This window comes from Chiloscyllium plagiosum, unplaced genomic scaffold (genome assembly GCF_037043375.1).
Source record: "Chiloscyllium plagiosum isolate Xiang-an unplaced genomic scaffold, Cpla_swu_hap1 HiC_scaffold_24, whole genome shotgun sequence".
Classification (NCBI taxonomy): Eukaryota; Metazoa; Chordata; class Chondrichthyes; order Orectolobiformes; family Hemiscylliidae; genus Chiloscyllium; species Chiloscyllium plagiosum.
Genome location: NW_028270162.1, coordinates 52,324,161 through 52,589,498, shown reverse-complemented (window position 1 = coordinate 52,589,498; position 265,338 = coordinate 52,324,161). Strand labels below are relative to the sequence as shown.

The 265,338-nt window shown below is 41.4% G+C and overlaps 2 protein-coding genes and 2 long non-coding RNA genes across 5 annotated transcripts; 1 reads left to right on the top strand and 3 right to left on the bottom strand.

Moving 5' to 3' along the window:
- Nucleotides 1-30,394: 30,394 nt before the first annotated feature.
- cldn5a (claudin 5a) lies at nt 30,395-31,295 on the bottom strand. Its single transcript, XM_043716055.2, has one exon. The coding sequence runs from the start codon at nt 31,177-31,179 to the stop codon at nt 30,529-30,531; it is 651 nt and encodes a 216-aa protein (XP_043571990.1). The 5' UTR covers nt 31,180-31,295; the 3' UTR covers nt 30,395-30,528.
- Nucleotides 31,296-51,113: 19,818 nt separating this feature from the next.
- On the bottom strand, nt 51,114-81,435 carry LOC148145445 (uncharacterized). Its single transcript, XR_015761284.1, has 3 exons — nt 81,394-81,435; nt 51,783-51,930; nt 51,114-51,636 (listed from the first exon to the last, which is right to left on the bottom strand). It is a non-coding gene; the product is annotated as an uncharacterized LOC148145445 (long non-coding RNA).
- Nucleotides 74,386-81,205, bottom strand: LOC122562811 (uncharacterized). Of its 2 annotated transcripts, none has more exons than XR_006315421.2 (3): nt 80,754-81,132; nt 77,430-77,598; nt 74,386-76,989 (listed from the first exon to the last, which is right to left on the bottom strand). It is a non-coding gene; the product is annotated as an uncharacterized LOC122562811 (long non-coding RNA). The 2 variants fall into 2 exon arrangements; XR_006315422.2 differs by lacking the exon at nt 80,754-81,132 and adding an exon at nt 81,189-81,205 and having other exon boundaries at nt 75,403-76,989.
- On the top strand, nt 81,268-222,189 carry LOC122562810 (septin-2). The gene is made up of 14 exons (XM_043716054.2): nt 81,268-81,385; nt 90,699-90,861; nt 93,028-93,079; nt 108,017-108,116; nt 114,030-114,116; nt 115,884-116,007; nt 146,515-146,649; nt 148,142-148,259; nt 171,586-171,687; nt 172,815-172,960; nt 185,996-186,079; nt 197,482-197,539; nt 214,685-214,795; nt 219,529-222,189. Exons 3-13 carry the CDS (start codon nt 93,059-93,061, stop codon nt 214,763-214,765), a joined length of 1,056 nt encoding a protein of 351 aa, XP_043571989.1. The 5' UTR covers nt 81,268-81,385; nt 90,699-90,861; nt 93,028-93,058; the 3' UTR covers nt 214,766-214,795; nt 219,529-222,189.
- Nucleotides 222,190-265,338: the final 43,149 nt, after the last annotated feature.

The following is a 265,338-nucleotide window of genomic DNA, read 5'->3' as shown; positions in this document are numbered from 1 at the left end:
AAGAGGCTCCACAACAAAACAGCAGTGTCAATTATATCTGTCTGTGCACCAACCATACCCCCCCCCCCCCCCCCCCCCCCAAACCCCAACCTGTTCAGAAGACTTGTCTTTAGTGAGGAAAGGTTTTTCTTTCCAAAGAGAATTTTGGCACTGCTTGATCCCACTTCATCTATCCACCCAGGCTTTCCACTTCTAAGCTTGTAGTCCTGCATGTTTCTGGCACGTAAAGTAATTGTGCAAAATATCACTGGTTGCTGAGTGCAGAAGTAGAAAATTCCAGACATTTAATTCTCTGCCCCATTCTTTTCAAAGCGGTTTATCCACTGTATAATGGAGCTTGACCTTTCATGTTTTCTTTTTAAAACCATCGAGCTGTTCTTCACCAGTGGAACCGTTTTCCATTTATTTGTTTAGACATGGTGTAATTTTCTAGAATCTGAAAGGAATTCTAATATCCAATTTAGGCAGATTTTAGGGCATGATTCTTCCATATCCTGTAAACCCTTTTTATAGGTAATACTGTCACTATGGTGAAAGTGAGGACTGCAGATGGTGGAGATCAGAAATGAAAAGTGTGGTGCTGGAAAAGCACAGCAGGTCAGGCAGCATCTGAGGAGCAGGAGAGTCGACATGTCGGGCATAAGCCCTTCATCAGGAATGTGGAGGGGAAGTGGGTTGAGAGTTAAGTAGGAGGGAGGAATTAGGGCTGGGGGAAAGGTAGCTTGGAAGGCAATAAGTAGATGCAGGTTGGGGTTGATGTGATAGGTTGGAGCGGAAGGTGGAGCAGATAGATGGGAAGGAGATAGACTGGTGTGACAGTTCAAGAGTGTGATGCTGAATTAAAGGTTGCATCTGGGATGAGGTGGGGGGAGGGGAGATGAGGGAACTGGTGAAGTCGACGCTGATGCCACGTGGTTGGAGGGTCCCAAGGTAGAAGATGAGGCATTCTTCGTCCAGGATGGTGGGGTTGTTTAGTGTGCCCCCCCCAAAGATGTTCTCTGAAATGTTCAGCAAGTTGGCGTCCTGTCTCTCCAGTGTAGAGGAAACCATGTTTGAGATCAACTGACACAGCAGATGAAGTGTTTGGGTATGCAGGAGCAGGTGACAAAGGCAGAGTGTATGGTGAAGAATAACTCTTCCCCTTGATTCCCCAAAGCCTGCCCACTGACTATAAGGGCAGCATGTCATCATGCTCTTACTTGCCTGAATGAGGGTAGCTCCAACAGGACTCAAGCTCCACGCCATCTGGGATAAAATAGCCTGTTTGACCAATATCCCTGTTTTGTATTCAACAATAAATGCTACCTCTTGCCAGCGGTGCTTCCATACCCATGGATTAATATAAATAAATTATTTTATATAACAAAGTAATTTTTCTCAAAACATTTAATTCTTCACCTATTTATCCAGAAGGGAAGCAGTCTTCCTTGTTTGATGCAATCTAAATGTGCCAACATTTTCTTAAGAACTTCAAAGAGGTGGGAGGACATTTAATGACTTCAAACTACATCAAGTTGTGCAGCTGTTTCCTGACTTCCTGATAACTGGCAGTATGGCAAACTAATATTCATTTGTGCCTTACAATCCACATTCAGTGTTAATTGAATGTTGAGAAAAGATATTTCAATTGCATTAGGCCTCCGCACAGTCACTTGACTTGGTGCCCAGAAAAGTCTCCACTGTTCAACAGAAGAAACTTAACTCTTTCTACAGAAAACTTAAGAGATTATAGTCTGACCTCTTCAGGCAGTTTGAATCCACATCAAATTAGACTCTTTCTTAATATTTTACTGTGGTGATAGAAATATGGTTTTGTAAACTTGTTTTTATTGATGTACAAGTTTGAATTCTACTCAGTGGATTTCTGATCTGTGTTGAGTTAGTTGTTGTTGGCATGTGTGGTGTTTGACATGCCAATTGGCCTCAGCACCCTTTGGAAAAATGTGATCTAATGGCTGTCTTGGATGAGTCAAGACCAGGGTCAGACTTGGTTGTGAAGCGTCAGTGTTAAAGGCTCACAGAGAGATTTTTCACAAGAATGGCCGACCTGGAGTGTGATCAGCACTCAAAGAATTATAGTCCAGCCAAAGTCAACACCTTCAGCAAGGAAGAGGAGGGAAATAATTTCTTATGGCATTTGTTACTATTGGTCCAGGAACAGAAGGAACATGTGACAAAAAGGGTCATTCACCCCATCCCGACCCTTTGCCAAACCTTTACCTTTCAAGGACCACGTGCAAATACACAGAATGTTGCTGCTCAGCACATTAATACATTAGTCTTATACATTATCTTCATCTCTGTTGCCATTCTCAATACGACAACAGTAATGTGTATTTATACAGGAGCTTTAATATAATCAAACCTCCCAAAGTACATCTGAGGACAACGATGGAACAAAATTTGACATTGAGCCACAAAAGATCAAGACAATATGTTTATATAATTACTTTTATGCAATAAACTGTTGAAATGTGCTTCATAAACACTTTTGTCAAAAGAAATATTAGTGCAGATAACAAAAATGACTTGCATTTTTGACAATACCAGGATGGCCCAAAACCTTTTTGCAGTCAATGACATATTCTTGAAATGTAATCACAATTTTAGGAGCCAATTTTTTTTTTAAATAGAATCCCTAGTGTGGAAACAGGCCCTTCGGCCCAACAATTCCACACTGACCGTCCAAAGACAAACAGCAATGTGATAGTAATTTGTTTTGGTGATGATTGAGGAATCATTACCTTGCCAAGCTCCCCAACTTCTCTTTGAAACAGTGTTGTGGGATCTTCTGCATCCACCTGAGAGGGAACACAGGGTTTTGATTTAGATTCTCATCTGAAACATGGCAACACCACTAATGAAGCAATGCTTCCAAACTGTGTTGACTCAGAGTTTTGATGAGTTCCTGGAGCTGGAAGATCACTGTGAGCTGTCCTCACTTTCTCCTTAATACAATTATTGACATATGTGCAACATTAATAGTTAGACCAATTGCAAATTTATTTCAGCAGATACCAACATGTATGAGGTATAAGCTTGTCATTCCATTCTGTTTCCCTCTTCCCAATTATTTTATTGAAAATGCCACTCTGGTGATTCACTGAAATTTCTTACCTGGATCTGATGTGAAGTAGTCTACTGAACAGAAACTGACCCTTCGGTCCAACTCATCCATGCTGACCAAGTTTCCCAAAATAAACTAGTCCCATTTGCCTGCATTTAGCTTCCCAAATTCCAGTCTCCTTACTCATGCTGTGATATACCCCTCATTGCTTGAAGTAGGAACATTGACCGCCATGACTTTATATTGGGACTCTGAACCCACAATATTCAGCAAGAAATCACTGGGAGATTCTTCATGATTTAGAGCTTCTGACGTGAGTCATATGGCTGTGGTCCTTCACCTTTCCTATTTGCTGAATGAGTTCTTTTTAATTCAGTTGGTGGATATATGTGTTGCTGTCTAGGTTGCCCATCACAAATTGCCATTAAGAAGGTGATGGTTAAGCCACGTTTTGCTAATGTAGTCCGTGCATTTGGAATTTCCACAGTGTTGTTAGGAAGAGAGTCCTAGGTTTTTGATTCGGCGAAGGCATTATGATATAATTCCAAATGAGAAGGCTCAGAGAGGTGGTAATGTATTTTATAGATCTGCTGCCCTTGTTCTTCTCGTTTGGTGAGGCCATGGGCTTGAAATGTGCTATTGAAGGAACTTTATGTGGATCATACACACTGCCATCACTGTGCATTTGTAGATGCCATGTGAATGGTCATGGATAAAGCAGGCAAAGTCTCATTAACTTCAAGGGGCCGTGTTGTGAGCCCCTTAGATATAATAACAAAATAACAATAATAGAACATGCTGCACTGAGAAAAATTGTCTTAATGGTGCTGTGAAGGCATATGACTTAACCTGTCCAATGCTTCGATAAGGAGTGTGTTATTTCCAACACGAATGAGAAGCTAATGGGTGGATGGCACCTGGAAAGAACATAGTTCAGGGTAATAGCCAAACAAGATGAAGCTCAACAATAGGGGATCAGAATAATGGTTTCTGCAGGGAGCATCATTTTTATGAATTATTTTGTTTTTTCTAGTTGAGGGAGAGTGAAAGATATGAAGCTGAACCAGTCATCATTTTACATGAGCTTAAGATGCAGACTATTGCAAACTTAGGTCAGGATGTTAGAATGTTCAGACTCAAGGGTGTAAAAAATAAATATTACTGCCCACCATTGAGATCCAGCGTAATTCCAAATGCTTCAATAAAGGAGGTTGACCACAGCAGATTTTATACAATTCAGGGTAATCTTAGTTTTTTGTAATAGTGTTTAATATTAATCAACATATTCTTGTTAAACTGTATTGGTAGATTTGTAGTCCAGCAGAACACAGAATATAATCACTAAAAATCTGGTGCAATTTACTAGGACTATAATAGAGACTACAATATCTCATAACTACAATATGGCTTAGAAGTCAATATGATAGGAACTGAGCAAGATTGTCTGCTACTATTTTCCAGTAAATTCTGTTAGAAAAGACACCAGTAAATGGTGAGTGAGGACAATGATGAGTTTGCTAATGGAACCTGCCATATTTGAACAGTTTTACTTTTTAAAAACATAAATTGTTTGTGTAATGTGAGCATGGCCAGAAATGTCAGGAGGCACCATAGAAATGCACCCAAGGAAGCAACACTATATGAAGCGGAAGACAAGGTCACTGTTGCTGCCAAGGGAAGTCAGGGACAGCATACAAGCAAAAGAAAAAGCATACAATGTGAAGATCAGTGGGAAGTCAAAAGATTGGGAACACTTTAAAAACCAACAGATGACAACTATTAAAGCCATATGGGGGTGAAGATGAAACATGAGGGGAAGCTAGGTAGTAATGTCAAAGAAGGTGGCTCAGTGGGGTGGCATGTGGCCCAGTAGTTAGCCCTGCTGCCCCACAGCATCAGGGTCCCAGGTTCAATTCCAGCCTCGGGCGTCTGTCTGTATGGAGTTTGCACATTCTCCCCGTGTCTGCATGGGTTTCCTCCAGGTGCTCTGGTTTCCTCCCACAGTCACAAAGATGTGCAGGTCAGGTGAATTGGCCATGCTAAATTGCTCATAGTGTTAGGTGCATTAGTCAGAGGGAATTGGGTCTGCGTGGGTTACTCTTCGGAGGGTCGGTGTGGGCCGAAGGGCCTGTTTCCACACTGTAGGGGATCTACTCTAATCAAAAAGATAGCAAGAGTTTTTTTAGACATGTAAATGGTAAGAGACAAGAGTGGATATTGGATCACAGGAAAATGAGGTTGGAGAAGTAGTAAGGGGCATCAAAGAAATGGTGGAGGAACTGAATAGGTACTTTGCATCAGTTTTCACAGTGGAAGACAACAGTAGCATACCAAATCTTCAAGGGAGTTGTGGGCGGAGGTCAGTGTAGACATCACTTGAGGAGAAGGTGCTGGGGAAGCTGAAAGGTCTGCAGGTTAAAAAATCACCTGGACTAGATGGACCCCACTTCTGAAGGAGCTGAGGAGATTGTACAGGCATTGGTGGTGGATCTGTCAGGAATCACTGGAGTCAGGGAGGGTCCCAGAAGACTGGAAAATGGAAAATGTAACACCCCTATTTAAGAAGAGAGGAAGGGAGACAGTCGAGAGGAAACTATAGGCTGGTTAGCCTGACCTTGATTAATGGTAAGATTTTAGAGTCCATTATAAAGAATGAGATTGCGTGTACTTGGAAATGCATGGGAAAATAGGGCTGAGTCAGCACTGCTTCATCAAGAGGAGGTCATACCTGGCAAACCTGTTTGAATTCTTTGAGGAAGTAATGAGCAAGGTGGACCAAGGAGAGCCAGTGGGTGTGATCTATTGGATTTCCAGAGGCCTTTGACAAGGTACCACGTGGGAAGCTGCTAAATAAGGTAAGAGCCTACAATGTTAGGGGAAATGTACTGGCATGGATAGAGGATTAGCTGACTAGCAGAAGGCAAAGAGTGGGGATAAAGAAGTCTTTTCCAGGATGGCGCTGGTGACTAGGGGAGTTCCACAGGGATCAGTATTGGGACCAGCACTATTCATGTTATACATTAATGATCTGGACTAAGGAACTGAAGACATTGTTGCTAAGATTGTGGATGACACAAAGATAGGTGGAGGGACAAAATATTGAGCGGAAAGACTTAGAAAGGCCAAGAGAATGAGCAAAGAGTGAAAGATGGAACACAATGTGAGAAAGTGGGAGGTTATGCACTTTGGTAGGAAGAACGGAGACGTAGATTATTTTTGAAGTGGGGAAAGCTTCTGGAAATCTGATGCACAAAGGGACTTGGGAATTTTACTTCAGATTACTACGGTTAACATGTAGGTTCAGTGGTCAGTTCAGAAGGCAAATGCAATTACAAGAGCAGATATGACTGCTGATGCTGTAAAAGCCTCTGGTTAGACCACGTTTGGAATATTGTGAGCAATTTTGTGTTCCATATCTAAGGAAGAATGTGCTCGCATTAGAAGGGGTTCAGAAGAGATTTGCAAGTTGGCTCCAGGAGATGAAGGACTTGTCATATGAGGAGCAATTAAGAGTTGAGTGTGTACTCAATGGAGTTTAGAAGGATGAAGGGGGATCTGATTGAAACTGGGATGCCTGGATAGAGTAGACATGGAGAAGATGCTTTTCTAGTAAGAGAGAGAAGGACCTGAGGGAATAGCCTCAGAGTGAAGGGACGACCTTTTAGAACAGAGACCTTTTAGAATTGTTTGTATTGGAGATGTCATTGGGTATGAATTCCTGGGTTACAGTTCAATGTATATTTTGGGACATGATATCTCAAATCCAATGGTAACTTGGAAAAGGTGTAATGAAACTGTGGATGTAAAAGATCTCAAACAAAATCAGAAATTGCTGGAAAAACTCAACAGGTCTGGCATCATCTGTGAAGAGAAAGCAAAGTTAATGTTTTGTATCCCGTTCTAAAGAAGGGTTAGCAGATCTGAAATATTAACTCTGCTTTCTCTCCACAGATGTTGCCAGATCTGCTGCGTTTCTGCAGCAATTTCTGTTTTTATTGAAAAAATGTCACTTCACTGTCACAGAGATAAAGAAAAGGTGAAGCAATCATTATATTTACTGCCAGTTCTTTGGCATTTTGCATCAGTATTTGTGTGGCTACAGGCTGGTTTGAGGCAGATTATTGTGTTGTGCTTTTATTCCATCTTGTTTGCTTTACCAAATTCTCTTCGATTATTTTTTGCCTGCTCAGTAACCCACGTTTCCTTTCAGGGCCCCTGTTAAACTTTACTTTCCACTCTCTGAATCTTTGGAATTCCCCTCTTGTTTATTAAAACATTTACAGCAGGTCAGCAGAAAAGAAAGAAATCTAAGAAATTCTGCCATGGGCTGGAATTCAACACTCTGGGGTTGGGGGTGGGGGGGAGGAGGAGATTGAAGTACTCTGGTGTGGAAAATGAAGATTCTTCCCATCAGCAAAGGTTCACACTGGGTCCTATAGACTGACTTCTACACAGATATCCTGCAAAATATATTGCAAGAAGTTCCATCCACAAGACTACCCAGCTAAACCTATATTCTTTTTTAATTTATTCATTCATGGGAATGTAAGCATCACTGGCAAGTTCAACATTTATTGCCCATCATAATTACCTTTGAGAAGGTGGTGGTAAGTAGCCTTTTGTTAATTCACTTGCAGGATGTCAGTGTCTCTGGCTTTCCCATTTATTGCTCACCCCTAATTTCCCAGAGGGCACTTAAGAGTCAATCACATGTAGGCACTAGATCAGGTAAGGATGGAAATTTCCTTCCCTAAAGGACATTAGTGAACCACATAGGTTCCTCCTCTGACAATGGTTTCATGGCCATCGTTAGACCCTGACTTCCAGATTCATTATTGAATTCAAAGTTCACCATCTGGCATGGAGGATTTGAACGCAGGTCCCAGAACATTAACTGCTTTCTGTATAATACCATTGCTGTTCCAGTGCTGTGTTATGTAGACACCTAGATTGCTGTTAGGAATTGCTGAAGTTCCAGATTTCTGATTTAGTAATACCAAAGGAACATGCAAACAGTTCCAAGGCAATATAGTGTGTAGCTCTGTGATAAATGTTCCTGTGCTGCTGCCTTTGTTCTTCTTGGGTGGGGACAGAGGTCACTGATTTGAAATATGCAGTCAAGGAAGCCTGAGTAAGTTGCTACAGTGCACCTTGAGGATAGTAGACACAGTGTGGTAGCAGGAGAGGAAGTGAATATTTAATGTCCTGAGTGGAATGTCAATCAAACAGGTTAGCATGTCTTTCCTGGTGTTGAGCTTCTTGAGTGTCATCGTTGCTGCACTAATCCAGTCAAGGGGAGAGTATTGCATCCCCTTCTTGCCTTGTAGGTGGTGGATATGCTTTTGTGAGTCAGGAGGGAAGTTACATGCTGGAGAATTCTAAGCTTCTGATCTAATCGTGTAGCCGCTCTGGTTATATAACTACTCCAGTTGCACTTCTGCTCAATGGTTACCTTCGAGATGTCACCCATGGAAGAATTCATTGATGACAATGATGTTGAACATTAAAGGTAGGTGGCTTCATTCTCTGTCATTGGAGATGGTCATTTGTGTGATATGAATTTTACTTGCAACCATCGGCCCAAGATTGACTGTCATCCAGAATTTATTGCATGTAGATGCAGATTATTTCAGTGTCCGAGGAATTGTGAATGGTGCTGAACATTGTGCAATCACCAGCGAACTTTCCCCACTTCTGACCTTATGAGGGAGCGAAGTTCTTTGATGAAGCAGCTGAAGATAGTTCAACATAAGACACCACTGTGATGACCTCCTGAAGAAATGTCCTGGAATTGAGATGACTGATGACCAATTATCTTCCTTTATGCTTGGTGTGACTCTAACCAATGGAGCGTTTTCCTCTGATTCTCATTGATTTCAATTTTGCAATGACGTTTTGGTGCCACACTCATTCATATGCTGTTTTAATACCTAAAGCAGTCACTGCCCCTCACTTCTTGAATTCAGCTAGTTTGTTCACATTTGGTTCTAGGCTGTAATGAGATCAAAAGCTAAGTGTCCCTTCTAGAATCAAAACACCACCAGGGAACAGAATTTTTTTTCGGAGTCGGTGCTACTTGATAGCATTCCTATTGACATTTGCCACCATTTTGCTAATGATTAGGAAGAGACTGAAGGGGTGGTAATTGGTTTATCTTCCTGTCTCCAGACAAGACGTAGCTGGACAATTGCCCACTGGGTTGACACCAATGCTATAGCTACACTGCAACAGTTTGGCTAGGAGTGCAGCTATGAAAGGTAGTGTATGCACACCCACGTTGCCATTCAGGGAGAGTTTCACGTGTTTGATAGAATGATGATGAAGAAATGGGAATAAATTTCCAAATTAAGATGGTGTGTACCTTGGTGGAAAATCTGTAGGTGGCTTTGTTCCCAAGTGTCTTTGGCATTTAACTTTTCCATAACAGACCCACAGGTTTGGAAGGTGCAAGGCATATCATCTTAGTTGCATGGGAGATAATAGGAATAATTAAAACTAGTGCAAGAGGGTCAGCTGCCTGTTATACAGCTTTCCAGAGTTTTATTTCATTGGAGCAACAGTAGCATTGTATAGTAGCAGGCTGAGGCTGGACTGAATAGTTCTTTTTGTTTAATTACACTTCAGACACATCAATGCTAAATATATGTACACCTTTATATATGATTATGAATATGTACATGGTCAGTGCACAGGATGTTGGTAAAGCATTCAAAATAAGTACTGTGAGCCCTGGTCACCTCAAGCATAAGGATTCAATTGCAATGGTCATTAAAGGCAGAATGATTTTCCTGAGACCTATGTTTCCATGAACCAAGTGACTGGGTAACTGAAAAAATATCTATTCTCACCTGATGTATTGACTTTAAAATACATAGTTGTGCATGGTCTTATTAAGTTTGACAATGGTGGTCTTGAGATATGGTTGTCAAGAGGCTTTGTCAATTGACTAAGCGGAATTATCAAAATCATTGTAAGATTTGGATAGAATATTTAGGAAGAAATCGAGGTACAGAATATAGAATGAAACATTTATGACAAAATAGGTGATTTGTTAGAACAGATACAATTAAATGTGAATGATAGCCATTACAGGAGATATGGTTGCAAGGTGACCAGGGATAGGATGAGGGGTGTCTGACATTACGAAATTACAGAAAGCTAGGAAAAGTCGATGAGATAGCCCTGTTAATTAATTATGCTATTAGTACAGCAGTGAGTGATAAATTTTGTTCAAAGGAGCGAGGAGTAGAATCAGTTTGGTAGAAATAAGGAATAGGAAAGTTAAGAGGCCATGTGTAGGAATAGTTATAGGGGCTCAAACAGTATTTACAGGGCAGGAGACATTTACAGGAAGAAATAAATGGGCCATATAAGAAGGACACTGTAATAATCATACACAACTTTGATCTATATGTAGATGAGGTAAACCAGACCAGTGAATATAGTCTAGAAAATAAGTTCATAGAATGTGTTTGAGAGAATTTTTTAGAGCATTGTCGAGGCAACCAGAGAATAGACTATTTTAGACATGATAACAAGCAATGAGACAGGATTAATAACTTCATGGTAATGAAGCCCACAGGTAAGAATAATCATAATATGTTAGAAACCCACACTGAGTTCAAAGGACAGAAATTTGATTTAAGACTAGCATTTTAAATGCAATTATAATGGCAGGAAAGCAAAACTGGTTAAAATGAAAAGGGTATCTCGGCTAAAAGACAGGATAGTAAATATGCAGTAGCAGGCGTTTAAGGACATATTTAACTTTCTGCAAAGATTTATCCCAGTGAGAAATAAATGAATCTTTGAGAGGGATGCATCAACTATGGCTAAATAATGAAATTAAGGATAGCATCAATCTGTACAATTTTGTGAGGGGTAGAAATGGGTCAGAAGATTGGACAGCTGTTTATGACCAGCAAAGAATAACTTTAAAAAAATGAGTTTGAGAGACAGATAACAAATAATATGAAAATAGGTATTGAATATTTAAAAAGGGAAAGAGTAACTAAATGTTAGTCTTCCAGTGTGTGAAGTCTGGGGAATTGTGAATAGAAAATCAGGAAAATGCAGAACCATTAACAAGTATTTTCTGTCTGTTTTCTCTATAGAAGACATAGAACCCCTTCTAAAGACAATTGAACATCAAGAAATGAAGGAAAAGGAGGCACTTAAAACAATCATTATCACTGGAGAAAATGTGCTAGGAAAACCATTAACCCTAAAATCTTACAAATCCCAGGATTAAAGAGCATGCATGCTATGATTATTAAGAAGCAGATGCAAAGATAGTGGGGGCTTGATTATAGTTTTCCCAAGTTCCTGAGATCCTCAAAATGACTCAGTTGATAACAAAATAGCTAATTTAACAGAATTATTCAAGAAGGGAAGTAGGCAGAACATGGGAAACTGTAGGCCTTTTGGCCCAACATCTGTTATAGGGAAATTGTTAACCTCTATTATTAGGGAAGTTATAACAGGATATTTCTAAAATCAAAATGTGATCAAACAGAGTCAATGTGGTTTTGTGAAAGGGAAATTGTGTTTAAGTAAAGTATGAGTTTTTTTTCTTGAGAAACTGATAAGCAGAGCAGATAAAAATGTTACCTGTGGGTTTGCTGTACTGAGATTTCCAAAACTTGTTTTGTAAACTGCCACATCAGCTATGACAATACTAAATGAATGCTTTTCGTGTGGGATAACACATTAGGATAGACAAAGGATTGGTTCACCAACAGGGAACATAAGCAGGGGCAAATAGGTCTTTTTCCAGATTGCATCTGTAATCAGTGGAGGGCCATAGGGATCATTGCTGGGTCCTCAACCACTTATAATCTACATCAATGACTTGGATGTAGAGATAGATACCTTTGCTGATATCAAGATGGGGAAGAAAATAAAGAAATTATCACCCCTTGTTTAGGAGAAGACCTTTTCATCTGGAAAGGGATTAAGAAGGGTTAGGTGAGAGGACACAAATTTGCATTTTTAGTGTAGTGTGAAAAAATGTAGACATTTCTGCTTTGACAGGAAAAGCAGAACGCTATTTAAATGGAGAGAGATTTGCAGAACTCAGAGGCACATAGAAATCTGAGTTTACTGATATATGAAGGTCAAAACGTTCGTTTACACATACAGCAAGTGATAATGAAGACAAATGTAATCTTGTTTTTTATTGCAAGGTGTGATGCAATATAAAATAGTCGGTAATTCCTTTAGCAGTTGTACAGGGTTTGGTGAGACTGTGTCTGGAGTACTGTGTGCAATTTTGGTCTCCTGATTTGAAAACAGATATAATTGTGTGAAAAACTCACTCTTGGGATGAAGAAAATTGTAACAGGCTGGGCCATTGGACTGGAGAAGAATGAGAGGTGATCTTACTGAAACCTGAGGGAACTTGATGGGTTCTGAGAGGATGTTTCACCTTGTAGCAGAAACCAGAACTAGGAGGTTCAGTTTAAGTTGAAAAGGTCTTCTCCTAAACAAGAGGTGATAATTTCTTTATTTTCTCTTACAGGATCATAAATTTGTGCATCTTTGATCCCCAGAAAATAGTGAAAGCTGAACCATTGAATTAATTCAAACCTGACCTAGAAGGATTTTTTTTTGGTCAGGGATAGACGGTTAGGTGGAGCTGAGACCACTCTCAGATCAGCCAAGATAATAATTGAACAGCAGAGCAACCTTCAAGAGCTAATGGCTAGCTGCTCTTAGATCCTGCCTTCCTATGTAACCAGTGCACTCCAATTTAAGGTGATTTGCAAAAGAAATAACAGCTAATGGAAGGAGATTTCTTCATACAGTGAGTGGTTAGGATCTGGAATGTAGTAAGAAAGTGGTAAAGACCAACTCAACAGAGCCCTCGAAAGAGGATTGGATCAAACATCAAAAGAAAAGAAATTTAGAGTTATGGGGAAAGGGCAGGTGACTGGGAGAGTGGCAAATGCAAAATGAACAGGATGGGCCAAATGGCCTCTTTCTGAACTGGAGTTCCATGAAACCAGTTGAATGTGCAACCTGAAAGTTTCACGTGATGATGTGAATTGAATTCCCCAAACCAAGTTGGCATAGGGCTGAAGAATGTGCTTGACTCTAAAATGAGTATGTGTTTGTCATGGCTCCTTGACAAAGGTGCATGGCATTACGCGTAATGTATTAGCATGAATCCTAAATTGGTTAACCAACAGAAAGCAGAGAGTGGGGATAAACAGATTTTTTGTTTTGCTTGGCGATCAGTGGCTCGTGGTGGGCCTCAAGGATCAATATTAGGACCCCAATTGTTCACAATATACATCGATGATTTAATGTTGGTGACCAAGTGTAGTGTGTCAAAATTCAAAGATGATACTAACGTGAGTGGTAGAGCAAAGTGTGCAGAGGACACTGAAAATCTGCAGAGGGACATAGATAGATTATGTGAGTGTGCATGTGTCTAGCGATTGGAATACAATGTTGGTAAAATGTGAGGTCATCCATTTTGTTTGGAATAACAGCAAAATGGACTATTATTTAAATGGTGAAAAATGTCAGCATGCTGATGCACAGAGGGAGCTGGGTGTCCTGCATGAATCACAACAGATTGGTTTGCAGGTTATTAGGCTGATGAATGGACACTCTGTAAGCAATGTAACCTGTATGCCTCTGTCCAAGTCTCTTTGATCTGTACATCCTTGCTTGCTATAATCTGTCTGTATTGCTCGTAATCAAAGCTTTTCATTATATTTAGGTGACGATCGGTACACGTGACCATCAATCACTGCCACCTCCACATCGTGATGTTATTGAATGGCAGAGCAGGCTGGGGGGGCAGATGGCCTACTCCTGCTCCTTACGCTCAATGTTCCTGTGCGTTGCGCTTCACGAGTGTATCATTCTGAGAGTCATTCTGCAATGAGTTGGTTTAAAGCTGCTCTGTTTAAGGAAGAAACCAGACACAGCCACCAAAGTCGTCCTGAACAACAACCATTGTAATCTCCAGAAACTGCTGCTAATTTATGAGCAGCAAGCTCCCCCCTCAAAAAATTGTGGAAAAATGAGCAGAGCATCTTACTTTGGTTGTGATATTATTGGTGATGTTGATGTTGAGCAATCTCCACCACTGGATGTTTTCGGTACAGCTAAGAGAGGAAAGGCATGGTTTTGTACAGCGTTCGAAGAAGATGAGGAGCAGCCTCAACGCTGCAGTGAAAAGGTCAGCTTCCGTTTTAGGGCAGTCTGACCACCGCTCGGTCCCAGAGGTGACCGCGTTACAGACAACCACCGGTACCTTCTTCTTGTTTGGAATACAGTCAGTTCCTCACCGCCACCGTTTTCCTCTGAAAATGGCTCAGTCCATGAATAAACCTGCTTGGCTTTTTGGTCCGTTAGAAACTCAAGTTATGTTAATCAGCAGTTAACATGCCCTGGGTATGGCGTGAATGCCAGGTCTAACCATAAACAAAATGCTATTGTTTCTCCGCGGTGTTTCACTGTGCACACAATTCTCGCCAGTTCATGGGAAGTACGGAATCACCTTGGGAGCCAGCTTTTGTATTCGCCACAACAGAATGTATCTGGGGAGAGGTTGGGGGATTTTGTGCCAGACTCCTGGCTCCCGTTATAATGTGCACAGGGATTATTTGAATGGTGTTGTGACCTTCAAACCACCTTGTCGCTTTGTTATTGCAGTGCTCAGGATTTTTTTTTTCATTAACTTGTGATCCACTCTGCCACTGTGGACGCCGAGTGGCAGATTTACACCCACTCACCCCAACCCTACAGGGAGTTCACTCTCAGCCTCAATAGTCCGTGGATTCCTTTTGAAATTCGGGATTGTTCCAGATAATCCCCTCCCTCAGTGAGCCTTGACTACGGCTATACACGAGACAGACATGCAATGGAAGATTGTGAAATGGTCACAACACACAACAGCAATATAGGTTTGTTCAACATGTCGCATCAGTTGCATGCGTGGGCACTGTGATCTCTTGCTATAAACTCGTTGTTTTATAATCCTGCTCCAACGCTCCCTGATGAAGGAGCAGCACTCCAAAGCTGGTACTTGCAAATAAACCTGTTAGACTTTAACCTAGTGTTGTGTGATTTTTATCTTTTTTATTTGCAATTTAGCGGTGTCCTTTATGCTTCTGCAAACTCAACGTCTTGACTTTGAAAGCCTGTGTTTGAGCGTTAACCCGCTCGGTGTCTTCCAATAAAGCCATTTCTCTGTCATTAAGCGGCCCCCGCATTTCCCGCTCCCTTCCCGCGGAAGTATCCGTTGCAGATGACTGACTGACGCGGTGCAATTCGCAATGGTGATTTATCATTGACTGGATAGACACAGGAAAACAATCGGAAACTTGCGAGGCTGTGTTTGAACCGACTTGTGAAACCGCACCTAAAGACCTTGTGCTCCCGAAGACCATGTGACTGGTGACAAGGGGAGATTTCGAATGAGTTTTTTTCCCCATCAGTTCTCCCACATTCCCTTTATATATATATATATATCCTTGCATCCCTTTCTCTCCTGTCTGCCATTGTTTTAATTCTGGATTAGTGGCGCTGGAAGAGCACAGCAGTTCAGGGGGCATCCAATGAGCTGCACCTCGGATGCTGACTGAATTGCTGTGCTCTTCCAGCGCCACTGATCCAGAATCTGGTTTCCAGCATCTGCAGTCATTGTTTTTACCTCTGCCATTGTTTTAATGCCTTTACTTCTTCCTCCTCGTGTTTACTCCTTTGTCTCTTTCCTGGAATCTATTGTCCTCCAGAGTTTTGTCCTTTAATTTCCTCCTTTTCTCTATCACGTCCCTTGACACTTTTTTTAAAAGAGAAATAATTGGCGAACGGGGCCCACTAACTAACCCGTGAACTCTTTGTTCGGATGAAGCCACTTTTAACTTTGCTCTGGGCTTTCTCACTTGCCACAAAGCTGTCACCTGCAACTGGTATTTCACACCATTGCAACTGAGCTCCCCCTTCCTTTAAACCTTATTAACCGATACATATATATGTTTTAAAATCTAAATGCTTCAGGAAGGTGGTTGGGAATCCAGGCTCTGAATCTGGCTCATGCAACCCTGACCCATTTTCTTGAGAGTACAATCCGCCAGGTCATGTAGGAACTGACACTTGGAAAATGCATCTGTGACCAAACTATAAAGCGCTGCCTGTCTCCAGGCAACGGGGCAAGTCTCTACGGTTGTCATGGCATCTCTCCATTTCAATGACGTTTTGGAATGAAGTGTTTCTTTATCTCGCTGGAGTCTGAAAAGCTTTTTTAGAAATTGCAGCTTTCAGCGAATCTGGACTGAACCTGATGCAGTGCCAATGCTCCTTTCCCTGGGATAATCCCTCTCTTTCTAAAGCCTCCTCCGCTTTAGAGCAACTCCCAACCCCCATTCAACCCCCAGCGCTATCCGTCCCACCCCCAGCCCAATTTCGTCAATTCCTTTGTCCAGTCGGTTAGAACTCACACCAATTCAATTTCAGAAGTCACCAGGCGACTGGAGCATGCAAATATCGACTCGGTAATTAACAAGTTGCAGTTTTAAAAAAATCCTATTGCAAAAACAAAAGACAGTGCCTGAAATTAAACAGCACATCTGGAGCATCTGTGGAGCAAGTAACAGAGTTAACCTTCCGGTTCTGTGATCTTTTAACAGAACTGGGAGATATACAAGGAAATACAGCATGGAAACATATTCTCTGGTCCAAGTACTCCACTCCAACCATGTCCCCAAACTGAAACTAGTCCCACTTGCCTGCGTTTGGCCCCTACTCCTCCAAACCTTTCCTAGTAATGCCCTTATCTAAATGTCATTTAAATGTTGTCACTTTACCTGCATCCACCACTTCCTCTGGATTTTCATTCCACACACCACCTACACTCTGTGTAAAAATGTTACCCCTTGTGTCCTTTTTAAATCTTTCTCCTCTCACCATAAAAAAAAAGCTGCCTTGTTCTGAACTCTTTCTCCTTAGGGAAAGGACCTTTGCTATTCACCATATCCGTGCCCCTCATGATTTTATAAACCTCTATAAGGTCGCCTTTCAATCTCCTACCCTCTAGTGAAACATGTCCCAGCCTATCCGGCAACATTCTGGTCAATCTTAGTCTGAACCCTCTCCAAATTAATAATATCCGTCTTATTACAGGGTGACCAGAACTGCATATGATAGTGCAGAAGAGGCCTCACCAATATCTTGTAAAGCCTCAACATGACTTCCGAACTCCTATACGCGATGATCTGAGCAATGAAGGCAAGCATGCTAAACTCCTTCTTAACCACCCTGTCTACCTGTGACGCAAATTTCAAAGAATTATGTACCTGAACACTTCGGTCTCTCTGTTCTACAACGCTACCCAGACCCCCTGTATAGATCCTGCCCTTCTTTGACCCAATTGATCAAGATCCTTTTGTATTCTTAGATAACCTCCTTCACTGTCACTTCACCACCAGTTTTGCTGTTATCCACAAACCTACAACCACGCCTCCTATGTTCTCATCCAGATAGTTTCTTGAGTATCAAGGGGATAAGGGTTATGCAGAGAAAGCGGGAGAATGAGGTTGAGAAACTTATCAACCACGGCAGAGCAGACTCAATGGGCCGAATGGCCTAATTTCTGCTCCTATGTCTTATAGTTAAATAATTTCTATAAATGACAAATGAAAGTGGACCCAGTACTGACCCCTGTGGAACACCGCTGGCCATAGACCTCCAATCCAAAAAAACCCTCTACCACCACCCTCTGTCTCCTTCTTTATAGACCAACAGGTTTATTTGGAAGCACTAGCTTTCGGAGCGCTGCTCCTTCATCAGGTGATTGTGGGGTATAAGATTGTAAGACAGAATTTATAGCAAAGGTTTAAGTGCGATGTAACTGAAATCATATATTGTTTGTTAAGTCTCTCATCTTTTAGAATGACCGGTTTGGTTTCAGTTCTTTCATTTGTAAATCGCAGAACTCTTTTAAAGTTACATTCTCAAGTGAACTTTAACAATTGGTGTCATGTCGGCCCAGCTAATGCACTGAAGGTGTGGGGTGCCCTGTGTGAGACTGTCTGTGCAATAATGTTCAGGCTGATTCTAATCTAAAAAACGGATTTACAGAATCTTACATGGATTTATGCAGTTTTTGAGCAAAATAAAATTCTGCAAGTACAAATTCAGCCCACAAGCTTACGTGTGTATGTGTGTGAGTGTGAGTGTAAAGGCGTATAAGTGTGTGAGAGGGTGCGTGTATGTGGGAGTGCATGTGTGTGTGTATGAGAGAGAGCTTGTGTATCAGAGAAGGTCTGCATGGGTATATGGGTCTGTAGGAGTGTGTGTGTGTAGGAGTGTCTGTGTCTGTGTGTGTGCCTATCTGTGAGTGTGCATCTGTGTGTGTGTGTGTCTGTGTGTGTGTAGTACAGTGGGGTCAGCTGTAGTGTGACATAAACCCAAGGTCCCGATTGAGGCCATCCCAATGGGTACCGAACTTGGCCATCAACCTCTGCTTGGCCAGTTTATATTCTTGCCTGTCCCGAAGTGCGCCTCGGAGGATGATCAGCCGAAGGTCCGAGGTTGAATGTCCTGGGACATTCAAAGTGGCCGAGCAGAGGCTGATAGCCAAGTTCGGTACCCACGGGGATGGCCTCAACTGGGACATTGGGTTCATGTCTCACTACAGGTAACCCCACTGCACTACACACACACACAGACAGACGCACACAGAGAGACGCACACTCATAGACACTCATAGACACATATACTCAGTCACCGACACAGAGACACTCCTACACACACACACACTTACAGACATACGCACCTACAGACACACACACACTCCTACAGACCCATACACTCATGCAGACCCTCTCATACACAAGCTCTCTCTCATATGCTCACACATGCACTCCCACACTCTCACGCACACACACCCTCTCACAGACTTATACCCCTTTACACTCACACACATATACACACTCTCTCACAGACACTCATCATCTGCACCCTCCCCCACCCACCTCCCCTCACCACCACACACCCACATGCGCGCATGCACACAAGCTTGTGGGGTGAATTTGTACTTGCAGAATTACATTTTATTTTGCTCAAAAACTGCATAAATCCATGCAAGATTCTGTTAATCTGTTTTTTTTAAAGATTAGAATCAGTCTTGAACATTATTGCACAGTCTCACACAGGGCACCCCACACCTTCAGTGCATTATCTGGGCCGACATGACACCAATTGTTAAAGTTCACTTGAGAATGTAACTTTAGAAAAGTTCTGTGACTTATACATGAAAGAACTGAAACCAACATGGTCATTCTAAAAGATGAGAGACTTAAACAATCCAGGTTTTTTTCAATATACGATTTCAGTTACATCTCACTGTAAACCTTTGGTATACATTCTGTGTCTTGTGATCTTATATCCCACAACCACCTGATGAAGGAGCAGGGCTTTGAAAGCTAGTGCTTCCAAATAAACCTGTTGGTCTATAACCTGGTGTTGTGTGATTTTTAACTTTGTTCAGCCCAGTCCAACATTGGCATCTCGAAATCGAAATATATCGGACTTTCCCCGTATTTACTTACTAATCAATCTATTCAGACATGTTACTACACACCACTGGGACAGGTGGGGCTGAAACCCCAGTCTCCCCAACTCACTGCACCACATTCCGTGCTGGTGATGTCTTTATTTCTCTTTCACCGCCTCAAACCCCAGTCCAGCTCCTGGGGTTTACTCATCAGCTAGACCATGGGAATAATAACCATTCGAACTGTAAGAGCCCGAGTTTCAATTTATTTTTCGTTACTTGTAAGGAGGAAAATACGACTGCAAGCAATAGAAATTAGAACTATAACATAAAATTTTTTTTTTGTTTATCTTTGCTGTCGAATTCTGTAACTTTATAATGAGGTTAATAAGGGCAATTATGTAAGTGTCACCTTGAGAGAGTAAATACCTCAACTCTGGAGTAACGCTGTCACCTCAAACACAGTCAGGCATCATACGCCTGAGTAGACAGTCCAAGGCGACCAAGACTCATAATGTCATTGCCTGGGTGATGGTCAGTAACTCTATTAGCATGCGGTATCATAGGGATCCTGAATTATAAAAAAAAGTGTTGGGGAAACTCAGTATGTTTGGCAGGACTGTTCGACAAAGAAACAGAGTTAACGCTTCGAGTCCAAAATGACTCGTTTTGCTATCCGGGATTGCATTCCTTTTCCCACTATAGGGTTTACCAAATAAAATGTGTGATTTTTAATGTGAACGTTACGCTGTCGATATGCACCCCTATCGTTTCACAAAATTTCGGTTTTCTGGTGATTCACAAGAACAGCTCAACAGAAGAGCAAGATATGGCAGATGCGGAAATGTGAAGTAAAAACAGAAAATGCTGGAAATGTCCAACAGATTTGACACAATCGTGGAGAGAGAAAACAGTTGACGTTTGAAGTCGAAGGGGGAATCTTTACTAATACTGTCAAACAAAATGTTATGACTAACACTTACAAAATATGTTGATCTTCCAAATTTTCCTTAAGTTGTCAACTCATTTCGTCGAACGGAAACTCTTGGAATTTGTACTTTCTTCCAAAATATATTGTACTGCGTCTGAGTTCACATCATTTCTTCAACGTTATCCCAACTCCGGAAAAAAACAGTGATGGACTTATGGGGCTTCTCAAGGTTTATTTATACTCTCAAATATACCTTTTCCCCTTGATACACAACCTTGGTTAGGAACCACATAAAATGACTTTTATTCATAGCACGGACACAGACCCTTCGGTCCAACTGGCCCCTGCCGAACATAAACTAGTCCCACCTACCTGCTCCCGGCCCATATCCTTCCAAACTTTCCTAGTCTTGTACCTATCCAAATGAGTTTTAAACATTGTAATTGTACCCACCTACACCACTTACTCAGGAAATTCATTCCACACGTGAACCAAGATTCCAAGAAAAACTTATTTTCTTGGAATCTTAAGGTAAATTATCCCCGAGACAGTAACTTTTCCCAATGTATCTTACCATTCCCAATTTCCCCTTGCCAGAGGATAGGCTCACGGAGTTTGATATCTGGGATAAAAGTGTTTATAATTAATTAGGAGGCCATTCTTAGGTGTACAGTAGCTCTAATTGTGTATTTTGTCTTGAAGATTAACAAATATTCCTTAACGGATTTACAAAATCTTTAAAAGACAACATCTCAAATCCAAATCATTGCCTTCTTGTTGATGTTTTAGACATTTCTTTGAATTTGTAAAGCTTCTCGACTCATGTTCACCAGCATTTTTAAAAGATAATTTTGTAATTCGGTGAAGCACTCTTTTGTATCAAAGAATTAGTTTTGATTCCATTATGCGTTATAGTTTGATGGTGGAGGTAATAACCTTCTCAATGGCTTCCGCTGATGCTGAGTAACCGGTTGTGATACGACGAGAATGGAACTCCCGACCCAATGCTTAGGATGTGGGTGATGGTCTAACTGTGGGCACGATTTGGATAGTTCCTCGTGTTCCACTCATGCAGCACGTGGTCATTTCTTCTCTGGTCTGTTGTGAAATGGTTGAAACTTGCCCTGATTATCCCTGGAGAGTTGAAACGTCGGATAGCATCACTCAGGACAGTTCCAAGGGCTTGGTGGGTGATGCTTACTATTAACCAGGACATCTACCACCAAGAGGTGGAGTTGTTAACTGTATATAGAGTGTGGACTGTGATCGAATAAAATGAGCGCAATTTTTATTCTAAATCTAAGAAATTGAAAACTGCAAATTCATGGAATCCCGAAGTATGGAAGTAGGCCATTCAGTCACCGTGTCCACACCGACTCGCCAAAGACCATCCCAAGCAGACCCACCCCATCGCTGTAACCCTACATTTTCTATAGCTAATCCACCTATCCTGCACACTATTGCACGGCCAGTCAACCTATCCTGCACACCATAGTACGGCCAGTCCACCTAACCTGCACACTATAGTACGGCCAGTCCACCTGACCTGCACACTATAGTAGGGCCAGTCCACCTAACCTGCACACTATAGCACGGCCAGTCCACCTGACCTGCACACTATAGTACGGCCAGTCCACCTGACCTGCACACTATAGTACGGCCATTCCACCTGACCTGCACACTACAATACGGCCAGTCCACCTGACCTGCACACTATAGTACAGCCAGTCCACCTAACCTGCACACTATAGCACGGCCAGTCCACCTGACCTGCACACTATAGTACAGCCAGTCCACCTGACCTGCACACTATAGCACGGCCAGTCCACCTGACCTGCACCCTACAGCACGGCCAGTCCACCTGACCTGCACACTATAGTACAGCCAGTCCACCTGACCTGCACACTATAGCACGGCCAGTCCACCTGACCTGCACACCATAGCACGGCCAGTCCACCTGACCTGCACACTATAGCACGGCCGGTCCACCTGACCTGCACACTATAGCACGGCCGGTCCACCTGACCTGCACACTATAGCACGGCCGGTCCACCTGACCTGCACACTATAGCACGGCCAGTCCACCTGACCTGCACACCATAGCACGGCCGGTCCACCTGACCTGCACACTATAGCACGGCCGGTCCACCTGACCTGCACACTATAGCACGGCCAGTCCACCTGACCTGCACACTATAGTACAGCCAGTCCACCTGACCTGCACACTATAGTACGGCCATTCCACCTGACCTGCACACTACAATACGGCCAGTCCACCTGACCTGCACACTACAGCACGGCCAGTCCACCTGACCTGCACACTATAGTACAGCCAGTCCACCTGACCTGCACACTATAGTACAGCCAGTCCACCTGACCTGCACACTATAGCACGGCCGGTCCACCTGACCTGCACACTACAATACGGCCAGTCCACCTGACCTGCACACTATAGTACAGCCAGTCCGCCTGACCTGCACACTATAGCACGGCCAGTCCGCCTGACCTGCACACTATAGTACAGCCAGTCCGCCTGACCTGCACACTATAGCACGGCCAGTCCACCTGACCTGCACACTATAGTACAGCCAGTCCGCCTGACCTGCACACTATAGCACGGCCAGTCCACCTGATCTGCACACTATAGCAAGGACAGTCCTCCTGACCTGCACACCATAGTGGGGCCAGTCCACCTGACCTGCACACTATAGCACGGCCAGTCCACCTGACCTGCACCCTACAGCACGGCCAGTCCACCTGACCTGCACACAACAGCACGGCCAGTCCACCTGACCTGCACACTATAGCACGGCCAGTCCACCTGACCTGCACACTATAGCACGGCCGGTCCACCTGACCTGCACACTATAGCACGGCCGGTCCACCTGACCTGCACCCTACAGCACGGCCAGTCCGCCTGACCTGCACACAACAGCACGGCCAGTCCACCTGACCTGCACACTATAGCACGGCCAGTCCACCTGACCTGCACACTATAGCACGGCCGGTCCACCTGACCTGCACACTATAGCACGGCCGGTCCACCTGACCTGCACACTATAGCACGGATAGTCCACCTGACCTGCACACTATAGCACGGCCAGTCCACCTGACCTGCACACTACAGCACGGCCAGTCCACCTGACCTGCACACTACAGCACGGCCGGTCCACCTGACCTGCACACTATAGCACGGATAGTCCACCTGACCTGCACACTATAGCACGGCCAGTCCACCTGACCTGCACACTATAGCACGGCCAGTCCACCTGACCTGCACACAACAGCACGGCCAGTCCACCTGACCTGCACACTATAGCACGGCCAGTCCACCTGACCTGCACACTATAGCACGGATAGTCCACCCGACCTGCACACTATAGCACGGCCAGTCCACCTGACCTGCACACTATAGCACGGCCGGTCCACCTGACCTGCACACTATAGCACGGCCAGTCCACCTGACCTGCACACTATAGCACGGATAGTCCACCTGACCTGCACACTATAGCACGGCCAGTCCACCTGACCTGCACACTATAGCACGGCCGGTCCACCTGACCTGCACACTATAGCACGGCCAGTCCACCTGACCTGCACACTATAGCACGGATAGTCCACCTGACCTGCACACTATAGCACGGCCAGTCCACCTGACCTGCACACTATAGCACGGCCGGTCCACCTGACCTGCACACTATAGCACGGCCAGTCCACCTGACCTGCACCCTACAGCACGGCCAGTCCACCTGACCTGCACCCTATAGCACGGCCAGTCCACCTAACCTGCACCCTATAGCACGGCCAGTCCACCTATCCTGCACACTATAGCACGGCCGGTCCACCTGATCTGCACACTATAGCACACTACAGTTAAGCACGGCCAGTCCATCTGACCTGCACGCTGTAGCACACTATATAGTATAGCACGGACAGTCCACCTCACCTACACATCGTTGGACTGTGGAAGCAAACCGGGGCCACCGTGGTGCTCCATTCTCAGGTGTAAAATTGTGTGTCTGCAATTAGAGACATGGTTTCCAGTCATTAGAATTTCATTGTGGACACAATGAAAGGTGGCTTATCACAATTTAATGGGTTAGTTAACCACAATATTTCCAAATTAATTAAAAGCATTTTTAATAACTAGACACAGATGAACCGATCAAAGTAGCACATCCTTATAAAAACTCTGGCAATCGATGGCAATTTTCTTTGTGTTCTTTGTTTTGCTCCTTTCTTTCATCAGGAGTATAACTAATAGAAAACACAAACTGAGTCCTTACAATATTCTCACACTGATGTTTTCTCCTCTAAAAGTAGACTCTTTAAAAACATTATCCTGCAGCTTGTGATCACAGGGAAGGAACTGAATCTTACACTTATCGTTAATTCTGTTTAGTGCTTTCGCACTTAAAGCCAACTTACAACCAACTACGACTAAACCACATTTGGAAAACCATTAGTTGCAATCAAGACTTACGGAGTTACCTTTCAAACATGGTAAGGAGGTGCCGGTGTTGGACTGGGGTGGACAAAGTTAAAAATCACACAACTTCAGGTTATAGTCCAACAGGTTTATTTGGAGGTTCAAGCGTTGGACGCGCTGCTCCTTCGTCCTGCCCCACTAGCTACCTGATGTACTTCCAAATATACCCGTTGAACTATACCCTGGCGTTGTGTGGTTTTTAACATTTCAGACAGACTAATGTAATCAGTTTGTAACTTCTCCATTGGCTGTGGTACGGCTAGAGGGTATTTTAACACTTAGATCAATAACCTACTGCATACATACCAGTCAAAATTAAGTAATCACGTTGTCATCGTTGTTATAGTGGGTAAGGTGCAGCCAGCTTGCCCACAGAAAGGCCCTACAGAGATGAGAGGAATTACAACTTGATCTGTTTTTTGGCGGTGGTGGTTGAAAGTTAAATCAATTTCAGTTCTTCCAATGCTGTAATGGATGAATAGATCCACAGAGCTGACAAAACGAGGGACCTCAACTTGCTGTTTCATCAGACATTCCCTTCACAAAATTGCATTCACCAGGTCAGTAATCCATTGAAGGTTCGTGTTAGAGTATGTGTTCGCACTCATTGGGTGCGTTTTAAGGACATCATGTTGCAACCACTGGGCCATATCGGCAATTGAGAGAAAGGGAAGCAAGCATTAATCTTAGCAAAATGATGGGTATGTAGCTGGAGAAGACTAATTCGTTAGAATGTAGGACGCTTTTGAATGTGAGAATTAGAAATTGATCAATCTTATTTTATCCAACCAGCAGAATTTCCCCAATTCCTTTAATGCGCTGATGTGAACTAAGGCAGAAATAATCTGCAAGTTTAGGAGAAATAGAAATTATTCATCTCCGCCAAAACAATTAACTGAATGAAACATATTAACCCATTTGGCAAGCTCCCTTCCGCACAGTAATAACCAAGTACGCCAGAAAGCTAACCATATTGATGTCCTTCCTGTTTTCACATCACAGGAAGGATCGCTGTGCTGGGTCCACTTGTGTTTGTCGTTTATGTAAACGATTCGGATGAGAGTACGGGGGAAAGGCCGGAAGTTTGCAGATGCCACCAAAATTGGTGGTATAGTGGGCAGTGCAGAAGGTTATCTAAGATTACAAGGAGATGCTGAACAATTGGGTCAATGGGCTGAGGTGGGGCAGATGGAGTTTAGTTCGGATAAATGTGAGGTAAAACAAACAAGGGCAGGACTTACACAATTAATGGTAGGGTCCTGGTTGGTGTTATCCAACAGAGAATCTTAGGCGTTCAGATACATAAGTCTTTGGAAATTGCGTCACAGGTAGCCGGGGGTTGGGGGACGGTTAAGAAGGGGTTGGGCACCCTTGCCTTCATTGGTCGGACCATTGAGTTTCGGAGTTGGGAAGTCCTGCTGAAGTTACACGGGACGCTGGTGAGGTCTCTTGTGCAGGACTGTGTGCAGTTCTGTTCGCCCTGTTATAGGAAGGGAATTAGTTGAAACTTTATTGCTGGAACAGCACAGCAGGTCAGGCAGCATCCAGGGAACAGGAGATTCGACGTTTCGGGCACAGGCCCTTCTTCATTCCTGAAGAAGGGCCTGTGCCCGAAACGTCGAATCTCCTGTTCCCTGGATGCTGCCTGACCTGCTGTGCTGTTCCAGCAATAAAGTTTCAACTTTGATCTCCAGCATCTGCAGACCTCACTTTCTCCCCATAGGAAGGGAATTAGTAAACTGGGAAGGGTTCAGAAAAGACTTAACCAGGATGTTGCCGGGAATGGAAGGTTTGAGTTATAAAAGGTGGGCTAGGAGTTTTTTTTTCTGGAGCCTACGAGGTTGAGAGGGGTAGAGCTTACAGAGGTTTATAAAATCCCGAGGGGCATAGATAAAGTGAATCGCGCGAGTCGTTTCCCTGCGGTAGCGGAGTTCAAAATTAAGGAGCATATTTTTAAGTTAAGATGAGAAAGTTTTAAAAAGGACACGAGGGTTTTTTTTTACACAGAGAATCGTTCATGTGTGGAATGAACTGCCAGAGGAAGTGAAGGATATCGATATAGTTACAACATTTAAAAGACAGTTGGAGAAATACATGAATCGGAAAGGTTTGTAGGGATATGGGGCAAACGCAGGCAAATAGGACTAGTTTAGTTTGGGAACATGGTGGACATGGTCTATTTGGACGGAAGAGTCTGTTTCCGTGCTGCAAGACTCTTATGTCACTAAACAGAAAGTGCAACATTCTCCTGTCTCTGAACGTTATTATCAAAATTGCTTCAGTCTCAACCTTTCCACATTTCAGAGCTTTTAGCAGGGAAAAGTTGACGGGTCCGGGGGCGGGGGGATGAAAGGCGTTCAACGGTTTCTCAACAAACTCAGCAGACAGGCGAAGGAATAACAATGATTTGTTTTAATGTGTATATTGTGAAATGGTATACAATGGCATAGAAATAATCGAACCTGTACATTAGTCGGTCAGCGTCCATTAGCAAAAGTGCAAACGGTGAAGGCAGAGGGTTGCAATTAATTATTAGCCATGTTGCTAAAAGTTGTTATCGATGGGTTTCGAGATCAATCTGACCGGACAACATCCAGGTGCACGCAGGTCTTTTTAACCGTTGACGGCTCAGTATGACAAGTCCTGCTCAATGTTGGAACCTTGTCTCGTTGGCCCAGGATCAATTCTGTCACTGAATTAGGAAAGAAAACCTGGAGGGCGAATATATGTTTAATAATCCCCTATCCCACATGCTGATGATGAAGAATGTAGAAGCGCAAATACTCCATCTATGTATAAAATAAATCAAAGGTTTATTTGATTTATATATATAAAATAAATCAAAGGAACCAACCCGTTAGGCTTGGTTCTTTCCAGTCTGGGGAACACGCCCACACGGGACAGGCGACCTGCAGCAACAGCATTTTGGTTTTTGGGATGGAATCTACAACCAGCCTAGGAGCGCAATCCAGAAACACGTTGTGCAATAGAATCTTAGCGGATAGGAACATTATTTTGAACCGACCATGGGATGATAAAGTTGCGGGGCAGGTGGGACTTGAGGGCGCAGAGGTAGGAAGAGTATCAAGGCGCCACAAGATCTCATGGGTCAGGACAGCGTGGATTCACTTAATTTTTCGTTGAGTTTTTCGCCTCCGGTTTCCCTGAGGGAGATTGCATCACTCGGCTGGACACGCCTTACGGTGGAGAGACATCAATAATTTAATGGCTCCTTGAGCCCCTCATCCTGTGACTGAAATAAGGGCAGCTGAGTTGGGAGTGTGGGGTAATGTAAGACAGATTTGATTTTAAATAAAAAAAACCTTGTTGGAGGGCATTTGTTAACGTCTTCAATGGTGGACAACGTAGGACTTTATTGGAATAATTGATTCCAACAATGTGCTGAGGAAAGGTCACTGGAGCCGAAACGTTAACTCTGATCTCTCTCCATAAATGCTATCAGACCTGTTGAGCTTTTCCAGCAATTTCTGTTTTGGTTTCTGACTTCCAGCATCCGCAGTTCTTTCGGCTTTTGTTAGTATAATTTAATCGAATTGGGGGGCAGGCAGATTGCAACTGCACTTGGGAAAGTGGTTTTGCCGGGACACGTCGGGATGTCTTATGTCGTCCAGAATGCTAAACCATTTAATTGGCTGTCTTTAATTTTGGAGTGGCGGTGTACCAACGGGCGAAAAGGAATTGGCTCCTCTTGCGTACTTTCCTTCCTATTCAGTGTCAACAATTGGACTCTGCCGGTTCTGCATGTCCCGTTCGGCCCCGACGTTGAAACGAAGTCTAGATTAGAGTGGTGCTGGAAAAGCACAGCCGGTCAGGCAGCATCCCAGGCGGTTTACTCAAGTGCTGCTGGAGCTCGGGGTTTGATTGTGAAGCTGCTTTGTTGGGTTGGGCTGGACTGAGCCGGTTCTGGGGGGGGGGGGGGGGGAAGGGGCGGAGGGGGGGGGGGGGTGTGATTCGGTTTCCTAGTGAGAAGTGGCATTGCCGGTAACCATGGTGAGAAGCCGCTCGCCAGCCACTCACATGGGTATTTCTGCTGGCCATTGTCTGATTCTGAATCAAAGACAGAAGCTGCCGGGGGCTGGGGAGTGTAGATGTAGGGAGGCTATGGAGCAGAGTGAGGCGGGGGGGAGATGGTGGCTGATTCTCTGCCTCCAGCTCACAGAAATTGTGTAGATCAAAGTTGGAACAAAGTGGCAGAAACTTTCAGAAAATTGAGATTAAATTTTAAAAAAACTGGACGTGGCGCAGTGGTAGTGTCCCTTCCCCTGTACCGCGAGGTCCATTTACAAGTCTCATCTGCTCCAGAAGCGGGTAATAACATCTTTGAACAGGTTGATTAGGGAAAAAAATATTAATCGCGACATTCATACTCTTCCAACCATCAACATGCATTTCTTGTCATCTCTCACTCAGTGATGATACAGTCCCAATATGCACGCCGCCAGCGAAATGACTGTCTCCATCACATTCACTGTCGAGTGAATTTCTCACATCCCAACATTTACTGCATGTGCACAGCGCGCTCACTGAATAATAGTCTACATTAATACTGATCACAGGCACTACTTACAGGCTACATCTCAAGTTCTGTCTCCCATTCTCTCTGCGTCTTTCGTTAATATTGAGCTCGCCATCTGCAGAGAGCTGCTCACTGCCGGATTGACCAGCCGACAGATGGGTGTCTGAATAAAGGAATCACACTTGGGGTGGGAGGTAAATCTGTGAAAATAAACAGCGGCCAACCGCTTGCTCCAAGACGGCAAAGGGAAGCGGTTGTGGGATCGATCGCCTGCAGATTGGATTGCGAAGTCGAACTGGGACAACAGGCAGCCGCATAAACCAGACGGCGAGCTCACTCTCCGCCGAGATTTGTCTCGAAATGATAAGCCTAACTGCACTCAGCACCGAACGGACACGAAAAACTGACTGCAGTTATGTCTACCGTTAAGAGACAGAACTCGACACACAGTTTGGTTAAAGTGTCAAATGGGAGACCTACATCTATGAACTGATGCCAGGTTTGGGTTGAAGCTGTGATGACCGATAGCTAAAGGCGGTGACGGAGACACACTCTACCCCCTTCCACATCGAAACGTGCGGGTGAATCTCACCGAAACCCCGCACCCTGATCCCCAACCCCTCCAGAAACCGGTCTGGAACCCAGGGAAGGCTGAGGCTCGCTCGCACGTTTCACTCATGACCTGCTGACGGAAAGCTCCATTTGCAAATCAAACCGCACAAAGTCCGAACGACTGCTCCAAGAGTTATTTTGTTTTCACGAACATCTAACTTGTTGCAAAGTCTCTCGGGGGCGCGCGTCTCCAAAAGTTAAACCAAAGCTGTAGATGGATAAAGGACACCAGTTGTGTTTTGTTCTCTCTCTCGTTTACAATACAAATTCATTAAATAAAAAAAAAACTGCCTGAAATCAGCAGGAGTAAAGGAATCAGGTTGGGAGCACGGGTTTCCCCTGGTTGTCCAATGCTGGTCTCCCCAGGCTCTCTGCGGTTTCACACATAATTCCTCTTGTCATAGTCCCCGTTCGCCGATGCTCTCCTCGGGGCCGTGTACTTGACGGCGAACGATGACTGGTCTTGCTTCGGGGGACAGGAGCAACAGAGCAGCGAGCCCCCGATGAAGAGGAGAGCGCTGGCCGTCCAGCCGACATACAGGGCGGCCCCCATCTCCCGCTTCTTGGAGACCGGCACCACCGGATCGTAGAAATCTCGGACGATGGTGTTGGCCATCCAGCAGACCGGGATGAGAGCGAGCAAGCCGGCCACGATGAAGATAGCCCCGCCACTGATGACAATCCGGGCTTTGGTGGTGACCCCCTCGGTGCAGTTGGTGCACTGGGCGCCCAGGATGGTGACCAGTAAGCCAATGAGCCCCAGGATGGAGGCGATGACGGTCAGCGCCCGGGCGGCCTGTTGGTCCCGCCCCAGGGCGAGCAGCGAGTTGTAGACTTTGCACTGCATCTGGCCGGTGCTCTGCACCACGCAGTTCATCCACAGCCCTTCCCAGACGGTCTGAGCGACTACGATATTGCTCTCGATGAACGCTGTGACTTTCCACATGGGCAGCCCGCACGCCAGCATCACCCCGAGCCAGCCCAGGACGCACAGTCCCAGGCCCACAATCTCCAATCCGGCCGATGGCATCCCCGCGGGCGACTGACAGATTCCAGGCGAAGGCTGCTCAGTGTCGGCGGCTCTCCGCGCCTCCCCTCCGCTCCTGGCGAATGATGGGCATCGCTCCCGCGCTCCTCAGCAACCTCCCCTCCCTCTGTCTCTCTCGGCTTCACACTGAGACCCCGCGGGCCTCGGCAACTGGACAAGAAAAGCCAAGAGGGCGGACTCAGCCCACCAATCGCAGCCAAGCCCTGAGCCCGAGTAACCAATCCATGACCAGAAGACACGGAGCGCTGCTGACCACTGCACGCGGGCGGTTAGAAAAGGCGCTAGTGCAGCACCAAAACCCGGAGAGAAGTCAGAATTCACACTCCTCTCACCCCACCCAACCCAAACTCCGAGTGAAATTTAAAAAAAAATCTTCAAAGGCATGTAGGAAGAATATATGACTATGTAACACTCAGACAGGACAATGAGATGGTGTCATGAGAGTGATGATTTTGCCCCAGTGGGCACTGGGATAAATCCCATTCTCGGTTATGCACAACTCCAATGGGAATTGGGTTAAACTCCATTCTCGGTTATATACGGCCCCATTGGGAATTGGATTAAACCCCATTCTCGGTTATATACAACCCCAAATGGGCACCTAAACCCCATTTTCGGTTATCGACAGTCCCGTATGGGCACTAAAACTCTATTCTCGGTTATCTACAGCTCCAAATGAGCACTTAAACCCCGTTCTCGGTTATCTACAGCCCCATATGGGCAGTGGGTTAACCCCATTCTCGGTTATATAAAGTATAGCTGTCTCGTTTGAGTGTGAACATAGAGTGGGAGAGGATCCGAAGGCGGAACTGCCAACATGTATCTAACACGGAGAGAACGCTCGGATAAAAGTTTCACGGCTCTTCACTGAGGAGTAGTGCTGGCCGAGCCACTGGAGGGGCGGCTAATGATCAAAGTGTTGGGTTACAAGATGCGTCTTAAAGGAGGAGAGGGAAAGAAGGCGCGAACGTTGCCTGATCCGCTCATCATTTCCAGGATGTAGTTTTGCTTTAATTTTTCAATACTCATACAATCTCGTGTGTTTACTTACTAACGCACAATGATAAAGCGGGGTGGAATGACGAGAAGCGGATCAATAGGGGACCAAGTTCAGATCAGTCAGAAAGTAGTCACAGAAGGAAATAAGTGTCTATCGAAGTGGATTAACGGTGAGATTGAACACACAATCACATACGTCCACATTCTCACATACACGCTCCTTCATTCATACACTCGATTACACACAGTCCTTTACACAAACTCCTTCATATACACACATTCACCCACTATTCCTCACGCACACCCAAGCACTCATTCATTATTACACACCCAGAGACACGCACACAATCCTTTACGCTCGCTACCTCACACACTCATCCTGCCCAGTCATTGGCACACACACTCGATCACGTTCATTCACTCACACACACAATCACACCCATTCATTCACACACACTCACACAAAGGGGTCAATGATGTGAATTCACACTTTACTGAGACGGGGTGACAAAGTAGAACGTGTACTGACGCCGCGGGTTTGAGAGTTGAGACTGTGCAACTTCTAAGAAGAATCAATGATGAGAATATGGATATCGGGAAAGGGGCGACGAGGGTATGTCGTTATGTAGAGAACTGAAGGAAAAGAAGCCTTTGGAAATGTTCACTATAAATTTATCACAAATACCAGAAGCCTTACAGTCAAGGTCCAGACATTGGTGTGCGCTGTCTTCAGCACTGGATCTAAGAGGATTAGACAAATTCTTGCTCGGGCTATTTCGAGGCCATGCCAATACTTTCAGGGCCCAGGGAGCGGTAATTACTTCACGCGGAGGCAATAGAGCCGTGTGTGCTCCTGTTTGAGGCCTCGGTTACTAATGGTTAAAATTCGGAGTTGGGTGCCTTCCCAAAGAGCGATTACCAAGAATCTGCGCGAACTTTATTCGCCTCCCTTGTTTCCATTTTAAAAGGGAGCAAATGAGGGAAAATAAAGTAAGGAAATCAGAAATCCCCGCTCCCGGACAACGAACAGAAGCTGGAAACGGAACGGCGCTTCCGGAACTTTACAGCGGCTGCTTGTAATTCACGTGAAGGAAATCCAAGCGGCGCAGACTGATTCCTGTCACCAGAATCCTGCTGGAAATACATATTAGGAACGACAAGAGCCTCTCTGCTCGCCTGTCAGCTTCATTGTGTTGCTGCAGTCAGTGTAGGAACCCAGAGTGAGGTCCAGCAGAAACCGGCATTGTCAAAAAGAGAGAATTCGATTAGCTTTACTTTATTGATATTAAAGAAATTCGTAGTAAATTCGCCACTTCTGTGAAGTGGATAGTTACAATATCCTGCAGAGACCCTGAGCGGCTTGTGTTTTGCTGACGAGTGGACAGCAGCGACCACAGAGTGAGGGCAAGGTCAATGCTGTAGAAATTCTGGATCATAGTATCCTACAGCCTGGAAGCAGGCCATTCGGTCCATCGAGTCCATACCAACCCTCCGAAAAGAATCCCACCCAGACCGAGCCTATCCCATAACCCTGCATTTCCCACGGCTAATCCATCCAGCCTGCACGTCATAAAAATCGAAAGAACTGCGGATGCTGGATATCGGAAACAAAAATACAAACTGCACGAATGCTGCCAGACCTCCTGAGCTTTTTCAGAATTTTTTATTTAAGCTGCACATTTTTGGAGAAAATGTACGCAGACATGTGGAGAGCGTGCAAACATCCCCACAGACAGCCGCCCGACCCTGGAATCGAACCCCGGTCGGTAGCAGTGCTGATCACTGAACCACCCTAAAAGCGTCACGGGGACAGAACTAGGGACCATTTCACATCTCCATTCTAACACTCTCTCAACTCCCAACTTCGGCAAACACCGAAAGAAGGATCAACTAGGCGAAAGTGGGTACTGCAGATGCTGGAGATTAGAGTCAAAACTAGAACAGTGAGGGAAAAGCACAGCAGGTCAGGCAACAATCCAGGAGCAGGAAAATCGACGTTTCGGGCAGGAGCCCTTCCTGATGAAGATCAATTTTCCTGCTCCTCGGATGCTGCCAGAGCTGCTGTGCTTTTCCAGCACCACTCTAATCTTGACCGAAGGAGGATCACCGGACCTGAAATGCTAACGTTGTTTCTCTCTCTCCACAGATGTTGCCAGACCTGCTGAGTATCTCCGGCGGTTTCTGTTTTTGTTGTCAATGTGGGCAGACGTTGCTGTATAACATTGGGCTGTGGGTCTTCACTCAGACCGAGCTCTGCTGCTCATTGCCTTACATGGGCACTAGCTCCACGCCAACAGCTGGATTTTACAATCTGCCTCTATAATCTAGGCCTCCCGATTCCTACAACATTAGTCACCCCTCTCCCATCAAAGGGATAACCTGGGAGAAGCACCGTCTCCAGTTTTGGAATTTTATTTCAGACCTTCTAGGCCACTGCCCGAAACCCTGGAACTGACTCCTCATTACCTTCGCTTCCTGGTTCTCTTGTTTTAAAATCTCTCTATTTGACCAAATTACCGAGTTTTGGGCCTGTGTCATTCTTAGTTTGATTGCATTCCTATGAACAGCTTGGAACATTCTCTGAGGAAGGGTCACTGGACCCGAAATGTTAACTCTGATTTCTCTCCACAGATGCTGTTAGACCTGCTGAGCTTTTCCAGCAAGTTCAGTTTTTGTTTGGAACTATGCTAAAGATACCATATAAATACAAGCTGGCGTTACAGTTGGAACTGGAGATTCCCCTTCAGGTTTTAATCAATAGAACGAGGAAAAGGAAATCTACATCAATGACAAATGCCCAAGATGCAAGAATCAGCTCCGAGCTGGGGTGGTGAGGGGCAGGATGCTCAACTTCGGGACACTTACAGCTTGGGAACGCTGCCCAAGCAAAGCCACTCAAAGGACAGCTTGGTGATCACACCCACTCATTGTTTGGGCGGACATTTCCGTGCTGTATGACTACGGCAACAGACTCTTCAGTCCAACTAGTCAATGCCGAATATAATCCCAAACCAATTGATTTGGAGATGCCGGTGTTGGACTGGGGTGTACAAAGTTAAAAATCACACAACACCAGGTTATAGTCCAACAGGTTTAATTGGAAGCGCACTAGCTTTCGGAGCGACGCTCCTTCACAATCACCTGATGTAGCTCTGAAAGCTAGTGTGCTTCCAAACCAATTAGTCTCACCAGCCTGTTCCTGGCCCCTATCCCTCCAATTATTTCCTATTCATGTATCTATCCAAATGTCTTTTAAACGTTGTAATTGTACCTGCATCCACCACTTCCTCAGGAAGTTCATCCCAACCGCCCTCTGTGTAAAATATTTCCCTCCTCTTAAAATATCTCTCTTACCTTAAAAATTTGAGGGAAAAGACAACTCTATCTATACCTCCCATTATTTTATAAAATTCTATCAGGTCACCTCTCAACATCCTATGCTCGAGTGAACAAAATCCCAGCTGATCTACCCTTTCTTTATAACTCAAACCTTCCATATCGGGCAACATGGTGTTAAATTTCTTCTGAACCCCCTCCAGCTTGATAACATCCTTCCTGTAACTGTGCGACCAGTACTGGAATACAGTATTCCTGGATAGGCCTCGCCATGTCCTGTACAGCCTCAACATAACGTCCCAACTCCTATACTCAAAGGACTGAGCAATGAAGACAAGTGTGCCAAACGCCTTTTTAACCATTCTGTCTATATGTGAGGCAAGCTTTAAAGAACGGTGTACCTGCACCCCTCGGTCCCTCTGTTCTACAACATCAACCAAGGCCTTACCATTAATTGTATAAGCCCTACCCTTGTTGTTGCATCAAAATGAAATACTCTGCCATTTTGAACGCCATCTGCCACTTTCAGCCCATTGACCCATTTGACGAAGATCCTTTTGTAATCTTAGAAAACCTTCTTCACTGCCTATTATCCCACCAGTTTTGATGTCCTCCACAAACCCATTAGGTGCGGGCTACACTGTGCTTGTTTCTGGCTGAATGGCCGGACAGATGTCACGTTCGATTGGTCAGATAAAAAAAATCACATGAGCACAATGATTGTCCGCCCTCATCCAAGCGAACTCTCAAGAGGCATTAGCCACAATACTATAAAACGTAGTACTTTAACTATCAGTGTTTCTGGTTTCATGAGCAAACGAAAGCAAAACTACTCCTAGATTGGATACTGCGTGGAATTATAATCACGATTAGGTTTGTCATTCAGTTGGGGATTGTGAGTTGCAACATTCTGCATCTGGTGGACTTCGTTGTTACAATGGAACGTCTCTGTAATAGTTTTGGTTTAGAGAACATGAACGCGACATTTTACTGCCGAACAATATTTGCAAGTTAGAATTAAATTCGTAACGAAACCCATGTAGGATGCCCTCAAAACAGCAACCTCTACTTATAAAGGTGAAGTTGTCCCACTGTCTCATTAGAAAGCAAGAAGCACGTGGCGGGGGCGTGGTTGGATAGTTGAACCTGAGAGTCTTGCAAAGATAACCTCAGCCGGTAGGGGAATTATTAACGTGGTCTACGTTGCAGACCGTCCGTGATTATCCATTCAGCCAACTGAGTTCACCAACTCTCTGCCCTTTACTTATATATATATGCATAAATAGAGAGGTCGGGAAAGACAGAGAGACATCGTTTCTACAATGTTGCAACACATTTCTGCCCATAAAAAGATAAACCGTTCCAAAAGTAGCTAATAGAAGTTCATTTTAAATTCGTGAAACGTTGCCTTATTTACCATTTAACAGGGTGGGGCTTGATGCGACCGGAAGTTCCGGTTTAATTAAAGTGACAACAGATGACACCATGGAAGTCATTGTTTCATTAATGATACAGATCAGTGCAATATTATGAGGAAAATGTTATTGTGACGTACAGTTAATAAGAAACAATGATCTACTCAGGGAAAAACACAGTTAGACCCAGAATCACAGGGACATTTGTAAGACATAGAGTGGAAACTAATGATCAAGGCATCTTTCGAGTGTAATGGAAACAAAACAAACAGAGAACCCGTGAAAATATGATTGTGCAAAGTTACTTTCGTGTGATTTTAATGCTCGGCAGCGAAGTAACCCTCTCCAGTAAAAGTCATTTCATGGCAGTTGTGCTCACAGCATTTCCCAAACCCATCCAGCAACGTTACATTGTGATTCCTGTTACACTTATCAGCTGCAGCACGCATGTGTGGAATGGGGCAGAAAAGATCGGGAGGGCCTCCACCTGCAGCAACGAAATCGTTGTCCCAAATGCAGATCTGAAGAAAATCTCTTCCTCAACAAATTGGTCACGTGATTTGCAAATATGCAGGTGGAACAAATTAAGAAACCAAAAGGCAAAGTTTACCAGATAAAACCATCAGTTGTACAGTATTGGTTTCGAAAAGCATAAAATATATGAAAAATGGAGGTAGTAGAACAACGAATTTTTCTACCATAAGACACGTGAAACGACAAAATGTCTTTTTATGCATAGTGACGAATGTTTAATCTGCACGGTAGACAAAAGACACATTTGACAAAAGACAAAAGATATACCGTTTCACATATCTCTGGAAGATCCAGTGCTCAATTCTTTGTCTCTGCAGCATTTATTGATCTAAGCTACCAGTGGCCACAGTAGAGGTGAAATTCAATGTTAAAGGGAGTATGAGTGAATGGAAATCGATCGATTCGGTGAAGGTAATGGACTGGAAAACGACATGAGGATAACAAAGGGCAACAGATCCACCGCGTTGTGTCCGGGCCAAAGTTGAAACTTACACATTCTCACAGAGCGTCCTGAATCTTTGGAAGTCTTTTGCTAAGGGGGCAGTGGACGCAACGTCTTTGAATATTTCTGAGGCAGAGTTAGAGAAATCCCTGATGGGGAGCAGATGAAAGATTATAGGGAGTGGATAGGCAGAATTAGGGAGTCATCGGATCAATAATGATATTATAGAATGGTGGAAGAGGTTCAAAGGGCCGAATGGACTGTTCCACGAGTACGGAGGTCTACGAGAGACAAAAAAAAGCAAACGTTTAAGCCTTTGACCAGCGACAGCAACTGAAAAAAGTAGCGAGTTTGTGACTGTCAGGATGAAATAGACAATTTACGCTTTCTATAACATCATGTGACAAGTTTGTCGCAGTTCATTGCCAATTGAAAAGCTTGCAACTGAATGTGAAAATGAAAAAAATTAAAACGTCTTTGATGAAAAGATGCCTGAAAGACGTCGGCCTAGGACACCTCCGCGGGAACTGTGAATGCGGGGGAGTTGGAAAGCGATTTAAGTATGGAAAGATAAATATTTGAACAAGTCGTTAGCAATAACTAGCCATTCTGTAATACACCTACATCTCTGGCGTTGGCTTAACCTTTTAAACGTTGTAGGGGTTGGCCATTTGTTTTTCATATTGAAGATCAGCAGCAGAGAAGTGAGATCTCCGGTTCAGGAGCACAGTGCTAAGGTAGACTGTGTCTGCAGATGTTACATAAACTCTGCATGTGTTTGTTTTTCTATTGCAATGCACAGTGCCAAGTGTTCCCTTTTTATTAACTCACCGGATGTAGACGTCACTCTCTGGGCCCGAACCACTGTCCAACCGAAGGTGTCCGTGAGAAGGTGATGAGGAGCTGCCTTCTTGAACCGGTCCAGTGTGCATCCATAATGCTTTGATGGACGGAGTTAAGGGATTTTGATACAGCAGCACTGAGTGAATGGAGGTATATTTTCAAAGTTAAAAGTCACACAATACCAAGTTATATTCCAACCGGTTTATTTGGAAGTACAAGTTTTCGGAGCGCTGCTTATTCGTCAGCTCTGAAAGCTTGCACTTCCAAATAAACTGGTTGGACTATAACCTGGTGTGTGATTTTTAACTTTGTCCACCCCAGTTCAACACCGGCACATTCACATCATATATTTTCAAGTCAGCATAGTGAATGACTGCGAGGGAAACCTGCAGGTTGTGGTGTTACATATATCTGTTGTTCTTATCTTTCTAGATGGTAGTGGTCATGGATTTGTAAGGTGCTGCCTGAGGAGCCTTGCTGAATTTCTGCGGTGCATTTTGTAGATGTATACACTGCTACTGAATGGGGGCAGTGGAGAAATTGAATGATTGTAGATGTGGTGCCAATCAAGCAGCTACTTTTGTCTTAGATGGTATCAAAGTTCTTAAGTGATATTGGTGCTGCACTCACTCAAGTACTCCTGACTCAAGTATTCCATTGTACTCCTGACTTGTGTCTTCAGGACGTGAGTTACACTCTGCAGGATTCCTAGCCTCTAACCTGCTTTTTTTTTTTAGCCATTAACACTTATGTGACTGGTCCAGTTCAGTTTCTGGTCAATGTTAATCCGCAGGATGTTGATAATGGGACACTCTTTGATGGTAGTATTGTCAAGGGACAATGGTTAAATTCTCTCCTGTTGGAAATGGTCATTTCCTTGTACTGTGTGGCACTGATATTACTTTCCAGTTGTCAGCCCAAGCCTGGATATTGTCCAGATCATGTTGCATTTGAACATTGACTGCTTCAGTATCTGAGGAGTTGCAAATGGTGTTAATCATTGTGTAGCCATCAACAAACATTTCCATTTTAGAACTTTGGATGGAAGGAAGGTCATTGATTAAGCATCTGGGGATGGGCCATGTAGGGAACACTTGATTTCCTGAAGATTCCTGCTTCATTTACCACAACCACCTTCCCTTGTGCCAGATACGGTTCCAAATAGCAGAAAGCTTTACCCCAATTCCAACAGACTCCAGTTCGCCAAAACCTCTTGATTCCACATTCGGCTTTCAGCTCAAGGGCAGTAACTCTCATCTCATCTCTGGAGTTCAAATTTTTGTTCATGTTCAGACCAAGGCAATATTGAGGTCAGAAATAGTGTAGCTCTGAAACCAAAAGTGAGTGTCAGTGAGCAGGTTATTGCTCAGCAACTGCTGCTTGAAAACACTGTTGATGACACCTTCCATTACATTGATGATCAAGATTAGCCTGATTGGGTCATTATTAGTTGTGTTGAATATATCCTGTTTTTTTGTATACAGGATATACCCTGGACATTTTACCACATTGTTGGAGAGATGGCAATATTGTAGCTGTACTGGAACAACTTGGCCTAGGGGGTGTGGGAAGTTCTGGAGTGCAGGCTTCATTTATTAATATTATTTATTAGTATTGGAATGGTGTCAGGGCCCACTGCCTTTGCAGTATCCAGTGCCTCGAACTATTATCATGTAGAGTGAATCAAATTACCTGAAGACTGGTATTAGTGACGCTGGGACCTCAGAAGGAGGCAGAGATGGATAATTTAATTTGCATTTCTGGCTAAAATTGTCGTGAACGATTCAGCCTTACCTTTTGCAATGATGTGCTGGGTTCCCCCATCATTAAGGATGAGTATGTTTATGGGGCGGCCTCCTCCTCCTCCTCCAGTGAGTTGTTTCTTTGTCCACCATCATTCACAACTGGATGTGGCACGACTGCAGAAGCTACATTTCATCCTTTAGTTGCAGAATTATTTAGCTGTATCTCTTGCTGCTTATACTGTTCAGTTTTGCAAATAGTCTTGTTCTGTAGCCTCACTAGGTCAACACCTCAAGATTAGGTACACCTGCTCCTGCACTCTTCATTGAACAAGAGTTGATACCTGGCTTGATGTTAATGATTGAGTGGAGGATATGCTGGGCTATGAGGTTGCAGATTATGTTGGAGTACAATTTGGGTGCTGATGATGGCTGACAGTGCCTCATGGATAGTTAGCCTTGAGTTGCTAAATCTATTCGATGTCTATCTCTTTTAGCACAGTTGGTAGTGCCACAGAACACAATGGAGTGTATTCTCAATGTGATATGGGACTTTGTGTCTGTTATGTGTTATTGTTGTGGCATATGCCGGAACAAGAGTTCCTTTAAGTGATAAGTCATGTGACCCCTGGTGAGTCATCATCCAGATTCTGCAGACTTGTCTTGTGCTTTTAAAGAGCACATATCTACACAAAAAAATCTCCCACTTCAGTTGCATCCAATGTGCTTTGGAGCCTAGTAATGTCCAGTATAGAATAGTCTTAAGAACTGTACGGTGGTCACTCTTACCATACTGTAATGGATTGATGTATCTATGACAAGCAGATTGCTAAGGATTAGGTCAAGTATGTAGTTTCCTCTTGTTTCCTCACCATCAGCACGTTCAGCTACTGACAGAGCATATTGCAGCACTGATGAAAGAACTCGAGGACCTTATATCTCGTTCTCTCGGATGAGCCTTTCTGGACAAGACCTTCAGCGAGGTTATTACACCGATCATACCAGAAAAGAGCAGAAGAGAGCAGACGATGAGGAAGACAGAAAGGAGACAGTTGCAAGAGACCCTGGGGGAAGTACTTGTCAGGAACAAGTTGAATCTTTTGTAAACAGTAGAGACAGATGACACAGCCAGTCCGCGAGGCGGCCAGGTCTGTCAATCAAAAGTTGGCGTGGAGGCAGAGCGGAAGAGTCGGACGTCGCACAGAGCCGTGATAATAGGGGACTCCATAGTGAGAGGAACTGACCGGGGCTTTTGTGGCAGCAGGCAGGACTTAAGGATGGTGTGTTGCCTTCCTGGTACCAGAGTTAAAGACATCACAGACAGAGTGCAAGAAATCCTCAAGGACGAAGGTGAAGAGCCAGAGGTGGTGGTACATGTCGGCACAAATGATGTCAGGAAGAAGAGGAGGAACATACTACAGCGGGACTTCGAAGAACTAGGAAGAAGGCTGAAAAGCAGGACGTCCAGGGTGGTTATCTCCGGTTTGCTTCCAGTTCCTCGGGCTGGTGAGACCAGAAACGGAGATAATGGACTTGAACGTGTGGCTGGGGAACTGGTGCAGGAAGCAAGAGTTTAAATTCTTGGATCACTGGGGTATGTTTTGTGGTAAGCATAAATTCTACAAGAGAGACGGTTTGCACCTTAATAGGTTAGGGACCAGCATTCTGGCAGGCAGGTTTGCTACTGAAACACAGCTATAATGCAGAAAATGCAGGATCAGTTCATTCTAAAAAGGAAGAAAGATCCTAGGAGGAGGCATGGGTGGCCATGGCTGACGAGGGAAGTTAAGGAACATATAAAGTTAAAAGAGAAAAAGTATAACATAGCAAAGATAAGTGGGAAAACGGAGGACTGGGAAGCTTTTAAAGAACAACAGAGGATTACTAAGAAGGAAATACGCAGAGAAAAAATGAGGTACAAAGGTAAACTGGCCAAAAATATAAGGGAGGATAGTAAAAGCTTTTTTAGGTATGTGAAAGGCAAAAAAGTGGTTAAGACTAAAATTGAGCCCTTGAAGACAGAAACAGGGGAATATATTACAGGGAACAAAGAAATGGCAGAAGAGTTGAATTGGTACTTCAGATCGGTGTTCACTGAGGAAGACACAAGCAACTTCCCTGAGGTAACAGTGGCTGAAGGACCTGAACTGAAGGGAATTTATATTTGCCAGGAATTGGTGTTGGAGAGACTGTTAGGTCTGAAGGCTGATAAGTCCCCGGGGCCTGATGGTCTTCATCCCAGGGTACTGAAGGAGGTGGCTCGAGAAATCGTGGATGCTTTGGTGATTATTTTCCAGAGTTCGATAGATTCAGGATCAGTTCCTGTGGATTGGAGGGTGGCTAATGTTGTACAACTTTTTAAGAAAGGTGGGAGAGAGAAAGCAGGAAATTATAGACCAGTTAGTCTGACCTCAGTGGTGGGAAAGATGCTGGAGTCTATTATAAAGGATGAAATTACGACACATCTGAATCGTAGTAACAGGATAGGCCCAGAGTCAGCATGGATTTATGAAGGGGAAATCATGCTTGACTAATCTTCTGGAATTTTTTGAGGATGTAACTCTGAAGATGGACGAGGGAGATCCAGTAGATGTAGTGTATCTGGACTTTCAGAAAGCTTTTGATAAAGTCCCACATAGGAGGTTAGTGAGCAAAATTAGGGCGCATGGTATTGGGGGCAAGGTACTAATTTGGATTGAAAGTTGGTTGGCTGATAGGAAACAAAGAGTAGTGATAAACGGCTCCATTTTGGAATGGCAGGCAGTGACCAGTGAGGTACTGCAGGGATCAGTGCTGGGACCGCAGCTTTTTACAATATATGTTAATGATATAGAAGATGGTATTAATAATAACATTAGCAAATTTGCTGTTGATACTAAGCTGCGGTCCCAGGGTGGCAGGGTGAAACGTGAGGAGGATGTTAGGAGATTACAGGGTGACCTGGACAGGTTAGGTGAGTGGTCAGATGCATGGCAGATGCAGTTTGATGTGGATAAATGTATGGTTATCCACTTTGGTGGCAAGAACAGGAAGGCAGATTACTACCTAAATGGAATCAATTTAGGTAAAGGGGCAGTACAAAGAGATCTGGGTGTTCTTGTACACCAGTCAATGAAGGCAAGCATGCAGGTACAGCAGGTAGTGAAGAAGGCTAATAGCATGCTGGCCTTCATAACAAGAGGGATTGAGTATAGAAGCAAAGAGGTTCTTCTGCAACTGTACAGGACCATGGTGAGACCACACCTGGAGTATTGTGTGCAGTTCTGGTCTCTAAATTTGAGGAAAGACATTCTGGCTATTGAGGGTGTGCAGTGTAGGTTCACGAGGTCAATTCCTGGAATGGTGGGACTACCTTATGCTGAAAGACTGGAGCGACTGGGCTTGTATACCCTTGAGTTTAGAAGACTGAGAGGGAATCTGATTGAGATGTATAAGATTATTAAAGGATTGGGCACTCTGGAGGCAGGAAACATGTTTCCGCTGATTGAAGCTTATTATATTATGGTCACTACGCTGATGGGTGAGTGCTGAAAGAGGGGACACATCTTAAAAATACGGGGCAGACCATTTAGGACAGAGATGAGGAGAAACGTCTTCATCCAGAGAGTGGTGGCTGTGTGGAATGCTCTGCCCCAGAGGGCAGTGGAGGCCCAGTCTCTGGATTCATTTAAGAAAGAGTTGGATAGAGCTCTCAAGGATAGTGGAATTAAGGATTATGGAGATAAGGCAGGAACAGGATACTGATTAAGGATGATCAGCCATGAACATATTGAATGGTGGTGCAGGCTCGAAGGGCAGAATGGCCTACTCCTGCACTTATTGTCTATTGTCATCAGCCAAAGACCTAGTCTAGCTGCTATGTCCCTTTAGGACCTAACCAGCTTGATCAGTAGTGTTGCTGCTAGGATATTCTGTGTCCTTGCCACCCTCAATGCTTCCTTCAAGTGAAGTTCAACATGGAAGTGTACTGCTTCATCAGCTGCTGTGGGGGGTGTGGGATTCTCAGCAAGAGGAGTCCTTGGCTATGCTTCACTGATGCCATGACTTTTTATAGGATCTGGAATCAATGTGGAGGATGCCTAGGGCAGTCCTAATCATTTCTTGAACAGTTCTCATCCTACTCATTTTTGATTGCTATGAATTAAAATTATTTATGAATCAAATCAGTTATTAGGGTGCCTAGTGTCCACTTACTGCTTCTTCTGAGAGTGAAGGAAGGTACACAATTAAGACAAACAAAGGGCTTCCCTGTTCCAGTCCCTAATTTTCTTCACAGCATTAGTATGTATAGAACAGTCAAGGCCCAAGAGAAGCAGGTGACCAGAGCCTTTAAGGTAGAAACTCATACCAGTGTATTCCGATAGATATTAGCAGGATACCTGAATTTTAACACAGATATATGTGTAACTGTAGCCCAACCTGCACCTACAGAAGAGACAAATGGGAGTGGGGAACCAGTGAGAAAAAAAATTGCCTATGTAATCTCCTTTATGACATTGCATTCTTGTTTGCACGAGGTACTTTCTATTGTCCTTGCTTTTCTCACATTTATTTTTAAAAACTCTTATAACAAGGGCTTCAATGGTAAGGCCCTAATTGTCACTGAAGAAATGCTGATGTGTCTTCATCAGTGTCAGGTGGTAGAAGTGGTCCTCCAATGTTATTAGGTTGTGGTTGCTGGATTCATGACCCAGTGACCATGAGGATATTATATGTGTTCAATTTGGGATGATGTGTAACTTGTATGCGAACATATGAGGTGGTACTCCCCATGCTCATAAAGCTGATGGATATTGCAGGATTGGGAGGCAGTGTTGCTGCAGTGCACCTTGCAGATAGCGTCTCCTATGGCTACAGTGTGTGAGTGAATGATATCCTGCTCAAATATTTGCCCAATTAGTTTTGGTCATGTTCATGGCAGTCACTTGTAGAAGCTCAATTTTGGAATCAAAACAAAGATGGATAATTGTTGGATATTAAGGATATCAAGAGACATGGATATCATGTGGAAATATAGTGCTGAGCAGAATCTGTCATGATGGTACTAAATGGTGTTGTAGAGTTCAACAGCACACTAAAAGGCCCTTCTGCCCATCAAGTCTGCACTGATCAAAATGAAATGCCTAACTATTCTAATCCCATTTTCTAGCATTTGGCCCATAGCCTTGCATACCTTAATATTTCAAATGTACATCTAAATACTTCTTAAATGTTATGAGGGTTTCTGCTCTATCACCCTTACAGGCAGTGAGTTTCAAATTCCCACCAGTCTCTGGCTGAAAAAACCTCTAGGCCAATGTGCGTCAATTTTGTTGTGGGTGAACTTCCACTATTTGTTGCACAGGATGAAATTAATGAACACTTAGAAAAGTATGGGCTAATCAGAGAGAGTCAGTATGGATTTGTAAAGAGCAAATCAAGCTTGATTAATTTAATTGAACCTTTTGAGGGAATTACAGAGTGTGTAGATGACATCTCCTCTAAACCTCCTGCCCCTTTCCTTATATCTAAGTCCCCGGTTATTGACCTATTCACCGAGGGGAAAAGTTTCTTCCTGTCTACCCTATCTACGACCGTAATCATTTTAAACATTTCACTCATGTGCCCCCTCAATTCCCTCTGCTCCAAGGAAAACCATCACATTCTGTCCAATTTCTCTACATAACTAAACTCTCCAGCATCATTCTGAAAAATCTGCTTTACACCCTCTCCATCCTACCATGTGGATTCCAGAAGTACACAATCAACTGTGGACTAACCAACGTTTTATACAGTTCCAGCATAATCTTCCTGATCTCAAATTCCATGCCTCGGCTAAAAAAGGTAAATTTCCTTCTTAAACGGTCATCTACCTATCCCATTAACTTAAGGGACTGGTGGATATGCACACCAAGGTCTCTTTGATCCTTGATGCTTGCCACCCAACGTCCTACCATTTTTCATGACTGTTTGTCCCTTGACTGTTTGTCCTGCCCAATGCATCGCCTCACACATATCTGGGTTGAATCCGACTTGTCATTGATCAAACCATCTGACTAGTCTGTTTATATCCTCCTGTAGTCTGAGGCTTTTCTCCTCACTATTTACCACCCCACCAATTTTTGTATCATCTGCAAACTTATAGATAACCTGCCTACAATCAAGTCTAAGTCATTTATATATACCATAAATAGCAATGGCCCCAGCATCAAACCCTGTGGAACTCCACTGGAAACAGGTTTCTAGGTGAATTGGGCTCAAAGTCCACTCAGTTTTCTATGCTCATATTTTGTTGCAAAGCATCCCATGGTCTTACAAGCAACTTTGAAACAAAAACAAACCGCTGGCTTTTCAAAACTTCTCAATTTTTAAATCTTCTTTTGATTCATCAGTGAGTAGTTACAATGTCTAGAGGGACTGTCTTATGATAAGAAATTGAGCAGATTGTACCTGTAGTTGTTCCAATAGAGAAGAATGAAAGGCAACCTTATTGAAACATACAAAATGTTTAGGGGATTTGACAGGGTGGGTGTGGAAAGTTTATTTCCCCTTATAGTACACATCCTATTATTGTTCATTTTCTGTACTATGTATTACTTCACATTCCACCACCATTCTGTCATCTACACACTATAATTCCCTCAAAAGGTTCAATTAAATTAATCAAGCTTGATTTACTCTTTACAAATCCATGCTGACTGTCTCTGATTAGGCCATACTTGTCTAAGTGTTCACTAATTTCATCTTGTGCAACAAACAGTGGAAATTCACCCACAACAAAATTGACACATGTTGGCCTAGTGGTTTTCAGCTTACCTCTTTTCTGAATAGAAAAATGAGTTGACGTCAACTGTGAGTCAAGCTACTTGAAACAACATTTCATTGATCATAGCTTACATTTACAACGTTAGCAGAGGCTTGCCAAATTATTTTAATGAAGACTGTGAACCTCAAATGTGTTCCATATTCAAGCTTTATTGCATACTTTCCAGGGCCAGTCTGGCAGTATTTAGCCTTTCCACATTAGCAAATGGGGAATGGTGCAGGCCTGAAAAATAGGTTTGTAGTAATCAAAAGGAGTAGAACCACAACTGATTGAGAATATATGCTTATGCCACAGAGTTATGATCATTGGGAAATGTATAGGATTTGATATCCAGTCAGGGCTAACCAACTGAGAGAGAAATAAAGGAAGACCTGTAATTAAATAGTGCCTTTCAAAGTGCTTCACAGCTTATAGAATATTGTTGAACTGTTCTAACACTGGAAAGACAGCAGTCATTTCCCACAAGTTGCAATGTGACCATGGCCTGACAATATTTTAGTGATGTTGGTTTGAGCTATAAATAAATGGCTAGGCCACCAGAGAAAATCAATCTGTTCTTCAAAAAACCCCTCATATTCATATTTGTGATTCAGGTGTCCGAAATGCCTTAAGGCTCAATTGGAGAAATATCTCGGCTTCTCGCTCCTGATTCTGCATGCAACGGTGACATCAAGCAAGAAAACAATGTAGACAATTATAATATTAATAGCCCATGCAGTTAAATCTTTTGCTCACCCTTAATGCAGGACAGGTACTTGCTGAGTACCAGGTTAACAGGTGACTGTAATAAGTAGATCACAGATTGCACCAATGTCTGCAGGAGGGTAGAAAACAAAGAAAACTGTTTCAATGGTATCCATAATCACATTTTTATAAAAAGAGGTGAACTTTTAATTTCCAGTGTGAAGGCTTCTAGGTTAAGCTATGGCCTGGGTATAGGCTGCATATCTGCCATTGGAAATGTTGTCCAGTATCAACAACAGAAGAAAATAAGACAAATAAACACAAGGAAATGTTAACATTATACCAGTACAATTAAAAAAAATATTGCAGCAAGTTTGTCAAAACTTGAAAGGGAAGGGATAGTTTCATGTTTTGGAAGAGATTCTGAACAAACAAAAAGTGACGCCTGAATTGGACAACTGTTCCTCTTTATAGAAATGAAAACACCTGCAGCACATTTCTGGAATTTTCTATCCAGGTTCCCAGCACTAGCGGGTTTTCATTTTTATCTTACAAAGACATATATTTAAATCAAATCCTATGATCTACAGAAATGTTTGTTTGAAACTAGCCACAAACTTACAAACTGTAAGGAAAGCAAATTGAATATTTCCAGGGTCTTCCTGAAATAGTCCATCCACTTCAGAGACAGACCTACCAAACAAGCTGACAACACTTAAATCTGAGCGGCCTCTCATTAATTCACTGCCTGTCAAGTTAGAGAGGGCTAGCTCTCCTGACTACAATAGTGTTAATGATTCAAAGATGTTCCTTACATCATCAGACCAGTCAGAGGCGGAGAGATAAATCTGAAGAAAGAAATTTCCTTAAAAGGATGGAAAACAAAAGCCAGCTCCACAAAGGTGTCTGTCACTATTTCACCATGTCCTTTACAATCAGTACTATAATAACTGAAGAGAAATGCAGAAAGCACGGTCATTATCTATCTGCATGCTCTAGCTTTTCTTATGCTCAACATGGATTCTGTTGTATATTGCAAGACATTGGTCGGACTATACAGGTATCCTCCGCTATCCAAAAGTAGAGTGTTCATGAAACCATTCGCAAGCCAAAATGGCGTAAAGTGAAGGAGCAATTCCCATTAGTTTAAATGGGAAAGATTTTTGAACGTTCCCAGACCGAAGAAATAACCTACCAAATCAAACCAAAATCACACATAAAACCTAAACTAACACTAACATATAGTAAAGGCCGATGGAGGTTGAGGTGGTGGGACGTATAGGAGACAGGGGTGTAGGAGACAAAGAAAGAAGGCAATCTTTTAACATATCAGCGTTGTCTGAATTCATCGAGGCAGGCAGGTCACTAACGACTACACTTTCTTCTATGTCTGCCTGCCTCAATGTCAAAGGTCAAGCTTTGTCATCTGCTGATGTGGAAGGCTTAGAATACAACAGTATGCTGGACTACTTAGCTTCACACATTCTTCTATCACACAGTTCTTTGTAGGCACTCAAAACATCCTGCAAACGTGCCCTTTCAAAATTAAAGTCATGCTTTTCCGCAAACATTGCAGCACTGTCAATCGTAGCAAAAATGTCATGCAAGTGCTTCACTTTCAGTTCCTGGACAACTTCACTTTCGGACCATTCGCAGTCAGTTTCGATTCATATCCTTTCCTCTTGCAATTGCATCAGGTTTTCATCTGTCAGTTCTTCAACATCACCTTTGTCAACTTCCACAAACCCAGCATCATGAGCCAAAGTCACTGTACTTATTGTTTCTGGTTCTAAGCCTTTAAAATCATTCACTGCTTCAGGACACAGTCTTTTCCAAATGCCATTTCTCATCAAGACTGTTAGAATATCGAGAGCATCTCCAAGGTTAGCAATTGCCAATTGTATATTGCGCTGTTTCCAGATCTCTTGCAAAGATGCTTCGGAGTTGCCCTGTCTGTCAATGGCACTTACAATAAAAGGCATCACATTTTGCGTATAGTAAGCCTTAATTGTGGCTATTAGGTGTTGGTCACACGGTTGCCGCAACGATGTCGTATTCAGCAGTAAGAACACAACACTAATGGTAACGCCATACTTGGCAATGCCAGGTGGATGAGCAGCACAGACAATTACAAGACACCTATCATCAAGGTTATTTTCTCTACAGTATTTTTCAACTAAAGGACTAATGTATCCACTCATGTACTCAGAAAAAAATCATTTGGGTATTCCAACTGCTTGGGTGTGAACGAAACACAACAGGAAATATATTCTTATCAACACCTTTAAGCGCCCTCGGATTTTCTGAATGGTACATTAGTAGAGGCCTAAGGACAGCATCACTAGTGGCATTAATAATAGGCATGAGGATAAACCTGTTCTTTGATGCTTTGTGTCCACAAGCCTGCTTTTCTTCTAATGAAATAAATGTCTTGCTTAGCAACTTTTTCCAATAAATTCCAGCTTCATCACAGTTAAACACTTGCTTATACGAATAGCTACCTTCTGTAATTACTTTCTTCAGTTCATCTGGGAACTTTTCGGCAGCTTCAGTATCAGCTGAAGCACTCTTTCCCATAACCTTAAAGCTAGGAAGCTGCCCTTACCTCAAAAAAAAGATCAAACCACCCATGACTACCTTTAAATTCCACTTTCGCAACACTTTCATCACCACCTTTCAGTACTTTCTGTTTCAGCTTATTAAAAAGACTGACTGATTTCTCCTTAAGTATAAGATAACTTAACGGAACAGTACACTTTGTACACCCATCAATCCAGTCAAGCAATAGACTTTCCATTTTATCCATGACTAGATATCAACTAAAAGAGACCACTCTGCTGCTCGCAGAACCAATAGTAACTTTGGCAGCTTTCAAGATTCTTTCTCTCTGCTTGTAAATAGTACAAATGGTGGATGCAGGCAAGTTCAACACAAGTACAATATCTTCATTTCATTGATCATGATCAAAATGCTTAATTACATCCAGTTTTACACTAAGTGTAACAGTCTCACAAGCTCTCTCAGGCATTTCTGATACCTTAGGACACATCTTGCTAATAGATGCACAAAATAAATCGAGATAAAGCACAGATGCTCACAGACACAGTTCAAAGCTATGGCGGCTTGATGCTAAAATGCTGAGTGTAGTTTCCAGGGAAGGCGTTTGGCGGCATCAATCTCGCTGCATGCACTTCTTCATAAAAGCGAAAATCCTCTTTCAGTGAGCATAAACAGGTACTGAAGTATGTCTTTCGTAAAAGCGTTAAGCAAACTTCGAAAAGCGGGGGATACCTGTAGTTAGTTTTAAGTCATTGTTGTAACAGGCCATGCAACATTTAGAGCTCAGCAATCATCAGGATCATTTTAGAGATATTTGAAACCTGAGGATGCCTCAAAGCTTTTTACTGCCATAAGAAAAGTACTTCTGAAATGTAGTTGCTGTTGCAAAAAGGAAACACAGCAGTTAATTTATGCATTTCAAAGTCCCAGACACAATTTTTCTTGAGTGATGTTGACTGAGGGATAAATAATCACCAGTGCACCTGCTGAGGGAGCGGTATGAATTGTAGTTTGGTTGAGGCATTTCTGGAGAATGGGAATCAGCTAGTAATCCTGCTTTTCTTTGCTGTCCATTCAGGCCTGTTCAGGGAGACAGGGTGGTGACAAGATCAGGCTTGGCTACAAGGCCCAGAACTCACTATTACACAATTTTGTCGTTATCTTACTGTGCTGTTTGTCAGTTGAATTCCAGTGAGAACAGCTGGCCACAGGCCAACTTTACTTACAACTGAAGTGCAGGATTGTGCCTAGTGGGTCTGGATTCAGTTTTGAAACTTTATTGCTGGAACAGCACAGCAGGTCAGGCAGCATCCAGGGAACAGGAGATTCGACGTTTCGGGCACAGGCCCTTCTTCAGGACTGGATTCAGTTTGGCTCAATGAATATGGAAGAAAATAGATTAGTTAATTTTCCCCATGCTATACTTGCACTTTGTCCTGAGATTTTGCCCTTAGACTCTAATATCATCTGGTTGTGAAGTTCAGGGTGATAGTGATAGCAATATCAAAACTACAAATTATTTATCTTTTATATTAGGTTTTACAATATCACACAACCCCTTCAAGCTTCCCAGCTTTTATAGTTATTTTTGTAATGTTGGGCATTTTGCTTTAATTTGTCACACACTAAATGCCAAATATTCGAATGCCCAGTAGACTCATTTAGTCAGAACACAAATCCAATTTGCAATATTTTATTCAGGCAGCACTGATTCTTTTAAATGAAAGATACCAGACTGGGCACATTTGGATTCAACAATTAGCTCGCAGGAATTTGCAGAATATTTCGAGAATGTCTCTACAAGCTGTTCCTCTGCAGCTCAGAATGCACTTCCATTTGTAGGCTGTAAAATTGTGCCATCAAGAAGTGAAAGGAAACCAGCTGAGGGGAGGTGCCATAGATGGAGAAGGGTTCAGAACTGGGGTAGAAATGTAAACTGGAAAGGGAGTTCTTTATGAGATGCGAGAGGTACGTAAACCAGGAAGAGCTTGCAGAATTGTGGAGGTCAAGACAGGTAAAACTAAGGAGGAAGAATGAAATGGAGGGGAAAGTGGAATTATGGGAAAAGTGCACAGATTGAGAGAAATTGAGAATTTTTTTAGATTAGATTAGATTACTTACAGTGTGGAAACAGGCTCTTCGGCCCAACAAGTCCACACCGCCCCGCTGAAGCGAAACCCACCCATACCCCTACATTTACCCCTTACCTAACACTACGGGCAATTTAGTATGGCCAATTCACCTGACCCTGCACATCTTTGGACTGTGGGAGGAAACCGGAGCACCCGGAGGAAACCCACGCAGACACAGGGAGAACGTGCAAACTCCACACAGTCAGTCGCCTGAGGCGGGAATTGAACCCGGGTCTCTGGTGCTGTGAGGCAGCAGTGCTAACCACTGTGCCACCATGCCGCCCACCAATTTGGATGGAAATGTGCAGATATTTTAGTTGTCTAAGAAATAAAAGTTCAGCAGAGCAGTGACCAGTTGTGCAGGTAAGAAAATTAACAAAGAGAGAGTTAGATATACAAACCAAAGGTTAAAGAAGGACAATTTTTAACTTGCTTGTGAACGCCACAGTCATCTTGAAACTGCATTGATTCCTCCTTTCCTGTACAGGCTCAGGATTTGGGGAGGGGCTGAAGGGTGGACACAGGTTCGAGCTTGGGGTTCAGAGATCTCTCTTTACTGATCTTTGAACAAAATGTTCTTGTGTAGTTTTACATAATATCCTATGCTATTTATCCATATTTGGCTTTAAATTAGCTGCACTTTAAAAGTGTTTTTTTGTCTAAGTGTCAGAAGTGTAGCCAATATACAACCCTTGTACTGCATTTCAATAAGAGTCCTGACTGGCTTCCTTGTTGATGTTGTTGCCAGCATTCAGAAATGAATTGTGTGAGAAGGCAGCTTGATATGCAACCAACTCGCCTTTTTTGTTATTATTCTCAGTGCTTTCGTAGCCTGGGGGATGTGGGCAAATTCATGTAGCAGATTTTTTCTGCTGACGTTTTAAAGTGGTCACGAAGGTATATTCGGGAAGTGCACCCCATGGAAATGCATTGTGTACAGTGTATTTGTCCTGATGCATTAATGGTAGTTGAGTGGAGGAGGGATCAGCAGTCTTAGAAATTTTAACCTTCAGCCAACTGGTGTTCATTTTGTTAGAGTTTGGGACCATGTCAGGCGTTAAAGTGACCACAATTCAAACAAGCTGGACATTAAAAACGGCAGTGTAACGTAGTGACCAGATAAGTGATCCTTAGGTGGTTTCTTTCTACCAAGAAATCTTTTCTCTTCTTCCTGCCTCGCTATCACAGAACTTCCCTTTTGTTGTCTGTTTCATTTGCATAAAACCCATTACATTTCTATCTTCCTTCAGTTCTGAGGAAAAGCCTTTGACCTGAAATGTTAACTCTGTCTTCCCACAGATAGTGCCAGACCTACTAAATATTTCCAGAATTTTATAACTAATGATGGCAACCATTCAATGAAAGAACAAAGCAATGTAAAATAAGCATGGATTATTACCAGCTTCAAACATTTCTGATTTTTTTTTAATCTTGGAATTCTTTGTGCTAATTTACATAAATAACTTGTTTATCTTCTGCCCCATGGGTTTGCCCGCCTGGAATACTGGAAAACAGAGGATCTGTAGGATATCAGGTAGTTCTGGTATACAAAATGTTCCATGTTGACCCACCATCGGCATCTGCAGAGGTCTATGTATGGCAGATGGGGTGTTCATGAAGGCTTCTCTCCACAAATGAGAAGCTAACAGGCCACTAACAGAAGCACATGGTTGACTAATTTTATTGTTGAATGCTAATTCAGAAGCAGCTCAAATACAGCTAGTTATGAGTTCAACAGTGCTGCATTTAAAAATGTGAGGAAAATGAGGAAGGTTGTACTGCAGAATAGTCAAACAAAAGCCTAACATAGTTTGCTCACAGAATCACAGCTTTCAGCTGAATACTTTAAACTTCTTCATGACTATCTTTGGATACTTGCTGCCCCAGGACAAGATAGACAGTACAGCGGTCAGGAGGATTGACCCTGCAAGTCCTCCTGATTTACTCCAGACCTCCAAATTTACAACCTGGACTCTGCCTAGGGATGTCCTATCCACAAAAAAAAAAGGAAAAATTCATCCCAATCAATTAATTCCTCAGCAGTTAATTCTTAACCAACAGCAAAGTGAAGAAGGTGTCACTTACAGGGTTAACACACCAGACTTGCACATCAATAATCTTGTCATCAATCGGTACATTGTGTTCCATCAGGTCTACTCCAGACCTCAGCCCAGATTCGTCCAAAAGTGCTGAGCTTCAGTGGTAAGGTGAAATTTACAATACCTGTCATTAAGGCAGCATTCGACTGTGTGCCATCAACAGGCTCTCGTAAAACTAAAGAAAATCAAATTGGAGAAGGATTGTTGGGAGCGACATGGGAACCCCCTAGTGACGAGAATTCCTTTTACTTCAGAAAAAAAATCCAATTCTGTTTTGAATAGCTGGAATGAATATGCTTCCACCATGCTCTGATTACACCATCATTCATTATATAAGAAGTGTTTCCTTGTGTCACCATGGATCCTTTTCCCAATCATAATAAATCAAATGTTCCCTAGTTCTTCATTATTCAGTTAACATAAACCACTTTTCCCCAGCCACTCTGCCCAGACACCACATGATTGTGAAAATGTCTATCACCTCTGCTCTGAATCTTCTCCAAGGATAACAACTCTAACTTAGAGTCATAGAGTCATAGAAATGTACAACACGGAAACAGACTCTTCGGTCCAACTCATCCATGCCGACCAGATATTCCAACCTAATGGAGTTCCACTTGTCAGCACCTGGCCCATATCCCTCCAAACCCTTCCTATTCAGAAACCCATCCAGATGACTTTTAAATTAGGAATTGTACCAGCCTCCACCACTTCCTCTGGCAGCTCATTCCATACACGCACCACCGTCTGCATGAAAAAGTTGCCCCCGAGGTCTCTTTTATATCTTTCCCCTCTCACCCTAAACCTATGCCCTCTAATTCTAGACCCCCCACCCCCAGGGAAAAAAACTTTTGCTATTTATCCTATCCATGTCCCTCATGATTTTATAAACCTCTATAAGGTCACCTCAGCCTCCGACACTCCAGGGAAACAGACTCAGCCAATTCAACCTCTCCTTTTGGCTCAAATCCTCCAACCCTAGCAATATCCTTGTAAATCTTTTCTGAACCCTTTCAAGTTTCACAACATCTTTCCGATAGGAAGGAGACCAAAACTGCACACAATATTCCAAAAGTGGCCTAACTAACTTGCTGTACAGCAGCAACATGACTTCCCAACTCCTTTGCTCAATGGTCTGACCAATAAAGGAAAGCATACCAAACACCTTCTTCACTATCCTATTTACCTGTGACTCTATTTTCAAGGTGCTATGAATCTGCACTCAAAGGTGCCTTTGTTCAGCAACACTTCCTAAGACCTTACTATTACAAGTCCTGCTAAGATTTGCTTTCCCAAAATACAACACCTCGCATTATCGAAATTAAACTGCCATCTGCCACTTCTCAGCCCACTGGCCATCTGATTAAGATCCCATTGTAATCTGAGGTAACCTTCTTCACTGTTCACTACGCCTCCAATTTTGGTGTCATCTGCAAACGTACTAACTATACCTCCCATGATCACATCCAAATCATTTATATAAATGATGAAAAGTAGTGGACCCAGCACCGATCCTTGTGGCACTCTACTGGTCACAGGCCTCCAGTCTGAAAAACAACCCTCCACCACACCCTGTGTCTTCTAAGTCCAAGCCAGTTCTGTATCCAAATCACTAGTTCTCCCTGGATTCCATGAGATCTAAAATTGCTAACCAGTCTTCCATAGGGAACCTTGTTGAATGCCTTACCAAAATCCATATAAATCACGTCCACCACTCTGCTCTCATCACTCCTCTTTGTTAATTCTTCAAAAAACTCCAAGTTTGTGAGACATGATTTCCCATGCATAAAGCCATGTTGACCATCCCTAATCAGTCTTTGCTTTTCCAAACACGTCCCTCAGAATTCCCTCCAGCTTGCCCACCACCAACATCAGTCTCACTTGTCCATAGTTCCCTGCCTTGTCCTTACCACCTTTCTTAGATAGTGGTACCACATTAGCCAACCTCCAGTCTTTCATGCTTCTAAAATGTTCCATTAAATTGCATTATTCTGAGTTTTGCCCCATGGTCTGGAACAACATAATAGCTGTGTTGTGTGAACATTTCACAATCTTCTGCACTACATAATGACTCAGACACCATAGGCAAGATCACTAAGCAGCTAAGTCTATGAGTCATACTTATGAGTCTGACCTGAGGCTTTAATAATAATACATTCAGGTTCTGCTCAAAAGGGCATTCCAAGTAACTAAAGTCGTGGAACAGCAAATACAAGACTGCTGTCTGATAGGGATATGTTCGCACTAATTGGCCTGAACCGCACAATAAAGTGGAACAAGCAGGTGACTGAAGATGAACGTTTGAGATATAGTGCTTACATATTTATGGTCACTTTAATCATAGAATCAAATAAGCCTCACAGCATGCAAGCAGGCCATCTGGCTATGAAGTCCACGCGAACTCTCTGAAGAGCATCCCATCTCGACCCAACACCCTACCCCTATCCCTATAACTCTGCATTTCCCATGGTTTATACACCAAGCCTGCTCACCTCTGGATACTATGGGCAATTTAGCATGGCCAATCCACCTAACCTGCATTTCTTTGGACTGTGGGAGGCAACCGGAGCAGCCGGAGGAAGTGCACGCAGAAATATGGAGAATATGCAAATTCCACACAGACAGTCACCCGAGGCTAGAATTGGACACAGGGTTGTGAGGCAGTAATGCTAACCACTGAGCTATTGTGCCACCAAGGTGGCCAAAAAAGAAAAATATTTTCTTGAGAAAAGTACTCAACTGATGATAAACAAAATTTGAGCAATAAAAGAACCTTATCTGTGTTAAATGGAGGGTTCGGATTAGGGTTACAACTGTAAATCAACATACACAGACTTGTACTTCGTTTCTCCAGTTCCATGCGGAACAATGGGCAGCAATCATAAATCAACAATAAGTAAACACTGAAATTGAAATGCATTTCTATAAGGAATACAACAATTAAGTTTTATTGCAAGGTATATTATGGCAAGCAGAAAATAAATGGCTAAGTTTTAAAAAAATAGAGTGGGAAAAGTGTGGACAGTATCATTTCAGAGGGGCCTGCATTTGGGTCACTCCAGTTTACATTATATATTGTAATTTGGCATAAAATAAATGGAACAATATAAAAGTACGCTGACCGATGCAGACTGGGAAACAACAAATTCTAACAAAGTTTATGGAAGACTACATGAGCAGGGTGAACAGGTTGGTATCAGATGCAGGTTAAAGTTGAAAATTGTGGAATAAAATATTCGGAAGAGAGGTTATAATGAATTAAAGGAACAGAGATTTAAGTGTACACATGCTCTAGCCATTTTGACATGTTATGAGTGGATATAATGTCATGTGGATTTCACTCATCAGTGATGTGATACTAGACAACCAGCACTTAAAGTGGTCACAAAAAGAATCAAGCAGTGGATACAAAAAACTAAAATATCAATTTTCACAGAATAGATAGAATACCAAGTTCTATTCTACAGAATAGCTGTCCTGATTTTAAAGGATTTGGGATGCAAGCAGGAAAGCAGAATTAAATCACGTGACCCTCACAAGCAACAGCAAACAGATGTGATTAGCCAAATAGCCTGGTTCTATGCCATCCGACAGAGCGCTACCCGCAAACAGCTGTACCTCCTGCATAAATGCCTAAGGAAACAGGTACTACCGAAATGTCTTAAATACAAACCTCCCCTTAACACCCCACTAGCCAAAAGAATAGCAGAGCAAAATGGCCGCAGAATGCTTAGAGAAATGATTAATGATACCCGCAACAGACTTCGTAAGTACAGCTGGGTAATTTTGCGCCAAAAAGCTTCACTCACTAACACAACAGACCATGAATGAACAGACACAGTACAAAAGCCATAGACATTTGACAGCAACAAACAAAGAAAATGAAAAAAACTAGACCTGCAGAAAAAACTAGACAAACCTACACAAAATAACAACACAGAAGTATGGATAAAAAAATCTTATCTGACTGACCCTTAACAGATGCTGAAAAAGCCGTCTTAGTAAGAGGATTAAATTACAACTTCCGGGATGCAGACAAGAAAGGTTTCTTTGCAACATAATAAACAACACTGAAAGACAACCAACTCACAGAGGAAACCCAGCAAGCCATCAGACAGTCGTACCAACATTAAGCAGGAAAAAGGAAAGAAACACACTCTATACAGAAGAAAGGACAGTGATAGAAAAACTAAAATACAAGATAAAAATATTGTTATCCTACCTGCAGACAAAAGGACGCTTGACAGCCATTTTAAGTCAAAGAGACTACATTGAGAATGTGACGCACTACCTGCAGATACCAACACATACCAACAAGTGGCGATAGACCTGACCCCACAACTAGAGAACCGATTCATAGCCCTACTCAAAACACTTCAGAAATCTGGAGAAATAAATAAGACCAACTTCCAAAAAATGAAACCAGATGGATCCAACACACCATCTTCTATGGATTACCCAAAATTCACAAACCAGGAGCACCCCTCAGACTCACAGTCTCGCTACCTTGAACACCAACTTACAGATTGGCCAAGGAGCTACACCAAAGACTAAAAAAGTTAGTAGAGGACTCACGCCACTCCATCCACTCCACCTAAGAATTTCTGAAGACCATCAAAGACACCAAGGTAGCAGAGGATGAAATAATGGTCTCTTTTGATGTAACAGCCCTGTTCACATCCATCAACATCAACCTGGCCAAGGAAACACCGACTACATTATTAGAAGAACCAAAAACACAGACACCAAACACCACCTTCATCAGCAAGGACAGTATTGTCAAGCTAGTGGACCTATGCCTTACCACCCACTTCATCTTCAACAACAAAACGTACAAACCAATGGAACACCCATGGGATCGCCGATATCAGGGTTCTTAGCAGAAGCAGTAATGCAGAGATTCAAACAAACAGCTCTGCCAACCATCCAACCCAAGCTTTGGGTCCGCTATGTGGATGACACCTTTGTCATCACTAAACGAAACAAATTAGAGGAAACCTTCAAGACCATCAATAATACCCTTCCTGGCATAAAATTCACAAAAGCAGGGGAAAGCAACAACAAACTGCCGTTCCTAGATGTCGCAGTAGAGCGAACAGCCAATGGGGAACTTCAAGCCAGCATCTACAGGAAAACCACACATATGGACCAAATATTGAACTACAGAAGCAATCATCCCAACATCCACAAATGAAACTGCATTAGAATATTTTCTCAACGAGCCACCTCACACTTCAGCACAGAGGAACTACACAGAGTAGAGGAAAATCACCTATACAGCGTATTCAAAAAGAATGGGCATCTAATGAACACAGTCTGCCAATTTCTCAGCAACAAACCCTAACAAGTGGACAAAACACATCCAAAAACCCAGCCACTTTCCCCTACATCAAAGACATCCCAGAAATGTCTGCCAGACTACTTAGACCCCTTGGCATCATGGTAGCCCACAAACCCACCAACACACTAAAACAGCAGCTACTGAACTTGAACTTGAACTATACAGACAACAAGCAAAACTAATGTAATTTACAAAATATCTTGCAAGAACTGTAACAAACACTACATTGGACAAACAGGCAGAAAACTAGCCACCAGGATACATGAACATCAATTGCCACAAAACAACATCACACTCTCAGTAGTATCCTTACATATGGATGAGGAAGAACAGCACTTCGACTGGGCCAACACATCCATCCTAGGATAAGCCAAACAGAGACACACACGAGAATTCCTAGAAGCATCATTCCAACCGGAACTCTATGAACAAACACACTGACTTGGATCCCATTAACCGCCCCTTGAGAAAAAGAACAGGAAATGAATCACCATAGGAAATTGTGTCACCACAGGAAATGACATCACAACCCTGGGAAACTCAAACATATAAATAGAAAGCGGGCTACACCACCAGTGCTTTATTTGAAGATGTTACCTAGTATGGTAATGAAACATCTGAAAATGAATGTTCCAGTTCAGTGAGCAAACCTACATCCAGTTCTGAGCTTTTTCAGCAATTTGTGTTCTTGTTTCTGATTTCCAGCATCTGCAGGTTCTTTCAATTTTTATTAGAGAACTGGCTAACCGAGAGGGGGTATTGTGCAATTAGAAAGGATTAACTGACATTCTTTAGCCGTAGGTCTGTTAAGGGAGAGTGACCACACAATGAGAGAATTTTTCATTAACATGGAAAATGAAGAATTTGAATCTGACACTAAGGTCCTGAATCTAAACAAAGGAAACTTCGCAAAGACCATGTCTTTTTATTTTGTTTCTTTTAGAACTGTGGATTGAAATGGAGAAAGAGCTGTTTAACTCCAGTGATTGAAAGGGTGGCTACAGTTTTGAAAAGGAAGTAACCTGGTGAGTATTGTAAAGAAATGCTCAAACAAGGCAGTTATTTAAAGTTTGACTTGCAGATTTGGAGCCAAGGAGATGTTTTGGTGTTGCTTTTATTGTTAACGAGAAGTTGATTGGTCTATGAACTAGTGAACGGTTATCAATGACAGAGACCTTTTTGCGTACTAACAACTGTGTGATTGATTCTCGGGTTAATGGACAGTTTGGAGCTGGGCACAAGTTCCAATGAGAGAATGAGCAAGGGAGAGAGAGAGAGAGAAAGGGAAGTGGTCAGTTCTTCCCTAGCTTGGGAGTGGTCTTCTGTTCTCTGCAAAATTCACTACAAACCTGAAGAAAATGAGTTTATCCTTCCTGCAACAGTAGTTGTAAGCTTTTACTTCTCACTGAAAATTCAGAGACTTTTGATAGGGAAACTGGCCATCTTGTGTCTCTGACCAACCAGTGGAAGCATCCAGAGAAAGATGACTGAAATGTGCTGGCCATCAGATGAATAATAAATATCTCAGCCACAGAATCTAGGAACAAAGACTACCAAATTGTGTTTTCAGTTTTTCTCCTTTGTCCATGATCTATTTTACCCTGTCAGTTTGTCTGTCTCCATGTGTGTCTGGGGGAATTTATAAAGGGAGTAGTGTTTTCATTAGTAGTGATATACACTGATGTTTTATAACTATTTACCCATACCTAGAATTCAATTACTTGTAATAAATAGTAATTCTTGAAACGTGGTTTGCACATTCTATCAATCTTGCCCTGAAAAATAGGTAAATTGGGACCTTTATGTACTTAGTGGGCGACACGGTGGCACAGTGGTTAGCACTGCTGCCTCACAGCGCCAGAGACCCGGGTTCAATTCCCGCCTCTGACTGTGTGGAATTTGCACGTTCTCCCCGTGTCTGCGTGGGTTTCCTCCGGGTTCTCCGGTTTCCTCCCATAGTCCAAAGATGTGCAGGTTAGGTGAATTGGCCATGCTAAATTGCCCGTAGTGTTAGGTAAGGGGTAGATGTAGGGGTATGGGTGGGTTGCGCTTCGGCGGGTCGGTATGGACTTGTTGGGCCGAAGGGCCTGTTTCCACACTGTAATGTAATCTAATCTAATGTAATCTAAAAAAAATCTAAATCTAATCTTTTAAAAACCTTTAACTTTTATGATGATTCTGGGAATAGTGGGATTGATTTTCAGCATGCTAACACCATGACTTGTAACATCTATGAGGGTATGAACCATGAGCTGGCAATGATGAATAGGGAAACCTTACTAAAAAGATTGGTAGTGAATTCACGTGTACATTTCAAGAATGTACACGTGAATTACAACAATTATTTTTTCCTATCTGCTGCAAAAACAGAAAAAGTGCTTCAAACATGGCTTACAAAATAAATTAGGGATAGTATTAGATCCATAGAGGGGATAGAAAAAACAGCAAGCTTGAGGATTGGGCACAGTTAAAGTTCAGCTAAAGAGGACAAAAAGATTGACCAAGCTGGGGAAAACAGGGAAAGAGAGTAAACTTGCAGGAACATTAAGGGTTACAGAGTAGGCTATTTAGGATTGAGATGAGAAACTTTTTTTTCAGTCAGAGGTTGGTCAATCTGTGAAATTCACTATCACTGGAGGTCAGGTCACTCAGTATGTTCAAGAAGAGATTCATATGTTTGTAAATGTTAAAAGCATCAAGAGGCACAGGAGAGAAAGTGAGGATATGGAGTTGAGAAACAGGATCAGAAGGAGAGAGTAGGGTCCAAGGGCCAAATGGCCTACTTCTGCTCCCAAGTTTCTATACACTCCTCATCTTCCAACACTATTCCTTTTCCTCTCACTCAGCTAACATCTTATCCAAGTCCGCTGTAGAGCACTTTAAATAAATTATTTTTGGAAGTTTATAGACAGCGCATGAAGTGCATCATTCTTATCAAAAACTCAGTTAGTTAAATGTGATTTGTATTGTATGAATTTATATTGCCTTTCCTTAATTAATTCTCCAAATCACTGTTAATTTTGCCTCAAGTTATTGTTTCTAAATGCTTTATTCAACAATTAAAGTTAAACTGACTGTTCTATAGTTGCTGGGCTTATACTTGCAAGCTTTTTAAACAAGTGGAAAACATTTGCAACACTCCAGACTTTGGGCACCACTGCAGTAAATGGACAGTGCTGCTCTTAATTACTTCAGTATCCTTGGGGTGAAAGGAACACCTGGCGATAGCATCATTTGAAGAATGGGCCAAAGGACCACTTGAAGTTGGTCAGCAACATCTGACTTGGGAGTTGGAGAGGCATTGGATCTGCAGGGGAGTGGCTTGCAATGAATGAATATAAATCATGAGTGAGTCCTAAGACTGACACCAGCTAACTGGGAATCAGAGAAACATGCCACTCAACTGCTTGGGACCAGCTCATGCTAAATTCCAAAGGAGAGAGCAAAATACAATGCTGACATTCATGGAAAATCTGTAAAGTCATCAGTCGATTTAAAAAAAAACTTGTTATTATGTCTTAAAAAAACACACCTCTCTCAATTACAGCAATTTTAAGAGCAGTTGTACTTGGATTTAACTGAGAAACAGCAGGAATAAGGTAAAATCAGGATCAATACAACAAATAAATAAGTACAGTAACCTCCTTGGTATGCAATAGGTGCATATGGAGGGTGCCAGTGACCTGAATTTGCCAGTTGTGTCAGAAATACTAGTAATAGGTGGGAGAACACAATTCATTGTTGCCTCAAGATGACAGTGCATTTTAAAAACGAGTGGTAAAAACCAATGGCTCCCATGTGAATCTGGGAATTCTTACTCTGAACACACAGTGGAACATTTAAGGTCGGTCTTGGACTAGCTTTAAAGATGGCATGATGACATTATTGGCCATTTTGAATGGAAATAGCTGCCTAATCTTGCTGTTTGTAGAGTGAACCTCTCGGATGATAAAGATCCTACTGTTGCTAAACATTTTAACCTCCTAGTTCTTCTTCAGTGTAACAAAAGTGCTTCATCTATAACCTAACTTCTTCTCCATCATAAGATCTAAAGTTGGGATTTTTAAAAAAATTATTGCATATTTATCAGTATCACTTAAGACTCTTCAGGTACAGAAGCAATTTGCATCCAAATACAGCAAGACCAGGACAATATTCAGGCTTGGACTGATGTGTGACAAATTAAACTTTTGTCACACAAGTGTCAGGTAACTAACATCTCCAAACAAAAAGAATCTAACGCTTGTCCCTTGACATTCAATGGTAATATCATTGTTGAATCACCCATTATCAATATTCTGAGGGAATACCATTGAGAAGAAACTAAACTGGACTAGCCATATAAATGCTGTGTACAAGAGCATGAGATATGCTTGAAATCTTGTAGCAAGGACCTTATAGAGGTTTATAAAACCATGAGGGGCGTGGATAGGATAAATAGACAAAGTCTTTTCCTAGGTTGGGGGAGTCCAGAACGAGAGGGCATAATTTTAGGGTGAGAGGGGAAAGATATAAAAGAGACCTGACAGGCAACGTTTTCATGCAGACAGTGGTATGTGTATGGAATGAGCTGCCAGAAGAAGTGGTGGAGGCTGGTACAATTGCAACATTTAAAAGGCATCTGGATGGGCATATGAATATGAAGGGTTTGGAGGGATATGGGCCAGGTGCTGGCAGGTGGGACTAGATTGGGTTGGGCATGGACAAGTTGGACCGAAGGGTCTGTTTCCGTACTGTACATCTCTATGACTCTATAACTCACCTTTTAACTCCCAAAAACATGGCCACAAGGTACAAGTCAGAGATACCCTCCATTTTCAAATAAATTCTTTAAAATTTTGCCCAGAGTCTTTGAGTATTTTAAAATCATAGGCAAATAAATTCTTGGGGTCTCAAATCATTGGTGCTAGCCAGAATTGTGAAATAATTAGCTCAGCCATGATCTTACCAAAAGGCAAAGAGGCTTGAAGGGTCGAGTGGCCTACTGTTGCTCCTAAATTGCATGGTTGTTTCTATGTGTTTTCCCCAGCTTACCATACTCCGCTATAGATACTCACCAATCAGTTGCTCTTTTTCTGCTGACATCACTTTCTTACAGGGACAATAACTGAAATGTTTAACTAAAATCTTATCATCTTATGAAATCTTAAACTATAATTTCCTGAAAATATTTAGAACCTTCTTGTGTTACTATCCCATTGGTATTTAACTTTACCAATATCCCTAAGATCACATTCATTGATTGGGCACTGATTGTAATTAAATAGGTTTTTTTTTACCAGTCTTCCATCTCATGAAGTTATAGTATTTGCTTAGTGGTCAGCTCTGGATTAAATAAAATCTGGTCTGACTAGGAGCCCCACTTTGGTATGGAGTCTCTGGTAAAATCTGTTGCACGTAAATGTACTGAGAAGCTGCAGAACTCGCTGACCTTTTCTTTTCAAAAAGGGGGTCTCTTCTCATCCATTCTGACTTTCATTACCTCTTCTGATCACCAGTCATTGTTTCCTAGTTGTCTCTGTCAATGTCTGTGATTTTCCTACCTTGGTGCCCTTACAGTGAAGATGGGAATATCTAGCCAGTTGTGACACAGTGTGATTAATGTACAGAAGGCCTTTTGGCATACATAATGTTTCAAATCACCAATCCTATCTGATCTATGGCATACATAAAGGGGAACTTTTAGTTTCTCAGCAAACTTGATCTGGTTATGGAAACAATATTTTAACTTTGAACAGAAGTTCAAAGTGCTTTGAGAATTCTGGAATCGCAACCAATTCCAACAGTAAGGTTGTTAGCGTTGTTAATGAAACCATCAGTGTCAGTCTGGTTCTGTTTGTAGAAGATGTGCCTGAGTGAGAAGGTTGGTTAAAGCCAAGACATGAGCACATAACCTAGGTTGGCACTCCACTAAGGGAGTCTTGCATTATTAATGATGATAACCTTAGATTGACAGATATTAAACTGATGCACTATGTACTTGTTTTATTAGTTAAGGTAGATATTAGAGATGCTGTAGTAATTTCTACAAGTTATTTTTTTTCTTTCGGCATTTCTGGGCCTCCGCACACATTGAATCATAGAACACCTATTGTGTGGGAACAGGCCAGTTGGCCCAACAAATCCACACCAACACTCCGAAGAGTAACCCACCCAGACCCATTCTTCTACCCTATTACTCTATATTTACTCCTGACTAATGCAGGAGGAGAAAGTGAGGTCTGCAGATGCTGGAGATCAGAGATGGAAATGTGTTGCTGGAAAAGCGCAGCAGGTCAGGCAGCATCTAGGGAACAGGAGAATCGACGTTTCGGGCATTAGCCCTTCTTCAGGAATGACTAGTGCACCCAACCTACACATCCCTGAATACTATGGACAATTTAGCAAGGCTAATTCACCTAATCTGCACATCTTTGGATTGTGGGAGGAAACCAGAGCAGACACAGGGAGAATGTGCAAACTCCACACAGACAGTCGTGCGAGGCTGGAATCGGACCCGGATCTCTGGTGCTGTGAGGCAACAACGGGAATCACTGAGCCACTGTGCCACCCAAACCTTTGAGTTTAAGACTATTCTTTCAATAAAAGTTCAGTTTGAGGCACATAATAGATTGCAATGAATTACTCTAAACTGCATTGCTCATTGTAACAATACGAGGCACAGTATCCTAGGACACCACATTTAGATGGTGCAAAGAGCAGAAAGAAAGCTGATGTAATTCTCAAGTGACTCAGCTGCCTGTCAGAAGTTGGCACACCAATATGCAAAATATAGTACCCTGCTCAACAGATTTGAATAAAAAGACAAGTTTATATTAGTTTGAAGTTGATCTGTTTTTTTTTGCAGCATCCCTCTCTTCCCTCCTTCTCCCACTTCTGCTGTGGCCTCCCAATCTTCAAACTCCCAAGAAACATAAAAGGAGCTTAGTTGCCAGGGCAATTTGTATTAGAGATAATCAATGAAACAAATACTGCAGTCATTTTATGCACCGCAGTTGGCATGCTGAGAGTGCATTTCGCTTCCTTTTTTATGACAATGGTTGGAGTATTTTTGACTGAAATACCAAAAAATTCCTTCCATCGCATCTTCAGTACCGAGAAGGAAATTGATTTTAATTCCTAATCCAAAGGAGATCACCACTTTGCTTAACTGGAAGTTGTTCCATTAAAAAAAAATGTTGCATTAAATTCTGACTATGCTGAATTATATACAGTGCTGAAATTGAAATTATCTGAAAATTCACTTCCATTAAATGCAAGACAGTATATTCTTGTTAAGGTGAAAGGATAGACTGGTAGGTGTAGGGAATGCCAGGCGACTAAAGAAATTGAGGGTTTGGTTAAGAAAAAGAAGGAAGCATATGTCAATTATAGACTGGATAGATCGAATTAATCCTGAGATGAGTATAAAAGCAGTAGGAGTATACTTAAGAGAGAAATCAGGAGAGCAAAAAGGGGACATGAGATAACTTTGGCGAATAGAGTTAAGGAGAATCCAAAGGGTTATTACAAATACATTAAGGACAAAAGGGCCCCTCAAAGATCAGCAAGGTGACCTTTGTGTGGAGCCACAGGAGATGGGGGAGATACTAAACGAGTATGTTGCATTAGTGTTTACTGTGGAAAAGGACATGGAAGATATACAATGTGGGGAGATAGACGGTGATATCTTGAAAAATGCCCATATTACAGAGGAGGAAGTGCTGGATGTCTTGAAATACATAAAAGTGGGTAAATCCCCAGGACCTGATCAGGTGTACCCGAGAACTCAGTGGGAAGCTAGGGAAATGATTTCTGGGACCCTTGCTGAGATATTTATATCATCAATAGTCACAGGTGAGCTGCCAGAAGACTGGAGGCTGGCTAACACGATGCCACTGTTTAAGAAAGGTGGTAAGGTCAAGCCAGGAAACTATAGATCAGTAAGCCTGACATCAGTGGTGGGCAAGTTGTTGGATGGAATCCTGAGGGACAGGGTGTATGTGTATTTGGAAAGGCAAGGACTGATTGGGGATAGTCAACATGGCTTTGTGCACGGGAAATCATATCTCACAAACTTGATGGAGTTTTTTTCAAGAAGTAACAAAGAGGATTGCTAAAGGTAGAGCAGTAGACGTGACTTATATGGATTTCAGTAAGGCTTTCGACAAGGTTCCCCATGGGAGACTGGTTAGCAAGGTTAGATCTTGTGGTAAACAGGGAGGACTAGGCATTTGGATACAAAACTGGATTGAACTTAGAAGACAGAGGGTAGTGGTGGAGGGTTGTTTTTCAGATTGGAGGCCTGTGACCAGTGGAGTGCCACAATGATCAGTGCTGGGTCCACTACTTTTCATCATTTATAAAGATGATTTGGATGTGAACATAGGAGATATAGTTAGTAAGTCTGTAAACGATACCAAAATTGGAGGTGTAGTGGACAGTGAAGAAGATTTTCTCAGATGGGCCAATCTGCTGAGAAGTGGCAGGTGGAGTTTAATTTAGAGAAATGTGAGGTGCTGCTTTTTGGAAAAGCAGATCTTAGCAGGTCTTATATACTTAGTAGTATGGTCCTGGGGAGTGTTGCTGAGCAAAGAGACCTTGGAGTGCAGGTTCATAGCTATTTGAAAGTAGAGTTGTAGGTAGGTAGGATAGTGAAGAAGATGCTTGGTATGCTTTCCTTTATTGGTCAGTGTATTGAGTACAGGAGTTGGGAGGTCATATTGTGGCTGTACAGGACATTGGTTAGGCCACTTTTGGAATATTGCATGCAATACTGGTCCCCTTCCTATTGGAAAGATGTTGTGAAACTTGAAAGGGTTCAGAAAAGATTTACAAGGATGTTGCCAGGGTTGGAGGATTTGAGCTATGGGGAGAGGTTTAATAGGCTGGGGCTGTTTTCCTTGGAGGGTCAGAGGCTAAGGGATGACTTAATAGAGGTTTATAAAATCATGAGGGGCATGGACAGGATAAATAGACAAAATCACTTCCCTGGGGTGGGGGAGTCCAGAACGAAATGGCATAGGTTTAGGGTGAGAGGGGAAAGATATAAAAGAGATCTAAGGGGCAACTGTTTATGCAGAGGGTGGTACGTGTATGGAATGAGCTGCCAGAGGAAGTAGTGGAGGCTAGTACAATTGCAACATTTAAAAAGGCATATGAATAGGAAGGGTTTGGAGGGATATGGACCAGGTGGGACCAGATTAGGTTAGGATATCTAGTCGGCATGGATGAGTTCAGCTGACGCATCTGTTTCCGTGCTGTACATCTCTATGACTCTATGCCCATCTTTGGACTGTGGGAGGAAACCTATGCAGATATGGGGAGAATGTGCAAACTCCACACAGACAGTCACTTGAGGATGGAATTGAACCCACATCCCTGGTACTGTGAGGCAACAGTGCTAGCCACTGAGCCACCGTGGCACTCCTAAGTGCTCCGCCAAAAAATATTCTGTTCCGATAATCCGTACATAATTGTGGCGCATAGACAACATCCGGTGATCAGAATAAATACAAGTGAATGAGACCTGCTGGCTCAAAATCCTGCAATTCTCTCCCTAAGGGCATTGTGGGTCTACCTCCAGCACATGGCCTCAAACCATCTTATTAAAAACAGGTACACATTTCCTATTGCTTTGGAACTGGCTTGTGCTGACTGGATGTCCAATGCTCAGCTTTGGAAGAGTCTCTCTTTGAGTTAAACATTGGGAAGGCTGCATGTATCATTTCTGGCCCAAGGTCTTCTCCCTAATCAATCTCAGCTTGAACCAATTTGCAGGTTCTATTTTTTTCAATTCTGATCAGCAAATTTCCAGTACCACCTCCCCAGCTTGACCATTTACAGTCACCTCACAATAATTCCCAACTCTGCCTTTACATCTCCTGCTGAATCCTAATCTCTCCACTTTTCTACACTTCCAGGCCCTGTGGCCCCCAATGCAGTTCTTGCAGGCCACCTTTACCACCCTCCATGAACTCCAATTTCTCCAAAATCTGCTGCACATCTCTACATCAGTACTTACTGTTTATTCATCACCTCCATTCTTGCTAGCCTCTAGTATTAGTTTCTTATCATTCAAAACAAAATCCTCATCTTTAAATCATGCCTGAATCATGGCATTCCCACCATTGGCAGTAGTACTTTCAGATATTGAAGCTCTACTCCCTGGAATTCCTTCCCAAAACACATCACTGATAAAATAATAGATCACCGTCCTAATTTCCACTTTTCTGGCTTGGTGTTCCATTAACACATCTCTGGAATGTACTATAATCTTTTATACTTGCAGCATTTTATAAAGTATTTTAATCCATTACCTGGCTTGGTACTGAATTAATTCAATGAATACAAAAGGGATTGAAAATCTGCATCAGTCATTGAAATCATGTTCCTGTGTAGTTAACATGTTGCAGCTAGTAATGAGTTTATTGTAGGGAAGTTTGTTTGGTACAAGAGGGATGTGAGATTTGTTCAGATTGGCAGATTTTGAAATATTAAGAAAACAAAAACAAAATCATGAATTATGAATATTGTTTTGTTCTAGCAGAGTTGTGGAGTATTTATTATTTTCTGTAATTTTAAAGCTTAATTCCTATTCTAAAATTACAATTAATTATACTTTTATCAGTGATAAATTTGTATCACAGTGAAAAATGTAAAGTAAGGTGATAGTGGGCTGCCATGATCACCTGCTATAGGCGCAGTTTGATACAACTGTGTGTGTTAGACCATTTCAGGAGGGCAGATAAGAGGTGGAGTGCAACAACACAAAGCACAGCAGGTTTCCTTCCCTAAAAGGATATTATGGAGATGTTGGATTTTTTTTGGACAATCCAATAGTTTCACTTAGCCCAGATAGTTTTTCCAACAGAATTCAAATCCCTAAACTATTACGGTGAGATTTCAATTCATGTCATGTGGACTTTTAATTTAGATCTTTGAATTACTCATGCAGTAGCACAATCATTACAACTGAAACTTACTTAACCAATATTAAGTCAAGATTCTTCCTGTTCTGTGTTTTTGCATTGGTTTACTGGTTAAGTCATTGAGGATGTCCTGTTTTATTCAACGTACACTTTTCAAAGATAAACAGTGATTCAAATTAACTTTTGAACAAAGACGTTTGAAGATGTGGTAGAAGGCAACAGTTAATTCTGGCAATGGAGTGATATTAGGGTGTGGTTAAGAACTGCATTATTTGAATTATATCTCTGAATCATTAATCACCGACAAAACTTATATAAACATTATATTTTCGTACTATTTTTTTTCCCCCAAGAAGTGCGGGTGAAGAGTGAAGGTCAGTGCAAAAAGGGAGGTTTCCCGTTAGTTCAGCAAATTTCTGCATTTGTGGTTGAGCACATACTCTAGGGTGGTCCCTTCTTTAGTTCCCTGTTTGTGCTGAGTTAACTGACCTCAGCAAAATTGGTGGGGAGACAGTAGAATTTACCACAACACCCATGGGGCTATTATGATAAGTCAGACTTTGTTAAAGGACTCAATTTTCTGAAACGGATTTCCAGATTTTCTGCCACAACTTTGGCCAAAAATGGCTGTAATGCCGTTTCTTGGGAATTGCTAATGAACTGTAATCACAACTGCAGCAGATTGGAGAAGACCTGCAGAGGTTCAAGGCCGCTGGATGCAACTTTTATACTACTATTCCTGTTGAGCTGGTGAGGACAGGTTTGAACTTAGTTGCAATGGTCCAGTTGAAATAAATTAATAATATTAATTCTGGTAGCAAAGGGAAACATGTGAATATAGAAAATATATAAGGCAAAAAAAAGCCCTCACATCTTAATGGGGCTGCACAGTGGCTCGTGGTTAGCACTGCTGCCTCACAGCGCCAAAGACCCAGGTTCAATTCCCTCCCTTGGGCAACTGCCTGTGTGGAATTTGCACATTCTCCCTGTGTCTGCGTGGGTGCTCCAGTTTCCTCCCACAATCCAAAGATGTGCAGGTTAGGTAAATTGGCCTTGCTAAATTGCCCATAGTGTTAGGTGTAGGTGAAGTCAGGGGTGAATGTAGGGGAATGGGTCTGGGTGGGTTGTTCTTTGGAGGGTTGGTGTGGACTTGTTGGGCCAAAGGGCCTGTTTCCACACTGTAGGGAATCTAATCTAATCTGCTCTGCCATTTGAAATTTTGGCTTATCGTCTACTTCCATCTTGCTATCTCCATGTTCCTTTTTATTAGCATCTAGAAATCTATCCATCTCTGCCTTGAACTATTCAATGACTGAGCTTCCATAATCTTGCAGGTAGAGAATTCTTCCTCATCTCAATCCTAAATGGTTTGCCCCTTGTTCTAAGATTGTACCCCCAGTTTTAGATCCCCTGCCAAAGGGCAGGGAAAAAAACATCTTTGTCTGTCCCCCCCATGTAGTCTTTTAAGAATATTGTAAGATTCAATGAAATCACTTATTGCTCCTATTTTCTATGTTACAATGGCTTCCATTGTACATTGGCATCTAAATTACATAATTCTCGTTTCTCAGTCTCACCCCTTCCCACATCTGCACCTCTTCCTGCACTGCTCTCGGAAAACTCAAGAATTATTCTAAATATGAATGTAGGCTCTTATGCATCATTCATTTCTTTTATCCCAAAGTGGTCAATTCATTATCAGGTAAACCCTAAGCACTTGAATTTTGTCCTAAACTCTGTCTCGCTCTCCCTTCATTTAAAATGCTGTTTAGGAACTACTTCGTTGAATAAACTGTTTGTTACCTTTCCTAATATGTCAATGTTAGGCTCACTTTCTTTTTTCTCATGTGACACACTTTTGAATTTCTGCCGTGTTAAACACACAAGACAAATGGAAATTGTAATTATCATAAACCAGTCACTGGATGAAGTCAGGTTGGAGTTTTACATACAGTACAGTAGACTAGGGGAAAATGAAAATTGAAGTTTTAAACAATTTCACTTGGAAAGAATGGGTTAAGTTGATGATGTGATGTTTCTTCATTTCAATACAACTCTCATAGATTCTGTGGATTATTCTACTTTCATTGTTGAAAAAAATTGTTCTTCGTGCATCCCAGCAATGGTGAAATTCTGTTAGTTTTCCTCAAGTTTTCCTTTGAAACCACATGGTCCATTCAAAGAGTTCTCATTATAAGCCTCAGATATTGAACCAAATATTGTGGCACTTGTGGTAAGAGGCAACAGTAGCTTTGTAACTGAATGAAAAGGGTGAATGGATGATGGCAACAGATGGATTGTTGGATGGATCCCCCGAGAAACAATGCTACTTGAAATAGTAACAATAAGATGTGGAATCTGTGAAGAAAATGCACATCACTATGAAATTGGAAAACAAAATGCTTGTGACAGTGTTTCTTTTTCTAATCTCTTTCTCGGTTTGTTATTTTTCTGGTGACTCTTATCGCTATTTTGCTTCCTGACTAAAACACAGTTATTTTCATTCTGCTTTTTTTTCTGTCGATTGTTCTTTTGCTTCTGCTCAAACAGCTTTTTGGAAATTATCTGCTCTTCATATTTTCCCTATTTCATCTTTTTCTCCGCTCTCAGGATCCCAGGGTTCTGCACTTGTTGTCACAAACCAGAGATGACATTTACGTAAAGTGATGACTACTTCCCTCCCCACCATTCACACTTGCAAGCATTGAATTGTGCTGGCATGCAGTTTGAGAGTTGCTGGATATCTGCCAGATCTTGTCAAAATACTAACCTTCAAGCACAAGACCAAGGAGCAAATGTCATTAAGCTCTTTGCCTTGGTGATATGGAGGATTAGAGGGAAGCAAATGGGAGGGAGAGGATGTAACGGCTAAGAATTATCCTTTCCTTTTCAACAATTGTCTGATTATTTCCTGCAGGGAGCAATGGACACCGTTTGCTGATCAAGGGAAACATAGGCTAATTTTTTATTTTACACTTAAAGTTTGGTTGTCAGTGCCCAATGCACCTCCAGGTCATCAGTTAAAAATGGCCCTAACTGCCTGCTCATCTGAAATCAATAGAAAACTCGAGGATTGATCCTGGTACCTCCCAGTAAATCTTGTTGCACCACACTTGTTGCATATGCTTAGGTTCCAGTGTCTAACTTGCCTGACCCAATGTAATAATTGGACCTCTGGCAGTGTCTCTTGTACTTTTCTTGTACTAGTGCGTATTTAAAATGGCAAAGTGTAAGAAGGATATGAGTTTCAAGAATTGCTGGGAAAACGACAAGTTGGTTTCTCATCAAAATCCAGAAAGCACTGGAAAATCCAATAGTTGACAGCAATATTTTCAAAATGAGGTCAATGTCACATGTTTATTGTTATCTGCTAAATAATAAAAGCACCATTTTTTTAATGTTACCTTTGTAATTTTACAAATCCCTAGCCTCTATTCTATTAGTCCTCAGACTGTTCTTCTTTATTGATATGAAAGGATTGAGATGTACACAGTTGCTGTAGTTATATTTTTGATTTTTTTTGTGCTACATTAATAATCAAGTTTCTGGTGCAAATCAGTCACACTGTAATCTCCCACGAGTGGTGCTGCAGTGATATTCAGTATGGAATCCCACAGATCCTTTGCTTCCTTCATAGTGATACTTCAATGATTCATCCACATGCTTCACAAATGCCTGACAGAGCTGTTCAGCTATGTGTTTTTTTAATTAAGAAGGTTAAAAGAAATTGAAGTAACAGATAAAAAAAGACAGATGTATAACTTTAAAATTGTTACAGAGTTGCTCCCTGATCAACTGGCCTTGCTTCACTTGTCTCGACTCTCCATACATCACATCATATGAAGTCTGCTACCATATGCAAAACATATGGTCAAAACTGAATAATGCAGCTCAAATAGCATTGTGATCGAGATGTCTTTAGCACAATTGTACTTAATAGGGTCATAGAGATGTACAGCACGGAAACAGACCCTTCGGTCCAACCTGTCCACGCTGACTAGATATCCCAACCCAATCTAGTCCCACCTGCCAGCACCCGGCCCATATCCCTCCAAACCCTTCCTATTCATATACCCATCCAAATGCCTCTTAAATGTTTTAATTGTGCCAGCCTCCACCACTTCCTCTGACAGCTCATTCCATACACGTACCACCCTCTGTGTGAAAAAGTTGCCCCTTAGGTCTCTTTTATATCTTTCCCCTCTCACCCTAAACCTATGCCATTTCGTTCTGGACTCCCCGATCCCAGGGAAAAGACTTTGTCTATTTACCCTATCCATGCCCCTCATAATTTTGTAAACCTCTATAAGGTCACCCCTCAGCCTCCGATGCTCCAGTAAAAACAGCCCCAGCCTGTACAGCCTCTCCCTGTAGCTCAAATCCTCCAACCCTGGCAACATCCTTGTAACATCCTTGTAAATCTTTTCTGAACCCTTACAAGTTTCACAACATCTTTCTGATAGAAAGGAGACCAGAATTGCACGCAATATTCCAACAGTGGCCTAACCAATGTCCTGTACAGCCGCAACATGACCTCCCAACTCCTGTACTCAATACTCTGACCAATAAAGGAAAGCATACCAAACACCTTCCTCACTATTCTATCTACCTGTGACTCCACTTTCAAGGAGCTATGAACCTGCACTCCAAGGTCTCTTTGTTCAGCAACACTCCCTAGGACCTTAGCATATTTTGCATCAGTATTTACTGTGGAAAAGGATATGGAAGATATTGACTGTAGGGAAATAGATGGTGACATCTTGCAAAATGTTCAGATTACAGCGGAGGAAGTGATGGATGTCTTGAAATGGTTAAAGGTGGATAAGTCCCCAGGACCTGATCAGGTGTACCCGAGAACTCTGTGGGAAGCTAGAGAAGTGATTACTGGGCCTCTTGCTGAGATATTTGTATCATCAATAGTCACAGGTGAGGTGCTGGAAGTCTGGAGGTTGGCAAATGTGGTGCCACCGTTTAAGAAGGGCGGTAAAGACAAGCCAGGGAACCATAGACCGGTGAGCCTGACCTCAGTGGTGGGCAAGTTGTTGGAGGGAATCCTGAGGGACAGGATATGTACTTCTTGTAAGATGTGGGAGTTTAAAGAGAGTTTAAGGGTTACTGCGGACTATATCTGCCATTAATGGTGTTGGATGCGAATCTTATCAGATCGAGTGGCTCGGTTGGAGAGACAAATAGAAGCGATGAGGAATTTGCAACAGCAACAGTATGTGATGGGTGGCAGTTATACTTAAGAAGTAGTTCACCAGATTTTAAGTTTGCTTGCTGTGCTGGAACGTTGGCTTTCATGAAAACCAACCTTTCAGCTCAGCAAGCAAACTTACAACCTGAACCTCAACCTGAGCTACAAATCTTCTCAAAGATCGCAAGTGATCAATAAGTTGGACCAAAATGCAAGGAACTGATGTACAACTATAGAAGAGAACAGCTAGAACCCTGTCGGAGAAATTCAGCCCAATGAATCAGAGGCCAGAAATGAGGATCGCAGTGAAATTGACAAGCGGATTATTAAACAAAGTGGTATCGCGGAAGAGAAATTGACCAGGCTGACACAGAACTGATTCTTTGCACAGATGGCCAGAATGCTCTTCACCAATCGGAAGGTGCAGGCAGGCTTTATAGGGGTACAACACAAAGGTGATAATTGTAAAGCAGTTACAGTACAATAGTGAAAATTGTAAAGCGATTAAAACAAGGATAAATCGAATGGAAATTAATCAAGCGTCTGGCAGCAGCAATTCACTTGTAATTGACACAGGAAATTCCAGCCATCTCTTAAAGTAGGTGAGAATGTCTTCTAAAGGATTCTTCATTTCATTTCTCGTCCACGTGACTATGTGTAAATGTCCCTTCTCCTGGCATTTAGGAGTGTCCATTGTGTTCCTCCTCCGAGTGAAGTCTTCCGGGGGCTCTCGGTCTGCCTCTTTATGCGGTACCTATTTCAATCGGAAATGAGCCTGTCCTTAGGGTATTGGGACCACAGTGCCAATCGTGCTGGGAGCTTACTGTGAAGGTTGTTTGGGAAGTGTATGGTATGGGAGTAGCTTGGCCATGTCTGGTTTCTATGTTATCCGATTTGGCCAAGACAGGGGCATTGTGGGTGTGTTCTGTGTGTGTTGGCAGGCTTGATCTCTGTATTTCGCAGACCATCTTCTGTGTTTTTTGTGTGGTCATGCTGTGAGTGGGCAGGGTAGGAAATCTTTCTCCCACAACCCTCATCATGGATGTCATACAAGACTGGTTCCTATGTGTGCAGCATAAGTTGTCTTAAGTGCAAGCAACAACATAGTTTTACATGTATGATATAGGTTACTTTACAACATGCAACTGCAAAATTAGATTTTCACCGCTTGTGAGGAAATTAAATTGTACTCACAGGATGATGGGAATCTGGAACTCACTGCTGTAACAGTGGAAGAGGTAGAAACTCTCAACATTTAAGAAGCATTTTGATGCTCACTTATGATACCAAGGCAAATAGGTTAAGAATAATAGGCCAATAGATGTTTGTTTTTGTCTGGCACAGACTCGATGGGCTGAATTGTCTGGAAACAAAGAAGAGGAACCAGGTGAACGTGGCAAACAACATAACACTGAAGCTTTCCAGCTCAGAACTAGGTATCAGCTCAACAGGGTCTGATTAAAGTAGTGTGACTTTTCCCATGCATTCCGATGAACACTTTGTGGAAGCAAACACCAAAGTGCATGGGGTAGTATACCAGTAATTATTTTCTTGCACCCATTGTTCTGCTAAAGTGATGCATGGATGAAAACATTTGAGAATCCTATTTATATAGTATTTATAATATAAAACATCACAAGATACTTTACAGGGAAATTACAATTCAAACTTTGTTACTGAGCCACATTATGAGAAATTAAGTTAGATGACAAAAGCTTGGTCAAAGAGGTAGATATTAAGGAGCATCATGCATATTGGAAGACAGGTAGATGGATCAAGAGATTTAGGGAGTAAATCCTACAGTTTAAGGCCTTGGCAGCTGAAGCACAGCTACCGATGGTGGACTGATAAATGCAAATACTTTGGAAAGCTATTGGGCTGTAGCAATTATAATGATTGGGATGAGTAAGGACTTGAAAACCAGAATGAGAGTTTTAAAAGCAAGGAATTGCCAATTTAAGAAAGAGCTCAACTGTTTTGTGATTTGTTTAATAAAATAAAAAAATATAAACAGGGGAAAAAAAAAGAGAGCTCAGATGGCTGATCAACAGCTCTTAATGTGTATTAAGACACACACAGCAAAATCTTGTGCCATCTCAATAAGTCATGAGAAATGATAATGAATTATTTTATCAACGATACTTTCTTGTTTAAGTTTTAAAATGGACTTTACTGAACTAGAACATGACCACTGTCAATCACAGTGCAAATTGACTATAATTTCAGGAAGTTCCAATCAGCATTACCACGAAAAAGCTAACGATCCTCCTGGAATCTTACAGACCTTCTAATGAGTGGACATTGCAGTCAAACAAATACCAAACAGCAATGGACACGGTATCTTCCCAGCAGAGACTGAGAATAAATGAAAACTTTTAAAACTCATCATGCCTGAAGAAGCACTAACAGCTCACCATTTATTTCATGCAATAAATAGCGGGTTTCGACTGGAGAAATAGAAGCTTTACTTCATTATATTTGTGAAGGTACTAATGATTGCATTTATCTCTTAAGGTGAATACTGGACACGACCAAAGCAATAGAATAGTTTCGAGTTTACTGCTCACATTGAGTCTACTTGCAAAGCCTTACATTGAACGCCAGACTCTAAGATGAGCCACATTTGCCCCAAGTTCAATACCTGCTCAAACCTAGTTCTCTGGAAGATTCCAATAATTGCAGGAACAGTGGATTAAGTCTATAAACCATAATCTTGCTGTTCCTTTGTCAAATTCAAAGGAATTTTGAAACTTCAGCCAACTGAACTGACATGAAAACTCCTACAGAAAAGAATCTTGACCGGGGCAATCACTTTCTGAACTCATAAAAAGTCAATGAATTAATATCTGATTTATGTTATTCTTAATTGTAACCTTTTCCTTTCCCTTTTCTTTTTTCCTTATATGCTTTTATTAAATGTTGTGACAATTATCCCCCAATTTTGAATGCATGTTTAAATGATACTTCTGTTGTAAATCTTGGTAAGAGTTTGTTGGACGTCATTTAAAAACTTTCACAATCAGAAAGTTTGGGAGAAACAAAGAGCACCCTATTTCAAAGGGAACTGAATGATATTAAAAAAACTCAACTTACAGTCATATCAGAAGAAAAATGAAATCATTCAAATTATCACCTTCTCCCTTTCCATAAAACATGATTGTCCACAAGCTTACAGAAATTAGAAGACAAGTGGCTGGCCACCATTCTATTGAAATTGTCAAGTCCAGAGGCAACAAAAGCATGGAAGATGGTTTCAATAACAAACAGGACAATGCAATATCATTAAGATGAAAAAGAAAATGACATGCATGAGGCCAGAAGCTAACTTTGAGGTTAAAAATGACACCTAGGTTGCAAGCAGTCTGATTCAGCTTCAAACAGTTGCCAGAAAGAGAGGTTGATTCAAGTGACTACAGAACAGAGTTTGCGGCAAGAACTGAAGTCTTCCCAATATTTAGTTGGGAGAAAAGTTCTGTTCATCCTGTACAGGGGAAGGCTGACAACTTAGAGAGCATGGAAAAGTCCAGAGAAGAGATGACAGGATAGAGTTGCTGTCCAGTGCCTATATGGAAATTGATCCTGATGTTGTGATATTTATGAATATTTGTAGCTCAGGTTGTGGTTCAGGTCGTAAGTTTGCTCACTGAGCTGGGAGATGCTGTTATTCTAAGACAAGAAATAGGAGGGAACCAAGCATGAATCCTCAGAGGACACCAAAAGGTAACAGTGCAAGAGAAGCAAAAAAAGCCATCTTGGTGAATCTCTATGATTAGATAAGAATGGAATGAGCTGGCACAGTTCCATGAAGCTAGATAATGGTGTGTAGAGGTGTTTGGGGAAGATATTGTAGTGACCATGGTCAAAGACTGCAGGCAGATCAAGAATGGAAAGTTTGCTTTTGTCATCATTTAGGATATTATTTGTGACTTTAAGGAGTTATTTCACTACAGTGATAGGACAGTAACCTGATTGGATGAATTCAGAGGTAGAATTCTGGGTAAAATGGGAATTGAATGGGAAATGGGAGGTGATAAAACATTCAAAAGCTTTGGAGTGGAGGGGAAACTTGAAGATGGTGCTGTATTACACAAATATTTTGTTAAGGATAGCAGTGAATTTGAAAGAACAGTAAAGTACCTGAGGAGGGTCAATTAATCATTAACAATATCTGCCAGCACAGGAGTCAGGAAATGGAGTTCAGTAGTCAGCAATTTAAATGTATAAGTACAAGTTGTAGGACTGGGGTTCCACAGATAAGGTGAGTTTGGAGAAAGCATTGTGGGAGACAGGAGAGAAACTCAAGAAAGATGCATTTAAGGACCAGGATAAAGAAAGATTTTTGGGGAAGCTTGACCTGGTGAGCTGGGGAAAGGGAGGACACTGCCAGCAACAGTTGGCACTTCCAAACATAAAGACAAAAATACTCATGAGCTCATCTCACTTAGAGGTGGAGACAAGGTGCAAGGACATGGAATGTTTGGAGTTTAGTTGCCTATAGAGAAAATTAGACAGGATTACCTTTGCAATTAAGATAATCCTGGAAAAGTGAGCTTCTTTGGCAAACAAGTGCAGGTGGGAGAAAGTAGTTTAGTGTTTTGAATGTTCTCGACTGGTATGGTGGTGAACGGCTAGGCCAGTTGTCCAGCAATGTATTTGGATATCGTCCAAGAGATTTCAATATTTTACCACCTGCCTCTCATATACTCAACACGTTAAACACCTTTTTTTTGTATACCACAACCACAAGAGTACATAAATATACATGCAACTGTGAATGACACTATGAATTTCAATTTGAGGTAGTATCCTGGTGATTCCAGAGTAATGGACAATGTCTTTCCAGTATGACAGGCCTCTCTCCTGTAATTGGAAATGATTTATTACTTAAGAAAACAGATCTAAAAGGATAAGCAATCCAACCTATAACATTTATTCTTATAATCAACACAATACCTCCGCCGCGAAGGCTGCCGGGATACTGGATGAATGGTGGCGCGGAGCGTACCGGGATCCTGGAGGAGAGTCTGCGCAGTGCCTGACGGGATATCAGCTGTGTGTCCCAGAATCTGGCTCCTTATTCCGAGTGAGGTTATTGTGCGGCCTCAGGGAAACGAGTTATATAAAGCCGGGGGCACTGGCTTACCTGTTGGGTATGTACCTTGTAGCGTCGTCGGTTGCGAGGGAGCGGAGTTACCCTGAGGCCGTGACAGGGACGGCCGAAGGCTACATTGGGAGGTCCGGGATAAAGAATCTACCCGCCTGAGAGAGGAATGTGGGAGGGCTTGGAATACCGAGGGATGGGTGGGGAAGTAGAGGAAGTGAGGGAGGAAATACCTAACGTAAGAAAGAAAGGCTTAAGGTGAGGAATGGAAAAGAGAAACTATAGATTAGCGTGAGACAAAGAAGTTTCTAATAACTTCATCCTTCCAACGCCTCTCTCTTATGGGTTCCCTCTATATCACCACTCTTGCCTCATTCCACTCCTGTCTATCCCAAACAATCAACATTACCCCTTCTATCAGCTTGAACGACATTGTAATCATCTCTGTACCCCTTTGTGTTGGTGTTTGCATTACGCGAGGCTAATGATAAATCCGATTTAGCTCAACTGTCACTGTTCCCGACTGCTAGTTCGACATCAAATTCTGGAACTCAACTGCAGCAAGGCCGAACTAAACCTCTTCCCTTCAATGTGCACCTTTGGTGCTAATTTTAATGGTGTCCTATCCTGTTTGCTCAGACTGCCAACTCTCATCCATTTGAAAGAAAGAACTCCATTTATAGGGCATTGTTTATATATTGTAGATGTCTCATGCATGTCTTAACAGTGCAGGTACTTGAGATAGATTGCTGACTTCCATTTCCAGATGATGAGCAGTCTATTCTCCCTACCTCAGTCAAGACCGGTCCTTTGTCACATAAAGGAACAGTTTCTCCATTGACAGCCATCCATTGTTGTTTTCTGAGCTCCACCCTACATGAACTTGAACCCATTTGGAATTCTGCTGTTTGCACCCTGATCTGCATACACATTCCTGTGTGTATACCTCTGGTTTCCAGACTACAGCATTTGATTTCAAAATTTTCACACTTGTTTTTTAAATATCTATGGAGATTTTCTCTCCCTGTTTCTCCCCTTATTTACTCTAATCCATTGTGCATTCCTCCACTTTGAGCAATGGTAGAGGTTTTAACTGACCCATCCAGGGTGCAGATCTTCCTCTTATTAATGTTGATTTCTCTTTGTTGTGACTCTTATTTTTTGAAAATCTTCAGAAAACATATTCAGAATTTGAGTTATTATCCATTTCCTAAGTTCTGATGTTCAACTCTTTCCTGTAATGAACCTTTGGACATGAAGTGAAGGGTAGTGTATAAATGCGACTTGTTAGTATGTGCAGGTATCACAAACTGTTGAGAAAATCTGGCTTTTCAGTAGCAGATGTAATGCAGCAAAGCTGTGAGGAAGCAGTCAAATTTTAATCTGGAACCATATTTTCGACAACCCTCATTTTAGGTAACGATCAAAATGTTTCATCAATAATTTGCACCTTTGTTGCAGGACAAGGAATGTTAAGATCAAAATGAGTTGAACATTTGGCTTTGATTTTGACTTACTACTTTTGTTTTCTTCTTGCTGTAAAGTGAACTTTGAATAAACTTCAAAAGCATAATCAGAAAATCTCAAGAAGAAGCTGTACACAATTTAGTTGATGGACCATATTGTGCTAGGCTGGTTGTAGGCTATAAGTTTGGTTCGGTCTTTCTGCAGTGAATGCATTAGATATAATGTGGAAATTAACCAGGAGAAAATAAGGACTGGAGATCAGAGTTGAGAGTGTGGTGCTGGAAAAGCACAGCAGGTCAGGCAGCATCCAAAGAGCAGGAGAATCAATGTTTCGGGCATAAGCTCTTTATCAGGAATGAGGCTTGTGGATCGGGGTTGAGAGATAAACGGGAGGGGGTGGGTATAGGGGAAGGTAGCTCAGATAGTGATAGGTGGATGAAGGTGAGGGAGAAGGTGATAGGTCAGAGGGGGAGTGATGGACAAGTTTGGAGGGTTGTGCTGAATTGGAGGCTTGGGACTGGGATAATGTGGGGGAAGGAGAAATGGGGAAGCTGCTGGAATCCATATTTATCCCATGTGGTTGCAGGGTCCCAAGGTGGAATATGAGGTGTTCCTCCTCCAGGCATCAGATGGTAATGATTTGGCGGTGGAGGAGTCCCAGGGCCTGTACGTCCTTGACAGAGTGGGTGGGGGAGTTGAAGTGTTCAGCCACGGGGTGGTGGGTGCGGGTGTCCCAGAGATGTTCACCGAAACCATCTGCCAGAAGGTGTCCTGTCTCCCCAATGTAGAGGAGGCCACACTGGTTGCAACGGATGTAGTAGATGACATTGGTAGTGGTACAGGTAAATTTCTCACGGATGTGGAAGGATCCCTTGGGGCCTTGGACAGAGGTGAGGCGAGTGGTGTGGGCACAGGTTTTGCACTTCCTATGGTGGAAGGGAAAGGTGCCAGGAGTGGGGTGTGGGCCAGTGGGGGGTGTGGATCTGATGAGGGAGTCGTGGAGGGAATGGTCTTTTCGGAGCACTGATAGGGATGGGGAGGGAAATATGTCTGTGGTGGTGGGGTCTGTTTGGAGGTGGTGGAAGTGGTGAAGGATGATGTGTTGTATGTAGAGGTTTGTGGGCTGAAAGGTGAGCACAGGGGGCGGGGGGTTCTGTCCTCATTTTGATGGGAGGGGTGGGGTTTAAGGGTGGTGGTGCATGAAGTGGAGGTGATGCACTGGAGAGCATCTTCAACCATGTGGGAAGGGAAGTTGTAATCGTGGAATGGGGGGGGGGCAACTGAGACTTTGAGGTGGAATTTGTTATTTGGGGAACAGATGCGGTGGAGGCAGAGGAATTGGGAATAAGGGATTGCGTTTTTACAGGAGGTAGGGTGGGAGGAGGTGCAGCCAAGGTAGCTGTGGGAGTCGGTGGGCTTGTACTATATGTCTGTGGTTAGTCAGTCACCAGAGATTGTGATGGAGAGGTCCACGAAGGGGAGGGAGGTTTCCAAGATGGTCCAGGTGAATTTGAGGTCTGGTAGAAGGTGTTGGTAAAGTTGATGTACTGTTCAACCTCCTTGTTGGAGCATGAGGCGGCACCGATACGGTCATCGATGTAGCGGAGGAACAGTTGGGGGTGGTGTTGGTGTAACTGTGTAAGATGGACTGTTCCTCATATCCAACAAATAGGCAGGCATAGCTTGGTCCCATGTGGTGCCCATGGCTACCCCTTTTGTTTGGAGGAAGTGAGAGGATTGGAAGGAGAAGTTGAAGTTGAGGACCAGTTCAGCCAGGCAGATGAGAGTTTCAGTGGAAGGGTACTGTTTGGGACAGTGTGAGAGGAAGAAATGGAGGACTTGGAGACATATAATGTGGAAACCTCTAGTCAGAAAAAAAAACCCAAAAAATAAGGTGGTTCCATGTAATGTAGAAAATAATTATATCTATGTTTTCTATGGTAAAGATATTGTTTTCCTTAATGCTTGTATGTTTTTATATAAGCAAAATATTTTCAAACCAAAATAAATTAAGCTGCACAGGAATGCATTGTATGATTATTGACTTACTTTATTTGTTTTGAATTGGGTAGGATTTTTTGATTCATAGCAGCTATTTGCAATCTATTATCTATTGCTCCAAATATTCTGTTCTGAAGGTTGTGACCTTTGTCTGTGAATAGTTCACCAATGCATTGCATCAGTGGCTATTCTTTCTCGATCTGCCTTTCTTGATCTGTCAGCATGCTATCCCACCATTGACAGATATCATAATTTAACTCTTAATCTTGCACTTGCCAGGTGGAATCAGTAGATTGTGATTGGGAGTAGATTCCTTGCCACATCATTCCCTTTTAGTGTGCAGGGGCACTGGGCCAGATTTCAATCCAACTACTTTCCAGGCTAAGGTCAAGTACTTTAACAGAGACTTGCCAACACACTTGTAGGTATCTTGTTTGTAGTGTATGGAAGGTGTCACGGTGGTTCACTTCTCTGTTGAACCATTAGCTGACATTGCACTGTAGGGTTTGGTTAATCCAGATTACTTCAGTAAATATTACATAATATTTTATTGTTATCCCTATATCTTCTATGCTCACTGAGCTCTGATGGTTCAGATTAGGTCAGGCTGAATTTGTACAGTTGACAATGTGTTGAGTGAGGCTAGAGTTTACTGGAGAATGAGTTCCTGTTGTCTGACGTTCACGTCATCTAAAATATTCTAAGTATGGCAAGTGGCTCAGAAATATGAGAGTCTTAATGTTCAGTTTTTGGAAAAGAGGCAAATAACCCAGTTCAAAAGTGTAATTTTGTATCCATCTAAGCAATGTGAAACTGATTCTGTCACTTTTGTCTCATTGACTGTGATAAATTAGTATTCATCTCAGAAAAGTTTAAATCCTAGCCTATTTATTGTATCAGAGCTGAAAATGTGTTGCTGGAAAAGCGCAGCAGGTCAGGCAGCATCCAAGGAACAGGAAAATCGACGTTTCGGGCATAAGCCCTTCTTCAATATGTATCAATATGTTTTCCTGATTTTTGGTAGATGGTGTTTGTCGGGCAAATCAAGTATCACAGGAATGTTGTCCTGAAGCTCTGCTTAACACACATTTGTGGGTGAACCCCTGGCAATTTGACTGAATGAGATTTATTTTTATTGTATCATTGAGAAATTTGGGCAGAATTAACTGATATGCAGAACATCTCATAAATGAGAGGGGGTTGGCAAGCTTTAATATCCAATGTGACCTGGATGTCCTCATTTGTAAATCACGGAACTAATCTACTTGTGCATCACACAATTAGGAAGGCAGGTGGTACAAAGGCCTCTATTGCTACAGGACTTGGAGCTACAATTGAATAGAGCACTGGTGAAATGCGTCCAGAATGTCGAGAGATGATTTGGTCTCTTTACTCAAGGGTATGTCCTCCTTAGAGGGAGCACAATGGAAGTTCACCATACTAATGTTTGGGTTTGTAGGCCTGTCCTCTAAAGAGATATTGAAGACACTGGGTCTTGATGCTCTGGAGTTCAGCAGAATGAGAAGTAATCTAATTGAAACTTGCAAAATTCTTAAAGGACTGCACAGGATGGCTGCAGAAAGGATGTCTCCCAAACTATGGTGTTCCAGAACCAGGGAACACTGTCTCAGAATAAGGGGCAAGCTATTTTGAACCGAGATAAGGAAGAATTTCTTCACTGAGGGGTTAGAATCTTTTGGAATTCTCTCAGCAAAGGCATTTGAAAGCTTAGAGTCATTGGATATGTCAGGACAGAGATTGATTTCTAGGTACTAATGAAAGCAAGGGATATAGAAATAAGCAATACTAGCATTTACAATGTGGAAAATTGCCCAGATATATCCTGTTCTCAAAAAAACAGGACAAATCCAACCTGACCAATTACTGCCTCCTCAGTCTACTCTCAAATCATCAGGCAAATGATGGAAGGTGTTATCAGCAGTGCTATCAAGCAGCACCTGCTTAACAATAACTTGCTCAGTGATGGCTAGTTTGGGTTCTGTCAGGGTTACTCTGCTCCTGACCTCATTATAGCCTTGGGCAAACATGGGCAAAAGAGATGAATTCCAGAGCAAGGGTGAGAGTGACAGCCCTTGTCAGAAAAGGTTATATTTGACTGAGTGTGGCATCAAGGAGTCTCAGCAAAACTGGAGTCAGTGGGTTGGGAGAAATTTGCTCCTGGTTGGTGTCTTACTGGGGCACTTAGGAAAATGGTTGTGTTTGTTGGATATTAGTTATCTCAGCTGCAGGAAACCTCTGCAGGAGTTCCTCAGGGTAAAGTTCTTGGTCCAACCATCAATGACCTTACCTCCATCATAAAGTCAGAAATGGGGATGTTTGATTGCACAATGTTCAGTACCATTCACAACTCCTCAGCTACTGAAGCAGTCCATATTCAAATGCAACAAGATTTGGACAACAGCTGGTTTGGATGGAAAAGTAGCAAATAATGTTTGCTCCACACAAATGCCAGGCAATGAGAATATCCAATAAGAGAAAATCTAACCACTGCCCCTTGATAGTCAATGGTGATCAATATCCTTGGTGTTGCCATTGAGAAAAACCAACTGGACTCACCATATGTGCAAGAGTGGGTCAGAGGCTAGGAATATTAACTCACCACTTGACCCTGCAAAGCCTGCCTATAAGGCACAAGTCAGGAGTGTGATGAAATACTCCCCACTTGTTTGAATGGGTGCAGTTTTAACAACACTTGGGAAGCTTGATGCCATCAAAGACAAAGCAGCCTCCTTATTTGGCAGCATAGGCACCATCATCTACCCCCTCCACCATTAGTGTTCAGTAGCAGCAATGTGTACTATCTACAAGATGCACTGCAGAAATTCACAAAACATCCTAAGGCCGCACCTTCCAAACACATTGTCATTTCTATCTAGAAGGACAAGGGCATTGGATACACCTGCAGGTTCCTCTCTAAGCTACTCACTATCTTGACTCAGAATATATCACTATTTCTTCATTATCCTTGGGTGAAAATCCTAGAATTCCCTCCCTAATGTGCATTGTGGATTTACCTACAACTCATGGACTGCAGCCGTTCAAAAAGGCAGCTCGTCGCCACCACCTCAAGGGCAATTAGGGGCAGACAATAAAAAACAGCTCGCCACCAAAGCTCATTTCCGAACAGTGTATATAAAAAAAAGCAATAAGATAGTCATAATTTGAATTAGTAGAACATGAGCTGCTATCTTCAGGCCATTCAGCCAATACTATCTTCTGAAGGTAAGCAGGGAAGATGACGTAGTCAATAATAACCACATTCCGTGAGTTAAAATTAAAAAATAATGGGCATCTGAAGTGACTTGAGTTCCTAAAAGCGCTCTCATGATCTATAATCTGCAGTTACTGGATTTCAAATAAAATTAAAATAAATTATAGAGGTGAGAGATGGGCAAGAGATAGTTTTGATGTTGCGTTTCAATCTTCATGAAATGTTTGAATTTTAATTATATAAAATTTTATTTGTTGGAAATGTAATTGTTTCTATTCCCATAATGTTTTGAACATCTTGTGTATCTTGTTGCAAAATCCCATTGTTAGATTACTTTGTGAATACAAAGCAGATGTAGTTAAGTCTTATCTCTTTTTTCCCCATTGCTCCTTTTTATGCGTTTGTACATTTGTGGTTTGCACCCCTTTGGGAGCTGAGCGCTTGAATGTGGGATCTCACTCCATTGTGCAATATAGTTGAAATCTGAGTTTTTGTTTTGATGTTTCAAAATTGCTTTTATTGAATTTTAACAACCACAGTTGTTTCGTTAACTTTATTTTGGAAGAGCATCTGGTAGGTAAACACATTTAATTTATTATTCAGTCAATAAGGGGTAAGGACAAACAATGACAGCATAGTTAACCATGATTCTCAAAAAAAAACTTTTTAAGCCAGCAATTCTACTGGAGAGTAGCAAAAACAAACCTTACATTGCTATTCGACAAAGAGGTAAAGGGCAAGACTGAAGTTTGTCTTAACCATGTATTGGGTTCTTCTGGAGTCTGTATTATAGACTGAAATTAGTGAATTGTAGAATGTGTGGCCTAACTAGAAATTAAGAGTAAGGGTTTGTTATGAATAGGTCATATCTAACTTAATTGGTGTAATTTTCCAAGCATTGACATTGTACTGGGATAATTTCTTTTGTTAAGATTCTGTTTTGTTTAAAGGCAGTGCATTGACTCTCTCAAACTCATCTTGGCAGATACATTAATGCAATAATGAGGTACATGCTGTCTTTTGGATAAGATTTTAAACTGAAGGACTGTTCATTGATTTGACCAATGTCATGAAAACAAATTATCTACATCACTGTGTGCACATTGGACACTGTGTTTCCCTGCATTACAATAATGACAATGATTCACAAATACTTAATTTGACTCTTGAACATCCTGAGATTGTGAAAGTTGTTATGTAAATGCAAATTATTTCTTTTACTGCGTTCTAGGCAGCACATTAAGTCATCCTAATATCCTTCAAATGATGATACATTGTTAATGATACTGGAAGAAAGACGATAAATGGGAACAGAGAATGTTAAATTTGTAATCAAAGTTTTTCAAATTTGTGAGCATTTTTAAGGAAAGGAATAATACAAACTTGTTTCCACAGGTTGGCAAATAAAATTTGGGCAAAGCTCAGAATTGCAAATGGAATGAGAGTTGTGTGTCAGAAGGAACACTGAGGCAGTTGCTTATTAGAGCATAAATGCTTCACCACAAGCGTTGAGCCGAGACTAATAATATTGTTTAAAAAGGAATTCGTTTTTGAAAAGGCAGAGCTTTGAAGAAGTCAAGGGAAGAGCAGGGAAATGGCATAAAATTCATTAATTCCTGTTAAAGAGCAAACAAGTACGTACAGATATAGTGGACTCTTGGCAAAGCTTGACTCTATACTGTAATCTTAGTGGTGCTATTCTCAGTTAAAGTTTCTTTCTGAACTAACTGAGTTGGGGACCTTGGAAGCCAGTAAATGGTATGAAGCTGTTTAGTGATGTGACAAACCAGTGATTTATCTGTATACCACAGTGCTGCACTTAATGGCATAGCTGATTCTGAAGACTTTTAATGCTAGGTGACAGTTCTCTTTGGCAGCCGTTCACCTCATGGTGGCACCTTGCTTGTGACCCATGAAGTGTATAAGCATGAGTGTCAGCATTTGATGGTTAAAAGTACCAGGATATGGGAATGTTACATAATGATTGCTATTTTGCAGTAGATGTTAAATGCTTCTTAAAATGTATAACTCTGTCGCTTAGCTACCTGAATTCTAGTGGGCTGGCTTCCAGGTCTCCGCTGTGTTGTTTCTCAGGATGACATTATGGGACAACACAGGTTTTGTTATTCATTTTAATGCAGGAATGCAACTATTAGTCCTGGGAAAATAGTTGCGTTTTTCAGGACTGCTTTGGCATAAACATTCAAACACATTTGAAAGTGTATGCTGGCCTCAGTATAGAAGAGAAATGCTCTGGATATATTGTATGTGTTGGTTCTTCAGAAAAACTGAATGTGACTGTGGATATTTCTTCTTTCAAAAATTTTAATACTTAAAATATAATTAAGCATGCTTTTCTCTACCATTGGGCAGAAATTGTTTTCTTATTTGTTTAAGATAATATTTGACTTCAGATATTAGATGGGTCTCCAGTTATTCAGCTTGTGTGATATTCAGTTAAGAGAAACAAAGTAGTGGGTGGGAAGTGCAACTGTTGGTCTACATGAACTTATACAGTAACCCAAAATGTATGCTACCACCAAAAATGAATTTCTACCAGTCGATTTGTGTATGTGGTAGGACCCCAGTAACAGTATGTCTACATGTAAGTCATCAGTAGTAGTAACTAACTGTATTTTTTTTCTTTTTTCTCTACTGCAAGGTTGCTGAGGCCAACTGAGTAGCCTGATTTCTGTCGCTTAACTCGCTAACGCTTGGGAATTGGACCTAAAAGCTGTCTGAAATCTGTTAACTACCACAGAACATTAATCAATCAACTGGAAAGCTTTGCTTCAGTCTTTGCAGTGAACAACAAAGTATCAGAGGTACAGGAAAATCTTATAAATGGGAAGAACTTTACCAGGCTAATCTATTTTTGAAAAAAAAATTGTCTGCTTGCATGTTTTATTACTTTGTGACCACAAATTATAAATAAACCAATTAAAAAGCTTTTGAGATTGTGATTCGGTTGTTTCTCCCTTGTCCCAGCTCTGTCCCTGGGTTGAGATTGCTGCTCCAAGTGCTACCCGGAATTATCATGTGACAAGTTTAGAGTCAGCTGCTGCTACAAATATGGGCATAGAGATTTGTAAAGGAGACATAAACCTAGGCACAGCATGTGTCACTTAAAATAGAGATTGAATTACATCTGCACTCCAATTCAACTTTCCCTGCTCTCTAACCCAGCTTCACCTGAAGACTGAACTTAGTCATTGCATAACATTGTGTAAGAAGCACTTAATTTTTTTTAAATTTCCCCATCACGTTTAAAATGAGGCAATTTATAGTTTTTGCTGTGAAAGTGTTGTCTATGAAATGCCTCAGGACAATTTTGTGGAATGTATTGTAAAAGAAAATGACAGTTGTTTAAGTGCATCTATGCTGTGAATGAGCACTACGTGATGGTGAAACCCACTGAACCTTGGAACTCCAATAGCGTGATTAGTTTGGAGATTGCACTAGGCAATTACTGACAGAGCCTCACATTAAACAGTGTAGTGTTCTCTAAAGCATATATATGTGAAATATGAAACATTATGTAGTGGAAATATTATATGCAGTCATTCCTCTCTATCTGCAGTGGTTCTGTTCTGGAGAATTCCCTGTGAATAATAAAATTCGCGAGTGTGGAGCTCATTAAAAATAGGTTAAAAATCATGGATATGCGATTTGGCCCACAGTTGTTAACTTTTGTTATTTTTAGGTATGGATAGGTGAATTTACCATTCATGATTTCGTGGGCACAGGGTACTGTAGACTCTCTCTAATTGTGTCCATGCACCAAACTGCCAACTAATCCACTGAACTGTTGCAACTATTTCATTCCCATAAGCCTTGTTAGTCTGCTGAGATGATGTGGAGGTGCTGGTGTTGGATGGAGGGTGGACAAAGTTATAAATCGCACACCAGGTTATAGTCCAACAGGTTTATTTGGAAGTACTAGCTTTCAGCGCTGTTCCTTCCTCAGATAGTTGTGGAGCTTTATCTTACACGTGAGATAGCTAGTGGGATTTTGCACCAACTTAGCAGTTGTCAGGAATGAAAAAAATTAAGTGTTTTTTATTTCTAGTATGCTGTGTAACGTGGGAATTCCAGGTTGGTTGTGGAGCTAGACTAGCGTGGAAAGCGTGTTTTACAGAATCACAAACCTGTCCGTTATAGAGCCTCCTGTGCTTTTCACAGTCTGAGAATGCAGCAGGTGTTCTGTGCTGTGACCAGCTTCTCAAAATACCCTGTATTTGCTTATGATAAAGAATATATTAGCTGATATGCAACAAGATATAATCTTCAAGGTAAAGTAAAGGACAAAATTAAATCTCAAGTTGATATTATTCTACCTGATTCATCTGCATGTGGTTATCTGTGCAAAGAATGGAAAAAATCACCAACCTATTAATTTAAGGAGGTGAGGCAGTTAGTCATGCTAGTACTAAAGGTTATGTCAAAACATTAGCGGTAATATCATTCAGCAATGACTACATATTCAAGTCAAAGAACATAATCTGACATTTATGCCAAATCTGCAATGAGAAATGTTCTGTTTCTCTCTGCTAGCTCAGTTATAATATATATCCTGAGCTTTAGTGCTGTGGTAAGGTCTTGCCTAATGTTCCTGTAGTAGTTTTGAGTGCCTCATCCCAGGCCAGAATATGCTGAGATGTGCTTTTATTACAGCTCTAATAGTGGTTCTGAGCAGAAGTTTTAATTTTGGAGCACAACTGGTGCATTTGATGAACTGAGTGGCTATCAGTTCCATTTCTGTGCTTTGACCTATAGCTGTTAGTGATTAAATTGTACCATAGTTTGTACTGAATCGGAAATAACATGGTGTCTAAACATGTAATTAATTCAGAAATTGCCATGTGACTCTAATTTGCTATGCTCTATCCTGAAGATGTGCCCAATCCATTTTATAAATGCTGAGATCCTTGATCTATCTCTTAATATCTTACGTGCTTTTATTTTTTATTTGTATTTTATTTTTCGTGCAGGTTGTGGTAATCTCTGAAATTAACAGCCAATATGTCAACCGAAAAGGCAAAGGTGAGTTAGTTTACTGTGTAGCTATATAATTGCACTTCCCACCCTGATTCTGGAAGAAAACAGTAATAATTTCAATGTTGAACAGTGAATTATTTTTGTGTTAAATGGTCTGGGGTGACTACTGAAGAATGATATCAATGATCATTGCACTGTGTTAATGTGACATAGTTTGGCAGATGTGCTTGTTGTTTGCATGTGAGGGGATTACAGTTAGTTTAGTTGTCAGTTTATGATATGCAGACAGCATAACAGGAAAGGTTGGGGCAGATGGCATATTATAAATAATGGTCTTGAGTTTAATGTCGCATATAACAGGAGGAAAGACATGTATTGTCAAGTCATTCTTGTGCTTAACCACTTCATTTAGGGAGATAGAGGTTTGTATTCCAATTCTGGGTTAATGGGAGAGAGATGATGGGTCTGCTCCCATAACAGATTATCGTACGATAAAAATTGAACTCTGAATTGCGCATCCACATGGCCAATTTCTATTTGATTTATCTTATTGTTAACTATTTTCTAACAAACAAAAGAATGTGAAGGAAGAGCTGGAATCTATCCTTGATTCCCTAAAATTAATGTTTAGGATATGCTTTATCTAAAACTGATCTAAGATGAGACACCATTTTATTTGTTCAAACATCACAAACAGAATAAATAGACCTTGTTGACATTTTGGATTAATTATCACTCAGTGCAAGTGTGCACTGGTTCCATGTACTCTTCTGTATTATGAATCTGAATCCAATCCCCTCTATATTTTAAAAAAAACATAACTGGAAATTCTGAGCAGGTTAGGCAGCATCTGTAGAGAGAGATACATTTCCATAAAGGTTCACACTGTATTTCGAGGACAGCTATGTTTGCTGATAAGAGTGCATATGCACTCTATGCCCTGTTTAAACATGTGGGCGGGGAGAACAGGGACTGTTGGGAGGGAAGAAGGAGCAGAGAGGTGGGGAGCTTGTTTCTGCAAACTGCCCCCTGGCTTTTTACCTTCTCCTCCATCACCACTCCCTGCCGCTTCCTCTGTGGAGGACGTCAGTAAATATAATAAGAGGAAAAATTGAAGCAAACCACAGAAGAGAAGCAAAATGGACCTGATAGGTTGTGAAACTGTTAAACACAATGCTGAGTCTGGAAGATTAAGTGCCTAATCAAGAGGAGGAGTGCTGCTCCCATGTCTGTGTTGAACTGCACAAGGACAAAGCACTTGGCAGAGGACAGAAATATCAGCATTAGAGTAAGGCAGAGAATTGAAATGATAGACCACCAGAACTTTAGTCAAGCTTATGGACCGAATGGGGTGTATTGTAGAGCTGTCACCCAAACACTCGCCAGTATTTACTCTGTCCTCTCTGCTATATTCTTTGCATCTTTTCTATTATAAAACACTTGATCACCTCTGCTTCACTGAAAAATGTCTATTGCAAACAATACACAAGATTTCTGAGCAATAGTAAGCCCATTATAAGATCCCATAGGAGTCTGATGCGAAGCTGTGTCCAATCTGGATAATGTAGCAGCAACTGTGGAATGAGCTTCTAGAAGAATTAATTCAGATTAATCAGGTTCATTCAACAGTGCACACAATTAGCTTCTCTTAAATTGTTCTTGTTTGAGCTGACATGATTAATGACCATTTTTAAACCTACTTTTTGTCTAAGATTCCTCTTTTTCTGTAGAGCATTATGTAGTTTTACTGTGAAGTTAAATAACTGACATTTCTTGATGTACTCGGAGCCTTTTGAAAGGTTGTTTTTTCATAGAAATTTGCAAATTCAGTGTTATTCAGGCTTCCATTCATTGTTGAGAATTCCAACGGAAGGAACCCCTATGTAACCTCTAGGAATGGAAGTCATTGCATCATTGTCGTTCAAGTATCACAGTCAAATCAACAATCGCCTCCATAAACTAGTTCTAAATTATGCTCAGCAGCTGCAGTGCATGGATCATTTCTCAATTCTTGACTTGATGAGTGAATTTTGTTATTCTTTCCATCTCAAAGGCATTCAGTAACAAATCCTGGATAAATAAATAAAAATCTATTTATGAGCAGAGCTTCAGATTGTGAATCATAAGAGGCCCATATTGTTTGGGCTTTGTCCAATCATTCTTTACCTTGCATTTGCCGAGCTGGCCTCACATAGATTCTTCAGGTCCTTTTCCATTTTACCACAAACAGCTTCCTTTCACTACTGTGAAATTGGTTATACGTTGTGACAACCATTAAGCTAGAAGAAGAAGAACAGTAAGGAAATTTGCAGTTTTTAAAACGTGTCTGTGGAATGTGTAATGTTTTTAAGCATATTTGTTTATCTTTTTAAGAAAAATGCAGTTTAATTTTCTGGGACAGAAACTAGTTGTCCATACGATTTAAGCAACTCTTGAGTTGGAGGCAGTATCAACAAGAAAAAGATAATATATGACAGTTTCTTAGTTGATTGGCACAAAAAGCTGGAAGCAGAAGAGAGTTAACATATAGATGCTGGAGCTCCGAGGCACTGTTTGAGTGAGCTAAAAGAAGTCTGATGTTGGGTAGGCTGTGAAAGTAGTTTGGAAATATTCAAAGGTTAGGTGATATACCAAGAGTGACCAAGTAGTGAATTTGGTGTTTGGTTTTGGTCAGATAGAATGTTATTCTGGAGAGCTATACCATCGGACTATTGTGATCCCAGGGTAGTGAATTTGTAGAAATGTGTATTGTTGAAGATAAATGTAAAAGCTGTTGGGAGTAGGACTCCTGACCTACACTGTATAAATAAAGGAGATCAAATTGTAGAGCTATATAGCTACAAATTGTCATCCACAAGCAATATCCTCTCGTGTGTTTGTTTAATTTGTATCTTTGTTGTATTGACTGTTTAAAGTGAAATTTGCATTACAACAGTAGCTACACATTTGATCAACCAAATTGCTTGGTTTTGGAGCAATTAGTAACTCTACAATGAGATATAAGGCTTAAATCTTCACTGGAAGAGAGCAGTTCCACCCAAACATTCTCACTATTCACTGAGGTTCCCGACATTGTGTGATAGGAATCTGAGGACCTTTGATCATCTGCCCTAATGTGTGCAGTAGTCTTCAGGATAAACTCTGCTTTCATGAATTCAGTTGTCTGTGTTAATATGTTGAATTTATATCTTGGGACAAAATATATTATAGAAGATATTGCAACATGTAAAGTACTAGTTCAGAAATTTATTTTTGTAAATGATGTCCACCTTTTGGCATTTTCAGTGAAAAACTCAATATTCCTTTGGGTACGTAGTACTCAATATATCACTGCCAAATATGTAAATTATATGTTAAAATTATCGTTACTGGGATTACTATCTTTGTGTTCTCCTTTGTCAGCCATAGCTCATAGTCGCACTGATGAGTCAGAAGTTTATGTTCCATTTTCTCTACATGATTTGAGCACAAAAGTCTAGGGCTGACGTATGTCAGAGGTGTTGACTTTTGGTGCGGTGTTAAACCAAGATCCTCCTGTCCCCACCAGATGGGTATAAAAGATCCAATAGCATTACTTCAAAGGAGAGCAGGGAGCTTATTGATGTTCGTGAGCAAATTCTGATAACTACTTGTCCAAACAGCCCCAAACTGGCCTTTGCACATTGCAGTAACAACATTTAAAGTATTTCATTGACTCTAAAGTACTTTCACACATGCTGACGACATGAAAAAAGCTAGACAAAATACAAGTCTTCCTTTTTCCCAATTTGCATCTTGATGCCCCATATGGAGCAAATTTTCTGAGCAAAATTCACCAGCTGATGTCCTCTGGATCAGGTAATGAGCAACACAGGAGCCCATCAGCTGGTTTACCCACGGTGAAAATGGTCCTTGCTAAACAGGTTCAGGACAATCCAGGGAATCAGTTACAAACTGTGTATGAATTGATGAAAGATATAAACAATGCTGTAATAGCTGAAATTTGCAATATCAGTGAAATATGTAAAGTTTTTTTTGCCCGTTAATTCATGAGTGACTACATTATTTCTGATTCCTGTTAAAGTAAAAGTTACAAAGAGTAAAATTTTGTTGGTAATTTCTTTGGGAGTCATGAGGTAAATTTGGTTATCTCGATTTACGGTTCCCCAGGATGATTGTAACAGCATTCTTGAGAAAAAAGTACGTTTGTACGGTACATCAAACATGAGTGGATTGTGTTCAGCTTTTCTGGTAAACCACAGTTAAAATCATATCTTTTGTGTTTTTATTTAATTTCCAAGTTGGTGGAAAATTTCTGTGTCATGTGTTGTTTCATTGTCACTTTATAGCATTACATGAAGACACATAATCAAACATTTAACAGTTTCAGAAGCTGAAAGTGTGTGGGTAGTATGATATAGACAAATGCTAACTTAGTGCCAAAAATAAGTGAAGACTTGCTTTCCATAAAGTTATATTATGCCTAAGCCTCTCTGTATTATCATTGGTATTCCTTGCAGTGGGTTATGTCCGTTCTATTTATTTCCCAGCCGTATACAGTGGAGTAATATACAGTCAGTTCTGCTTTAACGTGGTAGGTCCATTCTCGTGTCAGAAGAAAATTGAGTAATAACCATTTAAACTAATGGGGTTGGAATCGCTTTATAACTAATACACTTTAAAAGCTTGCACTTTAGGAACAGTGCCCCAATTTGTCAATTGTGTTATAGTGAATTTGCATTAATGAAATGCACGTTACTGCAGAATGACATGTAACAACTATGGAATAGTTCAATACAGAAGAAGGTCATCTACTTCATTGCTTTTTAAAAGAGCTAACCAAGACTCAATCCATTTAATCTACTTCCTTTTACTTTCTATATCCTTTGCAATTTTGCTATGATTGAGTCTTTAGCCAATTAATTTCATTTTTGAAAGTTAATCTTAGTAGACAGCATGGTGAAGAAGGTATTTGGTATGCTTGCCTTTATTGTTCAGTGCATTGAGTAAAGGAGTTGGGATGTCATGTTTTGGCTGTATAGGACATTGGTTAGTCTACTTTTGGATTACTGCATTCAATCCTGGCCTCCCTACTGTAGGAAGGATGTTGTGTAACAGGGTTCAGAAAAGGGTTCAGAAAGAATTTACAAGGATGTTGCCAGGGTTGGAGGGTTTGAACTAAAATGAGAGGCTGAATTGGCTGGAGCTATTTTGCCTAGATCATAGGAGGCTGAGAGATGACCTTATTGAGTTTTATAAAACCAGTTACTATGGGTCCTTGATAAGTATGTACCAGTCAGGCAGGGAGGAAGTTGTCGAGCGTGGGAGCTGTGGTTTACTAAGGAAGTTGAATCTCTTGTCAAGAGGAAGAAGGCGGCTTACGTTAGGATGAAATGTGATGGTTCATTTAGGGCACTTGAGAGTTACAGGTTAGTCAGGAAAGACCTAAAGAGAGAGCTAAGAGGAGTCAGGCAGGATCAAGAATAACACTAAGGCTTTTTATTGGTCTATTAGAATAAAATGACTAGAGTAAGATTAGGCCAATCAAGGATAGTAGTGGGAAGCTGTGCATGGAGTCAGAGGAGACCGGGGAAGCAGCAAATGAATACTTTTCGTCAGTATTCACACTCGAGAAAAAAATGTGGTTGAGGTGAATACTGAGATACAGACTACTCGACTAGATGGGATTGAGGTTCACAAGGAGGAGGTGTTAGCAATTCTGGAAAGTGTAAAAATAGATAAGTCCCTGGGCCAGATGGGATTTATTCCAAGATTCTCTGGGAAGCCAGGGAGGAGATTGCCAAGCTTTTGGCCTTGATCTTTATATCGTCATTGTCTACAGGAATCGTGCCAGAAGACTGGAGAATAGCAAATGTTGTTCCTTTGTTCAAGAAGGGGCGTAGAGACAACCCTGGAAATTATAGACCTGTGAGCCTTTCTTCAGAGTGGGTAAAGTGTTGGAAAGGGTTATCAGAGATAACTTAAGAGATTCCCTTCAAAGTGAGCAATCTTCCTAGATCTTCCTCCTTTGGAATTTTGTCAAAGAAAAATGCTGAGAATGCTGGAGATTTGAAATAAAAGCAGGAAGTCTGAGACTGAGCAAGTTTGGCGGCAGATTGCAAATTTCTCAAGTTGAATACTGCTCCCCCAAGTCCCCGTATATCAGAAACAGTGGGTCTCGTACCAGATATTGGAGAAGACTATATAAACCTCCAAATCTCTGAACACCTAATTATCACAACTAAGTTTCTTCTAAGTTGAGTGGCTGTGCAGCTGCTCTGAAGGTCCATGCAGGATGATCAGCATGCCAATGATGTTCCCAGCATTGACTTCTTATCTGGGATGTTGCTGCCATGCATGGATCTTGGAGGCCCATGCAGAAGAACCGAAACAGTTAGAGCGATTGTGAACCACAGGCCTCTGTTTTCTGTCCCTTAACGTGGAGGAGCCGGTGTTGGACTGGGGTGGACAAAGTTAAAAATCTCACAACACCAGGTTATAGTCCAACAGGTTTATTTGGAAGCGCTGGCTTTCTTAGCACTGCTCCTTCATCAAATAGTTATGGGGGGAACAGTGCTCCAAATAAACCTGTTGGATTATAATCTGACATTGTGTGATTTTTAATTCCGTCCTTTTAGGTGTTTTTTTGTTTCTGCTCTGCAACTAAGCATCCCTGCTGATAAATCTGGTATGGACTCTTAGAAAGCATACATAGAATGTCCAGTATGTACACATTTTACCCTCTCTTGTTACTCCAACAAAAAATTCAAAGGCAGTTTGCTCTGAACTTCATGCTAGCTCTCTTTAATCAGTGCATGGTTGTCTAAGTGGCTGTTAATTTTTCTCCAGAGTTTCTAGTATCATTCCCAGGCATTTGAACTAACTGACATGTAATTACCAGATTTACCTTTTTTCCCTTATTTTAAAAGCATGTACAACATTTCAGTTCTCTGACCATTCTCTCGTGCATTTTGCATAAGCTTTAGATATGATCTACTTCCCTGTAGAAGCCCTTCTCCTATCTGATTTTGACTATGATAGTTTATGTGGTGTAGAATGGTAAACATGTATGAGAGGGTAAATAGTTAATCCCTTTCATAAGATGTGTACTGAAAAAGATATGATTTTGCTGTACATACTTCACTCCTGACTGATAAAGATCAAACTAATGTTTCCTAAGACTTGGATGAAAAGTTATAAATTAGTTTATTAAGAAGTAAGATCAATAACAAAATTAAAACAAGCATTGTGTTTTTGCTGCATTTTAATACATTGAGTTTTAAAAACAAACTATTTTTTGCAATTTTTCTAAACAATTGGGATCTCATATTTTGTAGAACTCTTAAGTACAAAATTAACCATTTAAGTTCTCCATTAACCATCATTATCTTGTGATCCTCCACAAAAGGAACTAAACTTCCAAATTTCATTTGTGCTTGATTCCCGTAACCTTAGTTTGTATGGTACTGGATGGTCAGAAGTTGTAAATTGGTTGTAAAACGGTGAAAAACTAAGTTCACAGGTATTGGGACAATCACCTCAAAAGCAGAAAAGCCATTTATACAATTTCAAAGTAGTGAAGTTGGGCATCTTGCTCAAGGGAATAGGCCACATAAGACCATAAGACATAGGAGTGGAAGTAAGGCCATTCGGCTCATCAAGTCCACTCTGCCATTTAATCATGGCTGATGGGCATTTCAACTCCATTTACCCGCACTCTCCCCGTAGCCCTTAATTCCTTGTGAGATCAAGAACTTATCAATCTCTGCCTTGAAGACATTGAAATTCCTAGTTTCCACTGTGCTCTGTGGTCATGAATTCCACAGGCCCACCACTCTTTGGCTGAAGAAATGTCTTCTCATTTCCGTTTTAAATTGACCCCTTCTAATTCTAAGACTGTGCATACAGGTCCTAGTCTCCCTACCTAACGAAAACAAATTTCCAGCGTCCATCTTTCTAAGCCATGCGTTATCTTGTAAGTTTCTACTAGATCTCCCCTCAACCTTCTAAACTCTAATGAATACAATCCCAGGATCCTCAGCCATTCATCGTATGTTAGGCCTACCATTCCAGGGATCATCTGTGTGAATCTCTGCTGGACACGCTCCAGTACCAGTATGTCCTTCCTGCGATGTGGGGTCCAAAATTGGACACAGTATTCTAAATGGAGCCTAACTAGAGCTTTATAATGTTTGAGAAGCACATTGCTGCCATTATATTCCAACCCTCTTGAGATAAATGATGCCATTACATTTGCTTTCTTAACCATGGACTCGACCTTTAGAGAATCCTGGACTAGCACTCCCAGATCCCTTTTTCTTTGGCTTTCTGAATTTTCTTGCAGTTTAGAAAATAGTCCATGCCTGTATTCTATTTTCTAAAGTGCAAGACCTCGCATTTGCTCACGTTGAATTTCATCAGCCATTGCCTGGACCACTCTCCTAAACTCTCTAAATCTCTCTGCAGCCTGCCCACCACCTCAGTACTACCTGCCTGTCCGCCTAACTTCGTATCATCAGCGAATTTCATCCATTAATATATAAAGTGAAAACTGCGGCCCAAACACTGAACCCTGCAGGACACCACGTGTCACCAGCTGCCATTCTGAAAAAGAATCTTTTATCCCAACTCTCTGCCTTCTGTCAGACAGCCAATCCTCAATCCATGCCAGAGGATCCAAGCAATGCAATGACTATAAGCAGATATACATGTAATCAGTAGCATATTGATAAATATTAATTCTTCACCAAAAAAAAGCTTTGTTTCCTAACACTGAACAATCCTTAAACAAATGTCAGTGCTTATTTTGAAGTGGTGTCTGTGTTCCTGAATGTTCTTGACCCTGAATTTGAATACTGAGCTGTAAAGATAATATATTCCCCATAGAAATTGCAGGGAATTCATTCTTAGAAAATAGAAATTCACTGGAGTAGTCTTAAAAAAAAATTAAATTGTTCAACTTAATCACATCTGAGAAAGTGGTCACTAGATTTGTACTCAGCAGGGAACCAGCCTAACCACGGCAGATAGATATCTGCAAGTGTGGAGAGGAGCTTTTCTCCAATGTTGTTCATCTGTTAGCTTTCAGTATTGTTGACATCGAGGAACGAAAGTGTCATGTCAATAAAAGCAGTGTTTGTAGAGTGTAGGTTCATTGTAACTTGTAAATTTAGAAGCAGTACATGTTTACATGGCTTGACTTTGATTTGTGCAGAGTAATTTGTCTTGTTATGAACTGATAATGATCTACTAGGGATGGGAGAGCAGAGGAAAGAGAGTATTGCACTTTTAATCCACAATAGACGACATTTCTTTTTGTGTGACACTTCTCTAGTTTTCATTTCCTCCCTAATTTTGATTTATTGTCTTATTTGTGATCTAACAAGTGATTGCGGGCAATTGTTTGTTCAGATTTGTCTCCAAGTCCTGTATCTTTCTATCTCTGTAGCAATGTTTTCTCTGGCTAAACTGTTGGATTTACTGTCTCCCCATCAAACAGTGTGTGTGCTTTTACTCAATCTGAGATTTATGACCTTGACAAATAATTGGGGAAAACCCTTTAATTTTGTGTAGAGAGATATTGTGATGTATTAATTCATGTTATTTTCGTAGACTGAAATGGTTAATTTGATGGATGTCTGTTTTCTTGTGCTCAGAATTGTTTTAGCTGTTGCTAAGGTGTCTTCTATTCATTGCGGGGCTCATTATGATGCTGACTGCTTGTTTTGTTTTATCACTGAGGGAACATGGAGTGCTGCAGCACAGCAACCAAAAGTGTTTTGACCTTGTTTTAATCAAACAAAATTGTTTTAAATGTACTTGACTGTTTTTCTTCCATGCTTATGATCCACATATTTGCATATCACAGTCATTGAGAAGTTTGAGTTAAGAAAATCTTGTCAACCTTAAAGACATACAGTTACAGTTAAAGGTAATTATGAGGGCATGAGAGAGGAACTGACGAAAATAAACTGGAAGCAGAGCCTAGAAGGGAAGACAGTAGAGCAAAAATGGCAGGGGTTTGTGGGTAAAATTGAGGACACTGTACAGAGGTTCATCCCCAAGAAGAGAAAGATTATCTGGGGAGGGGCTAGACGGCCATGACTGACAAAGGAAGTCAGGAAATCTATCAAAGAAAGTGGCCAAGAGCACTGGGAAATCAGAAGATTGGGAAGGCTACAAAAACAAACAGAGGATAACAAAGAGAGAAATAAGGAAGGTGAGGATCAAATATGAAGGTGGGCTAGCCAGTAATATTAGAAATGATAGTAAAAGCTCTTTCAATACATAAGAAACAAACGACAGGCAAGAGTAGACATTGGGCCACTTCAAACTGATGCTGGAAGCCTAGTGATAGGAGATAAGGAAATAGCAGGAGAACTTAATAAGTACTTTGCGTCAGTCTTCACAGTGGAAAACATGAGTAATATCCCAACAATTAAAGGGAGTCAGGGGGCTGAGTTGAGTATGGTTGCCATTACAAAAGAGAAAGTGCTAGAAAAGCTAAAAGGTCTTAAAATTGATAAATCTCCTGGCCCTGATGGGTTACATCCTAGAGTTCTGAGGGAGGTGGCTGAGGAAATAGCGGAACCGTTGGTTGAGATCTTTCAAAAGTCACTGGAGTCAGGAAAAGTCCCGGATGATTGGAAGATCGCTGTTGTAACCCCCTTGTTCAAGAAAGGATCAATGCAAAAGATGGAAAATTATAGGCCAATTAACCTAATCCCTGGTTGTTGGTAAAATTCTAGAATCCATCATTAAGGATGAAGTTTCTAAATTCTTGGAAGAGCAGGGTCGGATTAGAACAAGTCAACATGGATTTAGTAAGGGGAGGTCGTGTCTGACAAACCTGTTGGAGTTCTTTGAAGAGGTGACAAGTAGGTTAGACCGGGGAAACCCAGTGGATGTGGTCTACCTAGACTTCCAAAAGGCCTTTGATAAGGTGCCACACGGGAGGCTGCTGAGCAAGGTGAGGGCCCATGGTGTTCGAGGTGAGCTACTGGCATGGATTGAGGATTGGCTGTCTGACACAAGGCAGAGAGTTGGGATAAAAGGTTCATTTTCGGAATGGCAGCCGGTGACAAGCGGTGTCCCGCAGGGTTCAGTGTTGGGGCCGCAGCTGTTCACGTTATATATTAATGATCTGGATGAAGGGACTGGGGGCATTCTAGCGAAGTTTACCGATGATACAAAGATAGGTGGACAGGCAGGTAGTACTGAGGAAGTGGGGAGGCTGCAGAAGGATCTAGACAGTTTGGAGGAGTGGTCCAGGAAATGGCTGATGGAATTCAATGTGAGCAAATGCGAGGTCTTGCACTTTGGAAAAAAGAATAGAAGCATAGATTACTTTCTAAACGGTGAGAAAATTTGTAAAGCCAAAGTACAGAGGGATCTGGGAGTGCTAGTTGAGGATTCTCTAAAGGTAAACATGCTGGTAGAGTCCATGATTAAAAAAGCGAATGCAATGTTGTCAATTATCTCGAGGGTTGGAATATAAAAGCACTGTTGTGCTACTGAGACTTTATAAAGCTCTGGTTAGGCCCCATTTGGAGTATTGTGTCCAGTTTTGGTCCCCACACCTCAGGAAGGCCATACTGGCACTGGAGCGTGTCCAGCGGAGATTGTATTCATTGGTGTTTAGAAGATTAAGGGGTGATCTAATAGAAACTTACAAGATAATACATGGCTTGGAGAGGGTGGACCCTAGGAAATTGTTTCCGTTAGGCGAGGAGACTAGGACCCGTGAACACAGCATTAGAATTAGAGGGGGTAAATTCAGAACAGAAATGTGGAGACATTTCAGCCAGAGAGTGGTGAGCCTGTGGAATTTATTGCCATAGAGTGCAGTGGAGGCTGGGACGCTAACTGTCTTCAAGGCAGAAATTGATAAATTCTTGATGTCACAAGGAATTAAGGGCTACGGGGAGAATGCGGGTAAGTGGAGTTGAAATGCCCATCAGCCATGATTGAATGGCGGAGTGGACTCGATGGGCCGAATGGCCTTCCTTCCACTCCTATGTCTTATGGTCTTACATACAGCATTTCTAGAAGCTAACTCGGGTCTTGTCAGCACAGAATGTATAATACCAGCATGAAGTTGAACGTAATACTTTCATGTAGTCATGTGGCCGTCTGTTGTTTCATAAATTAGAGGCTAACTGCATAGTTGCAAAGATATTTTGGGATGGCAAAGGTATTCTGAATGTGACTAAGTATTAAATGTGAGTCCCAGAGGATGGATTTAAGGTGCAATATGTTTTTACAAACTGTTTACTGAGTCTCAGATGAAGCAAGTGATTGCAGAGTCATCATTTTATGGTGTTGATTTATTTCCTAGAACACTCGATGACGAGAATCCTAGCACAGAATCCTACTCATACAGAAAGGAAACAATTTTTGTTGATAAATAAACTAGAAATCACTTTGTTAAAGGACTTGTTATACTCCTTGTTCTACAGCTAAGCAGTTGGCAACTTACACTGTACCCCTGAAATTGAGATTCTCAAAGGTGCTGAAACAATAGGCTTCAATTTCATGAGCAGAACTACAGCATACTTTCAGAGGAAAGAGAATTGTCTAAGATTGACACAGAATCGGATGTTAATTTGTGTATATTAGAACTGATATTGTTGGTGGGGAAGATTTCTTTTATTAATTGTCAAATGTTTGTGTTGATAACTAGAAATCAAGCTGCTTGAGGTAACAAATCAGTCTGGATCTGTTTCAACAAATGTAAAAGGAACCTGTGAAGAAACTTTTTGCTTTACATTTTGAGACAAAATATACAACACCACGATCATATTCTGGGGCTGTTCAAACATTATAGCAAGGTCTGATAGACCCTGAGAAAATAGTAGGACAGTGGTGTACAAGCAAAGTACTGCAGATGCTGAAATTTTAAAACTAAACGCACAATGCTGGAGAAACTCCAAAAGATCTTGCAGCATGTGTGAAGAGGGAAAGAGTTAATTTTTTGAGTCCAATATGACCACCTTCAGAACTTTTCTGAAGTTTTGGAATTCAGTATTGAGTGCTTGGTGTTGTAAAATGCCTTAGCAGAAAATGAGGTGTTGTGCTTCGTTGGAACAATGCAGTAGGCCCAAGACAAATATCATGAGAGTAAGGGGGTTTATTGAAGTGGTAAGCAACTGGAATGTTGGAGTCATTCCTATGACTGAGCAAAGATGTTCAAAGAATGGTCATCTAGTTTGTGTTTGGTCTTGCCAGTGTAAAGGAGACCTCATTGAATAGCAGGTTTAGTAGTCTAGATTGAATGAAGTATAGTGTAGGTGAAACATTGCTTCACCAGGAAACTGTGGTTAGAGCCTTGGAAAATGAAGAAATGAGCAGGGGATTTCATGTCGAAGGTGCCATGGGGTGGGTGAAGACATGTTAGGAGTGATGCAAAAGTGGACCAGGTTGTCGTGGAGGGAATGGTTCCTGCTAAATGCTCACAGTGGAGGGGGGAGAAAGATGTGTTTGGTGATATCCTGCTGGAGGTGTCAGAAGTGGTGGAGGATGATTCTTTGGACGCAAAGATGCATGAGGTGGAAAATGAGGACAAGAGAAACCCTGTTGTTGTGGAAAAGGGGGAAAAGGGTGAGGGCAGAAGTGAGGGAACTGGAATGAACATTGTTGAGGGTCCTGTTAACCAAAGTGGAGTGGGGGGGGCATCCTCAATTGAAGAAAAAGGACATCGTGTCAGAGGCATCTGGTGGAAGGTCCCAAAGTTGGAATAGTTGTGACAGGGGCTGAAAAACTGGGAAAGTGGAATAGAATGCTTGCAAGAAGTAAGATGTGAGGAAGTGTAGTTGAGGTAATTCATAGAAATCATAGAATCCCTACAGTGTGGAAACAGGCCATTGGGCCCAACAAGTTCACACCAACCCTCCGAAGAGTAATCCACCCAGACCCATTCCCCAACCCTATAACTGTACGCTTACCCCTGACTAATGCACCTAACCCACACATCCCTTAATGCTTTGGGAAATTTAGCATGGCCAGTTCACTTAACCTGCACATCTTTGGATTATGGGAGGAAACCCACTCGGCCACTGGGAAGATTTGCAAACTCCACAGAGACAGTCGCTCAAGTCTGGAATTGAACCGGGTCCCTGGTACTGAAGTAGCAATGCTAACTACTGAGCCATCGTGCTGCCCATAATTGTGGAAGTTGATTGGAGGCTTATAATGGATGTTAGAAGTGGACAGCCTATCCCCAAAAATGGAAACAGGAGTTGAGGAATGGGTCAGAGACGGACCAGGTGAGGACGATGTGGCTGGGAAAGCAAGCTTGGGCAAAATACCTTATCCAATACGAGAAGAGAGATAGAAAACAACAAAGGTGTACAAGCCAAAACACTCAAATCAAATTTGAACTGAAACAGAGTCGTATCAAAATTTTAACGCTCTTTCTCTCTTCCCAGATATTGCCAGATCAAGTGGCTTTCTCCAGCATTTTTTGTTTGTTGTAGTAGAACAGGAGAGTTGTATTGCTTGGTGTCTGCTGTTGAAGGCACTTTATCATTGTTAATAAATCTGGCATGAATCTGAAATAGTAGAGATCAAAATGCCATAACAACGGATGACAAAAGCTACTGTGTTGGGTATTGCTGGTGGAATCGAGATGCCATAGCCATTGGTCTAAACTATAATCAAGAGGAATTTCATCTATGATAGACTTTTGCAATGTTTTATGCATCCATTTCAATAACAGACAAAATGTTTTCATTGGCTTCTGTGTGGTCAGGTTGAAATTTTAGGGTGGGCAGTGAATAGTTGTAGTGCATTGTAAATCCTTTGATTGGAGTCTAGCTCTTTAAGTTGGGAAATAGGAAGTGAATGCATTGGGTTGTTTTAAGATGTGAGAGTAGAAAGAGGAGGCAGAATTAAGCTCTGAAGGGAGCTAAAGGAAAATGTCTTGTACTGCTGTACTTTTCTGTTGTGATTTCATTTCACTTTGCCAAGATAATTGAAGATTGCAATTGTTCTCTGTTTCTGCAGTTTCCAGATGTTACTGGCTATGTGGGATTTGCAAACCTTCCCAATCAGGTCCATCGGAAATCAGTGAAGAAAGGATTTGAATTCACGCTGATGGTAGTTGGTATGTTATGCTGCCTATTGAGATTATAATTACAGGTGCATTCTTGTACAGTCTGTTTAATTTTCATTGCTGCTGAGTATTGTTTGAAATAATGATATTCATGAATATTAAGGGAGTTGTGGTAAATCTTAGAAATGTAAAATTAAAAAAAAAATTCAACAGCAGTCGTCGTTTATAAATGTAATTCAGATGTGAATGAGGTGGAGGACAATGCCCATTAACACTCAAATGCTTGACATCTAAAAATGCCATTCTTATTTTTGTTGTCATACTTCCCACAGCAACAAACTCTGAAGTGGTTTTGTTGTTGTCTTGAATGGGTGCAGCCATCGGGAAGTGACCATAGAGTGCGTGAGTTTAAAGATGAAATCAATTTTTATATGAATAGAAACCAGTTTTTTAATATCTTTTTATAAGAAATCATGTTATTCATTCATCTCAATTTGCATGTTGAACTAGAATGAACATTAAAACTCCAACCTGCTCTAAATTTCCCATGCACGCACAGAGAGTGAGAGACAGTCAAAACAAAAACTGGGTATAAAGAGTGGAGATTGAACTGCCTTCTCAATCTGTGGTCCCTGTTCATGGATTCTTTTGGTTTATCAGGATGTGCTTTTCTGTGATCCTCCTCCTGCTTTGCAGGAGGTACAGGTTGGTGGGTTGACATTTATAAAGTTCTAGCTTACTAATTAAGAGCCATAGCTTACACCAACTGTAGAGAGAAGAGACTGCTCCTAGCCTTGTAGAGATCTCATTCATACTCTCAAACTGTTCCCTGTCTGGGGGCCAATTACATAATTGGTAGTGTTCTTTAGTCTGAGCCAGGAGGTCTGGGTTGAAGTCCCACCTGTTCCAGGGATGTGTACTATCCTTGGATGGATTGATTAGAAAATAGCTCCATAATTGTATGCAGGTAGAATTGCTTTGAAGTAATGTGACCTATCATCAATCAGCACTTGTTGCTGACCGAAGCTTTATTCGTACACACCCCTTGACTTCAACAAACAACGCTTCCACTCTTCCTTGACAGCAGCTGTGTAAACAACTCTTACAGTGCATCGTCAGGTTACTTTTAAAAAGTGTAGCAGTCCTTCAACAATCCTTGATTTTTAAAACCGTTCTTTTCCCAATTCAGTCCACAATCAAATTTACAGGAAAAAGTAAGATGATACAGTCTTTACATGATAGATTGGTAGGGCTGTTGACACATCTAAGATGTATATTGCTAATAACTGATAGTGGTAAAGTGGAGTGCTAACAGGCCATGTAAGTTTGGTAGCAATTGCTTTCGTCTGCACTGGCCCAGTTGAATGCTGAATTATTGCTGTCACTAATATATCGCTCCTTCATGGTCCTTATTGTTGCTACAAGTAGAATAATTATTAATCTCTATTGTTTGTGTTGATGAAAGCTTAAACCTTGTTCAATCAATAATTTACTACGTTTTAGTAGGTTATTCATGCCATAATTACTATTGAACAACCTCTGGTCCTGACAAATTGCATTCTTTCAGAGAATGTGTAAAAACTATGATTTCCCAACAAGTTACTTTTTGAAAATTTGTAGAAATTAATTCCATACGTATGCTATAATTGTTATTTCACATTCTGTGGTGATTTATATTCCTTTTTTAAACTTTGATTCCAGTAGTTAAACACAGCATGCCACCAGTTTCTCCAGGGCAGTAAGGGATGGGTAATGAGTGCTGCTCTTGCTAGTGACACCAGCATCACAGTAAAGAATAAATCAAAACTTTCTACATTGCTGTTTGTGAGAGTTCCTCAGTCTGTTTGCCAGTCAGTCTGATCAGTTGGACAAGGTAAAAACAATGACTGCAGATGCTGGAAACCAGATTCTGGATCAGTGGTGCTGGAAGAGCACAGCAATTCAGGCAGCATCCGAGGACAGGCAAAATCGACGTTTCGGGCAAAAGCCCTTCATCAGGAATAAAGGCAGAGAGCCTGAAGCATGGAGAGATAGGCTAGAGGAGGGTGGGGGTGGGAGAGAGTGGCATAGAGTACAATAGGTCAGTGGGGAAGGAGATGAAGGTGATAGGTCAGGGAGGAGAGGGTGGAGTGGATAGGTGGAAAAGGAGCTGGGCAGGTCGGACAAGTCCGGACAGGTCAGGGGATCGAGTTTCTGGAGGTTAGAAGCTAGGATGAGGTGGGGGAAGGGGAAATGAGGAAACTGTTAAAATCCACATTGATGCCCTGGGGTTGAAGTGTTCCGAGGCGGAAGATGAGGCGTTCTTCCTCCAGGCGTCTGGTGGTGAGGGAGCGGCGGTGGAGGAGGCCCAGCACCTCCATATCCTCGGCAGAGTGGGAGGGGGAGTTGAAATGTTGAGCCACTGGGCGATGTGGTTGATTGGTGCGGGTGTCTCGGAGATGTTCCCTAAAGCGCTCTGCTAGGAGGCGTCCAGTCTCCCCAATGTAGAGGAGACCGCATCGGGAGCAACGGATACAATAGATGATATTAGTGGATGTGCAGGTAAAACTTTGATGGATGTGGAAAGCTCCTTTGGGGCCTTGGATGGAGGTGAGGGAGGAGGTGTGGGCGCAGGTTTTACAGTTCCTGCGGTGGCAGGGGAAAGTGCCAGGATGGGAGGGTGGGTCGTAGGGGGGCGTGGACCTGACCAGGCAGTCACGGAGGGAACGGTCTTTGCGGAAGGCGGAGAGGGGTGGGGAGGGAAATATATCCCTGGTGGTGGGGTCTGTTTGGAGGTGGTGGAAATGTCGGCGGATGATTTGGTTTATGCGAAGGTTGGTAGGGTGGAAGGTGAGCACCAGGGGCGTTCTGTCCTTGTTGCGGTTGGAGGGGTTGGGTCTGAGGGCGGAGGTGCGGGATGTGGATGAGATGCGTTGGAGGGCATCTTTAACCACGTGGGAAGGGAAATTGCGGTCTCTAAAGAAGGAGGCCATCTGGTGTGTTCTATGGTGGAACCGCTCCTCCTGGGAGCAGATACGGCGGAGGCGGAGGAATTGGGAATACGGGATGGCATTTTTGCAAGAGGTAGGGTGGGAAGAGGTGTAATCCAGGTAGCTGTGGGAGTCGGTGGGTTTGTAGAAGATGTCAGTGTCAAGTCGGTCGTCACTGATGGAGATGGAGAGGTCCAGGAAGGGGAGGGAGGTGTCAGAGATGGTCCAGGTAAATTTAAGGTCAGGGTGGAATGTGTTGGTGAAGTTGATGAATTGCTCAACCTCCTCGCGGGAGCACGAGGTGGCGCCAATGCAGTCATCAATGTAGCGGAGGAAGAGGTGGGGAGTGGTGCCGGTGTAATTACGGAAGATCAACTGCTCTACGTAGCCAACAAAGAGACAGGCATAGCTGGGGCCCATACGTGTGCCCATGGCTACCCCTTTGGTCTGGAGGAAGTGGGAGGATTCAAAGGAGAAATTGTTAAGGGTGAGGACCAGTTCGGCCAAACGAATGAGAGTGTCGGTGGAGGGGTACTGTTGGGAACGTCTGGAGAGGAAAAAACGGAGGGCTTGGAGGCCCTGGTCATGGCGGATGGAGGTGTAGAGGGATTGGATATCCAATCCCTCTACACCTCCATCCGCCATGACCAGGGCCTCCAAGCCCTCCGTTTTTTCCTCTCCAGACGTTCCCAACAGTACCCCTCCACCGACACTCTCATTCGTTTGGCCGAACTGGTCCTCACCCTTAACAATTTCTCCTTTGAATCCTCCCACTTCCTCCAGACCAAAGGGGTAGCCATGGGCACACGTATGGGCCCCAGCTATGCCTGTCTCTTTGTTGGCTACGTAGAGCAGTTGATCTTCCGTAATTACACCGGCACCACTCCCCACCTCTTCCTCCGCTACATTGATGACTGCATTGGCGCCACCTCGTGCTCCCGCGAGGAGGTTGAGCAATTCATCAACTTCACCAACACATTCCACCCTGACCTTAAATTTACCTGGACCATCTCTGACACCTCCCTCCCCTTCCTGGACCTCTCCATCTCCATCAGTGACGACCGACTTGACACTGACATCTTCTACAAACCCACCGACTCCCACAGCTACCTGGATTACACCTCTTCCCACCCTACCTCTTGCAAAAATGCCATCCCGTATTCCCAATTCCTCCGCCTCCGCCGTATCTGCTCCCAGGAGGAGCGGTTCCACCATAGAACACACCAGATGGCCTCCTTCTTTAGAGACCGCAATTTCCCTTCCCACGTGGTTAAAGATGCCCTCCAACGCATCTCATCCACATCCCGCACCTCCGCCCTCAGACCCAACCCCTCCAACCGCAACAAGGACAGAACGCCCCTGGTGCTCACCTTCCACCCTACCAACCTTCGCATAAACCAAATCATCCGCCGACATTTCCGCCACCTCCAAACAGACCCCACCACCAGGGATATATTTCCCTCCCCACCCCTCTCCGCCTTCCGCAAAGACCGTTCCCTCCGTGACTACCTGGTCAGGTCCACGCCCCCCTACGACCCACCCTCCCATCCTGGCACTTTCCCCTGCCACCGCAGGAACTGTAAAACCTGCGCCCACACCTCCTCCCTCACCTCCATCCAAGGCCCCAAAGGAGCTTTCCACATCCATCAAAGTTTTACCTGCACATCCACTAATATCATCTATTGTATCCGTTGCTCCCGATGCGGTCTCCTCTACATTGGGGAGACTGGACGCCTCCTAGCAGAGCGCTTTAGGGAACATCTCCGAGACACCCGCACCAATCAACCACATCGCCCAGTGGCTCAACATTTCAACTCCCCCTCCCACTCTGCCGAGGATATGGAGGTGCTGGGCCTCCTCCACCGCCGCTCCCTCACCACCAGACGCCTGGAGGAAGAACGCCTCATCTTCCGCCTCGGAACACTTCAACCCCAGGGCATCAATGTGGATTTTAACAGTTTCCTCATTTCCCCTTCCCCCACCTCATCCTAGCTTCTAACCTCCAGAAACTCGATCCCCTGACCTGTCCGGACTTGTCCGACCTGCCCAGCTCCTTTTCCACCTATCCACTCCACCCTCTCCTCCCTGACCTATCACCTTCATCTCCTTCCCCACTGACCTATTGTACTCAGTTGGACAGCCTGTCTGCTTTCTGTTGCGGTGTTAGATGACAAAAGCAACAAATTGAAACATGGAAAAGACAAACTCTATGCTCTGGACTTCACTAAATCTTTGTGGGCAGCTTTGCTTAGTCAGCAGTGAATGTCATTGTTTTGATGTTGGCTGCAAAATCCGGGCCATTATTGATAATTGGGCACGGTACACATCTTCTATTTGCATATCTTAATTCATGTTGTTTGAGATTTTAACACACATTCTTTGTTTCTGTAAAAAGTCACATTAACGTTGTTTAAACAATTTTATACTCTGTGTGGTTTCACTGTAGTTGCAATTCTATGGCTGTGTGATGTTTGAGATGTCTTCTCCCTGTTAGTTGCTATCTTGCATTCATGACAAGAACTTTCAAAGGCTATGTATAATGCCATGCGCTTTTTCGTAGTAATTGAAAAATATAATTTATTAGTGATCTTTTTAGCTAATATCAGATTTTGTGTAAGACACCAAAAGTGTTTCTGATTTTACTTTGTAGCAGTCCAAATGATACTGAAAAGTGTCCATAACTTGCTTTTAACTCAGAGCAAATTGAGAGTTATATTCACTTAGTCTTGTGTAATTCAACCATTGTAATTTGAAATATTACATTAGTCAGATTGTTTATAGCTCACTATCACCAGTGTAATGTAGGAGATCTCCATCTGGGATAAAATATTTTAAGTTACCAGAATACAATTTCTGTCACTCTGGTAAATAAATTGAACAGCACCAATTGTTTCTTTCTGTTCATTTATTTTTAATGCCTTTTTCTTTATATTTGTATATAATTTCATTTGCCTTGCATTTTCTCACTATTATTTTGCCATGTTTCTTCTCTCAGGTGAGTCTGGTCTTGGAAAGTCAACATTAATCAACAGCCTGTTCCTCACTGACCTCTACCCTGAGCGCTATGTACCTGGGGCTGCAGGTGAGTCAATTATTGGAGAGTTTCATCAAATTATATCTCTCAAACATGGGAATGGTATCACAATAACAATTTTAAGATCAATATACAACCGTATTAAGATTTAATTGCTGGTTTCTGTTGTGTTAGTAGAAATTGAAACAGACATTCAGAAGTTTTAGTTGGGCCGCTGTGTGGTCTGTGCTCCTTTATGGCTATTTAGGAGATCCATCCTGAAATATGTTTATGTATTGATATATACTGAGGGTTGTATGACAGTCTGTAGTTAAATAGCCAACCTGCTCTTGCAATCTGGGTTCATACTGGCAGAATAGATGTTTGACACTGGAGGGCTACAGGTGAATTACACCTGCACCCCAGAAACAAACTTTTCTCATGAAGGAGAAGTGAAAAGAAAGAATCATTTTGCTGTCAGGAAAGGTTTATAGCTGCAGTGCATTTGGAGTTGCTGTTTGTGGTTTTCCTAAAGTGTTTCAGCCTTGTTTGGATTTATAGGTCAAGGCTGATGAGCTGTCTGTCATGCTGAAATCCTGTTGCTGAGTGTAATGTGATAGCTATAGTACTGGTTATCAAAACTTCTCCATGTGTTTGGAATTAATGTGATCTTTTCAAAATATCATTGTTTTTCTCAGATAATTTGATAATTTCCTGCAGCAAAGGCGTTGTGAGGTAGTGCCATGTTAACTAAACATTTATGTTGGACCCTTTTCCCATATTTCTAAAACTCAAACACCCTCCTCAAAACACAAAAGTGGTGAACATATAATGAACAACAAATATGTAATCAGGTGGGAATAACTTATTCTCCAGAGTAGTGTGATTTACATGTGTACAAATTGATGTGATGATTCAGATAATATTTTGCCTTGAATTTGGCTTATGGTCCCTGATTCCTTTCAGCACACCCTGACTGATATATGAATTTCTTGCAAGTTGCAAATCTGCATGTTTGAGGAATATAGTCTTGATAGGAATATGTTTACATTCATGTGGCTAATGGTAATTTGTAGTTTGCATAAATCAGGATAACACCTGTCTTAACTAATTTCATGTGGAGTTGACCTCAGAACCAACACTTTGCAGGAGAGAGACCATTAGTTTTTTCAACCCCCCCCCCCCCCCCCCCCCCCCCCCCCCCCCCACTTAATTCTTTCATTCCACAGTGCAGGCATGCCAGCCTACACCCAAAATGATTTGAGGATTTGGACACAGTCAAGTATGCGAAGCCACACTTAAATTTAGGAATCAGTGTAACAAAACAGATCATGGTATACTGATTACGTATAATTACGTAACTCCCACTTTTCTCAAGTGATTACATTTTTAGCGACAGACAGAAATATAACAGGACCCTGAACACTGCTGCTTATGACTTTAAATCTTTTCCTTCAGAATTAACAAGGAAATAAATAAGCCATAAGTGTTTAAGAATAGATAAATTTCACCCATAGTACAACGAGCTATAAAGAGCCAAAGAAGGATCTAGCTGATAAATACTTTTCTTTAAGAAAAAGAGTTTGAATTGAGAAAGTTTTATAGGGCAATTCAAGCTAACATAGATGACTATATATAATTTTTCAGCTTCTCCATTTCACAATATTTTTACCTGTTAAAATTAGAAATCAAACATTAAACAAAGTCTTTACTGGTGTGGCTTCCAGAAACTATTGATTTTGGGAGTTACGTAATTATATCATTAGTTGTTTTGAGTAAACTTGGAATGGACTATGTCTAAGCTGGTGAGTTTAGTGTGAACTTTTATTTTCATAGAAAAGATTGAAAGAACAGTCCAAATTGAAGCTTCAACAGTGGAAATTGAGGAGAGGGGTGTGAAACTTCGTCTGACAGTTGTGGACACACCAGGATATGGTGATGCCATTAACAGCCAAGACTGGTAAGTTGCCAGTTACTGAAATAAGATCAGTTAATGCACAAGTTTTTTTTTCCCTTGTTTGTGGATGGACTTGTTAAGCAGCTGAAGGTTCACACTCTTCATTTTAATTCAGTGAAGGAGTTGATACCAGCAATGATGTCGTGGAACAGCATTACAAAGTACTTAAATGCAGTAAAGATTGCATTGCAGTAAAGTGAACCACATAGTCAATTGGTTGTGTGAGAAGTTGTTGCTTTTTGTAATGTACTTTTTGTTGTTGAGCACCAAAATTGAATGTGGAAGTGCTTGTGATTGAATCACAGAAATTTACAACACTGAAGGTAGCCGTTCAGGTCACTGTGTGTCTGTGAATGTTGAAAAAGAACTATCCAGCCATATCTCACCTTCCAATTCTTATTTTATAGCCTACTTTCAGGCAGTAAGTACTAGATCCCCACCTTGCAGTGAAAACATTACTCCTCAACTATCCTCTCATCCTTCTATAAAGTATTCTTTGATCCCTGGTTACTGATCACTCTGCTGAAGGAAATGGGTCTTTCATATCCACTCTCTTGGTCCTTCATAATTTAATGCACCCCAAATTTTCTCTTAACCTCTTCTGTTCAAAAGAAAATTGCCTTAATTTATTCAATCTTGCCCCTCAGTGAAAATTCTCCATTCTTGGCAGTATTCTTGTCAATCTCTTTATCTTCTCTGGTGCAATCACATTCTTCCCGTTAGCATGTTGAGCAGAACTGTATGTAGTATTTAAGCTGTAGACTACCTAGTGTTTTAAACTTCTGGCATAAAGGTCTCTGCTGTTATATTCTATGCCTTCGCTCACAAAAAAAATTATCCAGTATGCCACGTAATCACTGCAGAGATCTGTGGCCATGAACCCTTTGTTCCTTGAAACATCCTACTTTCCCATCAATTGTTTTATATTCCTTTGTCTTGTCTTTTATTCCTAAGTTACCCATTCTTGTGCTTCTTCAGGCTGCTTCCATTTGCCATATCTCTGCTCATTGTAACAGTGCATTGGTTGACCGCAGGAAGGTAACAATAACAAATTAATCGTTCGTGTTATCAGCAAAGCATTTTAAGTCAACCCCCAATATAGTCATTGAGATATACTTGTGTTCTGAGGAACCCTGCTGGAAACAACTATTAACTATTACCTTGCTTTTTGCCACCAAAGTAACTTTGGATCCCATTTTATTTACTTGCTCTTGGACCCAGTTTTAATTTTTCAAGATAATTTGCCAGCAAAGCTTAGACAAAATTCAAGTTGATTCCATTTAAATGTGTCATCTCACTGACTTTCCTTGTTAAGCCCCTCAAAAATTCAATCAAGTTAGTCAGATCTTCCCTCAACAAGTTAAGATAATTGCTTTCCTAAATGCAATAGTTACTGCCGCACAGATTTTTTTTAAACAACAGTAGCAGTGTTTTGATATCACATATCAAACAAGAGAAGGTTGAAAATGAGGATCTGAACTCTGCTGTTTCCTTCCTTGTTTCCATTAAGAGCATGGCATAGATCACCTTAGTCATTTTTCTCTAAGAAAGTACAAAATTAATAGACCAGAAACATAACTTGAAAATTTGGAGAAGATTTGTAGCTCAGGTTGTGGATCAGGTTGTCAGTTTGCTTGCTGAGCTGATGGGTTTCTTTTCAGATGTTTTGTCACCATGCTAGGTAAAATCATTGAGCCTCCGATGAAGCTTGCTATTTATGTATCTTGGTTTGTAGTGGTGTGTACTATCATTTCTGGTTCTGTTTTCAAGAGGTTGGTAAATGGGGTCCAAATGTAAATATGTGCTAATGGAGTTCTGGTTTGAATATCAGGCCTCTAGGAATTCCTGTGCGTATCCTGTTCCAGGATGGATGCACTGTCCCAGTTGAACTGGTGTCCCTCTTCGTCTGTGTCTATGGATAATAGTGATAGTTGGTCACTAGAACAGTGGTGGTGTCCAGAGATGATACTAAAATATTGCAGTATATCAGGCAAACCACACTTAATTCTGTGTTCTCTTCCAGTCTTCACACTGAGGCACTTTGGAGTCAATATAGAGAGGAGTAGCAAAATTGATTCAATGGACAACAGGGAGATGGGATGGAAAAATTTGATAATCTCAGCCTTAGAAGAAAGCATTTATAGCATAAAGATTTGAAAATATCTTTATGCTATAAATGCACTGCTCCAGTGTACTTGTATGTTTGTTCTGAAGAATTGGTCTGTTAAGCCTGTGGGTATTCAAGTCAGTTTTCAAAGATTACATGGTTTCAATACCAGAACATCTGCAGGAACACTCATTATTCTGTGGCCAATTAATTAAATGTGAGGTCCATGCATGTGCAGAATAATAAAAGCTGATTGTGAATTACAGCCTTATTTACGTTCCTGGGTGGGTTTTGAATCCATGATGTCTGTTTAGTATGTTATTGGATTCGTGAAGTAGGATGATGAGAGTATACAAGGTTGACTGTCTTGCAGGCACCTGCAGTAAATTATGAATTTTGCCTTTCCAAATGTAAACTGTCTCTGGAGACTATTTTATTTTATGAATAGTGACCATCAACATTTCAGTCATAATAACAGAGTTTTAGCTGATGAATTTGGAAATATTATCTATGTGCAAGTGTTGTGTATTTTCTACGCAGTGTATTGTTATACAAATATTTGTTTTATACAAAGAATTGTGCGCTCTGCTGAAAAAAAACATTTTGTTGAAGCTTTTCATCTTGCATTCATCAGGATGTTTGCAAGAATACCAATGTAAAGGGAAATGATATTTTATACTCTGATAAGAGTACTTTTTTTAGAAAGTGGACTCTGGAAGATGTGTTGCCATATACCAAGTTAGGTGGTGATTGACAGTTAACTGCCAGGCCTTGTTTAAATTTAAACCTGATAGATTAACTTTGATTGATCAAGGCATTATCCTGAGAAATGAACCAGAGAATGGCATTTGCCTATTTGAGGTTAAAGCAGTCATAGTCTGTAGGTGTTTTGTGTTTGCAAAGAACAGGGCCCTCTTTACTAATATACATAACTTTCAATGTGTGCAAGTGCACTATATTGTGACACTGTTGAGAGTGTGGTGCTGGAAAAATACGACTGGTCAGGCAGCATTCAAGGAGCAGGAGAATTGACATTTCCGGCATTAGCCCTTCCTGATCACCAGCATCTGCAGTCCTCACTTTCTCCTATATTGAGAGTCTGACTAGCAATGTTAAATTAGTTGTCAGCATAATTTCTAACACACTGGTTTGTTTCGGAAAGGTTCAGCTGCAGAATGGCATGTAATCACAGGCTGATTGGGTATGTTCAATATCTTGCCTGTTGCAAATAGCTGAAAGGATATACTGTTTGATGCGATCAGCTAGTCTTTGGGGCTTATGATCTACCAAACTGTATAATAGACATAATGTCCTTATGGCTGAACAGCAACATCCTCTGCTACTGGTTTGTAGCAGTATGCAGTAGCTAGCATAAAACAGCTAGCTTAGTCTGTGGCTAAAACATTTGGAAATATTTTACCATTCCAGAATAATGTGTATTAGCAGTTTTCTGACTAAATGTGACACCTTGATCTTGTTCATGAACCTGTATAATATGCAGTAAGAAATGGCTTTTCAGGGTAGACATTATTTTGTTGGAAGGCTCTGATGCACCCATTTTCAAATTCAAGTTTGCAAGATAACTTCCATTTCCTGATGTGTTAGTTGAGGAATTTGCTGGGGTTGCTCCACAACTGTTAACCAGAGGCCTACAGAGGCAATAAATGTATTGGAATTTCTACAGTTCCACATGCTATAAGACTGGCTTTATCAGCAAACTGGTAAATAGGACCTGAGCTATTTGCTTACCATTGAAGCTTGATGCAGTAATAGCCTGGGCAAGGCCATTCTGTGAGACAATGGCAACCCTGATCATATTGTATTTCACAGTAAATCTCTCAAATTTGTGAAATTACCTGGTGCCACCACTTTTTAAGGTCTGAAATTTGCCCAGTCACCTCAAAGTAGCATATCTCAAAAATGTGCAGTAGCATAGATCGTTTTCCTTTTCAACCCCTTCCCTCCCCTCCCCCAATTCCCAAGCAACAGTGCGAGCAGCAAATTATCAGATTATGTAATGCCTCAGCTTACTGCTTGTGGGATTGTACTATGTACAAATTGATTGCTATGAAGAATTTGGGACATTTTAAGAGAATAATTGAATGCTATACGAATGTAACCTTGAGTGCTTTATTTTCAATAGGGACTTGTCCTGCTTAACTTGTCGAAGTTATTATGGCTTCAATCTTCTGAGGGGGGAACCTAAATATAGAAAAATTTAAAATTATGAAAGGAATAGATAAGATAGAAGCAGGGAGGTTGTTCCCACTGGCGGGTGAAGCTAGAACTAGGGGGCATATCCTCAAAATAAGGGGGAGCAGATTTAGGACTGTGCTGAGGCGGAACTTCTTCATGCAAAGGATTGTGAACCTGTGGTACATATTCCTCCAAGTCTTTCCTATTCATGTATTTATCCAAATGTCTTTTAAATGTTGTATTTGTACCCACCACTTCCTCAGGAAGTTCATTCAACACGTGATCCATCGTCTGTGTTTAAAAAAAATTTCCCCTTAATGTCTTTTTAAAATCTCTCTCCTCCGAGTCTTGCGTCCCCTAGTCTTGAAATCCCCTATCCAGGGAAAAGACAACTATAATTAACCCTATCTATACCCCTCATGCATTCTTAATTCTGGTCTACAGTTTGATTTGACATTAAGTTGTTTCTAGTATTCATAGCTTTTTCTGAAGCACAGGCTGGAGCTTAGGAAACTGAATCACAGTACAATTCCAGATAATGTATGGATGTGCGATGTTTGGGGTTCTCTAGCCTTGTATATGATGATTCAGATATTAGGTATTCAGATTGTGCAAATCCTTTGCGTGAAAGGCAGTTTAAATACATTTCTATTAGATTGCAACACAATGCTAAATTTATCTTTAAATGATTAAATCCACATCTCCCTCTGATTCTAACAATGCAAATTAAACCGAGATGAAGACTGGGAGGAGTGCGCAGTTGGTCAGGATCACTGTGAAGCAGACTGGGAGGAGTGTGCAGTTGGTCAGGATCACTGTGAAGCAGACTGGGAGGAGTGCACAGTTGGTCAGGATCACTGTGAAGCAGACTGAGAGGAGTGTGCATTGGGTCAAAAAAAGCGGAGTGGACTCGATGGGCCGAATGGCCTTACTTCCGCTCCTGTGTCTTATGTCTTATGGTCTTAAGCCTTAGTTTGGATGGGTTTGACAAATAACATGTCGTATTGAGACAACTGGCTTCATTGCAATATTTCAGAAGTATTGCCCATTAAATTCTGGAACGATTTCATTCGTTGGAGTCTGATAGGGGAGTAACTACTAAGTTCCCACTTGCTGCCAGGATCACAGGTTTAGGGCAACAGTAGCTTTGATTGCCAGCTCAATTTGCGAATCACTGGGAAAAGCGAGCTGGAGGAGTATCAGAGGGTTAGGTCCTTGACTACTTGTCTAGCTGGGATGCAAGAACTGTCTGTGAAACTTGGAAAGGAAGCAGGCATGAGGATCATTTTCTGAGTTTGAAGCCAGTTAGTCAAGCTGTTGCTGACTTGACTTGAGAAATATGTAGTGGATTGAAATTTATTGAAAGCGGTTTCTTTCATTGATTCAGCATAAATTAAACTAGCTTGTTGGTTTCTAATTGGCCTCAGCTCACTAGAGTGTTTACCAGTCAACCTGCTGGAACTTAGGTCAAATGCAGCTAAAAATGTGTGTGACTAAGGATTTCACTGTTCTGAACCCAGGTTGCGCTATCCGATATGAATGGTTATTGAACAATAGAGGATCGTGAAGAACTATGGAGGCGTTCATATCTCCGAGATTGAGCATATCTAGTGCTATTTAAATGTTTGTGATGTATACCTACATGGGTTATCGTCTAGCTCCCAATAAAACAAGATACCAACTGCAAATAATGTTGTCTTCCCTCCCTGTATCCCAGTTTTAGCACTGGTCTTTACTATATTTGATCCTTTTTTGCAGTTTTCCCTAACCAAGATAAGTAAGTCCCATACCATTGGTATATTTTGTTCTGTTGAAGGATTTCCTGATGTCTGGCTCTTTTTCTTCCTCAGATTTTCATTAAAAATAGAGGGGGTGAATGTCTAGAGAGGGAATATTCTGTTTTATGCTCCTGTGTATTTTTGTTTTAAAAATACATATTTGTTTTTTTTTAAAAGTAGAATTTAAAATTTGCAGTCCCAACAGAGAACAGCACATCAGCTTTCAGGCCAGAGCAGCTGCAGTGATATTTCTTCCCCATTTTCAGGGAGGCTAAATATTTGATCATTGAGAGAGTAAATCTGAAGCTGTCTGTGCTGGAATTCTCCTGGTATTGAACATGTAGCAGAACACAGCTATTAACATGTGTTTTGAGTTTGGGTGTGTCTGAATTGTAGCCAGAACATGATAAAAAAAATGTGACCTCACTCTGCACACAACTGATCAAAGCTGCTTCAGGATGCAGGTGGCTCCTTCCCCATTGGTGTTTTTGGTGGCAGTACTCCAGTGGAACTCAAAGTAATGGCCTGTATTAGATCTGTAAATTTGTTTTTATTCTAAAACACATTGTCTCTCTTTGCTCCATGTTTTCCTAACAGCACTGTGTTTTTTTTAAAGTTGAGATTTAGTTCCACGGATGCTGGAGACCCTCCAGTACATTGCTCAAGCGACTATGTATGAACTTCTAATATATATGAACTGCTGTGGAATGTAGTTGGAATATTGCAATTGAATCTGATCAGATTGTTGTGTGAAATATATACATGGGCACAAATGTTCTTTTGAGGATAGGTTACTAAATAGTAAGCAGCAATCTGTGCCTTTTTTGAATCCAATTGTTTCTGCTTTTTGAACAAATAACAAAGAAAATTTACAGAACAGGGACAGGTCCTTCGGCCCTCCAAGCCTGAGCCAATCCAAATCCACTGTCTAAACCTGTCGTCCAATTCCTAAGCATCTGTATCCCTCTGTTCCCCACCCACTCATGCATCTGTCCAGATGCATCTTAAATGAATCTACCATGTCTGCTTCTAGCACCTCTGCTGGCAACGCATTCCAGATACCCACCACCCTCTGTGTAAAGTACTTGCCGCGTGTATCCCCCTTAAACTTTACACCTGTCACCTTGAAAGTGTGACCTCTCGCTATTGAATCCCTCGCCCTGGGAAAAAGCTTATTTCTTTCTACCCTATCTAGGGCCTATTTCCACACTGTAAGTAATCTAATCTAATCTAATCTAATACCCTTCATGATTTTGTAAATCTCAATCAGGTTTCCCCTTAACACCTTTTTTCTAATGAAAACAAACCTAACCTACTCAACCTCTCTCTCAACTTGAGTTCAGTGAAATATGTAGTGTTGTATTTTGTTATATCCTGACCATATTCTGATAGATATTGAAAATATTATATACTTATTAAAAAAAGTCTCATTGCCTACTGTTGAAAAATGTGGTTTGTCCATTGTTTAATATTTTGCAATATTTAGGAAATCAACTGTTGATCTTTATGTTCAAACATGAAGGCTTGTGTCAGAATGCACTAGGACTTAAAGGGTTGAATTAAAGTCCGGTTGCATAAATGTGATTTCCCTTCTTGATTTTCCAAGGTTACAGGTGACAGATTTGAGATGTGTGGCATGTTGAAATAATTTGATTAGGTGTGTACAGAGAAACCCTGCGGTTTGAAGTCTTCTGGAACAAGGCAATATAATCAGAAAATTGGATCAGCATCTTTTGGAAGTGAAATCAGCAGACTGTTTCACTTAGTAGAAATGTGAAGATCTTTTCCCTTTATTACAGTTTTTATTACAAAAGGGTATTGGGGAATACAGAGCAAAATGTGCCAATATACTTTGGGTACAGATCAACCATGATCTAATTAAATGACTTGGAGATGCCGGTGTTGGCCTGGGGTATACAAAGTTTAAAAATCACACAACACCAGGTGATAGTCCAACACATTTATGTGGAAGCACTAGCTTTCGGAGCGCTGCTCCTTCAGGTGGTTGTGCACAACCACCTGATGAAGGAGCAGCGCTCTGAAAGCTAGTGCTTCCAGATAAACCTGTTGGACTATCACCTGGTCTTGTGTGATTTTTAACTAATTAAATGACAAGCTTGAGGTTGGCTAATGTGGTGCCAGCCTTTAAGAAAGGTAAAGGACAAGTCAGGGAGCTATAGACCAGTGAGCCTGACCTCGGTGGTGGGCAAGTTGTTGGAGGGAATCCTGAGGGACAGGATGTGCATGTATTTGGAAGGGCAAGGACTAATTAGGGATAGTCAACATGGCTTTGTGTGGCAAACCATGTTTCACAAACTTGATTGAGTTTTTTGAAGAAGTAACAGGGGATTGATGTGGGCAGAGCAGTGGATGAGATCTGTCTGGACTTCAGTAAGGCGTTCGGCAAGGTTCCCAAGGGAAACTGGTTAGTAAGGTTAGATCTCATGGAATACACGGAGAACTAGCCATTTGGATATAGAACTGGCTCAAAGGTCGGAGACAGAGGGTGGTGGTTGAGGGTTGCTTTTTAGACTGGAGGCCTGTGACCAGTAGAGTGCCACAAGGATTGGTGCTGGGTCCAATACTTTTCTTCATTTATGTAAATGGTTTGGATGTGAGCGTAAGAGGTATATTAGTAAGTTTGCAGATGACAGCAAAATTGGAGGTGTAGTGGACAGCGAAGAAGGTTACCTCAGATTACAACAGGGTCTTGACCAGATGGGCCAACGGGCTGAGAAGTGGCAGATGGAGTTTAATTCAGATAAATGTGAGGTGCTGCATTTTGGGAAAGCAAATCTTAGCAGGACTTGTACACTTAATGGTAAGGTCCTAGACAGTGTGGCTGAACAAAGAGACCTTGGAGTGCAGGTTCGTAGCTCCTTGAAAATGGAATCGCAGGTAGATAGGATAGTGAAGAAGGCGTTTGGTATGCTTTCCTTTATTGGTCAGAGTATTGAGTACAGGAGTTGGGGGTCATGTTGCAGCTGTGCAGGACATTGGTTAGGCCACTTTTGGAATATTGCGTGCACTTCTGGTCTCCTTCCTATCAGATGTTGTGAAACTTTGAAAGAGTTCAGAAGAGACTTAGAAGGATGTTGCGAGGGTTGGAGGATTTGAGCTATAGGGAGAGGTTGAAATGGCTGAGGCTGTTTTCCCTGGAGTGTTGGAGGCTGAGGGGTGACCTTTACGGAGGTGTATAAAATCATGAAGGGCATGGGTAGCATAAATAGACATGATCTTTTCCCTGGGGTTGGGAGTCCAGAACTAGAGGGCATAGGTTTAGGATGAGAGGGGAAAGATGCAAAGAGACCTACGAGGCAACGTTTTCACACAGCGGGTAGAACGTGTATGGAGTGAGCTGCCAGAGGAAGTGGAGGAGGCTAGTACAATTGCGACATTGAAAAAGCATCTGGATGGGTATATGAATAGGAAGGGTTTGGAGCAATATGGGCCGGGTGCTGGCAAGTGGGACTAGATTGGGTTAGGATATCTGGTCGGCATGGATGAGTTGGAGCGAAGGGTCTGTTTCCGTGCTGTACAACTCTATGGCTCTGTGACATTGGTGAGCAAGATGAGTTTTTCCAACAATCGACAGTGGATTCACGATCATTATTAGACTCTTTCTTTCAGATTTTACTGAGTTCAAATTAACCATCTGCTGTGGCAGGGTTTGAACCTGGGTCCCCAGAACATTAGCTGGGTCTCTGGATTAACAACCTAATGACAATACCACGAGGCTATTGCCACTCTTGCATTGTATCAGAATACTTAAGGTAAATGAATCAATACGTTGTTTTTCTTGTGTGTTAATTTCCTTTGCTTCCACTCAGTGAAGACCATTTATATCCATGTATCTTCCCCTAGAGTAATTCGTTTTGCTTTTGGCTCATCTGAAGTCAAGCTCTCCAGTAGTAATTTCACCGTGAATTGTAATGGTCATTCAAGCTTTATGAAGTTTGCTAAACTTGTATTTACAGCTTAACTGTATTTTACTCCTATTGGGCTGCTGAGAAAGCAACATCAATGGAGAAATCAATGATTTGCAATACTGCTTTCCCTGCTGTAATATGTTGTAATTTGTCCTGATTCAGTTGCATACCAGCCCTGTATGCTGCTACCTTTTGTGGTTAGTTACACAAATATTCTGCTCTGAATTAACAATCTTAATGCCAATATCACTCAGCTATTGCCACCCTTGCATTGCATCAGATACTTTAGGTAAATGAATCAATTCGTTGTTTTGCTAGCGTATTAATTCCCTTTCCTTCCACTCCGAGACCAAGTTTGCATTCTTTATACTATATTTCTATCTCTGATGGTAGCTAGCTGTTGACCATGGTTCAGTGGTAGCACTTTCTTTTCGGAGTTCAAAAGAAGCACATGGGCTTCAGACTGACTTCAGCATATACTCTAGGCTAACACTCCATGTTGAATGCTACATACTGAGTGCTGGTTTTCAGGTAAAATATTAAACTGAGGAGCTGTCTCTCCTTTTTGATATAAAGATCTTAGCGTGTGATTTTAAAGACAAGTGAGGGATTTCTTCCATGGCCAATATTTATCTCAATAATATCATCAAACTGATTATCTTTTAGTTATCATTAATGTATGTTGGCATATGCTGTGCTTAAATTGGCTGCCATATTTCTGACAAATAGAGATTACACTTCCAAGATACTTAAGTGGCTGTAATTCACTTTGGGATATCCTGAGAATCTTGAATGGTATTTTATAAATGCCAGTTACTTATTTCTCTGGTGATGTACTCAGTCTGCCAGCAATGAATTACCAAGGTAAAGTTTGAGATGTTGATCTGATAATTAAATGTCTATTCCTAAAAGAAATTCAGTTTTAAGGATCAAATTGCGAAACTGTACTGTTATAAGGGTTGGAGAAAGTAAGTACTACTTGTGCTGGAAGTCGGATAATATGTGGGCTGGAAGAGCATAGCAGGTCAGACAACATCAGATGAGCAGGAAAGCTGACGACCTGAAAGACCTGACCTGAAACATCGGCGTTCCCGCTTCTCTGATATTGTTTGACCTGTTGTGCTTTTCCAGCCCACATTTTATCAACTCTTACAAGGATTAGCCGCTAGATATATAATATTGTGACAAATCTTTCTTTTTTGTAAGCATTCTTATTGTGTTGCAGGAGTCAGCAATCTGTGAGATTAAAATATTCAAGGGGCTGTTATTCTTGGCTGCTCGAAAGTATTATTTACATGCAATTCTGCCTAGAAAAGGGACTGGACCAGTTTCAAAGTTTTCATTAGGTCACTCAGGCCAGTTCAAGGGTCACTGCAGAATTCAAAGGTTACTGGACTGAAACTAGGAATCAGTATGTGCATAGGTGAAAGTGAGGACTGTAGGTTCAGGAGATCAGAGTGGAAGAGAGTGGTGCAGGAAAAGCACAGCCGGTCAGGCAGGTCTGATGAACAGGAAAATCAACGTTTCAGGGTATAAACCCTGATGAAGGGCTTGTGCCTGAAATGTCAATTCATCAGTTTGTGCATGTGCATTTGTGTGAGTGAGAGAGCGTAGACTGCTGGGAAGGCAACTGAATTGCACAAGTTCTGTGTAGGAGACCCATTAAGAAGTCTGCAGTGCAGTAGATGTTAGCGTCAGCAGTCCGGAGAAGTCCTGGGAGCTGTGGTGGCTCTGGGGTAGGGGTTGAAAAGCCCACAAGCATTATTTGCTTGATGCAACTGAAAGTTTAGTGCTTAGACAAAATGATAGAGGGGAGCTTAGACCCAGGAAAGAAGGATGTTCAGTCAGGACAAAAGCAGTCATTAAAACAGTCCATGACAGATCAATTCTTCCAAGAGGGTTTCAAGGCTACATCAGCAAAAGTGAGGAACTGTAATTCCTTGTGAAGTTTAATGAAATTTGACAATCCCCCATGTCTTTAATATCTCAGGGGATTGCTAATCAATCTGTGTGATATGTCTTGATTTCATTTGCTATTTAATATGTTGTGGCATGTTTAATTACAGTTGATAAAATATATCTCCCACATTCTGGGTGTTAGAATAAAAATTATACATCTATTGTAGATTGTATGCATATTCTAACTTGTATAGGAATGTTTATTGTTTATTCAAACTGTGAAACCTGGTAGTTTTATTCTTTTAGCATGCCTTTTGGATCTCTTGTGCTGTCTACTTTTAACAAAAAAAATTACTGATCCTTAATTAGATAATATAACTTTAGCTGTCGGGTCTAGGATTGTAGCAGTATATATATCATATACTCTCAACTTTAAGGGCAAACCTTACAAAGCTGCTGAAGGTGAAAAATGCCATCACCTCAGAGTGCACTGCAGGAAATCCTAAACTGCTTATACAGTTTGAGGCTATTCATTTCAGTGGATGGGAAAGTGTGGAATATGTGCACTTCAACAATAAAGGCTCCATTCCAGAAGTACTAATCAGAATTTTTTCTCCATTCATATCAAAACTACAATACTCTGGCTGTGTTTTGTACATTTTGTTTTCTGGTTGGATGTCATTGGATGCTTGGAAAGTATTGGAAACTTGACAGTGAATTTGCACATAACAAGATTCACAAGCAGTCACTATCTAAATGATCAGATAATCTGTTTTATAACTGTGCTGATGCAGTGAGTAAATATTGGGGAGGATTCCCTTAATTTTACCAGTTTCTGTTCGATGTTAAAACAGGAATATTTCTATTCTGATCATGAGTCTCAATATTAGAAATGGCTCTCAACATTGACATACAGATACCAGCCACGGACTATTGACCTGTGGAGGAACAGCCATAGCTCCAAGGCTAGATTTATTAACATAGGTTGAATTCTAAATTCTGCCTGGGGTTGAATTTATCATCTAAAGTAGGTGTGCTTGCACTTGATCTTAGTAGGGGTGTAATTAAGTCCATTGGTGAAGTTAGACTAACTGTGCTAGTTGTGGGTGAAGTGGTGAATTACTCTACTTGATTTGTTTGTTTGGAAGTAATTCAGTCAGTGATTTTAATCCTTGACCTTGAGTAAGCTCTTGGTAGGCAGACTGACCACTCTTTGTTCCTGGACTGATGTTTTAAAAGCCAGTGGAAGGCTGTACTCTCAGTGACTATTCATGTCAACATATATAGTTCCAGTGACCATGCTGCTGAAATGAGTGAACTTGTTGCCAACAGGTTCTGGTCATGGACTGAAACAGGCAAATACATTACGACTTTTGTTTTCTTCATGCAGATTGTAAGGTAAAAATTGGATTGCAAGTCCATGCAATGATGCATGTCCCAGCCATGAACTGGCATCTCGTGCACAGTAATCAGTAAACAGAAAATCTCGAAGTACATCCTTGAAGACCTGTTAAATTGAGCAGCTTCCTGTCCACAAAATGTCCGATTTTGTTTCCACAATCACTGTTATGGGAAGCATCAAAGAGTATTGTGGATAAAAATATGCTGAAGAGGCTGTTGCAGTCCAATTTACCTCCAATAGTGACTGGAAATGGATCTAAAGACACAACATGACCCAGAATGTATACAAACATGTTGGCATGGTACTGTTGTGATCAGTTGTTTAGGGCAGCCAGGTTTCTGCATTCTCTAAATGCAGGCACTCTATCAGAGAATATTTTTCTGAAAACGCAGAGTTTCTTGTAACAGATCCTGGTCAAGATGAGAGTGTATAAGGTATGAGCAGGTAGGGAAAGAGTTAAGTTTAGGGTTGCTTGACCAAGACTCAGTTAGCATGACTTTGACCAGGTAAGAACTTGCTGTAAACAATGAGGTGCTGGAGGCAAGGGTAGTGCTTTAACGAGATAAAAAATATCCATTGTGTAATGCCAGTTTAACGAGATGTGGAACATCCTTTGTGTAATGCCAGATGGTTAATCTTTACTGTTGATGCTCACTGATTGTAACAGTCACCCAATCAATATAGATGTTGCCTTATTTGGATGCTGCTCCCTGTAAGTGACTATATAGTTCCTTAAGAATCTGCTGTTTGAGAGAAGACCAAGAGTCGTGACTTTGTGTACATGGGAAATTGGTCTCTCTCCATGGCTTGGAGTAAAGGTCAAGAAGGTAGAGCCATACTGTGTCTCTGAGTGTTTGCTTCGACTGATACAGGGATACAGAAATGGGATGCCAGCGATGTTGCTGTAAGCAGTTGAGAAAGTCTCGAAACCTTTGCTGGTAATAGAGAGAGAGAGAGAGAGAGAGAGAGAGACACACACACCAGATTACTCCATAATTGTTACCAGCTTGGCAAGCTATTTTCCATTGGTGCAGGTAGTCAGTGAGTGGCCTTGATTATGGTTGATTGGTTTCTAGCTCCGACATAGACTGAGAGAGAACAGTGAACTTGATCGAGCATTGATCTACAGCCTCAAAGACTTCAGCCAGAACAGAATCAGTTCATGGATCTTTGCTATCTTACAAGAGTTTGATGACATTTATTGTTTTAAGTATTGAGGGAAATTTGTCAACAGAATAGTTGATGGATTGCTCTTCTTGAATAGATGAAGGCCAATTTGAGGATGTGTCTAAAGAACCCTGCCCACCTCTAGAATTTATTCTTATTCAGTGAATAGTTTTGACTCATTGATGAGGATTGATCCAGTAAATTGGGAACTGTGGACAGAATACAGAACATCATCAATCTGTTCCATCTGCACATGATTAAATATGTCTATTTTGTTATTCAGCCAAGTATTTTGCATCTCTCTGAGCTCATTTCTCATTTCTCCGTTTAATTTCGTCTATCAAGTGTCTGCCCATTTGGCTAACTTGTTAATGCCCCATAGCATCATCCTCATAATTCACCAGTCTCCCTAACTTAGTATCATCTGCAAATTTAGAGATTTTGCCCTAAATATCCATCTTCAAATCGTTTGTAAATCAGAAAAAACAGGGGTCCCAACACTGATCCCAAATATACAAATCCACACTGCTACCTCATCAACTGCCTTAGTCACCTCATCAAAGACCTGGGTTAAATTTGTCAGACATGACCTGCCCTTGACAAAGTCTTGTTGACTGTTTAGTGCTAACTTATTGTTCTCTAAGTGTATATTTACCTTATCCTGTTTTATGGCCTTCTTCAGTTTTCTCACTATTCGTGTCAAGCTGACAGGTCTGTAATTTCTTGGGATTTCCTTTGCCCCTTTCTTAAACAATAGCATCACATTTGCCATTCTGCAGTCCCCCGGGCATAATCTTCTGTTCAGAGAAACCTGGAAAATTCCTGCCAATGGCTGTGCGATATGTTCTCTTATCTCTCTCCGGCAAACTAGAATGCATCTCATCCTAGTGCCTGGCAACCTCTCTATCAGGCATGCTGCCTGCATTCTTTGCATTATCTATCCCTGAACTGCTTAACTACTCAATGTCAACATTTTGAGCTGGGCCAATGTCACCATTTTCTATTTGGTAAAGACACGTGCAAAGTAATCATTTAGTACCTCTGCCATATCCTTCGTGTTAGTGAGTAGCTAATCTTGCTTGGTTTCTTATAGGCTCCACTCTATCCTTCACTCATCTTTTTTTACTACTAATGTTTGAAGAACATTTTATTTTTTGTTTAATGTAGCTGACTATCCATTCCTCATTTTTCCTCTTCACCTTCCTTATTCCAGCTTTAGCTTCCCTTCTGTATTTGAAATGCTCTTCCTAATTTCTGCTGCTATTATTATTCTGGTATGCATCATATGCTTCCTTTTTCTTCCTTATTTTCTCATCAGTATCCTTAGTCATCCGGGGTACTCCAGTTTTGGATACCTCATATTTGATTCTCATGGGTTTTATTGAGCTTGCACCTTCTCTACCTTTTGAAAGTTGCCTATTTTTCTTTCTTTGTTTTATCCACCAAAATGCGTTTACAATCCACCTGTCGCAGTTCAACTTTTACACCCCTAATATCTTGGATCTTAATCCTTGACTAATTTAGAAAAGGATAAAATCAATGTTAACCCTTATTATACCTCAATTGCTATTTCCCAAATGCTTCCCCATACTGACTATTTCAACTTATGATTTGGACACTGTAAATGTTTGCTATAAATTCTGTTAGGGTTGAGCCCTCCACTATCACCTGATGAAGGAGCGTCGCTCCGAAAGCTAGTGTGCTTCCAATTAAATCTGTTGGACTATAACCTGGTGTTGTGTGATTTTTAACTTATTTCAACTTAGCTTGCCTCATTTCCTGGGTCCAGATAAGATACAGCTGTCTCTCTGGTAATACTGGAAATGGGCTGTTCCAGAAAGTTGTTCTACAAACATTGTAGGAATTTCTCCCTTTCTGTGCCCTACTGTACCTTTCTCTCGGTCTACCATCGGGTAATTCAAGTCACCAACTATCACGTCCCTACTTGTCTTTCAGATTTCAATAATCTGCCTACAAATGCTCTCTTCTACTGTTTGGAGGTCTATAATGAATACCCAATAAGATCACTGTTCCCCTCCTGTTTTTGGCCTCCAACCACATAGATTCAAATTCAGGAACTGCATCTTGTTCGAGGGCAATGACGCTATCTTTGACCAAGTCTGCTACACTACCTCCTTTTTCACCCACTCTGTTTCTACTAAAAGCCTTATCTGACTTGATTAAGTCCTGTTCTACTTGAGGCCCATTTCTGTCAATGCTATTTCATATTCCCCAGAGCAATTTCTGCTTCCAGTTCCCCAATTTGTTCATGCACTCCATGTATTTACAAACATACAATTTAACCCTGCCCTTTAACTCCCTCTTGCCAATGGGAAAGAGACCATTTCTTTGTTCACTGTCAGCACTCGAGCCTTCGCTCACTTCCTTTTGCCCATTCGTCACCACCTCTCTTTTTGTCCCTCTGGTATTTCCAAAACTAGGCCCATGAGTGAATCCATCCTGCCTTAAGTTTAAATCCATCCCCACTACACTATTTACTCAGTAAGGAGGTGAGCTCCATTTCTGCTCCGATGAAACTCACCTCTTCTGAACAGTTTCTCATTTCCCAAAGGTGATTCCTGTGTGCCACAAATCCGTCCCTTCCACACCATCCCTCAAGCCACACATTTACCTCCCTGATCTGTCTTTGACTAAATGGCAAAGCTTTTGGTACAGGTAATTCTGAGATTACTAGCCTGGAGCTCCTGTTTTTGATCCTGAAATTGATCCTGTAAATCATCCAAGCTGTTATTAGTTGTTCCCATATGAACCGTGACCACTGGTTGTTTAGCCTCTTTTCCAGACATTCTGTTATTTCCTGAACCCTTGAACATAGAACATTACAGCGCAGTACAGGCCCTTCAGCCCTCGATGTTGTGCTGACCTGTGGCACCAATCTAAAGCCCATGTAGCCATCTATTCCATTCTTGGCCATATGCCTATCCAATGACCATTTAAATGCTCTTAAAGTTGGCGAGTCTACTGCTGTTGCAGGCAGTCCTTTCCATGCCCCTACCTCACTCTGAGTAAAGAAACTACCTCTGAAATCTCCCCTCAATTTAAGGTCATGTCCCCTCGTGCTAGCCATCACCACCCAAGAAAAATGGCTCTCACTGGTCCCATCTATCTACCCCTCTGATTATCTTATATGCCTCAATTAAGTCACCTCTTAACCTTCTTTCTAACAGAAATAGCCTCAAGTTTCCTCAACCTTTCCTTGTAAGACCTTCTCCCCCATACCAGGTAACATCCTAGTAATGACTTGGACCCAGAAGGCAACAGATCGCTGAAAGCTAGACTATCTATCCCTCAAACTATTGAGTCAACCATAACTACCACCTTTCTAATCTGCTTGCCAGTTTGCTTCTCTTTTCTCAAGGAGAAGTAGTCTCATGCACCACGGTACTGTGCTCCCATGAGTCATCCATCCCTAACTCAGTCGGGTCGGTTTGTAAATAGGCATTTAAGATTTCATGCCTGTTAGACAGCTCCAAGAAGCCCTGGGTATCCTGGACCTGCAAACAGTAAATGAGATGTTCTGTGAATGCAACAACAATATATTAAAGTCACAGAACTATACCACAGACTTGTGAAACATTTACCATCGTTTTAAGAAGTCATCAACAATGTTTCTAACAAAGAGATTATGACTCCCCTCCATTTGTAATTCAGCCACACTGTTCTGTTGAAGTTTCCTTTCCTTTGCAGATTTTTAGATGATCTGGGACTACTTAAACTATTTGCAGAATACTCTGTTATGTATAATATGATTTTTGTCTGCTTAAGAATGCATTTGCTAATTTCTTTAAATGCAGTATCATCACTTGCATGATGAATTTAAATTTGGGGTTACAGTGAGGGGCCTTGTAGTGCAAATTTTTAAAGGAAGATTGAAATGTAATAGTTGGGAAAAACAACTTTTTTGAATTCCCAGCTATGAAGGTTTGGGTTGCTTTTATGCATTTAGAAACAAAAGTGCTTGTAGCAATTTTTCTTGCAAGTATGACTTATTGTTATATGCACCAATTGTTTTTTGGACATGCTCCCCTGAGGAAATCATGCTGGTGAGCGAATTAGTGCAAATATCCTGAGTAATTGTGTATGGATTTTGCCCTGTATCATGTCAGGATTCCTGTAATTCCCAGCCAAATGCATTATGTTGTCAGTTTGAGAAATAGTCGCCTGTCTGCTGACTCCAACTGTTGGATACGAGAGACTGGCCTTTTGCTGTTCACCACACCGTCTGGGAGAATTTCAGTAGACTACTACAACTCTTGTAGTGCTACGTTCTAATACCCAGTCTGTGTCTACCTTTTCACTTTGACCCTATTGAATTTTGCCCGTGTGTTTCCCCCCATGGGACAGTTAACTCAGTAGTGTGAGTAAGTCATCACAATGAATTCTCTTCCTTTCAATTGTGCTGCCCTATAGAAATTTTCACCAAGGGGTGTGTATCACTCATTTCATATATAAAGCACAAACTTGAGGCCCGATGAAGTCATTGTGGCCTTTATCGTTTGCTGAGACTGTGGGACCTTGTCACATATGTTTGCACTGTGAATGTGGAGTTGGTAGTCACGGGATTGGAATGTTCTTCTTGTTCCCAGGTTACTGAGTGGTATTTTCCATGAATTCATTTCCACCAATAGGAATGGGAATTGAAAAGAAAGCATTAGAAAAATGTTGGGGGATTGTTCCTGCATTTTGAGAAACAACATCACACCGTAGTCTCTTACTGACTGATATCCTATAATAATGGAGGCATTTGATCCATTGTGCCTGTACATATTCTGAGAGTCATAGTCATAGAGTTGTACAGCATGGAAACAGACCCTTTAGTCCAACTGTTCCATGCCAAACATAATCCCAAACTAAACTGGTCCTTATCTGTATTGGCTATAACACAATTTTGAGCTGAAAATGTGTTGCTGGAAAAGAGCAGCAGGTCAGGCAGCATCCAGGGAACAGGAGAATCGACATTTCGGGCGATTCTCCTGTTCCCTGGATGCTGCCTGACCTGCTGCGCTTTTCCAGCAACACATTTTCAGCTCTGATCTCCAGCATCTGCAGACCTCACTTTCTCCTATAACACAATTCTGGCCCCATTAGTTTAAATGGCGCAGCTATTGCACGATTTTCTTATTACACAAGAACGGAACTATTGTGTTATATTCGAACTGACTGTACCATGAACTCGATCTATACCTCTCATATTAGTCCAATTTACCTGATCTTTCTCCAGTCCTACAAATTTTTTCATTCAAATCTTTGTCCAAGTTGCTGTAAAATCAAGCCTTTTGCTCCCTAAGCTGAGTGATAGCTCAGTAAGTATGTATTATTCATTGCCATACTGCTGAACTGTAGGGATAAAATAATTTATCTCCCAATTTGGCAGGGGTGTGCATGTGACCGGCAGAATGTGACTTCCCTCTGAATTGTAAGACTTCGGTGATTCTTTAGTTGACAGTGGAGTGAAATTGACTTAATTTCACCTTGACTGGTGGAAGGATGTAAAGAGGTTAAGTGTGAATCCTGCTTATGATGTCCTACAAGCACAAATATCTGAGACACTATTCATGGGTGGTTGCCATGTTTGGTTGCCAGACTAATACTTACACAGTGACATGTATGTAAAGAGTTCAGAACTTGGTGAGGTATCATGAGTGCACAATCCCTGCATAGTGGTACTTGAGCATGAATGTCTGGCTGCTTTAGAGAGGGAAAGGTCTGAAGATGAGAGAATTTGGATGTCATGTGATAGTTTCTCCTCCTAGAAGCGAAAACAACAGAAGAGTCATAGTCATAGAAATGTACAGAACGGAAACCGATCCTTCAGTCCAACCCGTCCATGCCGACCAAATATCCCAACCCAATCTCGTACCACTTGCCAGCACCTGGTCCATATCCCTCTAAACCCTTCCTATTCATATACCCATCCACGCGGCTTTTAAATGTTGCAATTGTACGAGCCTCCACCACTTCCTCTGGCAGCCCATTCCGCACACGCACCACCCTCTGTTTGGAAAATTGCCCCTTAGGTCTCTTTTATATCTTTCCCCTGTCATCCTCAACGTCTGTCCTCTAGTTCTGGACTCCCCGACCCCAGGGAAAAAAACCTTGTCTATTTACCCTGTCCATGCCCCTCATGATTTTAAAAAACTCCGAGGTCACTGACGCTCAAGGGAAAGCAATTCTTTTCAACCTCTCCCTATAGCTCAAATCCTCCAACCCTCGCAACATCTTTTCTGAACCCTTTCAAGTTTCGCAACATCTTTCCGATAGGAAGGAGACCAGAATTGCATGCAATATTCCAACAGTGGCCTAACCAATGTCCTGAACAGCCGCAACATGACCTCCCAACTCCTGTACTCAATACTCTGACCAATAAAGGAAAGTATACCAAACGCCGCCTTCACTATCCTGTCTACCTGTGACTCCACTTTCAAGGAGTGAGGAACCTGCACTCCGAGGTCTCTTTGTTCAGCAACATTCTCTAGGACCTTACCATTAAGTGTATAAGCCTTGCTAAGATTTGCTTTCCCAAAATGCAGCACCTTGCATTTATCTAAATTAAACTCCATCTGCCACTTCTCAGCCCATTGGCCCATCTGATCAAGATCCCGTTGTAATCTGAGGCAATCTTCACTGTCCACTACACCTCCAATTTTGGTGTCATCTGCAAACTTACTAACTATATCTCTTATGCTCACATCCAAATCATTTATATAAATGATGAAATGTAGTGGATTAGTGGTGCTGGAAGAGCAGAGCAGTTCAGGCAGCATCCAAGGAGCTTCGAAATCGACGTTTTGGGCAAAAGCCCTTCATCAGGAATAAAGGCAGTGAACCTGAAGCGTGGAGAGGTAAGCTAGAGGAGGGTGGGGATGGGGAGAAAGTAGCATAGAGTAAATGGTGAGTGGGGGAGGGGATGAAGGTGATAGGTCAGGGAGGAGAGGGTGGAGTGGATAGGTGGAAAAGGAGATAGGCAGGTAGGACAAGTCCTGACAAGTCATGGGGACAGTGCTTAGCTGGAAGTTTAGAACTAGGGTGAGGTGGGGGAAGGGGAAATGAGGAAACTGTTGAAGTCCACATTGATGCCCTGGGGTTGAAGTGTTCCGAGGCGGAAGATGAGGCCTTCTTCCTCCAGGCGTCTGGTGGTGAGGGAGCGGCGGTGAAGGAGACCCAGGACCTCCATGTCCTCAGCAGAATGGGAGGGGGAGTTGAAATGTTGGGCCATGGGGCGATGTGGTTGATTGGTGCGGGTGTCCCGGAGATGTTCTCTAAAGCGCTGTGCTAGGAGGCGCCCAGTCTCCCCAATGTAGAGGAGACCGCATCGGGAGCAACGGATACAATAAATGATATTAGTGGATGTGCAAGTAAAACGTTGATGGATGTGGAAGGCTCCTTCAGGGCCTTGGATAGAGGTGAGGGAGGAGGTATGGGCGCAGGTTTTACAGTTCCTGCGGTGGGAGGGGAATGTGCCAGGATGGGAGGGTGTGTTGTAGGGGAGCATGGACCTGACCAGGTAGTCACGGAGGGAACGGTCTTTGCGGAAGGCGGAAAGGGGTGGGGAGGGAAATATATCCCTGGTGGTGGGGTCTCTTTGGAGGTGGCGGAAATGCCGGCGGATGATTTGGTTTATGCAAAGGTTGGTAAGGTGGAAGGTGAGCACCAGGGGCGTTCTGTCCTTGTTACGGTTGGAGGGGTGGGGTCTGAGGGTGGAGGTGCGGGATGTAGATGAGATGCGTTGGAGGGCATCTTTAACCACGTGGGAAGGGAAATTGCGGTCTCTAAAGACCATCTGGTGTGTTCTGTGGTGGAACTGGTCCTCCTGGGAGCAGATCCGGCGGTGGCGGAGGAATTGGGAATACGGGATGGCATTTTTGCAAGAGGTAGGGTGGGAAGAGGTGTAATCCAGGTAGCTGTGGGAGTCGGTGGGTTTGTAAAAAATGTCATTGTCAAGTCAGTCATCATTAATGGAGATGGACAGGTCCAGGAAGGGGAGGGAGGTGTCAGAGATGGTCCAGGTAAATTTAAGGTCAGGGTGGAATGTGTTGGTGATGTTGATGAATTGCTCAACCTCCTCGCGGGAGCACGAGGTGGCGCCAATGCAGTCATCAATATAGCGGAGGAAGAGGTGCGGAGTAGTGCAGGTGTAATTATGGAAGATCAACTGCTCTACGTAGCCAACAAACAGACAAGCATAGCTGGGGCCCATACATGTGCCCATGGCTATCCCTTTGGTCTGGAGGAAGTGGGAGGATTCAAAGGAGAAATTGTTAAGGGTGAGGACCAGTTCAGCCAAACGAATGAGTGTGTCGGTGGAAGGGTACTGTTGGGGACGTTTGGAGAGGAAAAAACAGAGGGCTTGGAGGCACTGGTCATGGCGGATGAAGGTGTAGAGGGATTGGATATCCATGGTGAAGATGAGGCGTTGGGGGCCGGGAAAACAGAAGTCTTGGAGGAAGTGGTGGGCGTGGGTGGTGTCTCGAACGTATGTGGGGAGTTTCTGGACTAGGGGGGATAGGACAGTGTCGAGGTAGGCAGAGATGAGTTCAGTGGGGCAGGAGCATGCTGAGACAATGGGTCGGCCAGGGTGGTCAGGCTTGTGGATCTTGGGAAGGAGGTAGAACCGGGTAGTGCGGGGTTCCCGGACTATGAGGTTGGAAGCTGTGGGTGGGAGATCTCCTGAGGTGATGAGGTTCTGTATGGTCTGGGAGATGATGGTTTGGTGATGGGGGGGGGGGTGGGTCATGGTCGAGGGGGCAGTAGGAAGAGGTGTCCTCGAGTTGGCGTTTGGCTTCAGCGGTGTAGAGGTCAGTGCGCCAGACTACCACTGCGCCCACTTTATCCGCTGGCTTGATGGTGAGGTTGGGATAGGAGGAGAGGGATTGGAGGGCTGCGCGTTGTGACGGTGAGAGGTTGGAGTGGGGGAGGGAGGTAGACAGATTGAGGCGGTTAATGTCCCGGCGGCAGTTGGAAATGAAGAGGTCAAGGGCAGGTAATAGGCCAGCGCGGGGTGTCCAGGTGGATGCAGTGTGTTGGAGGTGGGCGGGAGTCCTGATTGTGAATGTAAGCTCGGAGGCGGAGGTGACGGAAGAATTGTTCGACGTCATGGCGTGTATTAAATTCATTGATGCGTGGACGGAGGGGGCTGAAGGTGAGTCCTTTGCTGAGGACTGATCGTTCGTCCTCAGTGAGGGGGAGGTCTGGGGGGGGGATGGTGAAAACTCGGCAGGGCTGGGAGCTGGGATCTGGTGTGGGTGTAGAGCTGGGAGTGGGGGCGGAACCTGTAACTGGAGTGGGTGTGATGGTGGGGGGAATGGGGGTGGAGTCATGAGCAGGGGTAGCGTTCCCCTCGGGGTTCTGGGGGGTGGGGATAGTGACAGTGGGGTCAGTGGGGGCATGTCAGCAGAATGCAGATGAGTGGCGCTGGTGGGGGCGGAAGTGGTGGTGACCACGGCAGTAGGGGTGGCGGAAGTCACTGAGCATGTGGCATCAGCGATGATGTGAGGGGCGGAAGTGATGTCAGGTGTGATGCATGAGGAATTGTGAGGGGTGGAAGTGGTTGTGGGAGTGGTCATGATGGGGGCGGAAGTGGCATCATCAATCAGCGTGGGGGTGGCAGCTGCATCAGCCGCATGGCTAATGGCGGAATAGATTCTGAGGCCAGGGGTATCTCTGGAATGTTTGAGGAGCGCTGGTTATGGAGGTGGGTGGATAAAAGTTTGTTGTACTTACAGTTTTTGATGTTTGAGATGGAATTGAAATACTGTTTGTTGAGAGTATGAATTCTCCTGAGGATGTAGTACAGAGTGGGTCCTTTGCAATTCTGAGAGTTTGTGGCCCTCAGCTGAGGCAGGGCTGACTGTAGAGAGGTTAGGTGCCGGCGCATTGCTGCAAGCGTGGAGCGGAGGATCTTGAAGGAGAACTGTCGCTGGTGTTTTTGAATCTGTAGTCTGTACTGTTTGTCCTGTTCGGGTCCGAACTCTGCTGGTTTAAAGGTGGTCCGGAGTCTGTGTGGGATGAGTTGGTTACGGACGCAGGCACTGAGGAAGCAAATGTGGCTGTGGTAGTAGTGAACCCAGCACTGATCCTTGTGACGCTCTACTGGTCACAGGCCTCCAGTCTGAAAAACAACCCTCCACTTACCACCCTCTGTCTTCTACCTTTGAGCCAGTTTTGTATCCAAATGGCTAGTTCACCCTATATTCCATGAAATCTAACCTTGCTAACAAGTCTCCCATTGGGAACCTTGTTGAACGTCTTACTGAAGTCTGTATAGATCACGTCCACCACTCTTCACTCATCAGTCCTCTTTGTTACTTCTTCAAAAAACCCAAATCAAGTTTGAGACATGATTTCCCATGCACAAAGCAATGTTGACTATCCCCAACCAGTTCTTGTCTTTCCAAATACATGTGCATCCTGTCCCTCAGCTGCCAGTTCTGTCCATCCCTGAGCCATATTTCTATAATTGCTATGATATCCAAGTCCCATGTTCCTAACCATGCACTGAGTTCATCTGCCTTCCCTGTTAGGCCTCTTGCGTTGAAATAAATTTAGTTTAATTTATCAGTCCTACCTTGTTCTCTGCTTTATCCCTGTCTGCCCTGTTTGACTCACTTCTGTTCTCAACTGTACCAGTCTCAGATCAATTCTTTCCTCACTATCTCCCTGGGTCCCACCCCACCATCTTACTAGTTTAAATCCTCCGGAGCTGCTCAGCAAATCTCCCTGACAGTATATTAGTCCCCTTCCAATTCGGGTGCAATCCATCCTTCTTGTACAGGTCACTTCTGCCCCAGCCGAGATTCCAATGATCCAAAAATGTGAATTCTTCTCCCATACATCGGCTTTTCAGCCATGTATTCATCTGCTCTATCCTCCTTTTCTTACCCTCACTAACTTGTAGCATCGAGAGTAGTAGAGATATTACTACTCTTGAGGGCTCCTTTTTAAATTCCTGCCTAACTCTGTAATCACCCTTCAGAATCTCAACCTTTTCCCTCCCTATGTTGTTAGTTCCAATGTGTGCAATGACCCCTGCTGGGCCTTCTCTCCTTGAGACCATTCTGCACCCTCTCGGAGACATCCTTGATCCTGGCATCAGGGAGGCAACACACCATTCAGATTTTTTGCTGCGTGCCACAGAAACGTCTGTCTGTGCTTCTGACTAAACACAATCGATCTCTTAGAACCTGATGTACCCCTCGTTGCATTAGAGCCAGTCTCAATCTTGGCTGCTCGTGCTACATTCCCCTGAAAATCCATCACCCTCTTCATTTTCCAAAACAACATACTTGTTTGAAATTGGGATAGCCATAGAAGACTCCTGCATTGACTACTATCTACTTTTCCCTTTTAAAATCACTGTGTAAGCTATAACCCATGATGTTCTTCAGGATTTATTTGCCAGTCCCATGGAAAAGATGGTCTGTTCTCATAAATCTGGATATAATGTTTCAGAATTAAAATGATATTCTGATTTTTCATACTCTGCAGAAAATTTGCTGGTGTGATTTTGAGAGACTGATGGTTCTCTGAGAGGAATAATGTAAGCAGCCATTTCAGCCATACAGGACATGAGGTTCTATCAGCTCCACTAGGAGAGCTGCTGACAGATTTTCTGGCTCCTGTTTGTAATACAAGCATTTGCAGATGCTCACTCAACCTCTAAACTTCCATGAGATGACTATTTCACTGCCTATATAGCAACAGTAAGACCTCTGGAGTATGTGATTGCTGTTAAATAAATGAAACCTTCCTAATTTTTCCATTCACTGGCTTATGTTTCAAGGGGGAGGAATGGCTTGAAAAGTGCAGACTTGGTGTCATCTTGCTGTTTGGTTTTTTAAGTTCAGTTGTGGGACGTGGATAGCACTGGCTGGACCAGCACTTACTGCCCGCTCCTTGTTGCTGTTGAGAAAGTGGTGGTGAGCTGCTTTCTTGAACTGCTGCAGAGAGACAAATAATACTATTACAGAGTCATAGAGATGTTCAGCACAGAAACAGACATTCGGTCCAACTCATCCATGCTGACCCAATATCCTAATTAATCTCGTCCCATTTGCCAGCACTTGGCCCATATCCCCCTCAATTCTTCCTGTTCATATACTTGTCCTGATGCCTTTTAAATCTTGTATTTATACCAGCCTCCACCACTTCCTCTGGCAGCTCATTCCATACATGCACCACCCTTTGCGTGAAAAAGTTGCCCTTTCAGTTTTTTGACCCATCAACAGTGAAGGAGCAGTGACATATTTCAGGATGGTGAGTGTCTTGAAGGGGAACTTGAAGATGGTGGTGTTCCCATCTATCTGCTGCCCCTGTTCCTCCTAGATGGTCATGATGTTAGAAGATTTAATCTGAGGATCCTTGGTGAATTTTGCAATGCGTTTTGTAGGTAGTGTACACTGTATGTCAATGGTGAAGTGACTGAAATGTTTGTGGATGTGGTGCGAATCAAGTGGGCTTTATCTTGGATAGTGTCAGCAGGGCATTACTAAATAAGATGTAGAAGAAATATGTAAACAATCAGCCAAGTCCATATCCATCTCGTTGGATATCCATTTCTAGGTACTAGAGCAGAGTAACTACGAATTGCACGACTTACTAAGGTTTCTTCAACAGCGTCTCCTAAACCCATAACCTCTACCACCGATAAAAACTTTCTTTTAACCTTAAAGCCCTTTTGAAAATCAATTGCCTAAAATAAACCAAAAGAGAAAATGCTGGAAAATCTCAGCAGGTCTGGCAGCATCTGTAAGGAGAGAAATGAGCTGACGTTTCGAGTCTAACTGACCCTTTGTCAAAACTGAGCTTTGACAAAGGGTCAGTTAGATTCAAAACATCAACTATTTTCTGTCTTTACAGATGCTGCCAGACCTGCTGAGATTTTCCAGCATTTTCTCTTTTGGTTTCAGATTCCAGCATTTGCAGTAATTTGCTTTCTAAAATAAAGATAGTTGGATTCTCAAAAGAAATTGGTGGTTCTAAACCAAATATTTAACAACTTACCAAATATCTCTTATAGGATGCATCATTTGCATGCATAATAAAATGTATTCAAGTTATGAATGAAAATCTCAACTATACTGATCTCTGAATTATTACTTTTTTGACTTAAGTAATTTTAGCTGTAAAATTCATCTTCAAAACAAACCAACTTATACTGCACAGAATTAAGATTTTATTGGACATTGGATTCTCATGATTAAATCCGAGCTTCTAATAGCACATTCAGAATAATTCATTATGGTGGTTATTTTCTATATAACCAACAGGTTTTATAATTACAAGTGTGGCCTCAGCAGTCAAGCAACTTTATTACAAAGCATTTTTTGTTTAAAATATTCTTTTGAAACAATAAACAGCATAATGGTTATCGCATAATCTTCACAGTAAAATACTGGTCATCTTTTTCCAAATTACTTTTATTGTGGCAAAAACCTGAAAATACAATCCAACAGGAAAATGTGCAATTCAAATGTTAAAGCGCTGCAGGTCACAGACCCCAGACCTAGCAGGAAATAAGGCAGCAGACATGAGGGAGTACCACACTACCTGCAAGTTTCCCTCCAAATCTCACACTATCCTGACTTGGAAATTTATTACCTTTGCTTTACTATAGCTGGGTCCAAGTCCTGGAACTCATCATTGGCATTGTTGGAGTATCTGCAGCAGACAAATCGCAATAGTTCAGAAATATGGTTGGACACAAATTCCTTGAGTGCAATTTGGCAGGGGAAATAACTTTGGCAATGATACCACAGGTTGAATGAGAAAAATGTATATTGAGCATCTTGCCTAAATAGCTATTACTTATGCACAGACCCTAACATTTAGTATTGGCATCAAGAATTTAAAAAGTGCTCCAAAAGCTCAGCAGGTCTGAATAAGGGTCACTAGACTTAAAATGTTAATATTGATTTCGCCCCACAGATGCTGCCAGTTTTTGAAGTAATGTGAAATTTCATTGTATATTACCAGTTTAGTCTCAGCATAACCTTCCAGTGTTTTTCTGAAGATGATTGGCAAGAAGTACAAAATCACTCTTTTGTTCTTTATTTTTCCAAGGTAGTTTAAGTAGTACATGCAAGACGGGCTTCCATGTAAGACAAGGGTCTTACCGTCGTTATTCAATTTGACTGGGTGATGATTCAACAACATTAATGAACCATTACCTATAGGTTCTCTTGTCATTTTGGTGTTTTTGAGACTTTGACTAGAATTCTTTATTTTGATTGGTGACACTGACAACCATTGAGTTGGAGGTGGGTCAATAGCTATACTGACACTTAAGAGGCAGCACAGTTTAAGGTGATATGTTTTGAATGGGGTGTCAAAAGTAATTGACTCTGAATTTCCTATCAATGAAGGTGTGAAATAAATGGTAGAGTTCTCCTGATATTAGGTTAGTATTCTTCCTTCAATAACAGTGGGAGAAAACACACAAACTGGTTATTTACCTTCTTTGCTTTTCAATTTGTTTGAAGCACATTGGCTGCCCCGTGTTTTTACTTTATGATGTATATTTGTGGCCATCACATCCTGAGCTGGGGCTTGTACCTGGACCTTCTGGCCCTGAACTAGGGATAGTACCACTGCATCAGAAGACCCAAACATTAACTTCACCCCAGATGGGATTCAAAGCCACAGTTCCTGGCTTGGCGACCCCTGTGTCTTATCCATTGTGTATTACCTGCTGTGTTGGCTTTCAAAGCATTGGGATGACATGATCCATTTCAGTAGCATTTATTTTTGTATTCAAATTTGAACTAGTGGCACATGGATTTCTTGTGTTTCCAAAGGAATTTAATGTAACTATTTTTGAAGTCATGGTGACTTATTTTGAAAGCATGTACGGGAGCGACTTCCTGGAGCGTAATGGGTTTTTGTTTACGTTGGGAGAGTTTACTAGTGAACAAAATAAACAGTGTAGTATTATGCTTTCCAAAGGAAGATTCTGGAATTTTATTTTAGAAGGTTAGGAGAAACGTTCATGGTTAGAAACAAAACTTTTGGGTTTAATTTGGGCAGTTCTGCAGTGTACTCAGGTGAAGCTAGACATGTAAAGTAGTCCCTCCTGAGAAAGGAAGAAGGTAACCTTGGCCTTAGTGTCAGGAATTTCATTTCGAAGTTCCAGACCACAGTGTTTGGTTAAAACTCTGGAGAGGTTATTTGAAGCTGAGAGAGTTTAACCTCTGTTTTATATCAAATAAGGGAAAAGGCTATCAGATTCTCTCAGACAATTGAAGCCACAGCCAGGTCAACTTCTATCTAGGATAGAAAAGGTCATTCTGTCTGGTGTTTGAGTACAGAAATGGAATGCTGTTGGGATTAATGGGATTGTATTTTACTGTGCACAAATCTTTAAATGCATTACGTGTAAATGTTTTTGCTTATTCTATTTAATCTTCATTACTTTTGCATTATAAATTTCTATTTTGTTGTTAAACCTGAATCTGTAATATTGCATAATTGTGTATCAGCGAAAGGTTACCTCATTAAAATCAAACCAAAATAATACAAAATGTAAACTATCAAGCCAGATTCCCACCTTGGATCTGACTTGTCCTGTAATAACATTAACTGGGATCGTAACAATGCTAACCAATTTGATCGGAAGCTCATTTGGAAAATGCTGCGAATGCGCAAGGTGCTCGTTCTTTATTACTATTTGTCATGCTTGATAAATGCAATGTCATTCTTAAAAATATGCTAAAGTTAGTTGGGTAGTGAGAGCTGAAGGATCTGATCTCTAACTGCAGCAATTTCCCAAAGAGCGTTTCTAAGATCTCCTTTGCTTTGTAATAAAATTGATAAATATTTTCTACTCAACCTTTTTGAAGATATTATTACACATGTTTTGAACAGGTGGGACTTGAACCTTGGCTTCCTGGTGAGACTCAGTTATGAATAACAGTATTCAGTCTGAAGTTAGTGGGTCAGCATTAAGGCATCTAATAACCCGATTTTGACATAGTGTTCTGATTGATACCTTTGTTTCTATTCTGTTTTTCTGTGCAGCTTCAGACCAATCATTCAATATATTGACAATCAATTTGAAAGGTACCTTCATGATGAGAGTGGCCTGAATAGACGACATATTGTAGACAACAGAGTCCACTGTTGTTTCTATTTCATCTCCCCTTTTGGCCATGGGTAAGAAAAGGTTCTTCATTCTACACTGCTTGTGATTTAAAATATGTTTGTCTACATACCCACCATTGTTGCTGCTACCATTGAACTTGCTTAATGAATTTGCCCAGTAATGCTGTAAATTGCTGTGCCAATCTTGGGTGAAAAAGGCCATCTCTTTGAACATGTCGAAATGGAATTTGAGCAAGAGTAACTTAAAAGGTCACTGTTAAAATCCTTTTATTTTTTTGAAGCTTCTTTGTGAGACCTTCGAGATGGATACTTGCATTTTTGTCTCATTGCCCAATCAGTATGATTTCTCATTCTGGACCATTGTTCAGAAGATGCCAAAGGCCTCTGTATATGGAGGCCTAGTCATAGAATCCCTACAGTATGGAAAGAGGCCATTTGGCCCATCAAGTCTGCAATGACCCTCCAGGCATCCCACCCAGACACAGCTCCCTACTGTATCCCTGTAACGCCATATTTCCCATGACTGATCCACCTAGCCTACAAATCCGTGAACACTGTGGGCAATTTAACATGGCCAATCCAACTAACCTGCACATCTTTGAAGGGAGGAAACTGAGCATGTGGAGGAAATGCACACAGGTCTCCCTGTTATGGGGAGAATGTACAAACTCCACACAGACAGTTGTCCAAGGCTGGAATTGAACCTGCATCCCTGGCACTGTAAGGCAACAGAGTTAACCACTGAACCACTGTGCTGCCTCTTGAATTTAAGCAAGGACCCTCTCTGGAGAGGCGTGTATATTGAACTGCCATGTTTTTTTAGATTAGATTACTTACAGTGTGGAAACAGGCTCTTCGGCCCAACAAGTCCACACCGCCCCGCCGAAGCGCAACCCACCCATACCCCTACCTTTACCCCTTACCTAACACTACGGGCAATTTAGCATGGCCAATTCACCTGGCCTGCACATCTTTGGACTGTGGGAGGAAACCGGAGCACCCGGAGTAAACCCACGCAGACACTGGGAGAATGTGCAAACTCCACAAAGTCAGTCGCCTGAGGCGGGAATTGAACCCGGGTCTCTGGCGCTGTGAGGCAGCAGTGCAAACCACTGTGCCACTGTGCTGCCCATAACAGGGAGATTCTTCCCATAACAGGGAGACCTGTGTGCATTTCCTCCTCATGCTCAGTTTCCTCCCTCCAAAGATGTGACGAACATATCCCCATGGGTCATTAGCATAAAACTTCTTTACCCCTGCACAGCATGGGAGATTACTGTATTCTACATTATTGATGTCTACTGAATTATATAAGTGCTGTTAACATCTGGAGCCCATTCTGCTGCTAGCCACAATCAAATTTACAAAATCAAAAGTGATGCTAATCCAATATTCAAAAAAATTTCAAGTAATTAAGGACTTTACTGTTCCAGGAATGATTGTCAATTTTGTTTGGAATATTGCATTCTGTTTCTAAAGTTCCAATGTGCTAGTGAATTAGGGGAAGTGTATGCTGTGCTTAACTGTTTATCATCTTGTGCAGCCTGAAACCTCTAGACGTAGAGTTTATGAAGACCATTCACAGCAAAGTAAATATTGTGCCAGTGATTGCCAAGGCAGACACACTGACGCTGAGGGAGAGAGAGCGACTGAAGCGCAGAGTAAGTACTTCTCCTTGTGACCTTTGCAAAGACTTGGCAGATAATGTCTAAGTGAAGTCTCAATTTTTTTTACATTTAATTCTGTTCATAATTAAACATTTTTCAAAGATAAATCTCAACCATAAATGTTAGTTATTTTTACTGGTAATTGGGCATGAGTATCCAAAAGGGATTTTCTGAACCTTTCCTGTCACATTGGGCACAAGTCTCCATGGAGCGGGCAGTGATGTCACGACCGCGTAGCCTTATAATGTTGCTTCAGAAGCTGTCTTCTATGACTCTTGGTAATAGTTTTCCCAGTATCATATGGGTGTTAGATTTCATTCTGCCCGCATCTGGTGATTATTCCTGCACAGCACATCAGCTGTTTCAGGCTATGAATGCCATGTGTTGAACTGAAATTTTGTATCCATCCAGTTCTGATAGTTTTATGGAATACTGGGAAAACCTGTGGCTAACATTTCTTCCTGCTGCTTTTTGTTTCCCGGGCAGAGTTGCTTGGGTGTGTTTTTTTTTTTTCTCTCCATACGCTTGCCCTTTGTTTGGGCTTGAAGGTTGGAAAGTGTTATTGTTATAAACGGATTTAGTGATGGCATTTATTTCTGGAGGAAGTATTGTTTTAATTGCCTTAGCAGCAAGATAGGTGGGCCACTCAGTACATAAATTGTAATCGATTGTTGTAGTAGTTGCAAGGAAATATAAAAGTCTTTATCAGTAAACTAAGTTGTTGCAGAGACTGTCGAGTGTAGACTCAGCCATTTCACTATCTCTGTTGGTTGGATGCATGCACAAATGAAGATTGAAGTGCAAGCCTCATTTTCATTAAAATATTGAGGCTTTTCCTGCAACAAGTTACCAACCCATGGAAGAAAAAACTTCCCACCGTTGCTTTTGAAAGAAAAGGCATGAATGTCGCCTCTTTTCACAAATGTTTCTTCTAAAGGCTAACATTGATTTACAGCAGCCTACTTGAAAAGTACAAGTTGTTAGCCTATTATTATTTTATTTTTGGCTTGTGTTAAACTATGCATCCTGTGAAGGAGCCTTACAAATATTTGTACCAAAACCTATTCAATGACTCACTCGGAACAACTGAACAGAAATGAAAGACCAACCCAGCCTCTGTTTATTATTATCATGAAATCATAGCATTTTGATAGACCAACGGAGACCATTCAGTCCAACATGTCAATGCTGTCTCTGCTAGGACCTTGGTATCTTTGTCAAACAGTTTCTCTTTCAAATGTACTTCAGCTTCCCTTTTGTTTTCTTTGGAAAAATGTACTCATTCTGTTCAGTGTGTACAAATTCTGCATGAGGCACACAGGGTAATCAAGAAATCTGTTGCATTCATGAAAAGACTATGCCTGTATTCTGCAAGAGTTATACAAAAGGCTATGTTTATTTTTCTTCCTGGAGCACTTAATATGTCAATCTAGCTCTTTGATAGCAGTTCTGCGTTGAGGCAGACATTTGTGGCTTCAAGCTTTGGAGCAGCACTTGAGATGTAAACCAGATTGACGGTTTAGTGTAATATTGAGGGAGAGCTTTATTGTTAAAGCTGCTGCTTTTTAACTGAGTGATAAAACAACTGCATCCATTTGCCTGTTCAGTTGGAAGTAAAAGAGGAACAGGAAATTCTCCCAGTTTCATTTATTTCTCAACTACCATAGTACCATGTCGGCGATACACAAATCGGTGGAGTTTGCGCATGATACAAAGATTGGTGGAGTTGTGGATAGTGAGGGGACTTGTCAGAGGATACAGCAGGATACAGATCAATTGGAGGCATGGACAGAAAAATGGCAGTTGGAGTTTAATCCAGACAAATGTGAGGTGATGCATTCTGGAAGGTCAAGAACCGATGGAAATTATGCAGTGAATGGCAGAACCCTTTGGAGAATTGTTATGCAGAGGGTGTGCAAGTTCACAGATCACTGAAGGTGGCAGCACAAGTAGATAAGGTAGTTATGGCATGCTAGCCTTCATTGGGAGGGGCATTGAGGATAAGGAGAAGTAAGTTTATGCGGCAGCTTTATAGAATTTTATTTAGGCTACACTTGGAATATTGCATACTGTTCTGGTCACCACACTATCAGAAGGATGTGGATATTTTGGAGCGGTACAAAAAAGGCTTACAAGGATGCTGCCTGGTATGGGGAATTTTCATTTTGAAGAAAGGTTGGATAGACTGGGTTTATTTTCACTGGAACGCAGGAGGTTGAGGAGCGACCTGATAGAGATTTATAAGATTGTGAATGGCATGGATAGAGTGGAAAGAGGCTTTTTCCCAGGGTGGAGGGGTCAGTTGCTAGGTGGCACGGGTTCAGGATGGGTGGGAGCTGAAGGGGTGGGTTGTGGAATTTTAAAAGTGATGTATGAGAGACATTTTTCACACAAGGTGTAGTGAGTGCTTGGAGCGTGCAGCCAGGGAAGGTGGTGGAAGCAGACACAATAGCAGCATTCAAAAAGCACCTGGATGAAAACGTGAATAGGAAGGGAATAGAGGGATACAGATCCTGTAAGTGAAGACAGTTTTAGTGTGAAAGGGCAAAATGTTGGCACAGGCTTGGAAGGCTGAAGGACCTGTTCTTTTGATGTATTGTTTTTTAAACTTTATAACACCAGTTTAAAATCATGTTAATTGTTCAATGCTATTGATTGAGACCATTACAGCGCATTAGCCTTTTTCTGTGTTCAAATAGTGACTACATTTTAAAGCAAATCTTTGGAGTGCTCTTGGTACCCTGTGAATGTGAGTCTCTTGAAAATGCAAGTTCTTTCTTAAATGTTATATTGGTAAAGTGCCTTCAAAAATGATGCAATTTGGCCAAGGACAAAATTGAATGCTAAGGCTGAGCTTCAAATTACACCATATCAGCTCTTTCCTACTTTGGAATACTTTGTGTCCTTTTCAACAATATTTTTGAGAAAGAGATTGGGTTCCATCTGAGATTTAAAATAGTGATGGAAAAGGATTGACCAGATCTAAAAGTTGAAGTTCTAAATTGGAGAAAGGCCAATTTTGATGGTATTAGGCAAGAATTTTCAAAAGCTGATTGGGGGCAGATGTTCACAGGTAAAGGGAAAGCTGGAAAATGGGAAGCCTTCAGAAATGAGATAACAAGAATCCAGAGAAAGTATGTTCCTGTTAGGGTGAAAGGGAAGGCTGGTAGGTATAGTGAATGCTGGATGACTAAAGAAATTGAGGGTTTGGTTAAGAAAAAGAAGGAAGCATATGTCAGGTACAGACAGGGTAGATCGAGTGAATCCTTAGCGTATAAAGGCAGTAGGAATATATTTAAGAGGGAAATCAGGAGGGCAAAAAGCTTTGGCAAATAGAGTTAAGGAGAATCCAAAGTTTTTTTACAAATACATTAAGGACAAAAGGGTAACTAGAGAGAGAATAGGGCATCTCAAAGGCCAGCAAGGCAGCCTTTGTGTGGAGCCACAGAAAATGGGGGAGATACTAAATGAGTATTTTGCATCAGTATTTACTGTGGAAAAGGACATGGAAGATATAGACTGTAGGGAAATAGACGGTGACATCTTGAAAAATGTCCATATTACAGAAGAGGAAGTGCTGGATATCTTGAAACGGGTAAAGGTGGATAAATCTCCAGGATCTGATCACGTGTACCCTAGAACTCTGTGGGAATCTAGGGAGGTGATTGCTGGGCCTATTGCTGAGATATTTGTCTCATCGATAGTCACAGGTGAGGTGCCGGAAGACTGGAGGTTGGCAAACGTGATGCCACTGTTTAAGAAGGGTGGTAAAGACAAGCCAGGGAACTATAGATCAGTGAGTCTAACGTTGGTGGTGGGCAAGTTGTTGGAGGGAATCCTGAGGGACAGGATGTACATGTATTTGGAAAGGCAAGGACTGATTAGGGATGGTCAACATGGCTTTGTGTGTGGGAACTTGATTGAGTCTTTTGAAGAAGTAACAAAGAGGATTGATGAGAGTAGAGTGGTAGATGTGATCTGTATGGACTTCAGTAAGGCTTTGGACAAAGTTCCCCATGGGAGACTGGTGAGCAAGGTTAGATCTCATGGAATACAGGGAGAACTGGCAAACAGAGGGTGGTGGTGGAGGGTTGTTTTTCAGAATGGAGGCCTGTGGCCAGTGGAGTGCCACAAAGATCAATGCTGGGTCCTCTACTTTTCGTCGTTTATATAAATGATTTGGATGTGAACGTAAGAGGTATAATTAGTAAGTTTGCAGATGACATCAAAATTGGAGGTGTAGTGGACAGCGAAGAGGGTTATCTCAGATTACAACAGGATCTTGACCTGATGGGCCAATGGTCTGAGAAGTGGCAGATGGAGTTTAATTCAGATAAATGTGAGGTGCTGCACTTTGTGAAAGCAAATCTTAGCAGGACTTATACACTTAATGGTAAGGTCCTAGGGAGTGTTGCTGAACAAAGAGACCTTGGAGTGCAGGTTCACAGCTCCTTGAAAGTAGAGATGCAGGTAGATAGGATAGTGAAGAAGGCGTTTGGTATGCTTTCCTTTATTGGTTAGAGTATTCAGTCTAGGAGTTGGGAGGTCATGTTGCGGCTGGACAGGACATTGGTTCGGCCACTGTTGGAATATTGCATGCAATTCTGGTCTCCTTCCTATCGGAAAGATGTTGTGAAACTTGAAAGGGTTCAGAAAAGATTTACAAGAATGTTGCCAGAATTGGAGGATTTGAGCTATAGGGAGAGGTTAAACAAGCTGTGTGGGTGTTTTCCCTGGAGCGTTCGAGGCTGAGGGTTGACCGTATAGAGGTTTACAAAATTATAAGGGGCATGGACAGGTTAAATAGACAAATTTTTTCCCCTGGGGTCAGGGAGTCCAGAACTAGAGGGCATAGGTTTAGGGTGAGAGGGGAAAGATATAAGAGAGACCTAAGGGGCAACTTGTTCACGCAGAGGGTGGTATGTGTATGGAATGAGCTGCCAGAGGAAGTGGTGGATGCTGATACAATTTCAACATTTAAAAAGCATTTGGATGGGTATATGAATAGGAACGGTTTGGGGGGGGTATGGACTGGGTGCTGGCAGATGGGACTAAATTGGGTTGGGTATTTGGTTGGCGTGGACGAGCTGGACCGAAGGATCTGTTTCCATGCTGTAAATCTCTGTGACACTATGAAACTGGCAAATGACATTTGAAAAAAATCAAAATACATTCCTGAAGCAAGGTCAAAGGCACTGCAATGCAAATTGCAGAATTGTCTAGTCATAGAATCATAGTGTCAATAATGGAAAAACATTGTTGTTGTGTTCTATAAAGGCAGCAGTTGGATTATGATGAGTAAAGTCAACAAGGTAGAGCTTCTGTTTTAGGTGCAATTGGCAAAATGTGCACACAAGCATTGTCAATTATGTCTCTACTAAAATTGTTTGCATTATTGCAAACACAAAATCTTCAACTAATTAGCACAAATTTCATATAACTAATCCTCTATTTTGTTCCATTAACAAGCACTCTTTAATGTACTAAAGAGTGGTAAAGCAGTGCAATCTTGGCTATCACTGCAAATAAACATTTTAGTAAGTGTGCTTAGATCTCTATCTGTGAGTAACTTGCTTAGAAGCATTGCAAAATATCTTAGGTTTGTAAATGTTAATTAAAACTCTTTTGATGGAACAGTGCTTGTAGCATGCTGCCCGGGGAGATTAAGATGGTTAGCTCTTTTGTAGCCTGCAAATTCACAGTGGGATAAATGGCTTCCTTCTATTCCTTATGTTTGAATAATCTATACTACTTGTGATCCTAAGAAAGTAAGTACAATTCGAGCAGCCTTCAAGAAGCAGCAGTATGTCGCAGTTTCAACAAAGGTTTGTAGCCAGTTTTGTGGGGGAGGCCTGATTTGGACAAACTGAAGTCTGAACCAGTGGAAAGGTTGTGAAAGACAGTGTATAGCATTTATGGGTGTAACTTTCTTTTTAAGCTCTTCAACTTTTAAACTGGTTCAGCTGAGTGCACTGGAAATGCAGGTACAAACCTAGTGAAAATTCTCTCCCAATTCTCTTGTATGGGTATATAAATGGTAGGTTCTGTCAGTGATTGTTTTTGACATTCTTGGAAAAAAAATGCCCTAAATTGGCAGCTGGTAGCTTTCTCAACAAAAAACAATGATTTGCAAAGCATCTGAAGACTCACTAGAATAAAGGAAAGTGTTGTTTGTGACATTTAAGCATTGGTTAGAGGATAAAGATCATGTAGTATAATTTAGAAGTGGCCAAACAAAGGTATACAGGAAGTCGCTTGTGGCTCTTCTGTGGGCAAATTTGATTTATCCAATGTTTGTTCAGGTGGCCTGCTAAAATACTTCATCCCATGCCATAGATACAGAATAAAGAAAAAATATCTGTCAATTCAGTAAGTAGCTTTGCCTCTGTTTTGGTTAAACTAAACTGTTTTTAAAAAAAATTAATTTCCTGAAAGAAATACCCATCTCGGAGAATGGGAGAGATGTAATTAGCAAAAGGGAATAGAACAAGAAATTTGTAAAAAGGGCTTATGGCGAACCTTTATTAAGGATTGGTTTTAGCTCTAGCTGAAGTAATTGTCCAGTTCTGGCCATTGCACTTTAGGAAGGATGTGGAGGGATCAGAGAGGCTTCAGAAAAGTACAGGACTGAGGATTTTAGTTACACAGATAGCTTGGATAAGTTGGGGCTGTCCTCTTTGGAGAAGAGGATGTTGAGGAAATTTGGTAGATGTCCAAGAATTCCTGTGTTGATTGTGTAGAGTGTCTGGATCCGCTGATCAGGTGTTTCAGTTTCTCCTGTACAATCTATACAATCAACACAGGAATTCTTGCACATCGTCAGAAATATACACGTAGACAAGGAAGAAACCATGGTCTCATTCAATGTAACGGCACGGTTCACCTCTATCGACAAAACCCTAGCCAAAGAAACAATAGCCAACCTGCTGGACATACAGAACAGACAACAGGACGTTGAACCTATCAACAAAGACGGTATACTCAAACTACTGGACCTGTGCCTCACAACACACTTCACATTCAACAACCAAACATATGAACAAATCAACGGCACACCCATGGCTAACCCATCTCTGGACTCCTAGCAGAAGCGGTAATGCAAAGATTAGAACAAACAGTCTTACCGCAAATTCAACCCAAACTCTGGGTCAGATATGTGGATGACGCCTTTGTAATAATTAAAAACACAGAAATAGAGAACACACACTGGATCATCAACGCCACACTCACAGGAATCCGATTCACTAGAGAGGAAGAAAAGGACAACTAACTCCCATTCCTGGACGTGATGGTACAGAGAACACCTAACGGAGAATTCACCACAAAGGTACACAGGAAAGCAATACACACAGACCAAGTCCTAAACTATGAAAGCAACCACCCCAACACACACAAAAGAAGTTGCATCAAGACACTATTCAAAAGGGCCACAACACACTGCAGCGCACCAGAACTGCAAAAAGAGAAAGAGGAACACCTCTACAATGTATTCGCCAAAAACGGATGCCCGCGCAATTTCATCAACAGATGCCGAAGGGAAAGACAACGGAACGAGGACACGCCACAACCCAAAGGACTAACCACACTACCATACATCAAGAGCATTTCCGAACTGACAGCCAGACTACTGCGACCACTAGGACTCATAACAGCACACAAACCAACAGCCACTCTCAGACAACAACTCACCAGAACGAAGGACCCAATACCCAGCATGAGCAAAACCAATATAGTGTACAAAATCCCATGCAAGGACTGCACAAAACACTACATAGGACAAACTGGAAGACAGCTAACGATCCGCATCCATGAACACCAACTAGCCACGAAACGACATGACCAGCTATCCTTAGTAGCCTCACACGCGGATGACAAGCAACATGAATTTGACTAGGACAAGCCAAACAGATTACAGCCAGGGAATTCCTAGAGGCATGGCACTCATCCACAGATTCAATCAATACACACATTGACCTGGACCCAATATACCGGCCACTGCAAGGGACAGCCGGAACTGACAACCGGAAGCGGCAGATTCAAACCACTACAAATGCCGGAGGAAAGATCACAGAAGCGCTTCACAGGAGGTTCCCAAGCACTGAGGATGTCACCTAGACAGGGGACGAAACATCTGCAACACAAATTCCCAGCTTGGCGAACAGAACCACAACAACTGTATTTAGACTCCTCCAAATATGACTATTGAATATAAATTGTAAATGTTTCTAGAGTTGTCTGTATGAAATGAAAAAATGGAACCATGAGAAAAGTGCAAGCCCACCTGAGGTTTGAATGCTGTTTTTGTATCTTGTTACCACCCACTCTTCTAGACAGATGTAAAAAAAACGCTCACCAATGGGAAATTTCTTTCAGCCAATCCCTCCTTCCCCACTCTCTCCCTTTAATCAGAACATTTTCTTCCCCACTCTCTCCCCATCATCGGAACCTTTTCTTCCCTGTCTCTCTGATGTCAATGCCACTGTGCTCCACGTTCTGATAGATCTTTTAAACTGCTGCTGCACACGATCAGTCCAAACCCTTGCACATTAATAATTTTAATGAATCAGTGGTTAGGCCTTTAGCTGCTTAGGTTATAAATTCTGAAATTCTCTCCAGAGATCTTCCACCTTTTTCCTCCTCCGTTGCTTAAGATATTCTGTAAACAAACATCTTTAATAAAGTTTTGATTTCCTACCCTACTGTCTCATGTTAGTTTCAGTCTTGATCTTATGTAGTACTTAGGGATGTGTGCTAAGTTCATGATACTGTACAAATGCAAGATGTTATTCCTTCTCCCTATGTCCTCATTGTCAAAATTAAGAATTGTTTGACTCCTACTTTAAATCAAAATTGTGTGAACTGCTCACCATCTTGAGCCTAGTAAAAATCTTTGTTCGTAGAACTTGAATTTGATATCACCTAATTCTATTTTTCAGATTTATCTAGCCCTGTTTAATTCTTTTAAGGCTTGATGCTTTCCTATATTATTCGCCTGTACTCTGCTTTTTCAAATAAAGAAAACTGATCAGTCATGGACTTTCTGAACCCTGGTGTGTTTTAGTAGGAATGTTAAAGCAGCTTCTGATAGTCATATGCTTTAACAGGAACGGGGGAGACACACAGGCACATTTTTGAATAAACATACACAATAGCATGAGCTTTTACAAAGAATTGATCAACATTTGTTTCAGAGCCATTCTGCAGCAAAAGCTTTGTGATCTGTAAACTAATATTTGGACTTATTGTTTCTCATGAGAAAGTTAATTGTGAGAAGTCAGACTTTTGGGAGGAGGGGACTGAATTAAATAGACTGTTTCGGAAAGAGAATGACAGGCTTTCTTGTGTTGTAAATCTGTATTTCCTCGGGAAAGCTGAAGGCAGATACGGCGGTAATAAATATTTCAACAGCCCTTGTTGGGGCTTTCCCTGCATTGTTTCAGCTGGCATTATCTGAAGGATCTTTGCTACAACAACGATTTAATGTTTTTTTCCTTGGGAAAGCTATCAGACAGTTGCTGGAATGGAATATAGTTAGACTGAATGTCATAGTTGCTTAACACGTAGCAAGCAGTGTTTTTTTTTCTTCAGGAGCAGAAATTTGTGATTTGCATGCCTGTACCTGGCAGCTATGTTGTACTATAATAAATGGACCGCATCCCTTCCCTTTGAAATTTGGAGGCCTAATAACAAATTATTTTGCAACTGCATGTGGAATGTTGCAGAAGGGGGAAATTCATTTTGGGTTAGGAAGTGGCACTGTTCAGTCACAATGCTATCTCTATTTGTAACATCATTCCTGCCGATTTTTTACAATGTGTGTGACATTGCCTGGAGGTAAGCGACACAATTTGTAACACAAGACACTCCGTAAGATAACGTGACACTCTTGTTCTTAACAGGAAGGAATGGAGAGAGCATCTGCACTTTTTCCTTGCCTCTCGCTTATTTGTGACAAGATATACTTTACAAAAGGAGTGTTTCAAAGAATTTTTTAAGTTGTTATATGATATACATAAGTAGATTTTCTGGTAAGTTTAATATCAAAGGAAGGAATCAATATATGTTTACACAATAACTGAAATGTGTTTTATTAAAGGAAACTTTCTTCCTCGAACACAAACGTATATACCCAAGAAAAGTATCTTCTCAAGAACTTAGATTATTAAGAGTTTAAAAACACACAAGCCACGTGTCATTAATCTGTCCGTTTTAAGATGAAAATGTCACAGACCTAAAGGGTTTCCCTCTCCTGGATATTTTGAAGCTACCTCAAGTTTGCAAGTGTCTGGGTTTCATATGAAATTCTGGCTGAGCTACTGTACGGAAGCAATATACTCTTGAAGTTGAAAATGAATGCTCCTGTCTGCTGACTACCCAAGTTGACTGTCTATTTAGGAATGATTCTATCTTCATGCTGGTGATCATTCTATCTGAGTGATCACAGATTGACTTCTTCTGATTGTTTCTTGGATAATGTGTTATCCCAAACCAGTTTTGGTCATGTGCCTACACATTCAATACTCTTATTATCCACACAAATGATCTGCTATCAGAAGCCATTGACTCATGATGGGGAATGAGTGGCAGCCATTCACACCTGCTTGTGAAAAAATTGTTGGTCCATGCCTCTGTTTGTTAGCCTTCAATTTTTCAGACAAGTCTGCGGTGAATTTCTGTAAATTACTGGGCGGCATGGTGGCTCAGTGGTTAGCATTGCTGCCTCACAGCACCAGGGACTCTGGCTCGATTCCAGCCTCGAGTGAATGTCTGTGTGGGGTTTGCACATTCTCCCCATGTTTGCGTGGGTTTCCTCTAGATACTCTGGTTTCCTCCAGTCCCAGTCCAAAGATGTGCAGGTTAGATGCATTAGTCAGGGGTAGATATAGGATAGGGGAATGGGTGTGGGTGGGTTACTCTTCGGAGAGTCGGTGTGGACTTGTTGGGCTGAAGGGCCTGTTTCTATACTGTAGGGAATCTAATCTAATATCCAGATCATAGGACATGTGAGTTCCACATGTGATCTTGCATCCTAAATGTCCCTTCAAAAGAGGGACTTTCACATTAGCCCTTGCCTGTACAGAAATCAGCAAAAAATCACTTGACCTCTTGGACTCCATCTTGAGTCAAGGCAAGTCATCCATATTCCATGCTGCTTTTGGAAAAAAAGCATACATATTTTCATCATTTAATGTGAGCTTGTTATGCACTTCGATGTGATTGTTGCCTTGAAATTATTGCAGAATTTTCTTTCAGTTTTTTTTCAATAGGTTGGAACCTTTCCATTTTGGTTCTGGTTTCATACCATTGTGATAACAAGAGTACTCATTATAGCATTGATAACTTATATTCCTTAGCAAGTTCAAGTTAACTGAAATAAACTAAGCATTTTACTCATGCTACTTGGATCTTTGACATCTATTCTTACATAGAACATAGAAGAATCCAGCGCAGTACAGGCCCTTCGGCCCTCGATGTTGCGCCGATCCAAGCCCACCTAACCTACACTAGCCCACTATCCTCCATATGCCTATCCAATGCCCGCTTAAATGCCCATAATGAGGGAGAGTCCACCACTGCTACTGGCATGAACTCACTACTCGCTGAGTAAAGAACCTACCCCTAATATCTGTCCTATACCTACCCCCCCTTAATTTAAAGCTATGCCCCCTTGTAATAGCTGACTCCATACGTGGAAAAAGGTTCTCACTGTCGACCCTATCTAAACCCCTAATCATCTTGTACACCTCTATCAAGTCACCCCTAAACGTTCTTTTCTCCAATGAAAACAACCCCAAGTGCCTCAGCCTTTCCTCATACGATCTTTCTACCATACCAGGCAACATCCTGGTAAACCTCCTCTGCACCTGTTCCAGTGCCTCCACATCCTTCCTATAGTATGGCGACCAAAACTGCACACAATACTCCAGATGCGGCCGCACCAGAGTCTTATACAACTGCAGAGTCTTATACAACTTCTTAGCATTAAACTTGTTACGGCAATGGCTGAGTCCAGTGTTTTCCTATTTTGCGTTCAGTCACTGGGAGTTCACAGCTGTTTTATTATCAATGCATGTAAGTTGCTGTTAGTAAATTAATGTTCTGGACCTTGTGTTGCTGCATCTCAAAGAATCTTTCCTGTCCAAACACTACCTGAAAACCAATGTTCATTTTACATTTTACTTCGCAAGATATGTTAATACAGAGATCTGTGATAATCTGCAAAATTATTTGCTGTTGACAACTAAATGTTCACTTTGAAGACTGACATTTTGTTTTTTATAGAACATTTTGTTCCTGTTTCAAGATGTACTTTGACTGCATGAAAGCCTTTCCTGAACTGTCTACGCTCCTTGCATCAGCAGTGTTTCAGTGACTCATGACTGTGAAGTGTGAAAGTATTATCAGTGATGTTGACTGAAGTATTCTCACGTTCACAGGTCACTTTCTGCCAAAAACCTAACTTTAACATTCAAATTGAGTATTTGTGAGCTACTTTGAGCTATGTTTTTGACTGTTTACAGTTGAAAAACTTGGTTCAAAATGTGGTTTGGAATCTGTGTCCACATTCACGAAATGAGAATTTTATCAGTTTTGGACAAGTTAGGATTGGTATTCACAACTCGGACTCTATAAAGTTATCTCGCCAACATATGGTTTAATGAATCAAGGAGGAGACCAGCTGAGGCTAACTATGTCATAACCGACAAATAATGGTATAATACTGGAAATCTGAAATAGAAACTGAAAATGTTGGAGAAACACAACAGGTCTGACACCATCTGTGGGGAGAGAAATAGAGTTAACATTTTGAGTGTGATATGACTCTTATTCAGAACACTCCTGTTTTTCTCTCTCTATAGATACTGCCACACTTGGTGAGATTCTTCAGCATTTTCTCATTATATGTCATAATCCTTTCCTTTGCCAGTGTAAATTATGACATATTATTATGCTACATCTCTGAAGAAATAACTTCTTAGATAATTCATACCGATCTAGTAGTGTAAAATCCTGTTCAAACTCTTGACCTTTTGAGGAAATTTATTTTCTACATTGGTTGTGGAAACCATTTTGGCATACTGAATCCTGACATCCAAAAACTATGTGGCAAAAGGCCTTCTTGGAAACCTGATCATAAACTTGAAATTGTAAGAATTCAGTTTGACGTTTGGAGAGAAAAGAAATTAGCTGAAGGGTACTCTATTGATGGTTATCTCTCTGTAGGGCACATGTCGAGTCAGATATCCAAGAGATCTTTGTTGGAAATCTAGTAACTGACCTGCTATGTTTGCCAAACTTGGGAGGTGTAGTGGACAGCAAAGAAAGTTATTTCAGTGTACAGCAGGATTTTGATCAGATGGGCCAAGGAGTAGCAGATGGAATTTAATTTAGATAAATGTGTAGATGCTGCAATTTGGAAAGGCAAATCAGGGCAGGACTTATACACTTAATGGAAAGGTCTTGGGGAGTGTTGCCGAACAAAGAGAGGTTCATAGCTCCTTGAGGCATACCATTTGGTATGCTTTCCTTTATTGGTCAGAGCATTGAGTGTAGGAGTTGGGAGGTCATGTTATGGCTGTACAGCACGTTGGTTAGGCCACCTTTGGAATATTGTATGCAATTTTGGTTTCCCTTCTATAGGGAGGATGTTGTGAAACTTGAAAGGGTTCAGAAAAAAATTTACAAGGACGCTGCCAGGTTTGGAGGGTTTGAGCAGTAGGGAGAGGCTGAATATACTGGGCTGTACAATTACAACATTTAAAAGGCATATGGATGGGTATATGAATAGGAACGCTTTAGAGGGATATGGGCCAAGCGCTGGCATATGGGACTAGATTAATTTAGGATATCTGGTCAGCATGGATGAGTTGGACCGAAGGGTCTGTTTCTGCGCTGTACAACTCTTATGACTCTATGTGCAGGATTTCCTGCAGTTGAAGTTTTTAACATGCACTTGGAAGTTAGCTGAAATTTGCAAATGACACTAAACCAAGATGAGTGGTTGAATCTAAGGAGCTAAGTGTTGGGCAAAATATGGAGATGCAAAGGAGGAATAAAATGCCACTATCAGTAATACTCATTGAATGTTGTTGAAATAGAAAATGATAAATAGGAACTAGGGAATGGACATAGGGAATGTTCAACCACTGCAGAGCAGCAATCAGCAATACCATTTGCATTTTCAACAATATGACCAAAAGGACAATGAGCAAGTCAGAAAAGGTTTGTCAAATGTATGTAGTATTGTGGTCAAATTACATTTTCAGTGATTCTTCTCCCCACTAAGTATTTGAAGTTCATTGTGAATTTTGCAAAACTTCAAGGAAAGAATTCAAGGAAAGAAACTTGTTGCTTTAAAAACAAACCATTTTTCTTTTTTTTTTCTCACCCCTTCAAGGTTTTTAACCTTTTAGGGAACCCAAGTAGGAATTAGCTATTGTTTAATAAGTCAATTAGATGAGCTTTCCTATCCCACAGATGTTGGTATTGCACAGTCAGAAAATATAATTGTAATTGCAACAGTTCGCCATACTAAATTCTAGGTTAGTATCTATCCCAGCACATTGTAACAGAAGGGGTTACATATATTTGTTTACAACAAGTCCAGAATTTACTACTGTTGTAAGTTTTGATAACTATAAATAAGAAGAATAATTCTGAAGGATGACCCATCACCCATAATTAACTGCAAAAATTATAGGTGGTGTCAAAATTAAAGAAAAAGCATATAATTGTGAAAACATAGGTGGCACATCAGAAGATTGGACAGAATATTTAATAAAGCAAAGAACGATTAATTTTTCCGACATTAAATTTTTACAATATGAAAGCTAGCTAGAAATATTAAAGCAGTAAAATGTTCTATAAAGTATTTTAAAAATGAAAGAGTTAACAAAATGAGCCTTGATCCTGTAGTCTAGAAAATTAATAATGGAAAATACAGAAATGACGGATAACTTGAACAGATATTTTGCATCAGCCTTCACTCCTGAGGGTAAGGTTTTGTCCTTAAAGCAGTTAGAAATCAGGAATTAGAAGGGAAGGAAGAACTCAGAAAATTACAGTCATCAGAGAATTGGAACTGAGTAAATTGAAGGAGTTTCGGGCTATTGAATGCCCAATCCTGATGGACTTCATGCTAAATCTTCCTGTATTCAGTGAAGACCTTATGATCGCAAATGTGACTCCTATTTTCATAAGGGAAAAGAGACCAAAGGCTTGAAACTACAGACTAATTGTTAGAAGCTAGCCCCTAAATAACTAATAGGGCACTTATGTAAATTCAAGGTAATCAGGCAGTGTCGTCATTTTGTGAAAGAGAAACTGATTCTTTAATCAATCTCTTGGAGTTCTTTGAAGAAGTGCCACTGCTATGGATAAAGGGGAACCAAAGGACAGACTATACTTAGATTTCCAGAAGGCATTTAATAGTGTAAGATGAAAGGTTATTGTGCAAGTTGAAAGTTCATGGTGTAGGTGGGTAGCATATTATCATCGATAGAAAATTGGTTGGTTAATGGGAAGCATATAGTAGATATAAATGGACCGTTTTTGGATTGGCAAAATGTGACAAAAGTTGTACCACGGATCACTCTGAAGTCTTTGTAATTTACATTTATATAAATAATTTGGATGAAGTGATGGAAGGTTTGGTTACCAAATTTGCCAGTGAGACAAAGATAGGTCAGAATTTGGTTGTGAAGAGGGTATGAGACTACAAAAAGAGTTTGATACTTGAAATGAGTGGGCAAAGATCTGGCAAATAGATTATAATGTGGGAAAATGTGAAGTTGTCCGTTTTGGTGCAAGAATAAAATGGAAATGTATTACCTAAATTGAGAGATTGCAGGAGTTGGACCAAAGGGTCTGTTTCTATGCTGGGAAGCTCCTTGACCCTCTATTACTCAATAAACTCTGAGATGCAGAAAAATCTAGATGTCCTCATTCATGAATTGCAAATATATTGATGCGAAATGTAATTAGTGAATCTACTAATCGTTTATTGTAAGGGGAATTGAATACAACATTACGGATGCTGTGCTCAATTTAAACAGGGCACTGGTGAGACCACATCTATAGTACTGTGTAGAGTGTTGGTCATACTATTTAAAAAGTAGGTAAATGTATTGGAAGCAGTTCAGAAAAGTTTAATAGCTTAAGAGCTAAATTTACAGATTAATACCTTAAATGGGTAGGTTGTCTAATGAAGTTTTCTTACTGGCTTGTATTTTGAGTTTAAAAGTGTTAGAGGTGACTTTTATTGAAAAATAGATTATCTCGAGGTATCTTGACAGTATAGATATGGAGAGGATATTTCCTCTTAGGAGAGAATCTAGAACTAGATGTCACTGTTTAAAAACATGGTGTTGCCCATTTAAAACAGATGAGGCAAAAACAGTTTATCTTAGAGTCATGAAATTTTAGCATTCTTGAAATGAAAAAGTGGAAGGAGCAGATTATTTAAGTATTTGTATGGCAGAAGTAGAGAGATTCTTGGGAAGCAAAGGTGTGAAACATTTTCTGGGTATCTTGAGTTTGAGTTTGAGATTAGATCAGCCATGATCATCATATTGGCAGAGCATTTTTCAGGGGCTTCCTTTCTGTATGTTATTTAAAATAGAAAATTCCTATCATAGAGGGTTGAATTCCAAAGAGGCTTGAGAAACTTGGGCATGTGTAGTTGTAATGGCAAACAATTGATGTAATATTTTATAGTTACATAAACATAGACATGATATGGAAACCATCAATTGAAAGATTATTTACAAGTAGAAGGTTAAGGCTAAGACAAAGAACAAAGAGTTGCACTCATAAAAGGCCAATTTAGGACTGAGACCAGACTGTTATTCAGGTAAAGAGAAACTGATTTCCAAGAAGAGTAGTCAAGGTATGTGCTCCTGAATCCTTTAAACAACTGGAATGCTATGATAAGGCTACTATTTTAGTCTTTCTTGAAGGATAGACCAAGTTGAGTCAGATGGCTTTCCTCAATTATGTTTATAATATGGCCTGATTTGAATGACAGCCACAACCATAAACAGCTAATGATTCAATTTGTCTTTCCATTAAATTTAATGAAAAATTCATTTTTGCTAGCTCTAATCCATGTATTTAAAATGAAAGATTGCACATAATCATTTGACTCAGTTAGCAGAATTGTTCAGTATTGTCTTGTTCAAGAAGAGCAGTAGTTGGTTATCTTTTACTACATTATAAAACAGCTGCTGAAGCTTATTGTCAGAATGAAGAGATACAGTTTTAATTGTTTCAAGGTCATCTGTGTGTTGGCAACATTCTGTACATAGTTTCTGTATAGAACATTGTAGCAGGCTGCTGAATCCAGTGCAAAAACAGGAAAAAGATTGTTTTACACAGATAGCAGATGGCAAGTATAATACATGGACATCACTGTGTCTTTCTGGGATTTGGTGTACTGGTGGTCTCTGTCTTATCTGCTTTGGGTGTGTTAATTATATAATTACAGCAATGGTTGAAGCTGTTATGTAGCTGACGTGAGTCGATGTTGAGCAGGGATATCAACTGGAATGAGACAGGAGCCAGTGTCCCAGTGAGACCCCCATAGTATATTTACATGTGGGAGTTCAGGAAGATCCGTATTCCACACGAGGAAAGATAAGGAGCACCAGAGAGCATTTCAGCATTGTCTAATCCTGCATTTCAGAGTTGAAAAGGGGACATATCTTTATTGATAACCAATACCCCAGTGCAGCCACTGATAAATTCCTGCTGCTTACTAATTTGGCTTAGGGTGAGAATTTTAATGTCACTTCAGTGCTGAAAAATAAATTTCAGACTGTCTCCTGTCAGAGTAGTGGTGGTATCCATCAAAACATTCATGTGCATCCTAAAGGGGAATGAAAAGTCAACACTTTGGATGCTGCAATCAGTCTAAGTCTTTTAAATGTTTCAATGAAACCTAACCAAAATGGGCAATACTTGAAAAACTACAGAAGCTATGTCTTGGAGGAAAGACCTGATTGATGGATTCTATCCATTTTCCAGGCACTTCCTCTCAAGTAATTTCAGCACACATGCAACATACGCTGTATTGAATTTTCCAGACCACCTGCAGGCAGGAAGCAGGAGGGTGGACCCATAAGTGAGAATGTTGACACCTCATGTCCTACCATCGGCGCCTCCACTGTCACCATTTTAAAGATGTTGGAGAGATGGCTGATATGGTGTCCACCCATGCACTAATTAGGCCCCTTAAGTGGGCAATTAATTCCCAATCAAGAACCTCCTCACTCTGTAGCTCTGATTCATAACATGCAGGAGAAGCCTGTGCCTACAGTTTGGCCTGGTAACTTTAAGCTCTTGAACTGCTTGCTAATCAATTGAGGTGAAGTGCCTCCTTTCATATCCCATTTTTCAATTGAAAGATTCTCCACTGCTTTTCCTTCCTGTATCTATCATCTTCCTCTTGTCAACCCCACCTTCAAATCTACTTGCCTGTGTCTGGAGGTGTTCACTGCTTCCCTTCCTTCAGGGCCTCCTGCCATACTGCTAGTGATCTCCAATCCTGACAGGCAGGAGTTCCTCTTGGAGATGACTGTAAGTCCTGCCTGATATTAATTAATTAAAGGGTGGTCACATTAAAAATTAAAGTGGGGTGATCCAGCTAAGTAGAGGCGGTAGACCTACAAAATCTGTTTTGGGCTGAGGGCAACCTGGTATTGTATGTAATAAGGTAGGCATACCAAGTTCAGAAAAAATTAGCTGGATCCTGTACACTAGTTGAAAATTATTTAACTTTAAATTCAATTCACGATGAGTGAGTTTTGTTATTTTTGCTGATATCTAGTTTTGAATACATGATTTATTTTTAAGAAATGAAGTACATTCTTGATCCTTTTCCTAGATCAATTATTTTGGTTGTTTTCTATCTGGAACTGGAATCTGAATGCTGTCTTGCAGCTTCTAGTTGCTATGGTGATACATCCAATGAACTTTTTTGTGCTTTTGAATGGTCAAGTTATATTGGCTGTAAACAAAGTGAAGTGACCATGTTTAATGTTTCTGTTTAGAATGAAGTCGTTTCCTTGACAGAAATGAATTAGTATTGATTTGTAGACAGTGTAAATGCCATACACATTAGTTGGGCCAAATGCTGTGTATTCTACTTTGGGATATTTTCTTCTATGATTACCGAAATTTAGGATTTCAATCTTCGTCCATGTAATCATAGCTCTTTTGAGTCGATAGAGGATATTTGGATTCCAGCTATTGGTTGAGAAGTACCACAACGTCAAAGTAAATATTAATTTTGATGCTGGTCATATATACAGTAACTGAAATGTTTACACCTTTGAGTAATATATTTTTTTCCGAAGACAGTTTAATTATGTATTCATACTAGAAATTGTTTTGCTGCCTCACCATGCATTTTGGATTATTCACATTTGTCTTGGGGAAACATTTGGTAAAATATCATTTTACAAAATTTGTTTTCAACATATGGAGTGTCTTGACTATATATTCTTTCATTTATACTGACATTTGCTGCTCGTTGTTTGAGTCACATGCGTTAGGAAGGTGCCTTCAAGTCTTCAGACATTCCATTTTCTGTCAGTACATCTGCTACATGTGTATCAATCCCATCACCCACCCACTGCTCAGATATGAAATTGTTCTCATTTTATCATGGATGCTCTTTCTGTTCTGATGTATTTTGTTTGGCACATTTGCCCTCAAAGTAAGAAGGTCTGTCAGTACATTTATTTTCTCAACATTAAATCTATGCTGATATGGTGATGTATGACTGGCTGAATGTTGCAGTATTGGAAGTGCCACCTCACTGTCAAGATGATAGTCCTGGTGTACTTCAGAATTCATGTGAAACCTTTTTGTAAGAAAGATCAAAGTTCTCCATTTGTCTTGACCAATCAATTGTTCTCCAATTTCAAATAACCTCCCTTCCCATCACCTAACTCCTTTCCCAGCCCCTCCCCCTCCCTTCTATTCCTCTCATTGACCCTTCCTTTTAGCCACTAACTGGCTTGATTTATTCCTTCCATCAACCAAACAGGTCATACCTTCTACATATGTTCGCCTATTCCCACTTCACCACCCCACCCTCTTTGTCTGCAGTCCCCTCACACCCACCCCCAGTCCTGAAGAAGGGTTACGCCCGAAATGTTGACTTCTCCACCTCCTGATGCTGCCTGGCTTGCTCTGCTCTTCCAGCCTCCTGCCTGTCTACCATGGATTCCAGCGTCTGCAGTTTTTTTTTGTCTCTAACCAATCTTATTGTTATTGGCTGTCAAAAAAAATTAACTGTTATTTGAGATCTTGATACTTGCAATTTGTTTTGGTAACCACAGCCAGACAAATTCATTTGTTCCTCTTTAATCTGACCAGAGATGTCACAGCTGTATAAATGCAATTCTTTTTTTCCTTCTGTCAACATTGTGAAATAATTATAGCTGTTTGAAACCCAAGGCATTGACACTTTCAATGCGTGTTTTTCTCTTCTAAAAATAAAATGTCCACCACATAGTAATGGGACTGGATTGTTTGCAGTTGCCAAAATGTTGAGGAAGATAATGAAACATTATTTGCAGTTGGTGGTCGTAGTAGCTTTTTGACACACCTCTGTGTGTTAGATTGGTTATTAAATTAGTCTGGAATATCAATAATTCTTGAACTTTTTCTTCTTCTCTGAACAGGAGAGGCCATTCAGCCCCTCGAGTCTGTTCTGCCATTCAGTGAGAGAGAGAGTCAAAGAGATGTACAGCATGGATTGTTTACATAATTTGACCATTCAAAAGCAGAAGGAAGTTTATTGAATGTGTCACTATAGCAACTAGAAGCTGCAAGACAGCATTCAGATTCCAGTTCCAGATGGAAATAAAGATAATTGATCAAGGAAAAGGATCAAGAATACACTTAATTTTTTAAAAAATCATGTATTTCATTCAAAACTAAATATCACCAAAAATAACGTTCTCCTGTATAATACCTTTTGTGTGGCAAACATTTACATGAAATTTTGAAATTTAATATCCATATACATTCAAAAAGATTATTCACATTTTGATATTTTTGTAGCCCTCTTTATGATTGTCATGTGCTCTGAAATAAAGATTAGATTAGATTACATTACATTACAGAGTGGAAACAGGCCCTTCGGCCCAACAAGTCCACACCGACCCGCCGAAGCGCAAACCACCCATACCCCTACATTTACCCTGACCTGCACATCTTTGGATTGTGGGAGGAAACCGGAGCACCCGGAGGAAGCTCACACAGACACTGGGAGAACGCGCAAACTCCACACAGTCAGTTGCCTGAGGCGGGTATTGAACCCGGGTCTCCGGTGCTGTGAGGCAGCAGTGCTAACCACTGTGCCACCATTTAACTGATTTGAGAAATGTGACATTGGAAGCTTAATAGCAGAGTAACAACTCTTTTATATTTGTGACTACTATAAAATGGGAGTTTCAAAAAGTAAAGTTCTGAAAGAGAAACACAGCCCACTTCAATTTCTGGTTTTAACAGATGCAGGATAAGGGGTAGGCAACCAATCCACTGAGGTATTTACAGTCATTTCAGAATGTGGTGAGGCTGTGTATCTTCAGTTTCACAGTGTTTCCAGTTTCAACCACAGTTAGCTGTGTTTCCCTCTATTTGGAAATACAACAAGCAGCCATCCTCCCCAAATCAGGCAGAAAACCTAGAGAGAAAAGTGAAAAGACATCTTGCAGTTACTGCAGGATATTTTGGACCTCTTGCCTGTAGGTGTCTAGCTCCTAAGTCCAGCCTTCATTCTTGCCATGAACCGACCCACCCGAAAGACTTATGAAATACGTTCTGAAGATAGCCTCAGGGCTAGTTCTGCAATTGAGAACTAACCAGTGATTTATGAAGGTTCAGCACAATGTCTTTGCTAATGTATGAACATTCGGTCCACTGTTTTAGATTGGCTAAGTTTTTGGCCAGGATTTTCCATGACCAGTTGGGTTAGGTGCATGAGTAAGGAAGGAGGGTTATAAGCGGCCTCCATTATTACACAGAGGGTGTATAGGGAATCTGCTGGTAAGACATTAGTAGATTTGCCTCTTCATCCTAGGAATGTGAGATGCAGAAAAGGAAGAAGTGGAAAAATAATATGAAGGCCCCCAAACAAAACAAAACTTCTCAGAAGAAATAGATTTTGTAATTATTTATGGAAAGTTTTGTTTTTAAATTCACTCATGAGACTTGGGTGTCACTGGCTGGTCAGCTTTTATTGCACATCTCTAGTTCCCCATGAAAGGGCGGTAGTGAACTGTCTGTGTGCAGCCAAAAGAAATTACAATGCAAACATTTTACCTTGTGAACTGTTTAGAGAGGTTTTAGTATCAATTTTTTTCAGTTCATAGTGGTCACAAATAGGAAGACCAATTTTCTGTACTGAGCATGAGTTGTTGCTCTAACCAAGCCTTCTAATGTCACATTTCTCAAGTCAGCAAAATCTCTCTTTCAGAGCACATGACAACCATAAGGAGGGTGACAGAAAATTTCAAAATATGAATAATTTTTTGAATGTGCATGGTACATTAAATTTCAAGTAATTTGTTTGTTACACAAAGGTATTAAAGAATAATGGGCCTAAGGCACGGAATTCCCACCTGAGCCATTTTGAGCTGTTTAAAATTATCCCCATTGTGTCCAATTCTGGACTTCGCATTTTATGATTTCAAATACTTGGAGTGGATGCAGAGTAGATTACTATAAGGATATGGTACTTCACTTGTGTAATGTGATTTAAGAAGGTAAATTTGGATTCTCCTTTAATGCAGGAAAAGTTTATAGGTAGATTTAATAAAGGTGTTCAAAAGTTAGGTCCGACAATAAAGTAAATATTGGTAAAGAGGGCCATTGGTAACCAGAAGAGAGAGTTAAAATAATTAGTAAAAGAACCAAAGAGGAGAATTTTAGTTGTGCAGTAAGATTATGATCTGGGATACATTGGTGGATGGAGATTTAGTTGTAACTGTCAAAAGGTAATTGGATACATGCTTTAAGTACAAAAATCTGTAGGACTATGTGGAAAGGCATGAGATTAATTGAAAACCGTTTCAAATTGCCAGCATTATGAGTTAAATGGTATGATTCTATGCTGTATGATTCTACAATTATTGTCATCTCATGAGCCATCCTTGTATCCCCTATGTGTAGCAATAAATAGTTTTACTGTTCAACTTCTGTAACTGCAGCTCTCTTGTTAAATATTGAAGTAATCTGCATGATAATTGAAATTTTACAAGTGTATTTGACCCATCCCTGGGATTTCTAATTGTAATTTGTTCCATAGATCCTCGATGAGATCACTGAGCATGGGATCAGAATCTACCAGCTTCCAGATGCAGATTCTGATGAAGATGAGGAATTCAAGGAGCAGACCATGATTCTGAAGGTGAGACACTAAAATAATTGGTAGTGACCAACTACCATATTGTAGAAGCAGACAGGCCCAGTCAAGGTGGGAAGCAAATTTGAATGAAGTGGAGCAAAGTTCCATTTGGGTGTAGAGAATGGAGTCTTTGGGGGAAGTCTAGAACTGTATTTTTGAGTTAGTTCCACTGAGGCAAGCAGATCCTTATATTGTGTTGCTGATTCCACACTGAAATGGAACCAACTCGCCTGTAGAGAACAATTTACAGTGGATCAATCAAGCTCCTGCTTGACAGTTGGAAATTAATTGTTGGGATCCTTCCAGTCAGAAAACCTGGTCATTCCCTAGGTTTCCTCATTTTAGTTTTCATATGCACAGTCTGACAACAACTTGCTCCTCTTTTAGGTATGAGTTATATGTTTTGTGCTGAACCTTTCAAACCAAGGGGTAAGGAGAAAAGTTTAGGTGTCCAGGTACCAAAATCATCAAAATCTAGTAAATGGATGCAATATTTTAAAAGGGTAATGGATTGTTTTGCCATTGTGTCAAAGGCAATGAAATATAAATATTTCAAAGCTATCTAGAGTTGTAAAAAGATCTACTCTAGATCAAGTCGAAGTACTGCATCCTGAACTATGCTGTACATCATAGAAACATGCATGAGGGAATGCTATGCAGATTCAACAGAGATACCAGGATTTAAAGCACTAACGTATGAGGACATATTTAATAAACTACTATGCCCTGTATTCCTGATGAAGGGCTGTTGCCTGAAATGTCGATTTTACTGCTCCTCGGATGCTGCCTGAACTGCTGTGCTTTTCCAGCACCACTAATCCAGAATCTGGTTTCCAGCATCTGCAGTCATTGTTTTTACCTACTATGCCCTTGAGTGTAGAAGATTTAAAGGGTTATCTAATTGATATTGTATATGGTTAGAGGTTTTGATAGGGTCAGAAAATTTCATCTGATTGCGTACTTCAAAACAGGCTGGCAAATCTTGTGTATTAATTAAGTGCTGCAGAACCATGACTGTTGATTGAATTAACATCCGTTGTAATCAAATTCTTGAAATAATAGTTGCAAGGCACTAAATGGCCTAATCTTGTTTGAATGCCCACCAGATCAATAGATCCCTTTCCTTCTAGGCCAGCGTTCCCTTTGCTGTGATTGGCTCCAACCAGCTGATTGAAGTGAAAGGTAAAAAGATCCGAGGTCGCCTGTATCCATGGGGAGTGGTTGAAGTGGAAAACCCAGAACATAATGACTTTCTCAAACTACGCACAATGTTGGTGTAAGTATCTGTCATTAATGCAATGATGCACTTTGTACCACAACTTCCATGGAGTCACAGAATCATACAGCACTGAAACAGACCCCTCGGCCAAAGTTGTTCATGTCAACCAAGTTTCCCAAATTAAACTAGTTCCACTGCTTGCATTTGGCCCAAATCCTTCGAACAACTGCATTTTAATGGACCTGTCCAAATGTCTCTTAAATGTATCTTTATCTGCATTTACCACTTCCTCTGCCATTTATTCCACCTACTTTGTGTGTTAAAAAATTGCCCTGCAAGTCCATTTTAAATCTTTCTCCTCTCACCTTAAAAATATGTGCTCTCGTTTTGAAATCCCCAACCCTAGGGGATAAGGCCTTTGCTATTTACCTTATCTAAAATTTTATAAACCTCTGTATGGTCACCCCTCAACCTCCTGTGCTCCAGTGATAAAAGTCTCAGCCTGTCCTCATCAGTAAAACCCTCCAGTCCCAGCAACAACCTTGTAAATCTTTTCTGAACCTTCTCCATTTAATAATATCCTTCTTACCGGCGACCAGAACTGTACACAGTACTCCATTTACCAGTATTCTGTACAATCTCAACATGACATCCCAATCGTAATACTCAGTGGTCTGAGCAATGAAGGCAAGCATACTAAAAAGCTTCTTAACTACCCTGTGGACGGCATGGTGGCACAGTGGTTAGCACTGTTGCCTCACAGCGCCAGAGACCCGGGTTCAATTCCTGCCTCAGGGGACTGACTGTGTGGAGTTCGCACGTTCTCCCCGTGTCTGCGTGGGTTTTCTCCGGGTGCTCCGGTTTCCTCCCACAGTCCAAAGATGTGCAGGTCAGGTGAATTGGCCATGCTAAATTGTCCGTAGTGTTAGGTAAGGGGTAAATGTAGGGGTATGGGTAGGTTGCGCTTCGGCAGGTCGGTGTTGACTTGTTGGGCCGAAGGGCCTGTTTCCACACTGTAATGTAATCTAATCCAAATCTAGTCTAATCATCTAATCTACCCTGTCTACCTGTGACACAACCTTCAAAGAACTATGCATCTGAAGTCCTAGGTGTCTGTTTGAAAACACCCACCCAGGGCCCTACCGTTAACTACCAATATACCACCAATTTTGGTGTCATCTGCAAACATATTAATCATGCCTCCTAAATTCACATCCCAATTGTTTATATAAATGACAAACAACAGTGGACCCAGCACCAATCCCTGCAGAACATCACTGGTCACAGGCCTCTAGTCCACCACTACCACCCTCTGTCTCCTACTGTCAAGCCAATTTTGTATCTAGTTGGCAAGATCTCCCAAATTTCATGTGATCTAACTTTACTAACCAGTCTATCATGCAGAGCCTTGTTATAGGCTTCACTAAAGTCCACGTACACAATGTTTACTGCTCTATGCCCATCTATTGTTTTGGACATGTCCTCAAAAAAACTACAAGTTTGAGACATGATTTCCCATGTGCAAGGCCATGCTGACTATCCTTAATCAGTCTTGCCTCTCCAAATACATGTAAATCCTATCTCTCAGAATCCGCAGTACACAACCACCGAACCAATAATAAAGGTTTCTCAAATAAACTATTTCAGCTCCTGATGCATGTATGATAGTAAGTAGGATCCTGCTGGAACGATGTGCTCTGCTGCAATGGTAAATTATTGAAGTGTTGCTGCATAGAGCCATAGAATTCTAGTTGCTGCTTCTGGTCCCAGTTGGCACTTTAACAGAACACATGTTTGAATGAGCTATTAGTGTGTCTGCTCTTACATTTCCTGGATTTCATGACACATAAACAATATTACAATATCTGTGATTAAAGAGGCACTGCCAGTGGTGTCTTCTAGTTCATTGCAAGGAAATGATCCTTATGCAGAGACAGGTTGCATGGAAATGTATGTTTCAGAAATCTTGACAATACGTTTGCTTGACTACTTGCACAATGCACTGATATTTTGACTTCAGTCTCTTTGCAGTGTCAAGGTAAAAGCTATTCACCGTTTGTTTCAAACTAAGTAAGCCATTCCAAAAAGCATTTTATAATGAGACTTTGCAATCTGATTTCCAACTCTAGTTGTGTGCAACTAGAATTCTAACTGATTGTAACTGAGTGCTGTTAAATGGAACTTGAGTGAGCCACCTTGCTTATACACAGGTTAATTTGATTTTGGAGTGGAATAATTTGCTCTATCATATTGTTTCCCTCTCTTCCTCTCCTGATGTCTGATTTAAATTCATACTGTTTGCATTTGCTGTTGCTTTGAGTTTGAATGTTTCATTGTATGCTAAATGCTCTGTCCACAGAAACTGTAGCCATAATCGAGAGAATGTTGTTCATCACACATGATTAATTTGGTGCTGTGGCAGAAAGGGAAAGCTGATTATGGAAATTAGGATGGAGCTGTAGGAAGAATGCATGTTGTTCTAAGGGATAATAATAGTTGAAAATTTTGTTTATCTGTACATTTCGGTGTCTTTTCTCCACCCAAGGCTGGTATCTGGTGTGCCCCATACTTCATCTGCGCACGATTCCCATTCTTTCACATCATCTCACCACATTGTTCTTTAACTGACTTGTTACCACCTAAATTTCCAAACCCAACCAACCAAGAATATTTTCTTGTGAATTCTGAATGTTATAATTTTGTTCCTATCAACTTCACTACTTTTCTTTTGTGCATTAAAATTCTGTCATTAATCATTCTTCTTGAACAGCTAGATTTTAGTCTAATACAGTCATTCAAACTGTCAAGGCCAATTTTTCACAGCCAGTTGATTTGGTCAAAAAACATATTTTAGTTTTTATGTATCTCTACTTCGATTTTATGGTTGCATACGCTTCCATGATTACTACCTTGCATTTAACATCTTTTTGTTCTTTGTCCATGTGATTTAATTACTATCACTTTTCCTTGCTCTGTATTATTCAGTCAATGTGTCAGATTTTGGAAGTTTTCTTGGGTAGGTGCTTTCATCACTTCATTCTCTGTACCAAACCCCTTCAAGACACACTCTGTTTCATACTCTCACACATGTGCACTCTTCATTTATATGCATATACTAAATATTTATAGTAAACATGCTAAGTTTATTAATCTCTAGACTGCTGTTAATTCATCCATGATATTTCTTTTAACTAATTTTGAATTAATGGAAATCTGGCTTTGTCTTATATAGCACAAAGGAAGATGGTTGTTGCCATTGAAGGTCAATCATCTTAGTCTGAGATGTCACTGCAGGAGTTCTCAGAATAGTTTCCAAGCTCAGCTGTTTTCAGCTGCTTCATTATTGGCTCTTTGTTCATCAGAAGGTCAGAAGTGGGATGTTCACCAATAATTACACCATGTTCAGCCCTATTTGCTACTCCACAGGTATTGAAGCAGTCCATGTCCAAATGCAGCAATATCTGGACGAGGTCTAGATTTGGGCTGACATGTTGTAAATAACATTCATGCCACACAAGTGTCTGGTGCTGGCCATCTCCAGAAGTGAGACTCTAAACTACTACTTTTGACATTTAATGGTAGTAACATTGCTGAATTCCCCAATATCAATGTAATGGGGATTGCTCTTGAATGGCCCAGGGCAAAAACAGTTTGCTTGATTGGCAACACATCCACAAGCATACGATCCCTCCACCAGCAAAGCTCAACAGTAGTATGTACAATGCACAGAGAAACCTCTATTATTCGACTCTTCCCAATTTCAGATTATCCGGCAAGGTCCTGATGCTTGGCTAAACTGTGTTATCCCGCATTCAATTATCCGACAAAATACTTCCCGCCCGTGTTGTTCGGATAATCAAGGTTCCTCTGTACTGCAGTAATGCATTGAGGCTGCTTAGACAGTGCCTACAAAACCCACAAACGTTGACACTTAGAAGATAAAGTCTGATACATGGGAGAGCCTGCAAGTTTCCCTCCAAGCTACAATTTCCTGACTTGGAAATTTAGCACCATTCCTTCGGGGTCACTGGGTCAAAATACTGGAACTCCTGCCCTCATAGCATTACCTACACAAATTGAACTGCAGTGATTCAAGAAGGCAGCTTGCCACCATCTTCTCAAAGGCAGCTAAAGATGGGCACAAAATGTTAGCCCAGCGAGAGATGCCAACATCCCATGAACGAACTTTAAAAAAGCATTTCACAAAAATTGTAAAAAAAACTATGAGCAGAAAAAACAATATATTCTGCAGCCCTGAACTCAAAATGACTGAGAAGTAATTTTCAAGTTGAGTTATGCAAAGATTAACTTGGTTTTCAGAAGAAATCTACAGTCGGCTCGCTGTGGGTCAGTTATATGTGGATTTTAAAAGGGCAAATTGAATGCTTGGGTGAGGCTTAGAAATTTGGTATTGGGCCTATTTTGACTGATTTACTCTGGGTAATTGAGACTGACATTCAGTAGTAATGCAGCCTTCTCTTGTACACCAAAAGCTTTGGATGTATAATTCATTTTGTTGTGAGCTAGGCACTCAGTTTTCCAGCCGATTTTTGAATTTAATGCATTCGTTGTTTTTGGAGCCTTGTAACATTAATGTTATACTGCAGTCTTCATGAAAAATTAGATGTGTTAGTGCAAGCATCATGCTTGATAATGCAGTTCACACCACCCAATAGCACCCATGCATACTATGGGAAACTGCTGAAATTAACCAAATACCACTAACAGTTTGCCATTACTGTGGGTGTCAGTTATCAAGAGAGTGCTTATGTTGCATTGTGCATGTTAGCTTTTTGGGGCTCTTTTTCTCCTTTTTTCACCTATTTGACATGTGGTGAAAAGTGGAGCTCTGGAAAAGTGCAGTATGTCTGACAGCATCAGAGGAGCGGGACGATCGACCTTTCAAGCCTAAGCTCTTAAAGGACTTATGCCTGAAATTTCCTGATGAAGGTCTTATGCTTGAAATGTCGATTCTCTGCTTCTCTGATGCTGTCTGACCTACTGTGCTTGATCTCCAGCATCTGCAATCCTTACTTTCCCCTATTTGGCTGAAATCAGAACCACATGTCAATGTCAGCTCTTCAAACAGTTTCAATCTGCTGCTCACACCTCGTTAAATTGAGATTCGTTAAATTGAGTTTTTTTCAAAAATATGATACTTTAATTTCATGGCTGTTCAAAACAGTTTCTTATGCAGCATCTTGGTATGTCTCAGTACATTTGCCATAAGTATCATTAGTTGGTTACTTTTTTGGCTTTACTGCATATATTGGGTAAATTGCATCAATTCCAAATTGTCGACGTTGAGTGCTGGGGCCTCTAAATATTTTGACTGTAGGAAAATATGCAGCAGTACATTTCAAGGTTACCACATGTGTTGCAGATCAGTTGGTGTGAACTGTATTGTATTGTGGGAGAAACTGACATTCATCGTAACCTTGTATCTAATAGCCGTCCTCTATCATGAGGAGAATATAAGTATCAGATTGTTGTCATAGTGCTGCTGTGACAATGTAGGAGGGAATTACAATGTTGCAACTTCAACTTTATCTGAAATGTTATTTCTTGAGATGTATCTGTTTCTTACAGTCGACTTCTTTCGCAAATTTTTCCAGTGAGTAGCAGAATCATCAAAATAGGAAATTCCCTGATTTGATCCTGTGTTTATAATTACTCATAGCATTCAGAATAGCGTTTAGACCTCAATGTCCTTTGTATCCTTGAAAATTTGATCAGGATTCCTATTCTTAGTTGTTATTGAGTGCCCTTGCTAGAAATAGACATATATGGAAATTAGGTGAGAATACTATGATCCCTTCTGGGGTAAAATGGCCTGAAAGGGCTTGCTGAGTCTTGGGCATAAGTGTAAACAATGCAAGCAGAATAGAAACTAGCCAGGAAACAGGCCTTTGGGATAGAAAATGGACAAAAAAAGTGTTATTTCTTTGTTTCTGCACCATCATTGATAAAATTTGCATTTTAAATGGTCGGCTCTCTTTCAGGATTTGAAGGAAAACTGATTTTGTGATACATTCCTAAATTTTTCAATTGAAGATTAATCAGCTATCACGCAATTTCTGTGGTGAATTAGTACCCTCTGTCAGTGATGGGTGTAACTGTGGAGCAGCAAGTGCTGCTTCAAGCTGCCTTTGGCTACAGCTAAGCAGGTGCCAGCTTTAGCTCAGAAATGAACTGTGGAGGCAGTTCAGGCCAGTCTTGCACTCACTTTTCTTTTGAAGTGTTTTCTTCCAAGTATGCTACTTAATTGGACAATTTGAAAGAGGCCTCAAAAGACAGATTGGCACAAGATCAGTGAGTGGCTTTGAATCCACTTAATATGCTTAGTTCTAGGAAACCTATTTTACTGTTTTGGAATAAATTCAATGATCCTCCTGTAGGGCTCCAACTACCAATAAAACTTGTAGATAATCTAAAGAATGGGTACTTTGGATCATATATTAAGTGTTGCTGTGAAATTGCTGGGAGAAATTCTTCTCCATTTCTGATTTAGAGGTGCTGGTATTGGACTGGGGTGTACAAAGTTTTAAAAATCACGCAACACCAGGTTATAGTCCAGCAAGTTTACTTGGAAGCACTCGCCTTCGGAGCGCTACTCCTTCCTCAGGTGATTGTGAACTCCACTAGTGGCTCCACCTGATGAAGGAGCAGTGCTCCAAAAGCTAATGCTTTCAAATAAATCTGTGGACTATAACCTGGTGTTCTGTGATTTTTAACTTTCTCTATTTCTAGCATTCGTTCGTGAATTATTGGATTAGCTGGCCCCCTGGTGGCTGTCAGGATTGTAGTGATCAATTTACACAGGACTAGAACACAAGTGCCTGAGTTCGGCAGATGGCTAAAGCTAAGTATTCAACAGTTTTTTAAACAGTAATTTTTAAAAAATCATTGTTGGGATGTTGGATAGGCCAGCATTTATTGCCCATCGCTAGTTCTTCTGAAGATGGTGATTGTGAGCTGCCACCTTGAATTGTTGCAGTCCTGGAGATTTAGGGACAGTCGCTGTGTTAGTAGGGTGGTGTTGACCCACTGACTGTAAAGGAACAGTAGCATTGTTCCAAGTCTGGATGGTTTGGAAGGGCAACATAGCGGTGATGGTTTTCCCATTGAATTTGCTGCCTTTGCCCTTCTGTGTGGTATCAGTCTTGGGCATAGAAGGTGTTGTTGGAAGGAGATACTTTTGGTGAGTTACTATAGCATGTCTTGTAAATGGTGTACACTTCCACTGTGCCTCGAGTGAAGGGAGTGTATTTTTGTGAAGTGGAAACCATCTATGTTTACTTCAAAATAGTGTTTTCTGAATATTGAAGTAAACTTAAAATGCAGGCTCAGCTGCCCAAATGGAAAGGCTGGGAGATGGGTTGTTCTAAAATAGATACATGTAACAATTGGCTGTTAAAGGGATACCTGAGTTTTGGATGCTGTTTTGACGACAATTCAAATTTAACCAATTACTTTAAATGCCCAGGATACTGAAACCCAATCAGGTTGGAATTTATTGTTTTGGCAACATTGGACCAATGACAGGAAACTATGTTGGGGGTCTAAAGAAAGGGGGCATTTTGAAAATTGGTCAGAGCAACTTGCACCGAACAGCAGAGCAACTGCCGTAGTGCTGTACAGCCGGACAGCTAATTGCCTATCTTAATATCTAACTCTCAAAGAAATAAGAAGGAACTGCCTATCAAAATGAACCTTTTTTCCTGTAAAAGCAGTAAAATGAAAGAAGAAAACACATCAGCAGACAGAAGATTGAAAACATTGGAGAAAACAGACCATGTGGACTGGAGATTAAGTTAATGTAATGCTTAATAAGTGTGTTTAGGAACAGTATGTTAATAGAATTATGTTCAGTTAGGGGAAAGAGTTCAGTTTGTTGATAATTTTGTTTAGTGTTCTGTCGGAAAATAATTTTTTGTTTTTCTTTGAGTAGTGGAATTTAGAAGTTCTCTTTCACTCCCTCATACTTTCTTAACAGATTACGAGGCGAGGCAAGCTTTTCTGGGTGTTTGGTATAAATTAGTAGAGAGATTCGACCTCTGGGTTGTAACAATATGTTGAAGATGGTGGTTTGGGTGCCAGTCAAGTGCTTTATCTGGGATGGTGTTGAGTGTTAATGGACCAGCACACGTCCAGACAAGTGGAACATATTCACACTCTTGAAGAGAAGTAATCCCATGCTAAGGCTGATGTTCTGGGATATGGCAAATGATGACATTTGTATTCAATAAGAGTCTGAGATAAAAAAAGCTAAGCTACTGTGTGCATGAAAACAGGGTTGATTGTTGGGTTAAAGAAAAACTCATCTGGTTCACTAATACTTCAGATTACAAAGGGATCTTGATCAGATTGGCCAATGGGCTGAGAAGTGGCAGATGGAGTTTAATTTAGATAAATGTGAGGTGCTACATTTTGGAAAAGCAAATCTAACTTAATTCTAACGTCCTAGGGAGTGTTGCTGAACAAAGAGACCTTGGAGTGCAGATTCATAGCTCCTTGAAAGTGGAGTTGCAGGCAGATAGGATAGTGATGAAGGTGCTTGGTATGCTTTCTTTTATTGGTCAGAGTATTGAGTACAGGAGTTGGGAGGTCATGTTGCGGCTGTACAGGACATTAATTAGGTCACTGTTGGAGTATTGCGTGCAGTTCTTGTCTCCTTCCTATTGGAAAAATGTTGTGAAACTTGAAAGGGTTTAGAAAAGATTTACAAGGATGTTGCCAGGGTTGGAGGATTTGAGCTATAGGGAGAGGCTGAACAGGCTGGGGCTGTTTTCCCTGGAGTGTTGGAAGCTGAGTGGGACCTTATAGAGGTTTACAAAATCATGAGGGGCATGGATAGGATAAATAGACAAAGTCTTTTCCCTGGGTTGGGAAAGTCAGAACTAGATGGCATAGGTTTAGGGTGAGGGGGAATGATCTAAAAGAGACCTCAGGGGCACCTTTTTCATGTAGAGGGTGGTACGTGTATGGAATGAGCTGCCAGAGGAAGTGGTGGAGGCTGGTACAATTGCAACATTTAAGAGGCATCTGGATGGGTATATGAATAGGAAGGGTTTGGGGGGATATGGGCCGGGTGCTGGCAGGTGGGACTAGATTGGGTTGGGATATCTGGTCAGCATGAACAAGTTGGACTGAAGGGTCTGTTTCCATGCTGTACGGGCGACACGGTAGCACAGTGGTTAGCACTGCTGCCTCACAGCGCCTGAGACCCGGGTTCAATTCCCACCCCAGGTGACTGACTGTGTAGATCTGCGTGGGTTTCCTCCGGGTGCTGCAGGGTCCTCCCACAGTCCAAAAATGTGCAGGTTAGGTGAATTGGCCATGCTAAAATTGCCCGTAGTGTAGGTGCAGGGGTAAATGTTGGGGAATGGGTCTGAGTGGGTTGTGCTTCGGCGAGTCGGTGTGGACTTGTTGGGCCGAAGGGCCTGTTTCCACACTAAGTAATCTAATTTAATCTGTACATATGTACTCTATCCTTAAGGGAAGGAAATCTACCATCTTTACCTGATCTGGCCTACATGTGACTCCAGATACACAGTAATGTTGTTGACTCTTAACTGGATGTGGGTGTGACTGGTCTGGAGGGCAAGTAGGGTTGGACATTAAATGCTGGCCATATCATATCTCAATTTTTTTTTTAAATGTGCCTTGATGAAGAGTCAGGGAGTGAGTTACTTGCCACAGAATTCGCACTGTGCCACGTTCCCTCATTCCTTTGTCATAATATTTATAAAGTTGGTCCAGGTAACTTTCTAGTCAGTGGTAACCCTTACAATATTGACTTGTCAACTGTCTCTTCGCAGTTGCATTCAGAATTTCATCATTAAGATCTTTGCAATTTCAGAAGGCGCAGGTATTAATTGAAACTGTTTCAGTTTAGCAGGACAAGTGACTGATACAGAGTAAGAAGTTACTAAATTACTTGGTATTGATGGTGGGTTTGCTCAATATTTTCTAAGCACTTCTGTAATTGAGTTTTTTGGTAATGAGCAACAGCATTTGCCTGATGCAGACTCTGCGGATGCTTAATTAGTGGAAGTTTTACAACCCTCTTTTTTCCAGTACTTGATAGAATCACAAACACATGCTATTAAATATTTTCTTTTTTATTGCATTCCCATTCAGTGCATTTACCAATGGGATTTTTATTCTATATACCAGCAGTGTTATTGAGGAGGAGAGATAACTCTTATGGATGGATACTGTTGGCTTAAGCTTGTAAAGGAGTTCTGGAAGATTTATGAAACTATTTTGGGTGTCTTGTGGTTTCTGAGTTTTCTATTATTTTGGAGTAACAGATCAACTAATGAAATAAATAGGAACACATAAAAAGGGCTTAAATGAATTCTGAGTTTTAATGAGACCTTCAGGAAAGTGAAAGTGAAGTGTGTGGTATATGCATGACTACAGGTGGGAGTGTTGTCTTAGTAGACAAGAGTTTGGTGCTGGAAAAGCACAGCAAGTCAGGCAGATTTGAGGAGTAGGAACGTCGATGTTTTGGGCAAAAGCTCTTCATCAGAAATGAGGCCATTCCTGACGAAGGACTTTTGCCAGAAACATCAGCTCTCCTGCTCCTTGGACGCTGCCTAACCTGCAGTGCTTTTACAGCACCATACTCTCTACTCTAATCTCCAGCATCTGCTGTCCTCACTTTCACCGTGTTGTCATACTAACCTTCTCCAAGGGGAAATCTGCCTTCACTGCTGGAGTTTGTTGTCTTTACTAGTTTTATGTAGCAGTTGTGAAAAGAGTGATCGAACCAGGCACCTTTTAAGCAAATTATAGCATGAAAGGAGGTTAGTTGGTTCAGCCTGTATCTGCTATTTACTGTTATGTTCTATCTCCCCATGACTCTATACCACTTGTTTCAAACATTTATCGACCCTTCTATATAAGGCCACAAGAAATAGGAGCAGGAGTCGGCCATTTGGTCCCTCAAGTGTGCTCCATTGTTCAATGATGCCATTGTTGAGTTTCATCGTCACCTCAACTCTACTTTCCTCTCGGTTCCAATTACATTAATTCCTTTAGAGTCAAAATATCTGTTAAATTCAGTCTTGAAAATATTCATTAGACCTGTATTTAGTGTTCTCCATAATAGAGAATTTCAAAGATCCCCATATCAGAGAAATTTTTTTCCTCAGTCCTAAATGACTAAGGGAGATGATGTCTCCTACTTCTTGACTTGCCAACCATGGGACCTCACCATCTATCCCTCAGAAACTGAATATTTCAATGAGATCTTCCCATATTCTTCTCATCTCCAGGATGCGTAGGCACGGTCTACTCAATCTGTCCTCATTGATAACTCTCTTGTTCCAATAATCAAGCTAGTGAACCCTTGCCCTCCCTTTCTCCTCCTTTCTATGGAGAAACTAAAACTGTTACTGTATTTTGGGCATGACCTCAGCAAAGCAATTGTAGCAAGATTTTCTTAATCTCCTATTTCAACCCACCTGTAATATGATATGATTTGTCTTCCTAAATGCTTGCTGTACTTGTATATTTTTGTATATGGGCACTTGGAGGCCTATGAGTGCCAATATTTAATGCTTGTTTATCACTTAAAACATTTATCTACTTTTGTGAGATTAGTTTAATATTATTCCTACATTTTCCCAGATTATACTCCATCTGCCGCCTCCCTGCGCTCTCTCCTATCCTATTGATAGCTCTGTGCAGACTTTGTTTCACAGCTTAGTTTCCCAATGTGCTTTCCATTCTCAACAGCTGAGATCCATTACAATTTAATGTTTCGAGTCTAATGACCAAGAATCACTGGAGTTGAAACATTAATTCTGTTTTCTGCCCACAGATGCTGCCAGGCCTCCTGAGTTTGTGTAGCGATGTCTGTTTTGTTTCAGATCTCGAGCATCCACAGTTCTTTGTTTAGTTTGTACATTACAATTGGTCTCTTCATCTAAATCACTAGCGTATATATAATGTAATGTAAATAGTAAAGTTGTCAGCACTGATGCTTGTAGCATTTCACGAGTAACAACCTACCAGTATAAATAAGACACATTTATGTTTGCTCGCTTTTCTATCATTAACCATTCCTCAATCCATGCTATTACTCTTAATCCCATCAGCTCTTATCTTATTTATAAATATGAGCTCTTGTGCTGTAAATTTTCATTGACTCCCTTTTGACAGTCCAAAAATACTGCATCATGTAGTACCCTGCTATTTACATGTCATAAAAAGATTTGTCAAACATCCTAAACTCTGCTGATTCTTTCTAATCATATTATGATTTTCCAAGTGCCCTGTTACCATTTCCTTAGGTAATGGGATTCATCACTTCCAAAGGGACAGCGGCCTTGATCTCAGCCACTCCTATCACAAAGCATTGATTCTTTTAACAACTCTTGGCACAAAAAAATCATTTTACCTCTCCTTCCTGTGATAATTTTAAATTACATCTTGCTTATCAGAGCTTGTACTCTGTTAAATCTCATCTTAAACATCTGAATGCCATGTGAATAATTCAGTAATTAGAGTCTTTGTTAAGACAATTAGTTTTGCCTCTCTCGTATCACCCTAGTGAATTTACTGCACGGACTCTTCGATTTAGAGGCTTCTACAGCATTACCTGTGACTGAACTATTGCTTCGAAGAAATGCAATTATTCTAGTGCCATCCTTAGCTATAGCATGTTCTGACGATCTGCGTTAGGTCAAAGCACAGTATCCTCAGCAGCATGGTTTTGGTGATTTCATGCATTGTGGCAATACAGCTGGCCTTACGACATCAAGACTGGGAAAGAGTCAGGTACAGTTCTTAGTATTTTTGATGCTTTCTGGAAAGTGCCAAACTTGTCGGCATTGGAAAGGGACAGAGTTGGACCCTTAACAATTGAGTGGCTCCTAAATCCTGTAATTTGACATGATTGATGACAATCTGGGTTCACATAATTAAGTGATTAGTGTGTCCAAGAAACTCCACTAATCCCACCAGCAAGACACTCCATTTTCAGAAGATGATGGTTGAAAATATGAAAGCAATAAGGAGGAAAAGAAGCAAATTGACTTTGTAGAATTATATCTTTAAACCTTTTCTGTGTTCTTTCAGGACGCACATGCAGGATCTACAGGAAGTCACCCAGGATTTACACTATGAAAATTTCCGCTCTGAACGGTTGAAGCGCGTTGGCAGGTATTTATGATATCTTTAGCAACTCTTCTCTTAATCAAATTGTATTGATGTAAGAAAACTTTTTTAAGAAGTTTATTTTTCTGCATATGTAGTGTCTGGGAATGTCGCTAGATTAGTAATTCTGAAGTCCAGGCTCATGCTTTGGGGCCCTGGATTCAAATCCCGGTGGGTGGAATTTAAGTCCAGTTTAATAAAATCTGGAACCATGAAACTATCATCAATTGTCATAAAGCCCATCTATTTCAGTAATGTCCTTTTTAAGGAATGAAATCTGGCATCCTTAACCCAATATGACCTCTGTGGCTCCAGGTTTGCAGCAATATGGTTGATTCTTAACTGCTGTCTGAAGTGACCTGACGACACTCAATCCAACAGTAATTAAGGATGGGCAATAAAGTTTGCCCACATCCCATGCATAATTAAATACGAATACTACTTACCTTAATGGGTGAATGCTTCAAGTTCAAAGATTCCAGTATCTTGATGGTTTAACTAGGTATGTCAAATTGTAAGCATCATATTTCCACTCCTGTGTCTGCGCAGAATAAACAATTTGAGCTGGAATATTGGATGATGCTCCAGTCAGTAGCTACACTTTTAGTCTACAAGTACACCGTTTTGAAGTGTGGCTTCTATGCACAAGAGAACTGCTGCGTGTGACATGAATCATAACCATTGGATTTTGAGCTCAGCCTTGGGGTAATGGCAAGGAACCCTCTTAAGGAAAAGAATGAATGTAGGTAAAGGCATGCTAGAAATTAATAAATACCCCTAATAGTAGCCTGTCATTTTCTGAATGATGAACACCGATAGCTTTCGAGGAACAATGAATTTGGATGGTCATGTACACAAATTGCTTGATGCTGGTGTAAAAAGTAACCAGAAAGGCCAATGAAATGTTGGCCACTGTTTCAAGAGAGTTGATACAAAGGGGAGGTGGTAGAGCCAGAGTTGTACAGGGTCTTTACCTGTCATTGAATTCCAGTGACAGAAGACTGAAAGGAGATCTAGTTGGGGTATTTAAAAGGGTAATATATTCATTGGGAGAGGAATGTACTGACAGTGTCCTCTAATGGTAGAAATCTCAAACAAGAGGATATTATCTTAAAATTAGAGCTAGGCCATTTGGGACAGAGAACAATTTTTTTTCTCTCATTGTAGTAGAAATCAAGAAGTCTCTTCCCATGTGGCTATGGATGGTGGGCCGATTGGAATTTTCATTGAGAAAGAGTATCAAGGGATATGGAGTTCAGGTGCAGTGCAGTCATGATCTGCCTAAATTATAGAATAAGATTGATGGGCTGATCGGCTGATATCTTGCCCCTTTATTCTAATGTGTGCGAATTGCTTGTAATGCTCAAAGTTAGAGATGAAGCTTTGATTTCACGAGGGAACACTGGAGTTCCCACCATTGCACAGTGAATTCCTAAAGTACATGCACAAGGAAACAGACAGGCTTAACCCTTGTTACTTTATCTGGTTGTATGGAGCACTACGTCGCCCTGTGGTTACCTTTCCCAAAGACAGAATTTAACTTGGATATGATGTCCCTGTGTTTGAATGCTTCTCAGTCTTTACTGTCAGAGCTGTCAGATGAATAGTTCTACCTAATTAAATGTTCCAAAGTAAATGCCATATTAATAATAACGTACTCAATATCCAAAAGCAGGTACTCAATCAACAGAGGAACAGAAGCATCTCAGGATGCTTGTCCACAGGTCTCTGAAGGTAGCAAGTGTCCCATACAGAAGGCATATGGGACACTTGCCTTTTTCAGTTGTGGCACAGATGATAAGAGCGTGGAGTTAGGTTGAAGCTGTACAGAACTTTACAGGCCACAGTTCTGTACTGCAAACAGTTCTGGTTGCCACAATGCCTGGTGGTACAGTGGCTCAGTGATTAGCACTGCTGCCTCACAGCACCAGGATCCCAGGTTCAATTCCAGCCTTGGGTGACTGTCTGTGTGGAATTTGCACATTCTCCCCGTGTCTGCGTGGGTTTCTTCCAGGTACTCTGGTTTCCTCCCACAGTCCAACGATGTGCAGCTCAGGTGAATTGGCCATATTAAGTTGCCCATAGTGATAGGTGCATTAGTCAGAGGGGGGTGGGTTACTCTTCGGAGGGTTGGTGTGGACTGGTTGGGCCGAAGGGCCTGTTTCCACTGTAGAGAATCTAACCTATAATCACATAGGAAGGAGGTGATTGCGATGGAGAGGTGCAGAGGAGATTCATCAGGACTTTGCCTGTGATGGAGCATTTTAACAATGACGAAAGGCTGACTAACTTTGTTAAGGGTTGGTCAAATAAGATTTTTTTATCCATGTTTCTGTGTTGTCTGTGTTATTATTTTGTGTAAGTTTGTCTAGCTTTTTTCTGCAGGTCTATTCTTTTCATTTTCTGTGTTTGTTGCTGTGTAATTGTCTATGGCTTGTTGTACTGTGTCTGTCCATTCATGGTCTGTTGCATTAGTGAGTAAAGTTTTTTGGCATGAAATTTCCCGGTTGTATTTACAAAGTCCGTTGTGGGTATCATTCATCATTCTCTAAGCATTCTATGGCCGTTTTGTTCTGCTACTCTTTTGGCTAGTGGGGTGTTAAGGGGAGGTTTGTATTTAAGACATTTCGGTAGTACCCGTTTCCTTAGGCATTTGTGCAGGAAGTACAGCTGTTTGCGGGTGGCGCTCTGTCGGATGGCATAGAGCCAGGCTATTTGGCTCATCAAGTCTGTACTCCTGTTGCCTGTGAGGGTCGCTTGATTTAATTCTGCTTTCCTGCTTGCACCCCAAATCCTTTAAAAATCTCTTCTCAGGACAGCTATTCTGTAGCAAAGAACTTTGGTATTCTATCCATTCTGTGAAAATTGATATTTTAGTTTTTTGTATCCACAACTTGATTTTTTTTGTGACCACTTTAAGTGCTGGTTGTCTAGTATCACATCACTGATGAGTGAAATCCACATGACATTATATCCACTCATAACATGTCAAAATGGCTAGAGCATGTGTACACTTAAATCTCTCTTCCTTTAATTCATGATAACCTCTTTTCCAAATTTTTCATTCAACAATTTTCAACTTTAACCTGCATCTGATACCAACCTGTTCACCCTGCTCATGTAGTCTTCCATAAACTTTGTTAGAATTTGTTGTTTTCCAGTCTGTGTCGGTCAGTGTACTTTTATATTGTTCCATTTATTTTATGCCAAATTACAATATATAATGTAAACTGGAGTGACCCAAATGCAGGCCCCTCTGGAATGATACTGTCCACACTTTTCCCACTCTAATTTTTTGAAACTCAGCCATTTATTTTCTGCTTGCCATAATCTACCTTGCAATAAAACTTAATTGTTGTATTCCTTATAGAAATGCATTTCAATTTCAGTGTTTACTTATTGTTGATTTATGATTGCTGCCCATTGTTCCGCATGGAACTGGAGAAACAAAGTGCAAGTCTGTGTATGTTGATTTACAGTTGTAACCCTAATCTGAACCCTCCATTTAACCCAGATAAGGTTCTTTTATTGCTCAAGTTTTTTTTGATCAGTAGAGTACTTTTTCTTTAAGGAAATCTATTTTCTTCTGCCACCTTGGTGGCACAATAGCTCAGTAGTTAGCATTACTGCCTCACAACCCTGTGTTCAATTCCAGCCTTGGGTGACTGTGTGAAATTTGCATATTCTCCGTATTTCTGCGTGCACTTCCTCCGGCTGCTCCGGTTGCCTCCCACAGTCCAAAGAAATGCAGGTTAGGTAGATTGGCCATGCTAAATTTCCCATAGTATCCAGAGGTGAGCAGGTTTGGTGTATAAGCCATGGGAAATGCAGAGTTATAGGGATAGGAGTAGGATGTTGGGTCTGGATGGGATGCTCTTCAGAGAGTTTGCGTGGACTCCATGGTAGGCTTATGCGGAAAGTCAGGAGGCATGGGATAGTGGGAAATTTGGCCAGTTGGATAGAAAACTGGCTAACCGGTCGAAGTCAGAGAGTGGTGGTAAATATTCAGCCTGGAGCCCAGTTACAAGTGGAGTTCCGCAGGGATCAGTTCTGGGTTCTCTGCTGTTTGTAATTTTTATTAATGATTTGGAAGAGGGAGTCGAAGGGTGGGTCAGTAACTTTGCAGATGATACGAAGATTGGTGGAGTTGTGGATAGTGAGGAGGGCTGTTGTCGGCTGCAAAGGGACTTAGATATGATGCAGAGCTGGGCTGAGGAGTGGCAGATGGAGTTCAATCCTGCCAAGTGTGAGGTTGTCCATTTTGGAAGGACAAATAAGAATGCGGAATACAGGGTTAACGGTAGGGTTCTTAGTAAGGTGGAGGAGCAGAGGGATCTTGGGGAATATGTTCATAGATCTTTGAAAGTTGCCACTCAGGTGGATAGAGCTTGTAAGAAGGCCTATGGTGTATTAGCGTTCATTAGCAGAGGGATTGAATTCAAGAGTCGTGAAGTGATGCTACAGCTGTACAGGACTTTGGTTAGGCCACATTTGGAGTATTATGTGCAGTTCTGGTCACCTCACTTTAGGAAAGACGTGGAAGCTTTGGAGAGGGTGCAGAGAAGATTTACCAGGATGTTGCCTGGAATGGAGAATAGGTCGTACAAGGATAGGTTGACCGTGCTAGGTCTTTTCTCATTGGAACGGAGAAGGATGAGGGGTGACTTGATAGAGGTGTATAAGATGATCAGGGGAATAGATAGAGTAGACAATCAGAAACTTTTTCCCCGGGTACAACAGAGTGTTACAAGGGGACATAAATTTTCGGTGAAGGGTGGAAGGTATAGGGGAGATGTCAGGGGTAGGTTCTTTACCCAGAGAGTGGTGGGGGCATGGTATGCGCTGCCTGTGGGAGTGGCAGAGTCAGAATCATTGGCGAACTTTAAGTGGCAATTGGCTAGGTACATGGATGGGTGCTTAAGCTCGGACAAATGTTCGGCACAACATCGTGGGCCGAAGGGCCTGTTCTGTGCTGTGTTGTTCTATGACTTCAAGCCAGATGGCCTGCTTGCATGCTGTGAGGCTTATTTGATTCTATGATTAAAGTGAACATAAATATGTAAGCACTATATCTCAAATGTTCATCTTCGATCACCTACTTGTTCCTCTTTATTTTGCGATTCAGGCCAATTAGTGCGAACATATCCCTATCAGACAGCAGTCTTGTATTTGCTGTTTCCATGACTTTAGTTACTTGGAATGCCCTTTTGAGCAGAACCTGAATGTATTGTTGTTAAAGCCTCAGGTCAGACTCATAAGTATGACTCATAGACTTAGCTGCTTAGTGATCTTGCCTATGGTGTCTGAGTCATTATGTAGTGCAGAAGATTGTGAAATGTTCTCACAACACAGCTATTATGTTGTTCCAGACCATTGGGCAAAACTCAGAATAAGGTGGCATCCCTCATTATAATGCAATTCATTGGAACATTTAGAAACAGCTACAAGATAATACAGTTAATATTGTGCATCAAACTACATATGGGAAGTCTGGCCAGCCAGGGCCCCATGGGGAGATCAAAACGAGAATGCGAACAAGAACATAATACCCACCCAAGGAGGGAATGTGTTGACGCACGTCTTGGCTTTGGTGAAATATGTTTTCTAATGTACTTCTCAGTAACCCTGCATCTGTCTGCCTCTGCCTAAGTAGTTTTATTCTTTTACTCAGAGCGGAAATAACAAGCTGAAGTATGTCTCTTGGTTCAAATTCAAATAAGCTTCACAACTTACAATCTTCAGGATTGGTTGAAATGGCCCAATGTGCATTTTAAAATGTCACTAAAAATGTTCTAGACTGAACATCTAGGAAGACATTCAGTTTTCTGAACGTTGAAGGTGCTGCTCATGAATGCACGTTATTTCAGGTTATCCTTCAGTAAAAATCTGCTCTTTCCATAACTGGAAAAGCTGGCAATTTTTCAGTATTTCTGTCTATTCCATGCACTTCCAAATCCATTCAACTGCAAGATCTAAATTTAAGAATAAAATTTAAGTTTCTTTACATCAAATAAAAGACTTATTTCAACTTGACAGGTTGCTCAATTAAATGTAACTTAAGTTCACGCTAATAACCTCCATCTGCACCATATCTGAATTGGTGATTTACTGAAGATACACCAGAGCTTCATGCAATATCTCCTAACTGCTAAATTTCCCTTTTTTGACACTCTTGTTGCATGAGCTTTCTCCTGTTCAGAACTGTATGGTCTGGTGTCATGTACTGAAAAGCAGAGGGCAGTATTTAGCCATTCTGGCATTCAGATGATCATGTGATTAAATCCAGGTTTATCATAGTGTCGTCAAACTGGAAAAATAACAGAATCATGGGATATCAGTTAATTCATAGTATTTTTTAGGAAAATCCCCTTTTTGATGGGCGGGTCAATACCATTTTTTAAATTCATTCATGGGATGAGAGCAACGCTGGCTCGACCAACATTTACTGTCCATTACTAATTGCCCAGAGGCCAGTTAAGAGTCAACCATATTGCCATGGGTCTGGTGTCTTAAGTAGGCAAGACCAGCTAAGGATATTTTCCTTCCCTAGAGGACATTAGTGAACCAATCAATGATGATTTCATGGTCATCATTAGACACTCAATTTCAGATCTTTTTATTGAAATCAAATTTCACCATCTGCCATAGCGGGATTCAAATCTGGTTTGCCAGGACATTAACATGGTCTGTGGATTAATAGTCTAGCGATAATAACACTAGGCCATTGCTTCCCATCCTGTGCTATTCCTCCATGTTGTTCTTTGCTTAATACCTAACAATTGGGAAGAGGTAAATACTGTCCACGGTGTTTGCTTACTGGGCAGAAAAGGGAGGTCAGCAGCTGAACACGTGTTGTCCATCTTTAAACCAAAGCTGTAATGAGGTCAGGAGCTGAGTGACCCTGGTGGAGCCCAATCTGGGAGTCACTGTGTGGGTTATTGCTGAGCAGGTGCTGCTTGATAGAACTATTGATGGCACCTTCCATCACTTTACTAACGATTGAGAGTAGACTGATGGGGTAGTGATTTGGCTGGGGAGGATGTGTTCTACCTTTTTCTGTACAGGATGTACCTAGGCAATCTTCCATATTGTTGACTGAAGCCAGTATTATGACTGTATGTGAAGAGCTCAGCTAGGAGAGTAGCAAATTCTGAAGCTCAAGTCGTCAGTCCTCTTGCTGGAATATTGTCAGGGTCCATATACTTTGCAGTGCCACCAACTATTTCCAGATATCATGCAGACTGAATTGAATTGCCTGATGCTGGGGATCTCTGGAGGCCACCACGTTGTTTTCGAGGAAGATCCAACTCCATCAGTGGGGCAGCCTTCATGTGAACATAGCTGTGATGAGAATCCTTGCAGCTGGAACTGTAGCAAAGGGATTAACTGAATAAAGCAAGAAAAGGTGAAAAACAAGAAAGCAGTTAGCACCTTGGGAGAGATTTCAGTTTATTTGTATCAGGAGAAAGAGAGATTAAACAGAATATGGTAATGACGAAGAAACAGACCTGGAGAAGGAAAAGTTATAAAATATAAATATGCAAACTGAAATGAAATTATATTAATGAATGGTGAGCAGGAGAGGTAATTGTGACTGATGTAAATAGAAAATCATGTTGTAATACTAGTGCCTGAGCTTTGACTGCAACTGGGTTGAGATTTAAAATATTCTTGTATAGGTAAGGAAAAACGTGAGCAAGGTTCACTATCTTAATTAGAGACCATATTATAGAACGTGAATGAGAGGATTTAAATTGAGAAGTAGTCTAAAGAGATTCCTTTGGAATTGAGCTAAGTAAAGTGATAGGATTGGACATGCTTCCATAAATGCATTCTAACTCATCAAGAGGGGAAAAATAAATCAAGAATGTAATTTCCAGAGAACTTAGAGGGGTATATTAGTGACAAAGCTATAATTGTGGTAACTTTTAATTATATACAAGACTAGACAGAGATAGGAAAAAATGTTAGTGATGAAAAGAGAGAGGATTGTTTGCAATGCATTTGCCATATTTTCTCAAATGATCTGTTGCAGCTGTTGGGAAGAATGCAATCCTTAAAAATGGAAAATAATGGGTATAGAAGTTGCTACCCTCTGGCGAGAGAGTCAATAATTCAGGTTTTCTGAGGAGACTCTGGCATAGTGGTAATGTCACTGGGCAAGTATCCCAGAGGCCCAGGTTAATGCTCTGGGGTGACAGATTCAAATAGCGTAGTGGCAGCTGCTAAAATTTAAATGAGTTAAACTGGAAAATTAATCTCAGTAGTAGTGACCATGATCGCTATCATCAATTGACATAAAAACCCATGCAGTTCACTAACATGCCTAAGCAATCAATCTACCATCCTTCCTCAGTCCGGCCTATTTTTGACTCGACACCCAAGGTAATGTAGTTAACTCTTAATTGTGCTTTGTAAGTCACTGTTTGAGGACAGTTTGGCTTGGACGACACATGCTGACACATCAATGTTGCCCAGTATCCACGAAAGAATAAGGAGAAAATAAGATATGTCATGGATCATCACCCTGTTTCAGAAAAACATTTTGACAGGAGATAGAAAATGTCAAAATCTGGAGTATTTCAGTCGAGGCAGGGAAAAAGAATGGGGTCAAATTTTAAACTTGAAATAATTGTGCTAACAGGGTCGATAGTTAAAAATTAAAGTCAGCCAGTCCAAATATAGGGAATATCTCTGAAAACTACAGAAAGTCAGCTTAAAAAGATAAAAAAGGGATGTTGAGAGAAACAGCTGAAAAGCAGAAGGAGAGGAAGTGATCAAGGGGTGTTTTTGTGACTCGAAGCCTGTGTCCAGTGAGATTCCAGAGGAATCGGTGGGTTCTTGCTGTTTGTTGTATGTAATTTAGACCTGAAAGGAGGAGGGTTGAGTAGTAAATTTATGAATGGTATGAAAATTGGTGGAGTGGTAAGTACTGATGTGAATAGCCTTAGATTACAGGAGGATATAGATGGGCTGGTTGGATAGGTTGATCAGTGGCAAATGGAATTCAATCTGGATAATTGTGAGATAATGCACTTAGGTAGGCCAAACAAGGCAATACATGGAGTGGTAGGACCTTGGGAAGCACCAAGCATCAGACAGATCTATGTGTGCATGTTCACTAACCCCCTTAGGCAGTGATACAGATCGATGAAGTGCTTAAGAGGGCATATGGGATACTTGCCTTTGTTATTTGCGGCATTGAGCTTAAGAACAGGGAGGTTATGCTGGAACTGTATAAAATGTTTGTTAGGCCACAGCTAGAGTATTGCTTGCAGTTCTGGAACCCACATTACAGGATGGGTGTAATAGCACTGGAGAGGGTCTGAACAGATTTACCAGGATGTTGCCTGGGCTCTGGGCTGAAGACTTTTCGTTGTGGAGAGAGATTGGACAGACTAGGGTTGTTTTCCTTGGGCAAGAGGTGATTGAGAGGGCACATGATTGGGATGTATAAAATTGAGGATATAGGGTTGACAGGAAAGAACATTTCACCTTGGTGGAGGGATCAGTGTCATAGAGTCATAGAAATGTACAGCACGGAATCAGACACTTTGGTCCAACTCGTCCATGCCGACCAGATATCCCAACCTAATCTAGTCCTACCTGCCGACACCTGGCCCATATCCCTCCAAACCCTTCCTATCGAGATGCCTTTTAAATGTTGCAATTGTACCAGCCTCCACCACTTCCTCTGGCAGCTCATTCCATACACGTACCACCCTCTGAGTGAAACATTTGCCCTTGGGTCGCTTCTGTATCTTTCCCCTCTCACCCTAAACCTATGCACTCTAGTTCTGGACTCCCCCACCCTAGGGAAAAGACTTTGTCTATTTATCCTATCCATGCCCCTCATGATTTTATAAACCTCTATAAGGTCACATCATTTCTGATAGGAAGGAGACCAGAATTTCATGCAATATTCCAACAGCGGCCTAACTAATATCCTGTACAGCCACAACATGACCTCTCCACTCCTGTACTCAATACTCTGACCAATAAACGAAAGCATACGAAACGCCGCCTTTACTATCCTATCTACCTGCGACTCTACTTTCAAGGAGTTATGAACCTGCACTCCAAGGTCTCTTTGTTCAGCAACACTCCCTAGGACCTTACCATTAAGTGTATAAATCCTGCTAAGATTTGATTTCCCAAAATGCAGCAGCTCACATTTATCTAAATTAAACTCCATCTGCCACTTCTCAGCCCATTGGCACATCTGGTCAAGATCCTGTTGTAATCTGAGGTAATCTTCTTTGCTGTCCACTGCACTTCCAGTTTTGGTGTCATCAGCAAACTTACTAACTATACCTCTTTTATGTTCACATCCAAATCATTTATATAAATGATGAAAAGTAGAGGACCCAGCACCGATCCTTAGTTTTGTGCTAGAAAGAGCACAGACAGCAGCTCAGGCAGCATCTGAGGAGCAAGAGAGTTGATGTTTCGGGCTGAACTTTTCATCAGGATTCAGAGTCCTGATGAAGCATTAAGCCCGAAATGTCAACTCCTTTGCTCCACAAATCCTGACTGACTTGCTGTGCTCTTTCCAGTGCCACACTTCATTGACTCTAACTTCTCCAGCATCTGTAGTCCTCACTATCTCCTGGAGAGATCAGTGATCGTGGAGCAAACAGTTAAGGTAAGAGGCCAGAAGTTTAGTGGAGATGAGGACTTGTTTTTCAACCAGAGGGTGGTGGGATTATGCTTCTCACTTCCTGTAGGGGTGGTAGAGGCAGAAACTGTCAACATTTAACAAGTATTTAGATGTGCACTTGTCATGCCAAGACATACAAGGCCTTGGGCCACTTGCTGGAAAATGGGATTAGCATAGTTAGGTGATTGTTTTTGACCAGCTGTTACATGAACTGATGTCACACCCATCCTCATTCTTTCTAGTTGTATTACTGGCAGGAAAATGTAACAATCCTGCTTTTGTATGGTCCTGATGATCAGGTTAATACGAGTCATTCATTAAATATACATGTATGTTATACATGTGTATTAATTATATATAAGAACAGTGGCCATCTGGAACCTTAAAACTTTCATTCCAGAAGAAACACCATGATAAAAATCCTAAACTGCTAGTGGAATGACTCTTCGATGTAGTATATTCTTTAATCATACAATTCAGTATTTTTATCCATTAGTACAGCTCAGTTCTGTTTTGAAATCCCATTGTCATGTCACTATTTCCACCATTATTTATGGACACATATTGATTATATGAGAGATGGTCATGAATGCATTTGTGCAGGTTTCTCTGCAAATAATTTCCAATTGTACCTAATTGACATACTTACCAAGGAAGAATCCAGCACAGGAGGGAGGTCACCATGTGGGATGGGCAGGTGACCTTGAGTTAGACAGATTTCTGATTTGCTCTCTCTGTTTCTCACCAGGGATGTGGAGGATGAAACGGTCGACAAGGACAAGATTTTGCTGCAAAAGGAGGCTGAAGTGAGTGTCAGTTTCTAACAGGGTGAAAACGCAGGAAAAACTTTGATCATGAACATTTTCAGTACTGAACGCACAGACTTCAACATAGCATCTGGAAAAAATATTTTTTCTGATTCTGAATAATTTATAATTAGCAAAACAGGAAGCCGGGCTGAATTCAGTGGGTTTCTTTGCTAACAGCTGCCTCAATGATTCTTCTTGTTGTCACATTTGCTCTTTCAGTAATTGACTTTTTGCTGCATTATGTACAAAGTTGAACAGCTCTATTCAAATCTTGGTAATTGAAGGTAGTGCAACATGCAACTGGCTGGAGGCAGTTGGAAAGCTGTTTGGAGTAGGAATAAGAGAAGTGAGGCAGTGGGCAACGGTGGGGTGGGCTGGGAGAGGCAGAACGGAGAAAGTGGTCATGGAGGGGGTGGGGATGACTGAAGGGAAAATCAGGTGAAAGGGTTGCAGGGGTAATTGGGGTGGGTGTGCACAGAAGGAAATGGCCATGCTGGTGGAGAGCTGAGAGAACAGGGGAGAATGAGGGGACCAAGAACCAGGGGAGGAAGGAAGCAGAGAGGTGGCAGAGGGAGGGAAAGGGACAGGAGTGTGGGTGAGGGAGGATTGGGGAAGGGAAGGGAAGAGTGGAAGGGCTCAGGACAAGGAAGGTAACTGCAAAGCAAGGTGGCAGGAGAGGGAAGAGAGTAGAGAAAGAATGGAGAAAAGGGAGGGAAATGAGAGTGCGGTGAAGGGGGAAAGAAATAGTGAAGAAGATAGGTGATAGTGGGGAAGAAAAGAACAGCATGGGGAATAAACGTGTATGGGGAGGAGGAAATGGCAGGCAAAAAATGGGAAGATCAAGGGTGGAGGATTATGTTTATTCTTTATGCATCACATCTGTCTCACTGGCAAGGCTATCTTTTGTTTCTTAACATGAATTCTGTTTGAGAACCTAGTGCTCACCTGAATTGTTGAAGCCCTGACATTTGTGTGTTGTCAGTGGACCTGCAGTACAGTTAGAGAGGGAGCTCTGTTTCGGGTGTTCGGAGGAAAATGTTGAGGTCGTAGCATTCCATGTATTTTTTCCCTTGTTCTTCTGTGATAGAGATTGCATGTTTGGAAGATGCTGTTGAAGAAGGCTTGGCAGGTTGCTGCAGTGCATTTTATATATAGTACACACTGCTGTCAGTCAGCATTGGCAAGGCTGCTTCGTCCTGACGCTGTTGAACTACTTGGGTTTTTCGAGCAGCGCTCATCCAGGCAACTGGGAAATATTCCTTCACATTACTGGCTTGTGCATATTCAGTAGTGAACAGGATTTGTCGAGTCAGGAGGTGAGTTAATTCCTGTAGAATTCCCAACCTCTTGATCTGCTGTTGTCGCCACTGCATTTTTATGGCTGGTCCGTTTCGCTTTAGGTTCGTGGTAACTTCCAGGCTGTTGGCGAGATTTTCTGCAATGATAATGCTGATGAATGTGAAGAAATTGTTGGATTCTCACTTCATAGAATCACAGAATCCCTACAGTGTGGAAACAGGCCATTTGGCCTAACAGGTCCACACCGACCCTCCAAAAAGTATTCCACCCAGACCCATTCCCCTATCCTATTACTCTATATTTCTCATGACTAACACGCCAAACCTACACATCCCAGAACACTATGGGTAATTTAGCATGGCCAATTCACCTAACCTGCACATCTTTGGACTGTGGGAGGAAACCCAAGCACCCGGAGGAAACCCAACGCAGACTTGGGGAGAATGTGCAAACGCCATGCAGACAGTTGCCTGAGGCTGGAATTGAACCCGGGACCCTGGCGTTGTGAGGTAGCAGTGCTAGCCACTGGGTCACCGTGCTGCCATCATACTTGTATGGTACAAATATTATTTATCAGCCCAAGGCTGAATGCTGTCCAGGTTCAGAAGAGAGGAAAAGGAGGTGGAAAGTGTACTTTGAGTCAACAGATTAGGTTTGGGTAGATGCAATGGTGGAGCAGAGCTGAGGGATCCTGTAACCTACTTCTGTTTCAGTTTCTTCTTGTAGTTAAAGTATTTTTCCTAAACATGGAGATTTCATTACATACTGAAGACTACTATTGATGCTCTTTTGATATAAAGTGATGTAGAAAACCTGGATATTTGCTGTGAGGTATTAGAGTTGCCAGATTGTAACTGCCAGTATATCTTCACAGTTAGAGTAGCTGGAACATCTCGTAAGAAAAAAGGTCCTGCAAGGTTAGTTAAATGCACCAATGCTCTGTGCTGCCTATTCAAATAGATATAGTTTGCTTCTCCTAAAAGTATGCAGTCCCCTACGTCAAAGTCGGGGTGAGTTAAAGTTAAAGAGGGTTAACTGGTTCGTTTAAAACAATAGGTAAATTATGCCAATCATGCCATTAAATATTTTACACACAAATCCCTCCCAGGACTGGATAATGACAGCCAAATAAAATGAGTGCAATTTTGGACTAATGTATTATGATAGAATATGACTGCTGACTTTTCATTTTGTTCACTTGAGAGGGTAGAGGAACCCTCAGGGCTTAATATCTCATCTGAAAGAGAGCACCTTCAGCACTACAGTGTCATCTAGAATTTTGTATCCCATCCTGCAGTGGAATTTGACCCAGGAACCCTGTGAGCTGGTGGTGAGAATGCTACCAACTAAGCCAAATATGCCACGCAATACTGGAGAGAGAAAGTGAGCTAAAATGGTGGAGAAGGAGCAGGCATATTGTTGCCAGTGTCACTTCATCAGGTTCACTGGTTTTTCTAATCAAGGAAGAAGAATGTCCTGTAGTTGAGCTCTTCAGTTGATTACTGCCATCCAGTCAAACAGTTACACTTGGAATTAATCCATTGTTTTCTGCATGCATCCATTCTAATCTAATTACTCTGCTCTGAGATGTACTTATTGCTCGCATGACTTGGCATGTTGCCACGTGATAGTTAGACTTTAGCTGCAAAGCAATTGTGCGTGTGTATGGTTGTGAGGAGCACTCACATTAATCTAAGCCCATGCATGCAAGCTGCTTACTTCCTTAGGGAGCAGAGACTGATGATGTTGCTGAGGTACAGTTAAAATGGATATTGAAATGAAGACTGCTTTCTAACCATCGTAACTAGCTCTAACGTTTAGTGTGATTGTGATGTTTATTCAGTTAAGAAGCTGCAATGAGCTGTTTTTCTGGTTCAGTTCATTTCTGTATATCCAGAAATGTGGAGAAATATGTGGGAAGTGTGAATGGGTTTGCTGCTGTCCTTTTCAGTTCAGGGACCTAGTTCCAATCTGATTCAGGCTGATGGGGTGAATGCTTTTCTCTGTGTTGACTGTAAAAGCTCCATGTGAAGAGAATTTGATGACATTTCAAAGCATTTTCTGATGGGTCCTTTCACAATAGAAAGATGTCCATAATTCTGAGCAAATTTGCAGACATGTGCCATCTTGGTCAGGGGATAAGCAGAATAGCTTGTGCATTAAATTGAACTGGTTTAGAAAGTATGTTTGAGGTTGAAGTTTAGCTGTCAATGTACAGTGAAGATAGTTGGAAGAGTTACATTGGGTGCTACAAGAAGCAATACTATAAATACATCAGCGTGTTTAGTAATTTTGCGTGAAGTGACCAGAGTGATACTTCCTGGTGTTGAAGTCAAACTTTTGTGCTTTGTTTCTTTTTTGCAAGATGTTCACTGAGTTCTGAATGCGGTTGAAAAAAGCATTATATTTATGGGTCTTCAGTTAAGGACACTCTGGTTGCACAACCCACATACCCAACATATGGTCAGGCTTTTTCCCCCTCCTTTTATACAATGAACTATATACAAAATGTTCTGCATTTGACAAAAAAAGGGTTAATTGGAGTAATTCCAATTCTTCAGAAATCTGTATTTTCAGAACTACGTTTTTAGTGGAAGGCTAAGTATTCTTTCATTGAAACAAGTGGATATTGGCAAGGCCATTGTTATTTTTATTCTCCCACAACAGAGCTCTTTTTATATGTTGAGCTGACATACCTAGCAGTCTCACCTGAAGGAAGGAAAGTAACCACATTTACCATAATAGATAGGCTTTAATTTAATTGCTTCACATGTTAAGGGCCTCAAAGTTGCATCTTTCAGCTGTTCTGAAATGTGTCTTTATCAGTAGAACACTTTGTGGATGGGCTGGGAGGAAATCAGCTGACAGTCTGCAGCTTCTGGGAAATTTTTGAAAAAACAAACTCTTACTTCCTTTCTTGAGAAGTTCCTGGGTTTCTGCAATAAATGGCTTGTCATGATGTGCTGGCAGAAAAATTATTGCCATGCAGCATTAATTAGATGATGACTTCACTGATTATTTTGATGCAAATGCCAGCTTCAGACTTTAAGGGGTAGATTTTGAAGTGATTTACATTTTTTGAAAATTCAGCTTTACTGTTAGGCTGCAAGGTAAAAGTCTACCCCTTTATAGTTTTCTCCTCTGAGCAGCAACTGTATAATTTGTACAAGTAAAACAAAAAAAGCATTGGCACAATTTGTATTGCCCTTGCTTATTTCTCAGTGTTGTATGTGGCATGTACTCCTGCAGAGCACATCACGGCCAGTGAGTGTGTTGCATTTTAAGAAGGTTCTGGTGACTATGAAAGGCAGCCATGAGACATTGACTGATAAATGATACAACCTGAAGAAAACGTAGACCCGGTCACTCTACAAACCTAACCATTAAAAAGGAGGTACTAATTCACTAAATGCTTACCAAGGTATGGTAAGGGTACTAGGAGAAAGTGAGGACTGCAGATGCTGGAGATCAGAGCTGAAAAATGTGTTGCTGGAAAAGCGCAGCAGGTCAGACAGCATCCAAGGAGCAGGAGAATCGACGGTTCGGGCATAAGCCCTTCTTCAGGAATGAGGAGGGTATGCCATGCAGGCTAAGATAAAGGGTAGGGAGGAGGGGCATTGGGAATGCGATAGGTGGAAGGAGTTTAAGGTGAGGGTGATAGGCCGGAGAGGGGGTGGGTGTGGAGAGGTCAGGAAGAAGATTGCAGGTCAAGAAGGCGGTGCTGAGTCAGAGGGTTGGGACTGAGATAAGGTGGGGGGAGGGGAAATGAGGAAGCTGGAGAAATCTGCATTCATCCCTTGTGGTTGGAAGGTTCCTAGGTGGAAGATGAGGCACTTTTCCTCCAGGCGTCGTGTTGCCACGGTCTGGCAGTGGAGGAGGCCAAGGACCTGCATGTCCTTAGCAGAGTGGGAGGGGGAGTTAAAGTGTTCAGCCACAGGGCAATTGGGTTGGTTGTTGCGGGCATCCCAGAGGTGTTCTCTGAAACATTCCGTATGTAGACGGCCTGTCTCCCCAATGTAGAGGAGGCCATATCGGGTGCAGCGGATGCAGTAAATGATGTGTGTGGAGGTGCAGGTGAACGTGCGACGGATATGGAAGGATCCCTTGGGGCCTTGGAGGGAAGTGAGGGGGGGGAGGTGTGGGCGCACGTTTTGCATTTCTTGCGGTTGCAGGGGAAGGTGCCGGGAGTGGAGGTTGGGTTGGTGGGGGGTGTGGACCTGACTAGGGAGTTGCGGAGGGAGTGGTCTTTCCGGAACGCGGCGTGACATCGAACAATTCTAACAACATCGAGCACACCAAGGTTATTAATTCTGAGATGAGAATAGAAAAGATGAGATATTTTTAAATTTGAATCCATTTTGGATTTTCTGTATTGGCAGGACTTGATTTGCCTGATGATCTCCCACTACACAAAATTTGACATATTTCTGCAATAATGACCTGGATTGCAATGTGGCCACTGACTCCAACTATCTTGAGAATAGAACCACACAATCTTCTGTCACAAGAGAAAGCCATTCAGCTCATCATGCTTCTTGTTTGTATGCCACAACAAGAGTAGGCCACTTGGCCCTCAAAGCCTGCTCCATCATTCAATAAGATCATGGCTGATTTTAATCTTACCTGTACATTCCTGCATATCCCCCAGAATTTTTCAGCCCTGGGAAATCAAGAATCTACCTATCATAAAAATATTTAAAAATTCTGCATCTATTGCCTTTCATTTGAAATCCCATCCAATGTAATCCTACAATTCAACTTGTTATTGTCCATAACTTCTGACATTGATGTAAGTGCAATGTTGGGAGACTTATAAAAGTTTTCACTGTGTTTTAAATATGAAAGTATACGTGACAATAAATTTCTATTCTATCCTATTCGTTTACTTCAAAACTCAGAAACTTGCTCCTCCTCAAAAAATATCCAGTCACCTTTGAACATTTGCCATGGAATCTGACACCACCCCACTTTCAGGTTCAAAATCACAATAAGTCTCAAGTTTAAAAAAATTATTTTCTTTCTTATTGATTTAAAATAATATCATTACTGACCCCAATTACCAAAGAAAGCAGTTTCTCTATACTTGTCCAATGAAAAGTTCTACCAGAAAAGCGAGATCAAACATCTCTTTTCTCCTGACCTAACTGAGGTCTTTTAAGTTATGAAGGTTTTGATAAAATAGGCACAGCAAATATTACTTGTGACTAGAGGTGATCAAAGTAAAATAGTCAACAAAAATTCAGCTTGGGAATTCAGAAGGAAACTTCACAATGTGGTGTAGGAGGAAGTTAGGGGAATGATGGAGTGGGCTGTGGAGACAGTGAGACCATGGAGGATTCAAAACCCAGGATGTGAACTTAAACATGCCAAGATTCTGTGTAGGTCAGTGACAACGGAGGAAGGATGAACCAGACATGCTGTGTGGGTAAATTGGTGGCAGTGTTTACGTGGAATGAAAGTTGGGATATTGGCTGAGAGAGCTTTGGAATAGTCAATACACGAGATAAAGCCATGGATCAAAGTTTCAGTTACGATTGAGCTGAAATGGAAGTGAGGGCAGAGTCAGATACTATTATGTAATTGGAAGAAGGCAGTCATATTATTGGAGAATCATCTGTATTCAAAAACAACACATTTACAAAAGAATAGCTTTAGTGTGAGGCAGTCAAACAGGAAGTAGGATGCAGTCAGTAACTTGTACTAGTGTTTAGAGAAATTGCTTAGCTGGCATCCACAGCGGGATGAACAAAAATGTGACAAATTAGAGACAGTTGAAGGGGTCAAGCAAGGCTGTGAGGTAGAGCTGGTGCTCAAGAAAGCACAGAAACTGCAAAGCTGCATGGAAGGTTAGTTCTATTCCATTCACTGTTAACTATCAAATAAATATAAAGAAAATGAGCAGTTTCTGGTAAACAGATTTTACAGGCATGTATAGCAAAGCAGCCTCTCTGGCTTGCTCAATCACTCAATTAGGTCATGGCTGATCTGTACCTTAATTTCATTTACCTGTTTTAGCTGCATATCCCTTGATATTTTATATTCTGCTTCAGTAATTGTAACAGCTGCTTGCCTGAAGTATGGATTGTGACGAGGATCCTGTCACAAGTTGAGTACTTTGATGAAAAGTGAGAGAAATGGACAAGAGCTTTGACATTTTATCCAGTTACTTTCCTATAGTCATGTAATAAAATCAAGTGGGATATAAATGCTGAATCTATTTGCTCTTTCTTAAATGAAGGGAAAATAAGCACTGGTCAAAATCAATAACTTTATTTCTTATCACCCTCTTTGACTATTCTGATCTTTGGAGGACTGTTGTATCCTACTCATTGTTACTCCAGTGCTGTGACATTTGCACATTCCAGTGTAATATGTTCAGCATCTATAAACTCTTCTGTTAGTCTCCTTCGACGCTGCTATGCACAAATTCTGTTGTTCAGCATCATAAGCCTACTCCCTGAGCCGCACTAATTTCTATTTACTTATTACCCCATGTAGTACTTTATTTAAAAATTTTCTACCTACTGTGCTGCACCAGTGTCAGGATAACCAATTCTTGTTCTCATTGCGAGGACAAAACCTGCAATATATGTCTAATTATCAGTGAGATCAAACCTTCCCACTGGAGATCAATGTTCTGTAGTGTTCCATACTTATTTAAAGATAATTAGCCAGAAACTTGGTTGAATTGTGTGAAATAAGCACCCATTTAAGTTAATTCCCTACTATGGCCTTGTGTTTAAATGTTTGCAAAATATACCTTGGAACTAGTTTTTCCAAATAATTTTAAACAAAAGAACACTTGCCACAGGGTAGCTTGCTTCTGAAAAAGGCCAAAGTTTTTCCAGAATATCTGGGTTTGGGGCGTTAAAATATTTCCACTTTAAAGTTCACTTTAAGCATTGCCCATGGCTTTCATGATTGATTTCTGTCACTTTTATCTAGATGCAAGACTGTTATGTATATGGTTTGTGCGATAGTTCTAAATGCAACCATTTGAGATCAGGTAATGGCATGGTCTCCCAAAAGTTATCCATTTTTCAGTTAGTGTAGAAAGCTGATACCGAATGTATTATTCACTTGAGGGAGCGGAGGGAAGAGAGGAAGTCTTAATTGTAGTCTCTTCTGTGGTTGTTGATGCTTCAAATCACAAATCACAATATGTCTGTATAAAGCATCTTTGGAAGAGTAACTGTGATGTTTACAGAGGTATGCTGAAATGAGAAACTTGTCTTCAATTTGATCATGTGACCTGGGAAATGGCATCTCTAAAACATTCTCATAAATATGCTCAAGTAGAGAACCTATTGACCACAAGCTACAATTGGAATTTTTATAAAGTGTTACTTATTTGCTGTTTGTGAATTTGGAGTAATAAGTAATACGTGCCCATGACTTCTATTTTTATTTTTTCATGGGATATAGGTGTCACTCTCTCAACAATCACTTTTTGCTGACTTATTTGCCCTTGAGCAGATAGTAAAAGGCTGTCATCTTGAACCACTGCAGTCCATCTGCTGCAGGTACACACCAGTACAACTGGAAAGTGGTTTCCACCATTTAGATTCCATAAGTGAAGGAACAGCAACAGAGTTCTAAGTCAGCATCGGATGTGGCTTGCAAGTGATAGTCTTCCTTCTAGGTAGAGGTTATTGATTTTGAAAGTGCTGTAATGCAATTTATAGATGATATATACTACTGTCAGCATCATCCAATTATGGTGGAGGGAATGAACATAAGGACAAAAGAAATAGGAGCAGGAGCAGGCTGAATGGCCCGTTGAGTTTTTAAGGTGGTGGTTGCCTTGAATGGTGTCAAGCTTTTTAAGTTTTCATAGAGTTGAACTCATTCCTGAAGAAGGGCTTATGCCCGAAACGTCGATTCTCCTGTTCCCTGGATGCTGCCTGACCTGCTGCGCTTTTCCAGCAACACATTTCCAGCTCTGATCTCCAGCATCTGCAGACCTCACTTTCTCCTCCATAGAGTTGAACTCATCCAATCAAATGGAGACTATTCCATCATACTCCTGATATATGCCTTGTAGATAATGGACCAGCTTTAGGGAGTCAGGACAAATTATTCATCGCACAATTCCCAGCTTCTGACCTCCTGTTACCACTACATAGTTAATTCAGTGAGCTTCCAGCAACTCATCTAAATAACAAATGATTTAGGATCAATGCATGTTCAACACCATTTTTATTCAAGTTTCTTATTTAAACACAGCATTTTTGTAGCTTGCAAACATTTGTGTGATATTAATGAAAGCATCTTAGTGGGCTGTTTGGCCTGCAGACAAATATTGTTTATGATGCAGGTAACTTGGCAACTTTAAGTAGTTTGGGACTGACTTCCTCTGGTTAGGTGTTATTTTTAGAAAGGCACACTCCAGTCTCTTGCCTTTGTATACTGTGCTTTACTGCGTCAGGAACATGGCAATTGCAGCAGACCTTATTACAGACCCTCATTTGTTTTGATTTGTGGAATGTCTAGGTTTTTATAAATGTTTCCATTGACAGAGCTGCTCTGTAGTGTCTAATGTGCTAAACCACGTCCTTTGAAAAAAAATGGAGATTTGAGGATGACTCCACAGGGAGTATTACTGCCCTGAAATTCTACAGATTGACAACATCACAGGATATGGGGATTGTGCAGGAGAATGTTGTTAAAATAGAAAATCATTGAATGGTGGAGCAGACTTGGAAGGTTGACTGGCCTACTCTGACTCAAACTACTTTTATTTCTTCTGTTCTTTTACAACATGGGATCATTTCTTGACATTATCAGCACGATAAATAACTTCAAGTCGCTGTATGTATAAGTGAACAAATAGCAAACATAAACATTTGCATTTATGTAATGCTTCTCACATCCTTAAGGATGTCCCAAAGAGCTTCACAACTGTTATGGTGTATTTTCAAAATATAACTATTGTGGCAAATGTATTGACCAATTTCAGTGCAGCTAAATCCCACAAGCCACAACAAGACGAATGACCAGGTCAATTGTGTTTTAAATGTAGGCCGAGGGATAAATGGTAGTAAATATATGAAGAATTTAAACGCTGCATGAAACGAAATGAAACTATCTATAGCTTTCCTCCTCATCCTTGCCCAACCCAAAAAAATGGATAAAAGAGAACTTGTCAACTTGTCATTAGCTTAACTTCAGTTATGACAAGTTGCAACTAAATTAATATTTTCTGATTCTGGTAAATCCAATCTGTTCATTTACACTGATTAAAAATTAGACTTTCCTGAGGTTTCATAGTTAAAAATTGCATTTATATGCTCCATAATTTATGACTCTGTATAGTGCATTGTGGCATGAAAGTTGATGTGGCACCTGAGTGCACTAAAATACTGACTTACAAGTGCAAAACATGAAATGGATGATTTAATTATTAACATAATCCTAACCAGGCAGCTGTCCTGCATCTCTCATGCATACATTTCCCTTTTGTGTGTTTTCCATGGAAACATCATTATCTGTTGACGAAAACCTTTTGATTCATCCATTTAAAGTGGATATGGGAAGCTAGTAGTGTATTGGGGAATTGGCAATTCTCAAGAGCTGCTGGAATGAATGTTAGGCTGCACACAAATTCCTTCTGAATGTTGTTCATGAGATTTGTCTTTTGAATTGTGAGCAATTTTGAAATTGGATTAGTGGTTGTGGGAGGCTGACATTGTACCGTCTGTCCCTTTTTGAGTTATAAGCCAGCTGTGTCCTTAATGCTATGGTGAGTGAAAAGTTGTGAAACAATGACCTGATCATTGCTGAGTAAATCATAGCAACCTGGTTAATGCAGAGCCTGCCCAGGGGATGCCCCAATAGCAGACACTAGAAAAAAAAAACCTGATAAATTCAGGCACGATGCTATCAGGCTGCATTTGAGGATTAAATTCCAAACACTTTATGCTTTCATTAAAAGCTTGTTTTTGCAATTACTGTTATCTGTTATTCATACGGAGAATGATAAAATGCCATCTGTGTGGCTGGAGGCTCGTGTACAGTGGCACAACACAGGGATCAGTGCTCATTGTTTATGTGTATGTATATAAGTTAGTTTGCGTGTGATATGAAGATAAGCTGTATGAATAATAGTGAGGAGGAGGGTCTTGGGTTACAGGGAGATATAGATGCATTAGTCAGAATGGCAGATAGAATGTAACCCTGAAAGGTGAGAGGTGATGCATTTTGGAAGAAATAAAAAGACAAGGGAGTACCCAATGAATGAGAGGACACCAGGAAGTTCAGAGGAGCAGAGGGATTTTGGGATGTTTGTCCACTGATCCCTGAAGGCAACATGTCAGGTTAAAAGAGTGCTTAAGGTGGCATATGGGTTACGTACCTTTATCAGTCAAGACATAGATTATAATGGCAGGAAAGTTACGTTGGAGCTGTGCAGAACTTTGGTTAAGCCACTGCTGGATGACTATGCAGTTCTGGTCAACACACTGGAGAGAGGGTGTGAGTGGAGATTCACAAGGATTGGTGTAGTTTAATGTCGAACATAGAACAGTAAAGCACAGGAACAGGCCCTTCAGACAACCATGTCTGTGCTGACCATTATGCCATTCTAAACTAATCAGCTGGTCAGCCTGCACATGGTCCATATCCCTCTATTCCCTGCCTGATCATGAGTCTGTCCAAATGCCTCCTAAATGTTGCTGTTGTATCCGTCTTTACCACCGTCCCTGTCAGTACATTCCAGGCACCTACCACCCTTTTTAAAAAAAAAGGGTGGTTTTAAAAAAAAATTGTCATGTACATCTCCTTTAAACTTTCTCCCTCTTACGTTAAACTTGTGCCCTCTAGTATTTGACATTTCCATCCTGTGAAAAGACTGACTATCCATGCTATCTAGTCTTCTCATAATTTTATATACTTCTATCAGGTCACCTCTCAGCTTCCGGTGCTCTAGCAGAAACAATTTGTTTATCCAACTTCTTTATAACTAATACATTCCAATGCAGGCAACATCCTGGTAAACCTTTCCAAAACCTCCACATCCTTCCTATGGTTTGGCGACCAGGACTGCACACAATACTCCAAATGTGGCCTGATTAAAGTTTTTCATAGAGCTGCAATGTAACTTGCCAACTTTTATACTGAATGCCATGAGTGATGAAGGCAAGTATGCCATGTACCTCCTTCATCACTTTATCTACTTTCAGGAAGCTATGGGCTTGCATGCCAAGGTCCCTCGATATATCAGTGCTCCTAAGGATCCTGCCATTTACTGTATACTTTCCTCTTGCATTTGACCTTCCAAAATGCATCATTTCAAACTTGCCTGGATTAAATTCCATCTGCCATTTCTCTGCCTAGCTTTCCAACTGATTTATATCTTGCTATGTCCTTTGACAACCTTCCTCACAACTCCAATTTTCATGCCATGGGCCAATGTACTAGCTACATTTTCATCCAAACCTCTACTATGAAGAGTAGCTACAAAGAGAGGCTGAATAACCTCAGGTTGTTTTCTTTAGGACACACAAGAGAGGGGGACCTGACTGAGCTGTATAAGACGGAGGGTAGTTGAGGTGAGAAACGTCAACATCAAAAAGTACTTTGAGCAGTTGAAATGTGCAAGTGCTGGGAAGTGGAATTAGTGTAGATAGGTTGGCACAGACTCGATGGAACGAAGAATGTCTTCTGTACTGTATAACTTTAACTGTACTGTTCTCAGTTACTCTTTGAAATCCTTTGCCTACTGAAAACAGTGCCTAGTCTTTAAAATACTTGCATCTTGCGCAGAAATCTAAACTGTCAAACATCTCCTGTTGCTTAGTTGAGCCTAATGATGCTCAGTCTTGACTTGAGTCTGAACTGAGCTTCCAAATTTTTATCCTCCTATTTCTGAAGGAGGACTGATTGTGACCTGGCCAATGGCTGAGTATATTTTCCCACTGGCAAAGCTTTCACCTCAAGGTTTGACTTTTCAAATGGTTTTTGCTCAACATTCTTCCAGCCCTATTTGAGGACTCAGCAGCTATATATCCTAATCCTAACCCCACATTCCTTGTACTTACTATTCTTCTGCTTCTATAATGACAAATGGACTACATTTATGGTGTTGTAAATTTTGAAGAATTACATCATTCTTAGTGATGAGAGAAGCTGTATATTGGCTGGCTTTATGGAAAATGCATTGGCAAATCTGGCATCCTGACAGGTTGTTGCCAGAAAGAAAATTGCATATCTGACCTAAATATGATTAATGGGTATCCTGTAGTTTTACAACAATTGGAGCTTTCTGTCAAAGGTATTGTGAAAAATTCCTGTCTGGGACATGTTTCTGTATCTCCAGTAGCAAATGAGGGAGATCCTTGATGCAATAGGACTGCCTCTGGTGCTCAGCCAGAGTGTTGAGGAGGCAACAGATTCACATTGCTTCGAGAACATTGTTCAACATGTACATGGGTATAGTTCTGCATACAGCTTTAAGGTAGACATGATTTATTTTGTTAGATATAGGCCAATGACTGTGTAATTGTATTGAATTCAGCAAGGTTTTATATTGAGTCTTTTTCTAACACTCAGCTAACATTAAGCACTTCCAAAACCATTAAGTTCTGTGCTGTAAATGTACGGTTAAATCAATTATTGCGGGCTTTCTAAAATGGCATTCTCCTTGCATTCTAGCAGTTGCCTCAACTAGAAATGGACCTCTATGTGCTGATGACCTTTTGGTGCTGTAGGCTGCTGATATGCTAAAGCATTGTGAATGTGGGTGGTGACAGATGAGCAATGGCATAGGAATAATTTTGCTCAGGCACAGTGCATTAAACGTGTGATTGGAACTTTTCTTTCCTAGAGAATGGGGGAAGTTCATTCAGAGCTGTAAGAAACGTCTCAAAATCTTGCCCTATGCCTGTCAGACTGTGTGCTGAATCAGCATGCAGAGGAAGGCAGGCATCTAACTGTTCTTTGCACTAACACCATGATGTTTCTTCATCTACATTTCAATCTTGCAGCCATTATCTGAACTGCAAAGTAATTTTTCTATCCAATCCCATGGTATAGGCCAACTCCTGCTGACCGCAGACATCGTCTGAGTGTCTGGAAATGGTCCTGTTAACTCCTGTGGTACCTTTTTTAAAGGTTCCTTCCACATATGCTCTGCAGGTGTATACCTCTCTTTCACTTTCTAACCACAAGCTTTCTTTACTAACCTCACAGCATAGCCATTCTCTAATAAAGGCAAAAACCAATCAAAACTTGGACCCTAGGTATATGCAGCGATACCATTGATCTGATTCTCATTTCTGCTGATCTCCATTTGAATTGCACAGAATGGCTGCAGTCAATGATCTCGTCTAGTAACCCCTTGAAACCAATGTAGGCTGTGAATCCATTGTTACCCTCATTTTGCAACAGTTGAAATGTAGTTAATACACAGATATTTTAATTTATTTTTGGAGTAGGGCACAAGGAGAGAATATTTCAACTTTAGTATAGTCAGGTTAACCAGATGTCAGAACAGTGCAGTCAATACAATACAATAATTGACCTATTATAATTCAGAGTCCATCACTATAATCCATCTATTATAGATAAAGGCTGTGAATTCCACAGGGTCTTCTTGCCTGTGTCTAAATCGTTTCTGTTTTTACACTTTGGACCGCGAAAAGGATACCTGTAATGATTTCATATCAAATGTGTTTAATTAAAGAAACAATATTTCTCCATTTTGTGGAGCAAATTCTGCACGAACAGGAATAGATATTTCAAAATCAACAGATCCATAAAATCCAAAACAGGAAAAACTTGTGGTATAAGAAATGTAAGGTAGAGGCACAATAAATGTAATGGACTGCAGTTGCTAAGGCTTTGGGAACTAGATGGTCAGGCAAAAGCTGCAAATACCTGATGGGGGATTAATTCGAAGTCCCAGGCTTCTACCTGACATTCGAATTGCAGAGTGCCAAACATTTTTTGCATTTCAGCATTTCTCAGTCTCCCTACCCAAAGGGATTGTTTAAAGTAGCAAAGGATCAAACCTTACTGAACAAACCCTATTGAGTTGTTTTCCCTTTATAAATGCATTGCTTTTCCTTCAGATTTGATTGTGTGATTTTTTACACTGATGTTGAAATCTCACGTGTAAGCTCTTATTTGACATCCTGTTGGTATGTGAGCATTTATTGTCTCCTCAGTAGCTTCTGACAATCATTCGTCCTTGCTTTTTATTTGATCATTCCAAGCCTATCTAATCTGGCATTTCATCAACAAGAAATATTTCTAATCTGGCTCCTGCTCTAATATCAGACCTGATGAGCCCACCCATTCCATTTTGTCTTTGTTCTGGCCCTTACAATATTTAATTATTCAGAGAGCTTTCGCTGACGATACTGCTTTTTTTTTTACTCTTCACTGCTGTGCAGGCTTGCCCGCTGAGGACAGAATTAAATATTCTCAGCCAGTGGTCTGGAATTTAATTTCATTGTGAGTGTTCAGCAACCCTGCAAGAAGGGGGCGGAGCTGTTGGGGTCTGGGGGAGGTGAGTAGGAATAAGTAGCTCAAGTGATTGGTGGTGCTTGCCACTGGATGGCACAGTACTGTCAGAGTATGAATGCTGAGGAAAGCTGGAGGCACTCAGCAGATTCTCAATGATGCTCAGTTATATGCATATGACAATGACCTATTCCAGTGCAGTAAATTGAACTGTGAACATCCATTCTGTCTGATTTCTGTTGCTACAGTATAGTGCCTAAGACTAAATCCTTCTACAAGCTCCAAAATATCTGTTCTATCAGTGTATTATAATGGTCAAGACAGAGTCTGTTTGCGAGCACAGACAGTTTCACTAGTGCCAGCATGTCCACATCATTCAAGATACATTCTGTCCATCTGAGACCATTCTCATACGATGACCAGTTCCTAAGACTTAAAATCAATTATTTTAAGCAGAGACTGTGATTTGCATTCACAATCCAGATCAGAATCTCCATGGCATTTTTAAAAATATATAAAATGTTAGAATTTGTCTCCCTGGAACAAAGTCACTCATCAACAGAACCTTACTAATGATGGTCATAAGAAGCTGATATTTTAGAGAATGTCGCATAAACTGAGGTATGTTTGAAGTGGTTGTGAAAATAAATGTTTTAGCGCCATTAAGCCTTCTCAGTTAAAATGCCTAAATGCACCAGGGTCTCAGGGCTGCAGTTTTGCCACTCTAACCTACAAACCTTTTCTTGAGGCAGGAATTACAGAAGCTGCTTATCCAAATCCATTTGAACTGTTGATCTACTCCAGAGGGCTATTTTGAGCTCTTTAAAAGCATATACCATATACTCTTTACTGTTCAAGATTCGTAGTGTTCATATTCACTATAAAATAATCTTTCTCTGACTCTACATTTCCCCCCTACTCCCTATCCTTGTTATAACACAGTCTTTCAAAGTTTGTCATTTTGCTTGTTTACACTGAGTATTTGCACCAGTGAATAACCATTAGATGGAGCATAAACATATTTTAAAGATGTCAAGAAATAATGTCTGTTCTCACTGGGAGCCATTTATTGAAGCCTATTTTTAACAGGTGATGTTTTCAAATGTATCACGTTCATAGTCCGAATATTAGTGAAATAACTGGCTAGTTGGTAATGTATAGCATGTAACTGTACGTGCACATCACGATCTTGAAAACAAATCTTTTTGGACGAGAAAGGTAGACTGTTTTTCTTTATACCTGCTGAGTTTCTCCAGTATTTCGTTTTCAAAAGGGTATGGTGTTTTGATGTGTAATTGTTGAATTGCAACCTTTATACAAGTTTTTGTATTGAACTGTGCAATAATATCATTTAAATACCTAATTATTATCTCCTCACAGTTGCGCCGAATGCAGGAGATGATTGCTCAGATGCAGGCACAAATGCGAATGAAGCCTGCAGATAATGGAGATGGACACTAAGTGGTAAACCAATTCTGCTTCTAGTTACAGGTAAGAATTGCTGTTAATCTTAACTCCACCCTAATTCTGGAACTGAAATTGTGTCAGAATGATGTAGTTAGTTGTGAGGGGTTTCATTTCGGTCATCTCTCATTCATGTAAACCCAGCTTCTGAGTGTCCATTCAGTTAAACTATTTTCTCATGAAACTAGCTCTTGGGTCTTTACATGCCTGAATCATCGTTCATTTAACCTATTTGTCAGGGTTTCATAAACACAGACACATTTTATTCATGACTGCTCTAACTATAATCTATTTCTCTAAGCATCCTCAAAACGTCTTGATGGAAATGCAAGGGTGTGGAATGTCCACTGGGATTTTCCTGATCTCTCAATTCCAACAGAAAATGACTGAAACTCTCCAGATATGGGCATAAATGGCCACCTTTAGCTCTCAGGCAAGTTCTGCTGGCATTGGGATTTTCAGAACCATAGGGGTCCATTAAGGACTGTCTCCATTTCTAAATTGTGAAAAGGCTGTTGACATTGAAGAGTTAATGTGAAGCATTTTTTGACCAGAGCAAAAAGCACAATTGTGGAACATTTTGTCCTATTGTTGGCTGAATGGAGTCTGATTGCAAAGTGCAATCAAAGAAGCAACAGCTGGAAGGCTGCTGCGAGAAATGATTTATTTTTTCATAAATGTTTTGGATTGTATAGTTCTACCACAGAGTTTCTAATTTGGGACAGGAATGTATGTGAAAATATGAAACTTGGGAGAAAATGGGGAAACTGTCAGCTGCATTTACAACAATACCCCAAAGAATCCTCCCACTGCTTCTGTTTAATTGCTTCCACCTCGGCATGTTTTTCATGCTATCCAATCAGACTGTTGTGTGGTTCTGTGGAATTTGAACTGTGGGGCTGGCCAGAGGTCACATGGACCCACAGATATGTCTGACTTTTTTTTGTTGAAATTGTTTTGATGCTGGGTGGAGGTGGTGGGGGGGGTTGATGTTTACATTTCAGAATGCATTAAATTACAAACTTTTGTTGTATCTCTGAACAGCTTCCTTGTGGTGCGGGCGATTCGGGTTATCTTATCCCCAGATAAATGCTGTAAGCATTTGACTGACACAACTGTCAATGGAGTTGTGGAGTCCTCACAAAGCTAACCGTGTTGTTTTCCTTCAGATAAAAACTGCAGCAACATTCCCACTATTCTCAGCTCTGGAATTGAAATTCCTGTAATTTTGGTCTTTTTTGGAAATTGTTAAATCATATGACACAGGAATCCATTCAGCTCATCATGCCTTTGCTGGTTTTTGATAAGAGTTCCATAAGAACAGGAGTAGGCTGTTGCACCATTCCATAGGATGATGGCTTAATCTGATTAGTACCCCTCCCCTGCGCTGTCACTATAGCCCTGCAGGTTTTTTCATTTTTATGTTATATTTCCAATTCTCTCTTGCAACTGAATCTATTTCTAATAAGCTTTCAAGTACAGTGCTGTATTCCAGATTGTGTAAATTTTCAAATCTTCAATTTCATAGAGTCATAGAGCTGTACAGCACAGAAACAGATCCTTTCGTCCAGCTCATCCATGCCGATCAGATATTCTAAATTAATCTAGTCCCATTTGCCAGCATTTGGCCCTTATCCCTCTAAACGCTTCCTATTCATGCACCCATCCAGATGCCTCGTTCTTTTGCCAATTAGCCAGAACATGTCCCCTCTGGTTACCAATCTCGTATGAGTGAAAATGGTTTCTCTGTGACAAGTCTTTTGACTTCTAAATGCCTCTGTTAAAATCTCCCCTTTACATTCTCTGCCCTAATGAAGGTAATTCTTGTCTGTCCACACAATTAAAGTCTCCAATAGTGGTTATAATTCTGGGAAATCTCCCCACACTCTGCCCATGTCCTTAGCAGGGTATTTTTTCACTTTCACTAGGCTCAATAATAAGTGGCCGGTCCACTTTGTCGATTTGCTGACCCATGACCTGGAAGGAAGCCATCAAAGTTAGAGACATGCAGACTAATGACTTATATGATTATACTCCAGTATCTACATCTTTGGCAACAAGAGTAGATCAGAGTCTAGGAGTTCTGCAGCCTCGGGTGCAGCTCCAGTAACATTCAAACTTGACTCTATTCAGGACAAAGCAGCCCACATGATTGGCACCCCATTCACCACCTTCGACATTGACTTGTCACAATGGACAGTGGCAACAATAGGTGCCACCTACAAAATATACTGCAATAATTCATCAAGGGGCCTTGAGTGTACCTTCCAAACCCACCACCACCTGCAAGTACCCCTCCAAGCCACTCACCATCCTGACTTGGACTATATCACCATTCCTTCACAGTTACTAGCTCAAAAACCTGGAGCTCCTTCACTCTTAGCATTGTGGGTCTACTTACACCATATGGATGTCAGCAGTTCAAGAAGGCAGTTCACCATCACCTCCATGGGCACTAAATGCTGGCATTGCCAAAGGTGCCTGCATCCCATGAATGAATTTTCTTTTAAATCCTTGTCACAGCAGAATTTTATATTTTATTTAAATTCAGTTTTTATTAAACTTGATATATAATTTTTTTTGGAGGAAGAACACCTCATCTTCCTCCTTGGAACACTTCAACCCCAGGGCATCAATATGAACATCACCAGTTTTCTTGTTTCCCCTCCCCCCACCTTACCCCAGTTCCAACCTGCCAGCTCAGCACCATCACCATGACCTGACCTACTTGCCAATCTTTCTTCCTACCTATCTGCTCCACCCTCCTCTCCGACCTATCACCATTATCCCCATCTCCATTCACCTATTGCAATCTTAACTACCTTCTCCCTGGTCCCTCTTGTTTATCTCTCCAACCCGGAGGCTTCCAGCCTCATTCCTGATGCTCCTGTCCGAAACATTGATTTTCCTGCTCCTCGGATGCTGCCTGATCTACTGTGCTTTTCCAACACCACTCTAAATCTTGACTCTGATCTCCAGCATCTGCAATCCTCACTTTCCGCTATAATTTTGTTGCTTGCTTCATTAGAACCAAACAGCACAGCAAATCTCCTTTCTTTGTTCTTTAGAAAACAAATCCAATTACTTATTCCCATGCTTTTCCTACCTCACAGCCGTTCAATTTTTCAACTTTTCAAATGTACATCCTATTCCATTTTAAAAGCTGCTGTTGAATCTGCTGATCCAGAGATTTGAGATTAACATAACTTGCTATATTTGGAAAAGCATTCTCTCCTTTGTTTTTGCAAAAGTTTGAAGTTCATCCAGGAGATGAACCAAATCCTCATGGATATTTTAATCAATAATCGAAAAGTGGGAATCATTCCTCTAAATTAATGAACTTTTGAGTTCATGAACCCCCTGGAACCTTGGCAGAAAGCAATATGAAACTAAAACATCAGTGATTCAGCCTCTAGTCTGTGCTGAATTTGCAGATATCAGTCAGGCATAATTCATCCACTTGACTGTAGTCACTTCATGTTTAAAAAAAGAGCTAGATGAAACTCTGAGATCCACTTTTGCAACATCTACCTATAAAAATGTATTCGACCCCTAGGAGTAGGCTCCACTCCTGCTTCATGTAGATATCTTCAACGCAAATGAAAGGCAAGATTGGGCATGGATTTCTGCTCTAAAACTTAACTGCTGAATGCACTTTTCAGTGTGGGACTCAAATATAGAAGTGTGAGCCTCTGTGGCTGTTTTAAGTCAGTTGGTCGTTGTCAGACCAATAATAAGGGTGTTACGCATTTGCAAGGAGAAATAGATTGGCATAGAACCATATTTATGATTGCAGGGTCTTTCCTGAATAAGAGGTGAAGACAGGATCACCATCACTTAGTGTTCGCCACAGAGGAAGAGCATAATAGCACTCCCTATACAGACTCTCCAAAGAATGTCAGGGCAGACAGATAGAACTATAGACTGACATGATCTTCAGAGATTTTAAATAATAGAACATGCAATTGTGTTGTCTAGAAATGAGAATCTGAGCAGAATGCAGCAAAGTCAAGATGGACGTTTGTACTTTGACATTTTTTGACATCTGATTCAGAGAATCATTGAATAATGCAGTATAAAAGGAGGCTTCTCAGCCCATTCTATCTGTGCTAAACATTCCACCCCTGCTCCTCCTTTCACCCCCATTGACCTTTGGAGTTTTTTCCCCATTCAGCTAATTGTCCAATTCCTTTTTGAATGCCAAGTCTGGTTCTATTGCCTGCCATCTTAAAAGCTATGACCTTCAGTTACTGCCCTTTTGCTATTGGAAGCAGTTTCTTCTGATTCACTGCATCAAAATCCCCTTCACAGTTTTGAACACTACTGTCAAGGTGGTTCTTAACCTTCTCTGCTCTGAGGAGAAGAGCTGCAGCTCCTCCAGTCTCTCTGCACAGGCTACCATTCTATCTGTGGAACTGTTTTAGCAAATGTCTTCTTCACCTCTTCTTTGATGTCCTTTATAAAATGTGGTGCCGAGCGAAGTCCCATAACTGTGGTGAAAACTGGGAATTTTGTCCCTCTTGTCGTTCATACTAATTAATTGTTCAGTGACATTTTTGGCATAATATTAAGACTCTTGACATCGTAATAAACTTTACATCATTTTTACTTGCTCAGATAATAAATTACTTTGAATGGAATGTAATTGTTTTAGTTCATCAGTCGGAGTAAAAATATTGTATGCGATACCTGTGATGCATGTAAATGTACAATGATAAGGCTGCTGGCTGTTAGTAACACCATTGTGCTTTTCTTTATAGGGAAGTCCCATGGTTGCAAACACTCTTGATGTGTCTCGAATTCAATGCTGACTGTATGAGTTTATGGCAGAACAGAAGAGGAAACAATCTTCACATTCCTTGCATGGAATTTCTGTATCGCTCTATTGTAATCTCAAATATGTCTTCTACCTTGCCTATTTGTATTTGATGTTACTTGATTACAATGGGAATATTTCTACGGTTTTTATATAGTTTGTAAACCTTCATATATAATTGCTGAGCATGCTCAAGCTTTCACAGCCATATAATCCCTTTCTTCCAACTGGCAGATTTTGGTCTGTTTCACTGAGCCTTTGTCAACATCATACAAATGATCATCAATGAGGTGAAACTATAGCTAATAGTGTAGTCCAATGGAATCCCTGAAATAAAATAATCTTCAAGCATTGGCTTAAATTCAACAAAAACAGCCAGAATATCACCCTCTCTTTAATTTGCCAAATAAATTATAGTAAAAAATGCACTGCTGACAAAAAGATCCAAAATGCCAACTGAATTAAACACCATGACCATTCTCCTTTTCAGCTAATTGGCGCAGTTGCTTTGTGTCACAAGTAGTATTCCTGCTGACAAGTTCACCGCTAAGTGACGGTAGTTAATGGTGGTTATTCCCTTCTCCATAATTATTTTTTAGACCTTGATGAAGGGCCAAAGTAAACCAATGGTTACCTATTTACTTGCCAATCTGCAACTGATGCAGCTTAAATGCTTACTCGTGATCTGTTGTCAATGCAGACTATTGTCAAATTACTTTACATCCGGTTCATGCCTCAAAATCTTCATGCCAGCAAAGCTGCTTTTAGAAAATTCCATAGGCTGCAATTCGAAAGTCTACGTGAAATTTCATAATTCGATAAGTTCAAAGAGTGAAATTCAGACATACCACAGATTCCCTTAAATGCTGGTTTACTGAAACATCAAGGTCTAGCTGTGCTGTGAGGTTATTAGCATTTCATACATTTATTAAATGTGCATCTCCAATCATTCCCTTCCACAATTTAGCTATCTTAGGTCTGTAAAACATGCTTGTTCTTTTTGGTTCACATGATGGAAATCTTGCACAGAAGTCAGGAGGTTGAGAATTCATGTCTCAATACTCAAAGACTTGAGCCTTTAATCTATTGCTGATGCACTTAATATTGAGAGAAGACTACATTATTGAAGATGCCACTGTTTGGAATAGATTTTGTTCTTTAGTGGCTCAAGTGAGCAGTCATGGTCCATTGCAAGAACAAAGTATTCTCCCAGTGTCCTGCCAATGGTTTTCTGTCAATTAACACTAGCAATAATAATTACCTGTTTATTTACCTCACTCATATTGGTAGCACCTTGCATCATGCAAAGTGGCTATCATGTTTGTTTACCTAACAGGTTCTGCACTTCAAATTAATTAATTGTCTGGGAAGCACATTGAGAGATTTAAGTGTTCCGGGTATTACATAAATGTAAATCTAGCTTTTTGAACATATCTTAAGCCAAACTACTTGCTTTAGTATAATTGGTGCAGAGTATTCCAGAATTTCTTTCTTGGTTTTTGAGAATAACATGGCACCCAGTTTTCCCTCCTTCCACAAAAACCAAAACAATTAAAGTACTTTGGCATTTAAATCAATAGAATTATGCTATTGATAAATTCTGCTTTAAAAGAAACATTTAGATGCACTCTGAATCTGTAGCTCCATTTATTTTTCTGTTTTGCACAATAAAACCTTATATGACAATATATAAATGGAAATGCATAAAATGTTCTGGAATTTCAAAGTGCAAGATATTTAAGTTCTACACCTGTATTTCCATTGATGCTTTAATTTCAATTGAAACAGTTAAAGCAAGCTTATTGCTTCTCTTCAGCTAACAAAACTGTTTGTTAGGTGATGGAGCTGCAGATATTGTGACATTATTGTCAGAGAAAGATCATTTACTTGATTTATACCTCGTGCTGTGTGCAACTTTTAATGCAATTATTATTTGGTTACAGCATAATAGTTATAACACCAGCTCTTTTAAGTGGCTGAGTTTAACATTAAGGATCTTTTCAGCAGTCCAGCTGCTGCCTATAGAGAGGAACTGGGTGTTTCATGCCTATCTCTTGAGCCAGCCTATTATACATCTTTGTTTTGAAAATGAAGGAGCTTCAGAAACACTAAATGACTGGTTAGTTCTTCAAGGGCCAGTTGACCAAAGGGTAGCACTGCCTCAGTTCTTTGCAGGTGGAAATCTCCTGACCTGCAATGATTCTGAGTGTGGTCAAGATGCATTGCATCGGCGAGAATGTTGCTGCTTCACGTAACCATGGCTTTTGCAATCGTGCGGTTGCTGTGCTCATGGTGTACGAGTTGAGAATACTACATATTGAGTTGCATTCCATTTGAGCTAGGAGGGATAATCTTGGATGCTTAGTTAAGTGTTAAGTCATATTGTTTTCATAGGCACTGTTACGTTCACTAATTGCCTCATGATTGACGGTTATTTTACTTTCCTTTGGTAGGGAAATGGGATTGATTTTGTTTGGCTTAATGCCAATAATCTGCCTCTCTGAGCTTTTGTCAGTAATTTCAAACATTCACAAAAATGCTTTTATCTTTATATACTATGTTTGTTTTGTATTAAGTAGACAATAATAAACTGTACAGGACAGAACCAACTGAGTCTTTGATCATTTTCTTACATTTAACCAGCATTTTACTCAAAGCCTCTATCAGTCGAGAGAACAGGGCTTTGCTGCTCACTGGCTCTTCAATAGATTCCAGGTGACTAGAAAGGACAAAACTGCGTACAGATGTTTTTGCTCCTTTTGTGTTTGTAAAGTAGGGCATTTAATAATAGCCATAAGCAGCAAAAGCTTGTTAATAATGTCTGTGATATTAAGGCCTTAGATCTCTCAAAAAAAGTGGTAATGAAGGATGTCTGCATTTATAAAGATATTATTCACTACTATGGCTTGATTGCCAGAAGTAATCATTAAGATGTGTTGATACTAACTGAGTGAGTGAGATGTATGTGCTCCAATATAACATGATTCTGTGTAACGGATTGAAATATGGTTCCTTGTTTGCAGACTCTGCCCAGATAGTTACTCAATGATTTATTAAAGGAAGTTGTGTTGATATTTCCTCAATGGTCTTTGGGAGGTTAGCCAAAACTAAACTGAGGAAATAGCTTCCACTTAGCTTTTAGAAGCAGTTAGTTGGCTGTGCAGTGGATGTGTAAGCAATCATCCAGTAACAACAACATTTTAAACCAACAAATTACAGGAGATTTTTGCAGCTAGTCTGAACCTATTTCAAATAAGGGTGAAATCTGACTTGGTCCAATTGCACTGTTTTAATTATTTTATTCTTAAAGGCATGTCTAAGCAGCTGCTTAGTTTGGGAACCACTATTTTGATACATCTCATTGCATTTCATCTGACAAAGGCAGTCTAGTGTTAGCTGCTTCACTTAGATGCTTTTAAAATTGCATCGTGCTGAATAGTTACAAAACAAATGTTACTTATGTGTTCAATAGAAGGAAGGAAAAGATTAGAGATTAAGTTGTTCAGAGCCTCATGAGGTTACTTACAAAGTGAGATTGAGCAAGCCCTGGGTGCAAGTTGCTAGTCAGGAACTAAAAGGAGAACACAACAATTTAAATAGGAAATGTGAGGTGTTCTCAATGGGCAAAATAGGGAAATCGTAATATATAACCTTTGAGTTTGTATTTGGTGTCTGTAAATTTCACTGTCAAACTTTCAAACAAGTATTAACAAGCAACAGTAATCATTTTGAACTGCACAAAAATTCCACAAAACAATTGTATATTCTGCAGACACGTCTGCTGCCATATAATTTATGTGCAAACTTGTCATGCTTACTAAAATAACAATTAGCCTTTGTAGTCTCAAAGAGGAACACATAGCCATCAATTGAAATATATGTTCTTTTTTCAATCTTTTTGTTTGTAAAACAATGCGCTCTCTCTAAGCCAAAGAACTGAAACTGCTGGAGAAACTCAACAGATCTAACATGGAGAGAAAACAGAATTAACGTATCAAATTCAGTGACCCTTCTTCAGAATGATTTTTTCTGAATGTAGCTGCACCCATCCAGGCAATTAGAAAATATTCCATCACTTTGCTGACTTGTATCCGAGGTTTTGTGGAGTCAGCATTGACCACTTGTTGCAGAATAATGGGACTTTAATCCACTCTCGTGTCACTGGCAACCCCACAGTGAGAGATTCTGCATTTGCAATGCTACTTGTCATTGAGTGTCATTGGGCTTACTTTGAGTGCTACCACAGGTGACTTGTTAGTGTCATAAAAAATGTTAGAAATGTAGACATGGAAACATACAAGGTAGGAGGAGGCCATTCGAATCTGCTCTGCCATTCATCGCAATCATGGCTGATTGTCCAACTCAATAGCTTAATCCTGCTTTCTCCCCATAACCACCCATTTGCCCCAAGTGCTATATCTAGCCACCTCTTGAATATATTCAATGTTTTGGTATCATCTACTTCCAGTGGTAATGAATTCCACAGCCTCCCCACTCTCTGGGTGAAGAAATGTCTCCACATTCCTGGCCTAAATGGTCCACTCCGAATCCTCAGACAGTGATCCCTAGTTCTGGACACACCCACCATCAGGAACATCCTCCCTGCATCTACCCTGTCTAGTCCTGTTAGAATTTTATAAATCTGAGATTTTGCTTCCCCCCCCCCCCCCCCCCCCCCCGACTCATCTGACCTCTGGCGAAAACAATCCCAACTAGTCAATCTCTCCTCAGATGTCAGTCTCGCTATCCCTGGAATCAGCCTCGTAAACCTTTGCTGCACTCCCTCGAGAGCAAGAGCATCCTTTGTCAGAAAGGAAGATCAAAGCTGTACACAATATTCTAGATGTGGCCTCACCAAGGCCCTGAATAACTGCAACAACACATCCCTGCTCCTGTACTTGAAATCTCTTGCAATGAAGGCCAATATGCCATTTGCCTTGTTTACCACCTGCTGCACTGCATGCTTACCTTCAGTGACTGGTGCACAAGTACACCCTAGTCCTGTTGCACACTCCCCCTCCCAATTTACAACCACTCAGGTAGTAATCTGCCACCTCGTTTTTGCTTCCAAATTGAATAACCTCTAACTTTAGTCAAATTATACTGCATCTGCCACTGATTTGCCCACTCACCCGATCTGTCCAGATCATGCTGAAGGATCTCTGTATCCCTGTAACAGTTCACCTTCCCCCACCCACCCAACTTGGTATCATTTGGAAACTTTGAGATGTTACATTTTGTTCCCTCATCCAAATCATTAATATATACAGGTGGACATTGTGGATAGCTGAAATCCCAGCACCAATCTCTATGGCATCCCACGAGTTACTGCCTGCCAATTTGAAAAGGGCCCATTAATTCCACTCTTGTTTTCTCTCTGCAACCAGTTTTCTATCCATCTCAATACAATTCCCTCAAACCCATGCGCTTTAACTTGCACAATAATCTCTTATGTGGGACTTTGTCAAATGCTTTCTGAAAGTCCAAATATATGGCTCCTCCTTGTCAACTGTACTAGTTACATCTTCTTAAAGTTCTAACAGATTTGTCAAGCATAAGTTCCCATTCTAAATCCATGCTGACACTATGATTCTGCGAAGTGCTCTGCTATAAAGTTCTTGATAATAGATTCGAGAATTCTCCCCATTACTAATGTTAGGCTTACTGATCTGTAATTCCCTGGTTTCTCTCAACCTCCCTTTTCAAATATTGGAGTAAAATTAGCTACCCCAATCTGCAGGGACTCTTCCAGAGTCTATTGAATCCTGGAAGATGACTACCAATGAATCCACTATTTCTATACCACTTCCTGAAGTACTCTGGGATGTTGATTATCATGCCATGGGGATTTATTCACCATCAATCCCCTCATTTTGCCCTGGACTATTTCTCTACTAATATTGATCTACCTCAGTTCTTCCCTCTCACTAAATCTTGCATTCTCCAATATTTCTGGTATTTGATTTGTGTCCTGTTTTGTGAAGTCAGAACCAAAGTATGCATTCAGTTGCTCAGCCATTTCTTTTTTCTTTATTATACATTCCCCCATTTCTGTCTATAGGGGACCTACATTTGTTTTTACTAATCTCTTCCTTTTCACATACCCACAGAGACTCTGAGTGCCTGTCTTTATGTTCTTGCAAGCTTACTTTCTTACTGTATTTTCCCCTTCTTAATCCAGTTGTCCTTCTTTGTGTTCTAAACTACTCCCAATCCTCAGGTTATTATTTTTCTTGGCCAATCTGTATGCTTCTTCCTTGGATGAGATACTGTCTCTAATTTCCTTTGTAATCCATGGATTGGCCTCTTGCCCATTTTACTTTTATGCCGGACAGGAATAAACAGTTGTTACAGTTCCCCCATACGTTCCTATGTTTTCCCCTGCCTATCCACTGTCATCCCTTTAAGTAACTCTCCCAAGGCCAACTCATGCTTCCTCCTCAGAGTTTCCTTTGTTAAGATTCAGCAGCCCAGATGAGATCCTTAACCTGAGCACCAGGCAGGCAACGCAACCTTCAGGACTCTTGATCCTGGTCACAGAGAACAGTGTCTATGGCCCTAAGTGGATTCCAACCTGGCTTTCAAAAGGGAATCCGATAAGCACCGAAACATAGCTGCTGCAGTTATGGGAGAAGGTAGTGTGGCTGGCAGAGAGTTGGCAAGGACGTGACTGATTGATTGAATGGCCTCCTTCTGCGCTGTGACTCATTTAAGATTTGCCAATGATGCCCACATCCTTTGAATGACGAATAAATCTGCAAGCACTTGTTAGAAGCGGAGATCACGTCAACATTTATGGATAATTTACTTGGTTGGGGGAAAGTGCAATCCAGCATACAGGATAGGCATGTTATTAAACCATACTGCACACATAAGGATAAAAGCTTTGGAATAGGCCAAATGGCCTGTTCTAGTTTTGGGAAGGTCAGAAACTCTATCAGGATTCTTAACTCTGAACAGAAATGAGTAATGAGAATCTAGTATTTACATATAAATTAAACCTTGAAATCTTAAATGGACACACACCTAATTATCTGTAGAGTTTTGCATGCTCCTATTTATTAACTGCATTCTCTGAGTTATCATTGCTAATCTCTACAAAATAAGCATTCATCATGATTGAATTTGTGATTGATACATTTTAAAAATTGTACTTGCAGTGATTATAGTTGTCAATTGTGATCTAATTTCATCTTAGAATGTTACCTATGCTGAGGAGCACTGATAAGAACATGTTGTTTAGATCTGTATTTAAAATCAATTTTAATAATAAACTGATCAGCTGTCATTGTGTACCTTTGACTTTTTAAAAACTCATTTGTGGGACATGGACAGCATTGGTTGGGCCAGCATTTAGTGCCTGTCCCTCCTTGCCCCTCAGAAGGTGGTGGTAAGCTGCCTTCATGAACTGCTGCAATCCACATGCCTTTAGGGAGGGAATTTTAGAATTTTGACCCAGTGATTATGAAGAAACAGTGATATATTTGGTGAAAATGTACAATCAACCTATTGAACAGATCAAGGATGGAGGTTCTGAAAAGATTCACTGAAATATGGTTTATATAACTTACAAAAAAAGCTCAACGCTCAGGCATGTCCAGAGGTTTCTTTCAACATTTGTAAAATGTTATGAAATTAAAACACTGGGGGGAAAAAAATCTTTCACAGATTTGTTACAATGGATCAAAGAAAGAAAAATGACCATAAGCAAAATATTAAAGTCCTGGCTTTTTAAGAGCTAATTCCATTTAATTGCTCTTTCATGCATATTCAGTGAATTTATTAAATTATTTTCTGCAAGGTTTGTAATTGCTGGTCAAATGGGATTTATCTACAGGAAAGTGATTTTAAGAAACCTCACACTGTTGTTGTAAAGACCACTTCTTGTATATTCAAAGGGATGAGGAGAAGGCTTCTTAGAAGACTTTGATTATTTTTGTCACATCTAACATTTCAATATTTTACTCACTTACAAAGTCCTCTGGCAAGTGTCCCAGTTTTCTAAAGAAATCCAGTCTATGACTTTGCATACTTTTGTCGTCAGGGGAATCGCAATTGCTTCACTGGTGAAGTGCCCTTTTTGAGAAGGATGGCATAGCTGAAACAGCTTGTGCTGTAAATTCTTCAGGAGAAGTCCATGCAATAACTTAGTAAGATTCTGTTCATCAGCCAAAATTCTGTGGGAAGTTTTATTTTTATCAATGACATCTTCAGAGCTCTAACCGATCATGTCTGTGTTGTCCAAAGTACAACAATGAAATAAAACTAGTAGTGACAAAAAGCTTCACTTTTTTTCCAAAGGACATAATCATCTAGTTCAGCCCTTGCTCAGTTTAGACTTCTGTTTTTTAAAAAATGAACATAGGTAATTAAACTTTGAAATTTGATTGAGAACAGGAGTTGGGTGGCTGTGAAGGTGGACAGGGGGAGCTAGAAAAGGGAGAGAATGTTTTTGAATTATTAGCTAACTTCTTCAATGAAAAGTTTGAACTCACTGAGGTAATGAATTAAAGGCATAGTCATACAGCACCGAAACAGACTCTTCGGTCCAACTTGTCCATGTCGATCAGGATTCCTAAACTGAACCATTTGCAAATGAATGTGCAGTCTCTGGTGTAATGCTGCAGGAATTCAAGAGATACAATGGAGGGAGGTGGGAATGTAATGAATGTTTTTGCCCGGAACATTGTAAATTGGATAATTTAACTTCAACAGTTTTCTTTCATGAAGATTTACATTTATGTGTTATCAGATCTTAAAGAATCTCACAGACAGTGAATTACTTGAGATGACTTTACTGTGTTAGAGACAAATGTATGTAACTGTAACCCCACTGGCACACAGATGAGATCGCGGTGATGACTTTTTGGGCTTAGAAATGTGTGCCAGTTATCTTCAAACACTGGTGTCTGAGAAATTAATGATTTGGAGATGCCTGTGTTGGACTGGGGTGTGCAAAGGTAAACATCACACAACAGCAGGTTATAGTCCAACAGATTTATTTGGAAGCACTAGCTTTCAAAGTGCTGCTCCTTCATCAGAGGTTTACCTCAGATTACAACAGGATCTGGACCAGATGGGCCAATGGGCTGAAAAGAGGCTGATGGAGTTTAATTCAGATAAATGCAAGGTGCTGCATTTTGGGAAAGCAAATCTTAGCAGGTCTAATACACTTAATGGCAAGATCCTAGGGAGTGTTGCTGAACAAAGAGACCTTGGAATGCAGGTTCATAGCTCCTTGAAAGTGGAGTCGCAGGTAGATAGGATAATGAAGAAGACGTTTGGTATGCTTTCCTTTATTGGTCAGAGTATTGAGTACTGAAGTTGGGAGGTCATGTTGCGGCTGTACAGCACATTGGTTAGGCCACTTTTGGAATATTGCATGCAATACTGGTCCCCTTCCTATCAGAAAGATGTCGTGAAACTTGAAAGGGGTCAGAAAAGATTTACAAGGATGTTGCCAGGGTTGGAGGATTTGAGCTATAGGGAGAGCTGAACAGGCTGGGGCTGTTTTCCCGGAGCGTCAGAGGCTGAGGGGTGACCTTATAAAATCATGAGGCGCATGGATAGGATAAATAGACAAAGTCTTTTCCCTGGGGTCGGGGAGTCCAGAACTGGAGGGCATAGGTTTAGGGTGAGAGGGGAAGGATATAAAAGAGACCTAAGGGGCAGCTTTTTCATACAGAGGGTGGTACATGTATGGAATGAGCTGCCAGAGGAAGTGGTGGAGGCTGGTACAATTGCAACATTTAAGAGGCATTTTGATGGGTATATGAATAGGAAGGGTTTGGAGGGATATGGGCCAGGTGCTGGCAGGTGGGACTAGATTGGGTTGGGATATCTGGTCGGCATGGACAGGTTGGACCGAAGGGTCTATTTCCATGGTGTACATCTCTATGACTCTAACCTGAAGGAGCAGCACTCTGAAAGCTAGTGCTTCCAAATAAACCTGTTGGACTATAACCTGGTGTTGTGTGATTTTCAACCAAGAAATTAATGCGTTCCTTAAAGCTTCGTTTAATGCTGCAGTGATGATGATTGACGATATTGATGAATTCATCCAGTTCTGTTTCTGTATGAGGCCAAAGACGCTATACACAAACACTAATATAGAATGCGACTGCATCATCTAATAAAGGAGACAATGAGAATTTTTTTAAAAAGAGGCCCTAATGATGAAAAAAAGCAGATCCAGAGAAATTCTCAACAGGAGCTGTCAAAACAAAATTTTAATCAGGCCTACACCCCAAAATTGCTAGACCATTTTTCCTGCTGGTCCTTGAGCTTTTCTCCAGTAGCAAGAGATCAATGAAATGTCCATAGAGAGTCAAAGCCCGTGTGCAAACGTTTTCAGCTCAATTACTACAAATTTCCATTTCTGTTCACCAACCGTCTGGCCAATCTGTGTTGCTGGGGGCAATGTAATGACATCAGAGAAATACAAAGCAGCCTTTCTCACCAGCTGCCTCCACTCTTCTTCCCCTCACCGCCCCCCGCACCAAGCAATTGCCTTGCAATCAACAAAAAACAGCCTGCACAGTGGGTGTTTGCATGTTCCTGTGGGGCTTGTAAACAATGTAATTGGGTTTGGGACACAGGGCACCTGGTACATGTGAGACACCTCCAAAGGGATTATCTCCTTGCCTGGAGTGGGAAGGTCAGCAAACAGTCAGGCAAATGACAACACAGTGGGATCTGCGTCAAGGATAATGGGACATTCCACTTACTAAGGGCAAGAAACACATGTAGAACTCGCAGTGAACAGCTCATAATGTTGCTCTGTTTTTAAATTCCTGACTTCTTTAATCATTTCTGTTACCTGACTTTGTAAATCACTGCTTCTCAGCACGGACCAGCTGTCAGCAGCTCCCGCTGACTTTCATGCATTTGTATCTGTAAACTTATTTAATATTCTTCTTGATTATGCCATGGTAAGGATTAACTTTGGATGTAACATGATTCCCTTTTAGATTTCTAGTCTTGTTGGACATAACAGCCTTAAACTGCAGTACAATCGCTGAAGACTGGGAAAACGGAATATTTATCTGCTAATTTGGTGCTGCTTTGAAGATAATTTAAGGTCTTGATTTGCAAACTGAACATCAGATGAATTGTTTCTTGCAAGACCCATCATCAGTGGAGGATGAGCCATATGATGTTCTATTCCTGATGGAAGGAGCTGTTTCCTTTCAGCTTAGCGTACTCTGCACAGTTTCTCACAGTTTGCTGCAAATGACAAATTCAGGGATCACAGCGGGTCAGACAGCATCCATGGAGAGAGAGAGTAAGCTAACATTCTGAGTCAAGATGACTCTTGATCAGAGCTGACATGAAGTCTGGAGCGGGCAACTGACCCACTGTTATCTCTAACAGTTTGTTGTTTTCAGTACAGATTCCAGCATCTCCTGTAATTTATTTCTCACACTTTGGTTTTGGATCTTCGTGCAGGGGGCAATTTTGAATCACCATTTTCATCAGTTTTTCTTCAGCAGAATCAAGCAGGAATTAGAGTCATAGAGACATGCAGCACAGAAACAGACCATAGGAACAGAGATCACCACAGGAAATGACATCACCAACCCAAAGAAACCCAAACATATAAATAGAAAGCAGGAATCATGAGCAATGCTTCGTCTGGAGGCTCACTGAAGATGTTACTTAGTATGGTGATGAAATGTCTGAACATGAACTTTCCAGCTCAGCGAGCAAACCTACATCCAGAACCTCAACCTGAGCCACAAATCTCCTCAAAACCCGCTAACAGAAACAGACCCTTTGGTCCAACTCATCCATGCTGACCAGATATCCCAACCTAATTTAGTCCCATTGAGCAGATTTGAGTAAAACGAAGAACTGCTGAAGATCTGAAACAAAAACAGAAATTGCTGGAGAAGCTCAGCAAGTCTGGCGGCATCTGTGGAGAGTGAAACAGAGTGAACATTATGACCCCTCTTCAGAACTGATAGTAGCTGGGAAAAGGTAGTATTTATGTTGATGATGGGGGTGTGGGGGGGGGGGGGGGGGAATGTGTAAAAGTGTTGAGTGAGTAGGTAGAGACAAAGTTGAGAGAGAGAGAATTGAGCAGATTTGAGTTCTCAACAGAAAGGACCAGCACCTTGAAATCTCAATACAAAATCAAATTAGCCCAGATGCTGGAAATCAGATATAAAAGCAGAAATAAATTGTTTCAAATTCTCAGTGGGTCTGAAGGCAAGGGTGGAAAAATCTGATTGATGTCTTGAGAGTGTCCTCATCCATTGTTGCACAAATGGTCATGGTGAAAGAGCAGTCTCCTGCAAAAGAAAATGGATTTTGGGCCCATTGATTTATCAATTTCCATGCATACCACCTCCATGAATGCTAAGACCATGAGCTATCCTAGTTTTGCCATTCCTTCATTCACTACATGTTCTTCTCATTTCAGTTCTCTGCTCTGTCACTAATCAAGCCCTTCATCATTCTCACTTCCCTTCTTGTTTTCAAAACCTTCCTTGAAACTCTTCAACAGTGGTTTTAAGTCCCTCTGCCATAAATCTCTCTAACCTCCCTCCCCCTTCCCCAGCAATGTTCTTTTCTTTCTGTTTTCTATCATAAAATGCTTCACTTGCTACATTTCACAAATATCATCAGAACTCATGTTGCAACATGCCAGAATTCAATATAGCTTCTGAGATAACTGAGTTATCCCAAATTCATAGCTACAAGTTAAGACAGATAAAGATAAGAATGTAGCACAGGTGGGTTTCAAACAGCTGAGCGGAGAATTGAGGGTGGAATATTTAAAACATCAGGGAATGGATCAAATGTCGTCTTGGGCTGATTATCCTCCCATGTCCACATTCCTGTTATGCAGTCTGTGTTTGAAGATCCATAAAATGACAACAGACGAGTAAAACCTGCCTCATCTTGTCGAGTTGTTGCTGATGACACTTCCTTCAGAAACTTCTTTCAGGAACCTCCTTCAGCTCTGCTGAAATGACCTGAATTGCTAACTGTTTCTGTCTCCATGGATGCTGTCAGCTCTGCTGAGTCTTCCCAATAGCTTCAGTATTTATTTCCAACTTCCCACATTTGCAGGGCTGTGCTTTTGTCTGTAAGTGAAAAGTTTGTGTGCAAAGGGAGAAGAAAACATTCAGAATGATTTAAAGTGAAGACAGGGGTTGATCAGATCTCCATTGAAAGATATTTTTCTTTTGTTTTGCTGCATGTACCCCACTCATTTTAACCATTTTACTATGATGTGCAATATTTAATGAGGGTACAAAAACTGTTCTGATGACGTGTCATCCAGACAGGAAATGTTGGCTTGCTCTCTCTCCACGGATGCTGCCTGACCTGCTGATATTTCCAGCATTTTTTGTTTTCAAAACTGTTAATATGAATTAAGAGAAGGAAGTGCAATTTGTTCACGTGTATTTCGTGTGGATTGAATGAACGCCTTGACTCTCATGTTCTTAATGCAATATTAGAAACGCAGGGCAGGTATTTCAGTTTAATGGATGTGTGAAATATTGCATGTTACATACAGTAGTTCTGAACCAGATTCCAGAATTCCAGGATTTTGACCCAGCGACAGTGAAGGAACGGTGATTTGTTTCCAAGTCAGGCTGGTGAGTGGCTTGGAGGGGAAAATGCAGGCAACGGTGTTCCCATGTAGCTGTTGTCCTTGACCTTCTAAATGGAAGGTCCTGGGTTTGGAAGGTGATGTTTAATGATCTTTGGTGAATTTCTGCAGTGCATCTTGCAGAAAGGACACACTGCTGCTACTGAGCGTTGGTGGTGGAGGGACTGGGTGTTTGTTGATACAATGTCAATTAAGCAGCTGCTTCATCCTGGATGGTGTCAAGCCTCTTGAGTTTTGTTAGAGCTGCACCCATTCAGGCAAGTGGGGAGTATTTCATTGCATTCCTGACTTGTGCCTTTTAGATGGTGGTCAGGCTATAAGAGTCAGGCGATTTATTATTCAATGTATTATTCCTAGCCTCTGAAACTGCTTTTGTAGCTGTTGTGTTTATGTGGTGAGTCCAACTGAGTTTTTAGTCAATGGCAACCCCCAGGATGTTAATAATGTGGGAATTTGGTGAAGATAAAACCATTGAATGTCAAGGGTCATTGGTTAAATTACCTCTTATTGGAGGTAGTCATTGCCTGGCTCAAACCTGGCTGTTGTCCAGATCTTGTTGCATTTAAACATGGACTGCTTCAATATCTGAGGAATCACAAATGGTGATGAACACTGTGCATTCACCAGCGAGCATCCCCATTTCCGATCTTATGATGGAGGGAAGGCCATTTATGGAACAGCTGAAGATGATTGCGCCGAGGACACTACCCTGAGGAACTCCCACAGAGTTCTCCTGAAGGTGGAATGGCTGATCTCCAAAAATCACAACCATTTTCCTATATACCAGGTATGACTCCACCTAGCAGAGAGTTTACCCCTGATTCCCATTGATTCCAGCTTTTCTAGGGCTCATTGATGCCATACTCGGTCAAATGTGGCCTTGCTGTCAAGGGCTGTCTTGTTGTGTCATCAGTTGTTCAGGGGAAATTTGAACTTTTTAAGAAGGTTATCAGTTTCTATGAAGATTGTGATAGTGAACAAAATCTTGTCCTGAGATGGGAGAACCTCCAGTTCTAGATACTCCAGCCAGGGAAACAGCCTCTCTGCTTTATTTAAAAACAAAATACTGAAAACAAAAAGGAAAATGAATTCTGAAGGAGAGTCATATTGGACCCAAAATGGCATCTCTTGTTCACTCTGCACTGATGCAGCGTGACCTGTCTCTCCAGCAATTTCTGTTTGTACCTCAGTTTTACTTATTGTGTTTAGTCTTCATTACAGCTTACTCTTTGTCACGGTATTTTATAAATGATGAAAAGCATGAGCGGAAATATTCCTTTTGCCTACAAAGAGCAGGATTCTGTTTGTGAAAAGATGTAGCTTGTATCACCTGCAAATGAACCGCACAGTGCTCCTGATTAGTAATCTTAAATTGGTTTCCTGCCTAATTTATAATGCAAGGAGGATTATTTAGTAACTGTCGCCTGGTTGTGGAATCACACCTAATTTCAGACACTCTCTGTTTTCAAGCACAGGCAGATTGACCACAATTGACACGTTCACTTCACAGAGGAAGGAAGGAAGGTTCGACATGGTTCTCCATTCTTTGAGACAATAAGCCCTACAACTATCGAAGCAAATTACTGCAGATGCTGGAATCTGAACTGAAAACAACAAATGCTGGAGCTCACATCAGGTCAGGCAGCATCTGATGAAGAATCATCTATACTCGAAATGTTAGCTTGCTCTCTCTCCATGAATGCTGTTTAACCTGCAGTGATCTCCAGCATTTTTTGTTTTCACTACAATTATAGAGACAGCATTTCCTACTCATTCTAATTGCAACGCCCTGCTCAGTCAGAATCACCCCATGTGGTTTGAATTGATTCTGCTAACTAAGACAATTTATAGTTCTTGGTGTATCTCCCTGCCTACCATAGTCAGAGCAATAAGATTCTCATGCTGAATAAACTGTGGTTTCTTTTGTAAAACTGGTGTTTTTTGTCTCAGTCATGAACTAAAAACTTAGACTTCATGTTTCCTCTTAGCAATATACAAGGGACTGTGTTGGCTTGGTCAGGGTGGGGGGAGATTAGAATAAGAGGAAGTGATGAATATGGGTTCAATTATAACGTTTAAAAGATATTTGGATAAGTGCATGAATAAGAAAGGTTTGGAGGGATTTGGGTCAAGATCAGGTGGGTGGAACTAGTTTAGTTTGGGATCATGTTCAGCATGGAGTGGTTGGACCAAAGAACCTGTTTCTGTGCTGTGTAACTCTATGACTGTATGAAGTTTTGTATGTTACAAAGAATCTATGCTGGAGTCCAATGGGGATACAGCAACAAGATAAAAGGAAATCAAAAGCTTTTGCCATAGCCTTATAAGCCCCATCAAAAAAAAAGTAATCACATGGTATTTCTCTTAGCTCTGTCCTTCTCACGGTATCATCCTCTCAGCACCAGGGGTATGGGCTTTGGTTGGACATGGTCAATGCAGCTTTTTAAGAGACAGTGACATCTTGGTGAGTCTGATTGAGCTCAACAGTTGAAAGCAAGACACAGTACAGTTGTTCTCGACTTTGCATGATCATTTAATAATGGTGGAGAATGATCAGCCTATTTTCCATCTGCTATGGTTCTCATATCTAGCTAAGAAGAGAAAGAAATTGGGGGATATTAAATGGACTCTCATCTTGCTGTCACTTATCTCCTATAATTGTACAGATTCTGTGCCAGTGAGTGGATCGTGATGATCAACAATTGGTTCGTGATGAATATAATTTCAGTGACAACGATGCAGTGACATTTTTTCAGTATGTGCACTGTACTTATTCCTGAATCTTTATTTTTTTTTAATGATTCTCCAGGCACTTCAAACAGTGATGGCATCACCCCTTCTGACAGATAAAGAACAAGCGAGTGATTGAATATGAGATGATCGCAATATTATCAAATAGTGTCAGTGGCTACACTTCATAAAGTACTCAATAGGCAGTAAATTGATTTGGGATATCCATCTTCATGAACAGCACAAAATAAATACAAGGTCTTCTGTCCAGAACTAAGTCAGTACATCAATTGTGAAAACTGATTCATAAAATTACTGAGCATTTTTCACTTAAACCCTTCTTAATTTTTTGGGATGCTCCTCAACTGATAATGGTGGTTGGGACAGACAAATAATAAAATGGTGCGATTCCTCAAAAGTCAGCTAAAATTGTCCCTGTCAGAAATAATAGTATTTATTAAAACTTCTAACTATGGTTGGTGGATTGTTTGCTTCTTAACTCTGCTTAGTCAAGCATTATCCAGTCTAATCAAGCTGATGTGGCAATAGTCTTACATAAAATGATTTGTTCAGCTTTCATAACATCGATGGAATTGTCCTGGTGGTCCTCAAGATTAATGACTGGCTTATGATCAGAAAATTTCTTAATGCTTAAGTTCAATCTTCATGCCAATGTTGAGGATGGCTGTGGCTCATGAGCCAGGAGGCTTGCTCTGGACTTTTTCTTCAGGCTTGCTTTCCACACAGTGCTGTCACTGAAGTCTTCCAGTACACACTGTCTCTTAAATTCGATGTTAATACATGACATTCTCCTATAATGCGTGTTTTGTCAATGCGATCTGGCTGTAAAGTGATTGGTAAATTGGGGAACGATTTTTTTTAGAACATGAACTTTGAAAGTGTGTGTTGGCCATAATGCAATTACATCGCCAACATTTTAAGTGTAGTTGCATTGAGTGATTTTTGTATTGCGCGGGGTCACACAGGAACGCAACTATCACATAAAAGCAGTCACTTTCATAAATTAATGATGTTGGAACATAGGTCTACATTTAGCAGCAAATTGCTGTTCTTATAATGTGGTGGATGTTTAATTTCCTGAATAGGTATAAAACTGGAGTTTTTGAGGAGAAAGTGAGGTCTGCAGATGCTGGAGATCAGAGCTGAAAATGTGTTGCTGGAAAAGCGCAGCAGGTCAGGCAGCATCCAGGGAACAGGAGAATTGACGTTTCGAGCATAAGCCCTTCTTCAGGAATGAGGAAAGTTTGTCCAGCAGGCTAAGATAAAAGGTAGGGAGGAGGGACTTGGGGGAGGGGTGTCGGAAATGTGATAGGTGAAAAGAGGTCAAGGTGAGGGTGATAGGTCAGACTGGGGTGGGGGCGGAGAGGTCGGGAAGAAGATTGCAGGTTAGGAAGGCGGTGCTGAATTCGATGGATTTGACTGAGACAGGGTGGGGGGAGGGGAAATGAGGAAACTGGTGAAATCCGAGTTCATCCCTTGTGGTTGGAGGGTTCCTAGCCGGAAGATGAGGCGTTCTTCCTCCAACCGTCGTTTTGTTGTGGTCTGACGATGGAGGAGTCCAAAGACCTGCATATCCTTGGTGGAGTGGGAGGGGGAATTGAAATGTTGAGCCACAGGGTGGTTGGGTTGGTTGGTCCGGGTGTCCCAGAGGTGTTCTCTGAAACGCTCCGCAAGTAGCCGGCCTGTCTCCCCAATATAGAGGAGGCCACATCGGGTGCAGAGGATGCAATAGATAATGTGTGTGGAGGTGCAGGTGAATCTGTGGCGGATATGGAAGTTTCCTTTGGGGCCTTGGAGGGAGGTGAGGGGGGAGGTGTGGGCGCAAGTCTTGCACCTCCTGCGCTTGCAGGGGAGGTGCCGGGAGTGGAGGTTGGGTTGATGGGGGGTGTGGATCTGACGAGGGAGTCACGGTGGGAGTGGTCTTTACGGAAAGCTGATAGGGGAGGGGAGGGAAATATATCCTTGGTGGTGGGGTCCGTTTGGAGGTGGCGGAAATGACGGCGGATGATGCGCTGTACATGGAGATTGGTGGGGTGGTAGGTGAGGACCAGTGGGGTTCTGTCCTGGTGGCGGTTGGAGGGGCGGGGTTCAAGGGCGGAGGAGCGGGAAGTGGAAGAGATGCGGTGGAGGGCATCGTCGACCACGTCGGGGGGGAAAAACTGGAGTTGCCCATTATAGAATCTGTCAAGTTTTCATTTCCATCAGCCTACAGCTCGCAGATGACAAGTTGAAAAGTGAACTCAATAGCTCAATGTTTTTCTGTCGCCACCAGTACTGTTACCAAGAAATAGTGCAATTTGCAGGTGGTAACATAATAGATGGAAAACAGTTTAATATGTAAGAATGCCAAATATACAAAGGGAAAAAGCAAGACACAGGAGCCACAGTTTGGCACTATAGAGATTAAGGCACAGGAAATGCAGTGTTGCACAGACTTAACAAAAATGTTAATGTTTCTCTAGAGACATGGAAGGGAGAAGCAGTTCCCAGCATCTCCACTTAAAATAATAAGAGCTGTCTTTTGCTTTTCTCTCACTCTTTGCCCAAATTTAATAATGTACCTTAAAATAAAGCATGAGGCCGCAGCTCAGTGCTAAAGAGACAGGGGTCAGCCAGTGAAACTCAGCAAATCTCCTTTACACAGTCCCTTTTCATAATGACTATTTACAAATACTAAGTTTCTCTGAGACTCTCCAGGCCTGAAGCATAAAGTGATGCCAAGAAGTTAAATTCATCTCTATCAACAGACTTAAGTTTTTGAATATTTCAAATTGTTTCTAATATTTTACATTTTCACTTTCTTTCTTTAAAAGTGCTTTTTCTTTATGATTTGTTTCTCTCATGAAATTGTAATGGTAAAATTTCTTAGCAAGGCAACAAGGATTGGAGGAGAAAAAGTTACAGTAATGAAGGCTAATGCTTTAAATAAAATTCATAGATCAGAGGAGAACAAGGTTTAATGTCAGATTTGAAAATGTGTTGCTGGAAAAGCAACACATTTTCAGCTCTGATCTCCAGCATCTGCAGTCCTCACTTTCTCCTTAATGTCAGATTTGGCTGATTCAAACATGAATAAAATGGTTGGATATTGACGTTGGCCCTGAAATTTGCACAATTGCTCCAACTTTAACATCTATCCTCTAAAGGATACGATGATTCATCCTTACAAAGAAATATGCACCCTCCGTTTCCCTGATTTGGAGGTGCCGGTGTTGGACTGGGGTGTACAAAGTAAGAAATCACACAACATCAGGTTCTAAATAAACTTGTTGGACTATAACCTGGTGTTGTGTGATTTTTAACTCTATTTCCCTCATATTTGCTTCACAAATGGTTTATATTATTCCTATTGAATTCTTGTGTCTTTACACATTGGCATTATGATCCTGACTGATGTTATTATTAGACAAGGTGGATCTCGGACAGAAATCTGCCTTGATAGATTATATTTTTTTGTTTTGGTTTGGTTTTAATGAGGTGATTTGTTACTGAGCCACAAACATGCAATGTTGCAGATTTAGCTTTGTAAATAAAATAGAAGCTTATGACGCAAAAGGAATGAAGGAAAAACAGATTAAACCAAACAATTTACATATAACACAAGTTTAAAGCTGTCTAATCACATGGCAAACTACTATCCCATTAAGAATATCACCACTCCTTTCCAGTAGTCACAACAGAGTGAACTGGCCTTCTCTATCACATCCATAGAGCTTAATTTAACTGTGGCTTCAGCTTCCAGTCTTGAGAATCTGACCGACTGTTCCTTAAGGCTATCAGTGGGTGGCATGGTGGCTCAGTGGTTAGCACTACCCCCTCACGGGACCTGGGTTTGATTCCAGCCTCAGGCAACTGTCTGTGTGGAGTTTGCATATTCTCCTGTTTTGTCCGGGTGCTCTGCTTTCCTCCCACACTCCAAAGATGTGCAGGTTAGGGTGAATTGGCTGTGCTAAATTGCCCATAGTGTTCAGGAATGTGTAGGTTAGGTGCATTAATCAGGAGTAAATGTAGGGGAATAGGTTTGAGTGGGATACTCTTCGGAGGGTTAGTGGGCCTGCTTCCACGCTATAGGGAATTTTAAGATAACTGAGCTTAGACTGTCTGGGCTCCACTGGAAGGCAATGGCCTAGTGGTATTATCACTTGACTATTAATCCAGAAACCCAGGTAATGTTTTGGGGGCCCAGATTCAAACCCTGGCTGGTGGTGGTGGAATTTGAATTCAATTTTAAAAATCTGGAATTAATAATCTACTCATTGCCGATTGTCTGGGGAGACAAAAATCCACTTCAGGGAAGGAAATCTGCCTGGTCTGGCCTACATATGACTCCAGACCCACAACAACGCAACTGACTCTCAATTGCCTGTTGAAGTGATCTGGCAAGCCATTTAGTTGTACCAATCACTACCAAGTCTCAAAGAAATGAAACCAGATAGATCACCTGGCACTGGAAAAAGCAATGGCAGAAAAAGCCCTGTTGTTCTGGTCTCCCTCCTGCAAGAAGGATGTTATGAAACTTGAAAAGGTTCAGAAATGATTTACAAGGATGTTGCCAGGGTTGGAGGGGAATAGGCTGGGGCTGTTTGTCCTCGAGCTTTGGAGGCTGTTTCATCAATGACTTTCCCTCGATCATAAGGTTCGAAGTGGGGATGTTTGCTGATGATTGCACAATGTTCTGCACCATTTGTGACTCCTCAGATACTGAAGCAGCCCATGTTCAAATGTAACAAGATCTGAACAATATTCAGGTTTGGGCTGACAAGTGGCAAATAACATTCATGCTACACAAATGCCAGGCTATGACCTTCACGAATAAGAGATAATCTAACCAGTGCACCTTGACATTAACTGAATCCCCCACTGCTAACATCCTGAGAGTTATTATTTATCAAAATCTCAACTGGACTCACCACACAAATGCAATGGCTACAAGAGCAGTCAGAGGCTAGAAATACTGCAACAGATAGCTCACTTCCTGACTCTCCAAAGCCTGTCCACCATCTACAAGGCACAAGTAAGGTATGCAATGGAGTACTCCCCACTGAGTACAGCCTGAATGAGTACAGCCCCAACAACACTCAAGAGGATGACACAATCCAGGACAAAGTGGTCTGCTTGATTGGCACTATAACCACAGGAATCCACTCCCTCCACCACCAATGCGCATTAGTAGCAGGGTTCAGAAAAGATTTACAAGGATGTTGCCAAGGTTGGAGGATTTGAGCTATAGGGAGAGGCTGAACTGGCTGGGGCTGTTTTCCCTGGAGTGTTGGAGGTTGAGGGGTGACCTTATGGAGGTTTACAAAATCATGAGGGGCATGGATAGGATAAATAGACAAAGTCTTTTCCCTGGGGTGGGGGAGTCCAGAACTAGAGGGCATAGGTTTAGGGTGAGAGGGGAAAGATATAAAAAAGACCTAAGGGGCACGCAGAGGGTGGTACGTGTATGGAATGAGCTGCCAGAGAAAGTGGTGGAGGCTGGTACAATTGCAACATTTAAAAGGCATTTGGATGGATATATGGATAGGAAGGGTTTGAGTGTTATGGGATTGGTGCTGGCAGGTGGGACTAGATTAGATTGGGCTATCTGGTCGGCATGGATGGGTTGGATCGAAGGGTCTGTTTCCGTGCTGTACATCTCTATGACTCTATGATGTCAGAGTTGAGCTCACATGTATGTTGAAGAACCCTATAGAAATATAGCCACTAAAACAGGAACACAGGAATGCTTGGAAATGTTGAAGGTTGTGAAAAGCTACAGGAAGCCTTAGATAAGAAATCAGGAAATGGATCACAGCTGAAAGTTCCATGCAACTGGGTGGAGATTTTCCAGCCGCCAGTTAAAGTGAAAGATGATAGGAAACAGCACTGGCATATCTTTCACCCACAATGCAAAAGTTATTAAACAGTGACAGATTTGATCAACAAAACAGTGGGGCTGTGAGTGGCTACACTTAGAGTCATCGAGACATACAGCATGGAAACAGACCTTTCAGTCCAACCCCTCCATACCGACCAGATATCCCAACCCAATCTAGTCCCACCTGCCAGCACCTGGCCCATATCCCTCCAAACCCTTCCTATTCATATACCCATCCAAATGCCTCTTAAATGTTGCAATTGTACCAGCCTCCACCACATCCTCTGGCAGTTCATTCCATACACGTACCACCCTCTGCGTGAAAAAGTTGTCCCTTAGGTCTCCTTTATATCTGTCCCCTCTCACCCTAAACCTATGCCTTCTAGTTCTGGACTCCCCGACCCCAGGGAAAAGAATTTGCCTATTTATCCTATCCATGCCCCTCATAATTTTGTAAATCTCTATAAGGTCACCCCTCAGCCTCTGACGCTCCAGGGAAAACAGCCCCAGCCTGTTCAGCCTCTCCCTATAGCTCAAATCCTCCAACCCTGGCAACATCCTTGTAAACCTTTTCTGAACTCTTTCAAGTTTCACAACATCCTTCCGATAGGAAGGAGACCAGAATTGCACCCAATATTCCAACAGTGGCCTAACCAATGTCCTGTACAGCTGCAACATGACCTCCCAACTCCTGTACTCAATTCTCTGACCAATAAAGGAAAGCATACCAAACGCCTTCTTTACTATCCTATCTACCTGCGCCTCTACTTTCAAGGAGCTATGAACCTGCACAACTTCTATCACAGTCGGGGGAGTCTGCTACAAAGTAAATTCCACTCTAAATCTCTCCAGATTACAAAAAAAGCATACGTTTGAAAGCCTTGAAGGGACATTTTTGAAGTGTACATGTCTTATTAACAGTCTCAAGAGTCATACTGTAAGGAAACAGACTCTTCGGTCCAACCAGTCTATGCTGACTGTAATCCTCACTTATCTGCTGCTGGCCTATATCCCTCTGAACCTTTCCTCTTTGTGTACTTATCCAAATGTCTTTTAAATTTTGTAATTGTACCCACATCCACCATTTATTCTTGAAGTTCATTCCACCACATACCACACTCTAAAAAAGTTGGCCCTAATGTCTTTTTTGTGACTGCATTAACAGAGCTCACAGAATCTTGTGACTTTGCACAATGGAAAAATGATTGAATTAAAGCAAGCATTCTTTTAGCTATAGGAGATCCTGTGGTGAGAGCACATGTACTGAGAGAGGACAATCTTACTCTCCAGAAAGTGAGCACTTGGCCCATGTCCCTCTAAACCCTTCCTGTTCATATATCCATTCAGATGCCTTTTAAATGTTGTTATTGTACCAGCCTCCACCATTTCCTTTGGCAGCTCATTCCATACACACACCACCCTCTCTGTGAAAAAATTGTCCCTTAAGCCCCTTTTAAATTTTCCTTCTCTCACCTTATGCTTATGCCCTCCAGTTTTGGACTCCTCCATCCTTGTCTTTTCACCCTCTCTGTGCCCCCCATGATGTTATAAGTCTCTATCAGGTTATCCCTCAGCCTCCGATGCTCCAAGGAAAATAACCCCAGACTATTCAGCCTCTCGCAATCACTCAAACCCTCCAATCCTGGCAACATCCCTGTAAATCATTTCTGAACCCTTTCAAGTTTCACAACATCCTTCCTATAGCAGGGAGACCAGAATTGCATGCAGTATTCCAATAGTGGCCTAACCAATGTCCTGTATAGCCGCAACATGAACCTCCCAACTCCTATACTCAATGCACTGACCAATAAAGGCAAGCATACCAAACATCTTCTTCACTATCCTAATTAGCTGCAACTCATTCACATAAATGTTTGGTTAAGAGGGGGCACATCCAGAGGTGTACATGGCAGCTGAAGAGATAAAAACGTTCCCTCTGCAATACACAACAGGTTGGCCTCGTCAGGTCGGCAGGCGATAAATGATTTCTGATTGTTTAAATGATGACTGCAGAAGGAGAACATCAGGACAACATAAAGTGCCATATAGACACTGGTGCGATATCCTGAGCTTCACACTACCTGTGTGAAGAGACCTAACATGGTGATCCAAAAGTGAAGCCCTCAAAAATAAGGTTGTGGCTCTACAATGGCACCACAGTCATGCCAGGAGGAGTAATTACTCTGAGAATCAAGAAGTGTGGTGCTGGTAATGTACAGCCAGTCAGGCAGCACCTGAGGAGCAGGAGAGTTGACGTTTGAGCATAAGCCCTTCATCAGCAATGTCATTCCTGATGAAGAGCTTATACTCGAAGGGTCGATTCTCCTGCTCCTCAGAAGCTGCCTGACCGGCTGTGCTTTCCCAACACCACACTCTTTGACTCTGATCTCCAGCATCTGCAGTCCTCTCTTCCTTTTAATTAGTCTGAGAGCTGAACATAATGACAGGAGCAACGATCTGGAGTCCCACATCATAGATGGTAAGTAAAAAATGCTCATCTCAGCCACATCTCAGCTTGGACTGGTAACTCTCAACATGCTAAAAGAGATTTACAATGTGTGACACTGCAGACTTCTATCATATAGACAATCCAAACAAGATAGATGTTAACAATTACATTAACTATTACTTCCCACTCATTTTTCAAGGAGATGAACACTTTTCTCAGTTTTTCCCACAAGAAGCAACTGGGAGGCTGTCCATCATTCTTGGTTCACCCCATTTGGAAATGACTGTTTCCCGACAGGGCACCCAAGGATATTGTTGCCAGAGGGAAGATCCATGGCCCAGAGGATCAAGAAACCAGGTTGGGAGCAGAGCATTGGCCCAATGGATAGACACTGGGTCAGGGGAATGTAGGAAGGCATTTAAATTAATTTAATCTGCTTTTTGAGTCAGACTGTTAATTGGACAGGCAATAATGACCCTGAAACTGATGCATTCCAAATCAAAGCTGAATAGCATTGAACATGTTTGTGAATACAATTCGAGATGTTAGCCTGGGAACACACATGGTCATAAGTGATTGGAGATTAGCTCGCTGAGCTGAGTATACAACCACAAATTGAAAGTAAATGCAATCCATAGCATTCAAATGAAGAAAAGAGAAAAATGGTTGGGAAGAGATACTCAGTTTGTGAAGTGCAGTGTTGGTCACAGCAGATTTGTCCAGAGTGTCTATCCAGAGAAAATGCTAACAAAAATATTTGGCAACCACCAAGACATAAAAATTACAACAGAGGCAATGTGAAAGTAAGCATGGACATTGTTAATTTAAACAAAATGCAATGTAGCTTTTGGTTTACATAAACTCGCATAAGCAAAAGTAATGAAAGTAAAAATATACCTATTGATTATCAAAACAGTGATGCTGATGCGGTCTCCGGTATAATGGTATACACAGATGTTTACGATGCCATGAAGGGGTTTGTGTGGGTCTTCATGTCATGTTAACTGTAATTTATGTAAAAACTCTGAATATGTCGAACTGTTGGCACAGCCTGTGAGTTTGAGCATTCATGGAGATCTTGCGGAGGGATTTCATGATCTGAAGAAAGGGAGAAAGGAAGACCAGGTCCAATACGTAAAATAGGAGTCATACCATTCCCCAGTCCGTGTAAGTACAGTGCAGGCTTACATTCAATGTAAAAGGACCAGCAGTCTATTCAGTCCAATTGTGAATAATGATCTACTCCAGCCAGTGTCCTGCTGTATCAGTGTAGGGCAGCCAGTGCTCGACCCAATCCAGTGTGACACAGCGAGTCCCAACTTCATCTAGCATGACAAGTACAGTTCCCTATCCAACCAGTGTAAGATAGCCACTGGATTAGTGGTGCTGGAAGAGCACAGCAATTCAGGCAGCATCCGAGGACAGGCAAAATCGACGTTTCGGGCAAAAGCCCTTCATCAGGAATAAAGGCAGAGAGCCTGAAGCATGGAGAGATAAGCTAGAGGAGGGTGGGGGTGGGGAGAGAGTAGCATAGAGTACCTGGGAGTTGCAGTGAGAGAGAGAGACTCCCTGAGATTCTTGTAGAGAGAGGAGGAAAACTTCTTCAAGGCAGGCATCCTTGCAAGAGGATTCGCAGTAGGGTTAAAATCAATGAGGTAAAAACAATGACTGCAGATGCTGGAAACCAGATTCTGGATTAGTGGTGCTGGAAGAGCACAGCAATTCAGGCAGCATCCGAGGACAGGCAAAATCGACGTTTCGGGCAAAAGCCCTTCATCAGGAATAAAGGCAGATAGCCACTGATCTAGCCCATCCAGTGGAAGACAGCCAGTTCCTAACTCCATCCTGTGTGAAGCAGATAATGCCCAGTGTAACAAGGTCAGTGCCCTCCCCTATCAAGTGTAACAAGGCCAGTGCCCTTTCTTATCCACTGTGAAACACCACTGCCCTCCCCTATACAGTGTAACAAGGCCAGTGCCCTCCCCTATCCGCTGTGAAATACCAGTGCCCTCCCCTATACAGTGTAACAAGGCCAGTGCCCTTTCCCTTCCAGTGTAACAAGGCCAATGCCCTACCCCATCCAGTATGACAAGACCAGTGCTCTACTTTACTCAGTGTAAGGCAACCAGTGGTTGATCTCGTAGATTTCCTTCAAAATCAAGATCACTTGCTTTTCATTTGCTTAACAGTTGAAAATGTCCTTTAATGTTATCCTTAACTTGGCCTTGAACTTGCAGAGGGCAGTGACAATTCAGCCATATTGCTGGTGGTATGGAGTCACATGTAGGCAAGACCAGGTAAAGATGGAAAGTTTCTTCTTCTGATAGACATTAGTGAATCAGATGGGTTCATACAACAATTCACAATGGTTTTATGATTGACATTTGCTGACCTTTATATGCCAGATATGTTTTGTTAATTGTTGGATTCAAATTTCACCATCTGCTATGGTGGGACATGAACTCATTTCTCTAGAGTATTAGCCTAAGGTTCTAGATTACTAATTCAGTGACATTACCACTCTGCCACCACCTCCCAGTTTCTTCACCCTGACCGGCTGGGCCTCAGTTGGGTAGGTTCCAAGCTCTGGAACTCCTCTGTACCTCTATCTTGCATTTCCATTTTCCATACACCCCGAAACCTACCTCTTTGACCAAGTTTTTGGCCATATAACTTACCATCTCCTCATGTGGTTCTGTGTATGACTTTGTTTTATACTATGCAGGTGGCACGGTGGCTCAGTGGTTAGCACTGCTGCCTCAACGCTCCAGGGACCCGGGTTCAATTCACACCTCGGGTAATTGTCTGTGTGGAGTTTGCACATTCTCCACATGTCTACGAGGATTTCCTCCGGGTGCTCTGGTTTCCTCCCACAGTCCAAAGATGTGCAGGCAGGTGAATTGGCCATGCTAAATTGCCCATAGTGTTAGGTGCATTAGTCAGGGGTAAATATAGGGGGGGTGGGTTTCTCTTCAGAGGGTCAGTGTGGACTTGTTGGGCTGAAGAGCCTGTTTCCACACTGTAGGTAATCTGTAATATTAACTATGCATGTGAAGGGCCATCTTACATTGAAGGTGCTAAATAAACGTAGGTTATTGATCTTACGTGACAAAACCAGTTCCCTATTACAAAATGCATCATGTCCTGCTATAACTAGTGTAATATTAGCAGAGCTCCTCTCCATTCACTGTGATGGGACAGTGCCTTGCTCTTTCCAATGTGACCATTCAATGTAATATACAGAGGTTACAACTTGCCTTATTCAGAGTGTCAGGTTTTTCGGTGGGAATATCAAAGACATGCCAATGTACAAAGTTGTTTTGTTTTCATTCACAGCATGTGGGCACAGATTAGCATTTATTGTCTATCCTTGCTTGCCCAGAGGATAGTTAATAGTTAATCATGCTGCTGTGTGTCTGGAATCACATGTAGGCCAGACCAGTTTCCTTCCCTAAGGAACATTAGTGAGCCAGATAGGGTTCCTCCTGACAATTGGCAATAGACTCATGGTCATCATTAGACTCTTAATTCCAGATTATTATAGAATTCAAATTCCACCATCTGCCAGTAGTGCTGTGATGAAAATCTGATATCAAAAGAAATATACAGTTGCACTCCATTATTACATTATTTTCCCACAGGGAAGTGTAAATCAATCTAAAGAGATTGATGCAACATTAAATTTCTTTTTGAAGAGGTGACATGATCCCAGCTTCACCTTATTGCAAATCACAACTGCTCGTGGTAATCTGTTCCAGGGAGACTAATGCTCTGTTGTGTGCAATGGCTGATCGTCACGGAGGTAAAACGTCTTTGGTAAATAGAAAGCACCACAGGCATGCATTTGATTCCTGTTTTGTGACAAGCTAAACTTAAAAGCCTGTTTAAAAACATTATGGAATGTGAGATTATTGTTTGGCTTGGCATGGTGCCTTGGGACTAATATAGCAGCGTTTCAGAACCCAGTCCAGGAAAAGTGTTTGCTTCAAATACAGACATATTCACAAGGATAAAAAAAAGGCTTGCTCTCACTCAAACAGACTTTGGAATTTCTTCCAATCTTCCCTCAGATATGAAGGAAAAGAACCCAGATTTCACAACCTGTATACAAATGTTCTGAGAGTGTGTTACTGCCTTTCAGATGAGATATTAAACCAATGCCTCATTTAGCCGTTCAGGTGGACTTAAACAATCCCAGGGCATTATTCAGAGATTAAGGGAGTTTTCCCTCACCTACTGGCCAATAATTATCCTTCAACTAAAACATTATACAGTTCTTTCACATTTTGTCCATAGGATCTTCCTGTGTGCACATTGACTGCTGTTTCTTGAACAGTGATGTATTTTAAAAGTACTTCATTCACTGCAAAATACACTTAGCTGTCCCGAGGTTATTAAATGCAACACAAAAAAAGCAAGCTTTTCTTTAATTTCTAAATCTTTAAAAATGAAGAGCAGTTTTCAAGTCATGACCAGTGAGGTAGATCTGCCAGCTTATGGACATACCCGAATAACAAGTTTTACTGACTCTTAGGTGCAGTGCTGAGCAATTGTTTCTTTGTCAGAAGTATCATCTTTTAGATCGGATATTAAACTCTGATCTCATCCACCCTCTCAGGTAAATGCAAAAGATCACATAGCAACATCTCAAAGAAGCACATTTCGGTGTCCCAGCCAAAATGTATCCTGATAGTCAACAAAGATAAGGTAAAGTATCTGGTTGTCATTAAATTTCTGTTTGTGAGAATTATTTGTGCACACATTGTCTGCTATATTTCCTACATTTAAAATGTTTTGACAGTACCTGATGGATTATAAAGTGATCTGGAGTATCCTGAAGTCAAGAAAGATGCAACATAAATACTTCCAGAGTTTCTTCATAGCAGCAGTGGCACCCTATTAAACAGTGCAAAAAGGACTGGCAACTAAAGAGATGGAGGAGTAACCTTATTTCAATATTACTATTTCAATATTAGTGAGCAAGGATATGTGTAAGGGTAAGTAATTAGAAAAGATTCAATTTCAATTTGTGGAAAGAGTAGCAATCTTGAGGCAGAATGCATTAGAGAATCTTGTGGCAAAAACAAATTTGTTTTAACGTGAGACTTTTATTTTGAAGCAAAAACAGAAATTGTTGGAAATGCTCAGCAGGTCTGGCAGCATCTGTGGAGAGAAATCAGAGTTAATGTTTCAGGTCCAGTGACCCTTCCTCAGGACTGATGGTGGCAAGGAAAATGTTGGTTTTAATGCAGAAGATAAGATCGGGGTGGAGGAGGTAAGGAGTAAATAATAGGTGGAGACGGATCCCAAAGAGAGAGAAGGATAGTTGGACAGACAAAGGAGTGTGTAACGATCAGACAAGGAGGATGAACAACTATTAATGGGGACTGTTAATAGCTAACGATGGGTAGCGTTTAGTAGCAGACCATGTGATAACAAGGCCTGGTGTGTGAGAGTTGGGGTAAGGACTTGGGAGAAGGTGCCTCAAGCCGTAAAAATGTGAAACTCCATACTGAGTCCAGAAGGCTGCAGGGTTCCTAAGCGGAAAATGAGGTGGGGTTCTTCCAGCTTGAGCTGGGCTTCACTGGAGCACTGCAGCAAACCTGAGACAGCGAAGTTGGCCAGGGAACAGGGCGCAGTGTTGAAGGGCAGGCAACTGGAAGCTCAGGATTGTTTTTGTGGGTAGCACGTAAGTATTCTGCAAAGCAGTCATGCAACCTACACCTCATTTCCCCGGTGTAAATATTCTAGCATTCGCAGTTCTTTTGGTTTTCATTTTGACATAGGGTGACAAAAGCTTATGGTATTAAATGTTTTGAATGCCTTAACAATAGAATTCTAGAGCAAAGTCTTCTAGCAAAGGGACTAGCCAACTCATTTTACTAAACAACGGCCTTAGTGATCAAATTCAAGCTAACAGTACATGGTTCAATTCCTGTTCTCAACCTAGAACTTACCCTCTCCAGTTACTCCAAAGCAAAAAGAAAGTACATGGCTCTGGTTTGGAAATAATTGCCAATAACAGAGAACTGAAGAGCCATGTTCGACAAACAACAAGCAGGTAGGCCTCACTAGGTTGAATAATGAGCCAGACACAGCCAATAATAAAGGAAAAAAATCACACAACACACTAGCTGTCGGAGCACTGCTCCTTCATCAAGTGGTTGTAGGAGCAGCACTCCAAAAGCTACTGCTTCCAATTAAACCTGTTTGACTATAACCTGGTGTTGTGTGATTTTTAACTTTGTGCACCCCAGTCCAACACCAGCATCTCCAAATCAATAATAAAGGAAACTCTCTCTCACAGTGATCATGGTATGATTGAAATCAATTTGAGGTGAAAAGGAGAAATGTTACAGAGATTCTAGATTTTTTGTAAGACTAACAAAACTGGAAATACACAAAACCTGATGACAGTAAAAAGATCAAAACTATTCTTGAATGAAAATGAAGATGAGTAGTGGGAAGTTAAAAATAAAACTTAATAAAGTACCAATATATACTCCTAGCTATTCTATTTAGCACATAACATAGTGAGTATGTGGGTAAAATGCTGATATTCCTACCATAACTTTCCAAAAGGTTTCAAAATTGTAAATGTCCACCCACACCAGAGGTGTGTCATAACATCTTTGAGCGGGTTGATTAGAAAAAAAACTAAATGTAACTAGATTTGTTAAAATGGGAAGGAGGAAAAATCCAAGGAATCACAGAGCAATTGGTCTAACATGAATTATGGGGAGGTTATTGTTACCAATAATTAAGGATAAAGACAAATTTGAGCCAATTAGAGAAAATCAATGTGGATTTTTAAAGGGTAGGGGTTATGTCGAATTAATTTTTGTTGAAGGAATATTACTAAAGGATTAAACAGGGAAATATCTATGGATGCAAACTGTATTGGTTTCCATTTGGAAGTCAAGAAGGAACTATTGATAGACTGATAGTTAAAATTGTGGTGGATGGATCTCTGAAAATGGATTAAGTGTGGAGCTATCAATGTTTGATTATTTGATTTGATTTGATTTGATTTGATTTATTATTGTCACATGTGCCTAAGTACAGTGAAAAGTTTTGTTTTGCAAGCGGTCCAGACAGATCATAGCAAACAAGGACACACAGATCATAGGTTGCTGAAACAGAATGAGGCCGTATAAGGTTTTGGCTGCACAGGAGGTGCACAAAGCAAGATCAGTATTAGGTTTGAAATTAGAGAGATCCATTCAGCTTGGAGGAAACTGTTCTTGAACCTGTTGATACTTATGTTCAAGCTTCTGTTTCTTCTGTCTGACAGAAGAGGTTGGAAGAGGGTATTATCAGGGTGGGACAGGTTTTTGATGATGTTCGCAGCCTTTCCACGGCAACGCAAAATGTAAACGGAGTCCATGAATGGGAGGTTGGCTTCTGTGATGATCTGGGCTGTGCACACAACTTTCTGTGTATTTTACCGTTCTCGGCAGAGCAGTTGCTGTATCAGGCCATTATGCACCTAGATAGTTTGCTTTCTGTGATGCATCTGTTAAAGTTGGTGAGGGTCCTTATGGACATGCTGAATTTCCTAAGCCACCTGACCAAGAAGAGGCATTGTTGTGCCTTCTTGACCATCGCATCTATGTGACCAAGAAAGGATAGATTTACATAAACGTTCATGGTGAAAAACCAGCAACAGTAGAGGTCTGAAGTGTTGTATATATCCATCTAATCAGATCACCAAAATGTAGCAGACTCTTGTTAATAAAAATCAGAACGGTAACTCAAATGTGAGGTTTTATAGTCAGAGGGCTAGAATATGTTACAGCTATACAAATCCTAAACTGGATTAAACTGTGTACAGAGTCGAGAGTGTGGTGCTGGAAAAGGAAAACTGGTCAGGCAGCATCTGAGGAGCAGGAGCATTGATGTTTCCAGCATAAACCCTTCATCAGGAATGCCTGACAAAGGGCTTATGCCCAAAACATTGATTCTCCAGTGTCTGCAGTCTTTGCTTTCTCCTCCTTAAACTGTGTACAGTTTGCAGTACATTATTGCCCTTGGAAAAAGTAAGGTGCAGGTCCACCAGAATGTTACCAAGGCTTGAAGGCTTGGATTATCAAGGCAAAATATATAAATGGACTTACATTCTCTGAAAAATTAAATGTTAACTTGTGATTTGGTTCATGTTTTTAGAATTTTGAAGGGAAATTGATAAGTTAGTTGGTATTACAATGCTGAGGGAATCCAAGACAACAGGATATCATCTTGAAATTCTGATTATTTTGCAGAGAGTTAGGGGAACATTTCTTCATACAGAGGGCAACTTGGTCAGGGGTGGTATTATTAAGTCACACTTGACAATGGACATTGAAGTCCCCACCGAGTTTGAAGTTCCCACCCAGTATAAAGTCTGTCTTGCTATTCTTACTACTTCTTCCAAATAGTTCAATGCAAATGATGAAGTACTGAGTCATCAGTTGATAGAGGGCAGTAAGTAATAATCACCAGGAAGTTTCCTTGCCCATATCTGACCTATGCCATGAGGCTTCATTGGGGTTAGAATCTGCCATTGTTCCATCATCTCTGATGGTATGTGCTGTTGTTGGAACACATACTCAGCTGAGGAAATCTGGGATAATAAGTTTTGCTTCTCTGACAATGACTATGCTTGACTAGTCAGCGCAGCCAAGTTTAGGGCAGATCTCCAGAGGAGGAGAGCTTTTCAAGGTCGAATGAGTGGCATGTACTTTTGTGACATCCAATGTGTATGTCATTGTTGCATGATCTGTTTTTATTTATTTTTCCATTTCCATAGTTAACTTGGCTTGCTCATTGTAGGTACTTAGATGGAAATGTGTTGCTGGAAAAGCGTAGCAGGTCAGGCAGCATCTAGGGAACAGGAGAATCGACGTTTCGGGCATTAGCCCTTCTTCAGGAATGAGGAAAGTTGGTCCAGCAGACTAAGATAAAAGATAGGGAGGAGGGACTTGGGGGAGGGGCGTCGGAAATGTGATAGGTGGAAAGAGGTCAAGGTGAGGGTGACAGGTCAGACTAGGGTGGGGGCGGAGAGGTCGGGAAGAAGATTGCAGGTTAGGAAGGCGGTGCTGAATTTGATGGATTTGACTGAGACAGGCTGGGGGGAGGGGAAATGAGGAAACTGGTGAAATCCGAGTTCACCTGGGGGGTGCAGTGAGAGAGGGACTCACTGAAACCTTTGTAGAGGGAGAAAGAGAGCTTCTTCAAGGAAGGCATCCTTGTAAGATGCCTTCCTTACAAGGATGCCTTCCTTGAAGAAGCTCTCTTTCTCCCTCTACAAAGGTTTCAGTGAGTCCCTCTCTCACTGCATCCCCCAGGTTAAACTCGGATTTCACCAGTTTCCTCATTTCCCCTCCCCCCAGCTTGTCTCAGTCAAATCCATCAAATTCAGCACCGCCTTCCTAACCTGCAATCTTCTTCCCGACCTCTCCGCCCCTACCCTAGTCTGACCTGTCACCCTCACCTTGACCTCTTTCCACCTATCACATTTCCGACGCCCCTCCCCCAAGTCCCTCCTCCCTATCTTTTATCTTAGCCTGCTGGACCAACTTTCCTCATTCCTGAAGAAGGGCTAATGCCCAAAACGTCGATTCTCCTGTTCCCTAGATGCTGCCTGACCTGCTGCGCTTTTCCAGCAACACATTTCCATCTCTGATCTCCAGCATCTGCAGACCTCACTTTCTCCATTGTAGGTACTTAAGCAAGTCTGGAATATAATAAAAATGTGACTTTCATTTCTGGTACATAACAGAAATTTTCTAATCAGACGTATTGTTACACATCTCTGGAGTGGATGAAAGTTTAACCCAGCCCTTCTAGCTCAGAGATAGAGAAACTACCACTGAGTCATTTTAACTACTGGTAATTGGGATATTTTGTTAGAATTACCTTAAAAATCAATTGACACAAAAGGGATCAAAGAGAAAATGATAATGATAACAGAAAGACCTGAACCTGAGAGAAGGGCAATATCTTTTTAAACATTTATTTCCCTTGTCAAGTGTCAAGGGAAATTGATTTTCATGGAAAGTATCAGGGGATATTGAATGAGGTCTGGTAAATTGGCAATTGAAGAGCAGAATGCAGGCTTGAGGGACTGAAAAACTTACTTCTGTTCTAGTTGATGGTTGAATAAACTTTGTTTTGCAGTCCCTCCAATGAAGGCCTTGTTCCTAAACTCAGTTTATATGAATTCTGTCACAAAATAGTAGTGAGAGTTAGATTCATGAAGATCGCTGAGATGTAGAAGAGCCAGTATGTTTGGATTACATTCTGTCAGCCCAGTCATCACCTGTCACACAATTATAGATTTACCATCTAACCTTCAAGGCAAATTAAGCGTTTGGGTCTTAACTCACAAACTTTAGGAAAAGTCAATTTTTAACTACTAAATACTCCTATAATTTATTTTACATTTTTTGATGCAAAAAGAGAAGGAATAATGCAAACAATGTGTTCAATGACTAATGAGTGGAGGGGTTATTGGAATCTTTAACAGGAGAGGAGATTGAAAATCAGACATTGAATTAGAAAGCCTCTTAAAGGGAATAGAGGAAAATGAAACCTAAATGAAAGAAATACATTTCTCCAAATATCTTACTTTCTCTCCTGATTAGGATTAACGTAAGGCTTTCTTATGCTTGATGACTCAGTTTCAGCATGTCATTTTCAGCCAGGAAAATTATAGCCTTGAGGACTCAATATAAAGTTCAATAATTTTAGAGCCTGAACACCTCCATCCATGTCTTTTACCCACCTCCACACTCCAGGCTCTGTCATGACATGGGCTACTTCAGCACAGCCAACCATTTGCATCTTACGGTCCCTATTATCAGTTTTTGGCTCTCCTGAGCATATGGTGTCCTGTCATTTTCTGTCTCTGGGATCCAGCTCTGCTTATCCACTCACTCCTTTTCAACTCCCCACACTCTCCAATTTTCAGCATATATACAACCTTCTCCTAGCTACTGTCAGTTTTGAAGGGTCACTGAAGTCAAAACATCAACTGTGTTTTCTCTCCACAGACACTGCCAGACTTGCTGAGTTTCTCTTGCAAATTTCTGATTTGGGTTGGGTTCAGTTCTATATTTGCCAGTGTGCTTATCAGTTAAACAGTTAAGGAAAAATTGTAGCAGAAACTTCAAATGACATTTTTGCAATACTTTGACAATGCAATTGCATCTTGTCCTACAGTTATAGGATTAGAAGATGCATCTAAGCTTGCACAGGAAGTAGCCATTGACAGATAATTAGCTTTTAAGAGATTGAGATGCTTCAATATTCCTAACAGTATTACAGGGAAAAGTATTTTTGAAAATAAATATGATTATTTTTGTAGGTTCCTAAATGCAGGAGGAATGACAGATGAATAAAATTATTCCAATTATTTAGAATGGTCAAGAACATGTTTCTGAAATGTACAGCTCCATGAACTCGATGTCTTTAGCAGTAAAGATATTAGAGCCTATTATTGTAAGGGAAGCAAGTACATTAATGAAGAACAACATTAATTTGAAAGCTGTATGAGTCTGGGTTAATTATCTAATTTAAAGTAAGACTCTTCTTTAACAACAGAAATTCTAATTGGATGTAACTGGAAAGAATTGAAATAAAAGCTGGTGTTTCCCAAAACTTAGACATTATAGTTGCTGAGAACAACTAAAGGTTGTATACAGCGTAAATGAACTACAGATCTCTGTTGTCCAGAGAACTGCAAGAACTTCGATTCTACATGTGAAGGTTAAATCTGTGTTTATTTTTTTTTTGCCTGGGGGCAGAGTTCTGAGATCACACAGTGAGATGAGCCCTCTTTCTAGCATTTTGTGCTAATTTTCAACTCAAATCAAATATACACCTTACAACTAAGCAATGTTCTTTACAATTTGCCAGACAAAATGAACTACCTGACAGTTTTAATTGGAGAGTCTGTAATCTTGTAGTTAGGTAGATAAGATCACAGTCAATTCTTTCTTGATCTAATTTGTGACTCAGCTATTTTAGTGCTGAAGTTAATGCTGTGTTTGTACATGATGTTGGTTGCTTGACCTTCAAGTTGAAGAGTTAGGCATTATATAGGGATGAGTGTAATCACCAAAGATTGAAGATGTTTACAATATACATCTATCACTGTTAAGCTGAGAGAAAAAAATGTGTGGTGCCTTTTGAGGACCCTTGTTTTCATGGTTATCTATCGTCCTTTGACCTTTGCATTTTTTGAAGAAATTGCATTTTAAGTTCAGCAAAGTGGTCACTCTCTCCAAGAGGTTTTCAGAATTGGTGAAAATGTGGTAGACGTTTAAATTCCATCAGCCAACTATTGTGTCAGGGAGCCATATGGTACAGAAGAGGCCCCTTGGACCATTGAGTCTGTACTAACTAAATTACTCTAAATCTACACTTCCCAACTCATGTCCCACAGCCTTGAATGTTAGGCATTTCAAATGCTTATCTAAGTACTGCCTAAATATTGTAAGATTTCCCACCTCCAATATCTGCCCATGAGGTACATTCCAGATTCCCAACACCCTCCGGTTGAAAAGAAGATTTCCTCAAATCCCCTCTAAACCTCCTGCCTTTCACCTTAAGACTATGCACTTTTATTAATGACTCTTCAGCTAAGGGGAACAGCTGCATCCTAATCATCCTGTCCATGCCCCTCATAATCCTATGCACCTCAATCAGGTCCCTCTCAGCCTTCTCTGCTCTAAAGAAAACAGCCCCAACTCATCCGGCCTCTCTTAATAGTTAAACTGCTACATCTTAGGCAACATCCTGATGAATCTCCCTTTTTGCCCCCCTCCAGGGTGATCACATCCTTCCTACAGTACGGTGACAGAACCACACACTGTACTGTACTCCAGCTGCAGCCGAATCAAAGTCCTGTACAGCCCCGACATAACCTTCCTGCTCTTATAACCTATGCCACAACCAATAAAGGCAAGTGTCCTGCATGCCTACATAGCGACCCTTTTAACCTGTCCTGCCAACTTCAGGGATCAGTGGACAAGCACCCCAAGATCCCTCTGTTCCTCTGAGCTTCCTACTGTCCTGCCATTCACTAAATACTCTCTTGTCTTGTTGCTTCTTCCAAAATGCATCAGCTCACACTTATCAAGGTTAACTTCCATCTGTCCAACCCATCTACGTCTTCCTATAACCTAAGTCCTTCTTCCTTACTGTCAACCACCTGGCCAATCTTCGTGTCATCCGAAAACTTGCTTATCATCCCCTCACTTTCTCTTTTACGCTGTTTAGGTATGTCACAAATAATAATGAATAATAAATAATGTAAAAGTGATTAGGAAGCGGAAGAAATGGTCAGGATGGGCAATAAATTGACTCAATTATGGGAAGCAAAGTTAGCAATGATAATGATTAGAGGTGAACATCACTGAATTTCCATCCCTAAGTTTTAAAACAAAGACTTCTCATGCCTATGTTGGCTCAGTGGTTTGCAAAGCTGTCTCACAGTGCCAGGGACCTGAGTTTGATCCCACCTTCAGGTGGAGTTTGCACATTCTCCTCCTATGTCTGGGTGCTGGAGTTTCCTCCCACAGTCCAAAGATGTGCAGGTTAGGTGGTTTGGCCATGCTATACTGTGCAGGGATATGTAGGTTAGGTGGATTAACCATCGCAAATGCCATGGGGATGGATGTGTATCTAGGTGGGATGCTCTTTGGAGGTTTTGTGTGGACTTGAAGGGCTGAATGGCCTGCTTCCACACTGTAGGGATTCTAAAATGTTTATAGTGACCCACAGTGATGCTAATGATAATCAACTTTTTTAGGTTTCCTGAACACATAAAATTATGCACAAGAAGCTGACATGCTGAAAGCTCTGGAGAGATTTAGCAGCTGGTTGGCAAAACTGAGGCACTCAAAAATGTGAAGTCAAACGATAATTTTGTTCGAATAGAATAGAATTTGGGGTTAGAATAGAAATAGCAGACCAGCGAATAAATATTGACAATCCTCAGGGGTACAAATGACATCATTGGGTATGACAATAATTACAGGATTAAATAAAGTATAAGTAGATTTACAATTATGAAATCAACTATCCATCAGCAAGACCACAATCATTTATGAATATAATAATTAAGAAAATATATTATGGTTGATAAAGAATTCAGAGAAAGGTGCTAAGATTACACAGTAAACTTTCAGTATATCAGGCAGGAGATAATTAGTTAATGCTGATGATTATGGACAACATAAGATTCCCAACTTACTTCATGTCACTATATTAATGTATCCCTGTAATAATTTTTCTTTTATGTGCTTAGCTAGGACGATGTTCAATGCCTTCATGAGGATATAGACATTCTAAGTGAGTGGACAAGAACATGACAGTTGATATATATTTGTGGGCGGCACAGTGGCACAGTGGTTAGCACTGCTGACTCACAGCGCCAGAGACCCGGTTCAGTTCCCGCCTCAGGCGACTGACTGTGTGGAGTTTGCACGTTCTCCCCGTGTCTGTGTGGGTTTCCTCCGGGTGCTCCGGTTTCCTCCCACAATCCAAAGATGTGCAGGTCAGGTGAATTGGCCATGCTAAATTGCCCGTAATGTTAGGTAAGGGGTAAATGTATGGGTGTGTTGCGCTTCGGCGGGGCGGTGTGGACTTGTTGGGCCGAAGGGCCTGTTTCTACACTGTAAGTAATCTAATCTAATCTAAAAATTGTCAAGAAGTGTGAAATTAATTACTACAGAAAGAAAGAACAGAAAAAGAGAGTATTGTTGAAACAGTGAGAGATTGGGGAATGTGGATATTGAAGGATCAAATGTTCTTGTTTATAAATTATGGAAAATTAATATGCACCAAGCAATTAGAACTGCAGACAGTTTTCAGCCTTTATTATGAAAGGACCAGAGTAAAGGTGTGTAGTGGTTTTCTAGCAGTTTATATTGTGTCTTGATGAGAAAGTAACTGGAGTATTATGTAATATTTTGGCCTTCCTGAGAGGGAGTGCAACAAATGTTTGCCAGACTGATACTAGGGATGAAGAGAGATCTGAATGTGGAGCGATTAAATAGACTAGGTGTATGCGATTGTTAAAATTAGGTGTATGCTCCATAGAAAGTGGGGCGGCATTGTGGCACACTGCTGCCTCACAGCCCCAGGGACCTGGGTTCAATTTCCACCTTGGGCAATTGTCTGTGTGGAGTTTGCACATTCTTCCCGTGTCTGCATGGGTTTCCTCTGGGTGCTCTGGTTTCCTCCCACAGTCCAAAGATGTGCAGGTTAAGTGAATTAGCCATGCTAAATTGCCTGTAGTGTTAGGTGAAGAGGGGAATGGGTCAGTGTGGGCTTGTTGGGCCGAGGGGCCTGTTTCCACACTAAGTAATCTCTTCAATTTAGAAGCATGAATGTCCTCGCATTGAAAGATCACATTCAGAGAAAGATTGATAAGATGGACAAATGTTTCCAAACACAGATGGTATTACTTGAACTAGGGGCTTCTCAATTAGAACTGAGATGAGGAGAAATTTCTTCATTGAAACAGTGATAGATATTTGGAAATGCAATTTTCGGCTCCAGACAGTTGCGGACTTACAATCATTGAGTTCATTCAAAATAGACCCCACACCATTTTTGAACACAGTACCATTTTTGAACACAGTACCCAGAATTAATGGGAAAGTTCATGTAGATGATCAAGCATGATCTTATTGAATGATGGAATAGGCAAAGAGCCAAATTGTCACATTGTAAAAGTAATTCCCACATACTGAATGTGCTGTATAAGAATATTTTTTTTTCATATTGTGTGGCCGAGTAGTTTGGAAACTTGACCTCATTGTGAAAAGAGACTGTATAATCCTGATATAGAGAGGATTTCATTTACAAAGCTGAATGAAAAAAAGAGAAAGAGCATAAAATAACGACAGAAACAACATTAAAAGAATAACAACTTTGGGTTTAATAATGCACTCCTGGAATGTTAATACACAGAGGTCACATTTTACACCTGTTTTTAAAAGGAAAAGAAACACATTTTAATGGCCTCATGTTGCTAATATTCAGAATTAAGTTGAAGCAGAAGCTTGAATTAGGTTTGGAAAGTGGTTGGTCAGCTGCAGTTTGATTGATCATATACCCCATTACATCTGGCCAAAATGTCAAGCAATTCAGATTTTATTCACAGAAACACAGAAAGTAGAATCCCTACAGTGTGAAAGCAGGCCATCCTGCCTATCAAGTCTTCACCAATCCTCTGAAGAGCATCCCACCATATGCTACCCCCGCCACCCTATCCCTGCATTTCCCATGGCTAACCCACATAGCCTACATATCCTTGGACACTATGGACAATCTGGCATGGCCAATCCATCTAACCGGCAGCAGGAGTTGCATTCAGTCCCTCAATCTTGCTCCACCATTCAACAACATCGTGGCTGATCTTCTATCTCAATGTCACTTTCTGGCCTGATCCTCATATCCCTTGATATCATTAACATCTAGAAATCTATGATCTCTTACTTGTAGATACTCAATGACTGAGCCACCACAGCCCTCTGAGGTAGAGAATTCCAGAAATTCACCACCCTCTGTGTGAAGACATTCCTCCTCAGCTTAGTCCATAAAACCATTAGAGATAGAAGCAGAATTAGGCCATTCCGCCCAATGATTTGGCTCCACCATTCGTTCATGGCTGATGTTTTTCTAATACCCTTCTCCAGCCATCTTCCTGTTACCTTTGATCCCCTTTCTAATAAATCTATCTCTGTCTTAAATACACTTAATGAGTTGGCCTCCAAGCCCTTTGCGGCAATGAGTTCCACAGACTCACTACACTCTGGCTGAAGAAATTCTTCCTCATCTCCCTTCACTGTGAGGCTCTGCCCTTCGATCCTGGTCACCCCTACAGATTTGTCAAGCATGACATCCTCTTAATGAAGCCATGCTGATTCAGCCCTACTGAAACATGTGACACTTCCACATACTCCATGATCTCATCCTTAATAATAGACTGTAAAATCTTACCAATGACAAAGGCCTGTAATTTCCTGTCTTCTGCCTCACTCCCTGCTTAAACAGGAGTGTTTAGCTATTTTCCAATCCTCTGAAACCTTCTGATTCCAGTGATTTCTGAAAGAACAATACCCGTACAATCTTCTCAGCTATTTCCTTCAGAACTCTGGGCTGTAGTCCGTCTGGTTCTGGTGAGTTATTTAACTTCAGACCCAACAGCTTCCCCAACACCTAAACTTAAACTACCTCTGGTCCTGGCTCTCTTGAAGTTCTGGTATGCTACTGTTATTTTCCACTGTAAAGACTGATCCAAAGTACCTATTCAGTTCTTTTGCCATTTCTTTCTTCCCCATTACTACTTCTCTAGCCTAATTTTACAATAGTCAAATGTCCAACTTTTGTCTCTCTTCTATCTTTTATACATCTAAAAAATCTCGTGCAATTATTTTTATATTACAAGCTAACTTACCCTTGTATTTCATCTTCTCCTCCCTTCTTGCTCTTTGAGTTGTCCTCTGCTGTCTTTTAAAGGTTTCTCAATCCTCTGGCTTCCAACTAATCTTCACTACATTGTATGTCTTTTCTTTTGTTTTTATGCTTTCCCTGATTTTCCTTGTCAGTGATGGTTGCCTCATCCTCCCTTAGTATGTTTCTTCTTCCTTGGGATGAATGTCTGCTGTATTACCCTCAGATGGCAGCAGAGTAGGACACTCCAGCCAGAGCTCCTCCACTCTGTCTGTTTATTTCTCATTTCCTTCTCTCTTTTTCTCATTCATTTTTTGGTGCTTTCCCCTGCAGCAGGTTTCAGCCTGGTCTCTTGGCAGCTCGTGACAATATGTCACCATGGTCTCTCGGTGGCTCTTGGCCTGGTCTCTCAGTGGTTCATAGTGGGTCTTGGCCTGATCTCTTGGCGGTTCGTGGGAAGTCTCAGCCTGGTCTCTCAGTTGGTTCGTGTGGATCTTAGCTTGGTCTCTCAGAGGTATGTTAGCCTGGTCTCTTGGCAGCTCATGACGATATGTCACCCCAGTCTCTTAGCAGTTAATGGCCCGGCTTCTCGATGGTTCATGCTGGGTCTCAGCCTGGTCTCTTGGCAGTTCGTGACAATATGTCATCATGGTCTCTCGGTGGCTCTTGGCCTGATCTCTCAGTGGTTCATAGTAAGTCTTGGCCTGATCTCTTGGCGGTTTGTGTGGTTTTGAACCGTGTCTCTCAGTGGTATGTTGGCCTGGTCTCTTGGCAGTTCTTGGCCCAGTCTGTTGGCAGTATGTTGGCCAGGTCTCTCGGCAGCTCTTAGCCTGGTCTCTCATGTGCTCATGGGGGTCTCAGTCTGGTCTCTCAGTGGTTTGTGAGTGTCTTGGCCTGATTTCTCAGTGGTACGTTGGCCTGGCCTCTCAGTGGATCTTGGCCCGGTCTCTCGACGGCTCTCAGCCTGGTCACTTGAATGCTCATGGTGGGTCTCAGTCTGTCAGTGGTGTCTCGGCTCGGCATGCATGGTTCCTGCCTGCACATGTTCCTGATGCACTGGGGGATATTGGATAGGCGGCAACCTCAACAGCAGCTACAGTATCTGTGGCAGCGGCATCGAGAACAGACAGCTGACGTCTCCTGGAGAGCAAGATTAGCAAAAGGTTCATCAAAGATCTTTGAACTTTTAACCTATTCATTTATTTTCCTAGTTTGAATTAGGGAAGACTTTAATGTTAACTATTACCTTTTTTCTTTATTTTTCTACTTATTCCATGAAGTAATGCTTGACTTTTTAACTCTGTTTCTTTTACTACTTTGTACCTAATTTTTTTTTCACTTCAGTACCTTTGTACCTAAGATGGTGCCTTGTGCAGTGACATCCTACACTTTTCACGATACTTCTGTTACTTGAGTACACATGAAAATAAAATCTAAATCTAAAATCTGCCATTGCTGCTTCACTGTCTTCCCTGTTCGGCTTCCCTTTCAATGAACTCTGGCCAGCCCCTCGTCATGTCCTTATAGATTTTTTTTCAACTGTAATACTGTTACATCTGATTCCAGCTTCTCCTTCTCAATTGCACGGTGAATTCTATGATATTATGGTCACTGCATCCTAGGGGTTCCTTCACCCTTAAGCTCCCTAATCAAGTCTGCCTCATTACACATCATCAAATCTGGAATGATCTGTTCCCTAGTGGGCTCTATCAAAAGCTGTTCCAAAAATAATCTTGCAGGCACTTAACAAATTTGTTTTCTTGGGATCTGCTAAAACTTGCTTTTGCGGGTCCATCTGCAAATTGAAGTCCTCCATGAGTACTGTAATAGTGACTTTCTTCCATGCCTTTTCTATCTCCTAATTTATTTTCTTCCTCACTTCCTGATTACTGCTAGAGGGCCTCTATACAACTCCCATTAGGGTCCTTTTCCCTTTACAGTTTCTACCCACACAGATTCTACGCCTTCTAACTCCATATCATTTTTTGCTATCAAACTAATTTCATACTAATATGGCAACCCCACCCTCTCTGTCCATCTGCCTGTCCTTTAATAGGACGTGTATATTTGGATATTTAGTTCCCAACCTTGATCCCCTTGCAGCCACAAGGTCTGTGATAGCCACGACATCATACCCACCACTAATTTCAATCGGCAATACAAACATGTTTAGTATAGTCTGTGAATTTAAGTGCAACCTCCACCATCCTATACTGGAAACAAAAAATGCTGGCCGTATCCTTGGAGAGAAAGCAAGCTAATGTTTCTAGTATAGATGACTCTTCATCAGAGCTGATGTAAAGTGTTGAGGGGGCAGCACTTATGCAATAGTGGAGGTGGGGTTAGAGTGCTGGGGGACAAAGGATGTTGGTAGTTCAATTTAAGTGATCAGAATGTGAGACAGGCAGGACAATGGTGACAACTGACAGACTGGAAAGAACTGTCATCTTCAGACTACGTTGTGGAGTTGCAGGCGTTGGACGGGCTGGACAAGGTTAAAAATCACACAACACCAGGTTATTGTCCGATAGGTTTATTTGGAAGCACTAGCTTTGTACTTGCTCCCTGACAAAGAAGCAGCGCTTTGAAGCCAGTGTTTCCAAATAAACCTTTTGGACTATAACCTGGTGTTGTGTGATTTTTAACTAACTTCAGATGAGGCATTTTACAACCTTCTAGAGTTAATATTGAGTTCAACATCTTCAAATTGTGTACTTACTCCCATTCCTTCCTTTTCTTGTAACTTTACTTGTTACATTCTCTGTCACCATGTCCTCTCTCCCCTCCCCCCCACCCCAGTGGGACTGTCTGTTCTTTCCAGTCTGGCAGTTAGACACACCATTGGTCTGACCTTCTCACATTCCGATTACTTAAGCAGAACTATCAACATCCTTTCTTCCCCAGCACTCCAAACCCACCTCCCAACTTCTCTCCTACTAAATGCTGACACCTCCACAATTTACGTCAGCTCTGATGAACTATCTAGACTCAAAATGTTAGCTTGCTCTCTCTCCACGGATGCTGCCTGATCTGCTGTGATCTACAGCACTTTTGTTTTCAGTCCAGATTCCACATCTGCAGTAACTTGTTCTTACCCCATAGTCCTGTGTTGACTGCCTCTCTTCTCTTGTGCTTTGCTTTGCTTTGCCTGAAGTTAGATTCCTGAGTCTTTCCACACTTTCTGTCCTACTACTAATTGTGGAAACTTTAATAACCTCTGCTGAGCATCCCCCCTCCTCACCCCTTAAACTCCTCCAGGATTTTCCATGCAACTGAACTCCATACTATTTCGTTTGAAGTCCTATCTATAGCCCTATTACTGCAATTTGCCAGGAATCTGGGCCCAGCATGATTCAAGTGGAGCCTATTCCATTGGAACAGCTCCATCTTTCTCCAGGACTGGTGTCAATGTTCCATGAACCTGAGCCTGTTTCTCCCACACTAATCTTTGAGTTATGCACTTGCCTTTTTGACCTTGTTGACCTTGTGCCAATTAGCTCGTGATTAATTTACCTTTTTGGTTCTGCTTTTTAATTTACTCCTTAGCTGCTCATAGTTCCTCAGTGAAACTTCTTTCGTCTTTCTACCAATATTGTTGGTACCTACATGGACCCATGACAAC

Coding starts and splice junctions, on each gene's coding strand:
- cldn5a (XM_043716055.2), bottom strand. CDS start 31,179: ATGCCATCGGCCGGATTGGAGATTGTGGGCCTGGGACTGTGCGTCCTG.
- LOC122562810 (XM_043716054.2), top strand. CDS start 93,059: ATGTCAACCGAAAAGGCAAAG. Junction 114,117..115,883: donor CTATGTACCTGGGGCTGCAG/GTGAGTCAATTA, acceptor TTATTTTCATAG/AAAAGATTGAAAGAACAGTC. Junction 186,080..197,481: donor CGGTTGAAGCGCGTTGGCAG/GTATTTATGATA, acceptor GTTTCTCACCAG/GGATGTGGAGGATGAAACGG.